This window comes from Copadichromis virginalis, linkage group LG12 (genome assembly GCF_057382275.1).
Source record: "Copadichromis virginalis isolate Kocher_CV1m ecotype Utaka linkage group LG12, C_Virginalis_male_GT1.1, whole genome shotgun sequence".
Classification (NCBI taxonomy): domain Eukaryota; kingdom Metazoa; phylum Chordata; class Actinopteri; order Cichliformes; family Cichlidae; genus Copadichromis; species Copadichromis virginalis.
The window spans coordinates 10,035,078-10,296,095 of NC_140629.1; the positions used below are offsets into that span (position 1 = coordinate 10,035,078).

Below are 261,018 nucleotides of genomic sequence, written 5' to 3' on the forward strand. Positions count from 1 at the left end.
CTTCATGGAAGACATTATCAGTCGTGGTGAAGCAGAAAAGGTCCCAGAAAAAGAGCTTGATAAACGATCAGCTTGGTATATTCCCCACCATGGCGTATACCACCCTCAAAAGCCAGCGAAACTGCGAGTGGTCTTTGATTGCTCGGCAAGATTTCAAGACATGTCATTGAATGACTACCTTCTTACAGGGCCAGAGCTCACAAACACCTTGGTGGGAGTTCTTTGTAGATTTCGAAAGGGCCCAGTCGCTATTATGTGTGATGTGGAACGAATGTTTCATCAATTCCATGTAAAGCCTGAAGACCAAGACTACTTGAGGTTCTTATGGTGGGAGAATGGTGATCTTGAGTCTCCGCCATCAGTTTTTCGGATGAAAGTCCATTTGTTTGGAGCAGCTTCCTCACCTGGCTGTGCCAATTTTGGACTTAAACATCTAGCCACAGAAGGTCAAGATCGATTTAACCAAAGCACTGTCAAGTTCATCCGAAGAAATTTTTATGTTGATGATGGACTGGTGAGTGTAAGGTCTGATGCTGAGGCAATCAAGCTGATCAAGGAAGCAAGAGAGCTTTGCAGCACAGGCAAGCTTAGACTACACAAGTTCATTTCCAACAGCAAGAAGGTATTGGAGTCAATACCAAAGGAAGAGTGTGCAGACAGTGTCAAAGAACTGGACATAGATTTAGGGGAGCCACTCCTAGAAAGAGCACTGGGCGTGCAATGGTGCGTATCCTCTGATGACTTTCAGTTCAGAGTAACTGTCAAGAAACACCCAATGACGAGAAGGGGAGTGCTATCCACAGTAGCTTCCATCTACGATCCTTTGGGTTTCGTAGCACCGTTTGTTTTGCGTGGGAAGTTGATCTTGCAACAGTTGAGTCGAGAGAAAGCTAGTTGGGATGAACCACTTTCAGAGGAGTGCAGATCACAGTGGCAGTCATGGTTACAAGATCTCCATAACTTGTGTCAAGTAAAGATTAAGAGGTGCTACATACCAGCAAGCTTCATAGATGTCAAGCAGTACGAGTTACATCACTTCTCAGATGCTAGCTTCACAGGTTATGGGGAGTGCACTTATCTAAGAGCAGTGGACTCTAATGGCAGCGTACACTGCTCACTTGTCATGGGGAAAGCACGTGTTGCCCCCACTAAGGTCACAACAGTTCCAAGGCTTGAGTTGTCTGCAGCAGTGGTTGCTGCGAAGATGGGTGCCATCTTAAAACATGAGCTCGAAATAGACAACCTTAAGGAATATTATTGGACTGATTCAAAGGTTGTTCTCGGGTACATTAATAATGATGCCAGACGCTTTCATGTTTTCGTGGCAAATAGGATCCAGAGAATCAAAGCCACCACAGATGTCAACCAGTGGTATCATGTGCAGTCCGAAGACAATCCGGCGGACCATGCTTCGAGAGGGTTATCGGCAGATCGGCTCGTTGCTTCAAATTGGTTCACTGGCCCAGACTTTCTGTGGGAAAGGGAGCTACCCACAAGAGATGCTAAGGTGGGAGAGGTTAGTGATACTGATCCAGAACTTCAAAGGGCTCAGGTGCTCAACACCAGCGCAAGGATAAATAGAACATTGTTGGACCGCCTGACTAAGTTTTCTGACTGGAAAAGAGTTGTTAAGGCTATTGCTTGTCTTAAACGTCATGCTAAGCAAGTTAAGGGTCTTAGTCCCAAACTCAATGGAAGGACAAGGTGGAGGAGGGAGTACCTTCTTAATCTCCAGCAAAGACAGATATGGCATGGGGATAAAAGGAACACCAATGTCAATGACATTGTTATTCTTCAAGAGGACAGTGCTCCGCGAAATCACTGGAGACTAGCAAGAGTCACGGAGGTGTACCCCAGCTCTGATGGAAGGGTCAGAAAGGTATAGCTGTTGGTTAGTGACTCAACTTTGGACAAACAGGGAAAACGCACAACTAGGCCAGTTTATCTTGAAAGGCCAGTGCAAAAAATAGTACTACTTGTTGAAGCAGAATAAGCATGTGTTAAACTAAATGCTTATAACTTGAAGATGCAAATCTGTGAAGAAATCTCAAGTTGAGATTTGGTGGGAGTTTAACTGCCATAAATGTAAATTATGTCAGTTTGTTTAATTTATTGTGTTCATTTATGTTATTTATTTTCTTTATTTATTGTTCCTTTTGGGGTAGGAACTAAGGTTCATTCTGTGTTGCACACAGGCCTTTTTAAGTGACGTAAAGGGAAGTAAAAAGCATGTGCAAGAAGCTAAGTTAATAAGTTAACTAAGGCAGAAGAAGGAATAAATAAGCAGTTTAAAGTAAAAGAAAGCTGCAAAGAAGAAGAAATTGGGAATTATTTTTGTTAAGTTTTGTTCCTGAAGCGGACTCATTCCCTCACGGTTACGTGCAGCCAGCGAGGTACGTTAACTGTGTTTGTTTATCGCGTATTTGTTAACTTGGGTTTAAATGTTTATTTGTAATATTTATGTTGGTCATTCTGTACTTTTATGTAATAACAGTTTGACGGTGGATTTTATGGTGTTTCTGAGGAGAAGTGTGACAGAAGAATAAATCCATCTGTGAATGAAGAACCGTGGTGTCGTGTATTAACTGGAGGGAGTGATAGCCACATTATGCCTTGGATTAAGATCATTAAATCATTACACTGTTTTATGATGCATTATACTGCTGAGTTATAAGAAATGCTGTTTGTGTAGAATCATGGCCGTCCTTTTCGGATTACAAAGAGAACAGAACATACCGTAGAGGTTTTCTGCCCCATCTCATCAGGAGGAGATAAAACAGGAAGCCAAGGCCGTCCCTTAGGCGCCATAAGAGAGAAAGAATGTGAATGCTTAGTGTGGAGGGGGGCTCAAGCTATAAGAATGTGAGAAACGGTCAGATACTTCGAGATCTGGTGGGCACCCTCCTGTCCACATCTCCCGTCCGGACGTTTATGCTCAAAGTGTTGTATGGAATAATGAGAATTGTATGGAATAAAGAAATTGTTGATTGAGCATTTATACACCGAGTGTTGTTCTTCCTTCAGCCCAAAGATCAAAGAATTGGGATATTTAACAGACCAGTCTCTTGGAGAAAGGCTGAACTCTGTTTCACTCTGAAGTTGCCTCTTGCACGAGCAGGACTTGGTATAGTTGTATTCCTCCGGTATGGTGGTATTTTCCCTGGTCAGTGACTGAGTTTATTCCATGGGCTTTAAGGTCACGGAACAATACCTCACTCTTACTTGTGTGTATGTGCCAAATGGCTGTTCAGAGTATCTGTCTTACTTAAAGTTTGACCAGAGTATTTACTTAGATAGGAGGTCCATTTAGGCTGTCCAACTTCCTACTCTGGGATTTCAACGCTCACATAGGCAATGACAGTGTGACCTGGTTGGGGCTCCAAAATCTGAATCTGAGCGGTGTTTACTTATTGGACTTCTGTGTTAATCACAGTTAGATACTTTCATTATTTTGTTGCCCCATGAAAGACTTTGCAACAATGTGCTCTTTAAATAAAGATTACTGAATTATCATAATCATTATGCTTAATGACCCCAATGAGCTTAAAGTGTACTATTGTGCTGCCCCCCCCCCCCCCCCCCCCCAGCCCCCCAGGGGTGTGTTCTGAGCCCCCTGCTGTACTCTTTGTACACATATGACTGTGTGGCCACTACCAGCTCCACCACCATCATCAAGTTTGCTGACGACACCGTCGTGGTGGGCCTGATCTCTGATAACAACGAGACGGCCTACCTGAAGGAGATTAGGAATCTGGAGAACTGGTGCCAGAGGAACAACCTCCTTCTAAACGTCAGTAAGACAAAGGAGCTGATAGTGGACTTCAGCACTAAGCAGGAGAGGAACTACCAGACCCCCGTCATCAACGAGTGCCCAGTGGAGAGAGTGGACAGCTTCAAATACCTCGGAGTTCACATCACGCAGGACCTGTCATGGTCCTGTCACATCAACACCGTGGTGAAAAAGGCCCGTCAGCGTCTCTACCACCTCAGACGCTTGAGAGACTTCCAACTGCCCTCCAAGGTGCTCAGGAACTTTTACTCCTGCACCATAGAGAGCATCCTGACGGGAAACATCTTAACCTGGTTCGGGAACAGCACCATGCAGGACAGACGAGCTCTACAGAGGGTTGTGCGGTCAGCTGAGCGCACCATCCGCTCCGAGCTCCCTGACCTGCACTCAATCTACAGCAGGCGGTGCTGGACCAAGGCCAGGAAGATCGTGAAGGACCTCAGCCATCCCAACAACAGACTGTTCTCTCTGTTGAGGTCAGGAAAGCGATTCCGCTCCCTGAAGACCAACACAGAGAGACTGAGGAGGAGCTTCTTCCCGCAGGCGATACGGTCTCTCAATCACACCACCACACAGTACTGACCCACACATACAGTTCTTACACACACACTGGACTTTCTGGACATTGTTTTCACTTCATTACTTAAATCACGCTGCTGTTATTGTGTATATGCTGCTGTTATTGTGTATATATTTATTTATATTTCTTCATACATTCTTATATAGTTCTATATTGTGTATTTTGTTGTACAGTTATTTTATTTTCAACTTTAATTTATATATTTTATCTTATTCTCCCAGTTAAATTTACCCTTCATTCTAATTTGTGTTGTACAGTTATTTCATTTTTAACCTTAATTTATATTTTATTCCTTCCTAGTTAAATTTACCCTTTTTAATTTTTCATATTTATTTCCTATCTTATTCATAGCCTTTTCCTTTTTTGTTTTCTTTAGGTCACGAGCAGTTGTCCACGCATTTCACTACATATCGTACTGTGTATGACTGTGTACATGACAAATAAAATTTGAATTTGAATTTGAATGCAAAATGCACATGAAACAGAAAACATTACCCATGTTAACCCAGCTCTGAACTCACGGATGCTAAATATTGCTTACTTGAAAAAGATGTGCAGAGAAACTCGGTGCACCATCTGCAGGAAACAACTCCAAGTTCAACAGCAAACCTTCTTCTGCTGTTTTTTATTCTGCTGTGAATTCTAGGCTTTGGTGACACCTGTGCTGCGACTCAAAAAAGCCAGGCTGACACTTTGACAGGCGCACTCCAACCCTTTGTGGCATTGTGAGCGTTCAGCTCCAGGGCAGTTACATAGCACTCCCACTGGAATACAAAACCAATCCCCACATGGCAGTTTGACAAATCACCCATCGATACCCAGGCCTGTAATTTGCACAAATATGGAACACCAAACACGAGGGATCAGGACAGGTTTAAATATTGGCCCTGTTTTGCAAAGATGGAGGTTATCACCCTGCACCTAAGGCTGGCCTTTTTCTGCAGCATGACTCAAGAGAGCAGTTGTTGTCGTTGTGTTGGTCCGTCCTGTTCATCAGCACAAAGTAATACATCCTGGAGAGTTGCAGTGCCTGCTGCTGCTGATTCATCTGAGAAGATTCACTGGGCTCTGGTATTGATCTGTGAACCAGGCTTGTGCCCAGGAATATCATTCCCCCCATCAGGCGACAGTCAGACGACACTAGGCTCAGCAGCAGCAGCACTAAGAAAATGACATTGATGAGTGGATCTTTTAACTATGCTGGATGACACTCTGCCGCAATTCTACTTGTGGGCCTACACATAGTATAGATTTGTGTCTTTTATGATAAGATGATTTGGTTTCAGGACAAGTGTATGCCATCAAAACGCGCTGGAAACGTGCTGGTATGTGGGAACATGCTATCTCCAGTTTTCCTGATTTGCAGATTCTTTACATTTAAACATTTTATCTTAATAGTCACAAACAAATATAGTCCTTTTCACTTGTCTTCTATTTCCATTTCATTTTAGGAGCGATTATATACTATACTACAAAGCAAAGTTCGGCATTTTCAGAGAGCATTTCTTTTCTTAAGCCACTTAATTCTATTCAAGCATAACAGAGGAAGCTAACTTACCGGTGTTGTGTCTACACATAACAAACAACTTAGCAAAGTGCATACAATTATATCTTTCGGCACTTGGTTACTAGCAGACTGTTGAAATAACATAATTTGTTCCCATTCCCTATATTGAATCTACAAAAATGCCAAAGATAACACAGTTTGACATCATTAAAAATTATTTTTGTTTGAACGAGGAATCACCTTGAGGACCTTGCATATTGGCACAATGATGTGTAACCTTAAAATTTGCCAAATTTAAGACAAAAAAAAGGAGTGACACACCTGACACAGGACCAGAGAGATGCATATGGCTCTTCAGTTGATCCATGTACTGTTAACTAAAGCCTCATCAGAGACTTGTAAGGGTGGCTGTCAAGAAGCAGTTCTTAATGAAAGGATACAGGGAGAATTTGCTGAGGTATTAATTAAAATTACACATGATCTGAAGTGAAAATCAGTGGCAACAGATCTTAGAGTGCCTTGTCCAATTGAACTGAAGAACTGGAGACTTATTCCTTATTCCCTGCTTATTCCTATGAGAATTCAGAGTATTTAGAAACCTGTGTTTGTAATAGCTTGAAATGCTCTTTCTGACTTATTTGCATGTGCATTTGTACATATTTTGATAAATCACTTTCCTAATAAAATATAAGGAAATGAGAGATGGCTCAAAGCTTCTGCACTGTACTATAAAAGGCAAACGAAATACACACACACTTAATGGAAGACCCCCCCCCCCCCCAAAAAAAAAACAAACAAAAACAAAACAAAACAAAAAAAACCAAAAGCCCAACAATTTAAGATTTCATACAGTGGTGTGTACTTTTAGTATTGTGGGGTCTTTACCTTACAATATGAAATGCTTTGAGGTGACTTTTGTTGTGATTTGGTGCTATATAAATAAAACTGAATTGGATTGAATTGAACTGAACTACTCCACGTTCAAAGTGGCTCTAATCAGAGGAGAAAGAGAAGTGGGAGATGCTGGTATATGAAGCAGACGCCTCAGTTGGCAGCTTGATTAAACGGAACCTGTCAGCTGAGGTGGTAAAAACCAGAGCTGAAGGGAGCAGTACTCCCTGTTATAATAATAATAATAATGGATTGGATTTATATAGCGCTTTTCAAGGCACCCAAAGCGCTTTACAATACCACTATTCATTCACTCTCACATTCATACACTGGTGGAGGCAGCTACAGTTGTAGCCACAGCTGCCCTGGGGCAGACTGACAGAAGCGAGGCTGCCATATCACACCATCGGCCCCTCAAGATTACAAGATTTTGTTTTTCTTGGATCATCTACAACTTTTTTACACAATTATCAAAAAACACAACATAAAAGGTTATGCTCCAGATAGACAGGTGGCCAAACATATTTTTGGCTAGCTCTAACAAGATCACTTCACCTTTAAATTTGCCTTTTAGCACCTGTTAGGCTTGAGCGAATACAGCCAAAATCAGAGAACAGTTGTGACTTTGTAAACAGTGGCATTCTCAAATATTTTTCATATGAAGTCTTCCTTATTAAAATACAGCCAATATGAATGGAAATAACAGCACAGATGCAAACAAATGTAAGATTAGCCACTTTATCTTTAGACTAAGCATATATTGGTTTCCCTAATGTGGTGCCATTGCTATTAGAAATGAAATTATTCCATTATGTCCTCAGTTCCTTGGACACCGGGGGTGCAAGATATGAAGTAGTTTTGGTGCTCAATGCGGTGCTTGAAACTGAACACGAAAACATGTAATAAACATTTGGGGGTGGGGGGCATCCAGATATCTGGCTGACCTCTGGATTGACTTAAGTAATAATTTAAAACCAGCAAACGAGAGTGTCTGGACTATAACTAAAAACACAGTGCCTGCAAACCTGTGTCTTTTGACCCAGCATTGTGAGTTGTAGTTTATTTTGATGTTTATGGTTTATGTTTAAGTTCATTAGTTTATCTAAGTTAATTTGCTTATTAGTTTCCCCTTGTGTTTTCAACCCCTGTTAAGTCTCCCTTGCCCATCATGTGTTTCATGTCTGTGTGTCTGTCTGTGTGTCTTAAGTTGTCAAGTTCATGTTCTCATGTCTGCGTCTCATTATGTTTCCTGTTTTATTTTGAAGAGGTCCTGGGTTCTGTGTTTAGTTTTAGGTCGTGTCCAAATTCATGGGCTGCATCCTCCTGAGGACCCGGCTTTCGTGGTCTACGTGGACCGGGTCCTCAGAAGGTCGGGTAGGCTGGAAGTGCGAGGCTGTGAAATTGGACAGTCTAGATTTCAGATTAGCGTCACCGCTGTCTCGGTAGAGTTTAATAAACTCAGCTTTCTGCTCCTTGCTATCTAAAATATAACAGGACACTGGTGTAAATTCTCGACCATCTCACACTTCTGTTTAATCAGTTTTCTGTTTGATGTTTATTCAGCTGTGTGAAAACCAAGGAGGAACCCACCCGGGGGATTAATAAAGTTTTTTTTAATCTAATCTAATCTAATAATTTTAATCTCAGCCAAACCGATTTACTCACAAACAAATAAAACACTGAAAAAAGCCAAACAATAACATTTTTAGGTTATCTAAGTGACTTATATATTATGTTTAACCTGAGTAGTGAAAGAGCGCGGTGATCTGAAACTGATGTGCCGGGAGTTTGCCGTTCTCACTGGCTCTAGTGACCCTCGAGCTCCTGGCTAGCTATCGAGCTGGTGGGTAACAGACGTCTCCGAAAACGTCGGAGCACTTTTGCAAATATGTGAGCAGATATTTGAGCGGATATTTGAAGTTTGCACAGCTACATTCTCGCCTGAAAATATGTTAAAAGTTTATTTTGTGACCCAGAAAGAGTAATAAGAGTAATATTAAAAACTTAGTAGCGGCCGCCATTGTTGAAAACTGGAATTGGCTGGGCCGTGCTATGAATTCTGGGATATGGTGGGCCACAAAGGATTCACCCGACCCATCCTTCAAATTCAGTGAAAAGGAGGACGCATTTGTTGGCTGCATTCGGAGGCAGCGAGTGCAGAATTACAGTATTAGGTGAATGAGTATTTTGTCCACATCATCCTCTTGATGCATGTTGTCTTACTCCAAGCTGTATAGGCTCGAAAGCCTACTACCAATTAAGCATATTAGGTGATGTGCATCTCTGTAATGAGAAGGGGTGTGGTCTAATGACATCAACACCCTATATCAGGTGTGCATAATTATTAGGCAACGTCCTTTCCTTTGGCAAAATGGGTCAAAAGAAGGACTTGACAGGCTCAGAAAAGTCAAAAATAGTGAGATATCTTGCAGAGGGATGCAGCAGTCTCAAAATTGCAAAGCTTCTGAAGCGTGATCATCGAACAATCAAGCGTTTCATTCAAAATAGTCAACAGGGTCGCAAGAAGCGTGTGGAAAAACCAAGGCGCAAAATAACTGCCCATGAACTGAGAAAAGTCAAGCGTGCAGCTGCCAAGATGCCACTTGCCACCAGTTTGGCCATATTTCAGAGCTGCAACATCACTGGAGTGCCCAAAAGCACAAGGTGTGCAATACTCAGAGACATGGCCAAGGTAAGAAAGGCTGAAAGACGACCACCACTGAACAAGGCACACAAGCTGAAACGTCAAGACTGGGCCAAGAAATATGTCAAAACTGATTTTTCTAAGGTTTTATGGACTGATGAAATGAGAGTGAGTCTTGATGGGCCAGATGGATGGGCCCGTGGCTGGATTGGTAAAGGGCAGAGAGCTCCAGTACGACTCAGACGCCAGCAAGGTGGAGGTGGAGTACTGGTTTGGGCTGGTATCATCAAAGATGAGCTTATGGGGCCTTTTCGGGTTGAGGATGGAGTCAAGCTCAACTCCCAGTCCTACTGCCAGTTTCTGGAAGACACCTTCTTCAAGCAGTGGTACAGGAAGACGTCTGCATCCTTCAAGAAAAACATGATTTTCATGCAGGACAATGCTCCATCACACGCGTCCAAGTACTCCACAAGGCAAGGCTGGCAAGAAAGGGTATAAAAGAAGAAAAACTAATGACATGGCCTCCTTGTTCACCTGATCTGAACCCCATTGAGAACCTGTGGTCCATCATCAAATGTGAGATTTACAAGGAGGGAAAACAGTACACCTCTCTGAACAGTGTCTGGGAGGCTGTGGTTGCTGCTGCACGCAATGTTGATGGAGAACAGATCAAAACACTGACAGAATCCATGGATGGCAGGCTTTTGAGTGTCCTTGCAAAGAAAGGTGGCTATATTGGTCGCTGATTTGTTTTTGTTTTGTTTTTGAATGTCAGAAATGTATATTTGTGAATGTGGAGATGTTATATTGGTTTCACTGGTAAAAATAAATGATTGAAATGGGTATATATTTGTTTTTTGTTAAGTTGCCTAATAATTCTGCACTCCCTGTAAATTTGGACAGCCTTCGTCGCGTCACTGTGACGTAATAGGCCTACAAAGGCGGCCTCAGGAGGATGCAGCCCATGAATTTGGACACCCCATTACTCTCCTCTTGTGACATCATTATGTTCATGTTTGTCAGCTGTTTCCCCATGTGTTTCCATTTTCCTCATTATCCTCCTGTGTATATTTAGTCCGTGTGTTATTAGTCATTCCTTCTCAGATCGTGTGTGTTTTCACGTCGTGTCTCCAGGTATCCATGCCAGTTCTCCATGTTTAAGGTTTTTTTTATGTTTTAGTTCACCCAGTTTAGGTTATTGTTCAGTTTCACCCATGCCCTTTGTATTTATTTTGCCAGCCATAATAAACTGCTCGTTTTCTGTTAATCCACATCACATTCCACATTCTGTTTCGGTCTGCATTTGAGTCCTTTTTTTGCAACACATACAGTCTGCCTCTGCCAGCCTGTGACAGAACCAAAAAAGTTGTGTAGTTTAAGTGTTTTTTTTTTCTTTCGCAACTGCTATTGTCAAAAAGCAACAACAATAACATTCCTTATATTCTTCTTCCTTGTTTTTATTTTTAATGTTTAGTTTGCAGCTGTCAGTTGTTATCAGGGTGGCACTCACGATTTTCCTTTGACACTTCCAAAAGTTGCTTTGAGGGGCTGTATGCCTAAAATTTAGGCAAGGTCGCTTACGGAGAAAATACCGGAAGACAACAGATGACCACAACAAGAAGCATGGCCAACAGGGAAACAAACGCCGACACTGCGGTGCAAGTCTCGGATGACAGTACACCTAAAGCTGGACATACACTGTGCGTGTCACAGTCCGCTGTGGCAGACCGTGTGGAGAGTGTGTGGAGGACTCAGGTGCAGACACAAGTGATACGGGAGTGAGCTTAAACCAAAAGCGAGCCTTTTATTGTGGCTGATGAATACAAAAGAAGCAAACAAGAATAAGGGCAGCACAAGAGCAATAACTAAACAGAAACCTAAACTGGGAATATACTATGGTAAGGCTATGACTTAGAATACAACAGACCGGGCATGGAAACACGGAAGGTGGGAACACAGACGACGCGACACAGACTGCATGAAACACCGAGACTAAATACACATGAAGGATGATCAGGGGAAGTGGCCACACATGGGAGGACAGCTGACACACATGAACCTAACGACAGGACAGGAGAGGTGAAACTAAATACACTGACATTGAATACAGACTTTCAAAGTAAAACAGGAAACATGGAGATTAGACATGACATGAACTAAACATAACCACGCAGACATGACTCATGACAGGTAGACGCACGAACCAGGGAGACGGAGTACAGGGGAAGATGACAGAAGCGACAGCATGAACTTGACAACACAAGACACACAGACATAAACACATGAAGGGCAAGGGAGGCTTAATACAAGGGTCATATAATTACAAATGAGCTGGAATAACTTAATGAACCTAAACAAACAATAAACATTAGTCCTAATGATCTATGAGTGTCCAGAAGCTATCGCAGGTAAGCTCATAAGGAAAAAAGGGAAAAAATCAGCATAGAAATCAATAAAATCAATAAAAGAAGCAAAGCATTAAAGAGCAAAGAGATGAAGCGTCCACACTCACAAAAGGGGAGGAGTAATAGTAATAGGGGAGCAATAGTGTAGTCTAATTTGTTCTTTTCATTTAATAATAGAGTCCATATTATATCAACAGCTACATTCACCCTGGAGAGAAACTAGTGAGAGAGACCATCAGGACCAAGCTGGGTTTCCTGGGTCCAGAGGTTTGGAGAAACTTCTTCCCTTTCTTTCATCACAGCTGTCCTGTGCCAGAAGTTCTGTTGACTCTTAGAGCCGGATCTTTGACGTGAACGACGCGAGCCGGCTCCTTATTGCGAGCCGTAGGGTTTTTTCTTTTCTTTCTCTCACCCTCTCTCTGGCACTTTTTTCCGCTTCGTGAGCCATATGTGTTTTGCGCTGGGAAGAGGGGGGAGGGGCGGTAGTTACACTCGCAGTAGCACAGGAGCAGAGCAGGAGGGAGAGAGAGAGAAAGAGCAAGGGACAACAACGTCACGTTAGAAAGGTATAGTAATCATCCACAACTATTTTCAGTTGCAGATGACAGATGATGATGCAAAGGATTCAGAAAGTTTTGTCATGCAGGCCCATATGACAGAGAATATGCATCTTCTTTTAGTTTTCATATTTTAATTTATATTTAATTGTGTTGTGGTTTGCAGTGTTTTCTGTTGTTTCACTTTAAATTTGTTTAAAAGGAAAAAGCTGAAAATTTAAATAGTTAAAAGTTGAAATGTGAATAGTTGGTTTTTGTATTATATGATTTATTTATTACATTTTCTGTGGAGCGAATAAATAAAGGTATATTTACGGTGGCCCCTAGAGACAAAGCACGTACAAACTTCAAAACACATAAAAACTCCAAAGCACGTAAAAACACAACACAAGTGCTCCAGGATGCTAGGCACAGTGTTGAGCTTTTGTTACCTAGTGGCTACACAAGCCAGCAAGTACCAATGACCGGATTTGGTGTGTGGTAATAACAGGTAAATGAACATTTTTTTTTTATATTATTTGAATATATATGAGTGCTTGTGTATAAATACACAAACAATATACATATGCTTTCAATTGTGCAATTTAAGTCATCTAGGTAGCTCTGTTTTGGAAGTTCAGTTAATGCTAGAAATGTGTTTTGGAGTTTGTACGTGCTTTGTATCTAGGGGCCACCGCATATACTTATATATAAACATACACTCAACAAAAATATAAACGCAACACCTTTGTTACTGCTCCCATTCCCCATGGGATGGACGTAGAGACCTAAAATTCATTCCAGATACACAATATAACCATCCCTCCCAAACAGTGGTCACAAATCAGTCCAAATGTGTGGTAGTGGGCACATCTGCTATATTGAGATAATCCATCCCACCTCACAGGTGTGCCACATCAGGATGCTGATCTGACATCATGAGTAGTGCACAGGTGTACCTCAGACTGCCCACAACAAAAGGCCACCCTGGAATGTGCAGTTTTGTCTCACAGCAAAATGCCACAGATGCCACAAGCAATGAGGGAGCATGCAATTGGCATGCTGACAGCAGGAATGTCAACCAGATCTGTCGCCCGTGCATTGAATGTTCATTTCTCAACCATAAGCCGTCTCCACAGGCGTTTCAGAGAATATGGCAGCACATCCAACCGGCCTCACAACCGCAGACCTCGTGTAACCACACCAGCCCAGGACCTCCACATCCAGCAGGTTCACCTCCAAGATCGTCTGAGACCAGCCACCCAGACAGCTGCTGGAACAATTGGTTTGCACAACCAAACAATTTCTGCACAAACTGTCAGAAACCGTCTCAGGGACGCTCAACTGCATGCCCGTCGTCCTCATCGGGGTCTTGACCTGACTCCAGCTCGTCGCCGTAACAGACTTGTGTGGGCAAATGCTCACATTCGATGGCGTCTGGCACGTTGGAGAGGTGTGCGCTTCACGGATGAATCATGGTTCACATTGTTCAGGGCAGATGGCAGCTGAGAATGTCCCAGTTCTTGCATGGCCAGCATACTCACCGGACATGTCACCCATTGAGCATGTTCGGGATGTGCTTGACCGGCGTATACGACAGCGTGTACCAGTTCCCACGAATATCCAACAACCTCGCACAGCCATTGAAGTGGAGTGGACCAACATTCCACAGGCCACAATTGACAATCTGATAGACTCCATGCGACGATGTGTTGCACTGCATGAGGCAAATGGTGGTCACACCAGATACTGACCGGTTCTGGGTCCCCAGACCCCCAATAGCGCAAAAAACTGCACATTCCAGGGTGGCCTTTTGTTGTGGGCAGTCTGAGGTACACCTGTGCACTACTCATGATGTCAGATCAGCATCCTGATGTGGCACACCTGTGAGGTGGGATGGATTATCTCAATATAGCAGATGTGCCCACTACCACACATTTGGACTGATTTGTGACCACTGTTTGGGAGGGATGGTTATATTGTGTATCTGGAATGAATTTTAGGTCTCTACGTCCATCCCATGGGGAATGGGAGCAGTAACAAAGGTGTTGCGTTTATATTTTTGTTGAGTGTATATAAATAAAACCACTTTTTTTTTTACATTAGTAATTCCTTGTGTGCATAATTTTATATTATTGTTAATAATAAATTAATTAAAGCAACAAAACAACCTGAAGAGCCGGTTCGGAGCTGAAAGAGCCGGCTCTTTTTAGTGAGCCGAGCCGAAAGAGCCGGTTCTCTAAAAAGAGCCGGAAATCCCATCACTACTATCAATTTGTCCATTAAACTACAATATTCACTAAAGAATCCTCACAGAGCTTTTAGACATAAAGCGAGATGAGAGGGCTGCCAGAATGTGGAAGTTTTGAGCTCTGGCCGCGCTACATGCAAAGACACAATTGCTTACAGTTGTCACAGCAAGTTGCAGTGCCTTCATCTTAATCAGAGTGTGGAAATGTTGCACTCTGAACGCTCGTCAACACTGTTCAGAATGACATGACAACAGTTCTCTGACAGATTTATCACATCTTTCTTTACTAGAAACCCCATATACATATTCAAATACAGTAGGTGCATTTAACCCAACATTCACATGCTCAGACAGAAGTGTCAAGGTAACTTGGAGTTCGGTATCTTCGTAATGGAGAATAAAGGAGCTGGGAATCAAACCACTGTTCTTCCGATCGGTAGATCACCCGCTCTGCCTGCTGAGCCACAGCTAACCCTTATTAAACTAACTATATAGGAAAATATAGTAAAAGGAGGAAAAAGGAAATGTCTTTGTGAAATCGGTCAAGTTTTCTTGGTGAGGCTTTAGTGCCTTCGGGACTGGTTGTCAAGTGTTTGTATTCTTCTATTGCAATATAGTGATCTTCTGAATATACAGTGTGACAGAACAATATCATATAAAAAAAATAAACTGAAACTAAACACGACAGATGAGCAAACCCACTCTGAGGAATAACTTCAGCAAAGCTGATTTGGAAACAAACATTTGAAACCAAATTAAATTAACTAGTAAAAAGTACAATAGGTCGTGCAGTCAAAATTATCATAAATATGCAACATTTAGATAAAGGCGAATTATTGTGTAGGTGTGAGGAGACTGATTTTTTTGCAGAACAGTGCCACATTATTTTAATCCTCTCTTTGGGTATAGAATAACGGTTCTTTTTCCAGGGTGGAATGATTCTCCTTATTAGATATTCACTGAGTTCCTTCGACTTTCCCATTGTTCTGAGTATTGGTCAAGAACTTGAAACTACCAATTATTACCAGTAATCACCACTTTTTAAAACATTTGCATTTTTGAGCCTGTATATATACTTTTGTTCCCATGTGTAAATGTAAACTTGCCTCTCAGTGGCTATCTTGGTAACGCCTTTAGGCATTTAAGATTTGCTCGCATTAGGCAGATATGTACACTGTCTCTGCACATTTGACCCACAAAGTCCAGTTTATTTAAAATTGTGTGATCACTGCCCCCATGTCAAGGTGCAGATAAATGTGCAGTGCCCACATCTTTTCAAGTGACAATGCATGTAGTGTAGTCACTAATCACAGAACTGAAATACTTCCTCAACAACAGCTCTGTGTTAATAGTTAAGTAAGTGTTAAGTAATTAGTAGATTTAAAAGGCATGTAAGAGGAAAATGTGTCACTGCAAATGAAATCGCCCGAGTTAACCAACAAAATAAACAAAATCAGGAACCTTACTTTGTTCTTTGCTTTGCTTTGAGTGACTGTGAGAGACAGTAATGTGAGACAGGATTGAGAGCCCATAGTAAGCAGTGTTTGAGGTTAATAACCATCCATCCATCCATTCGCGTCCGCTTATCCTGTTCAGGGTCACGGGGGGTGCTGGAGCCTATCCCAGCTGTCATAGGGCGAGAGGCGGGGTACACCCTGGACAGGTCGCCAGTCTGTCGCAGGGCCAACACACAGAGACTGATAACCATTCGCACTCACATTCACTCGCACATTCACACCTATGGGCAATTTGGATTAACCAATTAACCTATCCCCACTAAGTGCATGTCTTTGGACATGTTAATAGGTTAATAACCCTCTACATTAAAGAATGGCTCGAATGCTGCATTTGTAGAATCAACAGACAAATCTGATTGGAAAAAAAAAACACACAAAAAAAAAACCCACCAAAATTTTTTACTGACTTTACTTCAAAATAAGATTTTAAAGAATTCTTTTTTTTTTTCACGGGTTAAATTTACATCACATGCGTACAGTTTACCAGCATTACAGCTTCTTTTATAGCTTAGTCCAGGGTCCATGGTGCACAGTCAATTTCAGATCAATTCAATTTTATTTATACAGCGCCAAATCCCAACAACAGTCGCCTCAAGGCGCTTTATATTGTAAGGTAGACCCTACATAATACATACAGAGAAAAACCCAACAATCATATGACCCCCTCTGAGCAAGCACTTTGGCGACAGTGGGAAGGAAAAACTCCCTTTTAACAGGAAGAAACCTCCGGCAGAACCAGGCTCAGGGAGGGACGGCCATCTGCTGCGACCAGTTGAAGGTCAGATTCATGCTATAGCTAATCCAACAACCTAATGTGCTTATATTTTCCTCAGTTTGGCTTTTATAAAACACACAATTAGCTTTATTGTTTGGGGAGTGGTTTGTTTGTTTTTTGTGTTACGGTGTGAGACAACATCAGGCATCTTTGCTGTTGCAGAATTCTCCACTAGATTTCATTTCTGGATTAACTGGCAGACCTTATGACCTCTGTGAGGCTGCTAACATCACACCAAAAACAGAAACAGGAAAATACACACTCACACCAATTCATGATACCAGGCTGAATGTTAGGCTTTCAGCATGGCATCTCCTGCTTCCTGCCTACAACCTGTTTTACCTACCAAAGGTCTCCACAAAGCTTCGAGGCTGTGTGTACTGTACATTTGCGACCGAAGTTACATATCTGCTAACACTGAAGCTGAACAAAAATGGTGTGCACAGAGCAACAGATGGGGCACCTTGTCTACTTCTGCTATTCCTTACCTTTTGATGCCTTCAACAGCACAGAGTTCAGCCACTACACCTTGTTGTTTTTCTTTTACAAGAAGTAATAAAACAAAAAATAGGGCATGTTGAGCTGAGGGCACACATCATGCTGCAAGCAACAAAATGTGTTTTGATTTTTGTGCAGGCTGTGATCATTCTCAGCACCTCGTATTATTCGGCTCCACGAACAGGTTTCCCCTTCCCTAATATCCTTTGAACAAGCAGCATTTTGTTTACATGAGGCCCAAGTAAATGTTTGAAGTGCCTTATACACCATCAAACCTAGTTGCCTAATCTGTTATTCAGGTGCGTTGAGCTCTGGTAGTTGAGGTCATAATAATAGAGGCTCGTCTTTGATGAGAGCAATGTCATAATAGAGCCAGACTGTGTTTAAGTCTGTATGCTGAGCAGCTCATAAAAAAATCCTCCTCACAATACACCAATAAAGTAGAATACATTTATATGCAAATTAGAAGCTGGTGATACCACGTTGCCAGCAGGTATTAGGGAATAAGCGTGTCTTAATGAAATACCTTCTGCTTGCTGGCCACAGTATTATATAAACTTGCTCGCCATTCAGCACAAAGAGGGTCAATTCTACTTTTTATGTTGCTTGCTCACCTTTGACAAATTTGTTTAAAGGAGCAAGGAAAGTCTGCTGTTTCTCCTGCAGCAGCGGGAAGGCAGACAGGGCGGCAGCGGAGGCTCTGGCAGGATTTGATGTGATGCCAGCGGGGGCGCCGAGGAAAGTTTAAACTGCAGAAACAACAACTGCGAACATGATACTGTTACTGCAGATTCACCAGATGCTGCTGCTCTGTTACGCTCCAGCCCTACTGTCTTTGAAAAATGAGGTTTGTGTAAGTGCCCATAGCTTCTCCCCTTTTGTCTTATACTTACTTATTATCATCCAGTAGATGATTAATATTGTGACTCTGTTTTTGCTTTTCTGTCATACCGTAACCAACTTATTTAATTGTTTCCATGTTTCAGACCCTTAAGTAGTGTATTTGGACAAATGGCACAACTTCCGTGTCATTGGCTCTGGTACTAAATTAATTGAGCACAAAATTAAATTCTCAGTCACCATGCCGCTCAGAGCTGCAGGGCTAACATGATTATAGTTTGGGTTAAAAAAACACACACCCTTGTACAACAAGCTAAACTTTCTAGATGTAGTGAAAACTGAGTTTCACCACATTTTACATGCACTGACATACGCAACCACTAGCAGTTACATAACTGTAAAATGTACCTTGAGGCTGTAATAAAACATTGTAGTCTCAAACATGATGTGCTGAACTCTGCCTCAGCAGATGAAGCTGTCACTAATCGCAAATGATACGAGAATCTCAAGATAAAGTGCACAACTCCAATTTGACCCTTTAATTCTGACTCTGGGGGTGAAAGACGAAGCCTCTGCAGCCGACAAATGCGTCCTTCATTTCCCCGAATTTGAAGGATGGGTCGGGCGTGTCCTTTGTGGCCCACCATATCCCAGAATTCGGCTCAGCCAATTTCAGTTTTCAACAATGGCGGCCGCTACTAAGTTTTAAAATTAGTCTTATTACTCTTTCTGGGTCACAAAATAAACTTTTAACATATTTTCAGGCGAGAAAGTAGCTGTGTAAACTTCAAATATCTGCTTGGTTTATCAAGACATCGCATATTTGCAAAAATGTGCCGATGTTTTCGGAGACGTCTGTTACCCACCCGCACGATAGCTAGCCGGGGGGTTCAATCACTCAAGCCGGCGAGAGCAGTAGACTCCCGGCTTCATCGTTTTCAGACCCTGTCTTTCACTACTCAGGTAAAACATGATATATAAGTCACTCGGATAACTTAATAATGTAATTGTTTGGCTTTTTTCGGTGTGTTATTTGTTCCGGAGTAAATCGGTTTTGCTGAGATCAAAGTTATTAGATTATTAGATTAAATAAAACTATTAATCCATCGGGTGGGTTAAACAGAAATCCCTGCAGCATGGACTACCCTAAAGCTACATTCTTTAGGGTTATACCTGTAACACTCTGCCTATTGCCTTCATATTAAATCATTTTTGTGAATAATCTTTTTAAAATATTTCTTCACGTCATTATGCGGGCTGCAAGTAGAGGTGACATGGGCCGCGAGATTGAGACACAGACATCAGAGCCTCTTAATGCGTGTTTTGTTTGGGTTTCCACTGGCAAGGAAACTAAAAATAGAGAGGGCATAGCCTAACATATGAAACAGGAAAATACCCCCATGTAATCCATTCATTTCAACAAAGTAACTGTATTCTGAATACCACCTTTTTAAACGGTAACTCTAACAGAATACAATTACCCACAATTTGTATTTTAAATACGTAACGGCGGTACATGTATTCCGTTACTCCCCAATACTGGTCACCAGTGAACAGACCAGAGGCGCTGACCTCACCTACTCATGCAGGCACTGACAGTTTGGCTCTTGGTGGAGTAAAAAGGAGTCCTCGTATGCAGCGTTCTGCATGTTGATATAAGTAGTGACCATATGAAAGATGCATCAACCAGGTGCACGCAAGGTTCCAAATCCAACACATTTTTTACTCATCAGGCTAATTAACCTATCTGCAGCAAGGCTACAGCTCTATATCAGCAGCCATCTGCTGACGTGCTGTCTGTGCCATTACTGGCTCCTCCACCCACGTCTCAGCAGGCACGCCACCCATCAATCACAATCTGTTGCTCTCACTCGCTCTCTGATGATTTAGGCCTTCTGCACCATCATGGGCTAATTATTAACAAGGCTTAACAAGGCAGACATGCAAAGAGATATATGGCTGGACAGAAAGATGACCTCTGCTAATCTGCTGCCTCCTCATGTTAAGTGCTGCAGGAGAAGGATTGGAAGTATGAGTCTTCTGCCCAATAATAAGAAACAAATTATACTCATCAAGTATCCTTTGGATATATTTGAAAAAATGTCCTGCCTGGTATACAAGGAACAGGAAGATAAGGACATTTAGAATCCAAATGTAATTCCTGGCTCACTGCTTTTTTATGAAAAAATCCACCTGAGTGTGTGATAATGTTGTGTTTTCTTTTTTTCTTTCTTTCTTTAAACTAACTTGAATGCACAGAGCTCTCTGTGTTCAACTTCAAGGGCAGGGAACTAGACTAGGACATTCTTAACTAAGAAGGTTCTAAGACATACTATACAAAAACATAATTTTTAGTATATGCATAAGACTGCATATACTAAAAATGTTTTTGAAAAGACTGAAATTTAATCTAAATATCTTGTATGTTAATTGTATGGATTCATGGCCACAACATTACACCAGTCTGACTGAATTACATAATTCTTATAATGCAGTGCTCTGGGTATTTTTATTTCTGAAGTTAATCGGTTTTAGTTTGACACAAAGACCAAGCAATGACAAAATGCTGATATGTACTATTTGGTTAGGTTCCAATTCAGACTATGCCGACCTTAAGCTATCTTTTTTTTTTTTTTAAAGTCAGGTTGCGTTGGCAGCAACAGGCTATTTCAGATGTCCTCTACCCCCAGCAACATTTCCCAGTTCTTCCTGGGAGACAAGAAAAGATGAGATATTTGATCTCCCTAGCAAGTTCTAGGTCCACCACAGTGTCCCTTCATAGTTGTTCTGGACAGATCCTGATCAGATTGCCCTAACAAGCCTAGATATCTCCGTTGACTGGGAATGCTAAACGGCTCTATCCATGCCCCTTATGGAGTCCCTCACCCTATTTCTAAAGCTCTAAGGCTGTGTTTACCCAACCTATGGAGGAAAATCTAAACTAGAAATAAGAAATCAGAACAAAGGATATTAATATCTATGAAAAGGTAGATATGGTAGTAATGTTCCAACCTATTTGAAGCCAAGAACATTACTACCATGTGATATGATTTCAACATACAGTGGGGCAAAAAAGTATTTAGTCAGCCACCGATTGCGCAAGTTCCCCCACCTAAAATGATGACAGAGGTCAGTAATTTGCACCAGAGGTACACTTCAACTGTGAGAGACAGAATGTGAAAAAAAAAATCCATGAATCCACATGGTAGGATTTGTAAAGAATTTATTCGTAAATCAGGGTGGAAAATAAGTATTTGGTCAATAACAAAAATACAACTCAATACTTTGTAACATAACCTTTGTTTGCAATAACAGAGGTCAAACGTTTACTATAGGTCTTTACCAGGTTTGCACACACAGTAGCTGGTATTTTGGCCCATTCCTCCATGCAGATCTTCTCGAGAGCAGTGATGTTTTGGGGCTGTCACCGAGCAACACGGACTTTCAACTCCAGCCACAGATTTTCTATGGGGTTGAGGTCTGGAGACTGGCTAGGCCACTCCAGGACTTTCAAATGCTTCTTACGGAGCCACTCCTTTGTTGCCCGGGCGGTGTGTTTTAGATCATTGTCATGTTGGAAGACCCAGCCTCGTTTCATCTTCAAAGTTCTCACTGATGGAAGGAGGTTTTGGCTCAAAATCTCACGATACATGGCCCCATTCATTCTGTCCTTAACACGGATCAGTCGTCCTGTCCCCTTGGCAGAAAAACAGCCCCATAGCATGATGTTTCCACCCCCATGCTTCAGAGTAGGTATGATGTTCTTGGGATGCAACTCAGTATTCTTCTTCCTCCAAACACGACGAGTTGAGTTTATACCAAAAAGTTTTACTTTGGTTTCATCTGACCACATGACATTCTCCCAATCCTCTGCTGTATCATCCATGTGTTCTCCGGCAAACTTCAGACGGGCCTGGACATGCACTGGCTTCAGCAGCGGAACACGTCTGGCACTGCGGGATTTGATTCCCTGCCGTTGTAGTGTGTTACTGATGGTGAGCTTTGTTACTTTGGTCCCAGCTCTCTGCAGGTCATTCACCAGGTCCCCCCGTGTGGTTCTGGGATCTTTGCTCACCGTTCTCATGATCATTTTGACCCCACGGGATGAGATCTTGCGTGGAGCCCCAGATCGAGGGAGATTATCAGTGGTCTTGTATGTCTTCCATTTTCTGATGATTGCTCCCACAGTTGATTTTTTCACACCAAGCTGCTTGCCTATTGTAGATTCACTCTTCCCAGTCTGGTGCAGGTCTACAACACTTTTCCTGGTGTCCTTCGAAAGCTCTTTGGTCTTGGCCATGGCGGAGTTTGGAGTCTGACTATTTTAGGCTGTGGACAGGTGTCTTTTATACAGATGATGAGTTCAAACAGGTGCCATTCATACAGGTAACGAGTGGGGGACAGAAAAGCTTCTTACAGAAGACGTTACAGGTCTGTGAGAGCCAGAGATTTTCCTTGTTTGAGGTGACCAAATACTTATTTTCCACCCTAATTTACGAATAAATTCTTTACAAATCCTACCATGTGAATTCATGGATTTTTTTTTCACATTCTGTCTCTCACAGTTGAAGTGTACCTCTGGTGCAAACTACTGACCTCTGTCATCATTTTAAGTGGGGGAACTTGCACAATCGGTGGCTGACTAAATACTTTTTTGCCCCACTGTATGTTCCCTGCACATTAGGCATTTGACTAGTTCCCTCTGCACAGATGGATATGTTTAAGGTGCCGTAAGCAGCCAGTGTTCACTAATTAGATTGCAAGCTATTGCACGTATGCAAAGCCTCTGTACATCAAAGACTTAGTAACATAACTGTAACTACGGTTGTCATCTGAACCTTACAAGATCTGTGCAGTTTTTCATAAATAAGTTGAAGGCTGCAAAGTGTGCAAACAGCTAAGAATTGTATTGGAAGCTCAGTTTGCACCCTGCTGAGCACAGCATGTAGTGTTTCTTTGCCTTCACCTTTCCAAACACATGTAGAGAAAGCTGGAGGCAGACACTCAGACATACACGAATCCTTTGTCTGCACAGCATCTGTTTCTCTGTTCTGTGACTATCTGGCCAACACCCTTATATTTGCCGGTAAACAGCATGTCAACCTGCGTGAATTGGCTTCTCTGCACTGCACCGTCACCATGCCTTTTCATGTATTAACGTCATGCTGAGGCAGACTGGATTGTCGTTACGATGTCCCTATACAAACAAACTGTCAAAAAAAACAAAAACCTCCCTCTTGTCTATCTGCACTTTGCATGTGGCAAGGTAACCAATGGGCTCTGCCAGCAGAGATCGGTAAAAAGTAAAGGTATGAACCATGAAATATTCATGACTTCATATCCAGAGCAAAGCCTTAAGCAGAGCCCCTCACAGTCTGTTACACTCTGATGGGAAATGCATGACACATAGCAGTGTACACAGACATCCCCTGTTCCTCTGTTTTGTTTTGTTTTGTTTTTGGGTGATTATATAAATCTAAACCTCTCCATTATGTGGAAGGTTTAAAATGTGTAAGAACGAGTTGAGCATTTGATCATTAATAAATTACATGTATTTATTTTCTGTTTACTTTCATAACGTGTCACGTACAGAAGGGTATGTTAAAATTGCAATTAAGTCACAAAGAAAGAAAGAAAGAAAGAAAGAGTCTGAAAAATGAAGCTAGTACAAATATGCCTTAAACCCATCTTTTTCTATGGCCAAGATAAAGTGACTTCTCTGGTTGCAAAAAGACTTGAAGATGTATAGACATCTATAGGAAAAAGGCCTCCATTGCTTTGCTTTGAAACCTCCATAAACACTTTCTTTATCGTTTTAAGTGATGTCGACTAAAACACAAAGCTTATTTTGTAATAGATGATTTTCTTGACCAAGGTCGGAAATCATTATTAGAATCAGGAAACCAGTTTAAATCAGAGTATGTTGAGTTGTTATCTAATTAACATGTCTTCTCAGACAGATCCTCCTCTTGCTGGTTACATCAGGTCAAATCAGGCATGAAAACACCAAGATGGCAATGCTGAAATTATTCAATTCAAGGCTATCATTAACTAATGGATGATGTTGTGTCTCTGTGACTATGTACATCTTTTATAAACAGTCTATGGCTAAAACTTAAACCCAAGTTAAAAAGTAAAAATCAAACTCTGAAGTAACATCATGTTCAAGAAAAGAATAACAAAATGTACTGCATACAGAAGTTTAACCATTGATCATTAGCTTAAGCTTACCACTTAATGTCAAGCCTAATAAGGCTTAAGAACTTTACGAAAAATCCTGTTTCAGAAATAAATAAATAAATAACAAGAGTGACCAAAAGCCTCATGGACTCCAGAAACCAGAGTGTACATTACAATGTCTGCATCCTGACCTGTAAAGATTACATGAAATATTCATGGCTCTATATCCCGAGCAAACTACATAGCAAATTACAGTGTGACAAATATATTCCACCAGTATCAGGACAGTAAGACATTACGTTAACAAATTACTTCTCTTTGTTTTCTTCTTATGGTTCTCTAAAACAGTCAGGTAGGTTTAAACACCTGCTACTTTAATTAAGCAATTGTTCTGCTTTGGAATAGCTGTAAACACTCATTTTCTCACATATGATAATTCTAGTAGAAATGGATGATAATTAGCGTTTTTATTTCACTTCCAATAATGGGTAATGTTTTTTAGAAGATGACATTTATTGTGTAATTGTAACTAATTTTACTACAAAAAGATTATTATTGATTGGTGTATATCTCTGAGCAACCACATAATGATACAACATAACAACCCTGACAGCTTAATTATGAAAGGAAATTCCCCTTAAAATGCATTTAAACAATAGTTTCCTTCCACGCCTAGCTCGTTTTTAGATATCTGAACTGTCACGTCTTTTTTTCAGCAGTTGAAATATTTTTTAATGGCTGTTTCCCTTGTTAAAAATGAATAAGGATAGTGAATTCAAGGTTAGCAAAAGGGGCAAGAAAAAAAGAAAGAAAACTTATGTGGTAACTAGCGTGGATAATATCGATCGATGTAGCCATTCAGGTCAGCTAAAAGCTGCACCAATTATTATAGTTTTGTGAACAATAGGTCAAACAACCAGGAGTAATGTGAAAAGAGTTCCTGGTGACAAACTTACATGGCTGCCATTTTTCAAACAGAAGTTGCAGTGACACTGAGGGAGAGGTAGGATGAACAGAAACAGAGATGGGTAGGGTATTGGTCATTTGGGTGAAATGGACCTTTAAAAAGTCCAGCACTGTAGGTGTATATTTAGGTGGCAAAGTAACTGTTATACCTAAATTATTCAAATGCAAGTCTGCTGTCTTTGTTGCCCATTAACACATTAAGATTCCCTAAACATGTCCACATGTAATATACTATCTTTCTTCAATTCAATTCACTTTTTTTTATTTATATATCACTAAATCACAACAACAGTTGCCTCAAGATGCTTTATAGTGTAAGATAAACCTTTACAACAATAGAGAGAAAATCCCAACAATCAGATGACTCCCTATGAGCAAGCACTTGGCAACAGTGGGAAGGAAAAACTCCCTTTTAAACAGGAAAAAACCTCCAGTGGAGCCAGGTTAAAGGAGGGGCAGCCATCTGTGAGGAGAGGGAGACTGGAAAGAAGAAACAACATGGAGGAGAGCCAGAGATGAATAATAACTAATGATTAAATGCAAAGTGGTGTACAGAAACACAGAGATTGAAAAAAGGGTGAGTGAAGAAGAAACGCTTTCTGCAGTGGGGTTCAGGGTCACCTAATCGCTATATAAATAAAACTGAACTAAACTGAATTGAATGAAATATTCTAAATGCTGTTTGTATTATTTTATATCATATACACATGAAAGATATCAAGGTCATGACTATATAGTCAGTATTATGACTATAATACTGATAATAACCACTGCAAATACTGACTTTGAATTTAAGGTGGACAACTAAGGGAAACCGGACATGTCAGGCCTCCTGGGATGATTAACTCTCACCTGTGTGTAATTGTGTGATCAACTGTTTCCTGCTTCCAGGTGAATAAGCCTTGATTCCTTAAGCAGAGTAGAAAACTTGTATATAATAGCCAGTAAATTTACAAAAACAAAATAAGCAACCATGAAACTTGACATTATATAACCTATTTAGCCAATATCTGCCTGTTTACGTTCATTACAGACTATAGACTGAAATGACTCTTACCATGTATAAACTGACCTACTGTGACTTCAGTAATACACATAGGCTGTTCTGCCTTTGCCTCGCAATTAGCATCACAGCCCTATATAAATGGAGTTAATATAGATCAATAATACTAACATTAATTAATGTTGGGCAATGTTATGCCTCACTATTCCAAGCTGCAAAGATTAATAACAAAAAAAGTATTCAAAGTATTGATTTATCTTGTTGCCATAGATAAGATATGCCATAAAGGAGCCACACTCAAAAAAGTTTTGGGGAAAGTTAGTGTGAGGGCATAAATAACAACTAATTCAGCTCCACTTTGATGGGTCTCCCTCTACATCTGCCTGACATTCACCATGTCCATACTGAGGCGCACAGTCTCGTCCTTTCCAAGCTGTCACTGCTGCCTCTGCTCCCAAGGGGCAAATCCACCGCCAAATCATATCATTGCTCTCTTATCAAATGGTCACCAAACTCTTTAAAGCCAACAGTTCAGAACTCTTTCACATAAAACAAAGTGAAATCTAATACAAAGAAGGACAACAATGACGAATCTTCTCTCAGACTTGTCTGATCAAGATGATTTTGAATATTAATTCTCTTCAAATTTCTGAAGGCAAGCTGTAAGTCATAAGCCCAGCATTTCTTACTTGGCCTTGGTCAAGCGGGCAATAATACAAGAACTCATTCAGAACTCTGCTGCCTGTGGTAGAAATAATATTTCATGTACAGTCCTCCTTGGGTTCTACTAAAAATATAGCAAAGATTAAATGAAACTTCCACATTCAGTAGCAGTCAAAATTACACAGATATTTGACAGAAATGATTAAACAAAGCACTGCAACATCGACAATAGTCTTTGGTGACATTTACTTTGACAACATACTTCTGAAATCTAGAGTTTGTTTTTTCTTTGATATTCCAGTCTGTAGTGTCATCCTGCCAAGATCTAAAGAGCTCTCTAAGGTCTTTAGAAAAAGGTTGCGAATGTCAGTGAGTCTGGAAAAGGATTTAACTTCATGGGAGGTGTGCCAGGAAAAATATTACAGCCAATAAACAGATGGCATAAACATGTGTGTAAGCGCAAAAGCAGCAAAGTATATATGCATTGGTTGTGGTAAAATTATAAACCCATCCTTTGTAATGAATGTCAATCAGAATTTGGTGTACATGCATGAGACTGAGCCACTCAATCCTTGCCTTTCAAATGGATGTACTGTAGCTGTACTCACGTATCAGGCTGTTATATAAATATGTGTGTGCATGAGAGATTGCACAATACCACTTTTTTATGTCCGATACCAGTATCATAAATTTGGATATCGTCCGATACCGATATGAATCCGATATAGTGTGTTTTTTAATCAATAAAACTGTTTTTTAAATATCTTGCTGCTTTTTGTATAAGTTCATACTCAAGTTAAAAAAACAAAAACAAAAAAACACTAAAGCTATTCTGTTATACCTGTATGCAAAAAATGCACTGCACCCAAAATATTTCATAGTTCAGCAATACTGATCAATCTAATAACCTTAAACCTACTCCATCCTCCCTATTCTGGTATTTTAAAGAGTAAGCAACCTAACTAATAGGGCTCTAAAACTCCCAGCAAAATAAAAAATAAAAAATAAATAAAAAATAGGGAACCACCCCCCACCTCATGATGCTTCATCGACGTAATCAACTTTAATTTGATGCAGTGTGAAAAAAAAATGCCCAGAAATAAATTATTTTTCAAGAATAATTAAATAGATTCAACATCTTTCTTCAACAGAACTGCAGACTGCACAGATGGTACCTTCCCAAAGGAAAAAGTACTATAGCTTACTAGGGTATATTAGACTTAATAGTTACTATATACAGTAATTGACTTCTATTCATTTTACATCAGATTAAAACTTTGGGTGTAAGATTCAGATAATTATTTAATAAAAGCTAGACATTTTAAATGAGAATAAGAAAGAAAAGTATATCTTTGTGCCCCCTTCTTCCTGTTCATGCCCTATCGGCCCCCCTGACTAAACTTTGCTAGATCCGCCCCTGCACAGTTACCAGCCGTCAGCTACGTAGAAAAGGATCCTGGTGTAGAAAGTAATATTAAATAAATTCTAACAACAGATTGTCAAGCTTAAACGTGCTGCTGTTATTCAGCCGCTGGTTTCCTCTTTCTGGTGCAAAGTGGGAGATAAACAAACAAGGGAGACAGACTCGTGACAGAAAAGCTGATCAGCTGATCACTGATCAGTTTCATGATTGACGTAGCAGCAGGAGAGGGAGGGGGAGAGAAGAGGCAGTCGCTCCATTAAGCTTAAGCTTAACGTGGGAATGCTTTACAAACATTCAGAGATGAACTTACACATTTGCTTTACTTCTCTCTGGGATAACTTCATCGGAGATGAAATGCTGGTTTGGTAGCGAAGCTACAAATACACACAGCCGCTCTATCACGTGAGCGCACTGCTCCGACGTGCTATGGTTATGAGGAGAGTTACGCGTGTCGCAAGTTTTGTGAGGTGCTTTTTTGATATTTAATGGATCAGATTCCATTTTTTATTTCTCTCCGATATCCGATCCAGTAATTTATGTCAGTATCGGACAGATACCGATACGTAATATCGGATCGGTCCATCTCTAGTGTGCACATGGTCGGATAGATGCATAAGGTGTGCACATTTTCACATAGTTTTTTTCTTCACAAATAGAGTTGCAGAGCGACAACTCACTCATTTTTTTAGAACATTTCTCACTCTCAGTTTGTCACCCCTTCTCATCATATTTTAACTGAAGCGTTATTACCTAGACCCTTTAGTTTCGATTTCCAATGTGAAGGAATGAGGAATCGGGCTTTTCTGTCTGGCAATTCGGCGAATGAGTCTGGGTTTGGTGAGTAGTCTGACTGCTTTGTGACAAGGGTTTGGTGTAGGGGTGGGATTATGGTGATTTGTTTTTCAGGAGTTGGGCTCAGCCACTTAGTTTCAGTGAAAGGAACTCTTAGTGCTTTAGCATACCAAGATATTTTTGACAATTTCATGCTCCCAACATTATGGGAAAAGTTTGGAGATGGCCTCATTCCTGGTGCAATATGACTATGTACCAGTGCACAAAGCAAGGTCCATTAAGACATGGACGAACAGGTTTGGTGTGGAAGAACTTGACTTGGCCGGCACAGAGTCCTGACCTCAACCATATAGAACACATGAATTAGAATGGAAACTGCAAGCCAGGCCTTCTTATTGCATTCTTTTCAGGATTGTGGGTGTGGCTGGAGCCTATCCCAGCAGCAGTCGTAGGGCTAAAACACAGAAACAGATAACATTCCCACATAGGGCCAATTTAGAATCGGTAAGTAACCTAACTCAACAATCTGCATGTCTATGGAAAGAAGCTGAAGTACCCAGACAGACACTTAGAGAACATGCAAACTCCACACAGAAAGGTGGAATTGAACTCACAATGAAGACATCACAAGGTTAATTTTGCTTTAAATATTATTTATTTTCTATCACTGTAGGACATTAGGAAACTTTTAAAATTTATTTTAGATAAATTACATATAATTAATAATAAAGCCTCCTGTTGTACTTTCTTTATTCATCTCTTTTTCACGTTTATCAACCACTACTATATTTAATTATTAGTAATTATTTAACTCTGGCTTTTTCTCCCATCGTGTGTCTTTTTGTCCTGTCTCTCTGTGCGCTCTTCTCTTTCCCTTCGCCCCCATGTCTGCCGCTTCCTTGTGCGTGGTTCTCCTGGAGGTTTTTCTAACTGTTAAAATTGAGTTTTTGCTTTCCATTGTTCCCAAGTCCTTGCTTATACAGAGTTGTGTGATTGTTGGATTTCTTTCTCTAATATTGAATGGTCTTTACCTTATAATATAAGAGCTCATTGTTGTGAAATGGGGCTATATAAATAAAAAAAAAATAAAAAAATCTTTTATACTCTATTATTTATTTTTTATAGATTCACACACATTCACTGGAAAGAGGTAAGAACCTCACAAGAAATACAGCACTGTCTCAAAGAAATGTTCATATGAGATTTGTGACTTGAACACAAATCCAATGTAGTACAAAGTATGAAATAGGTATTCAACTGTTTCTCTACACTATGTATACAGCTGGTGCCATCTGAGAGAAATATTTATGGCCTGGGAGTTGGTAACAAGGGTCACTCTATTTAATCTGCTTGTTAAATGAAACATTTTGATTGCTCTTGCTGGGATCATATCTTTTACACTAAAGTAGGCCATTGCATTCATGATATCAGTGTGTTTCTTCATTTGTTGTGATAAGTCACTACACTGGAGAAACCACTGTGGTCTTCCATTATGGTTTGTGGTGTCACCTGCCTCTGTGGAAACGTGCTTTTGGCACAATTTGAAATGCATGCTACTCTGTTTCTTTGTTGGACTGTAAATAGGGAAATTATCTTGACATTACTGAATCCTCTGACCATTTATTTCAGTGACATCCTTGTCTTTTGAGCCTTGGGCTGCATTCGTTGGCCTGTCTTGTTGTGTAACACTGATTGCTTGAGTTTTTGCTAACATTTTTGGTGGTACTTTTATCTTTTTTTTAACACATTACCACATGTGCTGCTGCTAACTGCTCTGCTTTTTCTCTATGCTGTATGTGTGTCAGCCTAACTGGACAAGCATCTAACTCTATACTAGCTCCATGACTAGTTTGCCTTGGTGCTATTTTTTATTATCACTGGCCTTTCATGGTGTCTGTAAAAACATGGATGGAGTTCTATCAACTTTATGTTAACCGTGACTCTGTTTTTTTTTTTATCAAGGAAATCATTTTTTCCTAATTATTGTTCATATTGTATCGTCCTGCCTTACAACAGCTCGTGGCACAGAAAAACAACCAGATTTTTTAGTGGTTTTTTAGTGAAGCTTCCTGTACTACCTGTGAAATGTTGTAGTCTGCTGTAGTTGTAACTGGCGTTATTTACACTTCTGTTGAACAAATCATTGAAAAGCAAATTTCCCTTCAAGCATATCACCTTTCTATGTAGATACTGTATACCCCTTACTTAGCTCTGTTTCTTATCTTTATGTTTCTTCCTCAGAATTTCCTGATAACTAGCATTCTCTCAATCATAAGGCATGACAAGCTCCAAAGGTGAGGGGACTCAACAGTAAAATCTTAGTTACTTTGATCCTGCTTTCTGAATGGTGCCGACTACCTGCATAGAAACCATTTCAGCCAAGTGACTTCATAGAAAGTAAAACAATGGTGGCACTGACAGCTTTATTTGGAACGACTGAGTCTTTGTTATTTGCCTTAAGGGGCTTTACAATTTGCCAAGCATATAACAGCCTTTCTTCTCAAATCACCCCTTTGGATACAGAAAAACACCCAAACAATGTTAACTGAAAAAAGGAGATCTCAGGAGAAGCAGTTGGGGAATGTATTAAATGAAGAAAAAAAAAGTAAAAATACACATTTGTTTGTTCACATGTATGTAAATGCACTGCTCCAAAAATTAACAGCACGCTTAAATCAAACATTGGATCTTGATTAACAAAATATTCAGTTTGAAAATCTCTGCTCTTATAAATCTCTTATGAATCTCCTGAGTATAAAATGACAGTCAACTTCAAATATAAATCATAGGCTGATCATAATGTGGCTCAGTGGTGTGTGTGGGCCTCATGTACCTGTTTGCATACCCAAAGAAATTTGGGCATACTCCTTAGGAGAATGTGCCCTGGGGGCTCCGCTGTGAAGAGAAGAGGATCTCCCAGTTCTGGTGTTCTCTTTTACGAATGCGAGTGGAGCTCTATGGTCTTGGGCTATGACTAGTGATCCAACTAAAGGATTTTGGGATCTTGTACCATGCTTATGGAGTCTGTTTCCAACAGTTCGGTTAGAAGAATGCACAAGAACAGGCAGGTGAAGGCCACCTTGGAAGTTTTTGGCAGTGCTCCTTCTGTTCTTCCGCATTCCATTATTTAATTATTACTACACCCTTCTACAGCCCTGGCCAGGTCTTCTCATGTAATGGCTTGTCTCCTGGTAGCTTTTTCACACTCTTGAGACTGCGCTGGGAGACAAAATAAACCTTCTTGTGGTGACATGTATGGAAACACCTAGCAACAACAAATGGATGTGAAGGCTCAGATGGTGGCACTTTCAGATTCAGAGCAGAGCATCACATCATCTGCTTGCCTTTCTGTAAAACTTACTGCATGCCACCAGTACATGCTCCATCCATTTGCTTATCCTTTTCAGGGTTGCAGTGGGCCCTATCCCAGTGGTCATAGGGCAAGAGGCAGGGTACACCATTTAGACTGATCAATTAACCTATCCCCACTAAGTGCATGTGTTAGACTGCGGGAGGAAGCCAGAGTACCCAGGAAGAACGCAAAAACACAGAAACACACTGGCCTGATGGTAGACTTGAATTCAGGACATTCTTGCTGTGTGGCAACAGTATTAACCGCTGTGCCACCCTACTACCGTTTTCCTCATTACCTATTAGCAGTCTAAATGATTTGAGATCATTTAGACTAACTCTAACCACTTACATAAGCTGTATGTGGACATAAAGCCATACATTGCATAATATGCTATGAATTGTATGAAACATTTGTAGTAATTTGTAAGTGTTCTGACCTTTGGGGGTGGTGGATTTGATAAAAGAAGTTCCTGTTTTCTATGGCTCTTACACTCTTACATAACTAAATGCTGAAGTTGGGGAGTGATAAAATATCGACTTCTTCTATAGTTTGGTAATGAATCAAAATGTACCCTCTATGCTTTCCTTATCTGAGGACACATAGACTGTTTGTTGGTACTAAACAGCTTTCCCAGCTAATGAGTTTCTCCCAGATCACCACTGAAGTCGCCCTCACCTCTTGTTCCTGTAGAACTTCCTGACATTAAGAAAGCTAATTCCCAGACACTTGTGCCCTCAATTTCAAACTAGCACCAAATCCTCTTAATAGATTACGCACCATCAATCAGCACACACAAAAGCAAGTGAGGGAGTAAGCTCAATACCCATGACTAAGCTTATTTGCCCTGGTGGTGATATGACAGCAACCATCGGAGAAAGGGATGTTGAGATGCACTTTTCCACCACATTACATCTCATCCACAACAGCAGACAAGGCTAATGAAATAGGATATGGAGAGTTCCCCTCAAACAGCCTTGCCTGTGACAATTGCCATATGGGACCTTTAAAAAGCTGCATCTCAGATAATCCAGAGGGGCTGTAATTTCGCTTCAGTTTCATTTTCAGTGTCGCAGAGGCAACCTATAGCCAATTAGTCCAGCGGTCATCAGTGGAAGAGGAGATGGAGCTGCGGTCACTGCCGGTCCTCAGATGGCTGACCTTGGGAGCAGCAGACTTTCCCTGCATGCATCTGGGTCTATAGAGGAAGTGGAGCTTAAAAGCATCCTCCCTGCTACACCTCCTGCCCCAAATTAGATAGAAGCCACTAGATAGCACATAGCATCAAATCTGGATCACTCCTGCCCCCTACTGGTAAGAAACCGGTATACCAGAGACCAACAGCAGCAGCACAAGGTGATGATCAAATGTTGCACTGATGGCTTAAAAGACAGGACTCTGGAAAAGGTGGAAAGTTGCAGAGGCTTGGCTCACAGCACAACACATGACAAATGCTGAAAGTCCTGTGAACAAGCACTTTGAGTGAACTAGACTTCCGAACACATGAGTACAAACTGACTTCTTTCAAAGTCACCTAAAGAATCTCTAGAAGTTAGGAGACTGAATGGTTTTAGAAACTGTTCCTGACTTTCAAAACTAGGCCACTCCTGATTGGGGAAATTTCACAAAGGACGCACAGCAGCTTCTTCAATTCACACCCTTTGTAGTGAGCTTAGGAATTATGAGTTTTCCAGGGGAAAAAAGGGGATTTGTATGCTGAAGGAGCCACTGGAATGACAGCCGCTATAAATGAAAAAAAGAAAAGAAAAAAAGACTCACACAGTAACAGTAAGCCATTATAGAAATGTCAGGTCACTTCTTTTGCCTCTCATGTAACGCTTCTTAGCTGCACTATGTTAAATGTAATCCATTTACTGTGCGGACATACTGTAATTATAATAATAACAAAATAATCAGGAAATTAAATTCCATCCCAGTCAGTCATTATTATGTCTTTGACAATTACACAGTGAGCTGGGAGGGAGAAATGCAATGTGTCATTCTTTGAAAGGTGCTGTGCCGATTTTACAGTTTTCACCACGAAAGCACAACGGACTCTACTTCTGAGCATATTAAATAATATACAATCTAGATAAAAACATTATCTACATTAGCCACAAACATACTTACAGTTTATCAGTGATCCCTTCATGTTAAATTTGTATTAGTTCTTTTTTTCCTTCAAATGAGGATGATGTGTGGTTGGCAAAAAAGTGTTTTCAGCACAAATACAAACTGTTACAGGCGGAATGAACCCTGGCAGATGTTCCTGGTTGGTTCATCTGCTCTCTATCACCATATAATGGAACCTGGAAGGCAGTCAACACATCATATCGTACCATGTGATTGAGCTCCAGCCAACGGGTGAGCCAGTTGTAATGCCAGTATCATTACTTTTACCAAAACTGTAGCATTATCATCAAGGGCTCATTAAAGCCATCATGCCTCCATATGTTTTAATCAGCCTGTCCAATTACTATCACAAAGTCCACCCCCGGGGTGCATCTGAGCTAGATGTGGATCATACCTTTTTTTTAATGACATATGACTTGACATATGTTAGGTCTGAATTTTTTTTTAAAAAGCAAGAACCGCAGGGTATTTTCCCTGTTTTTCTGTTATCTATCTGTAGATCGACAGAAAAAATCAAAATGTTTGTAACACTTTAAGAAAAAAAAATAGGGGGATCTCTGGGAGTCCTCATTGTCATATTTTTTTGTGTTAAATGTTTTAGGTGGTGAAAAGTCTTGACAGCTGGCCGTCAGTTCAGGACAAGGACTCCTCTACTATGAATTTGTGCTGTTGTAAGAGCTGAAGAGTGTGGTTTAACATTACCTTGCTGAAATATACAGGGCCTTGCCTTAAAAAGATGTTGTCTGGATAGGAGCATAAGTTTCTGTATGTGCAACATATGTTTTCATGTTACACCAGGCAGTGTAATCTTTCAAATCATTGAAAACAAACAAAGTTTCTTAAGCCAGTTGAAGTAGAAATATCTCATCTTAAAATATTTAAACACATCCATGATTGCAGTGCTGCTCACTGGCCGTGATGTGTTGTAAGTGAGTAAATGTGCAAAAATGTCCTCACTCAGATCAAACAGAAAACTTGGTTGTTATTCCCACTTGCTGCCAACCAGCTGGTTTCATTCCTGAGCATTACTTCATACCTCAGATCTGTGCATAATACTGTAAATCTCATGTAGGAACCTTGTTTTTATTTTGTTTTGAAAGATCTGTGTTCAAAGTCTTTTTTTTTTTTCAATAAAGACTTTTGGAAAAGGGTAAACCGCTTTGTTTTAACGACTTTGAGAGGTTGTCCATGCTTTTCTTGCATCCAGACTGGATTACAGCAGATGGCTGAAAATACTGCCAATAGACTCTTGACTCTTACATGTACAGAAACATACAGTGGGGCAAAAAAGTATTTAGTCAGCCATCGATTGTGCAAGTTCCCCCACTTAAAATGATGACAGAGGTCAGTAATTTGCACCAGAGGTACACTTCAACTGTGAGAGACAGAATGTGGAAAAAAAATCCATGAATTCACATGGTAGGATTTGTAAAGAATTTATTCGTAAATTAGGGTGGAAAATAAGTATTTGGTCACCTCAAACAAGGAAAATCTCTGGCTCTCACAGACCTGTAATGTCTTCTGTAAGAAGCTTTTCTGTCACCCACTCGTTACCTGTATGAATGGCACCTGTTTGAACTCATCATCTGTATAAAAGACACCTGTCCACAGCCTCAAACAGTCAGACTCCAAACTCTGCCATGGCCAAGACCAAAGAGCTTTCGAAGGACACCAGGAAAAGTATTGTAGACCTGCACCAGACTGGGAAGAGTGAATCTACAATAGGCAAGCAGCTTGGTGTGAAAAAATCAACTGTGGGAGCAATCATCAGAAAATGGAAGACATACAAGACCACTGATATTCTCCCATGATCTGGGGCTCCACGCAAGATCTCATCCCGTGGGGTCAAAATGATCATGAGAACGGTGAGCAAAGATCCCAGAACCACACGGGGGGACCTGGTGAATGACCTGCAGAGAGCTGGGACCAAAGTAACAAAGGTCACCATCAGTAACACACTACAATGGCAGGGAATCAAATCCCGCAGTGCCAGACGTGTTCCGCTGCTGAAGCCAGTGCATGTCCAGGCCCGTCTGAAGTTTGCCAGAGAGCACATGGATGATACAGCAGAGGATTGGGAGAATGTCATGTGGTCAGATGAAACCAAAGTAGAACGTTTTGGTATAAACTCAACTCGTCGTGTTTGGAGGAAGAAGAATACTGAGTTGCATCCCAAGAACACCATACCTACTGTGAAGCATGGGGGTGGAAACATCATGCTATGGGGCTGTTTTTCTGCCAAGGGGACAGGACGACTGATCCGTGTTAAGGACAGAATGAATGGGGCCATGTATCGTGAGATTTTGAGCCAAAACCTCCTTCCATCAGTGAGAACTTTGAAGATGAAACGAGGCTGGGTCTTCCAACATGACAATGATCCAAAACACACCGCCCGGGCAACAAAGGAGTGGCTCTGTAAGAAGCATTTGAAAGTCCTGGAGTGGCCTAGCCAGTCTCCAGACCTCAACCCCATAGAAAATCTGTGGCGGGAGTTGAAAGTCCGTGTTGCTCGGCGACAGCCCCAAAACATCACTGCTCTCGAGAAGATCTGCATGGAGGAATGGGCCAAAATACCAGCTACTGTGTGTGCAAACCTGGTAAAGACCTATAGTAAACGTTTGACCTCTGTTATTGCCAACAAAGGTTATGTTACAAAGTATTGAGTTGTATTTTTGTTATTGACCAAATACTTATTTTTCCACCCTGATTTATGAATAAATTCTTTACAAATCCTACCATGTGGATTCATGGATTTTTTTTTCACATTCTGTCTCTCACAGTTGAAGTGTACCTCTGGTGCAAATTACTGACCTCTGTCATCATTTTAGGTGGGGGAACTTGCACAATCGGTGGCTGACTAAATACTTTTTTGCCCCACTGTATTTCACCTACCTCAGCATCACTCCACCAGCTAAACAGAAAAGATGTATTGCTGGACCACTGAGGAGGACGGTAGGACACCCGTAGAACTTCAATGACCAACACATTTTGACTTTTGGCTTTCATCAAGTGATGTATATACTACAACTTTAACATGGAGCCACATTTGCAATGTAGGATTATTTATAGAGCTTTTGGTTACATATATGTTCTTGCAGAGGCTTGCTTCTTCTTTTTCCCACACAGCTTGTTCAGGAAAGTTGAACAACAGTTGGCAGACTCTTACTAGCTATAATGATTTAACAAAGAACACAAATCAGATCCTGTTTGAAAAAAAATACTAGCTGTTTATCTTCATAACTTACAATCAGACGTCTCAGTACTGATGAGGAATTAGGCCTCACAGGGTCAAATAAAAGCAGAATATCTGGATATCAATAAATGTATTAAAATTTCATACTAGAGAGTAATCTACAGCACGGGAACAACTCCCCTTCCAGCTTAGATCGTTTACCTCACCATGTGTCTTTATGTGAACACTATAAATTACTTCTAATTGTGTTCCCTCATTGTTTGTTCATTCCTTTTACTAAAGAGTTTTTAAGGCTATCATAAATTAAAGTAAGATTATTATATTATTATTATTATATATTATAAGATTATTCTAAACTACGATTATTTTCTAATGGCATCCTAGTATAAAAGCCATCTCAGTCACAGCGTGACTTATATTTGATGACACCCCTGTACACACACTCTCGTGTCAAAATCCAGCATATTTTGATTCATAACTAAGCAAAAATCATTAGACCAAAAAATTTACAACACTGAGGAGACCGTAAGCGGAGTCAAAGAGCCACCAGTTAAATATACTGCTGCTCACATCACAGACAGGTTGATGCTTTTATAGAGCCTGGCTGCTTGTCAGAGACTATCGAGCTGTTATCAAGATCTCTTTTGCTGTGCAGAATGAGAAGAGCAAAAGAATTTAAACTGTGTGCAATCACAGTCTGACTGACACTGAGAAAATAAATACACCGATGGACAATCTATGTTTTCCAATCAACACTAAGAAAATAGAATCGTCTAAACGCTATTGAGCGGCTGCTACAAAATCATATCATTGTAAAAAATTTGACTCAAAAAGTGAGCTTACAAAAGAAGCAAAAACGAACAAATGTCATTTCAACAACCAGGACTGCTTCACAAATACTGTACACAGCCACTTCCTGAATCACTGTTTAGTTCACTTCAGTTTTACTTATGAAGTGTATGTTCACAGCAGTCACCTTAGTGTGCTTGATATTGTAAGGTAAGTCCCTACATTATTAGAGAGAAAACCCCAACCTGTATGAGAGAACACTTGGCAACACTGGGAAAGAAGAACTCTCTTTAATAAGGTTATATTATAATTTCAGGACCATGGACAGCACAGTGTGATCTCATGAGCTGTGCTGTAACACAAAAGTTCTTTTAGTAGTCCCAGGCCCTCCAAAGGCCTATCTCCCCTCACCACACTCCCTGCCGGTAACTGATACCCTCAGGGGTCGGTGCGTTGGTGGTTCTTGGTGTCCGGGGCTGGGCGCTCAGGTATGTACCAGCTCACTCCCATTGACTACTTGGCGGGCCTGGTGCCTGTTACTCGGTCAGGCCTCTCCCGGGGCAAAGGAGGCCCTCGGGCACATTGTGCGCTGTCGGTCCTACGTGCTGCACAACAACATTCAATATTTAGTATTTACTGCTGTTTACACTTAGATAGATTAACGTGATGGTGTTGTGTTTAGTACGTTGCTCTGTTTTGTTTTTTTTTTTGCTTGTTTTCTCTTCTTTTTCTCTCAACAGGTGATCCAGGAGATTTTTTTTCTCTTCTTTCTCTTTTTAAGTGCCCTTTCTCACTGTCTGTCTTCCCTTCTGTTTTTCTTTCCCTTCATCTTTCTTTCTCCCTTTCCTATCCCTCAGTCATGTCTGTCCCGTCTGAAAACTGAAAACAAAATAAAATAAATAATAACAACAAAGGTTGATCAAATGGACCAATACGGCAAGGCCGTGATGATCCATTTGGCAAAGTAAATCCATTGGGTATCCTTGTTGGTCCTCAGACAACAATTCTGACGGCTAAAGAACCAAATGGGACAGGCAAAAAAAAAAAAAAAGAAGTAGTGGATTAACACAAATTACACTGTATAAAGAATAAATCTCATTTGTGTTAAATGTCTGCCTTCTACTTCTCTTTGTTTTGAAAACAAACACACACATCAATAAAACCAATAATAATTAGTTTGTTTGTTTTTAAAGTTTATTAATGTAAATGCACTGTCCGAACAAAAACAAAGACCTCCTTCATGATATTAGAACAAATCAAATCATTAAAATAAAAAAATGAGCCGCTTTTAAGACTTCTGTCTCTGACGTCCATAAATGATTCGTTTAGTTTAGTTTATTAAGAGCTGCATTAGCTCCTGCAATAGAGTTGCTACTCTTTCATGAACATGAAAGACAAAAAAGACCCATAAACAAGAAAACAATACAATTAAAAACAATAGCTCTACATTAAACATACAACATTAAACATTAAACGTACGTTAACTGTTACAAATAATCTATAGGATTCACAATAGCTCATTCGTGCTTATTTAAATTATTAATTCTGTCCCTGGGACCAACATGCTCATCACATAAAACGTCCAAGACCGAAGAAAAAATAACAAATTTTGAGGATTATTCCTGTGTAAATATATAATGTCTCGATTCCTTATAAAAGGTTGCTGTGTTCATTCTTAAAATCAAAAATTGTGGAAGTTTCTCCACTCTTCAGCCATTTTGCTGTGAACTCCACTTTTTAAGGCTGCGAAAAGAAAACAGTCTGAAAAATGTTGAAAAGCACCCGAGGCAAAAAATGGGATGGAGAAAATTTGTTTCTGCTGGTATTGTGTGAGGTCGATCGCTCCAGTGCATGTATGAATTCCAAACCATCTCAGCCTTGCCTCTGTCTCCAAACTGCTCAACCTGAGCTCTCCTTCTCTTAGAGTCTGATCTTGCAGACTGATTGGAGTTAGTGTTGTAGACCAAAAAAGCAGACACGTAAAGCAAAACCTGGTTTTAACAGAAAGCTAGCTGTTTAATAAGGCCGGTGAAAAAATACAAGACAAAGGCGGACCGAAACTAAACTAAACAGTAACCTAGACTGGGTAAACTAAAACCATGAAAACCTGGAGTTGAGAAACATGAACACCTGGAACATGATACATGGTAAACAAATGACCTGACAACGACTGACAGAAAATTCAAACACTTAGGAAGGAAGCGAAAACACATGGGGAACACAGCTGGGAAGAATAGACCTAATGGCACAAGAGGAAGCAAAACTGTACATGGGTACAAGAGACTATCAAAATAAAAAAGGAAACGCACAGACCAGGGAAGAAACAGAAATAGGAACAGGAACAGGGGACAAAAACAATTACATTGTTGAGAGAGAGAGAGAGAGAGAGAGAGAGAGAGAGAGAGAGAGAGAGAGAGAGAGAGAGAGAGAGAGAGAGAGAGAGAGAGAGAGAGAGAGACATGAAACGAAACACAAGGAGAAGAGCACGTAAACTGAAAAGCGAGACAAGGCAAAGGGAACCTAATAGAGAACAAAATAGCTGCTGTCTTTCTGTCACAAATCATCACTGATGGTTATTTGCACCCACTCTACCTTGCTTGCACTCTCTTCCTCACCTCTCATGGACACTGTATGTTGCTTTGGATTGTTCATGCCATTAAACTCGCCTACCAACACTATTTTCCTGCATGTTCACCTTTTCCTCTGTTCATTCCACTTCTTTCCACTGCATACCTTCACCTCTCCAGGCTCTCTCCTATCACTACACAGATCACAATGTCATCTGCAAACATCATAGTCCATGGAGTTCAGAGTCCATCCCTAGTGCCATACTACCTGTGCCTTGAATCCATCTGTCACATACCATACCACATACCTCACAACTGTCACGGCTGCCGAGGCGAGCCGTGTGGAGTTAGAAGAAGGACCCAAGATGCAGGCAGTGGATGAGATGCCGGTGAGTTTATTTACACAGTGGTGAGAAGGCAAAACAGGCAAGAGGGAAGACAAAGCTAAAGACCTGAACTGGGAAAGCTAAATGACAAACCTGAGATGAAACAAAAAGGGAAGCGAGGCAGAGAGACGAGCAGGACACCGAGGAACACAGACTGACACGGAGTTACACAGACGAACCGGCAACAGGCAGGAAAACACACAGGGCTTAAATACACACACCAGTAATCAGGGGATGAGAGACAAGAGGGCAACACAGCTGGGAGGAATCTGGGCTGACGGGACAGGGGAAACGTAAACTGATCACACTCACATACGACACGGACCTTCACAATAAAACAGGAAACTCAGACACATGGAACCAGACAAGACATTGAACTAAACAGACAGATTCACAAACAGATGGGGTGACACCATAGACAGACAGATACAGACGCAGACTCAGAGGCAGACCGAATATAACACAGAACCTAAACAATCATCTAGAAAATGATAACAAACTAAAAGCGCTGGGTCACCGACCCAGGACCATGACAGTACCCCCCCCTCAAGGGCTGGCCCCAGACAGCCCAGCAGAAACACAAAAACAGACCAAAACAAAACAGAAAAGGACCTGACCAGGGCAGGCGGAGGGGGCCCAGGACGGAGGGACAGAGTCCAAAAAGGCCCAGATGGCCAAGTTCAGGAGGCCGACCATGCGAATGGCAGCGGGGCAGGTCCGGATGCCGGCCACGCAGTAGGCAGTGGCGCGGAAACAGTTCTGGGGGCCGACCGTGTAGACGGCAACAGCGGCGTGGAAACAGTTCCGGGGGCCGACCGTGCGGACGGCAACAGCGGTGTGGAAACAGTTCCGGGGGCCGACCGAGCGGACGGCAACAGCGGCGTGGAAACAGTCCTGGGGGCCGACCGTGCGGACAGCAACAGCGGCGTGGAAACAAGTCCGGAGGCCGGCCACGCGGAAGGCAGTGGCGGCGTTCAGGAGGGCGTTCAGGAGGGCGTCCACGGTGGCGGAGATGCCCAACAAGCGGCCCGGCAGATGACCGACGATGTGGAGGTGGTAGTAGGGGACCTGAAGGCTGCGTGGCCCCTGCAGCCCCAGGCGAAGTGGAGGCTGGACCAGACGAGGCGGAAGCGGAGGCTGGACCAGACGAAGCTGATGAGGACACTGAAGCAGAGGCTGGATCAGACGAGGATGATGAAGCAGAAGCGGAGGCTGGACCAGGCGAAGAGGCTGAAGCAGAAGCGGAGGCTGGACCAGGCGAAGAGGCTGAAGCAGAAGCGGAGGCTGGACCAGGCGAAGAGGCTGAAACAGAAGCGGAGGCTGGACCAGGCGAAGCAGCTGATGAGGATGCAGAAGCGGAGGCCGGACCAGGCGAAGCAGCTGATGAGGATGCTGAAGCGGAGGCCGGACCAGGCGAAGCAGCTGATGAGGATGCAGAAGCGGAGGCCGGACCAGGCGAAGCAGCTGATGAGGATGCAGAAGCGGAGGCCGGACCAGGCGAAGCAGCTGATGAGGATGCTGAAGCGGAGGCCAGACCAGGCGAAGCAGCTGATGAGGATGCTGGAGCCGGACCAGACGATGCTGATGAGGATGCTGGAGCCGGACCAGACGAGGATGAAGCAGTGGCTGGACCAGGCGATGCTGAAGCAGATGCTGAAACCGGACCAGGCGAGGCTGAAGACTCAGAGGCCGCAGCAGGCGAGGGTGATGAGACTGCAGCAGGCGAGGGTGATGAGACTGCAGATGATGGCTGGACGGGCTCCTCGGGCCCCCCAGCTGACGAGGCAGGAGGCTGGACGGGCTCCTCGGGCCCCCCAGCTGACGAGGCAGGACGCTGGACGGGCTCCTCGGGCCCCCCAGCAAAAACAGTCTCAGAACCAGTGGGCACTGGAGCCCCTGGCACACACAGAACAGAACCAGCAGGTGCGGAGACCTCTGGCAGGAACGCAACAGGACCAGCAGGCACACGGGCCTCTGGCAGGAACGCAACAGGACCAGCAGGCACACGGGCCTCTGGCAGGGACAGAACAGGACCAGCAGGCACGCGGGCCTCTGGCAGGGACAGAACAGGACCAGCAGGCACGCGGGCCTCTGGCAAACACATAGCGGCCTGCAGCTGCGCAGAGCATTGACCCTGCTCAGGCAGCGACAGCCGGGTGCAGTCCTCAGCTGGCTTCTTAAACTCCAGGGGTCCAGAGTCTGATGGGGGCTGAAACCCAGCCTCTGGAGAGGCCCTGGAGTGCATCTCAGTCTCAGAACTGGCCAGCCTTTGAGGAATGTTGACATTATTATTAGATTTGTCTCTCTGCTTGGAATGGATGGGCGAGGAATAGTGTCTTTCGGGTAGAATTGACTTATATTGTTTTACAGGTGAAGCAACTGACACAGGATGCAGGGCTGGTGGCTGCTGAACAGGAGGCTGAACTGAAGGTGACTGACATAATGGTTGTGATGACAACGGTGGTGAAGTTGGAGACTGAACGGAGGATAAAGCTGATGATTCTTCTGCCAACTGAGCTACAGACCGGGCTATGGATTGTAACATGGTTTGTAATAAGTCCGGCTGTGACTGTAATTGAGCTCTGGATTGTGAGGCTGAATGTGGCGGAGGTGGCGACTGGGCTTCTGGCCGGGCGGATAACTGAGCTTCTGGCCGGGCGGCTAACTGAGCTTCTGGCCGGGCGGCTAACTGAGCTTCAGGCGATAAACAGTTTTTGTCCTGTGCCGTACAGAACATCACCCCTGAGTAAACGGTCCCACAGTTCAGACCAACAATACTGTCCTGTCCACTCACCACAGCTGGCCGCTCGGAAATCCCCAGGTCCGACTGTGGCGAGGAGCGTCGGCAGCGTGAGCGCCGTTTCCCCCTTGAAGGCTGGGTTGACGGGCCGGGCAGAACATCCTCTGTCGGACCGGGCAGTGAAGCATGAGTTGCAGGGTGGGTGGTAGCAGCTGGGGGGTGAAGACGGAGTCCGTTCAGAATGAAATTCTGTGCGAGCGGGTGAAGTGAGCTGAGCAGCCAGGGGAGACCAGAAACCAAGCGCTGTAGCCGATTAGCCACGGCTTGGCGAAATCCTCTCCCCTCGTGCTCCAGCCACGCGTTAATTAATTTGTCCACGGAGTAAACAATGTCCTCCCGGAGCTCCTTGGGCGGGTTGAATGCTGCTGGGTCCATAGTGGCCGGTTCGTACTGTCCCGGCTGCCGAGGCGAGCCGTGTGGAGTTAGAAGAAGGACCCAAGATGCAGGCAGTGGATGAGATGCCGGTGAGTTTATTTACACAGTGGTGAGAAGGCAAAACAGGCAAGAGGGAAGACAAAACTACAGACCTGAACTGGGAAAGCTAAATGACAAACCTGAGATGAAACAAAAAGGGAAGCGAGGCAGAGAGACGAGCAGGACACCGAGGAACACAGACTGACACCGAGGAACACAGACTGACACCGAGGAACACAGACTGACACGGAGTTACACAGATGAACCGGCAACAGGCAGGAAAACACACAGGGCTTAAATACACACACCAGTAATCAGGGGATGAGAGACAAGAGGGCAACACAGCTGGGAGGAATCTGGGCTGACGGGACAGGGGAAACGTAAACTGATCACACTCACATACGACACGGACCTTCACAATAAAACAGGAAACTCAGACACATGGAACCAGACAAGACATTGAACTAAACAGACAGATTCACAAACAGATGGGGTGACACCATAGACAGACAGATACAGACGCAGACTCAGAGGCAGACCGAATATAACACAGAACCTAAACAATCATCTAGAAAATGATAACAAACTAAAAGCGCTGGGTCACCGACCCAGGACCATGACAACAACTGTCTACCTGTGCTCATACATGTCTGCCACCACCCTCACATACTACTCTGCCACCCCTGATCTTCCTATGCAGCACCAAAGTTCCTCTCTTAGCACCCTATAATATGCTTTTTCTAGATCAACAAAGATATATAATACAAATATAAAATATAATAATAATATATATAAAACAGGTCCGCGGCTCCTAACCATAGTAAAGGGCCCTCTGGCTAATACGTTGGGTACCGTGTTGGGCTCATAACCGAAAACTAGGTTTACTTTGTTGTCTGGGTCAACTTTGCGAACGAGAGACAGAGAGAGGTGTTGAAAGGCTGCTCCAACAGAACGTATTGTATTGGAGGAAAACACGAACACAGTGTGCAGTCGAGTCTTAATAGCTTACTTACAACTGGGCTCGTCAGGCACTCTTTTTGGCTGCAGTGGTTATTATTATATTTACATGTTTCCATCTACCGTTTCTGGTTGGTGACAACTCTTAATTTTCGACTGTTCTTTTTCTCCCTCCCTGGCGCTCACAGATACATGACGGGTATGGCAGTCCATTCTCCCTGCAGCATGGACTACACTGCCCATGAGGCTACATACTTTAGGGTTATGCCTGTAACACTCTGCCTATTGCCTTCATATTAAATCATTTTTTGAATAATAATTTTTAATAATATTTCTTCATGCGGGCCACAAGTAGAGGTGACATGAGCCGCAAGATTGAGACACAGGCATTAGAGCCTCTTAATGCGTGTTTTGTTTGAGTTTCCATCGGTCTGGAATTACCAAAAATAGAGAGGGGACAGCCTAACATATGAAACAGGATAAGACCACTGTGTAATCCATTTATTTCAACAAAGTAACTGTATTCTGAATACCACCTTTTTAAACGGTAACTGTAACGGAATACAGTTACTCATATTTTGTATTTTAAATACGTAACGCCGGTACATGTATTCTGTTACTCCCCAACAGACTGGGAGGACACAAATGCTCGGGAAAACAAGAAGGTCTAAGGAGATAAACATAGAAACATGGAATGACACACACAAGGAAGGGAACATGGGCACAGAAAATGGAGATAAGGCACAAGGACTAACACACCTAAACACAAAGACATGAGGGGAGAATAAAGGTACATAGGTTAACATTGAATAAACTCAGGATTCCCACTAAGAATAATAAACCATAACACAAAAGGTCATAAAAAATACAAGAAACACAAAATGCAGGTTCAAAAGGACCAAGAACCACAACATGAACCGGACAAAGAGGTTTCGAGCTTGGTGTCCATTCTACATTATCATGCTATGAGTGCATCAAAGGGCACTTGGGATTGTTCTGAGAAGCCCTTCCACATGACATGGGTGTGTCACCTAGAGTTAACATTTAACTAGTTTTAAGGAACAGTGTCAAATAGGTTCTACCTTCGGAGGCACTGGTCCTCCAACAAGTGTAATTTAAGTGAGAGAAATACGGAGCCTCTGATGGATACAGAGCTATTCTCTCAGTCACAACAAGAGCAGACAGTTAATTATGAGGCCGAAAAACCCAAAGAAAGAACATCATGGGCAAAGCAAATTAGAATGAAACCTGCATCGTTTGAAAGAAGCCGACTTGAATATCAAGCGCAAGTGTGAACAAAAGATTGAACAGCGTTATTTATTTAAAAGAAAAAAAATTGGACAGCCTGTCTTTGAGCTCAAGTCAAGTTTGTGCAAGATAAAATCATAACTGATTAGTTATAAAGCTATGCTCAGTGCTGTTTTGCTATAACATGTTAACTCTGAAATTATTTTTGTTATTATTATTAACAAGTTAGATATGAATAATTGCAAAAAATTGGAAAAATGTTTAAGAAGTCATCACAGATTAAGTCACCCTAGCTCTACTCTAACCATATTTTGGAAAAGGCCAAAATATAGCTTTTGAGATAAAATTTGAATAGTTTTTTGTTTTGTGTGATGGAGTATGATTATTTTCTTTGTTCCCTGACTTCCAAGACTCAGTAGAACAGTTTAATTAAAACAAAAAGTGCATGTTCTGATTGCCTAGTGTTTGCAGGTCTACGTCAGTTTGGTTAAGTAAATAAAGTAAGTAAAAGTAAACAAACATTTTCTTTGTACCATACCTTTTAACATAAATAACACAAAGTGCTTGAGAACAAAATATTAAAAGCATAAAGACAATGAGTTATGCAAACGGAAGTAGTTTTTTGTGGGCAGGGAACCTGCTGGGGTTGTAAGTGCACTGGTGTATGCTGGGGTTGCCCATACAGAGCTCTGAAAATCCAAACTAGAATATTAAAGTGGAATCCAAAGTTAACTGGGAACCAGCGCAACTGAATTAGTAATTGTGTGACATTTGTGTGCTTAAAAGGTTTAGTCAGTGCTGAAACCACTGCAGACATTCAAAGGAAACTTTTTAAGACAAGTAAACAATGAATTACAATAATTCCAACAAAATGAAATGTCCAAATCTAACAACTATTATAAAAATTTAAATCAAATATAAAAGATTCATCATACCATTTGTTACCATCGGTTATTTCATCCGTAGTCACTTCATCATTCGGTTTGCCTTATTTCTGGTCACCAGGTCACTGCAAATCCAGTGTATGTGGCTTTATCTGTGTAGCATACAGTAAGTCAAGACCATCAAAGTGCATATATAAAAAAAATTTCTCTCTCGCCCCTGTGGGCAGTCTTTATCCTTCCAGCTTGGGTCCTCTACCAGAGGCCTGGGAGCTTGAGGGCCCTGCGCAGTATCTTTGCTGTTCCTAGGACTGTGCTTTTCTGGACAGAGATCTCAGATGTTGTTCCTGGGGTCTGCTAGAGCCACTCACCTAGCTTGGGGGTCACTGCACTGAGCGCTCCAGTTACTACTGGGACCACTGTTACCTTCACCCTCCACATCCTCTCGAGCTCTTCACTGAGCCCTTGGTACTTCTCCAGCTTCCTGTGTTTCTTCTTCCTGATATTGCTGTTATTCAGTATCACTACGTCTATCACTGTTCCGTCTTCCTCTGTTTGTCCACCACCACTATGTCAGGTTGGTTAGCCTATCCGTCTGTATCTGGAAATCTTGCCTGGTGTGGTAAATCCCAGACTCTATGGATCTTGTGCTCAGAGCTTGTTACTGTGCTGCCATGATTAGTGCCTCTGTGCTGTCTTTCAGTCCAGCTTTGGACTGGTAGGATTTCTGGATGTCAGCCACTTCATCTATCTGCCGGTGGTACATACCATGCAGGGGCCTGTCCCTCCATGATGGTTCCTTCTCTTTCTTGGGTTTCTGCTGCCTGAGGTATTCACTGAGCATGCAGACGTTCATGGCCATCTTACTGAGCTAGATAGATAGTTAAAAAAACAGGGATTTTTCCTTCTCCAGTCAGTAAGTGTTGTCTGTACTGCCAGATATGGTGTTATTTTTATTGTCTTTATAAATACTTGTTTAATGACTTTTGAATGTTTTTAATAATGGCGTACTCTGTTTGTCCAGTATTCAGTTCAGATCAGATGTGACAAGAATGTGCAGCCTTGTACTGTAAAACCTCACTGTGATAATAACCTTTTTTATAGATGCATCTTAAGGGAACCCACATAGTAGTGGGAAAAATTTCCTTTTGATATGGAGATTTTACCAAGACTTAAATTGAGAGATTAATGCTGATTGTATACTCTTTCTCTTTCTTTTTCTTTTAATTTTTATAAAGCACTTCAGGATTTCCACCTGGTGTAAAGACAGGGAGGAGTTTTTTTTTATTCAAAAAGGGAACAGTTTTCTAATAACTAATCTTTTTTTTTTTTTTTTGCTTTAAAACAGGATTGTGCGAGTGAGGAAAGTCTGTTGGGAGTGCTGACTGTCTCTGATGAAGCAGTGCCCATTTCTTCAAATCCTCTCCACCTCAAACCAGAGTCTACTAACATTCTTTTTGAAGGAGGTATTTAATGGAGGGCCTTGAGAACCTACCTCAAGTACTTTGCCTCTTGTTTGGGGCTGTTAATGCTTTATCCTTGGGCTACCCTCAAGCCATGAAAAACAGTTTCATATTTATTCAAAGACTGATGCTTGGCTTGGGACAGATGCTTTAACAGTCAGAATGTAACTAAATTAGTCTCATACATGAAATTAAATTATGCTTTGCGACACTTTATATGTACATGTAAAATCTAGCAGGAAGGTTAGCTCTGTGGTCGGCATGAAGCTGGACACTGGTGGCAGTGGCAGAGAAGAGGCAGAGAAGAGGACATTATGGACAACACTGGGCATCCACTGCATATGGTCATAAACAGCCAGAGGAGTCTGCTCAGCATGCGTTGCTTCTTCCAAAGTCTACTGTTTAACTCCTCACTGGAGGGGAAAGGGAGGGGACAAAGGAGGGAGAGAACAACTAAACTGTAGTGCTTTTCACTGTGCAATATTTTTTTATATTTGACTGTGCAACAATCACTGTGCAATATATTTACAATAGTTGAAATGTGCAATAGACTTGGGCTGTCTACATCTCATCAATGGGTATATTTTACAGATATTCCTATTTATCCTATTTATCCCTATTTTATTTTTTGGTAGTCCAACTCTGTAACATGGAACTTCTGTTGGTGCTGTGCTAGTGTAAACTGAATTTCCTGGAGGAACCCACCCAAGGGATTAATAAAGTTTTATCTAATCTAATCTAATATGTGTCTTAAACCTGCATTCTTTTTAAAGGCCAGCAGGGGGCGTTATCTGTAGTTGCACGCACATGGGAAAATGGTTCTCTAACCTCTATAAACACTTTGCTCCTCACTTATGGTCTCAGTTGCTCAGTGCAGGGAATGTTATTTAAAGCTTTAAGCCCATTTTGTAAATTTTGTTCATCTAAAGTGTCAGAAAGAAGGATTACCCAGGATATACTGATGGCCTACCGACTTGTCACTCATAAGACGGTAAGCAATGAGCATGCAGTCTCATAATCAAACTCATAATCATAATCATAATCTCTCCCTCCACCTCTCATTCAGTTTCATAACACCAAGATGGGGATGGCAAAAATGTTCATCTTCAGGCTTCAAAATGGAACCACTTGGGTTCTGGCTTCCTCCCACAGTCTTAAGACATGTGGGGTTAGGTTTATTGGTAACTCTAATATGCCTATAGGTGTGAATGTGAGTGTGAATGGTTGTCTGTTTCTGTCTCTCTGTGCTGACCCTGCATCAGACTGGTGATCTGTTTAGGGTGTGCCCCACCTCTAGCCCAGTGGCAGCTGGGGTAGGCTCCAGTCCTCCCCACAAGCCTGATAAGGCTAAATAGAAGAGAATGGATGGATGAAAGTTATACCTGTACCTATCCGATTGTTCAGTCTGACGTCACTAGCCGTGTCTGGGTCTAAACTCCGCTGCAGGTCCATATATCAAACGATCACTATGGCATTACTGAGAGTTGAAAAACTGTCTAAAGTCTTTCATCTTTAATAAAATGATCAGCGTTCTGCTCTACCAGGTGTAACAATTGAGTTTAACATCCAGGCATCCATGAAAACGGAATTTATGACATTTAACGGAGTTAGAAGTTAGCAGGGAGTTAGCTCGCTAGCTTCTATCTAAATACAATATAGCATGCATGTCCTGACTGCGGGGTTTTTGGAAACAAATTAAAACGTACAGCTCTGTTATCACTTCCAGCATAAATGAAGACAGAAAACTAAACAGCAGTGACGTTTGTAGGGTTACTGAAGTTGGGCTAGCTGGTATATAATGATGTGCTACACATAGCACATAGCGACACAGCTATGTTAGCATAATATAAACAAGCTAACTTTTTTTCCCACTCGATAAAAGTTAACGTGAGTGTTCTCGGTGGTCAGGAACAAATGTAATCGCATGGCAGGATGCTGTAAAAGGACCAAACTTCAACCAGGAGAACAACTGAGATAATCCATCCACATATGAGGTTAGTCATTCATATACTGCTGCATGGGCTGGGCTGTAGTTACATCCTAAGGTTTTAAATACTGAGCTTAAATAAGTGATTAGTAGTAATAAAAGCCGAGGGAGGTCAACAGGGATCACTGACTGTTTTAGGAGCTTTTTGAGATCAAATAGAAGAAAATACATAACATTAAACATGTTAACAAAACAAATGCCATATTAAACACAGACTACTTTAGACCCGGAAGTAGGATTCGTCGCGTCATCACTGAACAACCGGATACCTGTTGCTCTTGACTTCTTGTTTCAATTTTCTGTGTTTTTATGTGGACAGAGATATTTTTCAAAATGAAAGTGGAAAATGCAGACTTCTTACATGTTCTAGTGTTCAAGCTCACATTAATCCTATTAAATATTTTTACACTGGCTTCCAACTGACCTCAGAATTTGTTTTAAAATTCTCATACTTACACACAGAGCACTAAATGGACACAATCCAGACTGCTTATTTCAAAAGCTTGTTTAATACACTGCTGTCCGCAGCCTTTGTTCACGGGCTCAAAATCTATTAGTTGTTCCTCATACAAATTTTAAAGACTAGGGGTAAACAGGTCTGTGGCACCGGGACTTTGGATCAGTCTACTTCTCCTGCTACATTCAACTGACTCTGTGAACTCTGGCCTTCTGTTGAGATTCTTTTATTATCATTACTTGATCTGTTTTTTATTATCTGGTTATTATTTTTATTTTTTATTGTTGTTATTTCATTTGAACATTGTTTGTATTGCTATTAACTGTGTTTGCGATTATTCCTAGTTTTTACCTTTGTTGTACGCCGCTTTCTGACTTTATGTCTGTGCAAAGCGCTCAATAAATAAACATTACTTACTTAGACAGTGACTAGGGTTACACCACCTGTTGCTCTGGCGTGCTTTTGACTGTGCATGTCATTACTTTTGTGTGTTTTTCACGTGGACCTTAAGAAAAATCCATTTTTAAAAAATACACAAATTTTGGGGACTATAGCCTTAAAGCGTCCACATGCTGCAGTTTAATGTTCACTGTTAAAAATTCCCAGGATACACACATTGACATGGAAAGTGTGACAAGTGATAAAACAAATGATTAAATGATGCATTTACTTGTAATTGTGAGTTCTGATCTGTTCGGCCTTCTGGCTCGCTGCAGTATTAAAATCCTGCACTCTAATTATACACCACAGACTAAAGACAAAAAACATTTATCATCATATGCATTTTTATCTCCATTAATTGGAGGCCCTACACCACCCTTGCTTTCTCACACAAAAGCCGCGTACATGTACCATGAACCGTGCTGCAGCTGCATTCCATTGTCCTTTAATGTGATACAGCATGCAGCAATACGAAGTAGAAGCCAGGAGCAACATGCTGCAACTCGAACCTCACTGCCATCAGTGTTGGGGGCTGTAAGAAGACCAGCTCCGTTTAGGTGCATTACACCTGCAGCCTCTTTAAGAGCACAGAGACTGCTGCAAACTGATTCTTCACACGATGAAGAGCCTCGCTTACCTCACGCTTGTGTTCTCTGCAGTCCATACAGGCCTGCTAAGAGAAAGACAAACCTGCCTACAGGTGTGTGCCACCTCTCAGTGTCCTGCCCCACCGCACGCCAGGTAAAGGACGCCTGCGGCTGCTGCGTGGTGTGTGCGGCCGGGGAAGGTGAAGCGTGCGGGAAGCGCAGCAGCGGCCACCTGTCCTGCGGTAACGGGCTGCGGTGCGACTCAGGCCCGGGGAAAGCCGGAGGGTTGCAGAGCCTGTGCATGTGTGCCTCCTCCGGCCCGGTGTGTGGCAGCGACGGCAGGACGTACCCCAGCATCTGCCGCCTGAGAGCCAAGAACAGGAGAGCCGAGCTCGGAGAGACCTCCCCAGTGTTTTTAATCCAGAGGGGTCGGTGTGACTCTGGTAAGCTGTGGGATATTAGCTTTGGTCTAATATCCCATCTTTGTTGTTTTCCTCTTTCTTTCCTTTTTTCTTTAAAAAGAGATCTGTGTATAACTGATATGAAACAGCAATTGTTAAAGTTAAAACTGTGAATAATACTGAAGAATGATCTTATGACAACATTTTCTGTGGAGCAGGTAAATTAACATATAAGTGATTTCAGAGAAGCCAGAGTGCATGTCCTGACGCGTGATGACACCGTAGCCTCTAAACAAAGGGGGTAACCTACTTCTGCTGCACAAAGGTTTTTTGTTTTTTTTGTTTTGTTTTTTTTTTACATAAAATCGATAATGAACCAAATTAAAAATGCATCCTCGTACTTCTGTTTCTCTTTATGTTATACTTTTCTGCTAATTAAGGATTAATAGTTTGATAAAGATGAACTAAATTATACAGTGGCGTTAATAGAGTAGTATAAGCAATGCTATAGCTGTGTAATAGCAATCAGTTTTCACATATGAACTTGGGGACTTTTCTTACAAGTCCACAGTTGAGGTCTCTAGACTTTTAAAAGGTAATGATGTTGAACAGCATATCTTTCCTTAACACCAGTGTTTCTGACAATGCACAAGTTCTACTGCTATTATACACTGTGTATAAAAGATGAATACAGTGATGTCATCCAGTTTAGCACCATGTTGAGTTTTTGGTGAAATTTTCTGGACAAGCCTCTTACCACCAACCATCCATTTATGACTACAGTGTATCCATCTTCTGATAAACCCAAGAACAGGAGGGCAACAAGCCAGTGAACTCCTAGTGCCAGTCCTAAGCCAGGGTAAATGGGGAGTGTTGTATTAGGAAGGGCATTTGGTGTAAATTCTTAGCCAAATCAAGCATGTTGATCATAAAGAATGATGGAGCCCGAATTAACGACTCAACCTCAGAAAACGGTTCAGTAAACCACTGAGCCAGTTTCTGCTGACCAGTTGTCAAAATGGTCTACTGTATAAACATCAGGGCTAAAATCAGTTTAAACTGGGTTCGGAGTTGGAACTTTCAAAAATGAGTGGCAGATCAAATGCACTGGAGGATAAAATTATGCCCACTTACTGCTGAGAATTTTTTAAATTAGTTAGACAGACAGAAATGCTGTGATTTAATAAATATTTCTGGGGAAAATGTATGTGGGAGTTCCACTTATGTGCTTACATAACTACAAAACTCTTGTCTCTCCTGGGATGGTAGGTCTTCTCATTGTGTGTTGCCTGGTGATATTATTTGTATGGCCCCGTGGACAATCAAAACATACTGTTCCCATATACTAGTGATGACACAATGGTTAGTACTGCTGCTGCATAGCAAGAAGATTCCGAGTTCTAATCCATAAATTGTCAAAGGAGTTTGCAGAGGTGTTGAGGAGGCAACAATTTTCCTTCACTTTTTAGCCAAATTTAGGGGGAGAGGGTGGTATCTTCTTAGCAAGCGTTAAATAGACATCTGGCAAAGTCATCTAAAGAAAAGCAGTGACTGCTGTTGCATTATGGGGGGTATAGGATTCACATTTCTTGGATTTATTCAAATGTTAAGCCTCAGCTGGTCTGTTGCTGCTCCTGTGACGCTGAAGATTGCTGTAAATCTCAGTTTTTTCTATTTCTGTGGTTCGTGGCTACTCATCTTCACCTGTGCTTTTTAATTTCACTCATAAAGCTAATAAGTCATTCCCCAGAATGTGTCGGACTCAAAATCATCTACCTTGGGAAAAGTTGTCTTCCTGGAATATGCTGATATAGGGAACCTCATAATGTTCTGCATATTCATGTGACATAAAACAGTGCATTCTCAAATTCTCCACTGATGGCTTTTCGTTCTCCTGAGAGAAACCCAGCACCACACTGCCACCCAAATATATCCTCTTCATTTTCCCTTCCTGTCCTATCCATTTTCAGTTGCACGTTTTATCACAGCCTTCCAAAGAGGTGAGAGAATACATCATGCATTAGACCTCCAACTGCTTGCCTATGCAAGCTGGTTTATGCAAATCCCTGAGCACTGACAATGTAGATGAGGCCGTAAAATATAAAATATAGCAAAAAGGAGATGGGAATATCCCTGTCAGAAGGATTAAATATAGCCTTCACTTTGCTCAGATACTGGCTTCATAGATATGTGACCTCCTCTGCGGTATGTGAGTAGAACGGTATAAATCAGAATATATCACAAAGGAAGGCTGCATAGCACAAAGTAATCCATTCACATCCAATTAGATTTACCCTAAACAGAGGAAACTCTTGTGTCTGGTATCTGCCATTTATTTAATGGAAGAAGTGGAGATGGGGACACTCAGTTTTCCCCAGCATCATGAAATGTAACAAAATGCTAAGCAGAGATGAATGAATGAATGCCTTTATTTGTCGCTTGCAGTTGCCTGCATCAAAAGGTCTTGTGCGTAGCATGGAACAAAAGTGCAAAGACTCAACTACCCTATCACTGTTAAAAAAAACCATCCTAAAACAACAGTAATATTCCGGCAGCTGGGGCGCCAAAATACGACCATGAAATAACAGAAAATAACTGTCCCATAAAAATACGGTCATTTTCAGTAATGAAAATAGAGTTTGTTGCGCTAATTTGACATGGGATTCTGCCTTTTCCAAGTGCTTTTAGACATTAAATTAGGAACATTTTTACATGATCAAACAATGAAATTACCTATAAACAAGGTCACTGAATGTGGCAATATGAATCATAATACGTAAATGTACAGAAATATACAGTTAATTTAAATAACAATTGATTGCATGCCCTGGGACAGAGGCGAGGCTGCCATATCGCACCATCGGCCCCTTTGGCCATCACTAGTAGGCGGTAGGTGAAGAGTCCTGACCACGGACACAACGACGGAGATTGTCCGAGCCGGGGCGCGAACCGGCAATCTTCGGATCACAAGGCGAACTGCCAACTCTTGAGCCACGAACGACCTAACTAGCAACGATAATAATACTTATGTGATGTAACACAAGCTCATAGGGATCATGTTATATACTTTTCCATAGCATTACATTTGAATTCAACAGTTCAATCTTTCAAATAACGGACAGATACATTTGTGAAATCATGATACATTTGTGAATGTATTTTAACAATCTAAATATGCATATGTACAGACAGATACATTTAATAATCAAGACCAGGGGTGGAAGTAACGAATTACAAATACTCACGTTACTGTAATTAAGTAAATTTTTTGGGTACTTGTACTTTTACGAGTAATTTTTCAAGTGTGTAATTTTACTCATACTTGAGTACAACTTACACCATGTAATCTACTTCGCTACTTATAAAATCAAAAGTCACTACTGAGTACGCCCACAATTTGACTTAATATTCAAACCTTTCGTCTGCATTTTTGCAGCCAATAACGCCGTGCAATCGAGACCGCGCCAATTTAAGACGTAAGCAAAGAATAAACTCCGCTGCAGCAGCAGGCACAGGTGTCTAGAGGTGCTAAATGGTGGAGTATAAACTACTTTATAGACGGAAGATTTGGAGACAAAGAAGCCAAAATGGAGACAGAGGACAACACTGTCAATCATGAAAATGACGTAGAAAAGACGGAGGACGCGTGCCCGTGGCCGTACCTGGAGGAATTTTTCGTGTACAGAGGGAGAAAAGGAGACAGCGTCCAGATGCAGTGCAAACTTTGTTTGACCTCTACAGTCATTTCAGCTTACAAGACTTCAGTGTCTAATCTAAAAAAACACATTGAGGTAAGAGGTTTTACAACTATACGTGTATGATATTGCTTTCTTATTTTTCATGTGTGTTAAGGTTACTAGTTTGGCTAAGATATTGTCACCGCCATTGGTTAGCCTGATATTAAAATAAGACGGAGCTAGCTAATGTGCTTGTGTGTGCATGCATAATTGAGCTAAATTCGTAGGAATGTTTTAGCTTATTATTTGGATAACCACCGTCATTACAATAAATTAAACTTGTAGTCATTTAAAACTCACAGGCTTACAATCAGCTGCCCTATATTTTAAAAAAAACAACTAAAACTTGAACACAGTGCTGAGCTGCATCTCAAATTAATCTTCCAGCTCTCAGCTGACATGTACCAGAGCCCGATTGATGGATCAGTTGATCAGTATCATTGGCCTGATATAGGTCTATCATAGTGACATGGCTCTTAATCAGTAGGGTTATATGTTTCCCAATATGATATCTTTTTTTAAAGAACATAATGTGGATTGTTTTTATTTGTTAGCTGTATGGGCAGCATTTTTGTGTATGTGATCCCTTTTCTTAAATTAGATTTGCTAGATACACATATTTTGCTCTCTTAGTATTTTTAGGACCCGACTAATACTGAAAACTTTAGGGTGATACTGATAAAAAGGAGTTAAAAATTTAGATACTGATACATTGGTCGATACTCTTTTTACAGATAGTATACATATTACAGAACTTAGAATGTATACAGAAATTCATGTTTTTTGCAATGATCGTTCAAAATTGGTTTACACTTGTGAATAAATACAGCAATATATCTGCAAAATTTGACCAATTCACCACTCTTTTATACTATGCTCAACAATCAAAGATTAGCTCAAGTCTAGTTGAATAATGTTTTAAAAACGTGTTTTCCTTTAGTGTTAATCACAGTGATGTTATGAAGTAATGTATGAACCTGACGTATGATAATATTTATCTCTACAGAGGAAACATCCATCGAAGATTGAGCAGTACAATATCACTGTGGCATCAACATCTCGACAGCGAAAGACCACAGCCACACCAAACAAGCTCTCAGCAAATACGCAAGCCAAGTTACCAGACCTGATGTTGAGAACTGCAAACAAACATGTTCCACAAGCAACTGTTGACAAGCTTGTCATCAATTTCATCAGCGATGTGCATGTCACCTGCTAAACCTTGTGGCAACAACTGATGCTGCCCTAGCAGAGAGCATGAATGACACCTACAAGAGGCTCTCCCGTGCAACCTTTGCAAAATGCCAGGCCATTTGGAACAAAACTGGCCGATCTCATTTGGCTAATGAAGTGGTAGAGGACAAGTGTGAGCTACAGATCATTCGTCCCAATGCAACACGATGGAATTCAACCTACCTTGCCATTGAAAGGATAATACGCATCATTGATGAGAAGGGGGAAGATGCCATCAGGAGCATTTGTGAGGAGTTCAAGGTGAAAATGTGAGTAAAATTGGACACCTACCAATATGGTTTCAAATTTTGTGAATTTTCCTTAATGTATGGTTAAAAACGTGAGCAGACTCTTAATATTAAATCAGAAGATCCCTATTATAGTCATGGTGGGTTTTGTTGTTGTGTGTTACAGGTTGAGTCCTGCAGAAGTTGCATTCCTAAGGGAGTACTGTACCACCATGAAGCCACTGGTGAAAGCTTCAAACATCCTTCAGTCTGAGTCCACTTCCTTTATGGGATGGCTCCTGCCAGTAATCCAACAACTACTGTCCAAACTTAGCAGGCTGGAGACATCAAGCAAGACATGCGTGCCACTCATCAGAGCCCTGCAAAATGGCCTTCAAAAGCGTTTTGGAGCGATGATGGAGGATCCAGAGTTGGCTGCAGCTGCAGTCCTCTTACCCAAGTTCAAGACTTCCTGGACTGACAGAGCAGACGTAACAGAGGCTGGTAAGGATTCATGTGATCCCATCCATCCATCCATCCATTTTCATCCGCTTTGTCCGGGGCCGGGTCGCGGGGGCAGCAGCCTAAGCAAAGAGGCCCAGACCTCCCTCTCCCCAGCCACCTCCTCCAGCTTATCCGGGGGAATACCAAGGCGTTCCCAGGCCAGCCGAGAGATATAATCTCTCCAGCGTGTCCTGGGTCTGCCCCGGGGCCTCCTCCCGGTGGGACATGCCTGGAACACCTCACCCAGGAGGCGCCCAGGGGGCATCCTTGTCAGATGCCCGAACCACCTCAGCTGGCTCCTTTCGATGTGGAGCAGCAGCTGCTCTACTCTGAGCCCCTCCCGGATGGCCGAACTTCTCACCCTATCTCTAAGGGAGAGGCCAGCCACCCTTCGGAGGAAGCTCATTTCTGCCGCTTGTATCCGCGATCTCGTTCTTTCGGTCACTACCCACAGCTCGTGGCCATAGGTGAGGGTAGGGACGTAGATCGACCGGTAAATTGAGAGCTTCGCTTTTACACTCAGCTCCCTCTTCACCACGATGGACCGGTGCAGCGTCCGCATTACTGCAGCTGCAGCCCCAATCCGTCTGTCGATCTCCGGCTCCCTTCTCCCATCACTCGCGAACAAGACCCCGAGATACTTGAACTCCTCCACTTGGGGCAGGAACTCATCCCCGACCCGGAGTGGGCACTCCACCCTTTTCCGGCTGAGAACCATGGCCTCAGATTTGGAGGTGCTGATCCTCATTCCCGCTGCTTCACACTCGACTGCGAACCGCTCCAGTGCGAGCTGGAGGCCCTCACCCGATGAAGCCAACAGAACCACATCATCTGCAAAAATCAGAGATGAGATTCTGAGGCCACCAAAGCGAAAGCCCTCCGCCACTTGGCTGCGCCTAGAAATCCTGTCCATAAAAATTATGAACAGAACCGGAGACAAAGGGCAGCCCTGGCGGAGCCCATCACCCACCGGGAACGAGTCCGACTTATTGCCGGCAATGCGAACCAAGCTCTTGCAACGGTTGTATAGGGATCGAATGGCCCGTAGCAATGGGCCAGACACCCCATATTCCCGCAACACCTCCCACAGGACACCCCGAGGGACACGGTCGAATGCCTTCTCCAAGTCCACAAAACACATGTAGACTGGTTGGGCAAACTCCCATGCACCCTCAAGTATCCTGGAGAGGATAAAGAGCTGGTCCAGTGTTCCGCGACCAGGACGAAAACGGCATTGTTCCTCCTGTATCCGAGGTTCGACTAACGGACGAACTCTCCTTTCCAGCACCCTGGCATAGACTTTCCCAGGGAGGCTGAGGAGTGTGATCCCCCTGTAGTTGGAACACACCCTCCGGTCCCCTTTCTTGAAGATGGGGACCACCACCCCGGTCTGCCAGTCCACAGGTACTGCCCCTGATCTCCACGCAACATTGCAGAGGCGTGTCAACCAGGACAGCCCTACAACGTCCAGAGCCTTCAGGAACTCGGGGCGGACCTCATCAACACCAGGGGCTCTGCCACCAAGGAGTTGTTTAACTGCCTCAGTGACCTCGCCCCCGGAAATTGGCGGGTCATTCCCCTCATCCCCAGACTCTGCTTCCTCCTCGGAAGACGTGTCAGTGGGATTAAGGAGGTCCTCGAAGTATTCCTTCCACCGCCTGACAATTTTCTCAGTCGACGTCAGCAGCGCTCCGCCAGCACTATACACAGTGCAGGTAGAGCACCGCTTTCCCCTCCTGAGACGTCTGACGGTTTGCCAGAATCTCTTCGAGGCAGCCCGAAAGTCTTTTTCCATGGCCTCTCCGAACTCCTCCCACACCCGAGTTTTTGCTTCAGCCACTGCCCGAGCCGCATTCCGCTTGGCCTGTCGATACCTGTCGGCTGCCTCCGGAGTCCCACAGGCTAACCAAGCCCGATAGGACTCCTTCTTCAGCCTGGTGGCTCCCTTCACCTCTGGTGTCCACCATTTGGTTCGGGGATTACCACCACGGCAGGCACCAACCACCTTGCGGCCGCAGCTCAATGCAGCAGCTTCGGCAATGGAGACGCTGAACATGGTCCATTCGGACTCAATGTCCCCAGTCTCCCTCGGAATGCTGTTGAAGCTCTGCCGGAGGTGTGCGTTGAAGATCTCGTGGACTGGGGCCTCTGCTAGACGTTCCCAGCACACCCTCACTACGCGTTTAGGTGCACCAGGTCTGTCCAGCGTCTTCCCCCGCCACCTGATCCAACTCACCACCAAGTGGTGATCAGTTGACAGCTCAGCCCCTCTCTTTACCCGAGTGTCCAGAACATATGGTCGCAGGTAGAGCAGGGCGATATGGCCAAAAATATTTATCACGATATATATTTGAAAATTTGCGATAACGATATAACCGACGATATAATTGATGCGAGACAAAATACAACTCCACAACATTACTAGCGCAAAAAGACAACCTTCCATTTATTTTCACTTAAACAAGAAGCTGGTTTTTATGTACATTAAAGCTTTATAAAAATGTAACAGTGCAAATGCAAATTCCTTGCTGAAAGTTTAACCAAAAGGCATTTCCAGTAGAAATGGGCTGACATATCCTGAGCATAACCATGTATAATATCCACTGAAGTTAAAAAGAGGTGCTTTGCAACATTAAACTGCAGTGTGCAGTATGTATTTTTCAGACCATAAGGTGCACGGGATTATAAGGCACATTAAGCGAAACAAAGCAGTCAGATAAATCAAACTTTATTAAACTCATTCTTCTTGCTTCCTCCACTTCTGTACCATTGATTCATTAATGTTGAATTCTCTGGCAGCTGCTCTATTCCCATGTTGTTGCAGTCTATTAATGACTAACCTCATATTGTGGATGGATTATCTCAGTTGTTCTCCTGACTGAAGTTTGGTCCGTTTACAACATCCTGCCATGCGATTGCATTTGTCTCTAACCATGAAGAACCTTCACGTTAACTTTTATAAGTGGAAAAGTGTTAGTGTTCGTCCTCCAGCTTCACTGTTTATGTTATGCTAACATAGCTGTGTCGCTAGCGATCACGTAGCACATCATTATATACCAGCTAGCCCAACTTCAGTAACCCTACAAACGTCACTGCTGTTTAGTTTCCTGTCTTCATTTATGTTGGAAGTGATAGCAGAACTGTACGTTTGATTTTTTTCAGAAATCTCTCAGTCAAAACATGCTATATCATGCTTAGGTAACTAGCGAAACTAGCGAGCTAACTTCCGCTAGCTTCCTGCTAACGTCTAACTCCGTTAAATGTAATAACTTTAGTTTTCATGGATGCCTGGAAGTTAAACTTCATAGTTACACCTGGTAAAGCAGCAATGCTGATCGTTTTATTAAAGATGAAAGAATTTAGACAGTTTTTAACTCTAAGTGATGCTGCAGTGTTGTTTGACCTGAAGCATACGGAGTTTAGGACCCAGATTACTCCCAGATTTAAGAGCATCTTAGTCCGACAAATATGACAATAACAACGGCCGCTTGCATGTTCTGCAAAAAAATGTGCTTTGTCGTGTATCTGACGGACAAACACCAAACCAGTTCCACATCACGGAAGTTGCACCATTTTTACAAACCAATTCTGGTTCATCTGTTTCACTCAACAATCGGCCATGTGCGTATGAAAACAAAGGCACTGCGCATGCGCGTTTTACTCCCATTCTATCGCGATATTTCATTTTCCTATCGTTGCCTAACATTATACCGGTATTACCGTGAACGGTATAATATGGCCCAGCCCTAGTCGCAGGTCTGCTGATACGATTACAAAATCGATCATCGACCTACGGCCTAGAGCATCCTGGTGCCACGTGCACTTATGGACACTCTTATGTTCGAACAGGGTGTTCGTTATGGCCAAACTGTGATTAGCACAGAAGTCCAATAACAGAGCACCGCTCGGGTTCAGATCAGGGAGGCCGTTCCTCCCAATCACGCCCCTCCAGGTCTCGCTGTCGTCACCCACGTGAGCATTGAAGTCTCCCAGCAGGACAACAGAGTCTCCAGGTGGAGCACCCTCCAGCACCCCCCCCCCCCCCCCCCCCCCCCCCAGGGACTCTAAGAAGGCTGGGTACTCTGAACTGCCACTCGGCGCATAAGCGCAGATGACAATCAGGACCCGTTCCCCGACCCTAAGGCGCAGGGAACAAACCCTCTCGTCCACCGGGAAAAACCCCAACGTACCGGCAGCAAGCCGAGGGGATATTAGGATACCCACCCCAGCCCGCCGCCTCTCACCAGGGGCAACTCCAGACTGAGACAGAGTCCAGCCCCTCTCCAGGAGACTGGTTCCAGAGCCCAAGCCATGTGTAGAGGTGAGCCCGACTATATCTAGCCGGTACCTCTCAACCTCACGCACTTTGTCTTGAGCTCTCAGCGAAGGCGGTCGCACTTTCTCCTCTCCTCCTCACCCTTATCTTCCCTGCTTCGCCTCTATGTCCTTGTCTTGTCTTGTGTGAATTTACTTTCCCTGGAACAGTCTCTCACTGTCGTTCTCTAAACCTAAAAGAGAATTATGGATTTGATCAACTGGTCTCTGAGTGCTATTGACACCCTTTTCTCAACGAGAAGTCGGGGCTCGGGAGAGCCTGAGTGCCCTGGAGGGACTTTCCCTGCCGGTTACACGATGGACGGGTGGCAGAACTGGAGGACCGTGTGCCTGGCGGGACTGTCGATCGAGGACGCTGAAGATATCTACCTATTCGGAACCATGATAACAGGGTTCATGCTGATCGGCGTTGGCTTAGCCCTGGTTTATCAGAGAAATAAGAAAGCGGAACCGGCTGTTCAAACCCCCACAAGGCTGCCCGCTGGATTCGAAGCGACGGGACGAGGTGCGACCTCTCACAACGAACGTAATATGGTCAACACCTTGGAGACGTTTACAGCTGCTGTGAAGGCTCAAAACAACACCATTGAGCGTATGAGGGGAAACATCAGAGAGAGGCCTGCTCAAAATGAGACCCTTGAGCGACAGTTGGAAAACATCGCGGAACGGATCACTGCAGTTGTGAGGTCTCAGAATCAAAAGACTGACAACACCACGGAACAGAAGTTTGATACCATCATGGGGAGGCTCGCAGCTCTTCAACGGGAGATCGAGAGACCAGCCTCGGAGTGCTAGAATTCGAGCTGCTCACAAAGGAGAAATCAACAATATTCAACATTTGGACACCACGGCTCCAGCTGCAGGCCCAAGGCTGGAGCCCACCAAAACAACTCCCTGATAACGACTGTGTGATGACTATTCTTCCCGCCCCATGAAGGACACCTGGATTGGCTGGAGGACTGTTTACTTAGCCTGATAGGCCGAAGGACACTGTCTCAGCTAAACTATGGACACGCACACACACACACTTACACTGATAAGCACTCACTCATCCCCCTCCCTTTCCAACGTCTTCGGTGCTTGTGCCCTACCGGGGATGATAGCAGTCAACTGGACCAGCACAGATGCTGCAGGACCGGATGCGCTGTCTACGCCGGCTCTCTCTTACCCTTTACCCGCCCCTGTTGCTTGTCTCGTGTTTCTATGGTGTATTGATAGTCATGTGCTTTTGTGCTGAGGTGTTTTTTCTTTTATCAAACTGTTCTCCCACTAGGAGCTCAGTCTGAGTGGAGTTTTTTTTCTCCTCCTCTTACCTCATGTAGTGTATTTTTGTTGTTTTTTTCCTATCAGCCTACCTTCTGACATGTCTGCCCAATGTGATGTTTGTGTAAAGTTGGTCAGAAGGTTCCTTTGTGAGTGCGCATGCGCCATTAGCGTGCTGCCTGCTGTAACCCCTAATTTCCCTCGGGATGAATAAAGTATTCTGATTCTGATTCTGATAACTCAGGCTCCTTCCCCACCAGAGAGGTGACATTCCATGTCCCTATTGCCAGTCTTGGCAGCCGGGGGTCAGTCCGCCAGGGCCTCCGCTCCTGGCCGCCACCTGGCACACAATGCACCCGACCCCTATGGCGCCTCCTGCGGGTGGTGGGCCTGCGGGAGGATGGGCCCATGTCTCCTCTTCGGGCTGTGCCCGGCCGGGCCCCATGGACTAAGGCCCGGCCACCAGACGCTCGCCCTCGGGCACCCTCCCCGGGCCTGGCTCCAGGGCGGGGCCCCGGTAACCCTATCCCGGGCAGGGTAAACTGTTCCCCCGATGTCCTTTTCATAAGGGTCTTATGAATCGCTCTTTGTCTGGTCCCTCACCCAGGGCAAATTTGCCATGGGAGACCCTACCAGGGGGCAAAAGCCCCCAGACAACATAGCCCCTGGGATCCCTGTGACACACAAACCCCTCCACCACGATAAGGTAGCGATTCAAGGAGTGATCATGTGATCCCATTTTTGTGTATTTTTACATTTGAACACATGCTTAAGTGAGTATTTCACCTAATACATTGTAAGTTATTGATGGTCTGTCCTGAATACTAAACAATCCTTTTTGAGAATTTGCCGATTTTAAATTTGTGTTCAGGAATAATCACTGAAATTTAAATAACAAAATTGTGTTATCTACTTGCAATTACAGCCTTGACATACATCAAACAACATCTTGAAACGACAGAGCATGAGAGTGAGGATCAGCAAAGAGAGTCATCTGATGAAGATGAATTCTTCTCCAGACCAATCTCCAGAAGGCTGCAAAGTGCAGTTGAGCTTGATGGTTATCTTGCTTGTGCCACAGACACCATGGAGCTGCTGCACTCCTTCTCAGCCATCAAAAACCTCTCTCTTAAACTGAACACAGCTCTGCCTGCTTCTGCTGCGTGTGAACGACTTTTTAGCTGTGCTGGTCTACTCTTCACTGCCAAACGAAGTCGGATTACCTCTGTTAATTTAGAAAACCAGCTCTTGCTGAAACTGAACAAAAGGTTCAGAAAGTAAAGTGTGAAAGAAATGCTAAGAGATTAAGACACTTACCTGCCTGTTGTTCAGTGTATGGGGAATAGTTTAAATGGTTCTACGCATGTTCAGAAACATTTTTGTCATTGTTTTAACAAACAAAATTCCTTCTTTTATATCTACATTTATTTACAAAACAAGTTACCTTTCTATACCTTGTTCATCTGAAAAATGTGCTTTGAACATAAATATTTATACTGGTGAATCGAGTTGAATGCCTGCTATTGACAACAGAATAAAACATCAGTCTGTTAAAAAGTAATTAATACTCTGAGTAGTTTTTGAGAACAGTACTTTGTACTTTTACTCAAGTATTTTTTTAACACCAGTACTTTTACTTGTAATTGAGTACAATTTAACCAGTGTAACAGTACTTGTACTTGAGTACAAATTTTGAGTACTCTTTCCACCTCTGATCAAGACAATTATGTTGTATTACATTACAGTGATTTAACGTTAATTTACATTCAAAATGTGAAGTCAAAGTCTATTTACGTAACTTTAATGATATTCTAGAAGAACAGAACATTACTGTAAAATGCACAGTAAAATACCTTCATATTAGGGTTTTTTCCTATCCTACGGTCGCAGCCATACCCGCGACCTTGTTGTTGTTAGCTCACATTCATTGGCCAAAGCTTAGCGTCATGTTATTTATATTTATTCAAAATAATATGATTCTTACGCAATCTAAACATGTATATGTTAGCACACTGGATGACTTCTGTTGTTATATTTCCAGCATCAGGACTGATCTAGCCTTAAGCTACCGTTTATCTTATTAAAATCTTTATTTAGACTCTCCAGAATGCTCCAATACAAAACAGACTAATGTAGCTTGTCAACCACACTTAAAATACATATCTGGAAATTTAGGTTTGGATTTATGTAATTTCTGTGGAGTGAGGTGAGCTGATAAAGGCAAGTCTGCATTTGGAATTAACTGTAGCTGACAAACTATTATAGCATAAATCTGACCCGAAGTGTTCATAAGTATATATATTCACTCTTGATTTTTGCAAAGCTGGCTTTGGACTCTGATTCTGTAACACAGATCATGCTTTAGAAATACATTTTGCCCTGTATTGTGATGAACAAGTCTCTGCATCAGTTATCCGATTGTTCAGTGATGACGCGTCTAATCCTACTTCCGGGTTTAAAGTAGTCTGCGTTTAATACGGCTTTTTTGTTGTTAACATGTTTAATGTTATGTATTTTCTTCTATTTGATCTCAAAAAGCTCCTAAAACAGTCAGTGATCCCTGTTGACCTCCCTCGGCTTTTATTACCACTAATCATTTATTTAAGCTCAGTTTTTAAAACCTTAGGATGTAACTACAGCCCAGCCCATGCAGCAGTATATGAATAACTAACCACGTATTGTGGATGGATTATCTCAGTTGTTCTCCTGGCTGAAGTTTGGTCCTTTTACAGCATCCTGCCATGCGATTACATTTGTTCCTGACCACCGACAACACTCACGTTAACTTTTATCGAGTGGAAAAAAAGTTAGCTTGTTTATATTATGCTAACATAGCTGTGTCGCTAGCGGTCACATAGCACATCATTATATACCAGCTAGCCCAACTTCAGTAACCCTACAAACGTCACTGCACACAGAAGTTTTCTGTCTTCATTTATGCTGGAAGTGATAACAGAGTTATACGTTTTAATTTGTTTCCAAAACCCCGCAGTCAGGACATGCTATATTGTATTTAGATAGAAGCTAGCGAGCTAACTCCCTGCTAACTTCTAACTCCGTTAAATGTCATAAATTCCGTTTTCATGGATGCCTGGATGTTAAACTCAATTGTTACACCTGGTAGAGCAGAACGCTGATCATTTTATTAAAGATGAAAGACTTTAAACAGTTTTTCAACTCTCAGTAATGCCATAGTGATCGTTTGATATATGGACCTGCAGCGGAGTTTAGACCCAGACACGGCTAGTGACGTCAGACTGAACAATCGGATAGCAATTTGAGGGCCTGTGCTTGCTCTAAAAAAGATCACAATGCTTGTTGGGGAGATTGCATTTGCTCTTCAATTGTTCAAAGGACACAAAATGTCCATTTTCATAACAGTCTTCCACATACTGAATCCCCTTTCATTGCCATATATCCACAGTCTTCATCAGATGTACGAGTTCATTTAGTCTCAGAGAAATTTTTGAAGACAGTCCAAGTTTTCAGTCCAAGAGTTCTGTGACCTTTGCACCAGATTTTAACCAAATATCACATAAATGGCTAACCAGTTGTCACTTTAGACTCACTGACTAACATTACATTGTATGTGTTTGGACTGTGGGAGGAGGCTAGACAACCTGTGGAGAGTCTCAGGCTCAGGGAGAACATCCAAACTCCACGCAGAAAGGTCATACAGCTACTAGGTCCTGGGCATAACCGTTCCAAGAAGGAATCCTCAGCCTCACAATATCTCTTAGAGTCAGTAATTCCACTGATTGGTGGAGCTTCTCTTTTTGGGAAGTGACATTGCTAACTACTGCACCTCCGTGCTGCCTATAAGTCCCATTAATACAACCTATAGGTGGCACATGACGTTGATGACAACATTATCAAATGAATGTAACTAATTTTGTATTTAATAAGAATTGAAACTACTAGTTGAAGAATTTTCTGCAAGGTTTTTTTGCAACAACAAATGTGGCCCCCTACTGGCCATTATAAAGAAAGCAGGTTTAAGTCAATTGTACTTTGGTTTCAGACTTCAGACCTCAAAGTTACATCCATCTTTTCTATACAGTCTATGCCTTCTCTTTTGCTCTAATCATTAATATAAAATGCCAAATATGCCACTTGATCATAAACACAGATTAGGGACTAGTACTAGGATTTAGCTAATATATTAAATTGAATATTCTGATAGTAACTAGCACTTGGGTAAAGTAAAATGTGAAGTGAATTTAAAGTTTATATCAGAAATTGCTGATAACCTCACTGCTAGCAGTCTACATAAGATAAAATGAGGACAGTGCTGCCCTATGACTTGCAGATAACAGTGTGTATGTCGGGAGTCCTGTCGTTACATTTCATCACCTTCCTCTGCTGTAAACAAGGTGATCAGGAAACAGACAGGCGAGAAATGTTGGGATATTTACGGCTGCTATTTCTGTTGATACAAGATGAAGATTGTGTGTGTGTATGTGAGAGAGAGAGAAAGAGCATAAACTAAACAGAAAGTGCTCAGTTGACTCTTGAACTATTTGTGTTCCTTACTGGCTGTGTGCAGAATACCAGGTAATATGGGCGTTATTTACAGAGGAGCATATCTTCAGTGGCTTATAAAACACCTTAAGTTACATGAATAAAACATGACTGAAACTGGAGGATGGAATCACATCCCTTCAAGCTACTTTGTCATTTGATGTTTTGCTGATAATGACTACAATAGAGAGTGCCATCTAAAACATCATTCAGTTGGGTTGAGATTTGTAATTGCTTAGGTCATAGCATGTGAGTGACGGATGAGGTCTTTGCAGTGATTTGCTGCAATCTTGTAAAACTATGCCAGCATAATGGCCCCAACACTATGGATCCAAATTTCTAGATGGAAGCTATTTTAAATTTACATTGTTTTCATTTTCATTTGTATATTTCAGGTCTAACAAAAGGTTAAACTACTTCATCAGTAGGGCTGCGCGATATGATGAAATATATTGGATACACTGTTTATTTAATTTTTTTCATTGTTTGGATGGTCATCACATGGATGCAGGCACAGAGAATACCAGCATAGCCATTAAAGATGAGGCAGAAACAGGTAGCTCCAAACAGAAGGACCAGTCAAAACAAATCAAGGACCTTATTCCTAAACTAGTCCCCACCGCAGAGTCAAACATGACAAACCTCTTCTACCACATACGCAAAAATCACACGAAAGAGTATGGAGAGAGTTTACGGATGAGACGCAAAAGAAGAGCCGTCAGGTGCTCAAAATAAACCTTACACTCAAACATTAGAACAGGCTTTTTCCCGCAGCACACCATGTAATAAATACTCAAAAAGAAAACTGCGGAAGTTACAACTTATATTTAACAATGCATAGTTTCATGCATCGGTCAAAACACTCGACTCTAGGTACACAATGTCCAGCTGAAAACACTTCACACAAGTTGAGCTGCCCGAGAGTGGCAGAATTTACAGAAAAAGCACTATTTTGCCATATACATCGTTGTTGGGATGAGAAATGTCTTTCATCGGGATATGAGATTCTGGTTATATCACACAGCCCTATTCATCAGGTAATGCATGTAATTTTCACTTTACAACTTTTTTGAAGTGCCTAAGAACAATTCCTGCTAAAAACAAAACAAAATATAATTTACTGGGCGCAGGTTTCGCTCACTGGGATGAGCAGGAGACCATATGCCGCACGGCTGAGAGCAGCTGGTTCGAGTCCGACCCCCCATGTCTTTGCTCCGCTTTCCTGTTAGCCTTCACCATCCCTATCAAAAACAAATCCATAAAAAGGCCCCAAAAAGTTTAACAAACATAATTTACGGTATAAATTCTTAATAGAAATGTTGAATTTAATGTGTGATGACAATATGAAAATTTAATAGCAGATTAGCATCAAACGCTGTATTCATTTGATGGAAGATGGAGGGACATGCAAGCTGGCAATGCTGTGTGTCCTTTGTGTAATTGAGAGGATACTGAAAGCTACAAATTTATCCTGTCAATGCAGAGCTCACTCTTGATTTGTTGGAAGAGCTTTCAGAGGCAGAAATAGTTGGCATTTTGCCAAAGTAGCTTTTGGCAAAAACACAGACTGTCATTTGCATTTAAGACCATTTCTGCACAGACAAGTTTGTTTGTGCAAACGAACACGGCGTCAGCTCAAGAACCTGGCAGCTTCAGACCAACAAGTTTGTTTACCGAGCTAAGGAGAACTTGGGAGATATTGCCCCCAAGTGAGGAAAATACTGTTTTCCAAAGCAGGGTAAATTCCATTTCCTTTCATGAGCACTCAAGCATCAGACTTATTTCATGTCAGATTAATGGGAAGCTTCTAATCTATACTAGCAAAAACATATGGGTGGGTATTGTGTGTGCTTTTGTATAAACCAATGAAGATGTTTGTGTTTGCAGTAAGCCTGTGATCCCACTAATATTAAAAACCATACAAGCTCTGAGTGGAGTAATAATGTGCCAGTACTTGCCTGATAAGTATTCTGTAAGTCTGATAAGGAAAGAATTGTAAATGAAACTATTATCTTCATGTCACATGATACACAGATTCAGAGACACGCAAAGCAAAAGTGTTGATATAAATGTTTGAATGTAATGAACTGAACCTAGTAATAACTAGGTTCGACCAAACATTAACAGAAGCTGAAGATGTTTGTTGCTTCCAGCTCTTTGTATGAGTCTTTTTACAGCCCCACTTTCTTTTAAACGATACATGACTGTTTTGGAAATAAAGTCTGTTTAAGTTTTAAGATTTCATTTTTCTATTAAAGAAATTTTTTTGAAAACTTTTATGCCTTTTCTTTTATACTAAAAGGGGCACAGCATCCGGGAAGTATACGCTACAAGTTTAACTTCATTGCAGATGTGGTGGATAAGATTGTCCCAGCTGTGGTACACCTGGAGCTTTTTCAAAGGTAAACCAAACCAAAGCAGAAAAATGAAGTAGCATTTCAAAATGCTCTTTTAGATGCAAAATGACCTTTGCTATTAATCTTTTTTTACTGCCAGAGTGCCATTTTCCAGTGAGGAGGTCTCTGTGTCGAGTGGCTCTGGGTTTATAGTGTCAGAGGATGGCTGGATTGTCACAAATGCTCACGTGCTTACCAACAAACAGCGGATAAAAGTTGAGTTGAAAAGTGGCGTACATTATGAAGCTGCGGTCAGGGATGTGGATCAGAAGATGGACATCGCTCTCATCAAAATCGATCCAGATGTGAGTGTCCTGCTGTTTTTGTGGGGCTCCCCAAGGGTTTAAGGCAAAATCAGTGGTGCGTTTCATCTTGCTGAGTAGCTTGTCATCAGAGGCTAACATCAAAGTGTATTAATCCTGCACACAAAGCAGTGAGAAATCCAGGGAGAGAGTCATCAAGGGCCTTTGCCTACCAAAATTAGACTCTGTTCCTTAACATGGCCAATTTGCAGACTGAATTCCTTTGGGGTGCTATTTGTTCATGTATCATGAATTCAAAGCCCCAGCTATTTTTTGTGTGTATACTTACAAGAGCGGTTTTGAATAAAACATGTTCCAACTTAGACTTGCTCATACAGAACTGGCTGCTTTGTATGGTAGCAGGTGCTCTATTCCCAACCACTTCAGTCAGACGGCACTCAGTGTGAAGCACGTGATTAACATCTTTAGGGCTGATCTGAATACAGGAACACCTCAAGATCAGCAGAAGTTAACCAGAAGCATCACTGGATTTAACTGCTTTAAAGCTGAAGGAGTTTTCTCTTTTTAAAAACCTGGGAGTGGTGACAGTTGTACAATGCTTTAACACTCTGTGATACATTCTTTGCATAAGGGGTTCTAAAGCTTGCCTAAAAGGCATATTTGTTGTGACATAAGAGCCCATACCCCGGGAGGTGCAGCTATAAATTAAATGAAGCATTACAATTCCCACTAGAGATAAATGGCGTGAGCCTGGCAAAGGAGGAACCAGGCAGAGTCAAGCTGAAGCATTTTTTCGTTTGGTGTACAACTAAATGTTTTTGTATTAAAAAATGCACTTTAAACACTCATTTCCACCGTAGGGCTTTGGCAACCTTTTCCAACCAGTGACAGTTAACCTTCATCAACATCAACAGAAATCTCAACAGAAAAAGAAAAAAACTGCTAATAATAATGTTTGAACAAGTGAGTGACTGGAACAAGTTATGCAGTGGAAGATTTTCTAAAATTCAGCAACATGATTTTTGCTTGCAGGACTAGTTTTGAGAGACCATAAACAGCTGGTCTCTGAATGAGTTGAATTTCACAGAGGAAGGATCGTTTCACCAATGGAAACCTTACAAAAAAGTATAACAGTTTTATTACTGGTTTATCTCAGGTTTAGTGGGCAACTCATATCTTCTGAGGCTATTGCAGAAGCTAGCATTAGAATCTGCCATGGTCCATTTGCTGTGTCTCCTTCACGGTTTCTTGCCGGACCCATACTTAAACTCCTGCTCGGAGGTGCTGATTCTCATTCCTGCTACTTCTCAGCAATGAACTGTTCCACTGCAAGCTGGAGGCCACCACCTGGTAAAGCCAACATAAACACAAAAAGCAGAGACAAAATCCACCTACAAATTCTGTCTATAAAAGTTACAAACAGAATTTGTGTCAAAGGGCAGCCCCAGCAAAGTCCAACAGCCACTAGAAACAAGTCCAACTCATTGTCGTCAATGCAACCAAGTTCTCACTTCCATAGAGTCCTTTTTTTTTTGTGTCCCGTTTGGATCTTTAGCCATCAGAATAGTTGTCTTAAGGCCAAGAAAGATGCCAAGTGGATTTATTTTACCAAGTGGATCATCATGGCCTTGCCATATTGGTCCATTTGATTGACCTTTATTATAATTATGAATTGATTTTATTTTCGGTTGCTACAAACGGGACAGACATGACTGGGGGATAGGACAAGGAGAAAGAATGAAAGAAAGAGAGGGAGAGAAAGAAAACCAAAGGGGAGAAGAGACGGTGAGAAAGGGGGGAAGAAAGAAAGAAAAACAAACAAAAACACCTGGATCACCTGTATGGAGAAAAAAAACAGAAGAGAAAGCAAACAAAAAAAGAACAACATAATAAAAAACAGCACCATCACAATAAACTAGCTAGCAGTAGATAACAGTAGATACTAAATATTAAACGATATTGTGCAGCACGCAAGATAGACAGCGCACAATGTGCTTTGAGGCAGCAGCCAAGAAAGGTGTAGTCCGCGTCTGTGAACACCCGTGTGTACACCTGTGTGCACACCTGTGTGGATCAGCATGCTTGTATTCCAAAGCTTTCTCCGCCCCAGATATCCAGAGGCTCCAGAGTACAAGGACCCGAGGAGGACCACCAAAAGGGGGGGAACCGTGCCACCCTCCTGGGAAGAGCTGAGTAGAGCCCCAAACGAGAGGTCACCCAGCAGCTACGGAGCAGAGGCCAGAGGGGGTTGCAGTGGCGTGCTCGCGGGCTCTGCCGGCAGCCAGCTGTGCCAGAGAGGACCGAGCTTCAGGCCCAGAGGCCAGAGGCCTGAGGGCATCCCACCCCCCGGAAGGGGCCCAACCGGGCCACAGGCGCCAGGCCCCGCCAATCGGCCACCAGGAGTGAGCCGGTACATACATGAGCGCCCAGCCCGAGACGACAAGGACCACCAACACACCAACGTGTGAGGGCATCAGCCACCGGCAGGGAGTGTGGTGAGGGGAGATAGGCCTCCGTACTTTGGAGGGCCTGAGATGTACCCAGAGAGACCCAACCTGACATATAGACAAAGACGAACAGGTGCACGCGGTCACAGTCCATATTTTCAAAGTGCCTCCAATAGGATCCCCCAAGGGATGATGTCAAACACCTTCTCCAAGTCCACAAATAACATGCAGACTGGTTGGGCAAATTCTCCACTCGAATATCTCAAGAGGATAAAAGCCAGGACAAAAAACACATTGTTCCTCTTGAATCTAGGTTTGACTAATGAACAGACTCTCCTCAGTAGTACCCTAGTGTAGACCTGTCCAGAGACCCTAAGTAGTGTGAGCTGTCAATATTTAGAGGACACCCCTCTACTCAAAGATGGGAATCATCACCCTAGTCTACTAATACAAAGGCATTGGCACAGATCTCCACATGATGTTGCATAGGCGTGGCACCAAGACAGCCCTACAACACCCAGGATCTTTGGGAATTCAGGGCAAATCTCATACATGCCAGGGGCATTGGCATCAAAGACCTGTTTAACTGCCAAAGTGACCTCACCCCCCAGTGGTGGGTGAGTCACCCCGCTCATCTCCATACTCTGCTTCCTCTATGAAAGGCATGTCAGTGGGATTGGGGAGATAATCAAAAATATTCCTTCCACTGCAGCATCCTGTCAAAGTTCAGCAGGAAGTAGGTACTTGTGATCTTGCTAGACGCGCCGAATGAATCCTCACTATATTTGGGTTCCCCCCCAAACTCATCACCAGGTGGTGATCAATTTAAAGATCAGCTTCTCTCTTCACCTGAGCATCCAGAACACCCAACTATAGATCTGATATATAGGGTGGGCCATTTATATGGATACACCGTAATAACAAGGGAATAGTTGGTGATATTAAAGTCCTGTTTGTGGCACATTAGTATATGTGCGGGGGCAAACTCCTCAAGATGGGTGGTGACCATGGTGGCCATTTAGAATTTGGCCATCTTGGATACAACTTTTGTTTTTTCAATAGGAAGAGGGCCATGTGACACATCAAACTTATTGGTAATGTCACAAGAAAAACAATGTTGTGCTTGGTCTCAACGTAACTTTATTATTTCATGAGTTATTTACAAGTTTCTGACCACTTATTAAATGTGTTCAATGTACTGCCCATTGTGTTGGATTGTCAATGCAACCCTCTTCTCCCACTCTTCACACACTGATAGCAACACCGCAGATGACCCCAAAGATAAAAGTCTAAGGGGGTCAGATAGGGAGACCTTTGGGGCCATTCAACTGGCCCACGATGACTAATCCACTTTCCAGGAAACTGTTCATCTAGGAATGCTCAGACATGGCACCCATATTGTGGTGGTGCACCATCTTGCTGGAAAAACTCAGGGAACGTGCCAGCTTCAATGCACAAAGAGGGAAACACATCATCATGTAGCAATTTCAAATACCCAGTGGCCTTGAGGTTTCCATTGATGAAGAATAGACACACTATCGTTGTACCCCATATACCACACCAAACCATCACTTTTGTTGTTCCAACAGTCTTGGAGGGATCCATCCAATGTGGGTTCGTGTCAGACCAATAGTGGTAGTTTTGTTTGTTAACTTCACCATTCACATAAAAGTTTGCCTCATCACTGAACAAAATCTTCTGCGTGAACTGAGGGTCCTGTTCCAATTTTTGTTTTGCCCATTCTGCAAATTCTGTGCGCCGATCTGGGTCATCCTCGTTGAGATGCTGCAGTAGCTAGAGTTTGTAAGGGTGCCATTTGTGAGTTGCTAACATCCGCCGAAGGGATGTTCGACTAATGCCACTCTCCAGTGACATGCGGCGAGTGATACGCTGTGGGCTCTTGCTGAATGAAGCTAGGACAGCCACTGATTTTCCTTCATTAGTGAAAGTTTTCTTGCGTCCACATTTTGGCAAATCCAACACTGAACCAGCAAGCAGTTTGCTAACTGTAGCATGGGAGATGGGTGGTCTTGTAGGGAGTCTTGCATTGAAATCTGCTGCAATGACCCGGTTACTGCGTTCACCAGATATCAACACGATTTCGATCCACTCCTCACGTGTTAACCTCTTTGACATGTCAATGGCTGTGAACAAAGAGAAACTTGTAAATAACTCATGAAAGAATAATGTTACATTGAAACCAAGCATACCATTGTTTTTCTTGTGACATTACCAACAAGTTTGATGTGTCACATGGCCCTCTTCCTGTTGAAAAAACATAAGTTGTATCCAAGATGGCCGACTTCTAAACGGCCACCATGGTCACCACCCATCTTGAGGAGTTTGCCCCCTGTATAGGAATTTCTTTTATTTATGTATTAATCACATTATTTTATTTTATAATGCCTTGGTGCCACTGGATTTAAACATGTTCCACACTCACACTATAAGACAAATGGTGGGGGTGTAGTAAGGAAGTTGGGGGAAGCAGACCACTCCACAGGAAGAGTATTTTGTCTCTTCGAGGACTCTGGGAGGTAGCAAGGGAGTGTGAACCCTAAGGTGTGAAACAGCTGTGTACTGCCTTTTGTTCCTGAAGAAGGTATTTAATAACAGATATGATTCAATGCAGAGAGGTCTGTTAATACATAGTGAGTGAGAAAGGTGACTCGAAAGGAAAAACTCAATGCATCATGGGAATCCCCCGGCAGCCTACGTCTATTGCAGCATAACTAAGGGAGGATTCAGGATCACCTGGTCCAGCCCTAACTATATGCTTTAGCAAAAAGGAAAGTTTTAAGCCTAATCTTGAAAGTAGAGATAGTGTCTGTCTCCCGAATCCAAACTGGAAGCTGGTTCCACAGAAGAGGGGCCTGAAAACTGAAGGCTCTGCCTCCCATTCTACTTTTAAATACTCTAGGAACAACAAGTAGGCCTGCAGAGTGAGAGCGAAGTGCTCTAATAGGGTGATATGGTACTACAAGGTCATTAAGATAAGATGGGGCCTGATTATTTAAGACCTTGTATGTGAGGAGCAGGATTTTGAATTCAATTCTGGATTTAACAGGAAGCCAATGAAGGGAAGCCAAAACAGGAGAAATATGCTCTCTCTTTCTAGTCCCTGTCAGTACTCTTGCTGCAGCATTTTGGATTAGCTGAAGGCTTTTCAGTGAGTTTTTTGGACATCCTGATAATAATGAATTACAGTAGTCCAGCCTGGAAGTAATAAATGCATGAACTAGTTTTTCAGCGTCACTCTGAGACAGGATATTTCTAATTTTAGAGATGTTGCGCAAATGGAGTCTTACATATTTGTTTAATATGTGCTTTGAAGGACATGTCCTGGTCAAAAATGACTCCAAGGTTCCTCACAGTGTTACTGGAGGCCAAGGTAATGCCATCCAGAGTAAGAATCTGGTTAGATACCATATTTCTAAGATTTTCAGGGCCGAGTACAATAACCTCAGTTTTATCTGAATTAAGAAGCAGAAAGTTAGCGGCCATCCAGGTCTTTATGTCTTTAAGACATTCCTGCAGTTTAACTAATTGGTGTGTGTTATCTGGCTTCATGGACAGATAGAGCTGGGTGTCATCGGCATAGCAGTGAAAATGTATGCTATGTCTTCTAATGATGCTGCCTAAGGGAAGCATGTATAATGTAAACAGAATTGGTCCTAGCACTGAACCCTGTGGAACTCCATAATTAACCTCAGTGTGTGAAGAGGACTCTCCATTTACATGCACAAATTGGAGTCTATTAGATAGATATGATACAAACCACTGCAGTGCAGTACCTGTAATACCTACAGCATGTTCTAATCGCTCTAATAGGATATTATGGTCAACAGTATCGAATGCTGCACTAAGGTCTAGCAGGACAAGCACAGAGATGAGTCCACTGTCAGAGGCCATAAGAAGATCATTTGTAACCTTCACTAAAGCTGTTTCTGTGCTGTGATGAGCTCTGAAACCTGACTGAAACTCTTCAAATAAACCATTCCTCTGCAGATGATCTGTTAGCTGTTTGACAACTACTCTTTCAAGGATTTTTGATATGAAAGGAAGGTTGGAGATTGGCCTATAATTAGCTAAGACTAGCTTCATTTAAAATGCAGGACAATTTAGGAAAAATGAATTTTCCTTTACTTACAATGGTGTGAGTTGTACCATCCGGACACCTATGAATTTCTCTTTTGGTAGTGAATTTCCTGAGGGGAAATAAACACATATATATGACTTTATCACTGAATAAATGTTATCATGAACTGAATTCCTGGATGCTGTGACAAAAACATACGATTCTGCTCACTGCTGGCTTGTCTGTTGTAGGAGTTGGCAAGAAACTGACGTATTCTGTCCACAGGGATGGCAAAAGAAATTCCAGCAGCCACTTTCAGAGTATTTATGCCTATTACATCTCCATCCTGTTAAAAGCACAAAATAGAGGGGCAGCTGTGTCTGTGGTCTTCATTGAGTTCACAGTTTTGCCTCATGTAGAGAAAGAAACAGCAGTACTGTGTCCTTTTCTTCCACTGCACATAACACAACTCAGTGTCTATTAAGTGTTCTTTTTACCCACAATGCAAATCATCAGTCTTGGTTATTGTCATAACTTATCTGTGTTTTCACAGCAAAGGACAATTAAAAAAATGCATGCTCGGTATGGCAACTATTCTCCTTTAGAAAAAAGCTGCAATTTTCGGGAAGGCAGGCTGGAGGCAGCAACCTTGATAAATGAATATACAATCTGTATCATTTTATTCCATAGTAACAATGCAAAGACCTCCATAATCGGGTCTTGTCCTAAAATATTTTGTGGAAGGCTTAATTTTGAACCTGAGGGAGTAGAGTGAAGATACTGGGTATTAAATAAAACAATATCATGACCTTAGTCCACACAGTCATAAATAAAACAAGAAAATCGCCTACATAGCAGCAAGCATAACAAACATGCAAATGGCCTGGTCTTATCTCTTTACACGTGACAGCACTATAAATCCTCTTACCAAGTTGACAAGCGGTCCACCGGAGTTTCCATACTATGAATAATACAAAAAAACAAAAACATTTTCTTACCCATTGTTCATTAAGAATAAAAACAAATAAAGGCAGTTAAAATGAAAGGCATCAATAGGTTTATAATGCTTATTCACTCACATTTATAATGGCATCAGTTTGGATGTAGTCCATGTCAGAGTCCTTAAAGCCCAGCTCTAGGCTGTTGCGATTGGCAGTGCTGACAATGCCAGTGGTGACAGTGTTCTGCAGAGAGAAAGGGCTTCCTACTGCCACCACAAATTCACCTGGACGCAGGTCTGAGGACTGGCTGAGACGCAGCACGGGCAAGGGACCCTGCGATTGAGCCACAAAGAGACATGACAGGACCGGCCTAAGGACCACCTTGAACTTAAAAGGCTGGGGAGCCATATACAGGCACTGTCATAGCAGAGGGGTTTGATCCAAACAGAGGGTGAAAGGGCAGTCCAGGAAGGTAACAGCTTAACCTCTGTCTCTCTTCCACAGCATGTCTTTTATCCTGTCTTCCTTCTCTCACCCCAACCGGTCGCAGCAGATGGCCGCCCCTCCCTGAGCCTGGTTCTGCCGGAGGTTTCTTCCTGTTAAAAGGGAGTTTTTCCTTCCCACTGTCGCCAAAGTGCTTGCTCATAGGGGGTCATATGATTGTTGGGTTTTTCTCTGTATCTATGAAGCGCCTTGAGGCGACTTTTGTTGTGATTTGGCGCTATATAAATAAAATTGAATTGAATTGAATAGTACCAGTGCCTTAAACCTTCCTGTTTTTTTAAATGGCCAGCAGACTCTGACTACAAAAGTGCAGATTCATGTAAAATGCTGAAGTAACAACCTGCTTCTATTTGTGAATAGCATATCTTTAAGCCTCTGGAGGGTATAATTGGCTGTTTTTGACTACTTTTGATTTTATCTTTATATTTCACCTTTGAAGACTATTTACGTTGCCTTGTTTGACATCATTCTTTTCAGCACAACTTCACATGTATGAATTTACAGTTTGTTTTCATTTTGTCATACGGATCTAAAATCACACAAAAAAACTCTGAGTAGGAAAAAGTTCCTTTTTTTTAGTTTGAAAATCACAAATATTATATCAAATGTCTATATTATCAAATAAGTGGCCAATTAGCAAGGAGCATCTTCATAGGAATTATAGTTTAAAAAAAGGTAGCATGTGCAGTTACCATTACCTATCGATCAGTAAATATCACAATATAGATATCAAAGATATGAAGAAACAGTAAAATAACCAGATAAAAGTAAAAAGATAGATGCATGGTTTTGACCAATTTTATTAAAAAAAACCACAAATTTCTTATCTGGTGTTCCTGTAATGTTGTCTTGCACACTGAATTTCAGTAGTACTACCACTCAGAGGTTTAGCTGAACTACACCTTTTGTACTAATTATTGCCCTTTTGAAATATATAGGCATGTATTTAATACTGCATAAACTATAATTACTTTTGTCATTTCAAAATAAAATGTAGATGTTTGATGAGATATGAAACAAATTTCAACCAGTGGGATAACCTGTTTCTCTGTTGTTGTGTGATTGTCCAGTTTAATCCAAGATCTCAAGGAACGTGAGCCAGAATTTCCAGATGTGAGCTCAGGTGTTTACATCTATGAAGTAATACCTGGAACAGCTGCATCCAGGTAAGAATTGTGCTGCAATACATTTATTCTTTTGTGAAAAACTGAGATTTCATGTAGCTTGAAAATTAATAGGTAGGGGGCAGAAATGTACTATTAGAACTTGGCATCCGGAGATCAAGCTCTGGATATTTTCTGAAAAGCGTCAGATTTCTGCCTGACCAACCTGCCCTAATAGTAAGATCATAGTCAAGGATCCATGCAGCATATTCAACTTAACACCTGGACCTGTTAGCTTCCATTGTTGTTTAGTGTAGGTCTGACAATCTACATTTAAAAAAACAGAGACTCCAGCTGCTGGGTTGCAAAGCAGGCTAATCTGGTGGTAGCCAAACATCTAAAGAACTTCCAGCACAAAAAGGCGATGTGAGAATAGTGGAGAAGGAGTTGCCTCGTGTTGCTTATGTGACAAATATGGGGCAAAAGATGGCGCTGCCTTGGACAAACACTTGTTTTAGAGCCATTAGTGCTTTCAGTGCTTCAAAAATGTTTATTGTTATAAGTTATGGCTTCCATCTGTGACACCCCAGAGATTCATGCATATCTCTGATCTGTGGCTATTTCCTGCTATCCCCTGATATTGAGGGCAATTATCATATTGTAAACATCACATCAGGAATGCTGTTCGGAGTGATGTCAGGCCCAAATAGCAGCACCCTCTCTCTTCTTTCTCCTCCCAAAGTGTGTCAACTTGACAATGCTCTGTGTCTCACTCTGAAACTCTTATGATTCCTTATAAAAGATCTCAGATCATTATGTCAAAGCAAAATATCAACAAGTATGTATTTTAATGCTAAAACCTGGGCATGGAAGTTATGCACCCAGTTCTTGTTTTCAAGTCTTTCCAGATGTATGCTGTACAATCATTCCACCTTGGAAAAAAATGATTATAATAAGTTAGAAAAGTATATATTCACCTCCACTAATAGTTGGTTAAATATCCCTTAGTAAGTTGCAATTTAACCAGATATTATTAGTAGCCATCAATAAGCTTCTGGTAGGATATTTGAACACTTTCTTGGCAGAATTTTAGAGTTAATTTAAATTGATTGACTTGGCTAGTCCAGAAATTTTCAAAAGGGTTGAAATGGCCATCCCACAAACTTAGATTCAAGCTTAGAATCATCAGTCAAACAACTGTAAATAAGTACAAGTTATTTGTATGTGTCTCCAGTTTGCCATGGTCTGGAAGAAGACCCAAACTGTCTTCCTCAGATAAGAGAAAATTATTTAAGACCCAGGAATTACTAAGGCTTGAGCCTGCCATGAACTAGAAATGGCTGGAACACTAGTGTCACTGTCAACAGTGAAGCAAGTGTTACATCACACCGACTGAGGGGGTGTCAACCAAGAAAGAACAGCTATAAAATTGAAGAGCTTTCAAACTTGAGAACATTGCTGTTTAGCTGCCGGTACAGTGCAGCTAAGCTTCCACTGTATCTGCTGCATACACTGGAACATTGCACAGAGTAGGTGGAATATTTAATAAATCAAAGTTCTTCAGATTCACCTTAAATCAATAGTTTGACAGTTAAAACTTGGACACAATTCAGTGTTTTGACTTGTCAGTGCTCTCAAACACACATCCATGGATAAAGCAGGCTAACATTAGACCCAGCTCCAACCTGACAAAAAAAAATTGTGGACTATGCTTAAAAACTGGGTCTGTGCCAGAAAACCAACAGATTGAAATGAACTCTACCAATTCTGAAGAGAAAAATAGTCACATATATAACCATACTTATTCCAGAATCTTGTTGATGGCTATTTTTCAGCCAACAGGTCTTTTTTTGTATGCATGCACACACATCCACCTCGATGACTTCTGATTATCTTTGATTATCAGAAGTTTGATTATCATATTGTGTTATGATTCATCACAGGTGATAGTTTTCTTACTCACTATTGTGCTAAGTTTACTAAAAGATACTAACATAGTCTTTAGAGTTGAGTGATACATTTCCTGGAGATTCATTTGAGTGTAACTTTCCCATTATAAACTACACAGGAAAGGCATTGCTTCTTCAATATAATATCCAGTGCAGCTTTAATGTTATGGGTTTTGTTTGCTGTATTTTAAGTGTACATTGTAGAGATTATTGTAGACACTTTCCTATTGTTATCCTAAATGCTACACTGTTTTACAGATTAAATCTTTTCAAAGTTGGATACCACAGCTGTGGGCTTCATTTATTTATGTATTTTCTTATTTTTATTGCAAAGCTGCACAGTTGGGACTTGTTTTGGTACTGGTTTACAGAGTGTAACAATATCTGCTGTGAACTGGCATTTGGAGGCCTTTCTGGGTGGATTAAGAAATTTCTTGCAGTTCTCAAGGCTTTAGATTAAACTCATTATTCTTGCACTTCCCAAAGGCAATGCTGACATCTTTTTTATGGAAGACAGAATCCTTCTCTCTTTCTTTAGACTATATTCTTAATTGTCCTCCCATGACATTGAAGCCTTATACTTTGCACAGAACACAGCAGTTGACTAACATCCAAGCATTACAGCACAGCCTGTCAATTCACAGTGACAACTTGGATTGCCAGTCTAGTAACCTACTAACCTACTGTCATCCTGCCAACAGCAAGACGATCAGCAAATGTACATACCTAACATGCAAATATCTGCCAGTGAAGAGATTTACAATCAGTGAAGGGGGTTTTTTTGGGGGGGGGGCTGACACAGGAGCAGGCTTGTCTTGTGTGAAAGTTACTGGTGTCTTCCTTAGAGTTTGACACCTTTTCAGCTTGTGATTGATGGTATGGTGTTGATATCTCTGCAGGGGAGGTATGACTGATCATGACGTCATCATTGGCATCAATGGACACCCTGTCCACACCACTCAGGAAGTGAGCGATGCCGTCAAGCACAGCACCTCAGTCTTTGTTTTGGTGAGGAGAAAGGATGGGGATGTTACGCTAATGATCATCCCTGAAGAAACTGCCTGATACCACTGTCTGTCTGCAAGTAGCTGGGTTTCCATCCAATTGTACTGTGCATTTCCAAAAAGCAGAAGTATAAGAATTAGCAGTGCCAAAATGCCCCAACATGCTATTACCTTAGTTTTATGGTTCCCTTTTAGGAGGGTTACAGTTTCCTCATCATAGAAAAGAAGATGTTTTTTGGCATTTTGGTTCTCAGTTACAGTGTAATGAATCTTTGCCTGTTTTACTTTGCTTTCAAAATTGTCAGAATTCTGAAACAATTCACAAGTCCAGAAGAGCAAACAGTTGGATATCAGCCACAAGTTGGTAATTAGCACCACCATAAGATCTTTCAATGATGTAACATGTTCAAAACACCATAGTAGCATTTATAAAGATCTATGCCTTTTTTTTCTTCAGCTGTTCATTAGTCACACAGAAAGTTCAGAAATTCAATTAAATCATCAGAGGTACAAATGAATATTTCCAGTCTCAAGTTATGAAGTTATGAGCACACTGCTCATAATTCAAGATTCAAGATTCTTTATTCGTCACATGCATAGTTATACAAGTATAACACGCAGTGAAATGTAACCTGATACGCTCCTCGACTTGTACAAAAGGGGGAGAGAAGAACAACATTATATATTATATACATTAGGTGAATGTGCAGTAGTAGATTTGTATGCAGCAAGCAGGTGAATTCTGTAAAAAATAATTTGATTTAATTGACAGTACACATGTCTGGTTAGATCCAGCTGTTTAATAGAAAGCTGTAAGAAGGAAATAGACAGCTAAAGTTAAATTTGCTGCATTTTTTCAGGTGGTACACACTGTAACAAGTTTGAGAAACACTGATAAGTGTATGTGTGCTTTTGGAAAACATTTAAAGCTGCTGTACAGAATCTTTGAAACAAGCTTAAAACATTTTTAGAATATAAACAGAGCATCTGCTTCTCTTTACAGCTCCTCACTCCACCAGGGCTGTTTGGCACTTTCTGATAGTGTGCAAATGTGATGTACGTACTGCGGCAGTCATACAGACAACTGAACGGTCCAAAAGTTGGCCTACCTATTACTGGCTGAGGTTTTAGTAGAGTTGTGGCTGAACCACATAAAAATATATCATTAATTTTAATCTCCCCAATCAATTATAATGTTATGTTGGAATGTTGTTAAAGAGGGTCAACAATGTTTCAACCCAGTTTGTTTTTCAGATTCTGTATAGTAGCTTTAATATAGGGAGAACACAACTTCCAGATTGTGTGAGTAAAATTAGGTTTTTTCTATTTGTCAGTTTAACAGTTTCTGTTTTGCCTGTCACTGTTCCCTGTCTGTTTTCTTACCTGGTTCTTCCTGACCTTGCCCTTTCTCCTCACGTTCCTCTTTCCTCTCTCCCTATTTGGACTGACAATCATACACAAATAGATTGTATTCAATTAGATGAAAAATTATTAAGATCGCTAACAAAAAGTCCTCTCTCAGTCTACTTTCAACCAAAAGGCAAATAACCAAACCACATGAACATCTAATAAAAGATATAAACATTGAAACACTGATGCAACATTGTTCTTGATTAACGGATCATTTGATTTTACACTTTTACCTGAATGTGGCTCCTTTTTTTTGAAAAAACTTCCTTATATCCATTATGAACCTGGCTGTCTGTCTGTACACACACACACACACACACACACACACACACACACACACACACACACACACGCAAACACACAACAGGAGTTATAAGGTTAATGGGCATTCAGTCAGTTAGCTAGTTAGTATCCATTTCAAACAGGACAGTTGTAACCAACAGTAGGCTATGGACAATTTGAAGTTTTAGATTTTAAATAGGCTGTATACATTTCAATGGGAGCAACAGAACGGTCAAATGTTGCTGATTTTACTACAGTGTAGGAGGGATTGTAGGGTAGCAAACATTGTCGGAAAACACGTTTTCAACAGGTTACCTGGGTGTAATGCTTTTCAGCTAAAAAGAAACATGGTCTGACTCCTACCTAACTATATAAAGAGTAACTGAAGGTTAAATGCAGCTAATATGTCCTGTTTTAAGCCAGGCACTTATACTTCCGCTCCGCTGCGTCTCAGCCACCATCGCTCTGGCAGCAAGAGCACTACACTGAAAAAAAAAGTTCTTTCAATTTACTTGATTTTATTGTGTACATCGGTCCCACATAATATGAATAAGTATGACTGACTTAATTTTCCACTTTCCCTCAAGTAATTAATGCTTGTCAGATCAAAGTATTTTATTTACATCAGATTACTTTAAAAAATCATGTTTGATGTACTAATATTAATCTATTATCATAATATCAATGTATTGCATAATGTCAATATATTTTAATGTTTAACACCAACTTATTTTTATTTGCCAGTGGTACGCAATGATATTATGTAATGTAAACACATTGCAATTATGTTCCTGCAACACAAATTATGGCTTTAAATCCTACTTAATTTTTTCAATTGAAATATTAACTGATTATTATTGACAAAAAAGGCAAAGACTGTGAGTGCTACTGAACAATTCACCTTTATTAAACTGTAACAGCAGTGAAAGCAGCAATTCTGCCATGAACAAGTCCAAAATCGCATCCATGTAAACTTGTTAACACATTTTTAAAGATAGCCTGCAGAAATAACTAAAAGAAAAAGTTAGTTTGAGAATATATTTGCAAATATTTCACAAAAAACTGACCTCAGCAGCAAATAAAAGAAAGTGCTTATAGATGATCCTGTCATCTCTTACATATAACATTTGTATTAATTACACAATTGAAAATGTAAACTAAATTAAGACTACCTGAAAAAAAAGCAACACGCTTTTATGAATAAACAGATTTACCCAAATATAACTTGTGTGTTATTTGACAACAGTTTCAGCTTCTGTACATGTATTTACCTGTATAAGATTTCAACTAAGTTGAGCCTTAAATGACATTGTTACATAACTAATACCAAACACCTACATGAATTTTAATCTTCATTTTAAACATGTAAGGAGGACATTAAGGTTGACTTAGAACATATTGCTAAAAATCGTCAGTAAAAATTTCTTACAACATGATACCAAAAGGAAAAATTATCCTGCATTGCAGTCACACGAGGGGAAAGCAATAAAAACATAAGCAGTATAACATTACTGAACACAAAATGAAAAACTGCAAAGAATTGCAGAAGTGCAGTCTTTGACTTCTCAATGAAACAGATGGTTTTTGAAAGCAAGAACTTTAGAGAGTTTAGCTCCATCCAGTTCCATGAAAACCTTCTGGAAAACGTCGAAGTTATAGCGAAGGTCAGCAGGGTAGGCAAGGTTTAATGCATACATGAGTCCAAATAGCATTATTCACAGCAAATGCTACATTATCCAAAGTCTTCGCCACCCTGATGCCTGCAAGGACAACTCTTGTTCATCTGCTGAAGCTTGCTCTTTAAGAAGACAAATTCAAACAGTGGTGTCTTCAACAGTCTCACTGATGGCACGTTCTTCCATGCCCTGTAAAAAAGAAGCCATGTTAGTCATTTCCAAGTAAGTAATATGACACACTGTGGAAAGTCCAAAAAGAAAAAGAAAAAAAAAAAAAAGACAAGTACATACCACATACTCCTGGATAAGCATGCCAGGGTCTTCACCCATGTAGATACACACTCCCTTAACACACTCAGCATCAACATCTTCACACTGAAATGAAATGTATGTAATTAGCATCTTCATTCAGCTCTTGTCCTTCATTTAAGTTTTAATAGTGTACTTTACATGAATGTTTTTAAAGTAAAGGCACACAAATTAATAATAGGTTTACTGGCAATTAATAATAAGTTGACAAAGTGAAGGTTAAAAAAAACAAGCAGATGTAAAAATACAAAATGAGAGAATTTATCATGGGAAACATTTGAAATCTTCCACAATTATAAAATTTCATCCAAAGAGGATCGTGTTAAGTGAATGTTGAGGCTTTATCACTTACATTATCCATTTGTGCCACAATTCTGTTCAGTATTAGTCCAAGCTCTCCTCTTCTGTTGACCAACTTCACCAGGTTGTCCAAGTGGAGATCCAGCTGAGCCAGGAACTTTGTTTGAGGGGGGATAGTGGCAATTCTCTTAAACTCAGCGTTGATCTGAAAACATGAGCACAGAGAAATGAGCTTCAAAGGTTTAATACCTGGAAGAAGGCCGCAATCACTCATGCTGAAGAAATGGGCTGTCAAATAACAACTGTGCCTTAACCATTTTAGGCTAATACCACAAGAACACCGTGTATGAGGCAAACCTTACCTCATGGAAATCAAATAGAGCAGGCCATCTTGCCATGAAAGCCTCCACCATTGGTGCATCACGAACAACTTCATGTCTTCTGTATGAAAAAGTCTTTTCCATCTTGAGTTTCACCAACTCTGTTACTCTTTTTTATGTCCATGTGGTGGGCTTTGACATGTCAATAGCTTTAAGAGTCCCCTTGTCTGCTACTTCTGAAACTGAGGTAAGGTTAAGAAACTCATTCCCAAACAAGGAATCCATAAACTGAAGTCTGAAACTGCCCTGAAGACAACACTGTCTCTTGACTTCAACGATGAGATCCTCAGTTGATTCAGGCGCTCCATTAGAGAGTGAGCCTTCGACAGGTTCCGTCAGCCAAAACAGTCTTTAGGACCATAGGACTCCCCATAGGACTCTGTAGGCAACAAAGAATTACATATCAGACATTCAGAAAGAATCATTTCAGTTTAGTTTTCATAAAGCTATCCATACCCAATACTCAAAGTTATAAAGATCAGACATAAAAAAGAAGAATTTATCTAATGAAATACATGCGACTGAACCTATTACACTTATATGAACACCTTTTATTTCTATATGCCTTTTTAAAGTCACAATGTGGACTGATCCAATCTCATAGTCAACCAATGGATAAGTATCAAGGAGTTCACAGAGTGAAGCGAGAGTGAATATTCTTGTGGATACTGGGCGGAGCTCAAAAGCTCTGTCGTGCTCTCTGTACCAGCCACCAAGCTCTCTGACAATGTAGAATATGCTGTGGTACAATGCAGATATGGTTTTTCAGTATTCTGGCAATCCACCTGCTGCCCTTTGGGCCAGTACCATTCCATTTCTATAAGTTATACTCTTTATGTCACACACTGTGCAAGGTTGACCTCTAGAATGTCAGGGAATATGTACCTAATGACTTAAGCTATCTCCTCTTTAAGCAAATCCACTAGAAAGGCCGATACAGCTGAGCTCTCTAATTCAGACTTGCCAAGAGATGGGGAGTTTAGATGGTAAGCTATCATCATCTGATGTTTTGACTTCTGTAATCATAAAGGTAAAAATTCCACCATCACAAAAAACATTAATTTTAATTGAAAAAAGGTATTCCAGTCCAGAAGAGCATCAATGGTTTCTTTAAAGTACCAATCTTTGAGAAGCAGCTCACATATGTTCTACACAAACTAGAAAAAAAGAGGGGGGGGGGGGGGGGAAAGGGTCCTAATTTGTTTTGGGCCGATGTTGGAAAATTCACAATACATCACTTAATAAGACATAGTCTGTTGAACAAACTTATCTCCTTGTAGATATCTGCTGTATTATTTGGGCATGACCGATAGAATAGTCAAATAAGTGACACTTCACCTAAAACAATGACTAAATGGAAAAATGATTTGGCATTTATGGGCACAGGTTCTTAAACCCACGTCTAAGGTGTCAGGATCCTTATTATAACTTGAGTGCATGTCATCAGCAAGAATTAAGGTATGGCACTGTGGCCCTCCCAGCTTCTGAAACTCTGACGGTTACAGCCAGACTAATTAGCCAATGTAGCCATAGCTAGCACGAGTAACACAAACACTATTGCTCTCTCAGTGACGTTTTAACTTGCTAAGCCACCAAAAACGTCAGTGCTCTCTGTCACATGCATAAATTCCATATCTGACCGACAACAGCTGCTTTCTCCCGACTATGTGCAATTTGTTAATATTTTTTAGCTTTAGCCACAAAGCTAATACCAACTTTAGCTAGCACTGTAAAAACAACATGTAGATGCATTACAGATTACGTTTCATATAGCATGCACTACAACAATTCTGTGAAAACGTACCCAACTAAAACAAATGTATTTAAATTACTTACCTTCTCACTATGCCTGACTCAGTGCCAAAGGTTGCATGTGGCTGAACAGTCTTCCAGAATCTGGCGGTCAATTGCGCTCTCCTTAAATTATGTTGTTGTCTTATTGGATAAGGTCGGTCTTATTATCCAATCACATTTAGTTGTTGTCTATGAATATATTGCATCATTTCCAGTTGTGGTCAAACATGATTACAATGGTTTTAGTATTCTAATTTAGTCATTTTAAATCAATGCAAGAAAAATGAGTAGTCTCAGTATTGTTTATAATCGAGTAAATGGTACTTTATTTAATCATGTAAATAAGAGAAACATGAGAGGCTTGTGTAGCATTAACTAAATTCATTTGTGCAAATTCAAAAGCCTGCCAATTCCCATTTTTTCAGTGTAGAGCCAGAGCAGGGGAGAGGCGAGCTGGAACAAACCATTTTGCTGAAGCACCCCCAAAAATGGGCTAAAATCGCCCCTGCTAGTAACCATGATACTAACTGCGAGAAACGTTTCATACAGCATTGTTTGACAGAAATGAAGGCGAAAAAATGTTTTTTTGTTCATTCATTTTTTTCATGAGATCATTTTGATTTGTTAAGTATCTGAGGATGAGACCACAGGACTGTAAAAACATGATTGTTGGGCTTCATTTCTGTACTGAACAGTCATTTTAAGATTAGTTAGTAAATAACAATTAGCTTATGTTGTTCATGAGACTAAAGTCATCTCACGTTAGTAATGTAAATATAATAATATGGCCAATATTATATTTATTATTCGATTATTATGATTTGTTAAAGCAGTGAACTTGAACTCTGTGTTAAATACTGAGCTTCAGTAAAGATTCAAGTTGCATTTATTTGAATTTCATATCACCTTAAATCTTCACTCAAAGACAAGTATCTCTGACAGTGTATATATAGATGTATTATATATAAGAGACAAATATTGTTTGTTTAATATGTTGACATTATTACATTTGGCTCAATGCTTACATATATGTGTAAAAAGAAAATGTACGAGCTGTGATAACTGTTTCTGATAGAATGAAGAGTAGACTTCATTCTATTAAATATTCCTTTATTGGGTGAGAAAATCAGACCATGTCATAACTGCTTTAAGTCATACAGAATAGATATCAGAGCCTTAAACAGGCTGGCTTCTGCTAAGTGGGTCAAACTGGGCAGAAAGTATCCAAACACATAACATCCTTATAGAATATGATGTAACACTATACAGTGGGGCAAAAAAGTATTTAGTCAGCCACCGATTGTGCAGTGCAAGTTCCCCCACTTAAAATGATGACAGAGGTCAGTAATTTGCACCAGAGGTACACTTCAACTGTGAGAGACAGAATGTGAAAAAAAAAATCCATGAATTCACATGGTAGGATTTGTAAAGAATTTATTCGTAAATCAGGGTGGAAATAGGGGTGGGGTTTTATAATCGATTCATCGATTAAAATCGATTCTGGCTTGGATAACGTAAAATCGATTCATTAAAATCCTGAATCGATTTTTTAATATAAATTTATTTTGCCCGAAATGCCAGAATCTCTGGTGACATCTCACAAAATTTCAAGAACCACCAAACAGCTAAGACAGTAAATGAGAGCAGGTACACGGATTCTGCACAAAGACAAAACCCGCAGATCAGAATCAGTGAGATGTCGCCTTTCTCACGCTCGGGGCTGAAAGCCGACAGCTCGCTGATTCTGATCTGTCGGCGGTCCGCGCTTTGTGTTCACGCCCTTTATGCGCCGATTCTAAAGCTGTTAGTTTGAGGTCTCTCCAAACAATATTGACCGAACCAGCAGCAAAAGAAGATCCAAACTACGCTTCACATAAACATCGTCATGAATTCACTCTGACTTTTCCTGTTTTGCTTCCACCGCGATGCACAGCTCTCTCTCTCTCTCTCTCTCTCTCCCTCTCTCTCTCTCTCTCTGTCTCTCTCTGTCTGTCTGTTTTCTGCATTATTCGCTTGCTTGTTACGCACAAGTCTACTGTTGTTTACAGCGCTGTCGGCCGCTGTTTTTTTCCCTTTTACTTACTTCCGAAAAGAAAACCTAATTTCTGCTGTTCAATACTGAACAAATTTAAACTTTTTAAAATTATTCAAAATGCAAAACGCCGTGTCTCTAATAAAACCGCTGTAACTTCAGAGGTAATGTTCATATGTTGATTAATGGTTTTCTTTCGTTTTTGATGTACTGCAGAATATTTTTATAAAATCCCAGGCCAGGAAACTCACCTTCATGTTTTTCTGTGTTTTATCTTCAGCTACTTTGACACAAAGGCATCTGCTGTGATGCTCACACCTGTGATAAAGTCTTGCTTGTGTCAGCTTCCTTTTTATTGATACAAAAATATGTAAATGTACTGATCTGAATTATAATATTTCTGACTGTCAAAATTTCCCAGATTTAAATCGAATCGAATCGTGGATCGAATCGATTCGGGACCTTGTGAATCGGAATTGAATCGATTCTAGAAATCAGTGACGATACCCAGCCCTAGGTGGAAAATAAGTATTTGGTCACCTCAAACAAGGAAAATCTCTGGCTCTCACAGACCTGTAACGTCTTTTGTAAGAAGCTTTTCTGTCCCCCACTCGTTACCTGTATGAATGGCACCTGTTTGAACTCATCATCTGTATAAAAGACACCTGTCCACAGCCTCAAACAGTCAGACTCCAAACTCCGCCATGGCCAAGACCAAAGAGCTTTCGAAGGACACCAGGAAAAGTATTGTAGACCTGCACCAGACTGGGAAGAGTGAATCTACAATAGGCAAGCAGCTTGGTGTGAAAAAATCAACTGTGGGAGCAATCATCAGAAAATGGAAGACATACAAGACCACTGATAATCTCCCTCGATCTGGGGCTCCACGCAAGATCTCATCCCGTGGGGTCAAAATGATCATGAGAACGGTGAGCAAAGATCCCAGAACCACACGGGGGGACCTGGTGAATGACCTGCAGAGAGCTGGGACCAAAGTAACAAAGGTCACCATCAGTAACACACTACAACGGCAGGGAATCAAATCCCGCAGTGCCAGACGTGTTCCGCTGCTGAAGCCAGTGCATGTCCAGGCCCGTCTGAAGTTTGCCAGAGAGCACATGGATGATACAGCAGAGGATTGGGAGAATGTCATGTGGTCAGATGAAACCAAAGTAGAACTTTTTGGTATAAACTCAACTCGTCGTGTTTGGAGGAAGAAGAATACTGAGTTGCATCCCAAGAACACCATACCTACTGTGAAGCATGGGGGTGGAAACATCATGCTATGGGGCTGTTTTTCTGCCAAGGGGACAGGACGACTGATCCGTGTTAAGGACAGAATGAATGGGGCCATGTATCGTGAGATTTTGAGCCAAAACCTCCTTCCATCAGTGAGAACTTTGAAGATGAAACGAGGCTGGGTCTTCCAACATGACAATGATCCAAAACACACCGCCCGGGCAACAAAGGAGTGGCTCCGTAAGAAGCATTTGAAAGTCCTGGAGTGGCCTAGCCAGTCTCCAGACCTCAACCCCATAGAAAATCTGTGGCGGGAGTTGAAAGTCCGTGTTGCTCGGCGACAGCCCCAAAACATCACTGCTCTCGAGAAGATCTGCATGGAGGAATGGGCCAAAATACCAGCTACTGTGTGTGCAAACCTGGTAAAGACCTATAGTAAACGTTTGACCTCTGTTATTGCCAACAAAGGTTATGTTACAAAGTATTGAGTTGTATTTTTGTTATTGACCAAATACTTATTTTCCACCCTGATTTACGAATAAATTCTTTACAAATCCTACCATGTGGATTCATGGATTTTTTTTTTCACATTCTGTCTCTCACAGTTGAAGTGTACCTCTGGTGCAAATTACTGACCTCTGTCATCATTTTAGGTGGGGAAACTTGCACAATCGGTGGCTGACTAAATACTTTTTTGCCCCACTGTAGATCAACTTACCTCAGAATATATACACTGTAAAAAAAAGGGCAGTGAAATTGACATAAAAACCATGTAAAACCCCTACAGAAATGTATAGTAAACCCCAAAACACAACTTTCCTGTTTCGATCACAGTGAATTATTGTAAACCTTTAAACAGAATGTTCCTGTTATATTTACAACATGAATGTGTGATTATAATCAAATTTATTGGTTAAAACTACAAATACTGTGAATAAAAACAGTGAAACACCGTAATACTCATAACCAAACAATCATGTTAATTTGACATGCAAATACTGTAAAAATCACAGTTTTAGTCAGTTTTTCTTAAAAACACATGACCTATATGTAAGTCACTTTACAACTGCATGGATGTACTGGGCCTACTTTTAACATGATTCATGAAATGATGCAAAGTCATGGATAGGTCTAATAAAAATGTTTTCACAGAAGATGTCATTGTGAACCTGAGAGGTTGCCTCTCCATTTATAGGCTATATAAAAATATACAATTAAAATTGTTTACATCGTGTTTTTTTCTTAAATCATTCGGGCTATTTGCAGCCTATTGTAGGGTAACCAATAAGAAATTATTATTTAACGACTAAGTAATGCTTCTGTCATAATGCTTGTATTCTTTATGTTTCTTTTAATTGCAATGTGATACTTAGACTAGAATACTTTTTTGGGTTAGGTCAGCAATGTCTCATTATTACAGGCTAAACAAACTTACAGTGCCTCCCATAGGATCTCTATGGTGCCTCATCTCCACAGAGCTGTAAGCTACTTCAGGCCACTCACCGTTGCACTGAGCGCGCCTAATTTTGAATGTGCATCTGAAGCTCGTCTCTGATTGGATAATGACGTGAGGGCGGGAGGAGAAAAGCGCCTAGTTCACGACTATAGCTAACGAGCCAGCACGAGAGAGAAGACGGGAGAAGAAAACGTTGAACTTTCAGCAACTACGTTGTTAGGACAAATTACAAACATACGATTTCAAGTGTTTTTTGAGGATCTGTGTTTGTTCGTCAGAAAGTCTGCACGGTAAGTTCAATATCTTGGCGACGTTTTTTCGAGATAAAAGCACCAGTTGATATTTAGACCAATGCTCATAACCTAGCGCTAGCATGCTAGTTCAGCTGAAAAGCACAGGCAAACTTTTGAAATACTAAAAATGATCATCTGCGTCTTTTGTAAAAAGGTATTGGTCACATTAAGAGGCTATGTACTACATTGCAGAGTGCATAAGAATGAGCCTTGTTGTATTTTTAAATGTGTTGGCGCCAATTGCAGCCAAACATTCACCACGTACTCTGCTTTCAAGGGGCATTTTTATCGTGTGCACAATGCACCTGCACTTCAAGCTACTCCTAAAGCTCTTGTTGCAGATTTAAAATGTGCGGTTTCATTATGTGCCCGCCATTTTCAAACAGTGAAAGAGCTAGTGTCTCACTTAAACGATCATATTGCAGAGGGCAGGTCTGTGTCATGTCCAGGTTGTAAGCATATGTTTACAAAAAAGTCATCATTTACTTCTCACATGTGTAGGAAGCATAAAGCTTGTTCCCCAGATGGTATTGATGACATGTACAAGGAATCTCGTCCTCAGCCCCCAAATGACAGTACAGAATATTCAGAAAACACACATGAAACCATGGCATCTGCTAGTTCAGCCAGTGATATGCCAGAGAAGGATAGTCATTCTTATCTCAGAAACATGTGTCTCTTTTACCTTAAACTGCAAGAACAGCTGCTAATTCCTGCCTCTACTATACAGAGTATTGCTGAGGAAATGCAGAATGTGCACGAATTGGGTCAAGCCTACACAATTAATAAGGTAAGTTGTTTACTAAAAAATTAAATGAACCTATCAGATGAAGCAGTCACTAAAATCTGTGACTGCATTAAAGAGTCACACCAGAAATCAAACATTCAAAAAAATGTTTAAATACACAGAACCCAAGAAAGTGCCATTGGGAATGGATGAAAACATGACAGAAAAATGTGCTTACTACATACCAGTTGGAGAAACCCTGAAGAGCTTTTTAGAGTCACAGTTATGGAGGAATACACAGTCACAACAGTTTGGGGGTCCTGATGTAGAAATTTTTAAGGATTTATATGATGGCAAAATTTTCAAATGTCACCAGTTCTTTAATGAAAACCCTGAAAGCCTCAAACTGATTTTGTACCAAGATTCATTTGAGGTAGTGAATCCCCTGGGTTCTGCTAAAAAAACGCACAAACTTCTTGCAGTCTATCTGTCATTAGCAAATTTACCCATTCATTTGCGTTCAAATACAGATAACATGTTTTTAGTCTTGTTGTGTGTTGAGAATGACTTCAAGCGCTTTGGAATAGCCAAAGTTTTCTCAGAGTTGTTGGCAGATCTGAAATCTTTGGAGACAGATGGAATAGATGTAGATGGAGAAACAGTAAAAGGGGGTCTTTACTGTATTGCTGGGGACAACTTGGGTTCTCATTGCATAGGAGGGTTTACAGAAAACTTCAGCTGCTCTTAATATTTTTGCAGGTACTGTGAAGTAACACGAAGTGAGTTTTATGCTGATCCGAATGCCTGTGGTCCTCCACGCACTCCAGAGACATATGACGCGGCTGTTGCTGATCTCCAGTCTGAAACTATCCAAGACGTCAGAGGAATAAAGGTAAACTCCATCTTCAATACCCTTCAGTCTTTTCACGTATCCCAGCCTGGTCTCCCACCTTGTCTAGGTCATGACCTCTTTGAAGGAGTTGCGTCATATGATCTAGCACTGTACCTGAAGAACATTATAAAAAATAAAAAATGGTTCACATACTCCCTTCTAAACAGACGCATTAAACAGTTTAAATATAAAGGATCCGACGCACTTACAAAGCCATGTACTGTCAAACCTGACGGATCCAAATTATCAGGGCAAGCCGTTCAAAACTGGAACCTTTTGAGATTGCTGCCAGTTTTGATTGGTGACAAAGTACAAAACCATGAGGATGAAGTATGGCAGTTAGCTCTCCAGTTGAAAGACATTGTGGATCTTATTTGTGCTCAGAGCATTTCCTTGTCCCAGATAGCATTCGCTGACATTTTGATCCAAGAATATTTGGAGATGAGAGAGATGTTGTTTCCTGGAATTAAACTAAAACCCAAGCACCACTATTTGCGCCATTATTCAGCATTGTTGTTGCAATTTGGTCCATTGATGAGGTTATGGACGCTTAGGTTTGAATGTAAACACAGTTACTTCAAAAGATGTGCCAGACACTTGAAAAGCTTCAAAAATATTTGTCAAACTTTGTGTTATGCCCCCAGAAATGTGTTCTTTGTGTTCTCTTTATCTCGCTATCGTAGCTTAGAGCGGTGTGTGTATTTTCGTAACCATGACAACACGAGAGCAGTTTACGCTGAGAGTCAGAAAGTGAATCTACTGTGTGACTCGGGATATTAGCGTGTGGGCTCATTCAACCGCCGTTACAGGATTAATCCTTTTCTCTTCGCTAAGGCATAGTCTGTGAGTATAATTCATTTTGTACAATTAAGCGGTGAAGCGTTTTGAACCGTTGTCTGTTATTCGGTTAACTTTATTGTGTCTCATATAAGCTATGCGGCTAGGCTGTCAAGCTGTGATAATTAGCCAGATGCTTTGAGCTTATTGCATCTATAATACATTTCATATATTTCATTGTATTGTGTTTACAGTATATTTCATTGTATTGTGTTTACAGTTTCACAAAAAGTGCCCAGTAAAAACTTCTGGAATCCAATCGTCTGAGTCCTGGAGATTTTCTTGGGAGTGTTTAAGCTGAATGGAAACTTAGCCCATTACAGTGAAAAGACTGCAACGCAGCTAATAGGGATACGAGGATCGCCGCTGTACGGAGCTACTCATTATCGAGAGATAAGCAGCCTCCAATATAGCCTCGGAAAACTTCGCCGCAGCCGACATCTCCCGATACTGGAGACCCAACGACACGCAATGTCACAACGTAGCAATGCTGACAAAGGAAATGGAGACAACCAGTCAGAGTGTGTGCGCTCAAGGAGCAGTCGCTCATCTGGTACATCGTCTGGCTCAAAAATCAGCATAGCCATTGCCATGGCAAAAGCAAAGGCTGAAGCCGCGCAAGCTAGAGCGGCACATTCAAAAAGAGAAATCGAGCTTAAAGTGGAGCAAGCACGTATTCAAGCCAGCCTCGACGCACTAATCGATGAAAAAGAAAGGGATGCCGCCGTTGCTGAGGCGAACTCCCTAGTAGCTGGTCTGCAGGATATGGGTCTCGAAGTACGCAGCGAAGTTAACAGCCTGGTCCGCCAGTCTGTCAAAGACCAGCGCGTAGCCGCCTTTGTCTCCGAACAGGCCAGCCTGAGCGCCAAGGGTCTATCGGCTACAGAAAATAACCTTCCCCCTTCTCAGCCAGTCACTCACCCGCATAACGCGGCTCAGACCCAAGCTGCCGCTCCTGCTGCTATTACGCCACACCAAGCTCTTCAGGGCCCCTGGAGAAGCGACGCACCAACACGACAGAGCTCCAAGTCACCCTTCTACCCCCCTCCAACTCCACTCCTACAGCAGAACCCCAAACGAGATTCTACGTTTCCCACGCATCAGCCCATCCACGGGACACTCTACGGAGGTGATTACGACCATTCTACAACCACTGACCTCATCAAATATCTCGCTCGTAACCACTTGGTGACTTCAGGTCTCACCGCATATGACGACCAGCCAATAAACTATTGGGCCTGGAAAACATCATTCCAGAACGCCATTGCCAATCTAGACCTGTCTGCTGCAGAAGAACTCGACCTCCTAACCAGACACCTGGGAAAGGAGTCAACAGAGCAGGTAAGAAGAATAAAAACGGTCAACATCAGGAATCCAACTATTGGACTGTGCTCAGCATGGGGGCGCCTCGACGAACTATATGGCTCCCCAGAAGCCGTCGAACAAGCTCTGTTCAGCAAACTAGAAAGCTTCCCAAAGCTCACGACAAAAGATCCACGGAGACTCCGGGATCTAGCCGACCTGTTGTCAGAGCTACAAGCCGCTAAAGAAGATGGCTACCTCGCGGGCATGTCGTACTTGGATACCTCCAGAGGAATTAAGCCCATCATCGAGAAACTTCCATACAGCATACAAGAAAAGTGGCTATACCACGGGACGAGATACAAACAAGAACATTTCGTCAGCTTCCCACCTTTCTCCGTGTTGGTGAACTTCATCCGCACCGAGGCGAAAGCACGTACGGACCCAAGTTTCAACCTCTTCACGCCAAGCCCCCCAAACGAGAGAATGAATAAATGGGAGAGGCCCACGAAGACGTCCGTTCACACCCACAAAACACAAGTCTCAGGCACTGCCAAGTTCGAGTCTAAGGAAAGCAGGGAACGTATTGACCCGAATAAACATTGCCCCCTGCACAAAAAACCCCATCCTCTGAGGAAATGCAGAGGTTTCCGCGAGAAGAGCTTAGATGATCGCAAACAGCTTCTGAAAGAACACTACGTCTGCTTTCGCTGTTGCTCGTCAACAGAACACTTTGCAAAGAACTGCACAGCCAAGATAACATGCACCGAGTGTGGTAGCGCTGCCCACGTGACAGCCCTCCACCCTCACCCACCTACCTGGAAATCTAAATCGTTCCCCTCCATCTCAGAGGATAGCGGGGAGGAGGACAAAGCTGATAACCAGGAGGTCAACGCAACGTGCACACAGGTATGTGGGGAAGGTCTGAGTGCTAGAGCGTGTGCTAAGATCTGTCTCGTCAGGGTGTTCCCAAACGGACGAAGAGAGGAAGCCAAGAGAATGTACGCTATATTGGATGAGCAGAGTAATCGCTCCCTCGCGCGGTCAGAGTTCTTCGAAGCCTTCAAGATCCCCGGGCGCTCGTACTCATACACACTAAAGACCTGCGCGGGACGTACGGAGACATCAGGAAGGAGAGCCAGCGGCTACACCGTAGAGCCATTGGACGAGAAACTGAGTATCTCTCTGCCTACACTCCTCGAGTGTAACCAAATTCCCAACATCCGCGCGGAGATTCCCACCCCCGGTGTGGCCTATCATCATACCCACCTAAAACGCATCGCTGACAAGATACCACCTCCGGACCCAGACGCCAGCATTCTTCTCTTACTGGGCAGAGATATCTTACGGGTCCACAAGGTCCGAGAGCAAATAAGCGGCCCAGGAGATGCTCCCTTCGCCCAAAGGCTTGACCTGGGATGGGTCATCGTCGGAGACGTGTGCCTCGGAGGTGCTCACAGACCACCGGAGGTGAGAAGCTACAAAACAGCCGTTCTAGGGAACGGTCGTACAAGCCATCTCCAGCCATGTAACAACCAGATGAAAGTAACAGAGGTGTTTGAACAAGCACGTGACTATCAACAACATCCAGCGCGAACCCCGACGACGCTAATCGGAGACAATTTGGGGCAAACCGTCTTCGCTCGCACTCCCAACGACCACAAACTTGCTCCATCCAGGGAAGATTTGGAGTTTCTAAGGATAATGGAAGCCGAGTGTTGCCAAGACAGCTCCAACAGTTGGGTCGCACCTTTGCCGTTTAGGTCACCGAGGCAGCGACTCCCTAACAACAGGAAACAGGCTCTCGAACGCCTCGTCTCACTTCGGCGCTCACTGGAAAAACGACCACGGATGAAAGCCGACTTCCTAGAGTTTATGGAGAAGACGCTCAAGAAGGCGCACGCAGAAGCTGCCCCTCCCTTGCAACCCGGTCAGGAGCGTTGGTACTTGCCCCTGTTCGGCGTGTACCACCCCCGGAAGCCGGACAAGATCCGCGTGGTCTTCGACAGCAGTGCATCCTATGAGGGAGTATCGCTCAACGATGTCTTACTCAGTGGTCCCGATCTTAATAACAGCCTACTAGGTGTTCTTATGAGGTTTAGGAAGGAACAGGTTGCGATCACCGCCGACATCGAGCACATGTTCCACTGCTTCATCGTGAAAGAAGACCACCGGGATTTTCTCCGCTTCCTGTGGTATAGAGACAATGACCCTACCTCTGACGTCGTGGATTACAGGATGCGGGTGCATCTCTTTGGTAACAGCCCCTCGCCTGCCGTCGCAGTGTATTGCCTGCGGCGGGCGGCTAAGGCAGCAGAGGCCGACTACGGCAGCGATGCTAGGAGATTCGTCGACCGCGATTTCTACGTCGACGATGCCTTAAAGTCTTTCAGTACAGAGGAAGAAGGCATCGCAGTTCTCCAGCGAGCGCAGAAGATGCTCGCGGCTTCCAACCTCAGGCTGCACAAGGTTGCATCAAATTGTTCCGCGGTCATCAGAGCATTCCCCTCCCAGGATCGCTCTCAGGATTTCAATGGCCTGGATCTCTCCATCGATGATCTGCCTATCCAGCGTAGCCTGGGACTGTTCTGGAACATGCGCACGGACACTTTCACGTTCCAGATCGAGATCGATCAGAAGCCGTTCACCCGCAGAGGGGTACTCTCGACCGTGAACAGTCTATACGACCCCCTAGGGTTTCTAGCACCCATCACAGTTGATGGAAGACGGATCCTAAGAGAACTCACCTTGCAAGCGGAAGATTGGGACGCACCCCTTCCCAAAGACATGGAGACCGAGTGGACTAGATGGAAACAGTCTCTTCAAGACCTGGAGGGGCTCCAAATACCACGGCCTTATACGCCCCTCTCCACCACAGGAGCCCTAAGGAGAGAACTCTGCGTCTTTGCCGACGCATCCGTCAGAGCAATAGCGGCCGTAGCCTACATCAGGGTAACTGGCAAGCAGGGACAAACTGAGATTGGGTTTGTCTTTGGGAAATCGAAGTTGGCTCCCCAACCTAGCCTAACTGTCCCTAGACTTGAACTTTGTGCTGCTGTGCTCGCCGTCGAGATCGCCGAGATGATAGTCGCAGAGATGGACACAACGTATGACAACATCACCTACTACACAGACAGTAAGGTCGTACTGGGATACATCCATAACCAGTCAAGGAGATTTTATGTCTACGTACACAATAGGGTCCAACGTATCCTTCAGTCACCCTGTCCCGGGCAGTGGAAGTACGTTCCAACGCATCTTAACCCAGCTGACGTTGGGTCAAGAGCTGTAGTATCAGCCCTGCTCAGCAGTACACCATGGCTCAAAGGACCAGCCTTTCTTTGTGACGCATCAGGGCATCCATCCGAGCTTCAAGAGACGTACAATCTTGTCGACCCCGACATCGATGCCGAAGTGCGTCCACAGGTGACAACGAAACTCACCCATGTTGCTAAAGGCGTGGTACGCCCTCAACGCTTTGAACGCTTCTCCAAGTTCAGCACACTCCATGCAGCCATTGCACATTTGATCCACGTAGCTAGCTCCTTCGCTCGCTCGACGCAGGGCGAATGTCGAGGCTGGCACATCTGTCGTCCTACAGAAGAGGAGCTGCTGAAAGCCAAAGTGTGCATCGTAAAGAGTGTCCAGGGTGAGTGCTACGCGGAAGAGCTCAAGTGTATCGGTTCTGGAGTCGACATACCATCTTCCAGCAGCTTGTGGAGATTGCATCCCATTATGGACCAGGATCGACTACTCAGGGTAGGAGGTCGGATCGAGCAGTCAGGCTTAGGCATGAACGAGACTCATCCCATCATCATTCCTGGCCGGCATCACCTCGCAACTCTGCTTGTGTCCCACTATCACGAAGCAGTAAAACACCAGGGGAGACATCTTACTGAAGGTGCCGTTCGGGCCGCAGGTTTTTGGCTCGTGGGAGCCAAACGCTGTATCAGCAGTCTGCTCTACGGATGCATCACTTGTAAGAAGCTGCGAGGGAAGGCCGAACATCAACGGATGGCAGCCCTGCCGGCAGAACGGTTACAAGTAGCACCTCCCTTCACCTACATAGGTGTCGATGTCTTTGGACCGTGGGGCATCGTTTCACGCCGCACAAGAGGAGGAGTTTCGAACTCCAAGCGATGGGCGGTGATGTTCTCGTGTATGTGTTCCAGGGCAGTGCACATTGAGGTGATCGAAGCCATGAGTGCCAGCAGCTTTATTAACGCCTTGAGGAGATTCTTTGCGGTCAGGGGCCCCGCGAAGCAGATACGCTCGGACTGCGGAACTAACTTCGTCGGCGCTTCCCGTGAGCTGGGGATGGACAAGGAAAACTCAGGGTTCGACAGGGTGGAGAAGTACCTCAGTAAACAGAGCTGCACCTGGGTGTTTAACCCACCCCATGCATCCCATATGGGTGGCGCATGGGAGAGGATGATCGGCATTGCCCGCCGTATCTTGGACTGCATGCTGCTTGAACAGAGAAAGTCTCGCCTGACGCACGAGGTTCTGACCACGCTTATGGCCGAGGTAGCAGCAATTATGAACGCAAGGCCGATCATTCCAGTGTCATCCGACCCCGAGTCGCCCTGCATCCTCACACCAGCCATGCTCCTGACTCTCAAAACAGGCTCCGCGCCTCCTTTGCCGTCAGGCAAGTTCGAGGAAGCAGATCTCTTCAGGGAGGAGTGGAAACAAGTTCAGGGCCTGGCAGACATGTTTTGGAACAGATGGAGGCGTGAATACCTCAAAACACTGCAACTTCGACACAAGTGGCAAGGGAAACAGCCGAATCTTCAAGAAGGGGACGTAGTTCTCTTAAAGGATGATCGGGCAGAGAGAAATGAGTGGCCCATGGGCATCATCACGAAAGCCTTTCCAGCGAAGGACAGTCTGGTCCGGAGAGTCGAAGTGGAGGTCGTTAAAGATGGAAATAGAAGAGGATTCTCTCGTCCCATTACAGAAGTAGTTCTGCTTCTTTCTCCAAAGTCTGACTCTGCCAATTGATGTGGGCTCTTAAAGACCCCAAGCGGGGAGTGTTATGCCCCCAGAAATGTGTTCTTTGTGTTCTCTTTATCTCGCTATCGTAGCTTAGAGCGGTGTGTGTATTTTCGTAACCATGACAACACGAGAGCAGTTTACGCTGAGAGTCAGAAAGTGAATCTACTGTGTGACTCGGGATATTAGCGTGTGGGCTCATTCAACCGCCGTTACAGGATTAATCCTTTTCTCTTCGCTAAGGCATAGTCTGTGAGTATAATTCATTTTGTACAATTAAGCGGTGAAGCGTTTTGAACCGTTGTCTGTTATTCGGTTAACTTTATTGTGTCTCATATAAGCTATGCGGCTAGGCTGTCAAGCTGTGATAATTAGCCAGATGCTTTGAGCTTATTGCATCTATAATACATTTCATATATTTCATTGTATTGTGTTTACAGTATATTTCATTGTATTGTGTTTACAGTTTCACAAAAAGTGCCCAGTAAAAACTTCTGGAATCCAATCGTCTGAGTCCTGGAGATTTTCTTGGGAGTGTTTAAGCTGAATGGAAACTTAGCCCATTACACTTTGTCAACACGTCATCAGATGTATCAGGCTTATCTTTTAGCAGGGCAAGAATGCCGTGAACTGCTGCAAGTCAAGGAGAGCTGTGCGTTTTATCCCAACCTCTACAGTGACACTATTCAGCATGCGGTCAGGGAGTTAGCTTTTTCAGAAAGCAATACCACAGTTACCACAGACATTCAGTACAAGGGCACTGCATATAAAAAGGGACAGTTTCTTGTGTACAGAAATGACGAGTGTATGGAGTTTGGTGAACTTCTACTCATCTTGATTCAAAATGACACATCTGTGTATGTTCTAATGGATATCCACAAAGGCATCTTCCTCTCAGAATACCATCTGTATTCTGTGACAAAGGACAGTCTTGGGTTACAGTGCATCAACATTAATGACCTGCCTGATTTCTATCCTTTGGTATCATACATTCTTCAAGAATACCGAGTCATTCCACTAAAGCATAGTATTGTGGCAAAATAATGTCCAACTAATAGCTCACTTCTCACTGTAAATAGTTTAACATTAATATAAGTGTCACCTGATCCCCACCCTGCTCCATCAAGTGTATGAACTGTATGTGATTTTCTATTTTGTTTGGATGTGGCATTTCTTCTTCAGTGCAAGTATGAGTGACTCAGAGCGAACCTTCCTAGATGTCGCCATCACGGAAGTCCTACCAGAACTTCAAGCTGTGAACAAAAACATCCTGGAGGAGCACTTGCAGTCCATTGGAGTTGAGACAAGTGATGATCTACGCTTCGTAACGGAGGCAGATTTGATGACAGTGTAGTGTTCTGTTGCAGAGTGTAGCAACTCCGATCAAACACCAAGCTAAACCTCTGTCAATGAATACACGAGTCCGAGTAGAGTTGACTTTTTACTCAGAATCTTCATTTGACAAGTGGTGAAAACTGTAGTTGAAAGGAAATACAGAATAGAAAAAATGATCGTTTACATAAATATTGCATCACGAAATAACTCAAAATGTGACCTTACACCTTCGTGTTAGCTTTAGCAACAGTAATGATCATCATCAAAACTGCCTTTTTTAACATGTACAAATCAACCTCCATGAATCACAAATAAAATATAATTTTTCACAAATACCACTATTTATGCCTTTTTAACACCTTCATCGTGAAATATATACACTTACGGCGTTGCCTGAACAATGTTCCCAAGTGGATGGCTGTGGATAAGCCTCAGAGCAAGACCACATGTCACTCTCCCTCTTAGAGAACCAGGAAGAGGAATTAAACAGGAAATGAAGCAATACAGGTAACCCACCAGGAAGTGAGGTTATTAGCAAGTTCACCTTCAAAATTAAAGCTTCTTAACATTTTTAACTCTTTTTACTGTTCTTTCTAACTTAAATACATACAAAAGAATTACTTTAAGCAAACATTAAAGATAAATGAAATAAATGCCTTTGAGGCATCACACTCCCCGCCTGGCCTGTGTGAGGCCACTATGAACTTGAATGAGTCCAAACAACAGTCCTTAAATCAGTCCTTAGGCAGAAGAAGAACTACTTCTGCAACTGGCCTAAGGAAGGTTCTTGTGTCACCTTGGTCGGTCGTTTTTACTTCAACCCAAAACTGGTTTGCGAGCGCTTGAACTTGCCTCCATTGTTTTGTGAAGAGGTCCTTGTCTGTGAAATCTCCTGGAGGAGGTGGAACTCCTGATTTCTGTGTGAGGAGCATGGCTGGTGAAAGAATGAAAGGTTGGTTTGGGTCTGTAGACACAGGTAGGAGTGGACGTGCATTGATGATAGCTGTAATTTCTGCCATTAGTGTTGACAGCACTTCATGGGTCAGGTGACTCTTTTGCTGCAAGAGCATTGAATCAAGGATTCTCCTGGCAACACCAATCATCCGTTCCCATGAGCCTCCCATGTGGGAAGCATGTGGAGGTCTGAAGTTCCAGCTACATCCTTGCTTGCTGAGGTACCCCTGTACAGTATTATCCATCTCCAAGTCCTTGCTAGCTCCAATGAAGTTGGTCCCACAATCAGACTGAAGTTCTTTTGCAGGGCCTCTGAGAGCGAAGAACCGCCTGAGAGCATTTATACAGCTAGATGCGTCCATAGACTCAATCAGCTCAATGTGGACGGCCCTTGAACTCAAACAACTAAACATCATGGCCCACCGTTTGCTCTCTGCCTGTCCTCCTCTGGTGCGTCTGGTTACAACAGACCAAGGTCCAAAGACGTCAAGCCCCACGTATGTGAAGGGAGGGCAAACTTTGAGACGTTCCGGCGGTAAGTCGGCCATACGTTGTTCTTCCGGTCTCCCACGCAGCTTCCGGCAGATTACGCATTTGTGTAGGACTGAATTGATTAGTCGCTTCCCACCCAAAATCCACAGTCCAGCTGCCCTTATAGCACCTTCTGTGAGATGTCGACCCTGATGTCTCACCTGCTCATGGTGATGTCGTACGAGCAGTAAGGAAACGTAGCTGTCCTTGGGTAGGATTACTGGGTTCTTTTCTTCACACGTTAGTTGAGAATGTTTCAGTCTGCCTCCAACGCAGATAAGACTACTCTCCAAAGTTGGACTGAGTTTATGCAACGGGCTGTTTGTGGGCACCACTTTGTTTGCTTGGAGGGCTGACAGTTCCTTGGCAAAGGCTGGCATTTGTGCTGCTTGCAGAATGACATGTTTTGCTTGAGCTATTTCATCCACAGTACGAGGTAAGCAACATGTGTGCCATCCCGTACACCTGCTGTTTTGGTTTGAATGTTTGTGAGATCTTGCCACATGCATAAGGAAAGCCACTGCTCGCAGTAGAGAGGTAAAGGTGGAGAAACGGCGAAAGCGATCAGGGGTACGTACAGGTTCCTTCAGATGAGTAGTGTAGGTGCGTACCTGTGGTCGAATCTCTGAGTCATTTCCCGGGTCGATGAGCTCAAACGTCTCACTGGTTTGTGTTGTTTCTGCAGATAACTGATGCAGGAATGAAGGTCCGGTGAACCAAGAACTCTGGGTCAGATGGGATGCAGGCAGAGATCTGGATGCATGGTCCGCAGGGTTTTCTTCCGTGCACACATAATGCCATTGTTCTGGTCTGGTAGATTGTCGGATACGTTGGACTCTGTTATGGACATATGTGTAGAAGCGTTTTGTCGTATTACAAATGTACCCGAGTACCACCTTACTGTCCGTGTAGAATCTGACAGCATCCAATTTCAGATCCAGCTCCTCCCGGATGAGATCCGCCATTTCTACTGCAAGGACAGCAGCGCAGAGTTCGAGCCTCGGGATTGTTGGTTCAGACTGGGGTGCTAATTTGGCTTTGCCCATAACAAATCCTACTTCCACTTTTCCATCCTCCTGGATGGCTCTCAAGTAAGCGATAGCCCCAATGGCCATAGTTGAGGCGTCTGAGAATACAAACAACTCTGTGCGCACAGCTTTGGTGAGCGAGGTTGATGTGTATGCACGTGGCACATGAAGCTCCTTTAGGACTTGAAGAGAATCTCTCCAGGTTTCCCATTTCTTCAGCTTGTCTTCTGGGAGAGGTGCATCCCAGTCAGTCAGTTCCGAACTAAGTTCCCTAAGAAGAGCTCGTCCCTGGATTGTGACGGGTGCCAGCATACCCATTGGATCAAAAACACTATTGACGGTAGAGAGGACTCCACGTCGGGTGAAAGGTTTGATAATAGTTGATGCAGAGAATGTGAATGTGTCTTTTCTGATCTCCCAAAGCAAACCCAGGCTGCGCTGCATGGGTGCTGTCTCTCCGCTCAAATCCAGATCCTTGATGAGCGGGACACAATCTTCTGGCGGGAAAGCTCCAGTGACTGCCGGACTGTTCGACACAAACTTGTGCAAGCGGAGGTTTGATTCAGCAAGTGAAGCCTGAGTCCGTTGGAGAAGGTTGATTGCTTCTGCTTCAGATGGGAGAGACACCAAGCCATCATCCACGTAAAAGTGCCTTTCCACAAATTTCACTGTGTCGGCACCGTACTTCTGGGCACCTTCAGCAATGGCTCTTTGCAGACCATAGATGGCCACAGCCGGAGATGGTGAGTTGCCAAAGACATGAACCCTCATGCGATAGTCGATAACTGCCTTGGTGAGGTCGTTGTCCTCATACCACAAAAACCGGAGGAAGTTGCGGTGCCTTTCATGGACCAAAAAGCAGTGAAACATTTGTTGGATGTCGGCGAGGATAGCTACTCTCTCCCTTCGAAAGCGTAGAAGGACACCCAAGAGAGAATTGTTGAGGTCGGGACCAGTCAGAAGCACGTCATTGAGGGAGACCCCGCAGTACTGAGCGCTGGAATCAAAAACCACCCTGATTTGGTTGGGCTTTTGTGGGTGGTATACCCCGAATGATGGAAGAAACCAGCACTCTTCATCTTCCCTCAAGGGTGCTGCCATCTCTGCGTGACCGTTGGCAATGATCTTCTCCATGAATGCCACATATTGCTTCTGCATCTCGGGTTTCTTCCTGAATTGGCGTTGCAAGGATTCAAACCTCTTAACCGCATGCGCTTTATTATTTGGCAAACGTTGCCGTGGTTCCTTGAACGGCAATGGAGCAACCCAACTACCAGTGTCATCTCTGTGGACATTTGTATCCATGATCTCTAGGAAGAGGATGTCTTCTATTGATGGGGCAGGTTTGTTATCATGTTCAGATTGGTTAAACACTGTGCGTCCTAGCATCCTCTCTGGCATTTTGTTAGACTTGTTGAAGCTTGGCTGTGTTTCTTTGACCTGCATGAAACTTGCACAGGGCTGAAATATGGAATGGCGACCGCTGTCTAGCACATGGGTCTTGAATGTATCAACTGTTGGCTTATGCACATTACCTAGGCACACCTCCCCTATCACCACCCAGCCTAGATCGAGACGTTGTGCAAAGGGAGCGTTGTGTGGCCCGTTAACTTGCTGCCTGACCTTGTGTGCTCTAAGCACGTCTCTCCCGAGCAGCAGGAGTATCTCTGCTTCTGGGTCTAGATCAGGGATGTGTTTGGCTATATGGTGGAGATGAGGATGATGCAAAACTGCACCTGGTGTTGGGATTTCAGCTCGATTGTTAGGGATTTCAGGGCACTCAAGGAGTGGTGGAAGAGGTATGAGAACGTTGCCGTTCAACGACTCTATCTGGAATCCTTCTGCCTTCCTGCCATACGTTTCGATGACGCCGGAGCATGTTCTGAGATGGTATAAGAGTGGTTTGTTCTCCACACCAAACAGCTCAAAGAACTCTGGCCTGGCTAATGAGCGATTGCTCTGGTCGTCCAGAATTACATAAGCTTTAATGGCTTTGTGTTTTGAATGTTTGGGGTAGACCTTTGCAAGGCAGATCTTAGAGCAAGAACGACCCCACTGGCCGGGGCCACAAACCTCTGTGCAGCTGGTTCTAACATCAGTTACATTAGAGTCATCTTCTCCCTCCCCGCCATTCTCTTGTGGTGGTGGAGGAGCCTTGGTGAGTTGAGGTTGTGGGCCAGGGTGCATAGCTGCATCATGATAGATGCTTTCACACTCTAAGCATTTCACGGAAGATTTGCAGTCTTTGGCAACATGTGAAGTTGAAGAACAACACTTGAAGCATATTCCTTTCTGTTTTAGAAAGGCCTTCCTGTCATCGATGGACTTGTTTCTGAATGTCCTGCATTTTTTAAGTGGGTGAGGTTTATTGTGCAATGGGCAGTTCTTGTTAGGGTCGTTGTTGATTGTAGAGACATCTGTTTTGTGAACTGCGATAGACTTGTTGGTGTTAAAGCTCTTCATAGGTAATCTTTCTGGTTTTGTGGGGTTTGCGCCGTTGCTTTGACGAATAAAGCTGGGGTCATTTCGCTTCTTTACCTCATGACAGACAAAGTTACAAAAGTAACTAAAGGGAGGGAAGCAGCCGTTATTCTCTTCTTTGTACCACAACCCAGATGACACCCACTTCTCCTGGAGCCCATATGGGAGCTTGTCTACTATGGGTCCAATACCTCTGGATAGGGCTGCTCAATTAATCGAATTTTAATCACGATTACGATCTGGGCTTTCAACGATCATTAAAAATGACTGAGCCGATTATTAGCCCCTCCCTCATTTATCCGCGACACCTTAAAGGCCGGTTCGTGAAAATATTGTCGGGCATAAACCGGTCCGTGGCGCAAAAAAGGTTGGGGACCGCTGATTAAGAGGACCTGAGGGAAGCTCGGAAAGCTAAGAAGTTATTTGGAGAGGAGAGTGACTGCTGTTGGTTGAAAAGAGAGGTTAAAAAAAACTTCAGTGGTGTTGCACACTATTTTATATTATTTTTTAAAGTCATTGTTAACCCTTTAAAGCCGGTCAGAGCAGCACGCTCCGTTTTATGTAACTATTTTTTAAATCCCTGTAGAATCTGAGCCGTGTAAGCTAGCGCAATAATTTGTTTTGCATATGAAACCGGAGGAGTTGTACTTACATCTGATGCCATCAGCTTGTCCTCGGTCACAGTTTCCTTCCACATAAAGCTTTGCAAAAATTGCATAAAAAGCTCTTGCAGGAACAAAAACATAATATTCCAGAAACAGGCTTTGCCGATCTGATCAGCTGTTCGTAACTCAGTAAAACAGACGTCAGCGCAAACAATCGCATGTCGGCCATTTCCTGGTTGAAACCGGAAGTGACGTCATTTTCGCGGAAATTGTAGTTTTTTACTTGTAGGCCTTAAAAACCTATACTGGTCATGTTTGACTTTTCTGAATAGTTTCTGGGATGCTTAGAACTCAAATTGCACTGCTGGAAATAGTTTATTTTGATGCACCTGCTGCTTTCTTTGCAAATTTGCATCATAGGATTGTTTTTTCGTTTTTCCTGCAGTATATAAAAATTGGTGTATCTCCAAAATAAAACTATGAAGACACTCAAAATAAGTTTCCTGTTATTGTAAACTATTTTTTGCAACTTTTTTGTATTTAAAGCTTTGAGGGATAAACCTCTTAAATTTCTCCAAGTAGAAATATATGTAAAAAATACAAAAAACGATTTTCAATTTTTTTGTAGTTTATTGCACTTTTTTGCAATTAATGTAGTTACTATGGACTTAATGCATACATATTATTAAAATATGGGCTATAACAGTTGTATAGCAACTTGAAATGCTCCCACAAATGGCACTACAACATGTAAAAAAATAATATAAGCTCTGGCGGACTTGGTTCTATAGTAGGTCTTAAAGGGTTAAATAAATATCATCAAATAATCGAGATCTCAATTTCAGTGAAAATAATCGTGATTATCATTTTTGCCATAATCGAGCAGCCCTACCTCTGGAGGTGTCTAGATATGACAGCCCAGTGAGGTATCCATCCTCCTTGGCGCCTTGTATCTCCATAAGCAAATCCCCAAGTTCACGTAATCTGATGTGATCTTTGGCTGCAATTTTTGGAAAACTGTCAAGTCTCTGAAACAGTGACTGCTCGATCATCTCAGGGGCACCATAGCAGTCATTCAGCCTCTCCCATGCCTTGCGCAGAGCCAAACCTGCATTATTCACATGCACTGAGCGTATGCATCTTATTTGCTGTCCAGACTCTTTTCCTAACCATTTGGTCATGAGGTCTAATTCTTGTGTTTCTGTAAGTTGAACCTCAGCCACAGCATTAGTGAATGAGGACCGCCATGCACGGAAATTCTCTGGCTTATCATCAAATTGGTACAGTCCTGACGTAACGAGATCACGTCGCGCCAAATATTGTGCCAGAGGGTCTGGTGGTTGTGACATGCTCACTGGACGCATATGCCGGGGTGTTTGTGATTGAGCACCTATATACGTGCGAGGGTTTGTTCTTTCGACGTCGGTCTTCAATTCAGCTCTGGTCAGTTTAGACAGGTTTGTTGTGGGTGGATACGTCCCATTATCCACTTCAGGCTTGGGCTTGCTATTGCTATGTTGGAATTCCGCTAAGCTTACAGGTGGATGCCATGTCCTGAAACTGTCTTCTGATTCTGCACGGTCTACAGATTTAACAGGTGGGACAGATACTGGTGCAAAGGTAGACTGATTCTGATCATTTTGAGAGCAAACATATTCACTAGTACGTTGCAATCTAAGCCTGTCTTCTGACTCAGATTTCACATTTTCTACATTTCCATGCATTTCTGCTACATCTTCTAACACCTGTGCTTCAGCGATGGCTGCGTCTGCTTCACGATTTAATGTTAGCACTTCCAGCTCTGTATCAATTCTAGCGGCTTCCAACTGATTTTGAGCTTCTCTAGTTTTCCTTTCTGCTTCTCTAGCAGCCTTTTCCAATTTTAATTTAGCCTCCTGGCTAGCATATGATGCTCGTACCTTAGCAGCTTCTGCTTTAGCTCTGGCGCGAGCCGCACTTACAGATGATGCTGATGTCACGTTGCTCCTGGTATTTGATACCGATGACTTGTTGCTTGCTGCCATCACAAACACGTAGGACCATCGAGTGCCGCCTTTTCACTGTAGTGTTCTGTTGCAGAGTGTAGCAACTCCGATCAAACACCAAGCTAAACCTCTGTCAATGAATACACGAGTCCGAGTAGAGTTGACTTTTTACTCAGAATCTTCATTTGACAAGCGGTGAAAACTGTAGTTGAAAGGAAATACAGAATAGAAAAAATGATCGTTTACATAAATATTGCATCACGAAATAACTCAAAATGTGACCTTACACCTTCGTGTTAGCTTTAGCAACAGTAATGATCATCATCAAAACTGCCTTTTTTAACATGTACAAATCAACCTCCATGAATCACAAATAAAATATAATTTTTCACAAATACCACTATTTATGCCTTTTTAACACCTTCATCGTGAAATATATACACTTACGGCGTTGCCTGAACAATGTTCCCAAGTGGATGGCTGTGGATAAGCCTCAGAGCAAGACCACATGTCACTCTCCCTCTTAGAGAACCAGGAAGAGGAATTAAACAGGAAATGAAGCAATACAGGTAACCCACCAGGAAGTGAGGTTATTAGCAAGTTCACCTTCAAAATTAAAGCTTCTTAACATTTTTAACTCTTTTTACTGTTCTTTCTAACTTAAATACATACAAAAGAATTACTTTAAGCAAACATTAAAGATAAATGAAATAAATGCCTTTGAGGCATCACAGACAGCATTAAGACCTGTACAAGCAAGAAAGCTTCTTTCTGCTTGGAAACAGAAATGTAAGTAAAAACAACAAACAACTATTCAAACTCAAAAGCAGAGATGGTCATGAACAGACATACAGTGTGAATCATAATTGTATTTGTTTTGTAATTTAAAGACCAAACTCCAGAGAACAGCTCGCTATCATCTGTGGAAGCCTCATCAACCCAGTCGCTGTCATTGCTCTCACTTTCACCCCAAAGTCTATCGTCGACCTCCTCCAGCAGCCCAGGATGTGACACACAATGGGATGACAACTTTGAAATTCCATGGAGTAAACTTCCTGCAGAAGTGATGCATTTTCTTGAGAGGGGGAAAAGGCCTCGCCCAAAACTGAGGAGGCAAATGGTCCGGATTGTTGTGACTGAGATGATGGAAAAATGCCCACATGTAGGTAGAAAACATTCAATTGACGTTGCAAGAAAAATGGTGGCAAAATATCCCAATTCTCTGCAAGATTTAATAGAGGGTGAGATTGTTGGCGCAGGCTACCTTTCACTTGTCAAACAGTTGCAGAACAGAATTGAAAATGTAAGGCGCACTTCAACACCCAAAATAAGAAAAAGAAAACATCAGACTGACTCAGACCACACAGACGAGATCCCTTTAGAAGAAAGAGCAGCCATGCAGGATACATACGGGTGCATTAAATGGAATGTAGAATTTCTGCCTCTTGAAGAAACTCCAGAGAGCCAACAGCAAAAGATGGAAAAACTCAAGGTGATGTTCCAGCAAGCTGACACCAATCCAGAAGAGGTAAAAAGTCTAATGAAGTCCACTTACTACACACAACGTCAACATGTCAATCAGGGGAAAAGTATCAAATGCCTTAGGGAGGAGTGGCCGTTTTGGTTTGATGAACTTGGCATGTCTGTCCACTTCAAGGAACTTACTGGGATTGACCTCAAAGAGACATTCACACGTAATTTGGATTTGAAGGGGAAAAGGCTACTGGACTACTTGACCACAGTTGCTGTCAGCAAAAGCAAGGTGTTCCTTCAGACTTATGCAAGGCTTCAGAGGATGCGGGGACCGCAGAGTGGCTGCTCAGATGATGTGAAAGAGATGGTCCTGCTTCTGCTCAGCTACTTTGAAGAGAAGGAGGAGTCCATGCTTCTCTGTGTTGAAGATACATGTCTGGCAGATGAGGTACAACTGGAGCAAGTGCCTCTGACACCCACTATTATCGTGTGTGGTAAGTCTGTTTCATAGCTCTCTCTCTTGTTAAGTGCACTTTTTATAGAATGTCATGTGACTGCCGTGTTTATTGATATAACCTGTTAAATAATTTGTTCACAGGACAGTCCTGCTATTCCTCAAGAAGATACATGCTGAGTATTGATCGGAACCTCGTCAGCACAAACATATCCTCCTTCATTTCTGCACTGTGCCTCATGTTCGGGAGCTACTACAATTTCAACATCCATTATCCATCTGAGCTGGCTTCCACTTTAGAGTTTCTTCAGAGGTGAACAAATATGGCTTTGTTATTTCTCATAACTGAGACTCTGGGATCTGGAGTCTGGCTTTGATGTGGTTCGAGTCCAGGTCTGGCTCTGAGTCTCGGTCGGCTTTGGAGCCGGTTTCAGTTGTTTTTTCTGTTTTTTGTTGTTGTTTTTTTTTTTTTTTGTTTGGTTTTTTAAAATACATTAACAGTCTGAATCCGGGTCCAAGCCTGGCCGAGACTCAGGGCTAGACCAAGCGTCAACTGACGTCTGACTACCTATAACCTTTGCTTTGGATTTTAACAATGCTAAAGTGTGACATATCACTGCATAAGACACTCGTGAAGGGTGCCAATACTTTTGACCATGCATTGTTCACTTCCCCACAGCATTTTGGTTATACTTTGTCTTGAACGTGGTCATGGCCATGACTGTGTGTATATATATGTATATACTTAATTTTTACTTACTTTGTACGTGTATTTTAACTGATCAATTATAAAAATGCTTAATAAACTTTTATATGATTGTTATTCTACAGGTGTTTCTTCTCCATAAACCCAGAAAAAGGAACCAAAGTAGAGAACAAAAACTCAAAGCGTCGTCTCAGTGTGAACCCTCGAGTCCTCACCCTGATTCAGGATCTTGCCGACCACAAGTGGCGCTAAGCCTAAATCTTGACTCTCTGTGGACTGTTAGTTTTACTTAGTTAATTTTGTTCCACAATGTGTACTGGAACCTTTTACTGGTCGAATGCATGAAGCCAATTCATGAAGATGTTCTTTCTTTGTAGGAATGTTCTTTATTTACATAAGAAAAGAAAAAAAACAACATGCTGCTACTGCAGTGTTTCTAGACCACATGTGTAGGTTTGTTTCACCACGTGGTTTTGCTGATGTTTTCTGACCAGGGCCATGGTTGTGGTGACAGCAGGGTGCGTGTCGCGTTGCACGGTGATTATGATCATTTTTGGCACAATATGTGTTTTTTGTTTTAAAGTCTTAACAGGTTATTTAACTTTTTCTGGTGGAGGGTCTAACAAATGCTTGTTTCATGAACATGGTTCTTGCTTTGCAGGAATGTTCCACAGCTTTTATAGCCTATATTTTGATTGAATTGTGTAGTTGCTGTGTGCCTTGCATATTGTGTTAGTTGGAAAAATGGATCCATTTGCTGTCATTTTGCTAATGTGGCTGCAAAATAAATTTCCCAAAAGTGATATTTTCCTCTCTTGTGTTTTCTCAAGATGTATTTTTGCATGTTTGGGTGTAGGCGTAGCAGTAAGAAATTTGCTGGGTTATGGTTAAAATTTTATATTAAAACATATAATATTCAGCATAGATTTTATGTATAATTTACAGAGCAGCTCCATTTAATATGCACTGTTTCACCGTAGTTCTACCATTTTAAATTAGTTCTTTGTACGATATTTCCCTGTTAATTTTGCAGTTTATGGATCCACAAAAAGCATTTATTACTTGTAAAAGATACAGGAAATAGTGTATTTATATATCACATCTATGTGTGAAATTAACTTCTTTTTCCTGTAGATTTAACAGTTTTAATCTGAGATTCATTCACTGTAAATCAATTTACAAGTTGCATCTGTAAAGCGTTTTTACAGGAAGTCCCTGGTAACCCCAGCTGCCAGGGTTTTCCTGTAAAAACAGCACTTTTTTTTTTTTACAGTGTAAAGCATATAAACAATTACAGCAATATGATGCAACAAACACAGCAGTACTACTAATCCAAAATACTCAAAGCTTCATAGAACTGAAACAAACATTTATTTTTAGGTCCATTCTGCTGCTGATACTTTAGGTTTCTGAACATTAAACTGGTTGCTGCCTTTCATAGTGTTCAACTTGAAGGCCCTGAGTACTTTCTCCCACACTGAAAACACTGGAATGATAAAATTATTTGAACATTACCTAATAAGACTGATTCAGGACAAGCAATTAGTTATTTTAAACTTTCCTAGCAGTCCTTCACAAACAGGGAACAGTCTGTCTATTCTCTCCATCTGTCACCTGCTGCTGGCTCTTCCTCCTCCTCTTCCTCACACACTGCTGAGTTTGTCCTGGTGGATCATCAGGGGTGCAAAGCCTCACAGATGATGTGCAGCAGTGGGTCCTTCAGTCTGTCCTCACTCTGGACACTTGCAGTTGTCACACATGGAAATCAAATGTGTGATAAGCTGCAGGATTCAAACACAAGTGTAACTTATAAATACATGTTCATACTTTTATTCCACAATCAGAGAGAAAGAAAAAGAGAGAGAGTGCAGGACAGACAGATAGGTGACAGTCTCAGGTGTATACACTGCTACAAAACAGCACAAGAGAAGGAGGATTTAGTGTTTGTGTTATTACGAGTGCTAAACAAGAAGAGTTCCCAGATGGTACAGTGGACACATGTGTTTAAAGCATCTTTCTTTCAGCTTAACGAGTGAACCGTCAGCTCGTTCAAACACACGTTAAAGTCCGTTTGGCTCGACACCACCAAACAGAGGCAGCAATATAACATAGCTGACATTAACAGTGCAGGGAATCCTGCTTGTGAATTATCCATAAAATCATCACATTCTCTGTAAGATTAAGGTCAACTATTTAACGGCATATATTTTAAAGTAAAGGCTTTAAAACCAAGCTGACGCTGAAAGTACAAACATCACTAATGTCACATAACTTTGCCGATATGTGGCCAATGTTTTAATAATGTTATGTTTTAATGTTCTTCATTATTAAACATTCGCACATAAATAAGTGACATAATATTCAGCACTTACTTTTGAAAGTTTACTCTTTAGCCACCCCGCTTCAGGCATCCGCCGTTTTTTTCCGAACAAAATATCCACACCCACCGCCACGCTATGAATTGTGGGATATATGGGACCACGAAGTCTACATTGGACCACACTTCAAATTTGGGGAAATGAACTGCACATTTGTCAACTGCATTTGGAGTACACTTCGAATTGGGACACCCTTCCTCACGTCGCTGTGACGTAATCGGTCTCCAAATGCGCACTACGAAGCGTGCGGTCGCTGGATTGGGACACAGCCCTGAAGTCCTCCAGAAACCTGGTAATGAACATTTGATTCAGGTGTGATGACCCAGGGAGGAAACCTGCAGGACACTGGCAGTTGAGGCCTAGAGTTTCTCACCCCTGATCTAAACTAACAGCTGGGAAACAAAGTCATTAACATCTATCAGTATTGAAAGACAGAACCTTCTCAGGAGTTAAAGGATTACCAAAATGATTCTATTATTGTGTCAACAACTGATCCATGACGTGTCAAACGAAACCAGAACAACATGTGAAGAACTGTAGCCTCAGCTAAGGTCAGTGTTCATATTTCAACAGTATAAAGAGACTGGGCAAAAATGGCATCCATAGGAGAGTTTCAAGGTGAAAACCACTGCTGACTAAAAAGAACACAAAAGCTCATCTCATTCTTTTCAAAACATCATCATGTTGATCCAAGACATCGGGGGATCAACATGTTCTGTGCACTGACGGGACAAGTAGACCAGAGCATCAAGTTCACTCCCTGAAGCACCAGAAAGTTCACCTCTGAATGACTCAAAAAAAAAAAAGAAAAAAAAAAAAAAAGAAAGAGTGACCTAATCAAAAGTGGGGACTGATTGAGTTGTTTTGACATGTTTTAAACATGACATTAGTGCTTTAAAATTCTCCAGTGTTGTTGAATTTATACCGTTCTACAAAGAAGGGTGGGCCCAAAAGACTTACCATTATTGCAAATACTTGATTGCAGTTCTTGCCGCCAAGGATGGCATGGTGGTTAGCACTGTTGCTGGACAGAAGAAGATCCTGAGTTCATTTCTACCATCAGACCAGGGTCTGTCTTTCTTTCTTTGGAGTTTGCATGTTCTCACCGTGTTTGTGTGGGTTCTCCCCAGGTACTTCAGTTTCTTCCCACCGTCCAAAGACATGCAGTTAGTGGGGATAGGTTAATTGATCAATCTAAATTGCCCATAGGTGTGAATGTGAGTGCAAATGGTTGTCTCTCTCTGTGTGTTAGCCCTGCAACAGACTGGCGACCTGTCCAGGGTGTACCCTGCCTTTCGCCGTATGACAGCTGAGATAGGCTCCAGCGCCCCTCGTGACCCTGAAAAGGGATAAGTGGAAGCGGATGGATGGATCAGGTATGTTTGGGTAGAGATTTTTAAAAACTTATGTCTAATAATATGTGTAATATAAAAATCTGTACATACATAAGCATCACTGGCTGATGTAGATGAGAGGAGTTTTTATTATCTAACATTTTAAATCTATGGCTATCCGGTTATTTCATAAGTAAAATAAATAAATAAAACCAAAGTCAGCAAAACTGATGAAGTGTTTTATGACCACCTGTCAAATACAGTAAAACAAGACTAAATAAGATCATACAAAATTATTTAAATGTTGGTACCTGTAGTCTGTTTGCTGAAACACTGTGCTAAACCACTGATAGAAAAAAAAAATAGTACTATGTATGTGTAATATTTTATAGTATTAATGCGTATTTCTAATGTTTGAAACCTAGCACCTTGAGGCGACTGTTGTTGTGTTTTGGTGCCATATAAATAAAATTTTATTGAAAAATTGAATTGAATTGTCTGAAACCATAGATAATATCAAAAATGTTTTTTTAATCATGCCAAATCTATAACCTCAGTCAAAATGCAAAGTACTGAGAGGAGGCAACACACTCTTTTACTGACATTCTACCCCAGCACTAACTAGACTCCAATGAATGTAAAGAACACCATGTCCCAGATACTTTTTATTGGGTAATAAGGACTGGGAACAATGAAAACATGAGAAAGTTTGGATTTTTTTTAACACCATCAGAAAAGGGAACATTGGACCTCCTATGCACACACCTGGTTTGAAGGTTTAAGAGTACAGAAAAGAAAAATACGTCTTATAGTAAACATTGGTCTCAACAATACCAATAATATTCCCATGAATTCATCTTTTTTTTTTTTTTTTTTTTTTTTTTTAAATCAGACATAAATTAGCAATGTGTGGATCAAAGTTAAATAACATTAACACCCAGCTCAGGTGATGCTTCCATCATTTGGATCCATATCATATACAATATCTATATCTGTACAAGCTGAAAAACTCAAGAAAATATATGTCTCAAAACATATTAATGTAGGGCAAGTGTACAGAGCTTTAAGGAGGACATCACACTAAAAGAGAGATATGGTACCTGGAAAAAACTGTGTGCAGATCTTTTTTTCAAGTGGCATATAAACCGTCACTCTATGAATTAAGTGGAAAATTAAATTATGTAAAGCAGTGTTTTAATGCTTCACTCTACAAAGGATGTTTAGCCAGCTGAAAATATATTGCCTGTTGAAAGCACACTCCTGCTGCTGGATGAGTCGTCACATTGACGATGGTGTCTTCTTCAACTTTTTACGATGAGAGCTAAGAGGGTTTTCACATATCCTTAGGTAATGAAATGAGCTCTATCTATGGAACAGCACATAAACCCTGGGTCCTGGTAAAGATTAGAAATTTAACAAAGTGGGAGATGAAGATTTGAATATTTAATGTGAGACCTGAGCCTCACTCCTGAAAGTCAATGGAGATCAAAATTTGTTTTAGTTTAAGACATTCGGATGAGATGAGGTTTTGGAGGTAAATGCTTCCACACAGCAGACTTTTTTTTCCCTTCCAAAAGTAAGGAACCTTGAGTTAATACAGAAGACTGCTACATCGATATCTGAAATGTGACTAATAGGACTGCTGTGCATGTCCATGCCTGCTGTGCTGCTTGCTTGGAGCTCCAATGTTAATCATTCCAAGTAAAGAAAGAACATATTAAAAAAAAAACAAAAAAAAAACCCCTGCAATATATAAATACAGAATTCAGACAGCTCTGGTGGAAGAGGCAAGTGAAGGGTCAATTCTGGTCTGTCGAGTAATTTGACAGAGGGAAAAAGTGATAACTTGTGTATGACGTTGCCCTCAGGAGAAGAAACCTGCTAAGTGTTTTATGGAATGGAAGATTCGTGTTCAGTTTGTAAGTCACATAGGCAACAAAATGAACCGAGCCACAGAACTTGCAAATTTAGGATACATCAACACTGAAGTTTCAATTTTCTATTCCTGAGACATTTATAGCATATACAAGGCTTCCAGGACACATTGACACCACGTGGTCACCGGTGCTGATGTGCTTTAACTTGTTTGTAAAGACCGATTTATGCTTTTTCTGTCTGAGGTCCAGTGTTGGGTAATGTTACTTCTAAAAGTAACTTGTTATATTGCATAATTACAGCATTAACAACTGAAAACTAATTACCTTTAGAATATTTCTGCATTCAAAAAAATAAACCTTTCTATTTGAATTTAGTCTGGGTACACTAGTTATACATCTAGGAGTGTAATCTACTGTAACTCTGAATGTAGCTGATAGTGGCAGCTTGTGCTCTACCACATAACCAGAAACACACCTCATTTCCCTCAGAGTGATGGGTTATTGCAGGTGCTTCTTCAAAATGTGAACAGTAGTTCTCTAATGCCTCTGTGGTGTACTGGTTAACACCTTCACTTTACATGGAAGAGGAGCTACAAACACAGCCAGGGGGTCACAAGCTACTCCTAGTGCTGGTCCTCAGCTCGGATAAATCGGGTGTAAAATGTACTGCTTTGGGAATGGATAAGGGGCAGCTGAAAGTACCCAACTCTAATATGTGACTTTGCACTTTACAACACGATACACCCAACACTGCTGAAGGACTGATGTAGGGTTATATCTGTAGGCCATTTAAAAGATGGATGAGCAAACATGAGGGGGCAAAGGCTGCGGGTCCATATGTACTCCTGGTCCTGTAACAGTGTATGGGAAAATACCTAGGTGAGGGCCGAGGGTCAAACACTTTCCTGATGAGTTTATGTTTTCAGTCACTCATTTTGGGTCATATTTAGTCCTAAATTTGAGAAAGCAGGATTATCTGAGATATGCTCATTGATTAACAACAAGTTGGCAGCCAATAAGTATGTGATTTGTCCGATCCACACCGCACACCCAGCTTTAAAACACCAAGATGAAGATGGCCAAAAAGCCTCATCTCGAGGCTTCAAAACGGGTTGCATGACTGACCGTATCAATTTTTTTATACAGGCTATGCTTGAACCAAAAATACCATAACTGATAGTTCTACTTTGTCCTCCCGACAGCAACAAAGAAAGGAGCCTGGTTCATCAAAAATGAAATACTCGTAAATCACAAACGAACTGAATTGTCCTCAGAATTAGAGTTCATGCTGTCTGCACCGTGAAAAACAAACACACTGTTGCTGTAAGTTCTGGATTTCCACAAAACTGTGAGCATGTTTGAGTACATTAAATGAGAGTATAACACGCCTAAAACGCAAACTCCCATAAAATCCTCCATTTGGTAGTTTTGCGTTCACACCTCCACCAGAATTGTCCTTTCCTCATGAAATCTCAGCCTGCACCAGCTTTAACAACACTTTTGAGCCAAACGGGCAGCAGAAACTGTTACCCAGGCCCGGACAGATGTGGTGTTGAGGCAACCTTTGGATCATGGGGCCTCCGTTTGCTTCCAAATGAACTCTGGTGGCAGCCTGTGCTGTGAAAGCAAACTGATTTCTATCAAGCCTATTTACTGAGCATCAATGCTAAAGAAAGCTGCAAGTCTAAACCCTTTGATATAACATGTTGTGCTTGTGTCCTAATCCATGTGAATCTGTATGCTTGATTAGAAAGTGGGTGTAACAAACCAGCTACACTGGAAATATACTCATCTTTCTCTCCATTGTGGGTACTGACATTCAGGATGCAGGATGACATTCAACAAAATAAAAAAACCAGAAGCCCATTCCAGCAGACCAGAACTAAACGGCAACAATGAATCATATTGTTCCACTCATATCGGACAAAATGAACTGAACTACAAGCATGAAAGTGACCTTTTTTGAGAAATCAGGAAACTGGAAAAACCACCATCACTGTAGCTGTTGTAAAAGCCTTGAGTTTTATGCATTCTCCAAGAACTGAATTTATTTTAATGATAGCAAATTATTCCTCCTTTTTCACTGGAGCTCCTGGGAACCCCATAGGAGCCCTCAGGAGGTCCCCGATTCCACTTCTAGTAAGCCAACTCAGGCAGAGGCCACATCCTGGGAGTCCTCCTTATTAGGCTGATAAATATCAGACAGCAAAGTGGCCGGAGTCCTTAGTTGCGGTTTGCTGTCGCTCTCAGTAGTATGTGCACCAGTTACTATAATCGCTGGGCATCAGTCCACCGGTGATAAGCAGAATTAGGTCTACAAACCACCAGATTCCCAGGCCTCCCAGAGTGAGCAGCTTCCCAACCGCAGTCCCTGTGTGGCCCAGGCAGAAACGATCAACCCCGAAACAGCCCAAGAAGAAGGAATACAGCAGTGTGGTGATGAAGTAGTGTCCAGTGTATCTGTAAAACACATGGCAAGAATTTAGATGAGTTGCAAAATGTATTTCATTTACACACCTGGACCTCAGCCAGGTTCCAAAGTTGGAAAGAGTTTAAATCGGCATCAGTTCACTTTATTTCAGATTGCAGCAAGTTACTGACATTTCACAGAGTCTGGTTACGACAATCTCATCCTTTGTGGATGCCCCATATGGCTCAAGAAGGTAATAAACAAACACATAAACAGATATATATTTTAATCATAATGATTAAACAAGCCACAAGATTAAAAAGAAAAGGTGTAGACAACCTGCAGTTGTGATCTACAAGGAGCGGACAGAATAAAAGAAACACCTGCTCTGTATTGTATAATTGGCGGACGGAGGCACGGGGGAAACTGAGCATTTGAGCCTGGTTTATCTGAAGCCTGGGAGGCAGCACAGTCTTTGTACAGGTGCTGCTTTGATTGTGCCCGTTCACTGCAAATGTCTGATGTCTATGCAGTTACTATAGAGATTAGCCTGATGTGCTCATGAATGCTGTGTGTGGTGTGAAGTTATGAGGGCAAAAAGAAGTTGTGATCCTATGGATAAACATTGCCATCTAGTGGTGAGCCTACACTTTGTCACTGTGGAAAAGGTCTTTAAAGCACAAATGCGTTCCTCTATAAAAGATCCATGAGAGCAACTTGATTTTGAATTGATAAAATTCTTCCTGTGGAGAAAATTACTGAAGAGGCAAGGTGGATCATATTCATTTTGAAAATAATGTATACATCAAGAAGTGACCATATCTGGGTGAGATTGTGGAGTTCTGACTAATAAGGTAATGAATATGTGCAGGATCCACAAACTACATAACATACAGAGACGTACAGCTGCTAATAGACTAGTACACCAATTTCACTGACCAAAACCACAGCACAAACATCTACCACAGAGCAGACCATGTTATTTGTCAGACAACACTACCACAACAACCAGCTGGTCTGTGCAAAGTCAGGCAGAGTGAGGAAATAAATAACTACACATATGTATCGATACATATTTGTAGTATCGGTCAGGCTCTGAAGCAAGGTTATTATCGTTAACGAAAACTAACGAAATAACGAAAACTAGAAGTGAAAAAACATTTTCGTTAACGGAAATAAAAATAAAAACAAAAACAAAAAAAGTAAAACTAACTAAAACTGTAATGAGTGTTCACAATACTAACTAAAATTAACTGAATTTATAGCAAAAATGTGTTTAGTTTTCGTAGATGTGTGTGTGTCATACAATAGTCAAGGGTGAAAATGAAGTTTAGTTTCCAGATTTTTTTCTTGCTGTGTCTCATTATGCCAGCAGGTGGCAAGTACGTTAGTCGAGTCGTCTGTGTTGCTGCTCCGTCCACGCGCAGAATCATGTCAGGAAAAGTCGGGAGAAAGCGCCAGAATCCAATTTGGGATTACTTTGAATATGACTGTGTTTTGGATAAAGCAAGTGTCTTGTAGTGGAAAGAGACAAATTATAAGGGACATTTCTAAAGGGAAAAAAAATCCCACAAACCTTAAAGTGCACTTGAAAAGTTCACACAAGAAGGCTAACCTAGCTTACCTTGAGAAGGGAGCACACTCAACCCTCATCCCCAGAAAACAGAAGCTAACCCCAGGCAAGGCAGCGTGATGCATCCCGAGACAACAGGACGGGGATATCTACATAACTGTGTGAGTCAATTGCCTTCAAAAAGTTTATCAATTCACTTGAACCAAAATTACGAACACCCGGTGCTGCAAGAGTTAATAGTCTCATTGGGGCCAAGATATAAATTTTATAGTTGCCTGGTATCAATGGTTGTTCATCTGCACTAATTTATTTATTTATTTAAAGAACCCATAGGTGGGAATGTGAGTTGTCTGTCTCTGCGTGTTAGCCCTGCGACAGACAGGCGACCTGTGCAGGGTGCAGGGTATGGTAGCTGGAATAGCAACATACCCAAGGATAAGCAGGGCCCTATTTCAGGAAGCCGGTTTAGTGCAAACTCTGAGTAAGTATACCCTGAGTTAACGAAAACTCTGGGTTTTCGGTTTCACAAAGCGAGTTTAGATTAATTCTGAGTGAGTTACTATGACGACACACTCCGTGAAGCTAACCTGCCCCCTAGCAGGTTTACTTCAACTAAACCCGACCTTCTCCGCCTCTTTGTCAGAAACCTGACTGTAGGAAGTGTCAGACATGGCGTGCCTCTTCCTTGAAGAGCCAGTAGATGTTGAAGCCCAAATTCTCCGCAGAGCTCTCCGCCGGGAGAGAGTGATTAGAGCGCGTTTGGACATTTGATCATTTCCTGATGATTTCCTGTGTGAACGTTACCGTTTTTCAGCACAATCTATAATTTATTTGAATAAAATCCTCAGGCCTAATATTGCTCATGTGACACATCGCGGACATTCTCTCAGTTCTGTACATATTATTTGTATTGCACTTCGGTTTTTTGCAAACGGGAGCTTTCTGTATAATATTGGTGACGCTGAGCACGTTTCCAAGGCTACCGTCTGTCGGGCAGTCAAGAATGTTAGTTGCACTGAAACGTCTCCTGTACTCGTTTGTGGTGTTCCCCGGTCATAGACCCACAAGATTTATCAAAGAGGGATGCCACAAAATTGCAGGTAGCAGGATGAACAAAACTTAATACATGATGTGGTGATACTTGAACTACTACTTAAATTTTACATTTATTCTCACGGTTCCCAGGCGTGATTGGCTGTATAGATGGCACTCACATTCCAATCATTGCTCCTTCAGTAAATGAAGGAGACTATGTGAACAGGAAGTCTTTCCACAGCATCAATGTACAGGTACATAGTTCCCTGTAGCATTTCAAACTAACAAATTATTTCATTATAGTAATGGATGCTAATTTGTGTTCTCTGCACTGTGAAGATCATATGTGATGCTGCCAACATTATCACAAATGTGGAAGCCAACTGCTCAGCCTCTGTGAGTGGTGGTGGTGGAGGACCATCACCTGTTTTTCGGGCCTCTGCTTTTTTTCTGTTGGCTATAACGGGTCACATTTGAGCATACAGAGTAAGCAAATATGTACTTGTAATGTGCTCAGATAATTCCAATTAGTGCTTACAGAAAGAAAATTAATGTAGCCTCTAACTGCAATTGATTTACATCGGACAAACAGACCAAGCACTATGGCTCATAATACAATTACACCTTACCTGTTTGGACTATATTTTTATATTTCATTTTTACTTGCTGCCAGGAACGTTTGGGGCCTGTTGGGTTGCACCCGCGCTCACATCACATCACAAAATAAAATGTATAAAATAAAAAATAAAATAAAAAATAATAAAATAACGTGTTAAATGGGTGGAAATCCCTAGATCAGTGTTTAAATTAACACTCACGCATTGACTCTGTCGGCTATGTTTTGCCATGCATGCTCCCTTTCTTTTGCAGCTGAGGCTGCTTTACTTTTTTTCCGCGGAATTTGCATGTTATCGGCATATGCTGCCATCAGAACTTCGGCCTCAAGCGCTGTAAAATACATTGACCGCGCCTTCTTTCCCTCCGTCTCCATGGTGACTCGCTTAATCTGTGCTCCACTAATCAGGGCTTTATGTATCCTCGTGCGCGCGCTTAATTTGGGGTTAAAGCAACTCCGCGTTGATTGAACTAATTGTTATCAGCCTTTCTGAAACCGAATATTCCGAGTTGGACAGTTCGGGGTTACTCAACCCCGAGTATCGTTTTTCACTCTGAGTTTTCTAAACCGGCTTCCTGAAATAGGGCCCAGAAGAGCATGACTGATATGATGAAACTGGGATTTTGTTACACTTAATTATTGCAAACACAATTAAAACTATAACTGAAACTAATCAAAACTAAACTGAAACTAAGGATTTTCAAAAAAATAAAAACTAAATTAAACTAGCAAACAATTGGTAAAAACTAATTAAAACTGATATAAAATTGAAAATATGAAGTCAAAACTAAATAAAAATAAAAACTAATGAAAATTGCAAAACTATTAAAACCCTGCTCTGAAGTCTATGGCTATCGACTCAATTTTGGAGTTAGCCTCAAGTGGCCATTAGAAGAAAATGCCCTTTTTGGTAGGGGTGCAACGATACACAAAATTCACGGTTCGGTTCGGTTCGATACTTTGGTGTCACGGTTCGATATTTTTTCGATACAAAAAAAATGTTCATGCATTTTTTATTTGTCATTTATTAAAATTATAAATATATATTTTAACTCAAAAGTACAGTTTTTAAATTTAACCCTAACCCTTGTGCGTGTTTTTTATTTTGACAGCGAATGCGCACCTGTGGACCACTTATGTGCAGCCCTGGTTATTTAGCTCATCATATTGCAGCCACAGAAATTCTTTTGTCCATGAAACCATAAAGCTGCACTTTCTTTTTGCCTTATAGTCTGATTTGTCATAACTTCTCCGTTTTGTGGTAAGCTTTTCTTTGGCTGTCACTTCTTCACCCTGACCTGTCTTATTTGGCTCAGCAGAACTGAAATGCTTTTACACATGCACTCACATAAGCTCAGCGATTCTCTGCGCGATCAACCTCTCACATGTTTAAGCTTGCTGCGGGAGATTTCACTTGTCATGTTTGCATAGTAAGCTAACGATTAATAAGACGATGTCAGAGGAATTGGTGCACAAATTATCATCACTCACAGATCAGTGCTGTCGCTCTCTATACACAGTTCACACGATTGCAAAGTGAAAGCAAAAAACAAGCGCAAATTCAAACGCGACTTCAATATGTCACATATTGACAGTGGCTCACCGATGCCAATGACATAATTACCCAGCTACATTTCTGAAAGAATGCAAAAGCATTGACATATATTTTTCCTACAATAGCCCGATGGGCAGGGAAGAGATAGATTTTGGTAGCCCGACTGAAAAAATCGCTAGCTCCGGGACGTCGGGCTAGCGATATTGCGAGCCCTGTATCTGATTGAGGAATCACTCATCTTTGGAAAAGAGAGTTTATTACAGAGAAATGGCTCTTTCCAAAATAAAAGCTATACTATCCGCTTCTTCTGGGCTATATTCTCAGCAGCATAAGGAGAATCATGTGCTAACAGCTGTCTAAATGACTCGGCTAAAGTTAGTAGCATGCTTGTTGTATTTGTCTTTGCACTAGGATGATGTCGGCGTAAATGTGCAGTCATATTCGTTGTGTTCCCACTAGTGCTTTCAGGTTAATCTCGTTGAAATGACCTTAACGCCACAACACGGCAAATCTCCGTTAACGAGCTACCGCCGATCGCTCCGTGCATGGGGCTAGACGGCCAACACGTTAACGAGCTAACTGCGCTAACACACTAGTTCACACCAATGTAATTGAGCATTGCATGGCACATCCAACATACTGTTTTACTTTAGTCCATGACTCGCTTACCTTCAGGGTCATACGTCACATGAAAACCAAAATAATTCCAAACGCCAGATCTGAATGAGGTTCAATTTGCCTGTTACAAGGAGAGCTTAACTTCTGTCTCGCTAGCTTGCCCTGCGCTCTTCCTTCTGACTATGCTGTCTGTGTTGAGCGCTCAGTGAATCTGCATTCGACTACTCCGCCTAGGCTGCACTGTCGAGCCTAGGCGGAGTAGTCGAATGCAGATTCACTGAGCGCTCAACACAGACAGCATCGTCACAAGGAAAATTGATAAAATAAATTACAAATGTTGTATTGTTCGATACATATGCGTACCGAACCGAAAGCACTGTATCGAACGGTTCAATATCGATACGAATATCGTTGCACCCCTACTTTTTGGTCCTTGTGTACTGGCTTCATTTTTCAGGTCCATAGGTTACTGCTTGGTTTCAGCGGCCGCAAGATGATGACAAATACACACCAATAAATAAATACATATATGCATACATACATTTTTAAAAAGTTCATTAATAGCCCGAGAAACACAAAGGTCTCAAGACACCGTTTAATTCTGTGTAAACAACTGTTATTCCAGGCACAGAGTGAGTCATCCTCTAGTGGAAGGTCAGGGGTTTGAGTCACGGCTTGAATTCCAGTCTGAATGTCAATATATTCTTGGACAGGATACTGAACTCCAAATTGCCCTGATGTATCCGTGGTGGTGTGTGATGTTCTGTAGGAACGTCTTTGTGAATGTAGCCTGTAGTGTAAGACTGCGCAATTCAATTTCTAGAACAATAATTTTAAATTAGTCAGAATGTTATCTAAAACAAATGTTGAATTTCAAAGCTTCACAGCTAGAAGATCTCTAAAGGGGCAAAGAACGATATAAATATATGCTTTTCATGCCACACTATCAAGATATTGGCGCTAAGGGTCAGGTTGTTCACTGAGAGATAACTTAGAGCTGTAGATAATAAATATTACATTACACCTTCAAAATACGATTTTGGTTAGAGCTGTAACCAACTGTTATTTATCAACTGTGAATCTGTCATTTATTTTTAGATGCCGCAAGTTTAATCAAGATCATAAATAACCCAAAGAGTTCATAATGTGAAAAAGAAAAACATTCTCTTATGGGAGGCTGAATGAAATGGCTGTGGTAGTTTCTGAAAAAAATCTGACTTCGAATTAGGTGCCAATTCACTTCCTGTCAGTCAGATGATTAATTAGATGTTTCATCTCTGATTTGGACATATGAAGGTGTGTGAATAGCATGTTAATCATTCCTTAGAGTCTGACAGGAAGAGATCATGCCTGATCAGTGGCTTGAAGTCTAATTTATTTGCGGCTCCAGTCCTGGCTTCAACACCACCGCACAGCTGCTAAGAAATCGTAATCTTCTGATAATGTTAATCCTAGCTAGGTACTGAGGTCATGCCATTGTGTGTCAATTTCCTTCTGTCTGTCAGAAACTAAAGGCCAGCCAGACCTTATCATCCAGATAGCAGAAATGAAGTCAATTGATTTTTTGCAACGCTACAACCTTTCAGGTGCTGCAAACACCTTCAAGTCTTACATTTTCAAATGGAGCCTCTTAGTCATACAAAAACATCAGTCTAGCACAACCATCATCCCTTGCTCTGGCTTCTCTCATAGCCCCTTTCCATTAGTACTTAGATTGGCTGAACTTGTTTTCCATTTCAATAGAGTACCACCTAATGTGCGCAGGGTCGTTATAGCAACACGGGCGAATATCCCATTATACCGTGTATGAGTTTTTGTCAGATTCTGGGACGACGGTGTTGTTTTTTGTGCAGCCAATTCGCTCGTTGCCGGGTTTCAAAAAGGGCGGGGTTTTTTGTGTCCCGTTTGGATCTTTAGCCATCAGAATTGTTGTCTTAAGGCCAAGAAAGATGCCAAGTGGATTTCTTTTACCAAGTGGATCATCATGGCCTTGCCATATTGGTCCATTTGATTGACCTTTATTATAATTATGAATTTATTTTATTTTCGGTTGCTACAAACGGGACAGACATGACTGGGAGGATAGGACCGGGAGAAAGAATGAAAGAAAGAGAGGGAGAGAAAGAAAACCAAAGGGGAGAAGAGACGGTGAGAAAGGGGGGAAGAAAGAAAGAAAAACAAACAAAACACCTGGATCACCTGTATGGAGAAAAAAAAAAAACAGAAGAGAAAGCAAACAACAAAAAGAGCAACAAAGTAAAAAACAGCACCATCACAATAAACTAGCTAGCAGTAGAGCCCCAAACGAGAGGTCACCCAGCAGCTACAGAGCAGAGGCCAGAGGGGGTTGCAGTGGCGTGCCTGCGGGCTCTGCCGGCAGCCAGCTGTGCCAGAGAGGACCAAGCTTCAGGCCCAGAGGCCAGAGGCCTGAGGGCATCACACCCCCCGGAAGGGGCCCAGCCGGGCCACAGGCGCCAGGCCCCGCCAATCGGCCACCAGAAGTGAGCCGGTACATACATGAGCGCCCAGCCCCAGACGACAAAAAGGGCAGTTTTGATTTTTGTGAGGGAGACACTCTCATGACTCGGGTGATGCCACTGACTAGTCAATCTTTGGTATACAGTAATTTGACATTTTTGGATCCCTTGGAGTCCCAGCAGAGTTCAAATCAAATCAAAATTTATTCATATAGCACATTTAAAAACAACAATGTCAGTCAAAGTGCTTCACAAATTAAGAGCAAGTAAAGTAATTTACCAACAGTGAGACAACAGCAACACAAGACAAACATAGAAAAAAAAAAAAAAAAAAGTACTGCAAAAATATGTTACTTTTCTGAAAAGTAATGCAGTACATTACTTATTAATTACTCACTAAAGAAAACAATTTATTACACTACTCATTACATTACTTTCATGATACTCTGAAACATGACCTCCAATGCATTGGGACTAGAACCATCTGAGAAGCCTCACTGTGATCGCCACTGTATAAAGATATACGTGTAGAAGTGGAGGCTACAATGATATAAGCCTGACTGCTCATCACTGTCTGTGGGAGATCAGCTGGTACGGGGTCAAGAACCAAAGTTGTGTTAGCAGCATAATGATGTCATTTCTGTCCTGGATGCAGTTTGCACTTTACCACAGGGCTGTTGTCCATTAAGGCAATAAAATAAAAGTAATGAATAAGAGTAAAAAGTTCAGTAAAGCAAGTAATAAATGTCCTTATCACAACTCATCAAAAGTTTGAGCATTTATTGTAGGAAAAGCGCACAGGAACAAACACGATTTTGATGTTTGTTCAGGTTTTTTTTGTCCCCGCCTGTGATGGCTGCCCTTATAGCCACACAGTGGTAATATCCACCATGTTAGTGTAGAGGCTTATACATAACATTGCATTCACATTTGTCTGTCTTTAAATATAGGAATTAATTTACAGGACAATAAATAACTGGTTTTGGTTTTGAATTAATTCACATATCCACATGTTACAGGAAAAATGATTCTATGTTTCTTTACCTTCTTTTAAATGTACAAAGATGCCTTTTGTCTGCCCTTTGCCTATGGTTAGATTAGTTTAGAATTATCTTTTTAGACTTTCTCAGCAAAGACATACTGTTTTGGGACATATTGTTTTAGATTGTTTTATCTCTCACAGCCTTCTCCCAGCTCTCTGCTGACGAGACTAGCGCCACATATGGAGTTGTTTATTTTATTTTGTTTTGTATTTTCTTATCCTGTTCTCACTGTCTTCCCTATAAAAATTACCAAGCCACTGTGCATGGGGTGAGTTGTTCTTAGCAGCTCACCCGTGTACACGTTTGATAAAGAAAGTAACTTTGTCTCATTGTGTCTTTATTTCTCCTGGGTCTTTTACAGAGTTTTCCCCCAACATTTCTTGGTCCTTCGAGCCGGATCGCCTCCATCGTGTCCCATCTCCGTGACCAGTCCACGTTGCTCGTCTGTCGACAGCCCACATACTAGGTGTGTGGTCAAAGACCAAGGGCGTTAAATTCGAGTCTTGGCCAACGTTCTTAGAAAGCGACCCACGGTGGTGGGGCCCGATCGAGGTGGACCAGACCCGGCGACACCGACCAGGTAGATACAGACACACTGACACAATCTTGCGTAAAATCGTATTTTAAATTCAGGGAATTTAAAATAGCGAAAGTAGCTCGTCGAGACTGGAAGCTCCCCACTTCTGTGGGTTTAAAGTAGCTCGTCGGCTGGTAGCTTGGAGCTCGTCGACTGGAAGCTCCCCACTCTTGTGGGTTAGGTTTGGAGCTCTGAGTAGCTCCCCCAGCTGGGTCAAGGGAATAAGTAGCTCGTCTACAGAAAGACTGGCAGCTCCCCTTATTATAAGGGTTCCGATCGCGCGAATAAGTGTGAATGTGAATGTATGTGTGTATTGTTGTAACTAACGGAGCAAGCTGACTTTTCACGGTCCAATAAGAGACTGAGCCGCTCCTACTGTGTTTTTCTTTCACTGCTGTTCGCTGAAGTGCTGGTGGTTTGGGAGAACGGTCGAGTTCCGCCTCGTAAAGTTCACACCGCTTTTGGAAATAGTCCGAAAGTAGAAGGGCGTGTGAGCAACCACTCTCATTCCTCATACCAGCGAAGGTGGATAGCAGCTGTATTGCCAGTGTATAAATAAATAAATAAAAATAAATAACTAAATAAATACATAAGTAAGATACACTAAATAATAAAAATTGAAAAATGGGGAATAAAACCTCTAAACCTGTTGCCAATAATGGGCAGTATACACAAAAGTTCATTAATGACGAACAGTGGATAGAAAATAAATATCCAGGTGCAGGAAAAATCAGCGCAAGGAGATGGCGTAATCCTAAAAAGACGTCATGTCCTGGGTGGGAGGGTACGTGCAGCCCCGCAGCTTTAACACAGCTCAAAGATAGCTTATTAAAGGAAATAAGTGCAACCACAAATCTTAGAAAGAAAGGAAAACGCACAAATGAATTAACTTTCCTAGATGCATGGAAAAAAGAGCAACAGAGACGTGCTGAGAATAGAGAAAAGAGACAGAATAAAAAACAAAAGCAAAGCTGTGAAGTGCCTGAAGCAACGGCTGCAGCCCCTCCCCCCTATGTTACTGCCTCTGCATCAACTCCCAAGCAAACAGACAAAGATGCAGCTGTGAGTAACCCTTACGGTTCAGTGCAGGCAGATTTAGCTAAAATGTCATTAACACATGCACCTGAAGCAGATATAGGGGAAGATCATGTAGGCAGGGAAATATGGCCTGACCCCCCAAGCCCCCCAGGAGTATTTCCATTAATAAGTTCACCTAACCCCAGATATGGTCAGCCGATTGGGCCTATGGGGCATCAAGACGCACACCCCACAATTCTTGTGTTTAGACCATGGTCACATGAGGATCGCAAAAATGTCCTTAAAGATGTCCCGCCCCTGCATGACGGTTTTGACACATGGAAGAGAGCAGTTGAAGCAATTAGGAATCAGTGGTATTTAAACGGTCATGAAATGTACCAGGTACTTCAAGATCTTTTAGGTTTAAAGTTTGGCTCAGTGAAAGGCTCTTTCACTGGGGGGGCAATTAATAATCCTTTAGATTCTTTAGTGGTCGGCAACGGACCACAACCCCTGCGTGCAGGTGACCCTGAATTAGAAGGCCAACTACATAATTTCTATGAACGTGTGAAACTACAGCTGGCCCCCAAGCCAAACTACAATAAAATAGGAGAGGTGAAACAGAAAGAAAATGAAACTGCATCAGACTTTTTAGACCGCCTGCGCCCAGTTTTTAGGCAGCATTCAGGTTTAGATTATGCTGATGGCGATGCAACGCCATTCCAGCAGCAATTAAAAAATGCGTTTCTAAATGGCCTGCTCACACCAATCAGAGCACATGTAGAGAAACATTGGGTCACAATGAACACTGGCAACCTGCCAGATGCCCTGTTACATGCTGAACACGCCACAAAAGTGCACAAACAGAAAAATAAGGCTGACGTCTTCACCATAGATTCAGAGACAGGTTTCCTTGCATTTTCGGGAGGCTATCAGAGACAGAAAGGGAAGCAAGGTAATCGACAGCAAGGCCGCAGACACAGAAACAGAGACAGCAGATATGAAAGAGACAATGCCTGTTTCAACTGTGGAAAACGAGGTCACTTTGAACGAGAGTGCAGAAGTAAGCCACAGACACATAATAGTAGGAGGAACAATGACAGGCAAAACAGTGGCGAATCTATGGAGAACAGCGACATGTGACTAGAAAACACACAAGACATGAACATTGATGAGGGAGGGGAAGTTTTTAACATAGAACAATTGCTATTAGGGTCAGAATACAAACCAATGCTGCTAATTCACGTGAACGGGCAACCAATCCAAATGTTGTGTGACACCGGAGCATGTAAAACGGTTCTAAGGCAGCCGCCTAAAAACTTACAGTACTCAAGAGATGCATTACTTGTGAAGTCAGCCACAGGCCACACCACTGTACAACTACTAACTGCCCCGTTAGAATTAATGCATACCGAAAGTGGCCGCAGGTGCTTCATTAAATGCATATATGACCCGTCATGCCCAGTAAACCTACTAGGAAGAGACGCTTTGACAGAACTCAAGATAGGCGTGATACCGGAAGAGAATGGCATGATTGCTGAATGCATGCTAAATGACAACACACCAGAGCCAGATAGCATTAACACGGCACACAGCAGCAATGTGTGTCTCTCTCAAGGCTACGGTGTCCCACATTATTACTGGACTCTTGAGTTGCCCGAGCTCACAAAACTACACAATGTGGCCCGCAAATATACACCCCCAACATCCTATTTCCAGAAACCCACTGACTATCACAACACGTTGAGATTTAAACAAACTCCAGGTCCAGACCCACTTTACGATAAGCAAGTGTGGAAGCTAGGACAACAGAGTTTGACTTTACAACACCTGTATGTCACAAAGTCGGGAAATGCAGTGTGCTCAGTAATCCAATCAGCAGCCGTGAAGGCTTTGAACCGCATGCCTAAGCCACACGTGTCTGTAGCGCATGACTATCATTCAGACTGGAAAGATTTAGGAAATGTGTTAGCCAGGGTTGAAGCAGACACTTATGAAAAAACGGAAGACACTCATGAAGGCTGGCTGCAAGGCCGCCGGACAGGGTGTTTCCGATACACACTGGGTTGGGTGGTCACAGTCAGGCCCGCTGTACACCTAGCCGATGCCGCTGAAACACACGCACAACTGACTGAATGACACCAGGCAGCACTAGCTCAGCTGCCTGAAACTCTCTGGTCTACAGGCCCTGCTGATGTAGGCCTTATAAAAAATGCTGATGAAGTAAGAGTAAAACCTCTCTCAAAACACAGACCACTGATATCTCAATACCCACTCACTGCTGAGGCTAGACATGGCATTCGCCCAGTGATAGCAGACATGGAGAAGGCAGGAATTTTAATAAAAACAAAGACAGCCACCTGTAACACTCCTATCTTTCCTGTTAAAAAAGCGACCGCGGGTGCATACCGTCTAGTACATGACCTGAGAGCTATAAACGAAGTGACTGAACAAATCTCACCTGTGGTTGCTAATCCACACACTATTTTAAATCAGGTCACACCGAACGAACAGTGGTTCTCAGTAATCGACCTTTCAAACGCCTTTTTCTCAGTTCCACTACATCCAGACTCACAGCCATTGTTTGGCTTCACCTATGAGGGTCAGAGGTACACATACACTCGTTTGCCCCAGGGTTTCCAGAATAGCCCAACCCTCTATGCAGAAGCACTGAAGAAGTCAATGTCTAGCTGTAAGCTCCCACAGCTAGGTCAATACTTGCTGTATGTAGATGACATTCTAATAACTGGACACACACAGCTGGCGTGCAAAGACAACACACTTGCTGTGCTACAGCATTTGGCTGAACAGGGCCACAAAGTCTCAAAACACAAACTGCAGCTGTGGAGTGATAACGTTACATATCTCGGACACACACTCACAGGCCAGGGCAAAACACTGCTGGGAACCAGAAAGCTGGCAGTGCAAAACACACCCAAACCTAAAACAAAACAACAGATGATGAGTTTTTTAGGTTTGTGTAATTTCTGTAGAGCTTGGATTCCAGAGTATGCACTAACAGTTCAGCCACTCCAAGACATGATTTATGGCAAAAACCTCGCTTTGCGCGACACAATAACGTGGACGGTAGAGGCAGACACAGCATTTACTAACCTAAAGGTGGCTTTACAAACAAATGTAGTCCTGGCCCTGCCTGATTATGACAAGCCTTTCGTGCTGCATGTTGATGGGGGGGCCGGCTACATGAAGGCAGTTCTGACACAGGCTTTTGGTGACAAACAGCGCCCTTTGGCATTCTACTCGTGTAAATTAGACGCTGTAGTTTCGGGCCTGCCGACTTGCGTCCAAAGCTGTGCAGCGGCCACAGAGGCAGTAAAGAAGTCAGCAGACATTGTCTTAGGCCACAAACTAGTTGTCAAGGTCCCGCATGCTGTCACATCTATACTGCTGCAAGCCAACCTCTCTTACCTGACCCATGCCAGACAGCTATCGTATGTAGGCATTTTACTATCACAGTCTCACATCACACTGGAAAAATGTGGCACACTGAATCCAGGGACTCTAGTGAGCACACCAGCTGATGGAGATGTGCACAACTGCCATGCAGAATTAGACAAAGACACCAAACCCCGCCCTGACATCCATGCTGAGCCACAAGCTGGTTTTACTGATGTCTTTGTGGACGGATCGGCCTCTAAAGACAACACAGGCCGTAATTGTGTAGGTTACGCAGTAACCACAGACAGTAGAATAATAGAAGCAAAACCACTTTCTTCTTCATATTCTGCACAGAGCGCTGAGCTGATAGCTGTTATTCGTGCATGTGAAATCCACAAAGATAAACCAATAAACATTTATACAGACAGCCAGTATGTTTTCTCTGCTGTGCATCATTTTGCAAAGCTCTGGCAAAACAGAGGAATGATTACATCAACCGGTAAACCAGTCCAGCATGCAAGCCTCTTACAACACCTGCTGACTGTAATACATTTACCACAACAACTCGCATTGTGTAAATGTGCAGCACACAAAACTGATGGCTCTTTTATTACCACAGGCAACAATTTTGCTGACAGAGCCGCAAAACAGGCGGCACAAAAAACAAACATGACATTGATGGCAGTGAACACACATCAGATTCCACTGGATGTGTTGCAAAGTGAACAAAAAGCAGCAAGCACAGCAGAGCAGGCAAAATGGCTAAAACACGGTGCAGTTCTGACAAACGATTTAATGATGTGTTATGGCAAGCCAGTGTTGCCAAAATCGCTCCACAAGATGGCGGCATTAGTGACTCATGGCTGTACGCATTTGTCATCGGGGGGAATGACCAGTATTGTCAACTCTCATTTCTACACTGTAAATTTTGAAACTTCAGCAAAACAATTTGTCAGAACGTGCATGACGTGTCAAAAATATAATGCTCAGGGTAACCTGCGACCACAAAGAGGCCGTTTTCCAACTCCGCCTCATCCTTTTCACACAATTCATATGGATTTTATTGAACTAAGCGAATGTCAAGGGTCAAAATACGCCCTAGTGGTTATAGACGTGTTCTCAAAGTGGCCGGAAATCTATCCAGTGAAAAAGGCAGATGCAATTTCAGTAGCAAAGTGCCTGTGCAATCACTTCATACCCACATATGGCATCCCAGCTTTGATACGGTCAGACAACGGCACTCATTTTGTAAATGATGTCATCACTAAGGTCTCTGAAGCACTCGGTTTCAGCATAAAACACCACTGTGCTTATCACCCTCAGAGCGCAGGCCTTGTAGAGAGAACTAACGGCACTATAAAACAAAGGCTCAGGAAATGCATGGCAGAAACAGGAAGGCCGTGGCCTGAATGTTTGGGTTTAGTGAAAATGTGGATGCGCTTAACACAAGGCTCCCATAAACTAACTCCATTTGAAATCATTCATGGCAGGCCGTTTCCACTGCCCATTACCAGTCAACCAATAGACAAAGCAATCAGAGAACACACATTAGCAGAGTGGATGTCTAAGCTATTAGAAAACAAAGAGATCGTTGTACATAATCAACAACCTGATGATGTTTCTCCAGTGTCTTGCAGACTAAAGCCCGGTGACTGGGTTCTGATCAAGGTGCTCCAAAGGAAAAACTGGAGCACACCCAGGTGGGAGGGGCCATACCAAGTCCTCCTCACTACACCGACCGCTTGCAAAATTGCGGAACGACCATCCTGGGTCCATCAGAGTCACTGCAGGCGAGTCAGTGAAGCCATCTAAACACAGCTGACGGCAGGCTTGCCCGCTTGTTGTGATCTCGCCCGGTGGAGGGGTCAGCTTTCCTGGCCGGGGGGTCTACTCGCGACAGGAGGGTGTGTTCCGTCGTCATGACGTGGTGGCTCTTATCAACTGCAGCGGCCCTGACCATGGCCGGGCTCCTCACCTTTGCTTCCGTGAGGGACAACAAGTCACGCTACATGGAGAAAAGGCAGACACTGTATGACAAAGGAAAGTACACCAAGTTTCCCCATGGATACGCCACTAACTTCTGGTGGCAGTTTATGAACACTACAGCTCACTTGAATAACAAAACTGACTGCTATGCATGTACCCATATGCCCCTATCCTCACAGACGTCTGGCCTGTGGCCGTACAGCATACCTGAAGATCGCAGTTGGTGTCTGTTGGGCCTGGCAACACATCCAGGCTACGGTACTCTTTGGTCCAAAGCCAACTACAGCATCCCAGCAAAAGCAACCTGGAGGTCATCATCACTCACAAATGTGAACTGTTCCGGACAGACCTACCTACTGACCTGGCCCCAAGTCTCAGACCCACTGCCTGATGTAATTCTACTGAACAAACTGAACGCATCACAACTGCCAGTATGTGTGATGAACAATGGCTCGCGGGCAGTGGGGGAGCTGCCTACTCACCTATGTAAGTCCATATACACTTTCTGCCCACCAAGGAACGAGAGGAAGTGTATGGCCTGTTCAATCAACGCCACCTGTGCCAGTGACACGACGCTGATGGGCCTAAACTGTCGCTCCGACTACAGCTACCGAATGCCACTACAAACAAAGACTCAGTACCAGACAGGATGTGCACGGACGGCACCCAGCAGCAGAGGAACCAGAGTTTTGGCTGACTGGTACTTCCTATGTGGCAACAAGGCTTATCTGTCACTCCCTGAAGGTTGGGGAGGTCTGTGCGCCCTGGTGGAATTATCAGATCACGTTTTCTTCATGCAAAGTGTTGCACATCATCCAAGCAGCCGGCAGAGACGTGAAGTGGACATCGCCTCCCCCAATTCTTTCGGCATTACTGTGGACACTGGAGTGCCGGGAGAGTTTCGCATCTGGGGAGGTGGAGTGAAATTCTTACAGAGCTTGATCCCCGGCATCGGAGTTGCCGAGGTGCGAGATCATGTGGAAATCAACCGATATGCTCTGCTACGACACATCAACTTGACTAAGACCCTGGGAACCGCCTTAGCAGGAGAACAGCAGGCCATCAGAACGATGGTGCTGCAGAACAGACTGACACTAGACCTGCTAACAGCATCACAAGGAGGAGTTTGCAAGCTGATCGGGGAAACATGTTGCACTTTTATCCCTGATGGATACGAAACTGGAGGAGACATTTATGAAGCTTTGCAGAATTTGACCACTCTGCAAAAATATGTCACTGACCACACACCTGGAGCAGCTACAGCACAAGGCTGGCTTGACTGGCTGTTCAGCGGTTCATGGCTGGCTGCTGTAGCAAAGCCATTTTTTCTTCTAGGTCTCATCATGATAGCACTGCTCATATTAGTGTTGTGTGTGTTGCCATGCCTAAGAGTAATGATTTCAAAGATGATAACAACTACAATGACTGCTTATGTTGCCGTGCCTCAAGAAGAACAACATCCCGTTGCAATTCTGTTAGAGGAGAACTTGTACTAACTGCTAATAAATGACGTGGTGATTAAAAATGACTTGTCAAGTGATCATGCACTGATTAAAACATTAGTAGGTTATGCAAGTTTTCATGCTTTTATTTTTTTGAAGTCTTGAGTTTTAAACAAAGTTTTTCATTTTGAATATAAAGTTTTCATGCTTTTATTTTTCTGAAGTCTTGAGTTTTAAACAAAGTTTTTCATTTTGAATATAAAGTTTTCATGCTTTTATTTCTTTGAAGTCTTGATTTTTAAACATAAAGTTTCCATTTTAAATATGAAGTTTTCATTATTTTACACATAAAGTTTTCAATTTAAGGTTTGCATCATTTTAAGTATAAGGTTTTTATCCTTGTATTTTTTGAAGTTTTCATTTTACATATTAGGTTTTCATCATTTTTAAAATATAAAGTTTTCACTTTACTTTTCATTCTTTTATTTTTTGTAAGTTTTCGTTTTAAAATATAAGGTTTTTATCCTTTATTTTTTTGTAGTTTTAGTTTTATTATTTTTTCTTGTTTATTCCACTTGTTATTTCATTTACTATGATTTTCATTTACTATGTTTTTCTTTTTATTATTTTCTTTTGTTTTATTCTTTAGACCAAATGACTGCCATTTCTGCTATGCTGACATTTTGAAGATTTTGGAAATTAAAAAATTGCCTAAGATACTTAATAAATAACCTTCACAGACAATTGTTGTATACATTTAAAATACGTTAAACAGGAGGGAATGTTACAGGAAAAATGATTCTATGTTTCTTTACCTTCTTTTAAATGTACAAAGATGCCTTTTGTCTGCCCTTTGCCTATGGTTAGATTAGTTTAGAATTATCTTTTTAGACTTTCTCAGCAAAGACATACTGTTTTGGGACATATTGTTTTAGATTGTTTTATCTCTCACAGCCTTCTCCCAGCTCTCTGCTGACGAGACTAGCGCCACATATGGAGTTGTTTAGTTTATTTTGTTTTGTATTTTCTTATCCTGTTCTCACTGTCTTCCCTATAAAAATTACCAAGCCACTGTGCATGGGGTGAGTTGTTCTTAGCAGCTCACCCGTGTACACGTTTGATAAAGAAAGTAACTTTGTCTCATTGTGTCTTTATTTCTCCTGGGTCTTTTACAGAGTTTTCCCCCAACACCACATAACACTGCATTCTTAAATAAGTGCGCACATTTTAGTTTACACTGTTATGTATGATTAATCTTTTGTTTTCTGAGTTACCTTAGTTGAAGCTGTTCCAGTCCCTTAATTAAGGAGCCAAGAGGTGGAAAAGGGGCGGAGCGAGCTTCAAAGGAAGACTGCAAATTGGTTCATGCCATAACTCGGGATCATGGGGAGGAATTGGAGTTCATTATGTTAGGTTTAGTTAGGTTTTGTATGTGTGTTTTACCCCTTCTCGTGTTTTTTGTGGGCTGATCAGCCACTATTTAAGTTTCCCCTTTGTCACGTTGAGTTAGGTCAGTTTGTTTGAGTTAGCAGTAGTGTTGTCAACTTTAAGTAGAGTTCTGTTATTTTGACCTATTTTATGGGCCCAAGATTTTGATTCTTTTTGCACGAGTTAACCAATTATGTTTTTTGGGTTAAATAAAAAAAATCTTTATTTTGGACTTTAACCTGTGCCTAAGTTTCCTTCACTGCGCAGTCCAGATAGATACCTATAACACTAGTTCACCTTTGGTTCTAAGATGTTACCCAACCATTTGCTACTAGCTAGGACTGCAGCTCCACAGATTGCACAGTCCTTCTTGCTCAGTGTTATAGAAGGAAAGTTTGGTTCTGCATACACTGACTAGTATGTAGTTTGTATCAGCGTAAACTAGCACAACTACCCACAGAGGATAGGCTAACCATGTTCTGTACAGGAGTGTGGATGTTAGCCAGTAAGGAAAGAAGCCTGCTGCTGTAGAGCTGCCAGCATCATCTACACTCAGCAAACCAATGTAGAACGCTTTCACAGTAAGAGGTAGCACACATTTCAGTGGTATTTCAAATAAAACCGGGTTATTGAAAAATGAAATTAATGGTTTCAGTTTCAAATATGGAACGCCAGGACTGCCATAATGAATTAATTAAATACACCATTAAATAATTAATTAAATGTGGCAATAATTAATTAAAATTGGAATTAATTAATTAAATAAATAGTTATGATATATGTAATTAATTAATTATTGACACATTTAATTAATTATTTATGTATTTCACATTTTAATTAATTATTGACACATTTAATTAATTATTGACACATTTAATTAATTATTGACACATTTAATTAATTATTGACACATTTAATTAATTATTTAATGATATATTTATTTATTTCATTTTGGCAGTCCTGGCGCCTGGCTCTCATCATGAAATAATTTTATCTGTCAGCCTCACCCATCAAACTCAGGGGGCGGGGTTAACGCTGATCGAGTCAAAACCATTGCTTTGGCCTGGTGGCCATTGTTTCTAGCACACAACAACCGGCATGTGGAAGCTAACAGAACTGAGCTTTGAAAAACCCTGTTTGTGTGTTACCAAATACCGTTTTAATATTTTTTTAGCCGAGAATGTAGTGGTTTAATCTTCATGTGTCTGGTCGGTTTGTCAAGATACAGCCTCTTTGCAAAAGTGTTTCGATGATTTCGGAGATGTCTGCCCAGTCTCACGGCAAAGCGTGGGATAGACCCGCTCGCCTCGCAAGCAATCCCACCGACAAAGCGCAGGCCCCGGTAGTAACCCCCGCTGACTTCTTTTACTGAGGTTATATTTATCGGTGTTTTATTTCCTGATGTTCTTATGTGTCCTACGTGTTTCAGTCGCCAATTCTGAATTATAACTAACATTAAAAACATGTTTAAGGAGGAGAGAGAGCAAATAAATCTGTTTAACATCTGATCTTTGGGTTTTTGTTCAGTAATCAGCGTGACCTGTGTATAAACACATAAAAGAGATAACGTTGGTGTTTCCGTCATGTAGTAACTGCTGGCTTTAACTGTACAAAGGTTGTTCGACACTATGAAACACATACAGACTTCATGATGTTCGGCTAATATTTTTATTGTGAATATTAATCATGCTGACCTCGCTCTGTACACCACGCAGCGAGGTCAGCATATCCACGATATCCTCAGCTCCATGAGTTAACACAAAGTTTCCCAGCTGACTATCTAACTGCCAACTATTCCAGAGACGTGAAAATATACAGCATAAAGAAAAGTGTAAGAGACTCAGCAGCAGATTAGAATAACAGTTATACATTTAATAAATCACCAAATGAATCCAAGAAACGAGCAAACCTGTTCCGACAATTTGAATTTGTATTCCCTCAGCTGCAGACTCGCTGCTGTTTAAATGTTTGAAAAGGAAGATTAGATATAAAAAACGTCAAACATAGACTCAGTCTGCCTTCACATTTGATATGAGGCCAGCACGTATAGTGGCCTCAGCAGGCTATTACTGAAATACACGTGCTATATCATAAACTATGATATAAATAGGGAGGTCCTATTAACATGTTTAGTTTTAAAGGACACCTTCCTGCCTTTAGTCTCATTCATGAGCAGTATTAGTTTTCTTCTAACATCCAGAAGTCTGCACGATGTGTTTCATAGTTTGTAACAAGCCTTTGACAGGTAAACATAACATGACCGAAAAAGCAAAAAAAAAAAAAAAAAAAAAAAAAAAAGAGAGAGAGAGTGTTGAGATAAGAAGAGAAAATGCTCTCAATTATGGAGACAGGCAAATGGTTCATTTATGTTTGATGTGTGTTTATTCCTCCCTAAATATCGTCGCTGAAGTTTGCCATGCACGTCAGATTTTCCTGCGCATTTTTATACGTCTGCCAACAGAGAGAGAAAAAAAAAAATCACATTCTAACAGACAGCTGGTGCTTAGAATACAGTTGAATAACTATTAAAAAACAGATGATATTTAGATGATAGTTCAGTCTAACACATGTGCCAGTGAACCATTAAACGTCTGTGAAACTATGCAGTTATGAAACGTAACTTTAACCTCAGCCAAACCGATTTGCTCAGTTGTAAATAAAACAGCGAAGTAAACGTGACCCGACAGACAGAACCTGAGTGAATGAAGTCCAGCGTTTAACCACTGAGAGCTAAAACTCAGCTGAGGTTTCAAAGCTGTGTGCCGGTGATTGGACATCAGCCGCTGATAAAGCTGGCTCGCCTATAAAGTGCTCTGTAAGGAAACGAGCTCCAGCAGCTCTGCGCTCGGGGAAAACACTATATTTACTTATCTTGTGCAGAAAAATGCGCTGACATTGCGTTATATCGAGCACCGGCTGCCCAGTTAAACTGTGACTATCACCAGGTAACTAGGCGTGTTTCTTGAATTAGCAGCAGGTGTTAAACAGCTGACAGATGAGGAGGAGGATGCATGCAGGTAAACTGAGGGTCTGTTAAGCTGATCGCTGGTTTCGTGAGAAAAATGTCAGCTCGTTCTTTATGTTACAGAAGCACAGAGACACAAGACCAGGCGGAAAGAGACGATCGTTCGGTGAAAATGAGAATCTGCGAATGCAACATGTGGAACACGGAGAGTGGAATATGTAAACAAACCGGTTAACGTACCCCCTCGGTGCACTCTGCATGCTAATTGTTAGCAGAGCTAGTGAAATCTCTGAAAACATCTGAGCACTTTTGCAAACATGTTCTATGTTGACAACCTGACCAGACATACGTTGCGACATTCGCGGCTAAAACACTGTTAAAAGTGTAGCTGGTGACAGAAAAACGGGGTATTTTAAAACTACACCACCACCATTGCTGCCTGTGATTTGATCTGCATTCTGGGATACCTGGCTGCCCCAAGTCTACACAAGCAATCGATTTTCTAGGATCGACCTGTTTTGACTTACTTTGCACGGCAACCAATCAAATGTTAGAGAAGCTGCATGGGCAGCGTTAACCCCGCCCCCTGAGTTTGATGGGTGAGGCTGACAGATAAAATTATTTCATGATGAGAGCCAGGCGCCAGGACTGCCAAAATGAAATAAATAAATATATCATTAAATAATTAACTAAATGTGTCAATAATTAATTAAATGTGTCAATAATTAATTAAAATGTGAAATACATAAATAATCAATTAAATGTGTCAATAATTAATTAATTAAATGTGTCAATAATTAATTAATTAAATGTGTCAATAATTAATTAAAATGTGAAATACATAAATAATTAATTAAATGTGTCAATAATTAATTAATTACATGTGTCATAACTATTTATTTAATTAATTAATTCCAATTTTAATTAATTATTGCCACATTTAATTAATTATTTAATGGTGTATTTAATTAATTCATTATGGCAGTCCTGGCGTTCCATATTCAAATGGCTCACAAGTGAATCACTGCAAAGATCATTTTAACCTCATCTGTTAGGTAAACAGTGAAAATTGAGCACACAGTGTTTTCTTGGTGTTGTATTTTTTTTGTCCCACTTAGGTGCCAAGGAAATTAGTCAGCAGGAACATCTACGCTTTTGACACAGATTCTGTCTTAATCTGTCCGCTTGTTTATTTTCCACATAAACCTTTCACAATAAAGCTCAAGATCCTGTTGCAAAAAAAAAAAAAATGAATCATGTGAAAGAGTATGCAGAGTATTTAAGGATTAGAAGCAAAAAAGAGCCGCCAGGTGCTAAAAGATAAACCTTAGACTCAAACATTAGAACAGGCTTTTCCCCGCAGCATGCTGTGTAATAAATACTCACAAAGAAAACGGCAGCTGTTACAACTTATGTCTAAAAATGCATCGTTTCATGCATCGGTTAAAACACTTGACTCCAGGTACATGACGCCCAGCTGGAAACACTTCACGCAAGTCGAGCTGCCCGAGATTCACAGAATTTACAGAAAATGTTAAATTTTTGTGATTTATATCGTTATCGGGACGATAGATGTCTTATATTGGGATATGAGATTTTGGTCATATCGCACAGCCCTAGGTGTAAATATCAAAAACTATGACCATATGTGAGAACTCTACAGGAGAGTAAAACTAGAAAAAAAAAATTTACAGATAGGGGAAACTCAGGAACAGCCATTTATATATTTAAACACATGCTACCCATGTACGGACTACAAACTACTGCACAACACCCTGGCAATCATGTGCTGAAACTGGTCACAAACAAGGTGATGCAACGAAAACCTCCTCGTGACTGCTTTGGTCGCTACTAGATTTCCACTAAAACCCATAGTTTACATCAAAGACACTGACTTGTCAGGAGGGGCAAGTCAGGAAAGGCATCCAGCGTTAGGGCTGCTCGATTATGGCAAAAATGGTAATCACGATTATTTTCACTGAAATTGAGATCTCGATTATTTGACGATATTTATTTAACCCTTTAAGACCTACTATAGAACCAAGTCCACCAGAGCTTATATTATTTTTTTACATGTTGTAGTGCCATTTGTGGGAGCATTTCAAGTTGCTAAATAACTGTTATAGCCCATATTTTAATAATATGTATGCATTAAGTCCATAGTAACTACATTAATTGCAAAAAAGTGCAATAAATTACAAAAAAAATTGAAAATCGTTTTTGTTTTTTTTTTACATATATTTCTACTTGGAGAAATTTAAGAGGTTTATCCCTCAAAACTTTAAATACAAAAAAGTTGCAAAAAATAGTTTACAACAACAGGAAATTTATTTTGAGTGTCTTCATAGTTTTATCTTGGAGATACACCAATTTTTATATACTGCAGGAAAAACAAAAAAAACAATCCTATGATGCAAATTTGCAAAGAAAACAGCATGTGCATCAAAATAAACTATTTCCAGCAGTGCAATTCGAGCTCTAAGCATCCCAGCAACTATTCAGAAAAGTCAAACATGACCAGTGTAGGCTTTTAAGGCCTACAAGTAAAAAACTACATTTCCGCGAAAATGACGTCACTTCCGGTTTCGGCCAGGAAATGGCGGACATGCAACAGTTCGGGCTGACGACTTTTTCAATGTGGGAAGTGTTACGAACAGCTGATCGGATCGGCAAAGCGTGTTTCTGGAATATTACGTTTTTGTTCCTGCAAGCGCTTTTTATGCAATTTTTGCAAAGCTTTATGTGGAAGGAAACCGTGACCGAGGACAAGCTGATGGCATCAGATGTAAGTACAACTCCTCTGGTTTCATATGCAAAACAAATTATTGCGCTAGCTTACGTGGTTCAGGTTCTACAGGGATTTAAAAATAGTTACACAAAACGGAGCGTGCTGCTCTGACCGGATTTAAAGGGTTAACAATGACTTTAAAAAATAATATAAAATAGTGTGCAACACCACTGAAGTTTTTTTTTACCTCTCTTTTCAACCAACAGCAGTCACTCTCCTCTCCAAATAACTTCTGCTTAGCTTTCCGAGCTTCCTTCGGGTCCTCTTAATCAGCGGTCTCCAACCTTTTTTGCGCCACGGATGGTTTATGCCCGACAATATTTTCACGGACCGGCCTTTAAGGTGTCGCGGATAAATGAGGGAGGGGCTAATAATCGGCTCAGTCATTTTTAATGATCGTTGAAAGCCCAGATCGTAATCGTGATTAAAATTCGATTAATTGAGCAGCCCTATCCAGCGTACAAATCAAGCCAAACATGCAGATTAACAAGAATGACATTCATATACTGGATCGCCCTGGGTTAAAAATGACTCCTTGGCATGCTGCTGCCAAACAGGGTTCCAGTGCAATGTACTTCTGACTAGGGCTGGGTGATATGGCCTAAAATCCATATCACGGTATAATTTGAAGCATGTGCGGTAACGATATATATCGCGATATATTCTTTTCTTCTGTACAACGTATTTTACACACTATAAGGCACACTTAAAATCCTTTAATTTTCTCAAAAATCGACAGTGTGCCTTATGTATGAATTCTGGTTGTGCTTACTGACCTGAAACCAATTTTATGCAGCACACGGCGCGCAGCAATCTGTCAAAAAATGTTCTAGTACGACTTTGGTAAGCTAAACATGATATGCCATGTTCTGACTGAGAGATTTCTGAAAAAATTAAAACGCACAGCTCTGCTATTACTTCCAACATAAATGAAGAGAGAAAACTAAACAGCAGTGATGTTTGTAGAATTACTGAAGTTGGACTAGCTGGTGTATAATGATGTCCTACGTGATTGCTACCAAAACAGCTACATTAGCATAACATTAGCACAGTGAAGCTGAAGGATGAACGCTAACATTTTTCCATTTGATAAAAGTTAACGTAGGGTTTCTGGTGGTTAGGGACAAATGCAACTGCATGGCAGGATGCTATAAACGGACCAAACTTCAGTCAGGAGGACAACTGAGATAATCCATTTACAATACGAGGTTAGTCATTAACATACTGCAAGAACATGGGAATAGAGCAGCTGCGAGAGAATTTAGCATTAATGAATCAATGGTACGGAAGTGGAGGAAGCAAAGTTTTTGGCTTTCCCCATATTCCAAAAGTGCGTCGTCTCTTTGCTATTACTGTCGCCCGGCATAATTTGCAGATGATATTGTTTGCAGCCGCTCCAATGCTTTCAACCAAAACAGGCGCCGCTTGGTGACACCATCAACACGTGCTATCGCGGTAGAGCGGTATAGTCAAAATCTCTACCGCTGGCCAAATTTATATCGTTTCTACCGTATACCGTTTATACCGCCTACTTCTGACCTAACAACACCGTCAGACAAAACACCCAAACACAAGCTACAAATTCATAGAATCATCTCAACAGGACAAGGCTCAGCTGTACATCTGCATCTAAAGGATAAAGGTCACTCTTTCCAGAATGCCAATGTTTGCATTTTGGACAGAGAAGTAAGGTTTGAGAGAAGTAAAGGAGCCTCATATAGAAGCTATGAGCCACCTACAGTGCAGTCTTAAGATCCCTTTTCTGGCATTTTGACCCCACTCATAACTTGCTTCAGGCGACCTTAATAGCTCACATGATGGCGGGGTGTGGCAATGTCTCACAGAGGTTTGACTCATTGGACCTGGAGACAAAAATGACATCCTTTTAAATACTTTGGCTCATTTGACAACTCACATGCTCAACAGTAGGTCAATAGTAGTCAACAACCCTTCAGAGACATTCTCCAAAGGGGTGCAACCATACTAAGAGTTAAGTAGCTGGCCCACTCAGCTTGTTGTTTTAGATCTGAAGAAGCCTGTTGGATGAGAGGTGAAAACTCTTCATAAACCTGAAGTGCAGCGGCCTTCGTTTTTCAAGTTCTCAAGACTACCATGACCTGGATAACTAAAATCCTGGACAGACATTCTTTTCAACATACATACTGTAAATCAAAGCCCAAGTGATTCATGTGTTCTGGTGTAATGGAAATACTGAGCAAAGCAGCTGATTCATGTTTACATTCACTGAACAACAATCTGTTTGTTCTACATATTTTGGATGCATATGGAAACAGAGGCAATGTTTGAACATTTAAATATGATGCAGATCCACTCTGAAATGAACCCAGAGAACTTAAGATGGTTTTATATGAGGTAACAGCTGTTTATCCAGTGTGGCATCTCTTACTTGATGCAGGGTACATTCTCTCTGAGGAACTCTCTGGGTCCGGCACATTCTATATCATCGAGTGCAGTGCAGAAAACCCGTGTGTGGTTCACCTCTTTTTGGGTCTGGCCACCCCACTAGGTAGAGATAAAAGGCGCAAAGTCAGACATGTTCTCGATTACTCAACACTAACTAACAGTACAATGTCCTAAACACCAACAATACCTACCCCGATGCAACCAACATGTTCCATCTCCTGATAGGCAGTGTAGTTGCCCGCGTGATCCACAGGGTCTTGACAGTAGATGAATTCCTCCGGTCTTCACCACACATTGAATTTAGAAAGAAAGCAAAAAGACACAGAGGTATAGTTCAAAGAAACTACGGTGTGTAGTCAAGCCAAACTGAAATGTGTAAAGACAGCCCGAGTTTTGAAGATATTATATTGTAATCTATGAACAAATGTTTTTCTAACCAAAAATAAGTTTGGGGTGGGAAATGCGGTGCTTCCAGTTCAGTGTTACTGGTGCGTAAGTAGGTATGAATTGACATATTTATAAACGTAGTCCTGTGTCAGTTTAGAGTTAGCATTGCCCAATGCTAACATGCTAATAGCTACTTCCAGTTAAAAGCATCTGAGTTACTTACAGATAACTGCAGAGGACAACGGGTGACGGAGGTTTGTACTCGAGATCCGTATAGTTTGCACTGTCGGGCGGTTCGCTGGAGGGGAGCAAAGTAGAAACCGGACCGGGAGAAGAAGCAGGAGTCTCCGTTGTCGTCGAATTTTGCGAGTGGATTCCTTCCAAACATTGTAACAATATGGCCGTTAATAGCAGCAGGAACTGTCCGCACATCAGAATATAGCTGACCGAAATCATTGTCAACTCCAAATACTACTAAGCTATTCCTCAAAGCTGTTCATGGTAACATTTGGCTAGCCACATTCAGCTAAAGATGTTTGTTTGGATCTCGATGGCCGTCTCGTGTGAATGGCGTCATCAATGAGCGTCGGAGATGAAAGTCGTTTCCGTTGAGCTACTTTTTTTTTTAAATCAAATTGGCTTCGTGTATATCCTGATATCCTAATATCATAATATGATAATATTAAGAATGTCTTGATTGTACGATATAGCTTTAGGTAGTTTATGCACAAATGTTTCTATGTCACTATATATATATATATATATATATATATATATATATATATATATATATATATATATAAACATAATGACAGAGATACAATAGTGAGTTGTATCTGTAAAACACAGTGGAGGCTCTGTCGTGGTTTGGCTCTCTATTTCGGCCTGTGGTGTAGGGGACCATGTCAAAATTGATGGAACACTGAAGGGATCCCAAACACACTGCAGATGCAGTAAAAACATACATGGATAGAGCAGGCTCATCATGACAGATCCAAGTCAGAATTTTCATTTGGTGTGCCTCCTCAACTCGTATCTATAAACAAGCTGCAGCTGTGTTTTTAAGTACAAAAAATGTATTGGTTTGTTTTGCTAGTGATGCTTGAATGGCTCTACATTGTTTGTTTGTTTTTTTGGTTTGTGAACTTGAATTGTTTTATGTGTGTATTGTATACGAGTATTGCATTGTATATAGTTAAACAACTTTTACAACTTTACTACCTGGAATAACGTTAACTGAAGATTGGGGAAGCCAATGCAGAAGTCCCTTAAACCTGTATTCTATCTGACAGCCACCAGATGGCAATAGATGTGGTTGTAAGAAAAACTTCTGGTTCTGTTGAAGTCTAGTGGGAAGTGGCTCTGTCTTAACCTCTGTAAACACTTTCATGCTGGGTTTATCAGTTCAGTCCCTCACTTGAATCATTTTGAATAAAAAAATCAAGTCTATTTTGTAAATCTTGGTGATATAGTGTTTTAACATGGAGGACTATTTGTGCAGAAAGACCTGGGTGAACACTGTGGGTAAATAACCCTTGGCTTCCTTTCTCTGTGACCTCAGTAAACACTTCCTTCAGAACTTTAGAGGCTAGTTTCATATTCTATTGAATAAAAAAAAAAAAAAAAAAGCAGTTCACATTATAAATTATGGTCATTATTAGAGTAAGAAGCATGGATTACCCAGGGCATGCTCCTGGGCTAATGACTGGTCGATTACAAGTTGTGAGCATCAAGAAGTTCTGCATGTCTTTATAGAGTCATTAAATCATTACTCATGTAATACATCAGACAGCATATCATTTCAATCATGATCTAAGATGTTATTTATTAACTAATTTACATTTTACATTTCCACAACAAGAATACTAGATGCAAGGACAGTCAAGCTTCAATATTTTAATCAGTATTTAAGAACATGTAAATGAGCTGTGTCAAAGCCAACAAAGTTGGTTAGCAAAGTACGTAGATTTTACCACCATGCAGTATACTGCACATATAAAATGGGCAAAATCAAAATATCTTCAAAGAACTTCTAAATACTGAAGAACTCATCTCTGAATCCCCAGTTTCAGAGGCACTCATCAGAATGAATTGGGTCCTATGGAGCTGTAGTCCAAAATAAAGTAAATTTTATGAAAATTGTAATGTTTTCAATAGATGAGGTTGAAAGACGAGTTAGGCTTCCATTTTTTATTTTTAATCGTACTAAAATATATGTATACGAAACATTAAAAAAAACAAAACAAAAAAAAACTTAAACCTCAACACCAACTACCATTTTGATTTCAGGTATGAAACAAGCACCACCAAGGATCATCATCATTCACTACAACCAACTGTTTCTCATACGTACATGGAAGTTTGTTGTGATTTGAGGACTCTAGACAAGTGGAAGACAAAAGAAGTAGTGGCAGGTCTAAAAGAAGTAATGTCACTAAGATTCATCTACTGTTCTCTGAAACTTCATCAGATGTGATCCGAGTGGAAGGGTGGCTGTCAAAAAAATGTACTCTTAAGGAAAAGAAACAGGGAGAAAGGGCTGAGGTGTGCCAAATTAAACAAAAACAAACTAGACTAAAAATCAGCATCCAACGGTCTCACGGAGTGAGGAATCCAAATTTGGAATTTTTGGTTCATCATTTGTCAGTATGTAGAAAACATAATGACAGAGGTACAACAGTGAGTGTTTACAGCTATCTGTAAAACACAGTGGGGTCTCAGTTTCAGCCTGTGGTGCAGGGGACCATGTTAAAATTGATGGAACACAGAAAAGAGGGTTCAGATTATCATCCGCCATGCACAACCAATTGGAGAGGGTCTAATTGGCTAACCACTTTGTTTTTCAGCATGACAGGGATCCCAAACACACTGTAGATGCAGTAAAAGGCTCAAGTCTTTTAGACAGTGTGGTACGCTTACATTTGGGGTGAGCAAGAGGTGAGACAGAGAATACAGATCTGCGCCGAGTGGTTATCAGATTCTGATTACAAATGCAAAACAAATGTATTTAGATTTATGTTCTTTGGAGGGGAAAACTAACAAATGGAGACAGCCCCCATTGTTTCAGACATTGTGTTGATGTATTTTACTTTCGTTATTTGGCAAAACCTCATTCACAAAGCAACATGAACCTGCATTAAGGAGGCATTAGATAAGCATATAATGCATCAGACAGCAGAGTTTCTATAAAAACACACCCTAGAATATTGTAGGGTGTATTTTGTTGTAATGAAAAGTCTTTGTTACCTGTTCATCAAAGCTGCTGATGACTTGTGAGATACACAACCATTCCTTATGAGTTTAAAAGAGCACCAAATAAGGAATTTAGAAGGTTATGGAAACAACCTCAACAACCACATGCAGGGACACTAACAAGCAGCAGAACTCCCTCACAGGTCAGTAGACTCCCACTGTTCTTTACTTATCCTGGCTCCAGTCACTTCCTGCTCTGTCTTTTCCTCCATCTTAGGCCATGTAAGCCAATCGGGGGTGAGATATTTGAAACTGCCACTTGCTGCAGGAACAAATGAAAATATTGCCGGAGAGGAGAAGTAATCCCGACTGCGGATGCTTGGACAGCCTCTGAAATCCAATCCGGACTGCCCTTGTGGGTTGAGGTAGTGGGCCGATGTTGCTAAGAAGCTGGAATTAGGATAAAACAGAAATCCTCCAAAGTGTGAAAGGCTCATCAGGTCCTGATAACAAGAATAAGATAGATAGAAAAGATTATCCGAGGATCATGGACAGCAACAGCCCAGGTCAAGAGTGGTTTTCAGTCCAGAAAGACTGAAAAAAACCTACAACACACATAATGCTCTAGAAGTGTAAATACATTACATGAGTATTTATTGTATTGTGTATTATTTTTAAAAACCTAAAAGTACAGTAGATCAAGTAATAATAGGAATGGCTTTCATTTTAGTGTTAATTAAAAAAAAAATTCAAAGAATTCCTACTTGTACTTGTCTACTCATTTTTCCAGGGGTACTTAAATGCAGGTAATCCTGCAACTATAGCTATTCAGTTATATAGAGTATCTATATAGACGCATTTTTTAAAAATAGAAAACTCTGCAAATCCCTTTGGAAACTGTTTGAAATACTAAACTAAACTAAGGCATATCCACAGCCTCTGGAAACTTAAAAAGTAGTTCAAACAATATGAAGTTAAGTCAAAAAAAATACAGATGAAGACAATTTTCTCAGTTATCTATAGCATGAGTTAAAAATAAAACATGAGGGTACTTACAGAATGTAAAAAGCAGACACATTCTTCATTAAACTTGCAAGTAATTATGCTGTAATTTCTTTAAAATAATCCTTTTGATTTGTAGAAAAATATAATTTTTTATTATTTAAAATTATGAACAACATCCATCCATCCATTCTCTTCTACCCATCCTTTTCAGGGTTGCAGGGTGAGGGAGGGGGTGGGATGTCTAGTTATGCACAACTATGAGACATTTTAATAAAAAATGTACAACTTTGAAAATAAAATCTGACATCCTACTTTTCTGCTCTTCACTACATTAATTAATGGGCTATATTTACTTAAATTAGGATAACCAATGAGACCACAGTGAGGTAACACACTAGTTGACAGTGAATTATCCTTTCCAACCTTTAAGGTTCCTGTGCAGACAAACCAGCTATATATGTTGTTAAAACATAACCAGTGCTTTGTCCTTTGTGTTTCTTTTAGTATTAAATGTGGAGTGTGCCAGTCTGTACATGTATGACCGGTCAGAAAGACTCTTCAAAAAGTTGCAGTCACATGAGGGTCAAAGCGCCTCTCTCCAGCCTTTGGAAATACATTCTTTGGAAATGCTGACTGCATTTTTTTAACAGATATAAGACTTGTTGTGCATTCTGGGTAGTAAGCACCTTAAAAACATGACCAATGGAAAATGCACTAAGTTTTGCTATAAAAAACACTATTTGTGCTTCATGTGTCTGTTCATATTTACTCTGTAGTTGAATTAAAGTAAAAAAAGATAAATAAAGTATAAGTTAACAGTTAAAATAGGCTAAATCTGCACTTTTTACAACAATTAAATGCTACCTACAGTAGTATGCATAATAAGTATTAAAACACACCATTCTTTAAGTTTGATTACTAATAATACTTCCTATGCTCCAAGTCTCATCATGTGAGCCTTAATGCCTCACTTTGACAGGCACTTAAAGGCTATGGGTGCCCTAATGGATTTTTTTAAGGTTATGCAGAAGTCATTGGATATAGCTTTCAAATTGTGTTTTGTGTTGCTATGTACCTGTGCCATTGCATGTTGTTGATTAATAGGAAGAGGAGTCAGTGCTGGACTCAATCCACATGGCACTACTCTGTCCACGTTGGCACAGCTGTGCCAGGTGTTCAGCCGAGATGAGTGGAAAAGGCCATTTGAAACACTGGGATCCCACAGATATCTGTTTAATTCTGGAGAATAAGCACAGCTGTATGCAAAACCGGTGGAGACATCAGACAGTTGTTCCGTCCTTGCATCTTGTTTCTGGCAGCGATTTGCTTGGTCAGTTGTTAGGCTGCTGACATGACTTTGTCCGAGGTCCACATCTTTGTGGATCCTGGCTGTAGTCTGCATGGTTGCTTCTGTGATGGAAACCTTTGGCTCTGGTTCTTTTTCCTGGTGTGTTTCACACATCTCTTCTCCAGGAAACTCTTCAGAATTTGTGTCCTTATCACTGTCACTCTCGTGGGGATCTTGCAAAACCAAAATAAACAAGAAACAAGACATATTCATACTTGTTCAAACAACAAAAATTCAACAAAATTCCATTGTATGGGATAATGTCAGATCACTGTCTTAACACAGCCTATAAATATTGAATACAGGTTAAAAAAATATATATATAGGTCACTCATATACAAAGTTAGTTTAGCAAAGATAATTCAAGTTAAAATATGTTTAACTTTAAGTGTACTTATTTTTTTTAATCTTCTATTAAGTGTATATATAACTGAGCCAATCATATCGTATTAACAAAATTAAAATACCACGAAAACTGTGAAAAGTCAACGGTAATCATGGTCATCACGTTTTTAAACCCTTTTCTTAGTTCTGTAAGCTTTTGTGTTTTTTATAGCATAGGGGTTGCACTGACATTATGAATACTGCGCAGGTGAAGTGGTGAATTCGCTCACCTGAAGACTTGGAATTGTGTGAATGCTGTGGAGAGTCTTTTACAGGTTCATGTTTCACGTCAGTCAGCTGTGTCTCTTTAGAGCTGTGGGATGAGTGTTGTAGTTTCCTGATATAACCAAGAATAACACAATAAGAAGAAAAAGGTCACCCGTATCATTGCTGAGTAATAGTGACTTGTGGCAGTTTTGTTCAAACTGACATTACTTTGGTGTTCAGTCGTAAAAAAACGGAACTTCCGCAGTTTTGTTTTGTTTTTAACTCAGAAGCTCAGAAACAGATTTTATGTGTGAAATTTGGCGTCCTAGAGTAAAAGAGACATTCTGTAAAGCAAAGCATGCAAAGACACATTTGACCTTTTTTAATGGGAAGCTAAAATTTATAGTAATATTCCGTAAACAAGATTAGTGGCTTACTGGGAAAAAATGTTCTTCTAAAGCAACAATTTTTTATTTTTATTTTTTTACAAATACTGATGGCTGCAGTTACCAAATTGAGGCCAAAGTGTCTGTGTTTTTTCAAGAAATGTGGGGATGTTAGCACTGAGTTTATAATTATACTCTGTGATTACTTCATGAGGTTTTAGATGCACATTTGACTCCTCTAGCAGTAAAAAGAATTGTCACAGCTACCTGGATTCAGATTTCTTTTAGTAGAGAACACTCTGAAATTGAATTTCCAGTTGAGAAATTAAAACTGCACAAACAAAATAGGATAAATAACACATAAAAAATACACTTGAGGAAATTTTGTTTAGGTTTTGTTTTGTATTTTCCTAGATGTCTCTAGGAAAGAATGAAAAAAAGTGTCCATAATGCTATAAGTAAAATTCATTGATGACTTTGTTTATTGTTTTAACTTTGTTTGAGAAAAAACAGTTATATAAGCACATGTTATCATGTTATTGGCATGATGTTTCATTTTTTAATATCATTGTTATCACCAATACATATAATTTTCATTTACTCCTTTTTGTACTTCTACACAACCACAACAAGGTACTGCAGGGTTTGGTTTCATATAGAAACAAACATGTACATAGTATTTTCTTTTTTTGTAACTTATAAGAAATAACTTGCCTCTTCTCTCTCCTTCCATTGCCAGTATCTCGGAATCCCTTGGCGAAAGGATTGTTGTCTATTTTCAGCTGTGTGATCTAATATTTGATACAAAAGAAACATTTCTTTATGATTGCAGACTCAAAGTCTTCACCTTCCTTTCCACTTTGTTCTAGGGAAGAGAATTCCTTACCTTGTCATTCTGGTAAGCTGTAACTGCGATGAATTCAGTCTCAGAGAACACATATGTCCTAAAAGTGCAGTAAGGCAGCGTTAGGATGTCGTGTGCCTTTACTATATGAAACCTGGGCTGGTACTTGTGCATCGAGTTGAGAATTGTCTGCAAATGAAAAGAATTAGAAAAACTCAAAATTGGAAGCATAGTGCATAGCAAAAATAAAAGGAAAGCGTTAGTAACACTTAAGTGAAAAGAATTTCCCAGCACCCCCAAGCTACTTTACGCATTGAGCGAATTTACTGGATTTCTGTGTTATTGCTCACTAAAAGACCATAAACAGCACGTCTTGATGCGCTCTTTGACAGCATGGTGGTTGTTCAAAGCCACCTTTAAAACAAGGTGTTAGGTGAAAACTTACAAATCCATGCTTGTCTGATATGTTGTTGGTTAGTTTCAGCTTGAGGAAGTTGACCACTTTGGACATCCACTGCTCTCCCGTAGCCGGACTGTCCGGGTGGATGTACATGCGTTTGGGCATCTCGGGGTCCGCCTTGCCAGCCACCATCCAGCGTGAGTTATGGAATTTATATCTACAGTCATCAGCTGCCACGATGTCCATGAGGAGAATATATTTGGCTTTTCTGTCCATCCCCGTGCACCTGGCCCTGAGCGGCGGAAACATACGTCTGCGAGGAGAAGAGACCGTGACAGGAAGCACGCATTCATCAACACCTTTCCATTCATGCGTAAATGTTAGAAAATTACCTCCCAGATTTTGTAATGACCATTTCTGTTCCGCATTTGTGGAACTGTCTCCAAAGCTCACTGGCTTCTAAATAAAGTTTGGGCTCATCTTCTGCTGTTTCCTCGATTTCCACAAGTTCACGAGGCCGAGAAAATAGCGCAGAGCTCTCCGGCGTAGATGTGCGAAGGATCGGATCTACACTGGAATCCAGGCTTCGGTTTGGCGGTCCTCCCGTGGATGCATTTGGGAACAAAGTGAATCCGGACAGGAGAGTCGCGCAGGGAGCCGGATCTCCTCCTGGAAAAGTTTGAGGCACCGCTGCTGAGACGCACAGCTCAGAGAAAGTGCGCATGGTTTCCAAAGAGAAACTTTATTAGGAAGACCTTACAATTTTATACAAAATAAAAACAGTTGCACATTTAAAAAAAAGTCAGCAAAGCGTGTTAGAGCAAACAGCTGTTATACTTGTTTATCAGCCGAAGGTCCACTACTCTCTAATGCCTCCCAGCTTGTGTCGAAGCCGATTTGCTTATTGACACGTTTGAACTCCTTGTGACACTCGGCAGTGGGTGGGGTTTATTTATGTGGAGAAAAGTGCTGTCCTATGTTGAGTGAAATTCAACTTTATTAATCACAAAACAAAACAGCACATTACACACGAACAACACTGAGATATACAAATAACCAAGACTTGGCTCACTTTAAAATTATTATTATTATTATTTTTAAGTTGCCATTTATAATACAGCACCAATATGCAACATCGCCATAAATATGAAATTATTCAAAGTGTCACTAAAAATTACTTTTTTTTCCTAAATAATTATTTTCCTATTTTATACTATTTTCTTATTTTAACACAAATACGGCTGTGACACAGGAGGAAAAAACTATTTAAGACACTAAAATGAGTGTATTTATTTGTGATTTACAGTTACCCTAATCACGTTATCATTTCTATAAAATTATATTTAAATCATAGCATTTTCCCGTATTAGGGTTAACTTGTAGAATTAAGAGGTTAAAAAGGGGGATTAAGAGGTTAAGAACCCAACAATGGATCTGTGAGATCGCATCTTCTGTAAAAGATCATTTATGAGAAGTAGCATACAAACACACAAAAAATGTATAAAACCTTGATTTACAAGAGAACTCTTTTGTTCCATTCTGTGTTTGAATTGGGACAGGTTTTGTACTTGAGGGTGTGATTTGTCCATAGACTGTATAAAACTGGTTTCTGGACTTCAAAATGGAAGTCCAGAAACCAGTTTTATACAACATTTGGTCAAATTTGGACCAGGAGGTGGAGTGCTATTAGATATCGGCTAATTATATGGGTACAGCACACACACACACACACACACACACACACACACACACACACACACACACACACACACAGAGAGATGAACAGCAACACATGATATAACGATATATTACAATGTGCTGTCTATTAAGCACACCCATTATTCATACACTTGGACATGCACTCCTAGTAAGATTGGCAGCTATACTAAATGTTTTCCACTTCAAGGCACAAGAAAACTGTCAAAACGTCTGATTTTATAAAGTTGGTTACGTTTGCTACAGATTAATTAATTAAGTGCATTTGATTATCAGCTCCTGGTTGATACATATGGAATACATGCATTTAGTTTTTCACTGCTTTTGCATTTTGCTAATTTTTCTGTTAAATACATAATAACAAAGTATAATTTGTTTATCTGAGGACCTGATAAGGACCAGATTATGTTTGATTATGTTTTCATATATAAAAAAACTTTATCATTGAATTCATATAGTGTAAACAGCCAAATAAAACACAACAACTGAACTTATCAAAACTGTTGCACAAACTTCTTGAAAAAACTGTACTGCGCAGCAGGCCATATTATTTTCAGGTATTCCATTAAAATGCTCCAAAAGGCACCAACAACACAAACCCAGTGGAGAGGTCCAGTTCAGTGACCCTGATTAGTGGAGGTGAGGCCTAGCAGACCCGCTACCAGCTACAATTGCCTGTATCTGGACACCTGTCAATCAAAGAGGCTTTTGAGGCTCTCCTTTTTTTCTTTTGTCTTTGGTACTTCCATATTGGTTTCATTTGTCAGCTCCATGATTTGTCCATTCAGCCTTTTTGTTTTTTTACATTGTAGTGTAAAATCCATCTACTAATTAGAAGGTTGGTTGTTCAATCCTCGTCTGCTCCAGTCTGCATGCCAAATATCTGTACGAGATACTAACCCCAAGTTCGTCTCCAGTGCATCCATTGGAGTATGAATGTGTAGGAATGTTAGACTGAAGCACGTACGGAGAAAGCATAGAAAAAAAGCGCTTGTGTGAATGTGTGTGAATGGGTGACTGAGGTAAGTTGTGTAAAGCGCTTTTAGTGCTCAGATAGTGTAGAAAAGTGTTAAAAGAACCAGTCCATTTACCATTTAGAGTGATAAGCCTAAAAAGCCTGCATCTACTCATCTATGCTTTCTTCAAGTTTTCTGCTGCTTCATGCGCTGTTTCATTTAGTTTTTTTTTTATAGCTCAGGAGAAATTGGAAACACATCCTTACAGTGGTGCCCTATATTGACACCGCAGACAGTGAGCTACTTGATCAGAAAGGCAAGTACCTCAGACATGCCATAGAGGTTATCAGTGGAAGTTTCTTCAACAGGTCTGGGAGCATGAAGGACTGCATAATATCTTTGTAGGTGCCAGTGAATGCACAGTCCTGACAGTGAACCCTGAAGGTGAAAAGGTGTTGGGAGAGGAGCTCTCTAGATGGCATCATAAATGCCTTTTGATAAAGCAAACACTGACTGACAACATGGCTTCTAGTCTTCAAAAAGGAAATATTCCAGATGCTCAATGGTGCTCAAAACACTAAAACACTGAAGTGTTTCTAAGAAGAAAAAAGTCAACACTTTTATCATTGCTGTGTGTGTTGTTGTGTCTTATAGTGGGCCTAGGTGTCTGAAATAAACTGTTTTAGCTCTCGTCCCTTTGAGCCAACAGAAGGTTTAAACCACAGTATAAAAGATGGGCATAGCTTCTGGGTCTGAACAATGAAGGCAGCATGGAAGTGCCTTTAACCTGCATTCTTTTTGATGTCTACCAAGAGGACGATAACTGTGGTTGCAAAAGACTTCCAGCCCTATAAAAGTCTATGGGAAAACAGCCCCCTGGTCTGACCTTAGTAAACTCTTCTCTAATGGGTTTATGGGCTCACTCACTCATTTCAGGTCAAATTGTATAAATTATAAAGTCCATTTTGTATAACACAGTCTGTCTTAGATCCTGCATTTAGGTTTGCATAGAGGTATACTCAATATTGTTGGCCGACTCAAGGACCCTAACCTCCACTCCCCACCTCCTATAAACACTGTAACAAACACCATAGCAGCACCACTAGTGAAATCTGTGTAACAAACAAACCTTCTGTCTTCCCACATCATTGCCGTGCCTTGTGGTTTCATTTGCTCCACTGATGTGGTCTCTCTGTACAGTGCTGCATGGGGACAGTGTGGGAGGATTCGGCTCTGTGGAGAAGCAGCCAGTGATTTTCCCGGCTGGATTAGACTCTAGATTTGGTTACAGACTTTTTATTGCTCAATGGTCCATGACACTGCAGGGAAAACTTTGTGTGAGTGAGGGCGGCAGGTTCGGGATACAGTTGTACCACACGTGTGTACAACACAGGAGGGGCTGGACAGCATGTCAGCATGAGGAGATAGCATTGAGTATGAAGTCACATAACATAGTTGTGTGTGAAATTTTACTGTATGTAGTCCTAATACAAATAACAACAACAGAAACATTATTAAAACCAAAGTTCTTGAAAATGAAAATGTCCTTTACTAGAAGTCCAGTTAGTCCAGGGTAAGGGGATTTTAAGAAGTATGTCCAGCTGACAGAGACATTATATCTTTGATGTCAGAACCTGCAAGACATCCAAGACAAGGCAGCAAGAAAAGGCCACCAGCTGACCATTATTCAGTGATGAAATGCTTGCTGGGGGCATTTTTTCCATTTTTAAGTCAAATATATAACTTAGTTTTAGGCCACTATGTTTCTACAAATTAATAACAAACTATTTGACAATGTACAACTGGTGCTATCAAAGACTGTGGCTAATTCAGACCGCTGAGAGTAACATTATGTTTGCAAAAGCCCTCAGCAGTTACTGTAGCCTACTAATACATTAGCATTAACTTGCAGCTGACTAGATGTAGAACAGGATTGCCAACTGTCCCGCTATTTTGCTCAATTTACGGGACATCCCATATAATGAGCAAAATTAGTTCGCCCCTTATTCTACCTTAAATGTCCCGAATATTGACCATTACCTATGATGTCCCCAACAGATGGCACTCTTACAAATACCAAATTAGATTTGACCACAGCTGTATCAGAGGAGAGCTTGTGTCCAGTCACCACCATCGCTGACGGCCCATCACACACACCAAATGTGAGGAGTAATATGTGATTTGTAAAAATGTGGTGGCATTTTGTCTGTGTAGCATAATAAAGTTTTGTTTGAATATTTTTTGCTTATTTCTCAAAGGAAATGGCCATGTGATTTCGGTTATCAGTTATTTTGTTTTTCTTTAATGTTTTGATGAGGTATTGATTAAACTAAATAACATTTTACTGCATTTTTATTATATTTACACAATTCCCAGCTGGCTGTGCATTGTTGCAAAAAATTACAACTGTACAACTGTAAAAAATTTTGCTAGCATTTCGTCTCATATTTACATCTCTGAACTGTTTTGTGCAATTCTAATGGTTTTTAAAAAGGTGGTCAAGAAAACACAGCCAGTGCAGAATTATTGAATTACAGCTGGCAATATGGCAAAGTCCAACTGGAGCTTCACAGAACTGCATGATGGTTTTGGGCTGAACTTAAATGAAAAGAGTTAATCTGCACTGTTTCAGATAGTAGTGTCATCTAGCTGCTCCACCGCACTGTTGAACAATCATTTTAGGTGATGCACCACAGAAATAATAAGATAGATGCACTTAACCAATATCTATGTCAGTATTGCATAGGTCCAGATGGGCTCAAAATTTGATGTTTTGTAACACTAACATATGCACTTTGTATCATTTTAAACTGAAAACCATTCATATAAATGTTTCAGTGGAAACTTTTACCTCTCTAGGTGTATGATCATTGGGGCATTTTCAAATTGTAACAGATATATGCAAGTTTATTTTCCTTAGAACATAAACTATACCTGAAGCTCAGTATTCTGTGTCTGATAGTGTGCTACAACTTCAAGTTGTTGCCTTTGATGAAGCGGTAAGGCCAGTTTTCCAAAGGCAACACACTGAGGTTTGTAGTACAGTGAGGATTCTGCTGTGAAATCAGGAAATGCCTCACACTGGACCTTTTGTTACAGCTTCCCCAAGATTCTTTGATCAGATGCCTAAGTAAGCACACGTCTTAACCAGAGGTCATTCAAGATATGTGGTGGGTGGCAGAACTGTTGATGACCCAGTCTTTTTCTATCAGGGAAGCAGGGGAAAACCCTGTCTGTTCATCGGCCTACTTCAAAGAGTCAGCCAGTAATCTGAAACAGGCCAGAGAATGATGGCAAACAAGACGGCTGGTGTTATTTGTGGGTTTGGCCCATGAGTTGTGTGTAAAACCTGCCACTGTGGATAAACCCACAGATCTCCACTGGGTCACTGCCCAGTAACACACTCTCTGCAGTAAAACATCCACATTGCTGGATGGATCCTTTTGGGTGCCAAATAAGGCAAGAGAAGCTTGATGAATAGGGAAAGGAAGTTCCATCACAATAAGCTTAAGTCCTGGGTTGGGTCAGTTTTCAGTGGGGTTATCTGACAGATTGTAACATTGTGGCAGGAGATCTGTATGTATAGTCATCAGACCAAATTGACCAAAATTTAATTTAATTCATAGAAATACAAAATCCAACCAGCAAGCTGAAACAAACAATCGCCATAACCTATGTCAGCAACATCCATCATCACATTATCAAGCAGTCAAAGATCAAAGACCCATGCTAAAATATTCATGAAATCAGGTTGAACCCAGTATGGTAAATGTGGGCATATTTTTCACTGGATGAGTAAATTCAAGGCCATCCACACTGACTGGTAAATGTCTGAGCCCAGAACATTAAAAAAATTTATACAGAAGATGTTGCAATAGCCTAAGAAGATGAGAATTTTGGTTTTCCTTTTAGGCTATGTACAGACAACAACCTTCACAAATAAGATAAGGCAGCCTACATGTCATATAACCAGTGTAACCTGTTTTGATCCTATCCATCTCTCCACTCATCCATTATCTTCCACTTAACCTAAGTCAGGTCATGATGACAGCAGGCTAAGCAGGGTTCTCCAGCCACAGTTTCCACTTCTTTCTGCGGCATCCAGAGGCATTATCAGGCCATACGAGATCTATAATCTCTTCAGGAGGTTCTGGCTCTATACTGGTCATATCAGCAGGCTGTGGCATGAAATGGAAAATTCACTTTAATTAACATTCACAATATATATCACTTATCAGTCCATGGGTATCTATTTTTATTGATGGTAGGATGGTGCATTGCTGCAAATTATGGGACAGAAACATCTTATGTCCTTTCATAAATGATGGTCTGGTGTGTTTTATGCTAACAGAGTTAATAAGGAAGAACTGAAGCACATTTCCTTAATATTTAGATCATTAGACCAGCTCTTATGGCTGCTGGATCTTCCAGATCACTTCACTGGCAAAGCTCCTGAGGAACACTGTCTAATCGACCATAGGCTTCTATGTCAAAACACAAAGCATGTTGTGGTACTTTTAAAACGGACCCCAGAGAGCCAAAAAGAGTAAAATAATATTTGCGAAATGAAAACATAAACACAGACAAACTTTAGAAAATGTTTTATGAAGACAGAATAAGTCTGACCACGTTTAGCTGACACATACTCACAGCCAGGATCTCTGGAAACCCTCCAAACCTGTCTGCCCGCACTGTCTCCCCTAACACCTCTCGTGTTTGGACAGTTGAACGTTGATGAATGGCCTAATGGTAACGGGTTAGTGTGAGTGAACATATTTGGGCTTTGGAGGTGGGAGGAATGTAGTTTAGCAGCGGAGCAGAGGTGCTAAAAGAGATATCAAACACACTGTGACCACATGTCTCAAGGTGGCAAAAAGAGTCATGAGAAATTCAAGTTTGGCAAGTCTCCCTTCATTTCATATTCAGACAGCAAAGTGGTGTTATTTTTGGCACCTCTTAACCTCAGTGAACAACATAGAACAGGAGTTAGGTTGCTTGTTTTGCTACATGTTAAACAAGCATAGTTTCAAAAATATTTTTATCTTTCAGATGAACCTTTCCACATTTATCTTGGACCCAGTTCTTCTGTTAGAAGATTTCCATTTGCGTATACCATACAGGTGAAAATTCTATATTAAATGGTAAATTAAGGGGAAGATGTGAACCTAACTATCCAATCTTTACCCTAAACAGATCACTGGTGACCCACAGGCTATTAGGATGCTGAAAAGTGTATATAGGAAGTTGGAGTGAACCACAGTTCATGTGTCATGCACTTTAGAGCTTTGTTTTATTCTTTGGTTATGGTTACATTAGCCCTGCATGTTAAACAGGACCTTTAAAGGTACCCAGTATGCACAAAAGGTCCTGCCCAACCATCCATAAATGAGGATTTGTGAGAACCTTTTCAGTCATAGCCCCTTAAATACATCATTTACATGACTGTGACATTATATCTCTGAAGCAGTTCTGTTCCATCCTTAGCACAGCTTCAAATCCAACCAGGAACATTTCAGAACCAAAACATTCATTTTATTTTGAATGAATATTGGCTGGATTCTTTTTGAGTTTCTTTTGTGAGACCTCCTGTTTTTCTCTCCTGCTCTCTGCAGTTTCACATAACTTCTGTTAAAACAAAAAACAAAAAAAAACCTGTATAGATACATCAGCATGTGTTACTCAAACCATATATAGACTGATCGGCCTTCACAGTTGTGTGAAGTACCTCGATATGGGTGCTAAAATATGGGTAATTATTGGATTGATCGGTCCAGATCAAATGCATTTATGCAGAAAGGAGCTGCATTCACTAAAAAACAATTTCAGAACCTTTGCTGATCCTATTCACTAATTTCAAAGTACATAGGGTCATGCAAATTCTATCTCAAGGATCATGAGTGTCAAACTGATGATGCCTTAACATCATGGTCATATTCTGTTTGCCATATCCCTTGTCTAAAACAATTTAATAAATCTGTATTCCCTTCTTTCTACTCCATTTTAGGGGTAGAAAATGTTCTTTTCATTAGTATATTTAAAGTCCATGACCAAGAGTCACAGTCCTGGTTCGTGCATTTGTTGTATGTATCTGTAGGACATGATTCAACAGTTTCAGTTCAGGCATTAGTGTGGTTTACAGCTGAACTGTGTATGCAGACGAGTCTGGCAGCAGATAACCTTTGGGCTGTGGGGATGAGTGTGGGGGTTTGAAGCTGAAGATTCTCAAGGTGATGCGAAGCATTCTTCACATTTCCCGGATCTTCAGATCTCTGGAAATAGTCAAACAGTTAAGATGTATTTGCTCATTAGGCAAACAACAATACCCATGAGCACTTTTTTCTGTCTTCAGGTTTAAGGTGAGTTCTCTGAAGGTTAAAACATTTTAAAAAATAGGTGAAAAAATGTATATATGTCATTTAATCTACAGCTTTTACTGTAAACAGCTGCAAGCTTTTGTCCCATCCTCCCTATTTTCCTCTCTGTGAAGTTCAGTCTTGTTCCTGCATTTCTATAATTCAGCTTTTATGTTCATTTCCTGTGTTAGTTGGTAGCTTTTTGTCTCTTGTGTCTTCTGCTTAATTATACTTTTTCCCATCTCATTGTCTGGATTGTCATCCCTTGTTACTTGTTAGCGAGCTGAAACAACCACAGACACACAAAGAAAGATGTTACTAACATGAAATAGGGCATATGTAGATACAAAACTTAAACTAATCTAGGAGTCATGTTAATGGGGTGGACCGCTGTCAATTATAGGAAAACCCAAGGGTGTGTCATATCAAGCCAGGGTCTTTAAACCCATCTTGACTTCTAACATCCAAAAGATCTTACTATTTATACTTATATTACATTTATAGTTTTTTTTTTCTTAGAGTGCACACAGTGATGCAGAAGTAATTTAAAGTAAAGCCAAATGTATTTATTTGCTTCCAGTTCATTCTGCTCAGACAGCAAATTTGACCAAAACCAGAGAGGTTTGTTAAAAAAGAATAAAACAAACAGAAAAAAACAACAGGGCCATAAATCAGCTAAGAATGTAAGTGAAAAAAGTGAATGGGAAAGAGTTTTGGAAGGAAGAGGCAGAAGGCCCCTAGAAATCAATTTTTGTCACTTTAAAACTATTGAGAGGTGAAAGATGGATTGAAGGCTGGACATTAAAGAGAGCTGTAACTGTAAAACAGCTTCTCTCTTGATTAGCTCTCTGGCAAGTGATGTTCTTTAAGTGAGCTCCACCCAAACATTTCTCCGTCATCACTTTATGTCTGTGGGCATACAGAATAAGACTCTGCTTCAAAGAGAGTCTAATATTTGTATGAAAGGCTACTGGAAGGTAATGTGAAATGCCATTTAAAATTGTTTAAGAAGTACAGGGAATTATGAATATTATATTCCATGTATAAAAATAGATTTCGTTGTGGAAGCACAATACAAAAGATGTCACCAAAGATGTCACTAACCCATTGATTAGTAAAGATGTCAGTAAAACCTTGAGCTGGTTTGTCTACTTTAGACACTTTGATGTTTTGAAGTCGGGTACAGGAGACTACATGCTCATGGGCTAAAACCTTATGACTGACACGTTGTGGAGCATACCCTGTATAATCCTCCTTTCCGACAATAATAAACGGACTTCATCTTTTTTATAATATGGCAGCTGAGACCCTAAAGCGATTAGGAAAGTGTTTTTGTGACCAGATGCTGACCATGAAAAATAAGGCTGGTTTAAGGCATTTCTACTTTTGCTTCACTTTTCATACCTGAAAGCTACACCTATCAATTCCCAGGTCATCATGTAGAGCAGGTCATCTGCCAATCAGCAGGGTGAAAATTTCATCTTGGGCTACTCCCTGGGTGTCTGTGAATGTTACACAGAAAAGCACAGACAGAAAAAAGTGCTCTTATGAATGGATTAATACTATATGAAAAAAGGAGTTACACCCCAGGTCTTCTACTACTTGTAGAACCACCTTTAGCAGAAAATAACTTGAAGCAATAGTTTTCTCTATGAATGTATGACCCACCACAGCATTTCAATCAGGTTTGAAATTTGACTGTGTTATTTAAACACTTTTGTTATTATTATTATTATTATTATCCATCCATCCATCCATTTGCTTCCGCTTATCCTTTTCAGGGTCGCGGGGGGTGCTGGAGCCTATCCCAGCTGTCATAGGGCAAGAGGCGGAGTACACCCTGGACAGGTCGCCAGTCTGTCGCAGGGTTGTTATTATTATTATTATTATTATTATTATTATTATTATTATTATTATTATTATTATTATTATATCATTCTGTTCTAAATAGGCTGGTGCTAGAGATCACTGACTGAATTTAACACTAGAATATTTTGGTATATAGAGTAAATTGTCTTTTTTTTTACATGACTATTGTTTAAAATTATAAATTATATATGATAAATGTAAAACTATAGTAACAAAAAAGCTACACAAATTACTCCTGTATAAAAAAAAAGTAGAATAAAAGTAGGATAACAGAAAAATGCAGATTTGTTTGTGCTCTTGGCAGTATAGTTTATTAGTTACCTCCTCCAAGAATGTTGTGTTTTTATTGAGATTTGTTTTGTTGTCATCTTTTTCAGAATCAGAATCAGAATACTTTATTAATCCCGAAGGAATTGTATGCCTTTCTTCTTTTTGCTCAGTCTTCTTTAGGCTCGAGCCTCCAGGTGAACCTGATAACAATAAGTGGAAAAGAATGGATGAATATGACTATCAAAACAAAAGCACAATCTAAATATGATTATTTTTATATTGAGCACTAAACTGTTGGGTGTTGCTAAGCAACATAAAAGAATGTGATATCTGTAAATAACAATGACAAATGCCATCAGCCGCTCCAATTATCAGAAGTGTTTAAGTGATGGACACCATGGCTATCCATCAGCCCGTCTTTTCTCTCAGCTTGTTCAAGTTTAGAGCCCTACACTGACCACCAGTGCACTTTTCAGGATAATTTACAGAAGCTGGCAGACCACTGTTAATTTTCTGGAGTAGCTCCTGACTATGTGAGAAAGTCAATCTTTTTAAGAAGACGCATCCTCTGCATTTGCAAATTTGCTGTAAAACCAAACAACTTCCCGCTCTCTCTGTCTCACACCGGCCAGCAAAGCTGAGTCAATCCCCTGAAAACACTCCATCATGCGTTCTTTAAGGCTTTCTCTCCAGCAATATTTATATATTAAAGTTTAACTGAATAGTTTTTAAAAAGGAATGTATTCGTCAATATGTGATAAATGAAAATATGATCCCTGAGATGGCCTTCTAAATGCCCTCATCGAGGCTGTGAATTAAAGTCAGTAGACGTGTCAGAGTAATCCATCGCAAAGAGAAAATAGCTAGGAAATGAGTGTTTCAATTAAGAAGATGTGTTTTCCTTTTTGTCAGCACAAACGTGGGGGTTGGGAGGGTGAAGCGCCTATTAAAGTGTGTCTGACTATATTTCACCCTGCTGCTGACTGATGTGACAATATTGTCTCAGGCCTGTTCATTTGAATAGTGTGAATATTTATGTCCAGAGGTGTTTGCCTGTTCTTAATGCTTGCGCTCTTTAAGCAGGCAGTTATTGTCTGTTGTAAGTGGTCATTTACTAACAGAGGAATGCCCCGCCAGAGGAAGCATTAAGGTCTCCTCATTATTTAATCATTTGCTGCTTCCCTTTGCAGGAAGCAGGAGGCTGGATGTGTCAGGTTAGCTGTGTGCAGGACAGCATGCTCACATCTATTAAAGACAAAGCAGCATGATTGATGCTGATAGCTCATAGCTGTGATGACACTGCAACACATAATATGCTTTTTGGTTCATAGAATCCAGCTGCAGTATGTTGTATGAAGTATGTCAGATGCATATAGATAAATAAGATAATTATTCAGTTGGGGATGGAAACAGTTTGTTACAGTCACTGACATGATGAAGAAATCGGGGTAAACCAGTGATGGGTAACAGTTTGTTCAGTGAGCTCCTCTACACCACAGATTAAAAAGTATCCATTTTGGAGCCAATCAAAGATCCAGCTTTCCTAATATTTTTCTCCAGTCAATTGGTGTCACCAGTGCTAAAGCACATCACAGCAAAGTGTGCACTGTGCTTGCCACAAATAACTGATATAAAATCTCCATCATTTTACTGCACATGTTGAAGGATCTCACCTTCCTTAAGGGATAAATAGCACCCCTTTGTGTATGCAGCATCTGTGTGAGACTGTGTTGGTCAGTTTAGCTTGCCCAGGTTCTTGTACTCGTCCACCACATCAGCATTCTGAAGCCATCCTGTCCCTTCCGAAGCTGAACACCATCTCTCTCATCTTATTCATACATCTTATTCATATTCAAAAGCAGATGATTCAGTCTCCCTATACTCTCTTTTTAATTTCTTTTTCCTATTGCCTCTCAACCTGTCACAGCAGATGGTTGCTCCTCCCTGAGCCTGTTTTCTGTTACAAGGGAGTTTTTACTTTTCAAGAATATTATACCTTACAGTATATAACACTTTAAGATGATTGTTGTTGATCTGGCACTAGATGTACAAACCTGAACTGAGTTGAGTGAAATTAAATTCCTTCCAGACCACTCCAAAAAATGATCAACTAGTACTCTGTACTCCTCCTGCTGTCCATCACTTCAATTGCTGCAGAGTTATCACAGTGTACCTGTAGGTGGTATGACCTGGAGTTGTACTGAAAGGCTGGGTGTACAAGGTGAACAGGAATGAAGACAGCACCATTTCCTGTGGAGCGTCTCCTGTGGAGCTGATGTACTGCACATCACCAAATCAGGCAGAGCTGCCTCGTCTCACATATTGCAGGCTGTCATGTAATCAGTAATCCACGACATGGCAGATGTGATTACTGATTTTTCCTGGCAGTTAGCTCTCTGCAGCATGTAGACCGTTGTGTCATCCACCCCAAAATCGGGTGTGTATTCAGACTGCAAGGGATCGAGGGATGATCTCATCTGTGGTCTCTGGTGCCTTCATGACATGCAATGTGAGAGCAACTGGTCTGATAGTGTTGACTGCTCTGGTGCAGGAACCAGAAAGGATGTTTTCCATAACATTGATATTCTCCTGCTTCAAACTCAGGTTGTAAATGTGATTCAGATTTCAGATAATATCACAGTAAAATCCTGCATTATTTTCATGGATGTCTTGTCTCTTAAGTCCAGAAGGGTTTCCTGCCGCAGAGAACATAAAGCTGTTTCCAACCAGATTTTGTTGTGTTGTTTCACTAACACTTTTTATGTTGTGTCAGATAGAAAAGACAAGTCACCAATATGATCAAACTCAACCTCAGAAGTAACAGGTTTATAAAATACTAGAATTTCACTCATCAAAACTGAAGCACAGTCTGTTTGGACAAGCTGTCCTCAAGAGTCCCACTAACCTGCAATAAAAAACATATTTACAGTGAAAAATACTCACCATGGATAGTTCATCTTTCACAACAACTCCCAAAACAAGCCACTGGAGCCCAGAACTGTCCACTCGGCCTCACCACTGCCAGTGTAAACCACTGAGCTGGGCCTGCCAACACAATTGTGCTGTTTTTGGTTTTTTGGAGCATTTAAATAGAGATCTATGACTGACTTGCTGTGTACCACAGACTTTATAACATGGTTGTGTTTTAGGCCTGATTAGTCAAATTCTAAGGAGTTATTGATCTGTATGTTTTTCTTAAGTGCTTATTGTGTCAGTGTAGGGAACCTGTATAGTTTATGAATGCACTTCACTAACCAAGCTTGTATGTGGAAGTCTGGTGACTGACCCAGATTTCTTAAACCAATAATGTAACTTCATACCGATACTGTTTTGCTTGTTTGGTAACCTATCCTTCGTATTCTCATGGCAGAAAAGTCACTGGTGCATCTGCATTGTGTAATATATTGTTTCTTCCTTTACAAGCCTGGACAGCACATTTGAGCTACATTGCTAGAGGCCTGAGTGTGTGACTGTGTAAAAGTCATGCCTTCAGTCCTCCTGGGAGAAATTCGGTTCCAATTGTTTATAACAGGTGTGGACAGCTTTAATAAAGAGGAACACTGAAACTCACTGTGGCCAAGGGATATTAAAATATCACTGTGACCTTGCAAACAGGGATTAGAGTGCAAGTCTGCCACAGCAGGAGGCAATTGCACGCAGCATGCCGCGCGATCCTCTCCACTCAATAAGCTGGGGCAGAATTTATGGCCCCACAGACATCTCAGCGCTGTAGGCTTTGTGTCAGTCTCTGCTTATGGGACACACAAATGGTGATGTGGGGGTGTCAGGAGAGATGCTAGGGGCGGATGTTTCCAGTTTCAAGGTTCAGCTGGAATCCTGCAGCTTTCGATATGGAAGTGAATAATACCTTCCCTGGGGACACAGACAGGAAATACTATGAGCCCCAAGTCACCGCTGGGTCATAAACACCTTTATATTTGCAATCTTATTCCCACTCTATCTTTTTGTCTGTCTCTTAAGAGTAATAGCATCATCCTAAAGATGGCTGCATTACTGTAATTCCTCCGAGGGTCCCAATACAACCCTGGCACTCAGCATCACCTGCCAATAGTTCACTTGGTGTATTAATTGAACCAAGCATCATTCTTTTGTGAGACACAACAGGCTGGGTGAGCGAGCCAGCAGGTTAAAGAGATGAGTTGCAGTAATTAATAAATTCTGTGTTTATGTTATAGTGCCATGAAAAAGTGTTGTTTTTATGATTTGCTAATTATAAAACGTACATATTTCAGATCAGATTTATTAGATAAATAGAGAATATTAGAGACTGTCAACCTAAATAAATACAATATACAATTTTTAAATGATGATTTTATTTATTAAAGGAGAAAAACTATACAAGCCTACCTGGCCTTGTGTGAAAAGTAATTGCCCCTTAAACCTAAGAGCTGTTTGTGTGACTCTTGGCAGCAAGAACTGCAATCAGGTGTTTGCGATAACTGGCAATGAGTCGATAACTGGCAATGAGTCGATAACTGGCAATGAGTCTTTCCCTTCACAGTCAGGAAATTTGCCCCACAGTTTGCAGATCTATTCTAATTCAGGCGCGTTGGAGGGTGTTTGAGTTTGGACAGCCTGTTTAGGGTCATGCTGAAGAATCTCATTGGAATTTAAGTCTGTACTTTGACTAGGCCACTCCAAAACCTGCTTTCTTTCAGACATTCAGATGTAGACTTGCTGGTGTGTTTCAGATCATTGTCCTGCTGTATAATCCAAGTGTGCTTGAGTTTCAGGGCACAAACTGATGGCAGGATATTCTCCTTCAAGATTTTCTAGACAGCAGAATTCAAGATTCCATCAATTACAGAAAGCTGTCCAGGTCCTGAAGCAGCAAAGCAGCCCCAGAATATCACAGTGTTTTACAGCAGCTGCACTGTCTAGCACACTAGATGAAGCCTTTAATGAAGATAAATAAAGTGCTGTATGGATGTGCATAGTTGTGTAAATAGAGCTTAAATTAATCTAAAGTACTTCAAGTAGCTATTAAATCTCATTCTTTAGAGCTTATTCGTTGTGGAGCTGTTACAGGTTTTAAAAGTAAAAAAGAGAAAACGCATGATAAAATTGTAATACTCTAACCTTATTAGATGAAGGGATCAGAACTTTGATATTTTTTATGAGTTTAAAAAGGCTAATTTAATATAAAATCACCATTAATTATGGCATCATCTTATACAGAGTCTCCGAAATAAATCTTGAGAAAAATGGAATGAGTTTGAAAACATTAGCCTTTAAATTCCAACTTTACTGTCCTGTCAAAGGCTGTTATAGCTAGTAAAATAAAAAAATAAATAAATAGATGAAGAGAAAAAGAAAATTTAGGTACAATAAATGTCACTGCTGGGGCAGCAGTTGTGTGGTGTTTGGAGAGGAAGGACCCAAGTTGCAGACAACAGCAGTGATGCGAGTGAGGTTTATTGATGACGGGTGACTGACACAAAGCAGTGATAAAAAATTACAAAGTAAACTGAACTGGGAAAGCTAGTAAGCTGACCTGAAACATAACACAAAGGGAGGACACGAGGCGAGGAGCAGAGAGACACAGAGAAACACAAAATAACACAGACGAACTGACGAGGAACACAGGCAGGACACCCTATAAATACACACAAGGCAATGAGGGAATGACACACCAGAGGGGAACACAGCTGGAACTAATGGCCATCACGAGACACAGACCTTCAAAGTAAAACAGGAAATTCACAGACTGTTTTCCAAACACAAACTCAGAGACACGAACAGAACACCGGGAGAGGACACAGGTAGGGATAACAGAAACACTAAACACAAAACCCAAACCTTAAGAACTAATACAAAAACAGAAGAAACTAGAAAATAATAATAATAAACTCAAAACACTGGGTCAGCGACCCAGGACCATGACAATAAAGGGAAATAAATGTTGCTGATGTCAAAAAATTGTCTTTAAAATACAAGCATTAAAGTTCAAACTTGTGTTACAACAAAAGAAAATGAAGACTCTAAACATTAGATGCATAATGTCCGAATTATGTTTTGGGCTGAATTGGAAAAAACAGAATGATAAAAAATATTGTTAATTAAAAGAAATCTAAATTTTGGACAATATTAAAGTTAAATGTTTGACCTAAAAGGTGAAACTCGAGATAAATTAAAAAATTCGTTTAAAAAGACAAAATCATTTTTAATATATAATTTTGATTTTATTAATAACAAAATTGACTTGATGGGACTCTGTTAAATCATCATTAGAACTATAAATGACAAAATCCTCACCACTGTTACTTCTTACTGGCATTAATGGACATTCATATACATCCCACTCAGGATGCAGTTGCTATGTAGTGTTGGTCGATACACTAGAAACCCATGTGCTCTTCTTTCACATTAAACACTGATCACATTCACTGTTTGTCCAAGTGTTAATAAATCCAACTTCAAATGTGTTATCTCCTTCCTTTGTGTCCTTTGTGGATTCAGCATGAGGATGAACTTTGTTACCAGATGATGGCGCTGTCTGCTACCAATTGACTCAGAACCTCCCACCAGAGATTATGGGGAACTATACCCCCCCCCCCCCCCCCCCCCCCCCCCCACACACACACACACACTCAGGCTCACACATGCAGCTAGATGTGGGTCATCATTTATCTTGGGTATTAAGAGGGCAGACTCTAAGTGTGTGTGTGTTTGTTTATTTTAGTAAACATTGTGGTTTTTTAAATTTTGATTTGTACCATTTCTAATAATTTCGGTCTGAGACTGCAGTCATGGATTCACACAGGCATGTCGTGTGACCAGTATTTCATGAATTTCCAGTTAGTTGTGAGAAACCTGTCTTCCTTGATTCTGCAGAGATTTTGTCACGTTTTCCAGCCTGGAGGCTTCTCTCTCTTTCACTTCTTTCATTGTCAGGTCTAGCAGCTTCCTTCTGACTTGAGTCGACTGAGTGACTAAACATTTTCACAGTTTTTGATTAGAAAGTAACCCCCCTCCTCTCCTCCCATTTGTATTATATACTTATATAGGTTATTTAGATATTCTATTCTATTCTATTCTATATTTTTATATTTAAGGAGAAGCATATCAAATTTTATTTAAACTTACTGATAATGTTATAGAATTTGTTCATTATAATTCTGACAGGAAGCAGAAAGAGAGGGCATATTTCTCTGATGTTGGCTTCTCTTCATTGGGTCTCACTGAAATCCAGAATCTTCTATGAGCTGATAGAGGACGAAAATGAGAGCGAGAAGAGGACAGATGGAGGACAGTTAGTGAAATGTATAGATGTTTAGTGAGGAACTGAATCCATGAAAAGGATGAAAAATGGAAAGACGGCTGGCCCAGATGACATACCTGTGGAGGTGTGGAAATGTCTTTGAGCAAGGCCAGTGGACTTTTTAACCAGATTGTTTAATGCAATCCTGTGTGTGAGGAAAACCAAATGATAACCAATGATTTATAGACCTTCTCTGCGTTGAATCATACCTGTTATTAATCTCTGTCTCTCTTCCACAGCATGTCTTTATCCTGTTTTCCTTCTCTCACCCCAACCGGTCGCAGCAGATGGCCCCGGAGGTTTCTTCCTGTTAAAAGGGAGTTTTTCCTTCCCACTGTCGCCAAAGTGCTTGCTCATAGGGGGTCATATGATTGTTGTGTTTTTCTCTGTATGTATTATGTAGGGTCTACCTTACAATATAAAGCGCCTTGAGGGGACTGTTGTTAGAATTTGGCACTATACAAATAAAATTGAATTTAATTGAAATTGCTCTTTCTCATGAGTTCTAGGTATAGTAAAATATCCTAGATTCAAAAGTCAAGCCATCTGTCAGGCAGCTGAAGACAGCTGAAATTAGGACAGGAAAATAATCCCAAACAGACAAACAGAGAAACAGCCATTCTACACCATGGCTGAAAAAGAAAAAAGGTGCTATTATGGCCCAGCCAAATCCAGACCTCTACCTAGTTGAAATAATGTGGCACATAAACAAATGTCCTCAAGCCTTAATGAACTCAAACAACCCTGTAAAGAGTAGTAGTCTAGAAAAAGAAAATATTTTAGACATAATGTGGTACCTATTTAACATCAAGTCATGCTTTCTAATGTTGAAAAACTGTTAAATACAACAGCAGCCCTCTATCCACCACAGCACCTTTATAGTATAAGCTGCAACATTATCAGGTACACTGTTTGAAGATTTTTGCTAGGACTGACCAGGAGGGAGAAGATTAGAAATCAGCTCATCAGAAGGACATCTGAGGTTAAGTGGTTTGGAGACAAAGTTAGAGAAACAAGTGTGAGATGGTTTGTGCATGTGCAGAAATATATTGAAGAAAAGATGTTGAACATAAAGCTACATAGGTGAGTTTTGACCCTTTTTGAGGGTGCTCAAGTGACCCCAAATTTTATCAGAGCATCCTTAAAAATAACTATTAATAGTATCAATAACAGCGCATTTTTGTATTATTTTCTAGAATTATCTTCAAATGTAATATTTATTCTTATAAAGTGTCTGCTTATTTTTATTTGTTCTCTAAATAGCATTGGCTAATGAAGCTTAAATCATCAGAGATTATTAGCTAGTTTTAGCCATCTGGTCCAGTAGTCTGCTGGGATATCGGGAGTTGCCAGCCAAGGAGACGATGTGTGTTATTATTATTGAATTGGGCTTCAGTGTTTGTTTACTGTACAGCTCCAGATTCAGGTGACAGCAAGTGAAAATGATCTTACCTGTCTATGTGCAGCAGCACACTGTATTCAGTTTGGATATTGCTGTAAACTGACATGGATCACTTTATGTATTTCATTTACTATAATAATGTGTTTTCCTCACATTGATTAGTGATGATTTCACATAACTAAGCAGTATGCTGTACTGTGGATCCCCCACTTACTCCTATAATAATTTTTATATGATTATGTTTTTGTTATTTTCTAGTTTCTAGTTGAGTTATGAGGATGCATTCAAAATAAATATATAAAAAAATATTTAAAAATAAATAAATAAAACAATGCTATTACAGTTTGCTCTGTGTACAGGTCTATGGAGTGGCAGCGTGATTTTTTTTAGTTTGTGTATTGAATAATACTATTTTAAGCGCTTGATGATTTGGTGGACTGCCTCTGTGTGATTAAGAGACTAAAATAATGTTTCTCACCTTATCTGTCTTGCCATAAATGAAGGAAGACCACAGAGGAGGGCATGCAGATGGTTGGTGTGACAGGAGAGTCTGTAAGGGATAGGATGAGACAGACGAGGATGATCAAAGAAGAAAAAGATCTCACAACCCATTCTTTTCGGATAGATGCTGCTATAAAATCGCGAGAGCTAGTCTATTGGGGAGAATTTGATGATTTTCAGACGCTACTACTATATCCAGAAGATGGCAGTAATGCCAACCCCACGGATGAGTGTCTCCACTAAACCCCAGAAGGGAAGAAGAACATTTTTCTTGAAACCACGTGACATGTGTGTAGTCGGGCTGTAAAGATGGTTTCCTCCGTTGCCAAATCAAATCTGGCTCCACTGAGAAGTTTCTGTTTTTTAAATTCAGTGTTTCACTTTAGGAACCTCCGTGAGTTAACATGGCTACTTATTACTATTTGTTACTTGACGAGCCAGTCGCTGGCAGACGACGGGGACTTTATGGAGGAGTTTCTGAAGCGGGAATATTCTCTTGTGAAGCCGTACCGCGGTGAGTTTAATGTTAAACTAGAATTACGTTACCGCCAATGTCAGCTAACATTGGCAACTAACATAAACGTTGACAGTAGACAGTTTGTCACCGAAAGGTAGGCTTTGGCTTAAATTCATTTTTTTCTTGGATAGAATTGTGTGGCGGAGGATAATAATTAACTAAGAAGAACTTTGTGCCTCTCTGTCGTTACAGATCGTGGGTAGCGTTACAGCAAGCGGGATAATAACTGTTGTTAACACACCACTAACTATTGGCTAGTCCATAATGCTAATGAAGACTAGCCTACCTACAGTTAGCTTTAATCAGCAGAGCAAACCTGTCTGATTACGGTGAGGAACTCTAGCAAAAAACAACAATAAAATTCAGGAAATTAAGCCCGTAACGCTCTCCATTATGAAAGATTAGTTTTTCATTGTCTCAACAAAGAGCAGTTTGAGTAACCTTCATGGCCACTTTTCATATTAGCGTATATTAGTTAATTCAAAGTAATTAGAAACAAAAACTGATAACTAGAAAATGGGGTCGGGCTTATAAAGAATACATCAGAACAAAGAACGATTTAAAAAAAAACAAACAGTTTTCGTTAATTAAAACTAAATCTAAAAAGTCATAACAATAATAAGGGAGTTTTTTTTTTTTTTTAAAACGTACTGAAGCAGTTTTGTGTGTACTGAAGTTGACCACACGTAATAAGTGTATTTAATGAAACTGTGAGTAAGCTTCCTTAGTAGGGTTGTTGTACTGTTGGGCCACTATTGCACTTCATTAAAGTCTTTTGCAGTACACTCCTGCCACTTTGCACAGGCATTTTATCGTGTGATATAATACAGTGTGTTTTTTATCTGTCTTGTTATTTATATTTCTTGCACAACAGTCAGGTGAAGAACCCACAATATCGTTATATAAGTACAATGAAAATAAAGGGCTATTGTATTCTAATACCTATTTTGAACTTTTCAAGTCATACTCTAATAAAGACCCTTGATTTATAGCAGGGGTGTCAAACTCAAATACACAGTGGGCCAAAATTCAAAACTGGAACAAAGTCGCGGGCTAACGTTAATATTTATTGAAATATATTTATTCCTCCAGATATAAGAATGAATCTTTTCTTATGGACTCAAACACGTTTTGCTGAAAAACTGAATATGGAACAAGCAAAGCTTAATACTAAACAACATATATATTAGCTGTATAATACCAGTAGGCCAGCTCTAATAGTAATTTGGTATGGCTTCGCGGGCCAAATGTAATTAGGCTGCAGGACAAATTTGGCCCGCGGGCCAGAGTTTGACACCTATGATTTATAGTAATAAAAATAAACAGTACAGTACAGGAGCCACTGAAAAGGAAATATTTGTAGTCAATAAAATGTATACATAAACTGAATGTTACAACAAAAGACGAAACGCAACGTAAATGGTAAAAGAAGATTTCTAAGAAAAACAATGGTAAACTTTGGTGTGGCTTGCTGTGAATGCAGAAGTGTTACTACTGTTGTTTTGCAGGCTTGGGTTTCTCTAGCTCCTCACAGTGGGATCTGATGGGCACTGCCATGGTGACGCCTGACCATGTGAGGCTAACCCCAGACCTGCAGAGCAGGCAGGGAGCTGTGTGGAGCCGAATTGTAAGTCAAATGGGACAGCCTGCATTATCAGGCTTGCAATATGCAATGCATTCTTACCCAGCAAACCACAATTTCCCTCACTTCCTGCTTTAAACTAAAAACCCTACTTTATATGGCTTTGGTTTAACAATGAATGTTATGCAGCATTTTATAAATAAAATATAAATGATACAAATCAGTCTGTTTCAAAAGGATGATATGTCACTCATATCTGATGACAAGTGCATGCTACACATTGCTGAGTGTAAGAATAACCTGCTTTTCTTTATTGCTATTGCTTTTCAGCCTTTGCTTCTGCAAGATTGGGAGCTGAGAGTACAATTTAAAGTCCATGGCCAAGGGAAGAAGAACCTGAATGGTGATGGACTGGCCATCTGGTTAACCAGAGATCGCATGAAAAATGGTAGGTTAATGCTAAATGTGTTTCAGCATCGTATTTGCAATTTTATAATTGAATAGCCCTCAAAGTGAACAGTTTATCCTAATGAGCTTGTCATTTTTTTTCTCAGTCACATGATAAGATATCATTTTATTAGCACATCCTGTGCACAGTGAGTTGTGATACCAGGGAAAGCAAACAGAATAAACAGTCTCAATTTTCAGCTGCAGGAAACACTGCTTACAAAACTTTACATGTTCATTCATTGTTTCAAAAACACATTTTAGTTACTTTTCTTTTGTTTGTTTTGTTTTATTGTTTGTTTTTAATCCAATTAGGTAAGTTACCTGTAGTATTACACTGCTCAAAAAAAATAAAGAAACAATTTTAGATTTAGAACGTTAAGCCAATTAAACTAATGAGATAGTGATCCGGTTGGTTAGCAGAGGGGTTATTTGTTAGGTTAAAGGTTTTGGTGTTAATGAAATTAACAGCAGGCAAATGCAGTGGTTAGCACTGTTGCCTGACAGCCAGAAGGTCCTGGGTTCAATCCCATCATCTAACCGGGTCCTTTTTGTGCGAGTTTGCATGGGTTCTTTCTAGGTACTCCAACTTTGTCCCACAGTCGACATGCAGTTAGTGGGGTTAGGTTAACTGGTGATTCTAAATTGTCCATGTGAGTGTGACTCGTTGTCTGTCTCTCTGTGTTAGCCCTGCATCAGATTGGCAACGTTTCCAGGGTGTACCGTGCCTCTCATTCTCTCATCACTGAGACAAAACAGGAATGGCTTTACAGGTGGAGACCAAAAACTTGTGTTTTGTGCCAAAACATCCTTGGACCTATTGTCAGACTGGTGCAGTGGATCCTTGGTTCCTCCTCAGTTATGCCCTGGTCCAGATCTAGGATGAGATCCTATCCCCCGAACACAATCTCTTGTCTCATTAGGAGCATCCCCTGATGTTGTCACACATGTGTACAAGCATGTTGGGGCCAGAAAAGTACCATTTTGAGTTGCTTCAATGAAATCTCAACAGAATGCGCTATCCTGCTGCATCTTTTTTTTTTTTTAAACTTTGATTTTCAAGGTGTTTTTTAATCAAGCCCTCTGTAAGTTGATGCTTTTCATTTCTATCACATTACCCAGTCCATGTCAGTGTAGCTATCCAACTTTTTTCCTCATTGAGAACTGATGTGTTTTCTAAGTGTTCCTTTAATTACATTTTTTAAGCAGTGTGTTGTGCGCCTGGCTAAAGAGAATTATTCAGTCATTATCATCTATTTTTTTATGCTTTTAAGTTTGTTACATTTTTGTTGCTACTGTATTTAAATAAAGACAACCTATGCTGCGCTGGTCTTAGTTTTTAAAGGAAACTTCCAAATGGAGTTATTCTTCCACAGTTTGTGGTACAAATGTTTCTGTCTACATGTAAAGACAGCTGTCATCATCGAGTGACTCTTTATCACGGTGTGTGTGGACTAGTTGCCACACCCCCAATGATATGATAGTGAGCTTTAGAGCATTTGGGTGGGATTAGGATAATACAATCGTTTCACGTGAAAAAATTTTATTTATTTATTTATTTTAATTAACTTCCTGCATGTACTAGTTTGTCTGATTACATTTTTTCCTCCAAAGTGCTGAAAACACAAAGAAACTCTGTTGGAGAAAACTTAAGACTGAAATTTAGTCCCAAATCAAATGATATTAATTGCTATGTTTCAGCTTTATTATTTCTGTGGTATACCTCTGTTTGCAGGCCCTGTATTTGGCAACATGAACCATTTCTCTGGACTTGGAATATTTGTGGACACTTACCCCAATGATGATAAGACCCATGATGTAAGTGACAGTCTGTAGCTTTTGTTGTTTTTTTTTTAAAAGCCTGAGTTTAAATCAAGACTTTGTTGTCATGTGGAAACCCACACAACATACACACAATGTTTCTTTTTGATGGCTGAAATTCAGCCAATCTGACATGCAAACATGTACTGTTGCTAATAATGTAAACTTATACTGACTGACAACGAACCTGGCCAGAAAAAAGACAAGTAGCAGTCCTGGTGAAGTTTGAATTATTAACATTAATCATCAGGATGCTCATACCCTGGTAGTGCTAATGTTTTAAGGTGAAGCAGCAGTAGAACTGCAGTTTTCAGGCTGACTCGACTGGATTACTGTAATGCACTTTATATTGGGGTCAGTGCATCATATATTAGTCATCTACAGGGGGTGCAAAATGCCGCAGCTCGTCTTTTAACTGGCACTCGAAAGTTTGAGCACATTTCCCCTATTTTAGCTTCACTTCACTGGCTGCCCATTTCTTTTAGGATTCATTTTAAAATTCTTTTATTTGCTTTTAAAGCTCTCCATGGCCTAGCCCCATCTTATCTCTCTGAGCTGCTACAGCCTTATACACCCACCCGCTCTCTCAGGTCAGCTGATCAGCTGCTCCTGATTGTACCCAGGACTGGGCATAAACTTAGAGGAGATCGTGCTTTTGCTGTAGCATCTCCAAAACTGTGGAACGAGCTTCCTTTAGAGATTAGACAGGCCAGTTCTTTATCTGTTTTTAAGTCACTCTTGAAAACCCACCTCTTTACCCTGGCCTTTGATACCACGTGAGATGTTGGTTTTTATTTTTATTTCAGTTGTTTTTAGGTGATTCGATGCTGTTTTATCTTGTTTTTGTTTTAATATAGGGCTGTTTTAATTTATGTATTATGTGTTTTATTTATTTTTGCTGTTTTCTGTTATTCTATTGTTTTAACTTGTTTTCTGTATAGCACTTTGTTCCTGTGCTGGGTATTTTAAAGTGCTTTATAAATAAAATTGGATTGGACTATTTCAACTTACAACAGTGAACAGCTCAGATTTTAGAGTTAATTTTCTCTGGCTAACCAGTGTCCAGTGTTTTTGTCTCCCCCCCCCCCCCCCCCCCCCTTTACTAAGAAAAGCTTTATGCAATATAACATCAAACTGTTCAGTAGTGCTGTTTCATGTCTCTGTGAAATGAACTACCTGTGGAATGGTGTTTGTGGTTCCTGCTGATGAAGTTGTGACTCCTCTGTCTTCTTCACAGAGGACATTCCCTTACATATCTGTGATGCTGGGGAATGGCACCCTGTCGTATGACCACGATCGTGACGGTCGGTCCACAGAGCTTGGAGGATGCACAGCTATGGCACGCAACTCGGTCTACGACAACTTTTTCCTCGTTAGATACTCCAAAAATCAACTGACGGTATGGCTCATTATCTGCAGGACCTGTTTCAGGGTGTCACTTGTCCTTAAAGGTGACATTCTTGTGTAATGAAATGAAAACTGAGTAGTACAATGAGGCATGAAAAGTAGAATGTTGATTGGTTTATTCAAACCATTTGTTCCTCTGCCCTTAGCTCATGGTGGATGTTGATGGTAAGCAGGAATGGAGAGAATGTGCTGACATTACAGGAGTGCGGCTACCTACAGGCTACTTCTTAGGTGCCTCCTCTGCCACGGGAGACCTGTCAGGTATGAAATCTCAGAATAATGCTTTGACCACAGGATATATTACAAAGTGAAGCTATAAAAAGATCTATAAAAAGATTGGATTATAAACATGGCATCCAAACTAGATGAATTAACCCTTTAAAGCCGGTCAGAGCGGGCACGCTCTGTTTTGCGTAACTATTTTTAAATCTGGGTAGCACTGCAACCACGTAAGCTAGCGCAATAATTTTTTTTGCATATGAAACCGGAGGAGTTGTACTTACATCTTATGCCATCAGCTTGTCCTAGGTCACAGTTTCCTTCCACATATAGCTTTGCAAAAACTGCATAAAAAGCGCTTGCAGCAACAAAAACATAATATTCCAGAAACATGCTTTGCCGATCCGATCAGCTGTTCATAACACTTCCTACGTTGGAATAGACGTCAGTGCGAACTTTTGCATGTCCACCATTACCTGCCCGAAACCGGATGTGACGTCATTTTCGCGGAAATGTAGTTTTTTTTTTTTTTACCATGAGGGCCTCATGAGCCTATACTGGTGTTTTTAAAAGTTATCTTTGACTTTATGACTTTCTGTGTCGTTTCTGGGATGCTTAGGACTCATATTGCACTGCTGGAAATAGTTAATTTTGATGCATATGCTGCTTTTTTGCAAATTTGCAGTATAATGTTTATTTTCGTTTTTCGTGCCGTATATAAAAATTGGTGTATTTCAAAAATAAAACTATGAAGACACTCAAAATAAATTTCCTGTGATGGGAAACTATTTTGTGCAACTTTTTTGTATTTACAGTTTTGAGGGATAAGCCTCTTAAATTTCTCTAACTAGAAATATATGTTAAAAAAGCAAAAACGATTTTCAATTTTTTTTGTAGTTTGTTGCACTTTTTTGTAATTTATGTAATTACTATGTACTTAATGCATACATATTATTAAAATATGGGCTATAATGGTTGTATTGATGTATAGCAACTTGAAATGCTCCCAAAAATGGCTCCACAGCATGTAAAAAATATAATATAAGCTCTGGCGGACTTAGTTTTATGGTAGGTCTTAAAGGGTTAAACATCAACTTCCTAACAGCTCAGGTTTTAAAATGAAGTCAGCTGTTGCTTAAGATGTTAATTACGGGTGTGTTCTTCTAGATAACCATGACATCATCTCCATGAAGCTGTATGAGCTTACAGTCGAGAGGACTCCACAGGAAGCGGAAGAAGGGGAAGTAGTCACCATCCCCAGAGTTGACAACATGGAGCAGTTTCAAGGTAAATGCAGCACGATCATCATCAACCTGAAGTCATCCTTCTCAGCGCTGCACCGTATCGGCACCATTACTCAGGGCGGGGTTGCAGCTAGTGTGAAGTCTTGAGGGCCCAGTATTACCAGGCCCTACACCACCAATAGCATCATTGCACTCCCACTGGTTTTCATGCTCACCATAACTGCAGAGGTGGCCACTGCAGTATTCTCCTGAACTGCTTAAGCAGAGAAACAGAAGGCGAAGAAATCAAAATCAAGTTTATTCTTTCCCCACAAAGTCTTGTCTTTTTAGATTGTTGCCACGTCTCCCTCTGTGTAATCTGTGAAGCTCTAAGCTTAAAAAAAAAAAAGAAGCATGATTGTACACTTGCATTTAACTGAACAGTTTTGTACTCAGCATTTTTTGCATGCTGAGCACAAAGTTGATGTAACAGAGCAGATGAGTATAGTATAGTCTGCCACTATACTATACTATACTGCTTCCCGCATGATGATGAAAGGCTCAAGTAAATGGATGAGGCTGATACTGGCAGACATGAATCCAGTATGTGGGCACATCTCATACATGTAGTATATCTAATTGATATTATTTGTTCATGTTTACAGCTGGAAGAACAGAGGGCTGAAACTTCAGCCATTTTTTTTTTCTAATATTTTTTGCTTTTACTTTGCAGTGGAAGTGGAGGAGGAAGGGATGAGTGGAGTCCAGCTGTTCTTCACCCTTCTCTTCACAGTCGTGGGCCTGGTCGTGCTGGGAGTGGTAGGGCTAATAGTTTACGGGCGCTGGAAGGAAAACAAACGCAAACGCTTTTACTGAGGAAAGATCAGCCAGTCCGCAGAATGTGTTTTAATGAACAAACATGCAAAGACTCAATGACACAAATCGAACAAACTGAACTTTAGTGGGTTTGAAGCATAGAGCTATGAGAACAAATGAATACATGAGCTGTGGTTTAAAATATTTAAGATTTCTGGAAGATTGATGAGATAAAGCTCTGCTTGCTGTAGTGAAGCAAAATCATTTTAAAAATGTTCATCTAAACTTGAAGCACGGTGGGACTTTTTATCTGCACTAACTGAGACACTGTTTCTACCAGCAGGAAGTAAGAAAAACAACAGAATGAGTCACTAAATCAGATGCTGAGTTTGCTGACATTATGTTACACAATTTTGGAGTTTGGGGTATCTCTGCGGACCTGAGCCAGCGCAGAGTGGGTAGAAGTCATGGTAGCGAAGTTGGGCGCTTCTGTCATTGTCATTTAAATTTTTTGTTGGCAATTCACTAACTTTACTAATAATCCTGTGTTTATTTTATTTTCTAAATACGTGACCCTTAAAATGCTTATTTGTACATCAATATTTTCCTTATGACTTTTCATTATATCTGTGACTTACCTGCAACTTTCACAAATCAGATGGGACTTGGGCCTGTTTGTTAGCTTGCCCACTATAGAAATGCTGTTTTGTAGGTAGCTAGCAGAGTGGCATAGATATGTGCACATTATGCCACTGGTATGTCCCGGATGATTAATCAGACTTTTAAATTCTGAATGACAATGTTAGCTTCCATTAACATTTTAAAAAGTTAGCTTAAAATGATTCGTCATAGATCAAGCACATCTCTACAGAGGGCCTGTTGGCAAGTGGTTGCTGCTGTTGCTGGGTGAAATCATCACAAAGAAGTTGCACCAAAAACCACCTTTTAATCGCTGTGGTTGGAGTATGCTAACATTATCATTACTCTCTGACCTGTAGTGAAACTTTGGGAAGAAAAAAATGCAACACAAATCAGAGTAAAAGTTGTGCCGTTTGAAATGTGTTGGTTACAAGAGCAAGGCACAATTTTTACTTTGAAGGCAAATGTTTTTAGTTTGTGTTGACCCTTCAGGTTCACTTCTGCTTGACATGTACTTTGTGTTTGTAGGCAATTTGTTATCCAGGCACAAGCTGCTGGTGACCATGCCAACCTGCTAGCAAACAGTCTTTTAATGTAGCAGCATTATACCAACTTCACACTAGCAACCTCGGGCAATCACTTGCCAACCAGTCATGGAACACACACTTTTTGGTGGAGACTGGTGGTTACTCATCCCTCAGTCGATTTCAGTGACTGCCAACAACTGCTCACAAGCAGTCGGAAAATACACAATTAAGTGCCATATGGCCACTTAAAGGTGTTTTGTCTTTTTGTGTGACTACCACAAAGGCCATTGTGAGTTTACTGATCCCTGGGCCAGCAGGGACTACTTGTTGTGAGATGAACTTTATGCTTAAACATCCCCTAATCAGGGCCTCGTTCCCAATTGGTGATGTGTTAAGTAGTCATAAATTATCAGTTGCGTCACTAATGTACCATACTGCAACAGCTACCCTTAAATGTATACCTGAATTACAATAGTTAGAGCTACATAGCATTATTCAGATGCACTTGTTTTGTGTGACGATTCCCAAACGAGACAGCTGAATTTATATTTCCAACAGGGTTCACAGTAGACTATCAAAATATTCATGTTAAACATTATATTATAGAAATAGGTTAGGATGCACTAAGCCTCGTCTCATATAAACGTTCAGTGAGGTCTGATTGTTTTTAATATTTGAAGAACTTCTCTCTCCGTAGATCTTCATGCATTATAAGACCTGGCTAAGACCTGAACAGTATGGTGGCTGCACCGAGAGCAACAACTTATGTGGCATGCCCATCAATGAATGTGTGGGAGAGTAGTTCATCTTTGACTGTTGTTCTTTGTTCTCTTCAGCCAACAATACACGACAATTACAACTGATGGTAACGATTTAATTCCAGAGTAGATTTAATGAACAAACAGGTGCGGAACTTTCTTGCCTGGTTGATTCTACAGTTCATGTTAATGCACCCACTGTAAATGCCTCACGCACATGGCTCTGTGATGTGCAGAGAGCACCACTCTAATTTGACTTGTAGCTGCTGTGAAGACCAGTGAGCCTGTGAATCTTTTTATACTTTTTGCTGCACTAAAGAAAAAAAAAACTGGACTGTCATTTTATTTGAGATAACTTTATACAGCAATCCAGCATTTATTCAACAAGTGAAAATATTTATATAAATATTGCTGATACGTGAGCTCAATGCTATGTGTAAAAGAATAGTTGCGTTACCAGTGCTGAATAAAGTGCCTCACTAGGACCATTACAGGCAAACTCTCATTTTGATCCTCTCTGCAAGTTTGAGCTCAACATTTATTTTCTGTTTGACATCACTTCCATGGCTTGATCTACACTCTGACGTTACAAACAGGTCTCAGAAATGATAAGCTGATTTAAGAGTTTATCTGAGAACAGTTTGTCAGTGTCACTCTTTGTGGAGCACTGATGTTTTTAGTTCTTCCACCAACCAGTAACTTGGTAGCAATTGATGTTTTGCTCTGTACACACTTACATTAACAGCCATATGCTGCATCATGTAGTCATGTGAGTTTGATTAAACTGATCACTCAAACCAAGAGGAAGAAAAACAAAAAATGATGTCAAGCTTAATTTTGTCTATGAAGAAACCTCGAGTACTCAGTAAAACCTCAAATATCATGAAACTCTCCAGCATGGATGTAGAGCTCACACCTCACTGGTTAAAGAAGCACTGATGTGCCATTCATTCAATAACCATGCACTGACAATAACTATTAGAGACAACTCGGTGAGCAAAGTGATGCAATCATTTCAAAATTTCTTTAGATTTTGCAGTATTATCATTATTGTGATAAATGTGAATAGTCAGTATATAAAGACAACCAGCCAATGTATCAATATTGGGGGGTACAGCAAAACACAAAATGTTAAGTGTGATATTAAGAAAGTGCACAGTCAATATCACATGATATCATCAATAATTGTGAGCCTGACAGATTTTAACAAGTTGATAATACTCAGGAGTAGCACAAATGTGTAAATGAAATAACTACTCAAAACCAAGATTAGGGAAATCTCATTGTGTTTTGTTCCTTGGAAAAGGAGAAATATATATTTTTATATATATATATATATATATATATATATATATATATATATTGGGGTGTTAGATTTTGATATCAATATTGATATTGGTAATAAAAGTCCTAAAAATTGGTCGTCTCTGACCACTTCTATGCACTTGTAATTTTACTTTTTTATGCTTATAGAAAGATGTCATTCATATTGACATTGCTAATAAAAACTATAATAGACTATAATAATAAGAATTTTAATGGTTAAAATCTGTTAGAAGTATATCAGGAAAATCTGTAGATATATCAATATTTGTGGTCACGACAGCATCAATGAATGAATGATAATTGGGATATTTAAAAGCGAGATCTTAATATTGTATTAGCAATGCGCCTATAATATTTGTTAAAAGAAAAATTGTAATTCATGTCTTTGTTTGCTGTTGTGCAGTTTTGGGTTCTCACCACTTCCGTGTACTTGTAATTTGAGTTTAATAGCTTCACTTTTAATAGCTAATAGTTTAATAGCTTACCAAAAAAACAGCACGCACTAGATAAAGTTATAGAAGAATTTTGCTACCAGCATTGATGCAAGGTTTTTTTTTTTTTTTTCAATTATCAATTTTTGTTTGTTTTTTTTTTAATTTGATTTGATTTTTTTTTTTTTTACACAGCAATAATAGTACAAATAAAACTCTGATATAATGACAGCCTTAATTCATTTCATCCATTCAATAACAGACTAATCATTCAGGAAGACATTTGCCCAAAAAGCACTTCAGTGTTTAGTTCATTGGAGCTTTGTGGACAGTTTCATAGATTTTTGAAGCAATATCAATCAGTACTTCACTCTAATTAAAATCAGTTTCCAGCCCTTTAAAAAAAAAAAAAAAAAGCTACAGATTTGTTTTTTGTTTTGTTTTTTTTGTTTTTTTTCAATGTAGGTGTTTCATTTTTGTGTCATTCAGCGTGTGCTGTCACTGGGGAAATCAGCCATTTAGGGATTTTTTTAATAATACTGTTCAGCTTATTATCAAATTAAAGAAAAAGAAAGCTCAACCCTTGTCTGAAAAATGTGTGTAAATCTTGTTTGTGTGTGATTATTCTTCTTCGATAATAGTTTGTTTATTTTTTTCCGTTGTGGTGTTGTTTTTAGTTTTCTCTGCAAACGTTTTTCATGTACAGTGCCTTGTGTATTCAAGAAATTGAACTACAGGATGGGCCATTTATATGGATACACCGTAATAAAATGGGAATGGTTGGTGATATTAAAGTCCTGTTTGTGGCACATTAGTATATGTTGAGGGGGCAAACTCCTCAAGATGGGTGGTGACCATGGTGGCCATTTAGAAGTTGGCCATCTTGGATGCAACTTTTGTTTTTTCAATAGGAAGAGGGCCATGTGACGCATCAAACTTATTGGTAATGTCACGAGAAAAACAATGGTGTGCTTGGTTTCAACGTAACTTTATTCTTTCATGAGTTATTTACAAGTTTCTGACCACTTATAAAATGTGTTTAATGTGCTGCCCATTGTGTTGGATTGTCAATGCAGCCCTCTTCTCCCACTCTTCACACACTGATAGCAGGAGAAATGCCAGCACAGGCATCCAGTAGCCGTAGTTTCAGTTGCTGCACATCTCGTATCTTCACACCACAGACAATTGCCTTCAGATGACTCCAAAGATAAAAGTCTAAGGGGGTCAGATCGGGAGAATTTGGGGGGCCATTCAACTGCCGATGTGTGATTAATTGGTTTATAATCACTTAAACTAGTGACCTACAAGGAAGTGTAGGATGAGGCTCGAGGTGTTCAGATGCAGTCTGCATCTTCACAGTTATCACAAGCCCTCCACACTGTATGTTTAAGGTTAAAAGGTTTAGATTTTGACCAGAGGGGCCGATGGCGCGATATGGCAGCCTCGCTTCTATCAGTCTGCCCCAGGGTAGCTGTGGCTACAACTGTAGCTTGCCTCCACCAGTGTGTGAATGTGAGAGTGAATGAATAGTGGAATTGTAAAGCGCTTTGAGGGCCTCGAAAAGCGCTATATAAATGCAATCCATTATTATTATTATTATTATTATTATTATTATTATTATTATTAAAAGTTTTATCAAGACCGTGTAAAAAGATGAAAGTTCCCAGGTGAACGTGAAGATGGAAGTGCTGAAATCTCTTAAGCCTGTGTTCTTTCTAATGGCCAGCGGGGAAGGATGGAGATGGTTTAAGCCATTTAACCCTTGATGTCATTTCAGTTAAGGCCTCAGCAAACACTGATGAGCTTTTGTCTTCCTGAATACAACATGATACAGTATTCAATTTTACTTTTAGTCATGTACATTTTAGACAAGGTGACTTAAAAGTATTGTAAAACAAAAACAAAAAAACATTTGTTCACATTTTTGAAATGATACTTGACATCCTGACTTATCAATCAGGAAATATTAGTTACACTACAAACATGGTGGGCAACAAATAGAAGTGAAAATACCATAATGAATGTTTTAGGACAAAAAACTGAACGTTCCTGTATTGTATCTGTACTGTATGTTGGAGTCAAATTGTTAAATGTTGTCATTGTGTTACTTAAATTTGTAAGTCTTGGTTCAAACTATAGGATCAAAGACATTTGTTTCTGTTGACCTCCCCAAACTGTTGAACGGTGGGGGAGGCTGTAGTGGTTTATTATGGGACATCCTATGTGAGGGTTCTGTTTTGTTGTTTAGTAAGCTTCCTGCCTTTATGACCCTTTTGTGGGCAGGAGGTCACACAAAAAAGCACCCCCACTCACAGTACCTTATCTCTTAGAACCATAGGGGTTTTTTACAATGTGTGGTGCTTATGTGTACTGTAACTGTTTTCAATAAAAGGCGGCAAGGAAGGCTGTTTATTTGAAGTTGGCTAGGAGACAAGTGAGGAGCGTTTAGCTCCTAGAGCCTGGTTCCGACCAGCCTCCCTTGCTAGCAAGTAAAAACCGGTTAAAGCTGTTTGTCTTGCTTCCTTGTTTCGTTAACAGGAATAAGTTTCTAAACCAGCGGGGCCTGTGGAAGCGCAGACCCAACACTGTATAACATATTATAGATCCACAGCAGTATCATGCAAGATGATCACCTCACTGTCCCATCTGCTTACTGTACAAGTTTTCCAATCGCATTTATTTATTTATACTGACTAGGGGTTGGAAAGTAATTCTGATCATTTATGTAGCATCTTAATTATTTATTGTTGAAGTCAACTGAATAAGTCCACAGGGAGCATTAAATGTCATCAAGCGCACAAGCCACCTGATTGCAGACTAAACGAAAAAGAATCTGCTACAATAGATTTCATCGATCTCCTACCTGGAAAATCCAATTTTAGCCTCTGACTAATTGCATTTCTGCAGTGAAGCAAAGTGATGGCATATTGCCATGGATTTTCCTCTAAGCAAAAAATGAGTCCAGCAAATTCAAGAGGTCATTGATGAAAATCTGCTTCACCTGAGACTGTGATATGGTTAGTGTTTTTCAAAGTAAATTCAACTGTCTTTCAACAGTTTTGTTATTTTTTCAAAATGTATTTTATTACAGACCTCTCTCTTGCCAGGCGTGAATGCCCCTCCTCTTTAATGTTGTTACTAAACATACTGGGTAGATACACCCAGTATGTCAACTGCCCTTCCACACCCTTTTAGTTAGTTTTCCTTCCTCCTTATTGTTAGTTAACCCTGGCAATGAGAGAAGCAACGCTGGGCTACTGCTCACACACGTCTGTCACAGAGATATTGCTGGATACAGATTAGTCAAGGTAGGTCCTTAGATTATTCAATTGGTTTGTTATCTCAACCACAAAATTAGTGTCTGAATTTATCATTTCATTTGAATTTATTTACATGTTTGTAATAAATTAGGAAGCACAAGATATGGAAATTTGGTTACAAGTGAAGGTTTTGTGCTGTGCTGTGAGCTGCTGTCACACAATCCCATTTAGATACAAACTTGCAACAAATGGTTAATGTGGAGATAAGAGCAGATAACAATGATTAACAGGAGCCTAAACAGAGCACAGGTGTCCATTGTGACTTAAGGGTCAGTGTTGTCACATCAAACAAAAGTGTACTGTAAACAGTAACTGTCTATAGCAGTATTATGTCTCAAACATTTAAGCCCATTAGTGAGACTAATCTAAAGTGTCATTTTGTATTTTATGGTAATAAATGTGACAAACTCTGACAGAGGAAGATTATCAGTAAGGATGACTAGCGCCTGTGTGAACTGCCTGAAATCTCTGGTGACAGCTCTGCACTTCCTCTGCTGGGTAGGTACGTTGGGGTAAGAGACCCACCCAGACTACAGAAAACATGGGTTGTCTTGTAACTGTGAATTACCAGTTCCAGTCAGATGACATAGCACACTTACAGTATACACATTTATAGATACACATTATGGTAAATAGTTATAGATAGATAGACAGATAGTAGTTGCCTACCTTGTCCAACAAAATGGGGGAGTGTTGTGTCAGGAAGGGCATTCGGGGTAAAATCTGTGCCACATCAACATGCATATCCATCTGCTGTGACCAGCCCTTGGGAAATAAGGGAGCAGCTGGAACTGCCTTCTACTTGTAAATGTGGTGCCACAGTTCTTGAACATTACGCATTCATTTGCAATTGTTATCAGTCAGGAGCACCATTTAATTTCCACAGGCATGCACTTGATTACGTTTGACCACAAGAGGGGATTAAAGTACCATTTTAGGCTCCGATCAAACGTTCAAAGTTTTTACTTGTGATGGAAATAAAGTGGTCCCTCGTTTATCACGGTAGTAAATAACCCACAATAGGCGAAATCCGCGAGGTATCTAATTTTAAAAAAACAATTATTATAGATGTTTTATGGCTGTAAAACCCCATTACTACACACTTTATACACTTTTCTCCGAGAGGCTCGAACATTTCCCCACTTTTCTCAATGGTTTAAACACTCTAAAAGTTCAAACCTTCGTATAAAAAGAAGTCCAGTATTATAGAATGAAACCAAAGGCACCTGCAGATGCCTTTGACGGTGCAAAACGTTTCGTCGATATTTTTGTGTTTGTTGAAGAAAACTTGCAAACAAACATACAGTACAGTACTTCAGAGTCACACTGCTAGCGATCGAAGATTTAGGTAAATTTGACAAGCTGAACGCATTCTGTACTGTACAGGAGACACGGCATGAGATCGATTGGTTTACAGCCAATCAGAACGCAGAACACAATACGCTGTAAAAAAAAAAAAAAAAAAGCATGCAAAATTGCACAAAAAAATCCGCGAAACAGCGAGACCGAGAAAGGTGAACCGCGTGTAGCGAGGGACCTCTGTAATGCACCCATAATGCTCCAGTGTTTCATTTTAATTCTAGAAAAAAAAAAACAAAAACAAGATTAACTGGGTTAGTCTGTACAAGCTTATTATGAATTATGTGCAATGTTAATCTAGACAAAAACTAAACAAACAAAAAAAAACTAAAAGTAAAAATACACTATGCAAAGACATATAAATTAGTATACTGAATACAAGCAGCTTAAATTGTACAGTAGTGTGTGTCTTATGTAAATATCTCCTTAGCTACTTCCATAAATCAGTTGTCAGTCTTCTTATTTGTCTTTACAACATGTTCAGTATTTTATGGTGGGTCTCGGGGCCAAACACAGCGTTTCATGTCTTGTAAATGTTAATGCACCATTTTGTTTAGTTTATGATGGAAATTACTTTCTGTATATAAAGAAAATCAAAAATAAGGCTCTAGGCAACATTTCATAAATAAATAGAAATAAATACAAGCTGTGAGAAGTGTATCATTTTCCTAGTTGCATATATAGTGTTTACTTCGCTCTAGATGTGAGTCAGTGTGTCATAAGTTGACGATTCTGTCTAACATCAGACGTCTGCTGTTTTTTTTATTTGGGAGACTAAATTAAAATCCAAACTTTCTTGATTTTGAGTGTAAATTCAGTTTTAGTCCATATAGGCAAACCCACATAGACTCAAATTCAGAATAATAATGTGACATGTCTCTTGTCCTATTTATGTGTGTATGTGTGTTTGTTTGCTATGGTGAAGCTAAGCAACGCCTTTGTGGTGGCCTTTGGTGAATTCATGATGATGCACTCCAGGTTTGCCTCTCTAGTCACCTCCTTCTGGCCAGTCTACCCTGCCAACACTCTGGTGGTCACTGGTACCATTGCCACCTGTGTGTGCTACTTGGGAGTGGTTGGAGGCATGAGGGAGAACCGCTGCATGCTCATAAGCGTGAGTATGAAGCAGTGACTCAATGTCGCCCAGAGATTTTTAATGAGTTACTATAAAATAATGATAAACTTTATAGTAGGCGATCGTGGCTCAAAGAGTTGGCAGTTCGTCTTGTAACCGGAAGGTTGCCGGTTCAAGCCCCGGCTCGGACAGTCTTGGTCGTTGTGTCCTTGAGCAAGACACTTCACCTACCGCCTACTGGTGTTGGCCAGAGGGGCCGATGGCGTGACATGGCAGCCTTGCTTCTGTCAGTCTGCCCCAGGGCAACTGTAGTTGCCTCCACAAGTGTGTGAACGTGAGAGTGAATGAATAGTGGAATTGTACAGCGCTTTGAGGGCACTGAAAAGCGCTATATAAATACAATCCATTATTAAATTAGCATAACTATGCTTTTAATGAGCTTTGCATTTAGTTTGAATGAATGCAAATACAGTACACTGAAATTAGCTGAGAAGATGCAAATGTAGTCATGTGGTGTCCCATTTTCACCCACACAGTTTTATGTCCTGCTGTCCTTCCTGATATCTGTGGAGCTGGCCATGGCCTGTGTGTTTTTTGTCTACAACAGAGAGGTAGGACAGTCACTATCTGTATCCATATGTGTATACATATACCAGGTTATTTAAAGGTTTCTATTAGAAGTACACCAATCCAATTTTTTCCAGTTGTGAAACCAAAACCAGAGGAAAAGAATGATTACTTTATGTGTAGCACAATATCGGGTTTGATATTTTGACAAAATTTGTAGCATAAAATGTATCAAATAATGGCAACAGAACCATAATAAAGAAAATCTATGCACTTTATTCACCTCTATAAGCTGTCTAGCTTGGTTCATGCTGCTAGCAAGTTCACATGGCCTATTGAGTGGTTGTTTTTTGTCCCATGATGATTACCCCTTTAATGCCAAGTTACCATGATGCCCACATCCAGTGCTGACGTCAAAACTAGGTGTGAATTCTATTAAATTGTTTAGTCTCATAAATGTCTTAGAGTGTTGTTACACTACGAGCCAGATTCAATCATTCACACACTTGTAAGCTCTTTTTAAAATCTATTTTGCACATATTTACATGCCAGTGAAGCATAAGGGACAGTTTAGGGTTTGCAGACTGGAGAAGCCATTGATAAAACCACCTGTGCTACATAATCGGAACCACCTATTCTACTTATTGTCACATAGTGTTACCTTAAGTGGAACAAAAGCTTCCCGGCAAGTATTAAGAGACACAAGTAACAGAAAGTAATAGGGTGAGTTAGCTGTGTCAGCTCACTTCACCGCATTTGTAGTTAAGCATAAAGCACAATATACAAAAAGACAAGCTGTTAGCATTGCACTCATGAAAAACTAAGTGCTGTTAGCTTCCTCCAGCTGCACTGCTGCTACTTATAGTGTAGTAAACAGGACAACATGGAACTGGACTGAATTAAAGTCCTATCCAAAGCAAATATTGCCACTGGGTCTTCAGGTTTGGTCAGGTATTTTGTACAATTTATTTAAATATAACTTTAATTTTAACAGCCACCAAAACATAAAAACTGTATGCTTAAAGTTGGAAATGAAAAAATAAAGTTTCAAAGTTTACTACTTCAAAACAAGGGCATACTTTACTGTTGTGGAATTATTTCTTAGATTGAGAATCTGTTGAGTGCCACATCTCAAACACATTGATTGGCCTGTTATTACAATATTGGAAAAGCTGAAGAAAGAGTCCATCACATACTGAAGTGTTGTATACTTAGTTTCTATGTGGATGGACATACTAATTAACCAAGGAGCTAAGTTCATTCTCCAGACTTACGGCATATGTTCTCGCATTTTTTGACTTTTTTGCTTGTTTGGTTTGATTTGGTACTGCTATTTATCCCCACTTGTATCTAAACACTGTTTTTGTTCATGTCCAGTAGGCTCCAGTATATTTCTGTTCTTTCGCTTCCTTTCTGTCATGCAGATTGGCACATACTTTGAGAAAGATCTGATGCACAGCTTGGAGGTCTACAAGATATCGGGTCCAGGAGAAAATCAGACACTCAAAGATGACTTTGATGCCATCCAGTATCTGGTAAATGATAAGCTGCTTTCCTCTGTCAGATTAATCATGCATGTCCTGCTCCACCATTTAAAGCTAAACACTGCTCATATTAACACTGAATCATCAAACTCAGAAAAACAGGCTCATTGAAGTAGAAACTTGTAGCATTAAATGTAATACTATGAATATTGAGTTAAAGAATAAATATATGGAACTGGATATAAACAGAATAGGAAATCATTTTATGCCTTTCCCTGCTCAGATAGCAGACATGTTTACTCCACTGAACCCGAGTGTTGTGTTTTGTACAGTTTAAGTGCTGTGGAGTCCACGGTGTGGCAGACTGGGGGGGAAATGTCCCAATATCCTGTTGTACTCTAGACCCTTGTAACGTCACTGACCAGCCCAACTGGCAAGAGGTTAGTTTACATTATCAAACCATAAAACACTGTTTTTAAAAGACTTTAGTTTCATTGAGGTGAACACACGTTTAACAAAGAACGTAGCAGAAAAAGGGGTGTTTGAAAAAAGATTTTCAAAGTAGACAAAAGAACAGGTGAAGTAGTAGTTGTTCCAGAAAAAAGGTAACACAGGAGTTTCATGAGACGATAAAAACAATTTCCATTTTGGATATACATTAAGACACATGGGTATTCACAGACGCGGACTAAAGCTTTCTTGGCTGCTACCTCAAAGCACACTGTGCGCTGTCTATCTTGCGTGCTGCACAATATCGTTTATTATTTAGTAAATATTGATATCTATGACTAGCTAGTTTATTGTGATGGTGCTTTGTTTTCTCTATTATTATGTTGCTCTTTGTTGTTTGCTGTCTCCTCTGTTTTTTTTTTTTTGTTTGTTTTTTTTTTTCTCCATACAGGTGACCCAGGAGTTCTTTTTTTTTTTCTCTCTCTTCCCCCCCCTTCTCACCGTCTCTTCTCCCCTTTGGTTTTCCTTCTTTCTCTCCCCCTCTTTCTCTCATTCATTCCCCCTGTCCTATTTATTAAAAAAAAAAAAAAAAAAAAAAAAAAAAAGACAAAGGATGAACTGAAGCTCTGCCATCACGTAATGTCGCATACTGCTGTTTCTGATGTCATTTAAAAAAAAAAAAAAAAAAAAAAAAAAAAAAGGATATACATTAAGAATTTGGGAATGTTGCTTTCAGATAAATTACAGCATATTAATTCATCAATAACAATTCCAAACTTCAACCAATATAGTTTGTGTTTGTTTAAAGCTAAACCCCAATTCCAGATCTGCTCTCTCTAATGATAACGCTTAAACACATCCCACATTGTCTTACACAAACATGTGAATTTGACCAACATTCAGTTGTGAAAAAAACTGAAAAAATCTACAATCGTTAATTTCATCTGATTTACAGTTCTAATAACAGTGTTTTTATGATCTGGTTAATCTGGTTTCTCTTTAATGCAGCGGTCCCCAACCTTTTTTGCACCAAGGACCGGTTTATGCCCGACAATATTTTCATGGACCGGCCTTTAAGGTGTCGCGGATAAATACAACAAAATAAAACTAGTACCGGTACCGAAAAAAAGAAAATTTATTCATAACACACGTGAAAAGACCCAGGAAAACCGAGTAAACGATAAAAACGATAACAAAATAACGCTGAAAACCGATAAAAACCCTGAAAACCATACATTTCACACATGAGCCTCAACTCTCGTGGCCCGGTACCAAACGACTCACAGACCGGTACCGGTCCGAGGCCCGGGGGTTGGGGACCGCTGCTTTAATGTTTCACTGGTAATGACGTTTTAATTATACTGCAAGGTCTTTTAGTCTTTATTTAGAAGGCTTTATCATTCTCTCACATCATTGTGGAGGAATTCCAGCACACTGTACACTGTTAGACTTTTTGTTTCCACTTTACGGTAACATACTGGCGTCACTGTTGCCAGCGTCATACCGTGACGCCGTGTTACGGTAGCTTACCGTTCTGCAGGATGATACCGCTTTTTGCTGTTGTGGTATAATACTCCTGGACAAATTATGGTAACGCACCGTAGCTTTTTTTACAGTATCTCACTGGCGAGTGACGCCGTTATGTCGTTATGTCGTTATGTCGTAAATTACGTCAACAAAGTAACATCATACTGTGATTAAGAAATTGGTATACTACCGTTTATTCATGGTATGTCACTGTAAGCCCGCTGCAAGGTAATAAACTGCAAGATATTTACCAGTAACTTACCGTTATCACGCATCATCAGTGCCAAAAATATTCATCTCTGCTAGAGGATACCGTGTTCCTACAGGCGGTCATTTACTGTTTAACAGGTCGTAATTTACCATAATTTCAGGAAACAGTAACATACTGTAAGAGACTGGAGGGTTCCAAAAAAAATTGTATTGTATAAATGTATCATTTATTATATATATATATATATATATATATATATATATATATATATATATATATATATATATATATATATATATATATATATATATATATATATCCTTCAAGCTCGGGTCCTCTACCAGAGGCCTGGGAGCTTGAGGGTCCTGCGCAGTATCTTAGCTGTTCCCAGGACTGCGCTCTTCTGGACAGAGATCTCCGATGTTATTCCCGGGATCTGCTGGAGCCACTCGCCTAGCTTGGGGGTCACTGCACCTAGTGCTCCGATTACCACGGGGACCACCGTTACCTTCACCCTCCACATCCTCTCGAGCTCTTCTCTGAGCCCTTGGTATTTCTCCAGCTTCTCGTGCTCCTTCTTCCTGATATTGCTGTCATTCAGAACCGCTACATCGATCACTACGGCCGTCTTCTTCTGTTTGTCTACCACCACTATGTCCGGTTGGTTAGCCACCACCATTTTGTCCATCTGTATCTGGAAGTCCCACAGGATCTTAGCTCGGTTATTCTCCACCACCCTTGGGGGCATCTCCCATTTTGACCTCGGGACTTCCAGGTTATACTCAGCACAGATGTTCCTGTACACTATGCCAGCCACTTGGTTATGGCGTTCCATGTATGCCTTGCCTGCTAGCATCTTGCACCCTGCTGTTATGTGCTGGATTGTCTCAGGGGCATCTTTACACAGCCTGCACCTGGGGTCTTGCCTGGTGTGATAGACCCCAGCCTCTATGGATCTTGTACTCAGAGCTTGTTCTTGTGCTGCCATGATTAGTGCCTCTGTGCTGTCTTTCAGTCCAGCTTTGTCCAGCCACTGGTAGGATTTCTGGATATCAGCCACCTCCTCTATCTGCCGGTGGTACATACCGTGCAGGGGCCTGTCCTTCCATGATGGTTCCTCGTCTCCCTCCTCTTTCTTGGGTTTCTGCTGCCTGAGGTATTCACTGAGCACTCGGTCAGTTGGGGCCATCTTCCCAATGTATTCTTGGATGTTCATTGTTTCATCCTGGACTGTGGTGCTGACACTCACCAGTCCCCAGCCCCCTTCCTTCCGCTTAGCGTACAGCCTCAGGGTGCTGGACTTGGGGTGAAACCCTCCATGCATGGTAAGGAGCTTTCTTGTCTTTATGTCAGTGGCTTCTATCTCCTCCTTTGGCCAGCCTATTACCCCAGCAGGGTACCTGATCACGGGCAGGGCGTACGTGTTGATGGCCCGGATCTTGTTCTTACCATTCAGCTGACTCCTCAGGACTTGCCTGACCCTCTGCAGGTACTTGGTGGTTGCAGCCTTTCTAGCGGCCTCTTCATGGTTCCCATTCGCCTGCGGGATCCCCAGGTACTTGTAACTGTCCTCTATGTCTGCAATGTTGCCTTCTGGTAGTTCAATCCCCTCAGTTCTGACTACCTTCCCTCTCTTTGTTACCATCCGACTACACTTCTCCAGTCCGAACGACATTCCAATGTCATTGCTGTATAGCCTGGTAGTGTGGATCAGTGAATCGATGTCTCGTTCACTCTTGGCATACAGCTTGATGTCATCCATGTACAGGAGGTGGCTGACAACTGCTCCGTTCCGTAGTCGGTATCCGTAGCCAGTCTTGTTAATGATCTCACTGAGGGGGTTCAGGCCTATGCAGAACAGCAGTGGGGACAGAGCATCTCCTTGGTAGATCCCGCACTTGATGGTGACTTGTGCTATGGGCTTGGAGTTGGCCTCTAGTACGCCACATCCTGTTAAGATTCAATATTGAGGAAGGGTACAAGAGGTGATCGAAGAATAACCACACCGATCCGGCCGGGTGAAGTCAAACGATGATTTTAATGAATACACGCGTGGGAAGACAACTCTGTACGCAGACAGGAAGTAGTCTTCGACTTAATCAAAGCATGAACAGATATTTTATAGCATCAGGGTTTGTTTACTGACGCCCCTTCATGCGTCACAGATACATTTTATACATAGATCAGATCAACATCATCATGACTTTTCACCTAGAAAATCATCTTCTATTTTCATGGCTAGCCCTTCCTGTCTACCTTTCAGTTCTTGTCTTGTTCCTCTTTCTTGCCGAGACACCAAGAAACGGTTCCTCTTTTACCAAGACAATTTTGCAGTTACAGCCAAACATAACTAACCTCTCCTCTAAATAAATCTAATTTAAAGTGTGTGTGTGTGTGTGTGTGTTGACCTCACATGCTCTTTGTGTCACCTCTTCACCTACTGTCTGTGTCTCGTCCTCAAATGCTCTTTCTCAATTCACCTGTTGCACTTCTGACCTTTTACCAGACCAGAAGCTCACTGAGACTATGTGTATGTCTTCTACTAAATAAATGTTTTAATCAAGAACCTCTACTAAAACCTTAATATAAAATGATCTGATATATAAGTGTTTTGTAAGCATGTATTGCAATTCCTTCTATGGCTCCAAGTCACTTGCACAATAGATTGTCCGAACATCGCGCCGAACAAAGCTTCCGACCCCCAATTAATTGACCGAGCTCCAACTCTTTAATAAGCACAGATATGCATTGTGTATAAAATAGTCATAGCTGCTTAAGGCCTTCTTAAAGCTATCTGTTACATTGTTAAAGCCTCGTCTTAGCCTGCGGCTCAAAATAACTTCCTGCTTTCACTTCCGCATACAACTTCCTGTCAGCCTGCAACTCAGTCTTTCTGAAAGAGACACTGTTTAAACCTTGGAATGCAATATCCATGCTGCAGATTATATTATTAATGCAATGACAATTATTTAACAATAGCAGTAAAATAATTTCCCTCCTCGACACTCCCTCTTTTGACCTCTGGAACACCAGAGGTCACAATACATTGTGTCCTCACGCAGACCCTTCTCTGGTGGTCTCGAACCTCGAGATCTCCAGGATCCTCGCCCCTCCTGTGGTCGCCGAGATCGATCTTCTGCAAAGGAAACAAAACACCTTTTCTTGCATCTCCCTAACTTATCCTATCTGGGACTCTTTAATCAAAAGCCTGATCCTAATTATCTTCTTAACTTATTGACTTGTATTTATGTATACTCTTCAACGTTACTCATCACTTTAAAATTCTTTAAGCGCTGGTTTCACGTCCAGTTGCTCGCTCTACTTTCCCTTATCTGATCATCAACATCCTGTGCACAAGTTGTCGCTGCTGCAAGTTAATCTACTCCAACAGAAAACAACCACTTTAATCAATTAAGTTTAAGCATATAAGCAATTACTCCTGTATACATTTCATCATAGCTAAATGCTGCCTTGAAACAACTCCTATGTGTTAACACTAACTTCATTTTAAAACCTCACATTTCCTATGTTATCACCTGTTTTGGTATAACCTTTTTATTTCATTTTGCTCCCTTTAATGTAACAATACCTTCTAATTCTAATGTATCAGACTTAACCAAAATATATGCTTTCCTTCCTCTTTGGTCCTTCTTTAAGTTCAGTTAAAAGCTAAATGAATTTAGGGCCTTTTGCCTGGAATCAATACTGTCATGTGTGTTTCTTAACTCTGTGTCTGTAAGCGTGTGCAATCCTTCATGAACTCATATTATCCTCACAGTAGATTGGCTAATCATAGCGCTAGCCAAAGGCTCGTGACCCTCCAGAGACAAATTTGAGCCACAACTCCTTTAAAAGCACAAAATGCAATATGTATAAAATAGTTATAACTGCACCTGAAATACAAAGTTAACATCATCATAAACATCTTATGGTCATCAAAGCAATGGGCAGGGCTGCGACCCAATTTAGCCCTGTCTGCGCACAAATTTTAGCCAACTTGTTTTTCAAATTTAGGTTCATCCTCTCTACCTTTCCTTGAGATTGAGGATGAAAGACCGTCCCGAACTTATGTTGCACTCCCAACATCCTCTCTACCTCTTGCAAATCTTTATTCTTGAAGTGAGTACCATTGTCTGATCTAATTCTCTTGGGAAACCCATGCCTTGGAATGTAATGATTGATTAAGCACTTAATCACGCTTTTCGCGTCTTCACATTTGGTCGCCCATGCTTCGGGCCATCCAGTCAGAACATCCACACACACCAACAAATACCTCACCCCACCTGGGCCTGTATCAATCATGTCGGTATAATCAATCACGACCTCTTCTCCTGGCCTTTCTGGCATGAGAAACTTACCAGCTTCAGGTTTTACTGCTGGCTTTGGGTTGTGTGCCCCACAAATTAGGCACGTTCTGGCCTTTTCCAGTATCATCCTTCTCAAATCAGGATGCCACCATCGGCACAAATTTCTCTCCATCTGTTTCACTCCCACGTGACCAAGCCCGTGAGCCTCATTCACCTTTTGTTCCGCCATTTTGGCCGTTAAAGCGGGACGCCCATCTGGCCCCCTCCACAAACCGCCATCTTGCCAGGCTCCTTTGTTTTCCCACACCCCCTTTTCCTCTGGGGATGTCTCCTCCTGAGCCTGTCTAACTTCTTCCATGCTGTTAGTGCTAACCTCCTCTTCTGGGGTTACCTGCACCAGTTGTCTCTGTCCTTTGTAGCCCGCTGCTTCCTTTGCGGCTTCGTCAGCTTTCTGATTTCCTCTTGCCACCATACTGTCTGCTTGTGAGTGGCCTTTGCATTTTATAATACTTACCTCGTCTGGGTCCTCCAGGGCCTTTTTGTGACAGATGGGTGCATTAGTGGCCGTTCTGAACCCGGCTCTCTTCCACTGAGCCAGTTCCACATGAGCTGCTCCAAACGCATATGCTGAGTCAGTGTAGATGTTCACTCTCATGTTTTTAGCCAACCTCAGGGCTCGAGTTAGGGCTATCACTTCAGCTCTCTGGGCCGACTGTTGTCCCTCAATTTTTCCTGCTTCTTTCACCTGAAACTCAGTTCCTACTCTACAGACTACTGCATAGCCCGCTTTCAATCCTTCTTCATCTCTGTGGCAGCATCCATCTGTGAACCAATCCTCAGCTCCAAGTATGGGCTCTGCCTTTAGGTCTTCCCTGATTTTTCCTTCAACTTGGGCTTTCTTAATACAGTCATGTGGTTCTCCTGACCCCATTAGGTCTGCCATATTTATTCCTTCATGTGTGAATATCAGATTTGGCGCCTCTAAAATTTTGCTGAACCTTTGTTGCGTCAGTGGAGTCATTGTGAATGCCTGTGAGTTCACATAGGCCACTACACTGTGTGTAGTAAGCACTTTCAGTGGGTGTTCCCTCACTATATGTGCTGTTTTCTGAATTATCTTTGCTACTCCTGCTGCGTGTTGTGTGCATGTGGGATGCCTTGCTTCTGTTGAATTTAATCTTATGCTAACATACATAAGTACATCCCTACCTCCCCCTTTTTTCTGAAACAACACACCATTCACAACTCCCTTTGTTTCTGAAACATCAAGATAAAATGCCTCATCATAGTTAGGTGTGGCCAGATCTGTGGCTCTTGACAAATCCTGTTTTAGTGAAATGAACGCTGTCTCTGTGTCCGGCGTCCAAGGCAATTCAGCCTTCAGATTTCGAACACCAACTTTCTTGATCAGGTCCCTTAAAGGGGCCGTTTTACCCGCATAGTTCGGAATGAACTGCCTGCTCTAACCTGTCAAGCCAAGAAAGGAAAGCAACTCCTTCACAGTTCTTGGTTTTGGATGTGTCAGAATTTGGTCTCTGTGTGTGTTCATTAACCCCACTGATCTGTGTGCGATCACCCGGCCCAGGAATGTTACCTCTGGCCGGACCAACTGCAGTTTTTCTTTGCTCACTTTGAAGCCACACTCCGCCAATCTGTTCAACACCACGAGCAATGCTACCGTACAGGCCGCTGCTGACGGGGCTGCAATAAGAAGATCATCAACATACTCTATTAATGTACAGCCCCCTGGCAGTTGACATGGGGACAATGCCTCTTTCAACACCTGATTAAAAATTCCTGGTGAGAGTGCAAAGCCTTGTGGTAGGCGTGTGTACCTAAATTTGCGGCCTCTGTATGTGAATGAGAAAATGTCTCTGAGTGACTCGTGCAGTGGGAGACAAAAGAATGCATTCGCTAAGTCAATACATGTGAACCACTCTTGGTCTTCAGTTTTGTGCTTCTATTATGGTCTGTTAAATGGTATGTCAGACTTCAGCTGGAACAGGACAGGCGAACAGTTAGCTAGACCTACATCTGTGGGCCCTGCGGACCACAAAGTACCAGGCAATTTTGAGAGCTCAGCTACTGCATCAGGATGATCCATTCTTTCCCTGCCATGTATTCTGGAGATTTCTTTATGTTCTAAGATCACTGCATCGTTGGACAAACAAGTTATGCGATATATTTTACATTTTGGTGCATACCAAACGTTTGGAATTTGGGTGCTTTGCCAGCATGCGTTGTCCAGCGCACGCTTGACCATTGGTCCCAGATCTCTTGGCCCATGACCCTCGTGGACCGCCAATGTAATGTGAGGGGCTGAATCCTCTCCCACATTGTACCAAGGCAGTTGTTCATCAGTAAATTTCACAGCCGCGGCCACACCTTCTGGTCCAACATAAATGTTATGTGTTTGCACATTCCACGTCTGTCCCTCAAGATCAGACTGGAACTGTTCCCGATAGATATCATTATCTTCCCTATCATAAAAGAGTGTAACGTGGAAAGGATCTCGCGGAGGGGAATAGACGGCCAGGCTCATTATCCAGGGTTTCCATAGCTGATAATGTCTCAAAATGCCTTCTTCCACTAGCCTCCCCCAGTAGATTTCGGCAGTGGGTTGTTCAGAGTTCTGGACTAGATATTGAGTCTTTGAAGGTGATCCCAGTTTCACAAGCAGGTCCCTGCCCATGAGATTTTCCAGGCACCTGTGAGGACACCACATATTGGTGCTTCAAAGTCTGTTTTCCCAGCTGTGTCAATGCTGGATCTGTCAATGGCAGTGTCATTGGAATCCCGGAAAAGCCTACCACATTAACTGTGTGACAGGAGAGTGTTGCACTGTCTGGTGTGTCTTTCAATGTTGAGTATGTTGCTCCAGTATCCACCAGGAAGGGCAATTCAGTGCCTTCCACGGTCATTGACAGCATGGGTTCTGCCGCCCCCCACGCTGTTCAGTTTCTCCGGGCTCCGTCAGTATTGCTCCCCCTCCCAGCCCCAGTCGGCTACTGGGTACTGGGGGGCTGGTGCTGCATTCGGGTTTGGAGCTTGATGTGCTCCCCTGTAAGCAACTCTTTGTCTTGGGGCTCCTCGTGCCTGGGGCTGATAGCCTCGCCTCTGATAATTTCGCTGCGATTCAGGGCATTCTCGGGACCAGTGTCCTCTGCTCCACAGCTGTAACAGCCAGTCCAAGACACATTATTAGGATTCCCTGGATTCCGAGCCCTTTGTCCTCCCCTCACGGATCCACCACGCCCTCTCTGCGGTCCACCGGTCCCCCAATTCCCTACGGGTTGACGCTGCCTTGGTGCATTGGCGGGCCAACGGTCATCAGGGTAGAGACCCGGATCCTGATCTGGCCAGTCAGGCACAGGATCGGGCTGAGGCCTTGCCACCATTATAGTCTTATTTAGTTCTTTCGGTTCTTTTTTCTTCGCATTATATTTTTCGCGAGCCTCACCCAGCTGCAGCCTAAGCAGCTGCGCCTGTGCTTCATCTAACTCTTTCTTTTGTTTGTTCGTCAAATCCTGTTCCTGCTGAAGTCTGTGGGTCACATGTCTCTCCCACTGCACCGAGTCTGCAACGGCAAAATCTGGGTTCTTTTCCAAGTCAACTGCAACCTGGTTGGGCAGCCCTGCCAGCACTGCCGAACGAAACCACGCTCTACTTTCACCCTCCTTCCCCGGATGTATTCCTGTTCCTAACAACCATTGTTCCTTTGCTTTAGCTAAACACTCTCTGGGTGTGTTTTTGGGATCCCAAATAATTTTTGGAATGGCTCCAGAGTTAGGAGTTGGGTCCTTCTCCCGAACTGCATCTGCTAAGTCACTCTGCACCTCATGATATTTCAGGTCATTTGCATATCTGGTTGTTTGAGCTATCTGCTCTACATCTGCTAACCCACCACCCAGCATACAACGTCCGGCCAAAGCGCGAAAGTCGCCCAGCGCTAATTCTTCTCCTTCCCAATGTTCTCCCTTGGTTATTGGTGGAAGTTGTTTAACCAATGCTTCCAAATCTCTCACCTTATAGGCGCGATAAACTGGTTCGTTCTTTGGACCTGCTATTAGAGGCAGACTTAAACCAGGGTCAGGAGCTCCTTGTTCAAAACTCACTCTTCTACTCTTCCTCAACTTTCCTTTCCCCTTTGAGCTCTTAAATATGGGCTGTCTCTGTGCTTGGTCTCTCTTCACACTTCTTTTCCTCAAAATTAGGCTTGTACTTGGTTGGGGCTCAGGTCCTCCATCTTCGTCCTCCTCCTCGTCCTCTTCTTCTGATGACGTCGCACGGTCTTCATTCTCCTCTTCTGGCCCTCCCTGCATTACTCTCTGCTTTATAACCTCCAATGCCGTTAATGCCTCTATGGACGCACGTAGGGCCTCATGCATTTGTCCATACACTTCTCCTTCAGTTTTTAACACCAAGCTCAGAGGTATTTTATCACCCAGCCCTTTCTGTTGGGATGTAATAAGTTTACTTACCTCAACCTCCATCGCTTGGCACTCTTTCTCTGCTGATTTTAATACTCCAGGGGAAGCCAAGCGAACAGCTTTCTTAAGCTGTTCGAGCTGATCCTTCAGAGGTTTGCATCCCCTTTTCCTACTAGGTGTCGCACCCGAGCTGTCAGCCATTCTCTGAAACACAGACTTACCTCTTCCAATGGCGTTGGTCGACTCCACCTTCTTGGTCTAGGTCACCCAGACACGCTTAACTTTCGGTTTCAGTCTTCGTCTCGCTGTTCTCGCAACCACTGGCTCCTCTTCCCCTGCTCGGTGATACACAAAGTTTAACCCAGCACTTTAGACGCTGTCCTCGCGTTCTCAAGCGTTGACACTCAATCAAAATTATTCGCCCTCAAAGTGTTAATATATGACACCAGCAACCCTTATGCGCAACGCGCTCACCTCCGTATACTTACCTCTCCAATAGTTCCTCGGATTAGTGTTTTTTCATTTATTGTAAACCCATTAACGGCGCTGCGCGTCCCTTATATACTTTACAGCAACACACCCTCAAGGGTCCCTCAACTTGTCCCGTACTAATAAGTCTAAAACCAAGAAATCACCTTTATGACATTATGTCAAAGCTTTCTCCATGTTGCACAGCCTGCCACAGGTTTAACAAAAAATCGCTGCCCGAGAAGGCTCCCACATATCAAGGTGGTCGTTTTCACAAACTTCCAGCAGACCCTCAAATAAACAAAAACAACGACCCAGGCAGGCTTCCAGTTCAGCCTCCTCAATTTCTATGCACACCGAAAACTCATGGGGAGATTCTTCTGTCTCCCCGTGTCCTACACAATTCACCTCCAAATGATCCCCTACAATTGAAATTTCAGTGTGGAATGACGCAGAGATTAACATTTCCTTATTTATTCACTATATGTAACCTGAATTTTCTCTCTCTTATCAAATAACAAAGGTTATCTTTACAATTTGTTATTGAACTACTAATTAAGTTGCTTTTTATGGTGTCAGTGATAAACTGCCCCTAAAAAGTCCACTTTATTGCGTGCTCATTGAGTTACTCCTATCAAAGCTATTTAACAAGTTCAATTTACACACTCATTAATTTGTCACGCTTATTAGTGGCTCATGGTTGCTTAAAGCCTATGTCTGACTTGACCACAGAGTTAGAGCATCATTCAATCCTCTCAGGATGACCACTCCACTTACTCTGCATCCAGTCAGCTCATGAATTAACAACCCTTGCAGACTGTAACCCTTTTATTTTTTGTTTATGCCTTCAAATCCACCTTAAATCTTCTTTACCTAAACGTTGGTTTTAAACACAAACAATTCTTATATTCTATTTTGAAACGCTGTCACCATTCATATATTTACAATGTTATTATTTACTAAGCCAGCATTTTAATTGCAGACATTTATCCACATTTGCAAACAATAGTTATAGAGCTGAATGACACACAAAACCGAAAGCATAGTCCTCTCATGCGCTCTGCATCTGCTGCCTCATTTGCATGCACACACACACTCTTCATCTAAGAATAGCAGCAGGCAGTCAGTGCATTGCTGACTCGACCCACAGAGATCTTTTTTATTACAGAGACGTCTTATATTTACAACTGCACAGATTTTAAACCTTTTAACACCTATCGAATTTCGACAAATTTAACATAACCGTTTTTTGCGATCAATTAACCAGTATCAAGACTTTAACTGTTTCTGGCCTCATTTCTAAAATCCCTAACTCAATTTAAAAGCGTCAACCAACCCAAACTTTTTGAAGTTTTAGGTTAAAGTTACACGCCCGAAGTCCACTTCTGCTGGCCAAAAAAGCGCAGATACCGTTTCAAACGGTAAGGAGACTCTAACTCCTAGCTTAATTCCGGGATGCCCTGTACCCCACAGCTAAACCACACTGAACTAACCCTCTTCGCCGAGAGGTCAATGTCGCGCGTCCACGACAAGGAGGGAGCGTAACCTCCGGGCTCTGCGCTTCCTAGCAGACTCGAACTGCCGTTCTAGAATAATTTATAATACTTTGAAACAACAATCAACACCCGAAACAAGTGTATAACTGAAGCAGGTGCAACCTAGTGGTCAAATGGAGACTCCAACTCACAAAATGACCGCTCAGGTCCACTCTTATGACCAAATTTGGACTCTAACCAACACAATAACCAATTCCCTACCAAACTACTTGAGACTCTAACTCAATTTCTTTGGGACTTCAACCCAGTATTTAAACTTTTCTTATCAGACTCTTAACTACTTTCATTTCTTCTTAGCAGAACTCTAACTGCTTCAACTCATGAGATTTTCATCAAAATCAAAACAGACATCCACCAGTAACTTCAGTGAGTAGACTTAAATTTTATCATGTCCAATTTGGCACACTTTGGAAATAATTCAACAGGTAGTGCCTTACCTTTTGGATAAGCCGGCTTATGCCCACTCACTTAGACCACTGGAATTCATGTCTGCCCGTCAGACCACCCAAGACCCCGGATTTCTCCGTCCAAACCTCCAACTCTCCCTCCTCAATAACCGGACGAAGCCCCCAAATGTTAAGATTCAATATTGAGGAAGGGTACAAGAGGTGATCGAAGAATAACCACACCGATCCGGCCGGGTGAAGTCAAACGATGATTTTAATGAATACACGCGTGGGAAGACAACTCTGTACGCAGACAGGAAGTAGTCTTCGACTTAATCAAAGCATGAACAGATATTTTATAGCATCAGGGTTTGTTTACTGACGCCCCTTCATGCGTCACAGATACATTTTATACATAGATCAGATCAACATCATCATGACTTTTCACCTAGAAAATCATCTTCTATTTTCATGGCTAGCCCTTCCTGTCTACCTTTCAGTTCTTGTCTTGTTCCTCTTTCTTGCCGAGACACCAAGAAACGGTTCCTCTTTTACCAAGACAATTTTGCAGTTACAGCCAAACATAACTAACCTCTCCTCTAAATAAATCTAATTTAAAGTGTGTGTGTGTGTGTGTGTGTTGACCTCACATGCTCTTTGTGTCACCTCTTCACCTACTGTCTGTGTCTCGTCCTCAAATGCTCTTTCTCAATTCACCTGTTGCACTTCTGACCTTTTACCAGACCAGAAGCTCACTGAGACTATGTGTATGTCTTCTACTAAATAAATGTTTTAATCAAGAACCTCTACTAAAACCTTAATATAAAATGATCTGATATATAAGTGTTTTGTAAGCATGTATTGCAATTCCTTCTATGGCTCCAAGTCACTTGCACAATAGATTGTCCGAACATCGCGCCGAACAAAGCTTCCGACCCCCAATTAATTGACCGAGCTCCAACTCTTTAATAAGCACAGATATGCATTGTGTATAAAATAGTCATAGCTGCTTAAGGCCTTCTTAAAGCTATCTGTTACATTGTTAAAGCCTCGTCTTAGCCTGCGGCTCAAAATAACTTCCTGCTTTCACTTCCGCATACAACTTCCTGTCAGCCTGCAACTCAGTCTTTCTGAAAGAGACACTGTTTAAACCTTGGAATGCAATATCCATGCTGCAGATTATATTATTAATGCAATGACAATTATTTAACAATAGCAGTAAAATAATTTCCCTCCTCGACAATCCCCATTGAGTTCCTGATGAAGGCTCTTAGGGTCCCATTGATCTTGTACAATTCTAGGCATTCCAGTATCCAGCTGTGGGGCATTGAGTCATAGGCCTTCTTGTAATCAATCCAGGCAGTGCACAGGTTGGTCAGTCTGGTCTTGCAGTCTCGGCTGACTGTTCTGTCTACCAGTAGCTGGTGTTTTGCGCCTCTGGTATTTTTGCCAATTCCTTTCTGTGTCTCGCTCATGTATTGACCCATGTGCCTGTTCATATATATATATATATATATATATATATATATATATATATATATATATATATATATATATATATATATATATATATATTAGGGGTGAAACAATACTTGTATCGGTATTGAACCGTTCGATGCAGTGCTTTCGGTTCGGTACGCATATGTATCGAACAATACAAATTTTTAAATTTATTTTATCAACTTTTCTTCTGACGATGCTGTCTGTGTTGAGAGCTCGGTGGATCTGAGTTCCACTACTCTGCCTAGGCTGCACTGTCGAGCGCAGATCCACTGAGCGGAGCGTGCTCTTGTGTGTGTGTGTGTGTGTGTGTGTGTGTGTGTCGGGGGGGGGGGGGGGCAAGCTAGCGAGACAGAAGCTCGTTGCAACATGGCAATTGCCTCAACGCTACCCGAAATTGAACCTCCCCCACCCTCATTCAGATCGATCATTCATTTTAACGAGATTAACGCTGACAGCATTAGTGGGAACACAACGAGTATGATTGCACATTTACGCCAACATCATCCTAGTGCAAAGACAGGAAGCAGACAAAAACAACACGCACGCATGCTACAAACTTTATCCGAGTAATTTAGACAGCCGTTAGCACATGATTCTCCTTATGGGGACCTGATATGTTTAATATGCTGCAGAGAATATAGCCCAGAAGAAGCGTATAGTATAGCTTTTATTTTGGAAAGAGCCATTTCTCTGTAATAAACTCTCTTTTCCAAAGATGAGTGATTTCTCGATCAGATAGATTTTTTTTTATTATTTTCTTGTTTCAGCAGCTTTAAATTTAAAAACTGTACTTTTGAGTTAAAATACAAACAATAACGATATTATGTCATATCCATATCATGGCAGACAACATATGTTCAAGTGTTGGGTTTTCTTAGTTATATTTTGTAGGGTCTTAAACCTACAATGTGAAGTTGGCACCATACAAATAAACTAAATTGTAATGAATATAATATCAAGCCCCACACTTCTGCCTTTATATACACTGTCCAAAATACTGGCTCACACCACCAAATCAATGCACAAAGCAGGGTCAACAAGGACATGGATGAGCGTGTGTGGTGTGAAGGAACTTGACTGACCTGCACTGAACCTTGACCTTGCTTTGTGGACTGAGTTCATTGATTTGTAGGGTGAGCCAATACATGTGACAATTAAAGTGTAAGTAGCTGAAATAATTTTTAACAAACGGGTAAAAGAAGGGAAAAAAAACCTATTGGACAGAGACAGCTTCTTGCAAGATGGCGAGAGAGCTTGTCTTCATTGTTGTTCGACTCGTGTAAATGTCCAGAAAGCATGGGCCATGGATCGTCTGTGGAGACACAGGTAACAACACATTGTTCACTTAAATTATATAAGAAATTCACTATAAATGGCAACAACAGTTATCTAATTTGAAGTTTTCCACTCAAATTCAGTAAGCCGCTGGAGGAAAGTTGTGACATGAGGGTTAATGTGAACAACCTTTCGCTTCACAGTGGTCCCAGTCTTTCTGCTTGTCCCAACCTTGGAGGTACATTTTGTTCCCTCTTCAGGATTTATCCTTACAAAAAAACCTTAAAACATGCCATAATAAATAGCAACATACAGTAAGTTGAGATTTGAAATAAGTTGAGTTACTTAGGGATAATTTACTCATCATCTATCACTATTAGCTAACTGTTCAAACATACCTCTGAATTAGTTCCAATGTTGCACACACTGACTCCTGGTATTCCAGGTTCAATACATAGAATGAACCAAAGAAGACTGACATCGCATCAGCAAAGGTGTTCTCTCTGTCAAGCTCAACAATTACACGCCCCTCTGCACTCACCATCCAGCAGGTGGCAGTCATTAAATTTTGTCCTTAAATGCATAGGGGCAACATTGTCATTATGCAACATAAAATAATTTCAATACTTCACTTCTTCACACTGTCTAGATAGTCGTAAAGCAAATAGCTACGTACAGTTAATTATCAGTGACCTTATGTACATAAGTCCGTTTTAACATATTATAATTGCACATAATTGGGAATTATTCTGCACATTAAACACACCTAACAAAGACTCAGCCCAATTAAATTACCGGAGATGAATCAACTGTATGATTATTTTGGAGTTTATAGTTTGTGCTGCTGTTGAACTTTACAGTATTGACTTCAGTATTTCTGCTGTTAATGTAGCTAGACTACCATGTTGATCAGTAATATGTAATGTGAAATTTGATATTGTTACTTAGCTGGATTCACTGAGACACATGTCCAACAACCTTGGTTTATAAAGGAAATTACAGAAATTTGAGCTAACAAAACAGAGACTGGATACCTGTGTCCATGAAAAGCTTCTGTGCCAAACAGAATTTGTAATATGGTCTAATCAGTTCTATTTAAAAAATGACTTAGGGGTGATTGGCAGGTTGCTCTCTGATTCAAGAGACATCCTGGTAGTTTCCTGCCAGAAAAAGGACCAGGACATTTTATGTAACAAAAAAAAAAAAAAAACAGGACAGCAAGCAACAGCATTAAACCTAGAGCTGTATGAAAAAAGTTTACATCTGCTAAGACAAAGAGGGAGTCTTCGTCTTCCTTGTCATACTTCACCATGAGAAGTATGGCTGCTATGCCAACCTTGTTGTTGGTCAAAACTCCCTCACTTTCTATCTGCTGGATGAGTGTCCTTATACCAAGTGTCTATTTGAGCTTCTGGCTGGAGAAATAGTTAATAATCCTTCTGCCTTTGGTTATGAGGGCCTGACCTAAGCGCTCACTGATATCGATGCCTGTGAGTTTGTAAAAGTGGTTCGAAAGACCTTTCCCAGTAAACAAGAATAGCCACTGCTCCTGAATTTCAGCTACTGAAGGTGAGAGACAACTGTTGATAAGCTGAAATATATGTGAGGCACATGAAGTCATCCACATCAGGTCTCTCCACAGCTCCAGGGCCTTGTGAATTAAAAATTGTAAACAAGATGTGTTTCTTTTCCTCTAAAGAAGCTGGCGTTTCCCCCTCAGGAAGTTCAACTGGCTGCCAATTAATAAAACCATAGCTATCAACAAGGCATCTCACTTTTTTAGGTGGGGTTGCATTACTGTTGGGACTGCAATCTTCCTCATTCCTGGTTCTCTTTGTTTGACGAAGTCTATGTGTTGCATTATCTTGATTAACATGTTCAACTCTAGATTTGATGCTTCTTAGTAGTGAATAATGTCCACAACCCAGTCTTTCTCCCTTTTCAGTAAAATCTGCAAATGTTTGAGGGTATCTGTTTACAATGATTTTAGCAACTTCTTCACAAGATGCACATTTAGGGTTTCTGCAGTGAACTTGCATGGCCTCCACAACAATTCTAACCATACTTCTCCTGTCCTCTGGATGACCTCTGTCTCCTCTTGTGATTTCATGCAACAGTTGGAGTGGAAATCATTCCCAAGGAATCTGTAAGTGTGAGACCCAAGAGCTGGAGTAATGGTTGTACATAGTGGTGGACGTGGAGGAGGAGGGGTGAGGTGGATGGCTTGATGTTTCAGCTGATGCAGCAGGGCAAATGTCATTGTGACTTATTTTGGGGGCACATACAAGATCAACAATGTCTCTAAGTTTAAGGCATAACTGCCAAACCTCACTATCCACAGGACGTTTTATCTTTTCACCAATGTACAGAGGCAGAAGTCGTAGAAGACACCAGTTCTGTGCTGCTGAACCCCCCAGCCTCTGCCCTGTTTTCACCTCACATGGCTTACTTAAAGCATCACTTCCTACGTGTTTGAACTGTACAATTGCTCTGTTTATCTGGTTGTATGTGAAATGCCCTTCCACTTGCACAAGGGTATCAATATATAGTGACAAGTGACTGGAAACCACTCCTTCAAATAAATAATGGCACAAACATGGAGGTAACCCAGAGCACACATGGGAATACTTCAGTGAATTAAACATGGAGTCAAATTTAATGCCATTCACAACCAAGTGGACACTTGTAGAGAGGACCTCAACACTGTCCTTATACTTATCAGCTATTCTTTTTTGTCCAAGTGATAGTAGATCACTGATAAAACTTTCCCTGTCAATTAAGCAGTATCTGCAAAAATGTTTGCTGCAGCTGAAATTCTCAGTGAAACCACCTATGCAGTGGGAGCCCAGATTGTCTCCTAAGATGGCTATCAAAGCTATCTTCATTATGGTTCCATCCTCTACCAGAACCCCTGTCTCTTCCATATCTTTAAGGTCTGCAATAAGACTTCAAAACTTTGTTATGGCCAAAAGTTTTGAAGTCAGTGTCCCTGCAAAGCAGAACAAGTTGCATTGCATCAACAGAGGACTGGTTGTGTAGTAAGATCTCACCTAGAGTCCTTTACACTGCCAGGATTTTATGTTTCTTTTTGCCAGACCCTAATGGATTAACCACTTCAAATGCATCTTGGTAGAGAATGAGTGAAAGAAATGATGGATAGTGCTGTAAAAGTGCATTATCCTTGACATTTTGACTGTCTGAGACATCCTCTAAAACCATGTCTGGTGATCGGCGCAGTTTTGACTGTTTGTACTGTTCTCGTATTGTGGGTTGTCTCAAGAGAGACTTCAGTGTTTCTTTAATTGGCACATACTGAAAATAACGCTGTTTGCCTGTACTGTCAGATCCTAAAAAAATTTGAGTGGGTTCCACATAACTGAAATTTTCTTTGAAAAATGTCTTCCTTCTTTTGTCAGATTTCAACACACCTTTTGTACAGTGTTAAGAGATTATTCTGTGAAAGTTCTTGAATGATTTCACCAGTTTCTTGTTGGCTTGACTGCTGAACTGTCTGCTTATGTTTTCGAGAAATATGGCTGGAAAATGATGTTCGGACACTGAAGTATTTAGAGCAGCCTTCAAATGGACATAATACTTCATTGATGTGAAATCTGAGATGGGCACAAAGACCTGTGAAGTTTTGTGCAGCATACCCACATCCAGGAACTTGACAGCTGAGGTAATCAGTGAAATGTTCTGAAGCTGGCAGGACAGTTCTCAGTTCCACAGGAAAACCTATAGTTAGCTACATGTTTGTGGCTTTTAACATGCAAACTGAACAATATAAATTTCCGTGCATGGAAGCCACAAAATTTACAAGTAAACTTAGTTGCAAAAACTTCAATGACAAATTACCTATCCAAAATGACATATGCAATGCAAAAAAAACAACAACCCCAAAAACAAAATAAGAGTATAGGAATCAATTCCCAGTTTTTAAATTATCAAAATTATTCACAAAAGGCTTCAATGAACACAAAATCTGTGCCGACAAAAAGCACAGTAAAGACAAGTGAGCAGTGCACAAAAATGAAAAGATATTCGAGCTCGACGATTGACTGACTTTAGCCTGACTTAGTTAGCACCCCGCACCGTACAGGTAGTACAAGCACACCTGAAAACACTGACCATTTACCAGCTTTAAGCATTTGGGCGCAACCCCATTAGTTCGCCGATTCACCTGTTGCAAACGTCCATGTTTCTATCAAGTCTCATAAATTCATCGGCAACTATTACTAACTAGTCTTTTGAGTCTCCACATTCATAGATATTGAAATTTTGTCTTAGCATTTGATTGAAAATAACCTGGCACTGTAGCGGAAAAGTCAAAACAAACAGTAATAAGAACACATTTCTGACTTCTCTCGAATAAGTGAAAAAACACTTACCTTCAGACTGATTAGCTGGTTCCAATTCAACTTTAATGTGTCCCATGTCAGTCAGTTTTAGGGGAAAAGTGTTAAGTTTAGATGTTTCATTTACTTTTGAGATACTCCCGCATTAATTGGATGAGAAATTTGGAGTCTAGCAGAGTTGTCACAAATAGTATAAAATCTTCAGATATAATCCAATCAACCGTGCATTTAACCTGACTGAACTCCATCCAGTTACCTCTGACTACTTCTAAGTTGCACATCTTAACGGTCCGTAAATTGTCTCTGTTGTTCTTCCACCATCTCATCATCAATCTGTGCTGCAGCAAACTGGGACTGTGGCACAGAATAGTTGATGGACATGTTGTTCTCCTGCTTTGCAGCTTTGTTTGAGTCTGAATCGCGTCTTAAACGGGTACAACTAAGAAAAGCAGATCAATATTTTCTTCTTGTTGTTATTTAATGATGGTTGGCAACCGGCGAAAGGAGCATTAACCGCCTCGATCACTATCTTCTATCCGCCATTGTTGTTTTGAAAGTGAATACCCGACGTGTGCGCCATACATCACATTGTACGTCAGGTAAAGGTGTGTTGTCGGCTATGGCTCTCCCATTGAGATGTGTAACAAGTGCTTCACACACCTGTCGCATAAAACGCCTTAAAAATGTAACAGTCGCTTTAAAAACACAACCCAACGCGCTAAACATGAACAAACAAAAACACCCGTGTTACATTATCATGTATATCCAGGACATCTCTTCTGAACCAAGACAAAGTGGTGCTACAAAGGAATTATTTCTATAGGAGAGTGCATTTAATAGCAGTCTGGCCTGCCACAAAATGCACCGCTAAAAATACAGTTTCTGCTTGTCCCAGCATTTATTAAATTTAAGAGTGAAGTTGTAGGACTGATGCTGGTTAATGGTGTAGGTTTGTGGATGTGACACCTGAACTTGTGTAAAATGACGACCACAGCATATTCTTTTCAGTGAACTTTTGGTTAGTTCACTGTAGCTAGGCAGAGGTGTCTTAAAAGTACCACCTTGTGCAGAAAAAAATGAAGTTCCAGTATAAGAAAGAATAAGAAGAGAAAAAAGCTACACCCTGCTAAATGAAGTAACTTTTAAACATTACTCTAAATGTAACATATAGAAAGGAAAAGTATACGTTACCTAGTAAGTATACTACTAATGCTTCTTGGGACTATATTGGCCCCCGTTTTAGTACCGGTATATAGAAGTATACTTGAAATTAGCTTTTAGATGTACTTTTTGTTCACTATAAATGTACTAGCATAATGTCCTTTCCAGTCTATAAGAGTATACTTAAAATATACTGTACTCTAACACAATACTAAACTTCCAAGTATACTGTTAATTTACTTTTTAGTTCATATTTGGCTTACTTCTGATTGAAACATAGTAATTAGAATAGAATAGAATAGAATTCAACTTTATTGTCATTGCACATGCACAGGTACAGGGCAACGAAATGCAGTTTGCATCCATCCAGAAGCGCTTTAGCCATGATATAGATATATTACAATATATATTAGCAATAATATAGATATGTAAGTATATTACAGAAATGGTGATCTTAGTCCGGAGGCTCCTGTAGCGCCTCCCAGAGGGCAGGAGGGTGAAGAGTCCATGTGATGGGTGACTGGGGTCTTTGATGATTTTCCCAGCCCTTTTCAGACACCGCTTCCTGTAGATGTCTTTTATGGCAGGAAGTGGTGCTCCGGCGATGCGCTGGGCAGTTTTCACGACCCTCTGCAACGCCTTCCGGCGCGAGGCAGAGCAGTTCCCGTACCAGACTGTTATACAGTTGGTCAGGATGCTCTCGATGGTGCAGCGATAGAAGTTCACCAGGATGTCTGAGGACAGGTGGTTCTTCCTCAGAGTCCTCAAGAAGAAGAGGCGCTGGTGAGCCTTCTTGACCAGCTTGGAGCAGTTGGTCGTCCAGATGAGATCCTCGGAGATGTGGACTCCCAGGAACTTGAAGCTGCTCACACGCTCCACAGCCGTCCCCTTAACCCTTTAGAGCCGATCGGAGCGGGAATGCTCTGTTATGCGTAACTATTTTTAAATCCCAGTAGCACTGCAACCACGTAAGCTAGCGCAAAAATTTTTTTTGCATATGAAACCGGAGGAGTTGTACTTACATCTGATGCCATCAGCTTGTCCTAGGTCACGGTTTCCTTCCACATAAAGCTTTGCAAAAACTGCATAAAAAGCGCTTGCAGGAACAAAAACATAATATTCCAGAAACACGCTTTACCGATCTGATCAGCTGTTCAAAACACTTCCTACGTTGGAATTGACATCCGCCCGAACTTTTGCATTTCCGCCATTACCTGCCCGAAACCGGAAGTGACGTCATTTTCGCGGAAATGTAGTCTTTTTTGCGATCAGGGCCTCAGGGCCTATACTGCTCTTTTTAAAAGTTATCTTTGACTTTATGACTTTCTGTGTCGTTTCTGGGATTCTTAGGACTCATATTGCACTGCTGGAAATAGTTTATTTTGATGCATATGCTGCTTTTTTGCAAATTTGCAGTATAATATTTATTTTCATTTTTCCTGCAGTGTATAAAAATTGGTGTATTTCAAAAATAAAACTATGAAGACACTCAAAATAAATTTCCTGTGGTGGGAAACTATTTTGTGCAACTTTTTTGTATTTACAGTTTTGAGGGATAAGACTCTTAAATTTCTCTAACTACAAATATATGTTAAAAAATCAAAAACGATTTTCAATTTTTTTGTAGTTTATTGCACTTTTTTGCAATTTATGTAATTACTATGCACTTAATGAATACATATTATTAAAATCTGGGCTATAATGGTTGTATTGATGTATAGCAACTTGAAATGCTCCCAAAAATGGCTCCACAGCATGTAAAAATATAATATAAGCTCTGGCGGACTTGGTTCTATGGTAGGTCTTAAAGGGTTAATGTGGATGGGTGGATGTGGGTCAGCATTCCTCCTGTAGTCCACGATGAGCTCCTTGGTCTTCTCGGTGTTAAGCAGCAGGTTGTTTGTGTCGCACCACTCAGCCAGACGATCCACCTCCTCCCTGTAGGCGGCCTCATCGTTGTCACTGATGAGGCCAATCACCGTGGTGTCATCTGCAAACTTAATGATGGTGTAGGAACCATCAGCAGGTCTGCAGTAGTGGGTGAAGAGGGAGTAGAGGAAAGGGCTCATCACACAGCCTTGTGGTACACCGGTGTTCATTGTGATTTTAGATGAGCAGTGGTTATCCAGCCGGACATGTTGGGGGCGGTTGGTCAGGAAGTCATTTGCAGATGAGGGAACTGATGCCCAGGTCTGTCAGTTTCCTGATGAGTTGTGAGGGGTGGATTGTATTGAACGCTGAACTGAAGTCTATAAACAGCATTCTGGCGTAGGTGTTGTTGTTGTCCAGGTGTGAGAGGACAGAGTGCAGTGCGATGGAGACTGCATCCTCTGTGCTCCTGTTCTGGCGGTATGCAAATTGGTGGGGGTCCAGGGTGGGGGGGAGAAAGGATTTGAAGTGTGCTAGGACCAGCTGCTCTAAGCACTTAGTGATGATGGGGGTGAGTGCTACTGGGCGGTAGTCATTGAGGCTAGATGGGTTGGAGTTTTTGGGTATCGGGACGATGGAGGTGAAACATATTTTTCACATGTAACAAATCAATCAATTCCCCAGACAGTCAGATGATAGTTCCAACTATCAGAAGGCTTCCTTTGCAGAGAACTGCACTCATAGTTCAAGTACCAGAATTATATTGTAAACAGGTGAGAAAATGATTTTAGAGTTGAGGTTTATTAACCATTAACCCTTTTCACTCACGGTTTAAACAATTATTTTCATTCCACTTTGTTCAAAAGGTAAAAGACAAATTCTTGTTTAAAACATCAATTATTTGTTTCATAGTTGTTTTAATTTTACAGTTAAAGCACTACAATGCATGCTGGTGTCACGATCCTGGGTCTTAGGACCCAGTGTTTTGAGTTTTAGTTCATCTTAATGTGTATAGTATGTTAAGCTCATTAGGCCTCCTATGTTCATTTGCTTATTAGTTCCCCCTTGTGTTTCCAACCCATGTTAAGTCTCCCCTGCTCTTCATGTGTTTCATGTCTGTGTCTTACATTGTCAAGTTCCGGTTATCATGTCTGCGTCTCATTATGTTTCCTATTTTATTTGGAAGAGATCCTGTGCTTTTATATCATGGTTTATGTTTTGAGTCCTTTGATGTACTGTTTCTTGTTTCCCTGGATCTCAGATATTTATGGTTATCTTAGGTTTAGCTCTTTGGCTTTGTTATATGGCTTCCCTGTGTTCCATGTTATGTCCACTGTGATGTTTTGTACCACGTTTCAGGTTCCTATGTTCTGTCTCCCCAGTTGCTGTTAAGTTTGCGTGTTTTAGAATTCAGTCAGTGTGTTTCCTGTTTTACTTTGAAGGTCCATGCCTCATGTGAGTGTTTCTAGCTTTGCTTGTCTCGTCAGTCCTGATTTCTCCCAGCTGTGCCCTCCTTCTGTGTCTCATTCCCTCGTTATCCCTCTGTGTATTTAAACCCTGTGTTTCTCTTTGTCAGTGTCGTAGTCTTCCTCATGCTGTGTGTGAGTCTCCCCATGGTTCCTGGTATACTTTATGTTTAGCTTTCCCAGTTTAGTTTAGTACTGTTTTTGTGTTTCACCCTTTGCCAGCATTAAAGCTGTGTTTTTGAGTTTACGTTTTGTCTCCGTGAGTTTGCGTTTGGGTCCTCTCCTGCCTGCCACACAGTCGAATCATGACAGCTGGGTATTTCATTGTACTTCTTAGTATACTTCAGGTATACTTCAAATACTCTACATACTACCGTACATAGTATACTACAAGCACTACTATACTACAAGTATAGACAATTTTTTTTATACTTTTCTGTATACTTCGAACTGGACTTAAAGTATGCTTAAATGTAATGTGGTCTAAAATCTATAAAAGTACATAGAAAGTGAACTAAAAGTATACTTCCTTGTTTTCAAGTTTACTTATAATATACTTGATATTCTTTTTTTGTAAGGGTGAGACTGGTTGTTTGATACAAAGTGGACTGTAATTATGTTTCACATTGTTTGAATAAACAAATAAATGTATTAATATATGAGGTTCAATTCAAGAAATTCCATTTTAGTGTAGCTGCAACTTAGTCCTTAAGTTAAAAAGGATGCTGCATATTGTAGTTTACATGTCATAATACTCTCACAATGAATTGCATTTTATGGTAATACACTCGGAATGAGGATTTAAGTAATTACTCTTAGATCTACAGTAAAAAACACCAGAAATCCAGATGGTGTAATAGTATAATCTCAGTAACATCACCAATTAATACATTTGCTGTATTTTACAGCTGTTTCCATGAGTACAGTGAGTTACCATAAAAATAATGTAATCTCATGGAATTTTCCCACAATGACATGCAAATTACAGTACTAAACTGCTAACATCCTTTAGAGTTTTTTACTGTTGATTTTGCAGTACAAAGCTATGGAAATTACTGCAAAGGCTAACAGTGTACTTTGTTTTAGAGCTGCTTGTTGGTTAAAAATTGATTTGTGAAGAAATTCATGAAGACATTACTTGTTCAGGTGAAAAAATGCTTGGCTTCTCGAGCTCTGACTCTCTCAGTCTGGCTACCATGTGGGAACCCCCCCCCCCCAAAAAAAAAACAAAAACGAAAAGCTTGTTCTTAATTTCTTCAGTCAGTGATGAGTAAAATGTGCTAGCTTTGTGGGGAATTATTTTTTTGTATAGAGAAATAAACTGGTTTCAGTGTAAATCATCTAAATTAGTGACACTCTATTTCCTTGTAGCTTGCGGGTTATTTGTTTTAAGGTGCACGTTTCTGAGTTATGCCAGGGAATCGTGCATCTCTGAGGAGCTATGGTATCCAGGATCAAGCATAAATGATTACATAGATATCAGTATATGTGTGTGGTATCAGTTATCAATGTTGTGCCACAGTTTTCCATTTTGGACTTTGTGTTATGCACTACCTACACCAGTAAGACTCAACAATAAAACCACTGACAGCATAAATGAATGCATTGATCTGGTGGGAAACTTCGGCTCCTGACATTCATATGAACACTTTGTCATGCACTCCTCACTTAAACATACGGAGAATTTTTCCCCTTTTTCTCTTCTTGTGCTTGAGGTATAATTGCATGTATGCTTAGTATCGTAATGTGTATGAGTAAAGGATAAACATAAAAATGTTGCCTTTCAGGGTTGTGTTGGGAAACTGCAGGACTGGTTTGCCAAAAACTACCTAAGCACAGCGGCAGGAGTGGTCTCCATGTTTATCTTACAGGTACAGTTTCTCCCCATTACAGCTGCCAGTTAGGAATGCAGCAGGTGTTGTCCACTAGTGGAAACCTTAACATCCATCAGATCAGCGATTCGTCTAGGGTTGGGGTTGTTTTATTTATTATTTTTATTTTTAGGGTAAACGCAAACATTTTCTGGCTAATGAGATTTTAACAGAATATTGTCAACTTTTTTTCTCTGCTCTTCTTCTCTTTTTTTTTACAGTTTCTTTGCATGTCTATCACCCTCCCTCTCTTTTGCTGCTTTGCTGTACGTGGACAGGGTTACTGAAAAAGGTCCAGAGGAACTCTACCTGCAATTCACAGATACTTTCCACATGTCAAGACGATGCTTTTCCCTATCTCAGCTTTTTATTAATCTGTTTCGAACACCAAAAAATCCGCTGCTATTTCCATCTGTCAAAAAGGGAGCTAGCTGATTATCGCCATTAAGAATGTCATATGAGGTGACAGATCATTAAATGTGATACGGAGACATGTAATTGGATAAAAAGTGATGACATGATTGTGTTAGCACTATTCCAACCCTGTAGGATGTCAAGACATTTTCTCCCTGTGAGTGCTGGGTGTTCACCACTTCCTTGTATGTTAGACTTGAGATAGACTAAAACCATAGCAAAAGGACTCAAAATCTTGTAGGTAGTGTAGTGGTTTTTAGTACTGACATTTCACCCCCTCTTCTGTAAGAATTAGCCAACACCACCTGTCTTAGAAATGTCCTGCTTCTCTTCTAATTAAAGTCCTGGCTAACGTCACATCCTGGTGTTTTTAAAGTGAATCTGAGCATCTTCCATCTTCTACTGTTATCAGCTCAGTTTGGTAGACTGTCTAAAACCAGCATGTAGGCTTGTTTAGCCTCTTAACATCCGCCAGGTCATCAGTGAGTTGACTAGTATTAGCCACATGCTAATTAGGAATATTTTTGTGAGCTAGACAATGTTACTTTTCAAATGAAGTCACATACTTTTAGGCATTACAGTTTTTCTGATAAAAGCTTACCCCTCACCCCTAACACTAACCTTTGGTTGCCAGTGACAAAGTGGATGTAAATGAGGTTAAGAACTAGCATGATGTTGTAATGAGGTCGAAACTCTCAGTTGACTGCAGCAATGTTCTTAAGGTAGTGCCATTAAGATCAAATTATGTATAACCTGGTGTGCTGTGGTAATAAAGAAATCACAGTTGTCTCAGTTTTAAGTTGTGAAGTGTTTTAATTTTTTATGATTTCTTTATTTAATCACGTTTATGTGTTTTCTGGTTTAGCTGATCCAGCTGATTTATCCTGTGAATTCCCCAGTAGTTCTTGAAAAGAGGGGCATTTAAACTTGTGTATGGTCCCTTAATGTGTTTAATAAAATAATATATATGCTGATTGTGATTTATGGTGGGTTTTTTGTGTGTCCGTTTGTCTTATCTGCCAGTACACTTTCTAAGAGATGAGTCAGAATGCAAGCCCAACCCACAGATCTCTGGTATTTTTAGGATGTTCTTGTTTGGTAGGGCCCAACTATTGGCCCCAAATTATCTTAAAGACCTCATGGGTACCATATCATCCCATTAGAGCACTTTGCTTTTAGACAGCTGGGTTACTTGTTGCTCCTAGAGTATTTAAGTATTTAGTATTTGCTCACAGGGGGTCATATGATTGCTGGGGTTTTCTCTGTTTTCTTTGTTGTAAGGTCTTTAACTTACAATATAAATCGCCTTGAGGCAACTGTTGTTGTAATTTGGCACTATGTAAATTAAGTTGAATTCCCAGAGCTTCTTTTCTCATTACATCCGTCATACTCCACTAACAAATAACAAAACAATCAAACAAAACAAGAAAAACACTACAATACTCCAAAAACACATTTGCGTACCTCCAGATTTTCTTTCTCTCTCTTTCGCTCTTTTTTTTAATTTAATTTTTTACGTATCTGTCACCCTTAAATGTTTTTTTGTCTTTCTTATTATGTATTTTTGTGCTGGCTTTGAGCAACTGTCTGAGAGCAACTTTTTAGCCCTGAAAACAACTAAATACAGCTTACAGTTAAACTGCTAAAAGTGACATGGGAGTAGTTTCCTGCTACTTTCGGCTGCTCCCTTATCACAAGGGGTCACCAATGAGAGCAGTGCCACATGTCTGATTTGGGAGATCCCCTTCCTGATGTAATCCCAAAGGCAAGTTGTCTTGTCTTGTTGCTGGAGTCTTGAAGAGTACCATCGCAAAGTAAAAAAAAAAAAGGCAAAACCACTCATCACCCTTTAAGGGTAAGTATATGGGACCTTTAAAATATGATGATCATTTAGAGTATTATGTAGGATTAGGAAGAAGTAGGTATCTCTGAATTGTGAACCGGCACTGCATGAAATAAAGAAATGTATTTATAGATAGCGGTAGTGCAACGGGCATCAATCTGGATCACTGTGTCTGTCTTTTGACTTACATGGCAGGTATTAATGTAATGCCTGTGGCCATGTGGAAGCTTTGATAATGAAGGTGATGTTTATTAAAAAGCATCTCTGTGGCAGCAGAACCACACAGGATGCTTGCGTTTGCGCTGAAGATTTATCAGTCTGGCATGGCGAGAAATGCATGTTAACAACATCCTCCTGTGGTGTGATATTTGTCCTGATTGATGTCTCCAACAATTTTTCCTGAGATGTTTTTATGATCGCTGTCTTCTTTCAGCTTCAGGCATCCTTTGAGTGTGTTGTTGTGGAGTGGCATATTTAACCCTTTAAGACCTATAGAACCAAGTTCGCCAGAGCTTATATTATATTTTTACATGCTGTGGAGCCATTTTTGGGAGCATTTCAAGTTGATATACATCAATACAATCATTATAGCCCAAATTTAAATAATATGTCTGCATTAAGTGCATAGTAATTACATAAATTGCAAAAAAGTGCAATAAACTACAAAAAAAATTAAAATAGTTTTTTTAATGATGTTTTTTTTAACATATATTTCTATTTAGACAAATTTAAGAGGTTTATCCCTCAAAGCTGTAAATACAAAAAGTTGCACAAAATAGTTTCCCACCACAGGAAATTTATTTTGAGTGTCTTCATAGTTTTATTTTTGAAATACACCAATTTTTATATACTGCAGGAAAAACAAAAATAAATATTATAATGCAAATTTGCAAAAAAACCCAGCATATGCATCAAAATAAACTATTTCCAGCAGTGCAATTTGAGTCCTAAGCATCCCAGAAACGACACAGAAAGTCATAAAGTCAAACATAACTTTTAAAAACACCCGTATAGGCTCATAAGGCCCTGATAGTAAAAAACTACATTTCCGCAAAATGACGTCACTTCCAGTTTCGGGCAGGACATGGAAGACATGCAATAGTTCGTGCTGATGGACGTAGGATGTGTTACAAACAGCTGATCGGATCAGTGTTTCTGGAATATTATGTTTTTGTTGCTGCAAGTGCTTTTTATGCAGTTTTTGCAAAGCTATATGTGGAAGGAAACTGTGAGCTAGGACAACCTGGTGGCATAAGATGTAAGTACCACTCCTCCTGGTTTCATATGCAAAAAAAATTATTGCGCTAGCTTACGTGGTTGCAGTGCTACCCAGATTTAAAAATAGTTATGCAAAACAGAGCGTGCCCGCTCCCACCGGCTTTTAAAGGGTTAATATCTAATAGGTTTGCTGCACTTATCACTTATATTTTTTAATTAGCTGGAACAAAGAAAGTTTGAGAGAAATTGTGTCAAATTAAGTGTTCTATCATGTACTGCACCACCATGTTCACTGGCCCACATAGCAAAATTGGTATGGCCCGGATCAGGCCCACACAATGTGCTTACCCATATGGAAAAGATATATATAAATCTTATAAGGTTTGTATCTGTCTTGTGTGAAACTTGTATGAAAAGCATACAAGAGTAAAAACAGATATAAGATCCCTTAAAAAATTATATAATGAAACTTTTATGTTTTGGATACTTACTAAAACAATATACTGTATGAAAGTAATGTGAAAGTGGCCACTTTCATGAGTAAATCATGTAAGCCTTATATGATTTACTCATGAAAGTGGCCACTTTCATGAGTTAAGTCATATAAGTTTTTACTATTTCTTTTCCATATGGGTACACATGGCCCACATACCGCAAAGAATGACGGCCCTTTAGTGGCCCACACATGGGCCAGCACAAGGCCAGTTGCATACACACTGGTGGTCCTGTGCTGGCCCATGTGTGGATTACCTCTGGCAAACCTGATCTGAGCCACCAAAGGGCCGTCAATCTTTGCGGTATGTGGGCCATCTGTAGGTGGTGTGCAGCCACGGGCCAGTTGTAGACACACTGCTGGCCCTGTGCTGGCCCAGAACAGTTTTACCTCTGGCCCCAGATGTCAGCCTAATGTATACCTTAATCAAGCCATGCAATAACAACATGTGCCAGAACATGCAAAACAGTGCAACAGTAACAATGCCATTAACTCTGTTCAGACAGTGAATGGACTGATTCTTATATGGCGCTTTTCTAATCTCCCAGATTACTCAAAGTGCTCTATACAACATGCCACCCAATCACACAATTTCGCTTAACTGAGGGCATTCATACACATTCATACTCTTGACATGCAGACTGGAGGAGGCAGGGATCTAACCACTAACCTTCCGATCCGTTTGTAACCTGCTTTACCACCTGAGCTACAGCCTCCCACTGGCAAAGATGAGTAAACCCTCACTAGGTTTTGGATAAAGTACACTCACAAACCTGTCAAACCTGCATTTGAGACATTGGCTACCATAGCAGTATAGTATTGCAACATGGCATTTGGGTCTTCTAACTAAAATAGGAAAATAGGAACATAAATAGTGCCATTATTGCCAGACGTGGCCCACATCTGGTTGACATACACCCTGCCATGACACCAGTCAGTCAGAAGTGCCAGCTTGATGCCAGATCCGGGCTAGACCTGTTTTCCATGAGCCTGGGCCCCATAACCCAAACCATAATCGGGCCAGATATTGCATGCCAACGCATAAACAGTGGCATCATTGCCAGACCTGGCACACATCTGGTTGACATACACTCTGCCAAAACACCAGTCAGTCAGAAGTGGCAACTTGATGCCAGATCGGGACCAGACCTGTTTTCTGTGGATCTGGGCCACATAAACCAAACCACAATCGAGCCAAATATGGCATGCCATCACATAGTGCCATCTATGCCAGACCTGGCCCATATCTGGATGACATACGTCTTATCATGCCAGAAGTCAGCTAGCAGTGCTGACTTGATACCAGATCCGGGCCAGACCTGTGGGGGTTGGTTTTGTAATGTGCTAACAAGATGGACTGATGAGAGCACAACATCTGTTTGTTAAACAAGCTGAGGGAACAAATTCAGGCCAGGGACTGTGTTCAATGATTACAAAGTTAAAGCACAGGATGAGCTGCATTTGCAGAAAGATTTGGACCAAAACCAATCCATCTTAGTTGCTTTGTCTTATTAGACATTATGAGACAGCTCTATAGCAATACTTGTCCTAAATACATGTTGCAAATATAGACTGTATATAAAAGATGCACAAACACACTGTTAGTTCACCCACTGATTTCTAGACTGATCATTTTGAAACTTTAGCATTAGCATATTGGCGGCCCATGTTGAATGAGGAGTAACTTTGGAGTAGAGAGTGGTCAGATAACACTAGCATGTTTATCTATTTAGGTTCTCAGTCATCCAGGCCGTGGTAGCCTTGCATGCTCGGTTAGCAATCTGTATCCATAAAATGTACAGGAACAGGTAACATAACTATGTCCCTTTGATACAATTATGAAAACTGCAAAATGTCCAATAATGCCCAACCTGTTTTTGTACCAACTGGGTTATTTTAACATGGGAGGTTATAGGGATGGTCTTAGTTTTAGAAACAACCTCAAGTGTCCATGATAAGATCAAAATGAACCAAGCAAGACAAATTAGCATAATTTGCCACAATCAGGAAAAAAGTGCAGATAGGGAAACATAGACGTGATGGGAGTTTATGTGATTTATAACGCATGCTTCTTTGGTGTTCTTTTTGGAGAGAAGATGAACAAACTTAAATTATACGTTTTCAGTAAGTTTTCAAAATGTATGAAATGGTTGAAGGTTCAAGTTAACATGGCGCCATAGACCTTCGTGTGTTCAGTGGACCAGACAGACAAATGGTGCCACTCCCAGGTGAATAAAGTTTTTACATTATGGTACAAACAAGACATGACTGTGATTGGTTAAAAAGTTGGGGAAGAGCCTTGGCTCTCCCGCATTTGGCACTTGGTTTGACTCCTGGCTCATCTTACATTCAAGTCCAGTTGGGCATTTCCGTGTGAAGAGAAAAAGGGGAAAAAACTCCTCCCTACTTAGTCAAAGGAGCTTGCAAAGAAAAGCGTCTGGACTTCTTTAAGTTGCTTGAAGACGTTTCACCTCTCACCCGAGAAGCTTCTTCAGTTCTAAGGTCAAATGGTGGGGAGTCCTAGATTTAAACCCAGTGGGAGTATCCCCCCACAGAGGGACAAAAGGACCCCCTGATGATCAGCCAGGGTTTCAGGTGAGCTCATTGTGAAACCTGGCCCCACCTTATCATGTGAATTCCTGAGGTCAGATGGCCCAGGATGTGAGTGGGCGTTTCACAATGAGCTCACCCGAAACCCTGGCTGACTGGGACCCACACCCATTTTCACACCTTGGCTCAGGCGATTGGAGGATCATCAGGGGGTTCTAAGCCATTTATCAACAACAGCACAAATAAAAGGAAACTGCATGAATCCAGTCTTGATGACTGTTATGTGACCCCATTAAAAAATCCCTTTGATCCAAAGGCTTTGTCCCCTGACCTCGGGTGTTTTGTGGACTACTGCAGCACTCCTCTGAGACATTAATCAACATCAAATTCTGAACTGACAGATAAGACATAAGATGTGAGCTCTCAGCTGCCCTCAAAGGATGCAAAGTATGGGTCTTCCACAGATCAAGGAGGCAAAAAAGAGACCAAAGCACAAAACTTGATGTGTGAGAGGATGCTCTTAACCTTCCTGCCTTCTTGGGACCTTTTTGTGCCACTGCTATGTGTTAAATGGCTGCCATTTCCACTGTGTTCAGTGGAATATAACCAAACTTGCCACAGGATAGTTTTTACCTGTCAATGTTAATATTCCAGTGTGAATTCCTTAAATCAGCCTAAAATGGCTGAGCAGCAGAAATCCCCACACCCATCACCCTGGGGACCATTTTCTGCCCATTGACTTTCATTATAAACGCTATTTTTCAACCCCAAATTATCATCATATGATTTTATTTTTTCTTCTTTTCTTGGATGTCAATGAAGACTCAAGGCCTTGAAGTTTTAATTTTTAAATTGCAAAAAAAATGCAAAAAAAATAATGGCAGGTCAAAATGTATGTTGGTGCCAATCTTTGGTCCATCTAAAGGCCTACTTATAATGACAATCACATATTACTTCAACTGGTTTTTTGTGGAAATATTTAGTTTCGTTTTTTGGTTTTTGGGGCTTATAACACAGGGCGCTCATGTAATAACACTGGGATTTGAAGGGTTAAAACAACGAAAATATAATTAAAACTTTACATGAATATTTCAGGGAGAAGTAGTTTTACAAGGTTGGCTAATTTAAAGTGGAATAAAATATGGATATATGGTCTTTTTATGGCGTGGCTGAGAATGGTCCCTAGGGTGATGGGTGTGAGTTTTTTAAAGGATGGCAGGAGGGTTAAACCCCTCACCAACATTTGACTACAATGGACATCTTGTTATCCACATTGTATCCCTTTAAGATTTTTGGAAGATGAAGACAGCTACAGTACAAAAATCAAAGTTTATTTCAAGATGGACTATTTCCCATTGCTGGACTCACTGTGAAAGATCTGGACCCCACACAGCATTCAGGTGACCACAAAAATGTTCCTTTGTGGTTTGGCACCATGATCTTTTCCTGACACTCAGCTTGCAGCTGACTCCATACTTCACACTCTCTCGTCTCAGGTCCCTGGAATCAGGAAAAGGAAGAAGACGTCGTTAGCACCTGCCCAATCAGCCTTCCTGGCAGAGCACCTTGGCTCCACTGCAACACCGCTCCGCTGCAGCGGAGCCAGAGACCACACCCCTGCCACAGATTTAGACCTCACAAGTTAACTGATAACTTGCCTTTCTATTTTCCGTTCATCCCACAGACTCTCCGGAGCTGAGGGAGGAGGGCGATGCATTCTATCTATCCTGCTAGGAGATCAAACAGAACAGGATTACACTGACTGACTCCCAGAAAAAGAAGAAACTCCTAAAGGAAAAGCAAGAGAGCTCTGAAGAGCATTGTAGTACACAGCAGGTATCGTTAAATAAAAAGGAAAGCAACAGGATGATGTAATTGCCACTGATTAGTTGGCAAAATGTCATATGACATTAGCCTGAAATGTTGGAGTGTTTCAAATCTGCAACTCATTCAGCTTTTAATGACAGAAAAGTCATCTTATCAAAATTCCAAATACTACACACAATGTTTCTGTTAGCAGTTCTATTGTGAAAGAATTGTTCAGGTACACACCGGCTCACTCCTTGGCGGCCGCTTATCGGGGCCTGGAGCCTGGGGCTCGCTCGGGCCACTTCGGAGGTGGGGTGCCCCCGGCCTCTCGGCCTGGGGCTCGGTCACTCAGGCGCAGCTGGCTGCCGGCGGAGCTCACGGGCGCGTCACTGCAACTCCCCCTGGCTTCTGCTCCGCGGCTGCTGAGTGAGCCCTCATCTGGGACTCTCCTCAGCTCTTTCCGGGACAGTGGCGCAGCTGCCCCTCTGTTGGTCTTCCTTGGTCTCTTGTGTTCTGGGGGCCTCTGGATGTCTGGAGTTTTGATCTCCTCCACACCTGCTTCAAGCCCTGGAGGACGGGGCTGTTGCCCCCCCCCCCCCACACCCTCTAGCAGATTATTACATGAAGGAACCTTTTAAAAAAACAAAAAACAAGCGCGTCCATGCTCACAGGTGTACACACGGGTGATCACACCCACAAACTACACCCTTTTTGGCTCCTACCTCAAAGCACACTGTGTTCTGTTGATCTTATGTGCTGCACAATAATGTTTAACATTTAGTATTTACTGTCATATTCCCATATATCATTGTGATGTTGTTTATTCTATTACTCTTGTTCTCTTCTGCTTGCTTTCTTTTTTCTTTCTCAGCAGGTGATCCAGGTGATTGATATATGCATTTTTTTTTCTCTGCCCGTTCTGTTGGTTTTTGTCTTTTGCCCTTCTCCCCCGTCCCTCTTCTCAGCTGTTTCTCTTTCCCTCTTTCTTTCTCCCCTTCTTTCCCCCAGTCAAGTCTGTCCCGTATTCAGTAAGTGAAAATAAAATAAACAATAAAAGTTTAATCAAATGGACCATTAAAAAAAAAAAAAAAAAAAAAAAAAAGACTTCCATTTGACTCTTTAAATTTTAATAAAAATAAAATATATATTTTATTTAAAAAAAAAATCTTAAAATGTTATTCAACAAAATGTGCAGCAATTTAATGTGTTTAGTCTTTTTAGGTGATAGCCTGTGGGACCCAGGTAGACCGTATACCTGCATCTCTACCGACTTGCATTGCAGTGTATCTGCACTCCAGCTTCTTCTGTTTTAAATTAATAAAACCAAACAGGTTAATCCTAAATGCAGCATGTTTTTACTTTACAAGTTCATAAGCATTTTCCCTTTCCCCTGGTCAAAAATATGTATAAGAAAATTGGCCTAATATAATCTTATTTATAAACATACCTGTCTCATGATTAATTGTAAAGAAAAAAAAAAAAAAAAAAAGAAAAAAAAAAAAAAAAGAAAGAATTGTTCAGTTGTTTTTCTTAAATAATCAAAAGAACCAGATTTTAAAATTCATGATCATTACCACAGAGTAGAGATTACGATAAATACAAACACTGTGATGTGTGTGTTTCACTACTCCCTCTCTCTTTTTTTTTCTCCTTGCCTTTCCCTGTATCTACAGGTGCCCGGAAACTCCTGCTGGGAAGGTCTCTGCTGAAGTAGCTCACTGTATATACCGTAATACAGATTTAAAGTTGGTTGTGTCAACAAACAGGTACAATAGGAAAATATTTATGCATTTGTAGAGCAGTTTTAAAGTACAAAAAGTGCATTTTCTATTGTGAATGAATCAGCTGCTTTTGATAGAAAACCAGTGTAGTGCATAAAACTCTTACTTGACTTCATCACTGCCTGAATGACATGACAATAAACGTATTTTAAAATTACTTTTCTCTGTTTGTTCAATCAAGTATACTTTTTATGTATGGTTTTTACTTACCTTCACTTCAGCATTGTTACTTACACAGGATACTTTCACTTGTATCTACTTGTAAAATATTATATTGGTTCTATTGTGAGATATATACACATTTCTGCAAATACAAAATTGAAATAATCTTCTATATGAATTTGCCCCAAAAAACCACAAGGTGGGAGCATCAGAAAACGGCTCAGCCACTTGAGGTAGATGAACATGTGTTACAATGTTTCTTTCATACTTGAATATAGCCATAATTTGTAAATTATGTCATATACAATGCAGTGAATTTATCAGAGAATGTATCTCTTTATTCATTTATTTAAGCTGGATAAAATAAAGTGGGATCAGCAGGCTCCATTTCCACAGGAAGCTGAGATGTATGCAGTAAAGAGGCGTGTTCTCTGCTGCGGTCAACTGGGGAGCAGCCTCGGAGCTGGGGGAGCTGGGGGAAACCAACAGACTGACTACACTGATTAAGAAGGTTGGCTCTGTGACTGGCTGTAGACTCAACACTTTTAAAGCTGTGATGTGGAGGAGGTCACTGAGCAAACTGTTGCCCTTCATGGATAATTGTGACTATCCTATGCTTCACTTACTTGATAGGCAGCAGAGCAGTTTATACGGACAGACAAAAAATCCTTTATACCTCTTGCTGTTCCCCTCTGGCATGTTCTCTGTATTTAAAATGTTCATTGCCATTAAAAGATATACCATATTTATCTATCATTCTATGAGACAGTGAGAGAGATGACACAGAGAGCAATGAGATTTGAAAAACAAAAAAACATATATATATATATAAAAAATCCCTGAATATAGAATAATAATTATAGTAAATGAAATGATGACTTGTTATGTCTACCCTTTAGGTAATTTGAGATAAGGTGTCTAAAATAGTATAGCCAGTAGGCTTAATTAAAGTTACAGTTAGAGCTTTGCATTCAGAAATAAACAGTTTAATCCAAAACCTGATAACATATAAACCCTTGGTCCTGAGATTTTAAAGTTTTGACATTATCTTTTTGTCTCTCAGCTTGTTGGTTGGAGCTAAGCTGCTAGGTTTTCTAAGCTGAATCTATAAACCATAGAGGTGCAGGGTAAAGCCAAAACTGACGCTCTAACTTCTTGAACAGTGTGTGGCCATATTATTTGTCAGATAATACCATAAAAAATGCTCTAACATGCACCAACAGCACAAATCCTGTCAAGCGGTCTAGCTCAGTGACTCTAATTAGTGAAGTAAAGCCAAGGAGACGACTACCAGCTATAGCTTTAATTGACAGGTGTGCTGACAAACCTGTTAATTAAAGCATCCACTACCCAAACTGCAAGGCTTACCACTATCAAAATAGAGGAAAAATATATAAAGAAAATTACCTGCACACAGTTGTTACTCTAGCCTCAGAGAGCAAAACAAGTTTTAGTAAAACAGCAATAAAGAGTGCAGTTTCAGTGCATGCACAGTCACATGCAGTTTCACACATAAACTGCAAGCAGCTATCCAGCACATTCAGTGTTAATAATAATAATAATAATAATAATAATGGATTGCATTTGTATAGCACTTTTCGGGACCCTCAAAGCGCTGTACAATTCCACTATTCATTCACTCTCACATTCACACACTGGAGGAGGCAGCTACAGTTTCAGCCACAGCTGCCCTGGGGCAGACTGACAGAAGCGAGGCTGCCATATCACACCATCGGCCCCTCTGGCCAACATCAGTAGGCGGTAGGTGAAGTATCTTGCCCAAGGACACAACAACCGAGACTGTCCGAGCCGGGGCTCGAACTGGCAACCTTCTGGTTACAAGACGAACTGCCAACTCTTTGAGCCTAACACCCTTTTAACTACAGGATGACACAAGAAAGCCAGATATGTAGCACTGCAGCTATCCACCCAACACACGCCACCTCCCCTTGGGAAATGAATGATATTCTATCTGGGCTAGTGGCCTGCATCATTCTGTTGGCAAATGGTGGTTTCACCTCTATCATCACACTCTTCTTCCTCCTCCAGGTTTCTCTGGGCTTCTGTGCCATCATATGTCATCTACAACGTAAAACAAAGCAGGTCACTCAGGTAAGTAGGTCATCGCACAGCTGAAGTTGCGAATCCCTCCGGCTTCAGCACATGGCTATGTACTGCGCATGTTGCTACTCTGCCAACTGCTCCCCAAAGACATCAGACATGTGGAGACAAGGCACGTTTCTCTGCTGGAGACTCAATGTGCCAAGTGACCTGCTCATTTTCCACCCGCGTCAGCTCCTGCCTTAATTGAATAAGAGGAATTCTATTTTTTCCTCTCTGTTTGTCTACTTTCTTTACAGCATAGTTTGTACTTGGTGGCAACAACAAACACATTCATTTTAGCTCTTTAGCTATGAACTGCAACCAGCGACATTAATCTTTCATGTATGGAGGAGTAGCTCTCGAGAAAGCTGCGTTCTCCCTGTTCTGAACAGCCTGTTTTTAATGTTCAAAATCTGTTTGCTTGCTTTTTTTTCTGGTCTGGTGCACTGGTAAGGTGCACATTTACCAATTACCTGCATGTCAGTGTATTAGCAAATATCTGTAAACTGTAGTACTTACATAGCAGAGAAATATGGGCACAAGAATAGTTTTCACCACAAACAACTGCATCCCTATGGTTATGCCAGGTTGCCAACTCTTTTAATTATAATGCTTTTGGTGTCTGAAACATTTAGTCTCAGAGCCACAGCATCCATCCATTGAAGTAGAGGGAGCCTCAACCAGGCCTGTGGTTTGATTCCGAGCTCTTTGCACGTCGAAGATACTTGGCAAGATACTGACCCCCTGAGTTACCACAATGTGGACATCACTGTGTGTGTGCATGTGAATGCTTAATAAAAAGTGCTCAAGGTTTTGAATGTGCGTGTGAAAGAGATTTGAGTACTCAGTTACAGTAGAAAAGGACTGTTTAGGTCCTGGTCCATATTCTCACAGTGCTCAAGAAGTTCAAACAACTATTTTCAAAGAGATGAGTTTAGCATCAGCAGTAAGGCCCAGTATAAGGTGAGTAAGGATTATTTTGCACTGCTTTATGCAAAGCTAAGAATAAAGATATGAAGGTATGCAAATGTGCAGAATGGGTTACATTTTAAGAACAAGTCCCCCTTCCCTAAAGAAATATACTCATATGCTTTTGGAACCCGAATTTCCCAGAGGAACCCACCCGAGGGATTAATAAAGTTTTATCTTATCTTATCTTATCTCTTATCTTATCTTATATGGAGAGAGAGAGACAGACAATTTTTCCAACCTTTCCTTTTTGAGATTGCACACTAGTTGAGCCAGAATAATTATACACATGCACCTGCTGCAGGTCTTCTTTTCTCTATGGCCTGCAATTAAATCCTGCTGAACAAGATTAAACACTGTGGTGATGCCTCTATGGACTCACATGGTTCTTTTTCTTTATGGAGGTGTGTAGCCAGTGGTGAGAGTTAATAACATGGTCTTAACCACATGAACTAAATAAGGTTCCTGAGCACACACTTTGTTAACATATACACTGACCAGGACAGAGAAATAAAGTGCAATCCACTCAGTTTGACAGATTAAACTGATTAATAGACTAGTACTGACTTCAATTGACATAACACCTAAATGTTTACCTCTTCTATATCCCCTTTTGTAATAATATTAGCATGTTTGAGCACTAGCTCACAATACGAGTTGTATAGCATGGAATAGGCTAATATTTTTTTCAATATTTAAAACAAGATGTTCATAGAGCATTTTAAAAGCATTGTTTTTTCTAAAGAAATACACCAACTGTGTAGTAAGAGGTTGTTTCTTGTACTGGTTAAGAATGCACTAGCTTATTCTATATTTATCTATTTTAGGATGTTATTAATGCTGAATGATAAATTGAATTTTCATTGATTTTGTTTTTTTATGCTCAATGTAGACACTGCAGATGACTACCTAATGTTACCAGTAAAGAAAGACAGAAAAAAGAAAGAAACATTTACATGTTTTTGCATGACAATGCATTCAATCTCAGCATTTAACCATTTATCAAATTAGCCCTGGATTCATTAATTCCAATTTCATAACACATAATAACAATTTCTATAATTTTTGATACACCTAAAACTGATTGCTTGATTGAATTTGTTTACTTGATCATATTTTTGGTTTAAAGTTCAGATTTTTGATAGTATCATTAAAAATTTAAAACTTAACTAACAGGTTCAGTACTAACTTGTAATGATGTTGACCTTATTCACACACTAAGCTTTGCATGATATCATTCTAATGTTTACTAATAGTCATTAAACATGAAGTACAGCTAAAGCTGATGGGAATGACAATTTGTTCATTACAATAATGAACTGTGAAGAAACTGTGTGATAGCTTGGAAATTAAGGTATTACTGTCACTTATGAACCTACCATATTCCTCGATGCAAAGGTTATATATTTATGGTTATCTTGATTAATGCTTTGTTTACATGCTAAAGAGCTGCACGCTAATGGCCTAAATCTATTTAGCTGAGGCTATTAAAAATGTAGTTTATAAGGTTGTAACCAATTACTGTAAAGTGGCACTGCAATTAATTTGCAATTAATGATTGCAAAAGATTAGAAGTGAGAAAATGTTTATATGTTGATAATTTACTGCTAGATTTTGTTATGGAAATCCACTTAAAACCAGATCCAGTACTGTCAATTTCATAATTGTGATAGAGAATTGTTACCCTACATGAAGCTAAAACTCTAACAATGACCTAAAAAAAGCAAAGATAATATACTGCGAATCAGCAGTGGAATATTAAGTTCTGTTCTTTGTACAGGTTCCAGCTGGACAGTCCTGTTGGAAATGGATGGTAATTTGGCAGGATTTGCATAGTAATAGGGAACTCAATCTCTAGACCCAGGGACAGTTTAGCCAACTTATCACTTGACTGACAGCTGGAGGGAAAACAAGTAAATAGCACAAACTTTCCTTTGCTCAGTTTTGTGTCCCATGCTCTTGTGTGATGACTTTTGTTGTGTAGCTCAATCAGAGGAAATAATAAGGCTTTTTTAAAATCTGACAATATTTGGAACAGTGCTCATATTTCATATCCAGGGGAAATGATAAGAGAGATAAAGTTGTTTCCACATGAATAAGCCTTCGACTATGTATAATTAATGTGAACAGTAAGTAAGAATGGCTGGAAGATAGACATTCTGTTTGAAGTTGACCCAAATGTTATCACTTAAACAATTTGGGATTGTATCCTCTGACAGCCAGAACTGAACTGGATTTATTATTTAAAAAACATTTTTTGAGTCAGCGTGTATTTTGGGGTTCACAAGAAACCCAAAACACATGAGTTTCATCAACCTTTGCTGATGAAAATATCATCAGCAAAGGTGAGAGACAGCATAAATTGGTTACTCTGAATTAGACAATAATTGCAGGCCAGGGATGAGCTGAAGTTTGCATGGGTAGGCAGGACTTTAACTAGTGTATGCTACGTACAAACTATTTCAAAAAATGTCTACAAGAAGGATCTTAACACTTTGGAGTCTAAGTCATAACCATGATGAACCTTAACCCTAACTCTACCCCCAGGTAATTGCAATTTGTCCTTTTATTCTAATATGTTTTGCCAATCAAGGAATAAAACAACAATCATTCTAACTGACACATGTTAAAAACAATTTACATTTTTTCCAAAAATCTGTTGAGTACATCACTGCTTTCTGTATGCTGCTGCTAAATGGCCATCCCCAAATATCTGCAGACTTTCCCATTGGTTGGTATTTATCTATAAATCTCTCCTTGGGCTGGTTCCCTCTTATCTGTGTGTTTATATGCATAAAAGCTACCACCAGTATAGCCTTCACTCTCATAATGTTGAATGATTTGTCCTGAAAACAGAATTGTCAAAAAATAAAATTATTTAATACTCTGCACCTGTTTCCTGGAATGGTCTACAGAAGGAAATGAAATTGTCTTCTTATAGTTCAATGGGATTTAGGTGTCGAGCCTCACAAGATGTCCCTATTGCCAATCTTGGCAGCCGGGGGTCAGTCCGCCAGGGCCTCCGCTCCTGGCCGCCACCCGGCACACAGGAGAAGGGAGCCGGAGATCGACAGACGGATTAGGGCTGCAGCTGCAGTAATGCAGACGCTGCACCGGTCCATCGTGGTGAAGAGGGAGCTGAGTGTAAAAGCGAAGCTCTCAATTTACCGGTCGATCTATGTCCCTACCCTCACCTATGGCCACGAGCTGTGGGTAGTGACCGAAAGAACGAGATCGCGGATACAAGCGGCAGAAATGAGCTTCCTCCGAAGGGCGCCTCCTGGGTGAGGTGTCCCACAGGCATGTCCCACCGGGAGGAGGCCCCGGGGCAGACCCAGGACACGCTGGAGAGATTATATCTCTCGGCTGGCCTGGGAACGTCTTGGTGTTCCCCCGGATAAGCTGGAGGAGGTGGCTGGGGAGAGAGAGGTCTGGGCCTCTTTGCTTAGGCTGCTGCCCCCGCGACCCGGCCTCGGATAAAGCGGATGAGGATAGACTGTTCATAGACTGTTCTTGAGCCAATCTGAAGGCAACATGATGTTTGCAGGTCTGTAGCGACTGACTGCAGACACTTGGCGACCACTGCACACATAGCCCCTCAGCACCTACTGACCCCTCTGTGTTATTTTACATCCCCTACCACTTCACGGCTGACTTGCCATCATCCCCAATCCCTTCCACTTTATTATTATACCACTAACAGATGCCCGTGGAACGCAATATACAAACAGAATAAACAAAAGACTTGGCTATATCTGCATTGTATTCATAACTAGCCTAGTGTACTCTACTGGACTCAAGTAAACAGATAAGGTGCTAAACACTTGCAGGTAAAACAATGAAGAAAGAAATACAGGCTCCACTGTCTTCTAAATCTCTATCCTAAGCCACAGATGACATCCTGTGTTTCAATGCCCAGCCTCACCTATTCCTGTGTCAGAGCTGACCTCCCCTGTTCTGGTATCTAAGGTGGCTTCACCTGTGCCTGTCACTGTGTTGTTCTCCCCTTTTCCTGTTCCATTCACCTGCCTCCCTGTCACATTGCCAGCCTCACAGTTTCTGTCACAATGCTGGTCCTCTCGGCTCCTGTCAATCTGCCACTCCAAACAGTTGAAAATGTAGGCCAGTATACCAGTAACACCTGGGTTAACCAAAGAAATGTTTCTAGGACCAGAGGTTTTCTTTTGGAAATATGCCATCAATATGTTCGGCCTCTTTGGGTTCTCACAGACTAGTTCCAGTATGTTGTGTGACCCAAAAAACAAGTTAGTTTAAATTTTGTTTCCATGTACAAGTACACATCTGTATATGGTGCTTTTGTAAAATATAAAAAAAAAAAACAATATGAAGATATGAGGCAGGCATAGTCTCCATTTGTATATGCTTGATCTGTCTTTTTTTTTTTTATTTCATTCTGCAGTGTAGCTTGTTTCCTTTGATAGTCTGAATCATATTGCACAAATATTTTCATTGACTAAAAGAAGTGCAATATGGTAAATTACACCCCCACCCCCCCACCCCCCCCCCACCCCCATTTGCAAAAAAAAACAAAAAACAGTCTTTACATGCACAGGTAGACCACTTGTTGTTGTTTCTGGGTTTGCTAATGCTAATGCTGTGAAGAAGAAAAGAGTGAGAACATCTTTTTAAAATCACTGCTATAAATAGCAGCTGCAGAGAACTGTGTATGTCTATTTTGGTTCAGTGATGCTTGCATGCTTAGTTGAGACGTTTGGGGATGGGGGTGGTGGGCCCACTTGGTGTGAGTCATCGAGTCGTCAGACATCTAAAAAAAGCACACTGATCATAATCCTCATGACTGGCGTCACCAAAGAGACCCAGTTTTCACATCAGGTGTAGAAAGTTCTGAATTGTTACTGCAGCAACACCTCGACTCACAAGTTCAATACTATTGCTAAATTTTATAGAAAGGCCTCAGCGTAAAAGAGCTCGAGGCTGTGTGATTAATGACTGCAAACAGCTGTTTATTCATGTGTCTGTCATACACATACTCACTAAATCAGAACATAAAGATTTTAATGTATGCTGGTGTGCTCTGTTCTGTCCATCTATTGAACCATCAGTACAACTGTAGGGGTTTTACGCCTTGTGGTGACAGTTGTTGTGATTTGGTTCTATATAAATAAAAACTGAACCGAACTGAATTGAATTGAATTGAATCTCACTCTGGGCTTAATCTTTTGTCTCATTTATGTCACTTAGATTGATACACTAAATTAGCTCAAGAAGTAAAGTCCAAGGGGCAAACTCTGCAGCTGAAAACTTAAGCCAGAATTGCGAAAAACTGCAGTTCCTCAACAGGCTCTAAAACGCCAACTTTAAAACTATATTTACAGCCTGGTTCAACAAACAGGTTTGACTTCTACGGATAGTTTTGACCTTTATGACAATTCTGCATGTTTTCTATCATCCAGCTGAATTAGGGGTGTGTTCATATTGAGTGACAGGTGTCCCAACACAGAAAGCTAGAGCCTACTGGTGCCTGAGAAGCCTCATCCACTAATTTAGTCATTAAACTGGACATCTTCGCTGTGTGTGCTTTTGGAGCATTTTGGATTCTGTTAACAACAATGCGACAACACTCCCCAGATCCCAATCTGATCCAGGATCTTTGAGACTTTCCAGTGAAAACGCTCCAATGAAGGCACAAAAGCCTCAACCACAGAACCTAAAGTCCCCGTTCCAGACTCTGCAGGATGCCCCTTAAGGTCCCAGGTCTATGCTCCAACTTGTCAGAGTTGTTTTGGTGGAAGAAGGGGGAGCTACACAATCTCAGGGGTGAGTGGTTGTTGCTGACTGTATTATCTGCTTCACCATCTGGTTGCTATAAACCTTCATGGACTTGCAGTCCAGCTGCTTTTAGGCAAAAAGCTTTTTACTTTCTGATCTTCTTGTGTACTTGAAAAGTGGTGGCAATAAATTGATCACAAAACTAGTTAGAAGTATGTGACTCTTCACAAAGACAGAGAGAGTGAGAAACTTTAACTACTGCCAAAAAAGAATATGTTCAATATGCCCAATGATCTTGAAAGAACAAGTTCTAATAATTGATTTAATATTATATAACACATTATCCGCAGGTGGGTGTTAAATATTAATCAGTTTATTAATCAGACTATTTAAATCACAGATAATAGACAGCTAAGGTGAATAACTTTATACAGGCTGGATCTGGAACTGAGAAATATGGAGAATGTAGGTTCAAGGATATGCCATCCAAAGCATAAATTGCAACTCTTAACCTCTACGCCATTCTTGGCATGCTCTCAGCATCGCTAGACTAGTGATATATAAATGCATTAATACAGAACTTCCAAGGTTAGAATTTCCCTTTTAAATCAATGAAGGGCAAATAGATCTCTTGGCAAATAACATTACCGTAAGACTAAAGGCCGGTAATGATAAGAAGCTGCTCTGCTAATTCGGTATCCAATATTGTCAGGTGCACTTTTTCAGCTGCATTTTAACACTGGTCAGCAATACCATTTATATTCATAACTCAGGTGTTTGGGAAGACTGTCCTTGAATATTAATTTGTAATTTAGTCACGTGTCACAAGAGTGTGTTCCTATACATATAACTTGGACTAATAACACCAAAAAAAGGTTTTCAGGAAAATTGCACAAATCTTTGAATTATTTTACCACCATACTGCAAAAGCCTGATTTAAAACAGCATTTCTTCCACAATGATATGTTGACCTGCATGTGACCTACTACACAAAACATTTGAAAATATGAAATGAGGTTAGAAAATACGACGTGGACACTGTGAACCTTTGCTGTTTCTTTGTCTGCAACCCTGTAATTTTACAAATCTGCTAAGTGCATTCCCTGCCTCATAAAACATTTATAAAGCAGATTTGTAATGCACTTTAATCTGGCATCAGTGTTTTACACCATGCAGTCTTCTTATTAGCTAGCTTTGACATCAAATTTATGAATCTATGTTGGAATGTATTTATATCTTTATACCATGGTCTGTCTGTCTGTCTGTCTATCTATCTCAATTCATTATTGTCCCACAAGGGGAAATTAGTTTAGCAGCAGGATAAAAATAAACAGAACAATTCTATAAAATAATAATGACAATAATAGTGATAGAAAGTCCAAGGACAGTTCTTTGCCATTAAGGAGACAAGATGCAGTAGGGATAAAAGAGACCTGAAGTCTTTTAGTCTTCCTCACAGGTACTCTAAAACGGCGGCCTGAAGGCAACAACTCAAACTCACTGTGAAGTGGATGGTTCAAACAATTAATAATAGAACGAGCCTTTCTAAGCACATTTCTAATGTAGATGGCCAAAAGACCATCTTGCGAGCGCCCTGAAATTTTTGCTAGCAGTTTTTACCAGAAGTCCCAACCAATTGTTATTCTTCACCGTCAGGTTACCAAACCAGGCAGCTATACAAAAAGACATCACAAATTCGATGAAACTTCTATAAAACAAAGACAACATCTCAGATGAGACATTAAAAGATCTAATTTTCCTTAAAAAGAACAGTCTTTGTTGAACTTTTTTAGTAGTGGCATCAGCATGAGATTCAAAACACAGTTTATGGTCAAGTACCACACCTAGATATGTATAACTCTGAACTATCCCAATATTGGCAGTTCTAATGATAGCAGGTGATGAGCTATAAGAGGACTTCCTAAAATCAATAATCATGTCTTTAGTTTTTGCTGGGGGATTCCCATGATGCATTGAGTATTTCCTTTTCAGTCACCTTTCTCACTCAACATGTGTTACAATAGACCTCTCTTCACTGAATCTTCCTTCTTATTACCTCTGTCACTCTTCCACAGCATGTCTTTATCCTGTCTTCCTTCTCTCACCCCAACTGTTCGCAGCAGATGGCCCCGCCCCTCCCTGAGCCTGGTTCTGCTGGAGGTTTCTTCCTGTTAAAAGCGAATTTTTCTTTCCCACTGTCACCAAAGTGCTTGCACATAGGGGGTCATATGACTGTTGGGTTTTTCTCTGTAAGTGTCATTGTAAGGTCGCCTTTACTATATAAAGTGTCTTAATGCTGTATGAATAAAATTGAACTGAACTGAATATAGACTGAGATGCTCATTACTGAATGGATTACATTTCATTACATTGGTTTAGTTGGACGTGCTTTTAGAATCTTTAGTACCAAAAACATTTTTGTTAAGGTCTAGGCGCAGATCGAGAGAAGTTTTCTTTGGGTGGCATGAGGATGGCATAGAAATTGGATACAGACATTCTCAAGGAATTGAGAAAAGATTATCTCATCCTTATCTCAAAAATTAATAACAATAACATTGATATGAATTTGTATTTTGAGTAACAAACAAACAAATTAACCCAATCACATAAGCTTGATGGTGGTAAAATTTTGGTTAAATCTATCTTTACGCAATCCTGGGTATCTTTTAGTCTGCAAATGTTCATGATTTGTTTGTATTATTATAAGATTAATGATTAAAACTATATGCACCCCATATAGTGTAAAAATATAGGTTTTTACTATAAAATTCTTCACAGTCCTAAATTCTGTGTAAGTACCAGTGACAGTATAAGGTCTTCACTCCCTCTGGTTAACATCCACATAAATGCAGTAATTCTGAGCGCTGAATTTAGATCTAGATTTTGTGCTCTTCACCCATCTTTTTCAATGCCTTGGCAGTTACAATGTAATAATGAGGTCAAAGTGATTGAGCATTGCCTGAGAACAGCAAGAGACTCAAAACTTTATAAAACAACAGTTAAAAGCTGACTGTTGCACAGCAAGAACTGGCTGTTGTATCCTTGCCTATAGGCAAACCACAGGTTCTGTACATACATTATGTGACTGCTGCACTCCTTCTCCAAGGAAGGACCAGTGCTGCTGAGCACTGATGGGACTTTTCCCACGGTCAACATTTTTCTTAAACATGTTGATGGGACTTTTTCTTCCTATCGGGTGTCTTATTCACGTAATCTGTGTCACTGAGTTGGCACTCATCTTATAAGGAACACTGGAGACTGGAAACAAACACAGATAACAGAACTAGAACACGGTCTACTGGCTGAAAATGGCTACTAGCTCACAAGCAGTGTGCAACTTCTTCCTAAGGGAACTCACATAGCTTGTAATATGCTAAGTGTGGTCTGATCAGCAAGCCACTTCTCCTGCCACAACTACAGTGGTTTACATACAGTCAGCCTGAAAACCAGCTCAGCTGGACTAAAACCAAGTGAGTCCTATGTGGTTTCACGAATGGCAGACTACATCAATGACAGCCCACTCTTTGGATTCTACACAATATTTATGTAGCATGGATTTCGAAGCCTGGTAGAAACCTCCTATAGCACCCCCTGACTCTCTCAGTGATCGGCACCATGTGCTTAATAGGAAGCTCTGATATGATGACATATCAGATATGTTCAATAGTGAAGACACAGGATGCATTACATGTTTATGTGCCCATGTGTGTGTATGTGTCTGAAGTAGGCAATGAAAATGTCATCAGAATGCTGAGCTGTTCTCTAGCTATAGCACAAACACAAATTATCACTTGGTATTGAAATAACACAAAATTACTTTTTATTTCTGTAGAACATTAGACCCGTTCAAGAATGTGTCTCGAAATGTCCACCAAATCACCAAGCTTATGAGCCTGGGCACACCTAACGATGCATGCCAGAAAAACTGAAGAAACATCAAGCGCAAGCTCAGCATGAACACTCACATCAGTGCTTCTGGAATGGTAAGAAACACTTTCCCTACAGCCAAATCATTACCAAGAATCAGGTCAACCTAGCAACAGGCAGCTGATCCCGCACTGTGCTAGAAAAAATTATAACTGTGTGAAGTGGCAAATGCAAGACACTCATTTTTATTCCCCACACCATCAAATATGAGCCACAGCATGACTGGCTAGAAAAAAAGCACTACATCATGTAGTTCCACATAATGTTTCACACCAGTATCTCTCAAAATAGTCATCGGAACATGAGTCCACCTCATTGTCAGATTGTGAAAAGAAACCCTGAAACACTTCATCTGTTTCTGCTTTATGTGACAGCAGAGTGACACTGAATTGGCCCTACATCAGGTAGACATGGGACAGAGGAAGACTGGTAAAAAAAAAAAAAGATATATTTCGAGGTTAGGTGATTCTTGATGAGCTTTCAAGTGTAGTAGAGAAATGTGATGCTTTGGGTGTATTGGTGTCTCCGGTTGTCTTTGCAGCTCATTGCAAAGATGAATGCAAATATGTGTTTGAATGAAGAAAATGTGATTACATTACTTATATACTTGTAAGTCTTGCCAGGGCAATGATGTGGACATTGTAAAACCTCTGCAGTTTACTTAAGGCATGAGAGGGGAGGGAGAGAGAAGAGCTGGTTTGGTGGCATGACAGTGGCATTACAGTGCCGGTAACAGACAAGGAATGACAACAGGAAAAAGGGGAAGAGACTTTTGACATTTATACCTCACTGACATTTGGGTCCACTACAGGGATATACAATTATCCAAACTACACTAAATATGATCAGAGCTCACTGGTTGAGTAGCATCATCCATCTCTGTTTCAGTCTGAGCATGTGCTGTGCTTTCACGTTCATGAATGGCTCCCCCACAATTGTTCTCATTCCTCCTGCCTATATTTCATCCTTTCCTCCAGTCCTATAGCTTACAGTGGCTGAGAAATGGCAGCAAACTATTGGAGAAGTGGGAGCATCGGGTAAGTCCACGTCTCCAGTCAATTACAGGATCTTGGTTTAATTGTTTAAAGAGATAGAGAAGTGAGAGGACGGGAAAAGAAGCAGTTGGAATATATTTAAATAGGTGCTCATAATCTTCACCAAGTAGTTGACTCATGGAGATTGAATTGACTGCATATCCTTGAGCATTTGTAAGCAGCTTGAATATAAAAGCATCTTTAATGTGCCCCACATTGCACTGGGAGAGATGCTCACAGATGGCCTCTATAAAGCTTTGGTAACTGTAGAATAAGGAGGGGATGTTTTTCTCATTATTATTTAATATTTTAAAATGGCATTATTAGTTCATTAGAAGTATATAACCAGCTTTGCATTAAGCATGAATTGAAGTTTTTGATCTTACATTATTCTTTGCATTACAGTGATGGTGATAACTTTAGTTTGATCTTTCCTTACAGGTACCAGAATAATAACATGATTTTCCATTGCAGATGTAACCATGATCATTCCATACACATTGCAGTTTGTTGCTCATTCTAGAGTTGTGTTCAAGGTAATTAAAGGTTAAAAGCTACAGCCAGCGCGAGTCTGGCTGATCTATGGAGGGCAAAGGCTTTGAGCTTGGAAGGCCGCACGCGCTTACACAGCACTTATAAGATGTCATTCTTGGTGATTTTGTGCTCAGTCATGTTTTAATATGTTTTAAGTAGAAGTAGCTGATCCAGCAATATTCATTTAATATTATATACTTGATTTAGAGCAATACACACTGATGGTCTTAATAAATGAAAGAGTCCTTGTAGCTGCCATGTTGTGTCTTAGCAGGGTACAGACGGTTCCAGGAGAAGGGGGGCAGTCAGCGTCTGCCCTCGGGAAGGAGACAATGTTATTCTTTGTGTTAAATAAAATTGTCAACATTGATTGTATTATACCTGTCACTACGCATGAGGGGGCGTTCTAATACCCTGATTTCATAAAACTATGGAGATGTGTTTTTTGAGATGAGATCTGAGACTGTCTGCATACAGTGTCCATCTCCCACGTGTGTGATCATTAAATCATCGTTTGACTCAACCCGACCGGACCAGTGTTGTTATTGTGGGTTTTTCCTCTGGTGTCCATCTCCAATATTCTGAACCTTAACATAACCAAAAATACAGGAATTTAGATTCAAAAAGTAAGCAAGACTAGGAAGTCTATGACCATATTCATTCAAGAATAATTTGGAGTATAAAGTCCAAAATGGTTCCAGTGATAATAGGAGTGCCAACCCCCAGACTTGAAGAGTAGCTTCTAAAACATAATATTAAGGTTAGGGTAAGGTTGAGGTTATCACCGATAATAGCTTAAACTTCACACACACTTAAAAAGCACGCCACATCTGAGGGTTCTTCTGCTGTGTCAGGGCTTGCTGTATGCTCATTTAGTATGAATGACCACAGAGATAATATTACCAGGCCCAGGCTGACAGGGTGGTGACTGCAAAGCAGCAAACAGAGTAACATTGAGACAACAGTTACTCATTCTAACTTATTGTACAGGGTGGGCCATTTATATGGATACACCGTAATAACATGGGAATGGTTGGTGATATTAAAGTCCTGTTTGTGACACATTAGTATATGTGAGGGGGCAAACTCCTCAAGATGGGTGGTGACCATGGTGGCCATTTAGAAGTCGGCCATCTTGGATACAACTTTTGTTTTTTCAATAGGAAGAGGGTCATGTGACACATCAAACTTATTGGTAATGTCACAAGAAAAACAATGGTGTGCTTGGTTTCAACGTAACTTTATTCTTTCATGAGTTATTTACAAGTTTCAGACCACTTATAAAATGTGCTCAATGTGCTGCCCATTGTGTTGGATTGTCAGTGCAACCCTCTTCTCCCACTCTTCATACACTGACAGCAACACCGCAGGAGAAATGCCAGCACAGGCATCCAGTATCCGTAGTTTCAGGTGCTGCACATCTCGTATCTTCACACCATAGACAATTGCCTTCAGATGACCCCAAAGATAAAAGTCTAATGGGGTCAGATCGGGAGACCTTGGGGGCCATTCAACTGGCCCACAACGATCAATCCACTTTCCAGGAAACTGTTCATCTAGGAATGCTCAGACCTGGCACCCATAATGTGGTGGTGCACCATCTTGCTGGAAAAACTCAGGGAACGTGCCAGCTTCAGTGCATAAAGAGGGAAACACATCATCATGTAGCAATTTCAAATATCCAGTGGCCTTGAGGTTTCCATTGATGAAGAATAGACACACTATCGTTGTACCCCATATACCACACCAAACCATGACTTTTGTTGTTCCAACAGTCTTGAAGGGATCCATCCAATGTGGGTTAGTGTGAGACCAATAGCGGTGGTTTTGTTTGTTAACTTCACCATTCACATAAAAGTTTGCCTCATCACTGAACAAAATCTTCTGCGTGAACTGAGGTTCCTGTTCCAATTTTTGTTTTGCCCATTCTGCAAATTCTGTGCGCCAATCTGCATCATCCTCGCTGAGATGCTGCAGTAGCTGGAGTTTGTAAGGGTGCCATTTGTGAGTAGCTAATATCCGCTGAAGGGATGTTCGACTAATGCCACTCTCCAGTGACATTTTGAGCCTCGTTAACAACCCGGCATTTCATCTCCGACAAAGTTATCCCAGAGAGAAGTAAAGCAAGTGTGTAAGTTCATCTCTGAATGTTTGTAAAGCATTCCAGCGTTAAGCTAAATGAAGCAGCAGATCATAAGTAATTTCCACACAGACAATATTGAGCTAAAAGTATAGATCTATTAAACACGATGATTCATTTCTTATTCACTGCGGCACTGACTCTCTGAATTCTCTCGGTGGACTGAATTTGTTTTAGTGTGAAATTTTATGCAGATTTATCGCCCACATGTGGTATTCAGAGGTCATATGAAGACAGTGATCAAACCTGGCTTCAGGCTGTCGATTTCCCCATCAACTTAGGCTCCCAGGTAAGATTGCAGTGTTTAATGTCCCAAGACCTCCATAAAACTTCTCCCAGTCACTTGTAAAATTTCAGATGAGGATCTGCCAGCTGAAACTGAGCAGACCTTCAGTGAGGTTCACCCTCAGGTAACAGAATGCTTCTGGTTATGTGTTTTTTCCCCTCCCCTGTGCCTGTCAGTCTGCTGCCCTTCCCTTATTACTCGACGTGCACGTCGGTGATACAGAAAACATCAGTGCAGCTGATCAGACATGTCGTGCTGCTTTTCAACCTGGAAAGTGTACTCCACAGTTAATCATAATTGCCTCTCCTTATCATCACACCAGACAAAAAACAGTATCTACTTGTGTTAAAAGGTTTTAAACAACTGCAGGTTTCCTGCTAGCTTTGAGTGCATTGGTGGTTCCTAATGGTCTAAAGGTGTGCTTCATGCAGTGCAGCTTCTGCAAACTCTAGTATTTCAGATTCACAGACAGAAACCTCCAGTAACCTTGTGTGACTGTTGCCTCGGTTTTGTAGATGGGTGTGTGAGGCAAACATCAGCATAAAAATCAGTGGTTGATTAAAAATTCATACAGTCGATTTGTTAAAGCGCTCTGCTCACCACTGCCATATCAGCTTCACGTACTGCAGGAGGACATGAAAGTGAGAAAAGCAAAGAAGAGAGAGGAAGGCGGGATAACGAGGGACGAGAAAAGGGTGCAGTAAAGGATGAGGGGACCGAAGGTTCTGTTCCCTCACACGCACACATCCAAGGTGATATGACAGTGCTTTATGAAATTTGAGCTTGCTATTTCCTCTTTCTGATGCTCTCCATTGAGCTTATTAAGATGACAAAAAGCATGGATAATTCAGTGATGTATTTAGTCTTCAAGCCAAACCAAACAGCACTCCTAACACTGTGCATCCAGGCTACTTGAAGTCTGGTCACACTGCTCGTTTTGGATACTCATCAGTCAGTATTATCTGTCACTACACTTTGTAGGGCTGGGAGTTTGGGTGATCCGTCTGACAGATGACAGCACTTTACTCAAACAAATCATGCCATTTATATTTACAGCTGCTCTCAAGGTAATCCAAACCCTTGACTTGCAAACAAGACGTTTCCAGCACTGGACTACCTAAGTTTCCACTTTAAAACACTTTAAATTTGTAGAAATTTATAGATCGTGACTTTAGGCACCAAAGAAATAAGTGCTTGTTTGTGTGTGTGTGTGTGTGTGTGTGTGTGTGTGTGTGTGTGTGTGTGTGTGTGTGTGTGTGTGTGTGTGTGTGTGTGTGTGTGTGTGTGAGTAGAGAAATTTGTAGCAATCACACCAAGATACCACTGGATCTATGCATGTAAGCTTTGCTAACCAGTAAGTGTCAGGTTTTGTTGTGCTATTGTGTTATTTTGTTGTATTAGCGCATTAAGCATTTGTGCATATTTAACCCCTTAATAAAGGCCAAAAATTTGCAAAAGTTACTCATTTTTTAAAAAGATCCAAAAATAAAAGCCTGTGATTTTGGCAAACATTCTAAGTAGCTGTTGTAACATTTCAGCTTGAGAAAAAGGTTCATTAAGCAAAAAAGCTGATACTGTTCATGTGGACGTAACGTGTTCAGTGGGAGAAATGTTTTGTCACTCATACAAGTGACTTCTTCAGTCTTAGCTGACTGCTAAGACTGACACAGTACATTTGCATAATAACTGAAACTAGCACCACTGACAATGAACTGATTCAGAGATGGTCTTTCCCTTTTCACATAAATGGCTTTCTTGACTCTCTGCTCAAACCAGCGTTCCACCCTGTCCAGGACGTCTACATCCTCATCATCAACAGAGTGTCCAGTGTAGGTGTAAAAAGACTGCTGGCCTGACAAGTTAGCTCTTCTGTGTTATGCCATCCATTTAACTAGATCAAGAAACTGACCTCACAGCCCGTTATCTGTCAGTGCTGCTAGTTTCAGTAATTGTGCAAAGGTGCCATTGGGGAAACCTGCAGTCAGTCTGAAGAAGTCACTCGTATGAGTACTGAAAACGCTACATCCAGATGAACAGAATCAACTTTTTTGGGATTTCCTTACCTGGATGATATAGCATGCATCAAGACCTATTAAGCTACTATTAAGCTTAAATGTGCAAAGAAGATGAGACCACTTTGATGTCTGCAGCTCTCGACACTCAATGCATGCAATAACTCATGGAGCAATAAACACTCCTGTCAAGGCAAAAATATGTTTCACGGTTTGTCAGCAGTATGCACACTTAGCCCTGCAATATTAATTAGCCAACTGTTTTTTGTGTTTTTTACTTTCAGGTATTACATCAATTACATAGCACTATGTTGTCCTACACATCTGTCACATCAGCTTTTACACACAGATTACACTTTAATACAGAGGAATACTTTGTAGCAAAGCAAACTATTCTTTACATGAACCCTGATTCCAGCTGAGCTGTCCAGGTTACTCTCCCAAGACATTACATATGTTGCAGAACATATTGCTGTCCATTGTGTTGTCTCACACAGGTTGTGAGATTGTTGTTTTTGGAGCGAGGTGCATGTGGAATGTTTGCACTTGTCCTGTATTTTCAGATTGCACGTAACAAGCTGTGCCTGTTTTGCTAATAAATGACTTGCACCCTCATCACATCTGCTGTTTGTGACCCACTAATTTGTGCTGCTCCTGACTGAGTGTGTTGGCCATTATTGGTCATTATCTGCGTTCACAAATTAGGTCACTCAAAGCTTTCCCAACCCATCCACAATTGTGGCCTCACATTATTTGACCTGCCACTTAGTTTCAGAATTGTATTTTAATCTGGACAGGAAGAACCTGAGACAGTTGGAAACAACGATGCAGACTCACATTCACTTCCTGATTAAGTAGCAAGCGAGTAGTATTGATTCTTTATAGCACTTTTCACTGACAGGAGTTAAAAGTGCCCTAAAGGAGGAAAAGAAATGAAGAAGACAGGAGATGCTCGTATACCTTAGATCACTTTATCCTTCTTGTGTGAGTAGGCTGCTTTATTTGCTTTGACCTGACTCACAAGTCTAGTTTTGTACTACTGCCAGAACTGCCTTATGCTCATGTGTAAGGGTCCCATTATAACCACCCCATAGGTGGCTTTGCACTTGACATCATCACACAGCCATATCTATCAATGCTCGCCATTGAGGCACCGGCTCCCACTGCAGTATTCCACTGAACGGTCGTCACACAGACAAAACCTCCACATCAGCGCAGGTATTGGAGGAGAAGAATTAAAACTAAAAGCAAAGAGGTTTTTAATTACACTTTGTTCAAGTCTGATGTATTCAAACTGTTGTAACATCTCCCCCTGTACAATCTTTGAATCTCTGAGCTTCTGGACTGATATATCATTATACTGATACATCATCTGGCTGTGGTGGCAGCAGCACAATGCACCAGGTTACAAAAATCAAAAGGTGCATGACCAGCAGACACAGCAGCTTGCGACAGCATGTATATTGTCAATTTGATGTCCATTTTGTTGTACGATGCAGTGGACACTGTATAACAGGGCCTTCATAGTTCTAGCTCATCATCCCTTCAAGACTTACTTTCTGCCACTCCTTCTGCTGCTGTATCGTCTGGTAACCCACCAAGTCTTTTTACAATTGTCAGTGTTGGCAGTGGCGTGCTATGATTTTAACAAAAAAGGCAAGCAGAGACAATAACAAATAAATGATCAGTCAATAATTTCAGTGGTAGGTTTATTTGAACAGTGAGAGACAGAACATTAACCAAAAAAATTCAGAAAAATGCATTTCAAAAAAGTTAAAATTCATTTCCACTTCATGAATGAAATAAATACTTGATACCTTTGCAAAACCTACTTGGTCTTGCACGTCTTGTAGTTGGCCACAAGTTTTGCACATATCTCAGGGGAGATTTTGTTCCATCTGTCTTTGCAGATCCTCTCCAATCCCTAATGTGTCATGGCTGATGTTCGAACCTTCAGCTCCCTCCACAGATTTTCTAAGGTCTGGAGACTGACTAGGCCACTCCAAGACCTTAACATGCTCCTTCTTGAGCCAATCATTTGTTGCCTTGGCCGTGTGTTTTGGATAATTGCTAGAGTGCACTATCTGAGGGAAGGAGGTTCTCACCCAAGATCTGACGGTACATGGCCCCATCCATCCTCTCTTTGATGCAGTGCAGTTGTCCTGTCCCCTTGGCAGAAAAACACCACCAAAGCATAATGTTTCCTTCCCCATGGTTGACGGTGGGAATGGTGTTCTTGGAGTTATAGGCAGCATCATTGAGATGTTCAGTGGCAAACTTCAAACAGGCCTGTGTATGCGCTTTCTTGAGGAGGGGACATCACAGGCAATGAAGGATTTCAGTCCTTCACGCCATAGTGTGTTACCAACTGTTTTCTTGGTAACTATGGTCCCAGCTGGTTTGAGGTCACTGACACGTTCCTCCCAAGTAGTTCTGGGCTGGTTCTACACCATTTTCGTTATGATTGAAACTCCACGAGGTGAGATCTTGGGTGGAGTTTGGCAGTTATTTTATGGTTTTTCGCACCTACTGTTGTCACCTTATCACCCAGCTGCTTGGTAATGGTCTTACAACCCATTCCAGCCTTGCCTAGGTCCACAATCTTGTCCCTGTCATCCTTGGAAAGCTCTTTAGTCATAGCTATAGTGCAGAGTTTGGAATCTGGAATGATGAATGATGGACAGCTTTTATACAGGTAACGAATTGAGAAGGCTCCCAATGTCAGCTTGACACCTGTATAAAATACACCTGGGAGCCAGAAGTCTTGCTGGGGATCAAATACTTATTTCATTCATGAAAATGCGAATTAATTTATAACTTTTTTGAAATGCATTTTTCTGTATTTTTTGGTTGTTGTTCTGTCTCTCACTGTTCGGATAAACCTACCACTAAAATTATAGACTGATCATTTCTTTGTTAGTGGGGGAACTTATAAAGTCATCTTCAGTTCAAATCATTTTTTTCCCCTGACTGTATGTTTAAGATTGAGCTCATTTACTTGAATATAAATTTACTTGAATATAAAGTATTTACTAAATTCATTATATGTCCTGTGAGGACAACATATCTATTAAAATTAATTGTGTGCAATCTGATAGTGTTGAGAGCCTGTACCTAGTCAACTTCCCTTTTTTTTAGGCCAGACATGGGTATAGCTGCTTTCCCCTCTCCATTAACATCAACATTTTCCTTGCTTATGTACTAAAGGAGTTTTTAACAACTTTTTCATCCATGTTTTCTGTATCACACATATTGGCCAAGGTGGTTAGCAAGAGGAAACTTATCTGTTACGATGCCTACGATGACTTCATTTAAATCAACTTCATTTAATCATGACTTCATGTTCATGACAGTGACTTTCATGAACATGAAAACATAGATTATTGTTTTCATCACTATTTTACAAACTTCTGCATAACCGAGGTGGTCCAAAAGACATTTTTCCAGAAGTCTTGTGTTGTGTTTAATGCAAGTTGTGCATATGATTAAAAAATTGACAATTTATGTTTGCATTTAATGTATGAAATATGATTCAATAAACATGTCTGTGGTTGTTACAAAAAAATATATAACTTTTTCTACTCTGACTTTATGTGTTTTGTCTGATTTTAGATCAATTGTGTTAATACAGTATGTCAAAATGAAAACATAACTGTAAATTCAGACACGTGAGGTTGTGCTAAAAAGAATGATACCAAACAAGGCACAGTAAATAGTTTTTAAAGGTGAAATGTAGAGGTCAAATCAAAAAGTAGGTAAAAATGGCCAATTATACCCTGGACTCCAGAGGGTTAAAAATTTTTTTAAAGTAACGCAATAGTTACTTTTCAACAACTGAGGGGAACAACTGAGATAATCCATCCACAATACAAGGTTAGTCATTAATATTCTGCTGCATGGGCTGGGCTGTAGTAATAGCATAAGGTTTTAAAAATCTAGCTTTAAAATGAATAGTGATAATAAAAACACAGAGAGGCCGACAGTGATCAGTAACTGTTTTCAGGAGCTTGTTCAGATGAAATAGAACAAGATACAAAACAATAAAACATGTTAAAAACACAACAGCTTTAATAAATAAATAGTAGTTTGGACCCGGAAGCAGGGTTCATACGTCACCGCTTAATGAATGGATTGTTTTATACAATAGTGGTTCCTATTAAACCAGAGGATTTGCCCCCTGTTGGCCATTGGAAAGAATATAGGTTCAACATACCCCAAGTGATGCAAAAGGAAGGGAACGCCCTGGACAAAGCACCACTGGGGAAACAAAGAAAATAATCATTCTAACTAAAACTACTTTTAACTCAAAAAAAAAAAGAAGTCATCATTAACAGTGACACAATAATCCTCAGTGAAAACCCATGCAGGTTTCATGCTTTAAGATAACACTCACTACTACCCCTCTAGGCCATTTAGCATAAAGATCATGTTGTGTTAATTTTTTGGATGCATCAAAAAATAATGTTGCCAGTGCTATATTGAAGTTCCAATTACCCAGCTCTGTGTGTTGAATTAAGAAATGTCCATGCAGGGAAAAAATAAAAACAAAACACTAGTCTGTTGTGCCCACACATTTCATTAGCAGTGACATTCTGATTTTTTTTTCCTTATATTAGAATCAGGGGCTTACAAATCCCTGCCCAAGCACTCAGGGTGATAATCCCAAGTGTTAGCCTTGAGCCCCAGAGCATCCACACTCCAAGTGGACAGAAATCTGAAAGGTCATGAGCATTATGTTACATATCTTACATGCTTTCATAAACACAATAGGGAGATGAATTGGCTTCTTCCACAATGGTTGAATATTGACATTGTATTGATTTTGTTTTCCCGGTAAGCAAAACATATTCTGCAAGACTCCCAGGTCAATAGATACAATAGTGGTAGTGGAAATTGATTTTCTTCTGTTTTTCTGTTCTGCTGTTGTCTACTGTTAACCTAATCTAATCACCATCAGCAGCTTTTGATTATTTGCTTGGAGGTACCATCCAGTTGGTTAAATCTTCAGCTATTGCAATGTCCCAAAGTAGCTTAGCCATCATGTGAATGACAGGAAAGTAAAATTAGTTGAGTCATTTTATAATACAAAATGCCACAATAAAGCACTGTTGTGGATAGCCCTTATTACAGAGTGCAGATTTAACACAAACCATGTTAATTTAAAACATTCATATTTCTTAATTGCATGTAGACTGGCCTGTTCCTCAAAAGTAGGGCACTCAGTGCTGCCAGCAAAGGCCAGAGGAGATATATTGAGAGAACTTTCTATGTATTTTCGAGTCGCAGAGAAACCTCATTTCATATTGAATTTTATAGCAATGCACATTGCATTTTTGCTTCATGCTTTTGTGTATTTGCATATGTTCATTTACAAGGAACAAGCAAGAAAGCAGATAAAAAGAAAACAAGGGGCAAAAGGCAACTGTTTATCAGATTACAATAAATTCTAATTCTAATTCTAATTTTATTTGTCACGTACACAGTCATACACAGTACGATATGTAGTGAAATGCTTGGACAACTGCTCGTGACCTAAAGAAAACAAAAAAGGAAAAGGCTATGAATAAGATAGGAAATAAATATGAAAAATTAAAAAGGGTAAATTTAACTAAGAAGGAATAAAATATAAATTAAGGTTAAAAATGAAATAACTGTACAACACAAATTAGAATGAAGGGTAAATTTAACTGGGAAGAATAAGATAAAATATATAAATTAAAGTTGAAAATAAAATAACTGTACAACAAAATACACAATACACAATATAGAACTATATAAGAATGTATGAAGAAATCTAAATATAAATAAATATATACACAATAACAGCAGCTGTACAAGTATTAACTGGAAATGAAGAATATAGTGACCAGTGTTGTGCAAAAACAAAGTCCAGAAAGTCCAGTGTGTGTGTAAGAACCATATGTGTGGGTCAGTACTGTGTGGTGGTGTGATTGAGAGACCGTATCGCCTGCGGGAAGAAGCTCCTCCTCAGTCTCTCTGTGTTGGTCTTCAGGGAGCGGAATCGCTTTCCTGACCTCAGCAGAGAGAACAGTCTGTTGTTGGGATGGCTGAGGTCCTTCACGATCTTCCTGGCCTTGGTCCAGCACCGCCTGCTGTAGATTGAGTGCAGGTCAGGGAGCTCGGAGCGGATGGTGCGCTCAGCTGACCGCACAACCCTCTGTAGAGCTCGTCTGTCCTGCATGGTGCTGTTCCCGAACCAGGTTAAGATGTTTCCCGTCAGGATGCTCTCTATGGTGCAGGAGTAAAAGTTCCTGAGCACCTTGGAGGGCAGTTGGAAGTCTCTCAAGCGTCTGAGGTGGTAGAGACGCTGTCGGGCCTTTTTCACCACGGTGTTGATGTGACAGGACCATGACAGGTCCTGCGTGATGTGAACTCCGAGGTATTTGAAGCTGTCCACTCTCTCCACTGGGCACTCGTTGATGACGGGGGTCTGGTAGTTCCTCTCCTGCTTAGTGCTGAAGTCCACTATCAGCTCCTTTGTCTTACTGACGTTTAGAAGGAGGTTGTTAATTGAACTGATACATTTGTGGCTCTAATGACTAATCACTCTGATCATCTCTATCTCTGATTAATTAGCAGGAAAGTTTCATCAACCATTATAATTTAAATTCCAATGACTTGGTGATCCCATAACCTTTTCTTCATTAGGCCTAAATTTCGGTTACTATGATTCTTTGTACTATTGATTTTTTTTTTACACCAAAGATCAATTCAGATCAACAAACAGAAAAACAACAACAAAGAAACAAAAAACAGAATGATGGGAAGAGAAAAACATGCATCTGAAACAAACATGGTGGAGGTAATGTTATTGCATTGGTATGTCGAATGCGGTCACAAGTGTGTGACTGTTAATAGATATGTCAGGGTGAACTG

General features: G+C 41.0%; 10 protein-coding genes, 3 long non-coding RNA genes and 2 pseudogenes across 21 annotated transcripts; 9 read left to right on the forward strand and 6 right to left on the reverse strand.

The window, feature by feature from the left end:
- The first annotated feature begins 52,948 nt into the window (after window positions 1–52,948).
- LOC146696522 (serine protease HTRA1-like) lies at window positions 52,949–84,648 on the forward strand (annotated as a pseudogene). Its single transcript, XR_014923073.1, has 5 exons — window positions 52,949–53,359; window positions 71,440–71,539; window positions 71,634–71,858; window positions 80,837–80,932; window positions 83,718–84,648. The product of XR_014923073.1 is annotated as a serine protease HTRA1-like (transcript).
- LOC146696523 (uncharacterized) lies at window positions 58,282–65,912 on the forward strand. Its single transcript, XM_085474643.1, has 3 exons — window positions 58,282–58,556; window positions 58,702–59,018; window positions 65,542–65,912. Exons 1-3 carry the CDS (start codon window positions 58,312–58,314, stop codon window positions 65,895–65,897), a joined length of 918 nt encoding a protein of 305 aa, XP_085330769.1. The 5' UTR covers window positions 58,282–58,311; the 3' UTR covers window positions 65,898–65,912.
- LOC146696524 (uncharacterized) lies at window positions 63,396–64,427 on the forward strand. The gene has a single exon (XM_085474642.1). The coding sequence runs from the start codon at window positions 63,540–63,542 to the stop codon at window positions 64,146–64,148; it is 609 nt and encodes a 202-aa protein (XP_085330768.1). The 5' UTR covers window positions 63,396–63,539; the 3' UTR covers window positions 64,149–64,427.
- Window positions 84,649–84,744: 96 nt separating the features above from the next.
- Window positions 84,745–117,625, reverse strand: LOC146696525 (uncharacterized). Its single transcript, XR_014923261.1, has 3 exons — window positions 116,913–117,625; window positions 85,466–85,528; window positions 84,745–85,266 (listed from the first exon to the last, which is right to left on the reverse strand). It is a non-coding gene; the product is annotated as an uncharacterized LOC146696525 (long non-coding RNA).
- LOC146696526 (uncharacterized) lies at window positions 86,411–90,203 on the reverse strand. Its single transcript, XM_085474130.1, has 5 exons — window positions 90,016–90,203; window positions 88,162–88,558; window positions 87,852–88,004; window positions 87,482–87,565; window positions 86,411–87,379 (listed from the first exon to the last, which is right to left on the reverse strand). Exons 2-5 carry the CDS (start codon window positions 88,261–88,263, stop codon window positions 87,329–87,331), a joined length of 390 nt encoding a protein of 129 aa, XP_085330256.1. The 5' UTR covers window positions 88,264–88,558; window positions 90,016–90,203; the 3' UTR covers window positions 86,411–87,328.
- Window positions 94,837–105,089, forward strand: LOC146696527 (uncharacterized). The gene is made up of 4 exons (XR_014923260.1): window positions 94,837–94,990; window positions 95,724–95,783; window positions 96,480–96,612; window positions 104,929–105,089. It is a non-coding gene; the product is annotated as an uncharacterized LOC146696527 (long non-coding RNA).
- Window positions 113,380–116,101, forward strand: LOC146696528 (uncharacterized). The gene is made up of 5 exons (XM_085474644.1): window positions 113,380–113,454; window positions 113,556–114,193; window positions 114,323–114,632; window positions 114,737–114,905; window positions 115,424–116,101. The coding sequence occupies exons 2-5, from the start codon at window positions 113,732–113,734 to the stop codon at window positions 115,548–115,550; spliced, it is 1,068 nt and encodes a 355-aa protein (XP_085330770.1). The 5' UTR covers window positions 113,380–113,454; window positions 113,556–113,731; the 3' UTR covers window positions 115,551–116,101.
- Window positions 117,626–122,117: 4,492 nt separating the features above from the next.
- tm2d2 (TM2 domain containing 2) lies at window positions 122,118–151,227 on the reverse strand. The gene is made up of 4 exons (XM_085474646.1): window positions 150,851–151,227; window positions 150,432–150,522; window positions 150,224–150,339; window positions 122,118–123,347 (listed from the first exon to the last, which is right to left on the reverse strand). Exons 1-4 carry the CDS (start codon window positions 151,081–151,083, stop codon window positions 123,134–123,136), a joined length of 654 nt encoding a protein of 217 aa, XP_085330772.1. The 5' UTR covers window positions 151,084–151,227; the 3' UTR covers window positions 122,118–123,133.
- LOC146696530 (uncharacterized) lies at window positions 137,869–141,773 on the forward strand. Its single transcript, XM_085474645.1, has one exon. It carries the CDS (start codon window positions 139,127–139,129, stop codon window positions 140,687–140,689), a length of 1,563 nt encoding a protein of 520 aa, XP_085330771.1. The 5' UTR covers window positions 137,869–139,126; the 3' UTR covers window positions 140,690–141,773.
- A 1,281-nt stretch (window positions 151,228–152,508) lies between the features above and the next one.
- Window positions 152,509–159,176, reverse strand: LOC146696531 (uncharacterized). The gene is made up of 7 exons (XM_085474131.1): window positions 158,786–159,176; window positions 158,439–158,706; window positions 158,036–158,182; window positions 157,864–157,940; window positions 156,787–156,893; window positions 155,900–156,345; window positions 152,509–154,322 (listed from the first exon to the last, which is right to left on the reverse strand). The coding sequence occupies exons 1-7, from the start codon at window positions 159,115–159,117 to the stop codon at window positions 154,017–154,019; spliced, it is 1,683 nt and encodes a 560-aa protein (XP_085330257.1). The 5' UTR covers window positions 159,118–159,176; the 3' UTR covers window positions 152,509–154,016.
- A 19,685-nt stretch (window positions 159,177–178,861) lies between these two features.
- lman2lb (lectin, mannose-binding 2-like b) lies at window positions 178,862–191,109 on the forward strand. The gene is made up of 8 exons (XM_085474647.1): window positions 178,862–179,256; window positions 180,768–180,886; window positions 181,172–181,289; window positions 183,024–183,106; window positions 184,347–184,508; window positions 184,663–184,777; window positions 185,903–186,022; window positions 186,692–191,109. Exons 1-8 carry the CDS (start codon window positions 179,052–179,054, stop codon window positions 186,832–186,834), a joined length of 1,065 nt encoding a protein of 354 aa, XP_085330773.1. The 5' UTR covers window positions 178,862–179,051; the 3' UTR covers window positions 186,835–191,109.
- A 2,370-nt stretch (window positions 191,110–193,479) lies between these two features.
- On the forward strand, window positions 193,480–235,330 carry LOC146696533 (leukocyte surface antigen CD53-like). 8 transcript variants are annotated; one of them, XM_085474649.1, is made up of 8 exons: window positions 193,480–193,763; window positions 194,192–194,273; window positions 196,060–196,248; window positions 196,746–196,820; window positions 198,201–198,311; window positions 198,593–198,700; window positions 225,012–225,095; window positions 225,317–226,483. In XM_085474649.1, the coding sequence occupies exons 2-8, from the start codon at window positions 194,211–194,213 to the stop codon at window positions 225,380–225,382; spliced, it is 696 nt and encodes a 231-aa protein (XP_085330775.1). In that variant the 5' UTR covers window positions 193,480–193,763; window positions 194,192–194,210; the 3' UTR covers window positions 225,383–226,483. The 8 variants fall into 8 exon arrangements, 6 of the variants coding, with proteins under 6 accessions (XP_085330775.1, XP_085330780.1, XP_085330779.1 ...); XM_085474654.1 differs by lacking the exon at window positions 194,192–194,273 and having other exon boundaries at window positions 193,481–193,763; XR_014923263.1 differs by lacking the exons at window positions 193,480–193,763; window positions 225,012–225,095; window positions 225,317–226,483 and adding exons at window positions 233,298–233,657; window positions 234,944–235,330 and having other exon boundaries at window positions 193,785–194,273.
- On the reverse strand, window positions 203,312–207,480 carry LOC146696534 (protein NYNRIN-like). The gene is made up of 4 exons (XM_085474032.1): window positions 206,960–207,480; window positions 206,309–206,456; window positions 204,544–206,217; window positions 203,312–204,477 (listed from the first exon to the last, which is right to left on the reverse strand). The coding sequence occupies exons 1-4, from the start codon at window positions 207,478–207,480 to the stop codon at window positions 204,364–204,366; spliced, it is 2,457 nt and encodes an 818-aa protein (XP_085330158.1). The 3' UTR covers window positions 203,312–204,363.
- LOC146696535 (uncharacterized) lies at window positions 214,488–216,633 on the reverse strand (annotated as a pseudogene).
- Window positions 235,331–235,661: 331 nt separating the features above from the next.
- LOC146696536 (uncharacterized) lies at window positions 235,662–244,213 on the forward strand. The gene is made up of 3 exons (XR_014923102.1): window positions 235,662–235,876; window positions 237,415–237,477; window positions 244,048–244,213. It is a non-coding gene; the product is annotated as an uncharacterized LOC146696536 (long non-coding RNA).
- Window positions 244,214–261,018: the final 16,805 nt, after the last annotated feature.

Coding starts and splice junctions, on each gene's coding strand:
- LOC146696533 (XM_085474648.1), top strand. CDS start 194,163: ATGGTAATAAATGTGACAAACTCTGACAGAGGAAGATTATCAGTAAGG. Junction 196,249..196,745: donor ACCGCTGCATGCTCATAAGC/GTGAGTATGAAG, acceptor TCACCCACACAG/TTTTATGTCCTGCTGTCCTT. Junction 198,312..198,592: donor TTGATGCCATCCAGTATCTG/GTAAATGATAAG, acceptor TGTTTTGTACAG/TTTAAGTGCTGTGGAGTCCA.
- LOC146696534 (XM_085474032.1), bottom strand. CDS start 207,480: ATGTGGTGTCCTCACAGGTGCCTGGAAAATCTCATGGGCAGGGACCTG. Junction 206,457..206,959: donor ACCCAAATTCCAAACGTTTG/GTATGCACCAAA, acceptor TTCTTATTGCAG/CCCCGTCAGCAGCGGCCTGT. Junction 204,478..204,543: donor AGAATAAAGATTTGCAAGAG/GTAGAGAGGATG, acceptor TCTCAAGGAAAG/GTAGAGAGGATGAACCTAAA.
- LOC146696524 (XM_085474642.1), top strand. CDS start 63,540: ATGGATTTGATCAACTGGTCTCTGAGTGCTATTGACACCCTTTTCTCA.
- lman2lb (XM_085474647.1), top strand. CDS start 179,052: ATGGTTTCCTCCGTTGCCAAATCAAATCTGGCTCCACTGAGAAGTTTC. Junction 181,290..183,023: donor CAGAGATCGCATGAAAAATG/GTAGGTTAATGC, acceptor CTCTGTTTGCAG/GCCCTGTATTTGGCAACATG. Junction 186,023..186,691: donor CAACATGGAGCAGTTTCAAG/GTAAATGCAGCA, acceptor TTTACTTTGCAG/TGGAAGTGGAGGAGGAAGGG.
- LOC146696526 (XM_085474130.1), bottom strand. CDS start 88,263: ATGGAAAAGACTTTTTCATACAGAAGACATGAAGTTGTTCGTGATGCA. Junction 88,005..88,161: donor CTCTATTTGATTTCCATGAG/GTAAGGTTTGCC, acceptor TCATGTTTTCAG/ATCAACGCTGAGTTTAAGAG. Junction 87,380..87,481: donor TGCTTATCCAGGAGTATGTG/GTATGTACTTGT, acceptor TCTTTTTTACAG/GGCATGGAAGAACGTGCCAT.
- tm2d2 (XM_085474646.1), bottom strand. CDS start 151,083: ATGATTTCGGTCAGCTATATTCTGATGTGCGGACAGTTCCTGCTGCTA. Junction 150,523..150,850: donor GTTGTCCTCTGCAGTTATCT/GTAAGTAACTCA, acceptor TGTGTGGTGAAG/ACCGGAGGAATTCATCTACT. Junction 123,348..150,223: donor GAGAATGTACCCTGCATCAA/GTAAGAGATGCC, acceptor TGTGTTTTACAG/ATACACTGGACACTACTTCA.
- LOC146696531 (XM_085474131.1), bottom strand. CDS start 159,117: ATGCGCACTTTCTCTGAGCTGTGCGTCTCAGCAGCGGTGCCTCAAACT. Junction 158,707..158,785: donor GTCATTACAAAATCTGGGAG/GTAATTTTCTAA, acceptor TTCTCCTCGCAG/ACGTATGTTTCCGCCGCTCA. Junction 156,894..157,863: donor AATGGAAGGAGAGAGAAGAG/GCAAGTTATTTC, acceptor TGGTTATATCAG/GAAACTACAACACTCATCCC.
- LOC146696528 (XM_085474644.1), top strand. CDS start 113,732: ATGCATTTTCTTGAGAGGGGGAAAAGGCCTCGCCCAAAACTGAGGAGG. Junction 114,194..114,322: donor CTGACACCAATCCAGAAGAG/GTAAAAAGTCTA, acceptor GTCCACTTCAAG/GAACTTACTGGGATTGACCT. Junction 114,633..114,736: donor ACCCACTATTATCGTGTGTG/GTAAGTCTGTTT, acceptor ATTTGTTCACAG/GACAGTCCTGCTATTCCTCA.
- LOC146696523 (XM_085474643.1), top strand. CDS start 58,312: ATGAATGACACCTACAAGAGGCTCTCCCGTGCAACCTTTGCAAAATGC. Junction 58,557..58,701: donor GAGGAGTTCAAGGTGAAAAT/GTGAGTAAAATT, acceptor TGTGTGTTACAG/GTTGAGTCCTGCAGAAGTTG. Junction 59,019..65,541: donor AGCAGACGTAACAGAGGCTG/GTAAGGATTCAT, acceptor TTGCAATTACAG/CCTTGACATACATCAAACAA.
- LOC146696530 (XM_085474645.1), top strand. CDS start 139,127: ATGACGTGGTGGCTCTTATCAACTGCAGCGGCCCTGACCATGGCCGGG.